General features: G+C 51.6%; 1 protein-coding gene, 4 long non-coding RNA genes and 1 pseudogene across 16 annotated transcripts in view; all 6 read left to right on the top strand.

The window, feature by feature from the left end:
- Positions 1-13,241, top strand: part of LOC120410328 — a 15,032-nt gene extending 1,791 nt beyond the window's left edge. Inside the window, exons 1-3 of one of the 2 annotated variants that reach the window (XR_005602412.1) lie at positions 1,674-6,622; positions 7,359-7,504; positions 11,798-13,241. This is a non-coding gene — a long non-coding RNA (uncharacterized LOC120410328). Of the gene's footprint in view, positions 1-1,673; positions 7,505-11,797 lie in introns of those variants that run through there. The other variant, XR_005602413.1, reaches the window with a different exon arrangement.
- Positions 13,242-16,220: 2,979 nt separating this feature from the next.
- LOC109145759 lies at positions 16,221-17,050 on the top strand. Its single transcript, XR_005602277.1, has 2 exons — positions 16,221-16,261; positions 16,388-17,050. It is a non-coding gene; the product is annotated as an uncharacterized LOC109145759 (long non-coding RNA).
- Positions 17,051-72,284: 55,234 nt separating this feature from the next.
- Positions 72,285-76,642, top strand: LOC109145753. The gene is made up of 2 exons (XR_002047415.3): positions 72,285-75,510; positions 76,251-76,642. It is a non-coding gene; the product is annotated as an uncharacterized LOC109145753 (long non-coding RNA).
- Positions 76,643-78,236: 1,594 nt separating this feature from the next.
- HDAC4 (histone deacetylase 4) lies at positions 78,237-253,711 on the top strand. Of its 11 annotated transcripts, none has more exons than XM_039554556.1 (27): positions 78,237-78,347; positions 103,970-104,219; positions 151,013-151,084; positions 174,090-174,334; positions 185,579-185,729; positions 188,688-188,808; positions 193,628-193,749; positions 202,361-202,501; positions 204,351-204,463; positions 207,976-208,092; positions 208,218-208,416; positions 211,358-211,587; positions 217,444-217,701; positions 218,452-218,638; positions 223,874-224,007; positions 225,344-225,464; positions 228,523-228,569; positions 233,717-233,824; positions 234,060-234,115; positions 234,629-234,716; positions 235,614-235,733; positions 237,461-237,558; positions 244,539-244,657; positions 246,241-246,374; positions 249,896-249,980; positions 251,042-251,183; positions 251,652-253,711. In XM_039554556.1, the coding sequence occupies exons 2-27, from the start codon at positions 104,198-104,200 to the stop codon at positions 251,689-251,691; spliced, it is 3,270 nt and encodes a 1,089-aa protein (XP_039410490.1). In that variant the 5' UTR covers positions 78,237-78,347; positions 103,970-104,197; the 3' UTR covers positions 251,692-253,711. The 11 variants fall into 11 exon arrangements, with proteins under 11 accessions (XP_039410490.1, XP_039410491.1, XP_039410489.1 ...); XM_039554557.1 differs by lacking the exon at positions 78,237-78,347 and adding an exon at positions 78,868-78,908; XM_039554555.1 differs by lacking the exons at positions 78,237-78,347; positions 103,970-104,219 and adding an exon at positions 144,889-144,964 and having other exon boundaries at positions 185,582-185,729; positions 202,361-202,492; positions 211,373-211,587.
- Positions 253,712-253,854: 143 nt separating this feature from the next.
- LOC104694603 lies at positions 253,855-257,398 on the top strand (annotated as a pseudogene).
- An 8,917-nt stretch (positions 257,399-266,315) lies between these two features.
- On the top strand, positions 266,316-275,919 carry LOC109145770. The gene is made up of 3 exons (XR_002047440.2): positions 266,316-266,583; positions 267,495-267,690; positions 275,008-275,919. It is a non-coding gene; the product is annotated as an uncharacterized LOC109145770 (long non-coding RNA).
- The last annotated feature ends 4,624 nt before the right edge of the window (positions 275,920-280,543 follow it).

Raw genomic sequence — 280,543 nt, 5'->3', positions numbered from 1 at the left:
GAAGGTCAGCGAGCACTTAGTTAAATGTGCAGAGTGTTGTTAGCCCCAGCACAGCTGCAAGTGTGCCTTGGGCTGAGACACAGCCTTTGTTCTCCTGCCTCACTCCGGCTGGCAGAGAGAGATCTGACACCTTGTTATCTTCTCCAAGCTGTCCCAGCATGGTCTGTGCTCCTGGGGCCACTGGAATTCACCCAGGGCCCTCGGAATGGGAAGATGCTTTAAACGGGAAGCATTTAAATGTGGCTTTCCAGCATCTTCATCCCCAAGCCCTTGCTTATTCCCGGAGTGAACAAATCCAAATAGCCCCGCTCCTCCCCCAGAGCCTGTGGCACCACCTGGAGCCTTGTGGCACAGTGGAGACTGGGTTACACATTTCCCCAGGGCTTGTAATATCCAGTTAAAATAAAGGCAAGGCACTTGGAAATTATTTTGGGAGGACAAGTTTATACCCCCATTCCCCCTCCTGATGAAGATCTCCATGGAGCTGTCAGGACAGGATGGATGATACCTCTCACCCCTTACCCGGGACTTGCAAGCCGTTAGCAATTTCGCAAAGTAAAGTGGAAATTGGGTAACTCCCCTCCACACAGCCTCTTTCCCTCGGTTTTGTTTTGCTATTTGTTTTTCAAACTGTGATTAAAGCTACGAAAGCTTCGGCTCCGCTGTCTGTAAACGGTGTGCCCATGTTTGTGCTGGCATTTGAACCAGAACCATCTCCCTCAGGAACCCCAGGGAGCTGGGGAGGGCAATCCCCCCCTGGAATGATAAAAGCTAGAGCACTTGCCCACTAATAAATTTAGGTGCTAATGCCTTGTTTTTGTGCTGTTTGGTTGCCATAGAGATGGGGCCGCCTGAACTAATGGGTTTGTTGTGTGAAGTTCAGTACACATTTGCCAAATGTTCTGTTTCTCTTGCTACCTCTCTGCTTTTTTCTTTCTCCCCCCTCCCCGTGCCATGGAGCAAATGAGTTTGGAAGCAAAGCCATTCCACCCCCCAGGAACAGAGGATCCCAGGAAAGGAGCTTGCGGAGATAGATGTGGTTTTAAAGAGGTTGTTCTACTGTTCTGTACACCACAGGCCAAGGGCTAACAGGGGCACTGGCACCTGTCTGCCCAGGCCGTGGTGGCACAGGCACCCATTTCATTCCTGCACGGAGAGCTCCCATTGCTGGGCTCAGCCGATGGACGGGGTGTCTCACTAGGAGCCCCTGCTTGTGCACAGAACATTCACCAGGAGCAGCTTTCCTTGGATGGACTGACAGTAAAACACGATCAATAGGTGGTTTTGTTTGGAACAGCGACTTCCCCGTTCCTGCCTGGTGACAAATCTCATCTCTGCTTTGTTTATGAAGTAGAATTTTTACTTTAAGGCTTGGAGCCTCTCTCTGTCACAGCATCCAGCAGCCGAAGGAGGCCCTGACTCTCTCGTCCCTGTCGCAAAGGCAGTGGCATTCCAGGGAATTGTGGAGTGTTGGGACCAGCAGGGTGGCACGGGCAGGTGATGGAGGAGGTGAAGGATCTGCTGCCCAGCAAGTGGCACTGCAGGGAAGAGGGAACCAGTGAGGGGTTGCTCTTGGGGGTCCCCAAGACCCTTAAATGGGCTGCCCCATCCCTGGGAGTGTTCCAGGCCAGCATGGACAGGGCTTGGAGCAGCCTGGTCCAGTGGAAGGTGTCCCTGCCCATGGCAGGGGGTGGAATGGGAAGAGTTTTAAGGTCCTTTCCAACCCAAACCATTCCATGATTCCAACACCCTCCAGTGCTACCTGGGAGCTGTCATTCAGGGGAACTCATTCCATGCATCCATGTGTGTTCCTCCTGAATTTGGACTTGGACTCAGATCTTTTTATGTAGGGATCACTGGAAATCCACCAGTGCTGAGAGGTTTTTGTGTGTGTGTGTGTGTGTGTGTGTGTGTCAGAACCTCCCCACTCACAGCACCAACCTGCACTTTCATTTAGAAAAGCCAAAAAACCCAGCAAAACCCCAAAGCTCTGAACAAATTTTTATTTTTCAAAGATTAAACGCTTGGTGCCTGCCAAGCACTAAACTGAAAGGTTTGTTGCCAAAATATCCTTTTCCAAAACACCTTCTTTTTAAAGCTCCTGCTTGCTTTAAAAAAAAAAAAAAAAAGAGAACAAAAAGAGGGAGAATTGCTCAAGCAATTTTAGAGGAATAGCTCTAAAAGAAGTGGCTTTCCCAGGATGATTTTGCTGAAGGTGGGAATGGAGTGAACTGCGCAGGAGGACAGTTCTGGATGCCGACAATCAGATTGCTGATCCTTGAAGCATGCACATGCAGCTGGCTTTTGCTTTCCCAGCTGATCCTGCTGAAACCAGGGAAAAGCAGTGCTGGGTTAACAGTTGGACTCGAAGATCTTTGACGTCTTTTCCAACCTGAAGGATTCTGGGAATCTTTTGAGCTGAGGAGAGCGCCAGGATCTGTTTTAATCCCCGCGGGCTGATGTAGCCCTGGCTGTGGGGGGGGATGTGACACCCGTGTTCCAGGTGCCACAAGGAACTCCTGATGCTGCCTCTCCCTGCCCTTCCCAAGCCTGTGGTGGCAGCACGTTTCCTGGGATGCGAGGGAATTTATTTTGGAGGCGGAGAGGAGAGGAAAATGGACTTGTCAGGAAACTTGGCTGGAGTTGTTTGAGCGAGGCCGACTGGAAAACAGCTGTGCGTGCACTGAACAGAGACTGCACCCTGCACTGCCAGGGTGGGCTGGCAGAAAAGTCCTTTTGCTCCGTTTTTTTTTTTTAAGAAATAGAAATACAAGACCTGATTGGCAGCCTGGGAGGAGAAACCTGGGGTACCTGAGGGCCTGGACTGACGGGAGCATCCCAAAACACTCCTCAGTCCCTTGAGGTCTCTGTTACCCCAAAAAGTGCCAGTCCTCGTGCAGCTGGTTCAGAACAAAACTGCAGAGCAGGTGTTGGAAGGGTCAGGTGAGTAGGTCAGAAGTGAGCTGCGCTTAAAAACCCCTCCCCTTTGTTAGGGGTGTATAAATAAAGTGATGTAAACCCAAACTGCCCGGCCACGCTGAGACCTTCGCTTTGCGAAGCCTTTGCCTTACTTTTGATGTTAGATGAACATCTAGTGAGCTTAATTAAAGTTTAATTAGTGTAAGTAGGGTAAATGTGGTAGGTCAGCAGGCACAGCAGATGCTAAAATACTGTCGGCAATAATCAACCTGACCAAAAAGAAAAAAAAAAAAGGGAAAAACTCCCTTGTTAAAAAATAAATGCCTCTAAGTGACTGGTTCAGACAAGTCATCTCTCAGGGGTGGTTTTTTACTTTCTTTCCCCAGGCAATACTGACCAATTGAGAGCAAATCCTGTTCCTTCACATCAGTGAAAAAAGGAAAAATCAGTTTTTGTCCTTCACTGTGCTCTGGAATTTTGCCCCAAATGCTTTTCTGGAGTCTGGGCATATGCCATGGGGAGATGTCTCACTGCTTTCTGCTCTTCTTTTCTCTCCAGTCGAGAGCCACACGGTGAGGGCTGTGGTTCCACAGCCCAGCCGAGTTTATTAAGGATCTGATAACCATTTATTAAGGGCTTTCAGTGAAACTCAGCACTGCATCACCAGCCTGGCTGCCTGTTGTTGCTTAGGATGTCCTTCGCAGCTATGGGTGATGTTTCCTTGACTTTGAAATGAAATTTGGATGTGACTTGGGTGTTTTGGCATGCAGGTATCTGTGTTTATCTGTGGTGGTCTCTGTTTTTTGTCCTGCTGGGTGCTGGTGGCAGCACAGCCTGAGCCATTGAGTTTTGTGGATGAACCCTTGACCTGTTCTTGGATGTGCTCTTGGATCAGGAATCCCACTCTGGCCACGAGGTTCTGGTAAGCCACAGCATTTTGCAGTTGGCTCCAGCAAAGATTCAGCTCGTTTCTTATTTTTATCTGTCTCGATTGGATCATCCCTAAAAATAATCTGCAATGCAAGATACCGCAGTGCTGAATTCCCCAGCTGAGCAAGGGGAACATGTCGAGAGGCTTTCTTGGATCAAAGGCCTCGGAGAGGAGCCAGAAGCGAAAGCCAGGCTAAAGTTCAGGAGCATCCCTCGGATGCAGAGGGTAGCAGCACACAGAAAGCTGCTGCTCTCGTGAGGCTTTCTTGGGCTTTGGGCTGTGCAGCAGCCAGGCTGCAGGGAATGTGAAATGCCTCCTCCCCGGGGATCCTGTAATGGCTGGGAAAGCGGAGACGAGCAGGAGGTATTTAGGGCAATGGTCTCAGACACAACAGGCTCAGGGTGTGCCCCCAGAAGCCGTGGGTCAGACATGGGCTAGGAATTCCACTGGCCAGCAGAGCCTGCTCTTGGAGCCTGCTGGAGCTTCCGTGTGGAGCCCCCAGCAGTGAGCACTGCAGGCCTGGAAAAACACGCCAGCAAAATCTGCCAACGAGGGGGAACGTGTGCTCCTGGTTGGTTCAAGAGGTCTCAGATGGAGGGAAACTTCCCTTCCCAGAAGCACACGAGGAAAGGACGCCTCTCTGGGCTCCATGGAGGTCCTCTCCAAGTTTAGTGTTCTGTGATGGCATGAGATGGAGGCGTGAGGGGCCCTAAGGCATTCTAAAGTGTCCTTGAACCCAAGCACAGTAAGCTCCCCTGTCAGCTGGAACTACGGGCAGATGTCTGCGCTCACACAGCTGTTTCTGGGTGACCCTGCTGGACAAGGGACGCTGGGGAGGCGATGAGCTGATGTCTGGGACGCTGCAAGGCCTTGAAAGCAAAATGCAGCACGGGAGATGAGGCAGAGCCGCACTAACGCACAGGCTGCTCCTGGATAAGCAGAGCTGCCTCCCCCCTCTGGGTCAGGGCTGCTGGGACCACCCAGCCCAGGGCTCCCTGGAGAGCCACCCCTGCTGTTCTGCTCCGTGGGAGCTCCGCGTGGCCGCAGCAATGCCTCCACGGTGCAGGGCCAGGGCAGGACATGGGACACGGGACACGGCCCCTCCGTCAGGGCACTTGGCTCCATTTCCTGCCCAGGCACCACCCTCTCTTTCCATTTGGCTGAGGGAATGTTTAATTATTATTATTATTATTGTTATTTTTAAATAGAGCAGTTTCGACAACGTGAACTAACGTGCCCTTGTGGGCACATGGGCAAGCTGAGGCATTTCCTGCCAACACAGACTCTTTTATCACTGCTTATTGGTGTCACCTGCCTCAAACCCTGACGGGGAGAGTGCTTTATTTTCTTTTTTGTTTCTTTTTTAATGAGCTGTTCAGTCCCCTGATTTCTAAGTTTCCAAGAGACTTAAAGCAAAGCGAGACCTTTTAGGTCAAATTAAACGTTTTGGGTCAAGAAAACTTTGGTTTTGAAATCCAGCTAAGGAATATGAACTTTCAGTTTAGGATTAGCCTAAACCAATTTTTTGCAGGTGTTTTTTTTCTTCCTGTTTATTTGTAGAAATGAAAGGGAAAAGCTCTGCCCTGGGGTAGTGCAGCTCCCTTTCCTGGTGCTCCACCCGGGATGAGCGTCCTGAGAAGGGAACGGAGCTGGGCAAGGCTCTGGAGCTCAAGGCACAGGACAAGAAGGAATGGCTGGTGAGGTTTAGAGCAGAAATTGGGAATAATCTCCCCACTGGAAGGTCAGTCAGGCATTGGACCAGGCTGCCCAGGGCAATGATGGAGGCATTTCCCTGGAAACATTCAAAAGGCGTGTGGATGTGGTGCTCAGGGGAATGGTTTAGTGGTGTTGGATTCATGGATGGACTTGGTGATTTCGGAGGTCTTTCCCAACCTCAACGATTCTGTGATTCTTTTGGTTAAAAGGAAATGGGAACACAAATAAAAAAGGATTAACCTGCTGTTTGCAATGCTGGGCATGCTCTGGTTTGGGGACAGCTTTCCCCTCCCCAGATGAAAACTCGAATCCATGCTTGCTGTATTTTAGTTTTGCTCCATTTTTACCCTAAAAAAAGTGTGTTAATAAGCATTTCTTTGCAGCTAGAGAGCCACTTCCAGATGTGTTTATCCTGAGTGTCCTCGTCCTGTGTGCCATTTGGTCATGCTGAGCTCGAGAGGGAGCTTGTCCTGGACCCCGCTCAGAGGATGTTGCTGCAGGAGCCACTGCTCCGAGCAAAGCGCTGTGGAAACATCCAGGAGACGTCTATTCTCACCCTGATCCCTGAAATGTGTCCCTCATAAACACAGCCAAATGATTCGGGTGCTTTGTCTGCGCAGAGCGGGGGGAGCTGCTGTGGGCACTTTGAGAGCTGGAGTGTCTTGTTTGGCATGTCAGGTCTCAGCACTGGAGTGCACAAAGAGAGGGCTTTGCATCTCGTCATTTATAATTCAGCCCAAGAAATGCACTAATACTTTTATCAGAATGGGGAACGTCGCTCAAAGCACAAAAGCACGAGTCACCCAGGAACAGGCAGACATTGAGGGCTGCTGCTCTCCCTGCCTCTGGAGTAACAGCCAAGAATCAGGGAGATTTTCTCCTAAACAAATGTTTCGCTGTTGTGTGTGTGAATAAATACAATTTCTCTCTCTCTCTTTTTTTTTTTTTAAGCAGGCCAAGGAAGGAAAGGAAAAGCTGAAGTGCCTGAGGTGCAGGGAAGCATTTTGCTCTATTCCCTCACTTTGCTAAGTGCCAGCTGTGTTTGCCCACTGCAGAGTAAGAGCAGGAGGGCTGAGGATTCGGGATGGGAGGAATTTTGTCACAGCTGTCCCTGGTCATGGGACCTCTGGTTCTGCTGGAGGTTTGGTGGCCAGGCAGTGAAATCAGGGGGTTCAGGGAGATAAGCCCACCCCATCCAGGTGGGAAGGGGCTAGGGGCAACCCAGTCTAGTTGGAACCAGGTGATCTTTAGGGTCCCTTCCAATCCATGGCATTCAGTGTTCCTGTGGCAGGGAAGGAGGTGGTGGAGAAGCTTCTCTGTGAGCAGCACAGGATGGTTTTGAGTGCCCCCTAAAGCGCTTCAGCTCAGAGTGAGAAAGAAAAAAGTCCCACTTGGGAATGCTCATGCATTTGCCAGGGTTGCTGTGGCCACAGTATGTCCTGGGAAGCATGGCACCCGCCCACGGCTCATTTAACAAGCCCTGGGTGGCAAAGAAAGCAGGAACTGCCCTTCAGAACCCCATGAATGGACCTTCTCCTGCAGTCTCCCGGTGCTGATGAAGCCCAGCTTCACGGGCCACAGGGGAAGCCGTAAAGCTGCTGTCGTGATCCCGGTGCTGGAGCCAAAGGCAGCTGGAAGGCTGTGGAGAGGCTCTCAGTGACTCCAGTGTGCTGTGAGGTGGGGCCCAGGCCATTAAAGCTCCACGGGGACAGGCGAGGGGAGGGAAGATGTGTGGGAGTAGGACTGCAAATCCCTCGCTGAAACTGTTTGTTCTCTTATTTTTAATCTCCAGCACCACTGGACACGGTCCCTCTGGAGGGGCTGCCAGACCACTGAGTGCTCCATCCCTGCCCTCCAGACACCCTCTTCCTGGAGGAAAGTCGGCAACTTTGGGTTTATTCCATTTTCTCACCCGTGCCAAAGCCTCTTTAATATCAGGTTTGCTGTGGGTTTGTTTGGGTTTGGTCCCACAAACGCCTCCGGGGCAGGTCAGTCCATCTCCCAAGCCACCCCTCAGCTGTGCCTTTGGAGCTCACAAAATCCAAGGAGGCCTCCGTTGTTCTGCTCGAGCATCCCTCCCCACGAGAGTCCCAAGTGGTGGGAAGCATTAGGGAATGTTACTGGTGAACAATAGTCATCTGGTGGCGACGCTGGTGATTTCCCTGGTACAAAAGGCTGCTGCATCCTCTGTGATAATTCCCCTTTCTTTTCCTCCTTGTTGGCTTTGTGGCTTTGTGATTTATTTGCGGGCTGGCAGGCGTCCACAGCCCTGCAGGAAATGGATGTCTGCTCTGGTGTTTGGGGGGGGGCATATAAATGTGTAATTTTCCCACTACATTAATTACAGGCGTTTCTCCCTGGCTGGAGCAGCTCCATGGTTTCTGTGCCCTTTTGGTTTGCTCTCCCCAGCCAGACTGAGAGAATTTATAGGGAACCCCAGCTCTGACATCCTCAGCTGAGCTGAGGGAAAAGTTAAAGAACTTGGCCACAAGAACTGTAGAGGGGAAACTCACTGGTCTTTTTTACCTGATAGTAACTCCACGACAGCAGCATGGCCAAGCTTTCCCTGGCTATTCCTCCTGGTGACACTTTGCTCAAGGATAAAAGTGGTTTGCCCTAAGAAAACAACCCTCTTGCTATGGAAAAGCAATCACAGAGCAATTTACCTTGGAATAGCTGTGCTACTTAATTCCTGGCTCCTGGAGAGAGACCCAGCTGAACTTGGAGCAAAGAAAGGAAACCCGAGGCAAAATTCAGTGTGGTTGTATCAGGTTTTGTTGGAGGAAAGGCTGGAAAAGGCACCGTGGGGCCCTGGCACAGGGTGCCCAGAGAAGCTGTGGCTGCCCCTGGATCCCTGGCAGTGTCCAAGGCCAGGTTGGAACAGCCTGGAACAGTGGAAGGTGTCCCTGCCCATGGCAGGGGATAGAACAGGATGAGCTCTAAGGTCTCCTCCAACCCAAACCAGTGTGGGATTCTGTGGTCTGGGACAGCAGTGGAACCAAAACTCATAATTTCCAGCAGATTGAAAGTACCCAAGGTGTCCCTTGGCTTGTAACGTGGCTTCTCCATGGATTCCTGATGAAACATGTGTCCTGCTGTGATTTTTGTTGGTTTTGTCCTGCCAGAAGTGGGGGTGGAGGATCAGGGATGTCTGCAAGGACAGGGCACAAACCTGAGCCAGCTCGGTGGCAGGAAACCAGGAGGGAGGTGAGGATCTGTGACGGGGGAACATCCAGGGATGCAGGATTCTGGGATCTCACCTCCTGTTTGGAGTCATTGCCTGGGCTCTGCTGGGATGTGTCTTGTTCTTTTTGGGGCTGGGAGCATTCCACCCACAAAGCTTCTCCCAGGGGTCCCAGCTAAGCCTTCGAGGTAAATCTCTCCAGATCCACATCAAAATTAGGCATCTTACTGTGTTTGTTCTGCGTCATCCCTGTAAATCTTGAGCACCTTCCATGCCCTCTGTCACATTTCACTTTCAGAGCCCAGCCCACGTGTGGGGCACGTGCTCCACCAGTCTGTGTGGGCTTGTGCAGGGCTGTTGTTGCATTCCTGTGGCCCATGGCAGCGGGTTGGGGCTGGGACAGAGCCGTCAGGAGCTGGGTTTCCTTGGGAAAGCACCCACCTGACCATGAGCACGGCGTGGCTGGGCCTGGACATGCAGGCTGCTCTTACATCTGCACGTGGCCTGGCCTTACTGAGAGGTGCAGGCTCTCCTGGGGAGGGAAGGATGCCCTGGTGAAGTCTATTTCACAGAATCCCAGAATGGTTTGGGTTGGAAGGGACCTTAAATCCCATCCAGTGCCACCTCCTGCCATGGGCAGGGACACCTTCCACTATCCCAGGGTGCTCCAAACCCCAGTGTCCAGCCTGGCCTTGGGCACTGCCAAGGATCCAGGGGCAGCCCCAGCTGCTCTGGGCACCCTGTGCCAGGGCCTCACTGCCCTTATACTAAAGAATTTCCTTCTAAATCATCTTCCCCTGATGTGAGTTTAGGCTCTAAACACAAACACCATTAGCAGCAACAGGCTCTGTGCCCTTAACTCCCTGCCCTGCTCTGAGAGCAGCAGCCCCAGCAGCAAACATCCCTCCCTCCATCCTCTCAGTCCTTAGCCAGAGGAGCTGCACCCCCTGCCATCACACCGTGGCATTTAGTGTAAATCTCATCCCCTCCCTTTCCCATTTGGCCGGTTTGGGAGTTTATTCACCATTAAAGCCTTTCCTTTCACACGCTGTTGCAAAGGTAGGGATTTATTTGGGCACGAATTTACTGCCGTTGTCAGTGACAAGGAGGGGCTGCTGTGATGCTGATACAGCCATCAGCTATAGAAACACCATTCTGGGCCCTGCAGGGGGGAAAGGGATTCAGGGCAGGTGTAAAAGTGGGCCAGGCATGACAGAGAATAGAGGAGGACAAGTGTGCTCTGCTTCCAGAGGCACGGGGAGCCTGTGGGAAGGTGCTGAGCAGGAACTGTGGCAGGACATCACAGGTACTGGAGGCAGCCAGAGAAACATCCAGTGTTTATATCCTCTCTGCAGTGAGCTCATGGCAAGTTGGGATTGGCCAGGAAGTGGGTCAGGATGAAGCGGGGTGAAGCAAACAGAACCTGAAGTCCTTGAGCGAGGCCCCTTCCCCCCTGCCAAGGCCTTGCCGAAGCTCTCGTGCTCTTCCCTGCTCCAGCACCCTCCCGCCAGCCCCTCGGAGAGCTGGATGCTCCTGCGGCCCCAGCCTGGGGACTGCATGTGGGCAGAGTGGGGCTTCCTGCACAGCAACACCCTCTGGGCACTGCTCAGCTCAGTGACCGGCACGCGCCTGTCCATCGTGTCCAGCTCTGGGTCACAGGCTGGGCTGCGGCGTCTCTGTGTGGGGCTGGTGTCTTTGGCCAGCCCAGAGGCACAGCTGGTGGAGGGGAGGCAACGTCCACGTGGGCCACCACGGGTGGGAGATGCAACGAGTCAAGAGAGCCCCCGCTGCTGCCGCTGCTTCTCTGGGCACCCTCCCCACCCTCCCAGGGAACAATTCCTTCCCCATATCCCATCCGGCAGCGGGAAGCCATTCCCTGTGTCCTGTCGCTCCATCCCTTGTCCCAGGTCCCTCTCCAGCTCTCCTGGAGCCCCTTTAAGCCTGGAAGGGGCTCTGAGGTGTCTCTGGAACCTTCTCCAGGTGGGCACCCCCAGCTCTCCCAGCCTGGCTCCCTGAGTATCCTCGTGGCCTCCTCTGGACCCTGCTCCGAGGCTGCTGGTATCAACCACGAAATAGAGAAAACATTGCACTAGATTGCCCTGGGCTCCCATCAGGTCTGGCAGTCTGTTGTTCCTTAAGTGGAGGGGGAAAAAAGGAGACAGAACACTTTCTCACACACACTCACTGCTACAACAACGTGAAGTGTTTTCCTCCTGGAGAGCCCTTCCTCCCTCTCCAGCGCCTTCCTCCCGGCAGCAGAGCAGGAGTCAAGCAGCGCCGTGCCTCCTCCAGCGGGCACCCAGCACTCCAGCTCCGCGCTCAAGGATTCCTCGAAGCCAGGGCTGCGTGGGGAGAGCTCGGGGAGGGCACTCGGAGCCCCCCACCCGCGAGCAGTGCTGGGGGCCGCGCGCTGCCAGAGGCGCCGAGCAAGGAATGTCAAGGAGCATTAGGGAGATGACTGGAGGCCTGGAGTGCAATGGGAAGCAACTGCTGTTCCCAAGCAGGCTGCGACTGCTCAGCCCTGCTAATCAGATTTTGGGGGATGCTCAGCTGGCTCTTGCTGTGGGGAGCTTGGGGTGTGTTTTGGTAACAGGGTCTGTGTTCCGGCAGGCAAGGAGAAGGCTCCTGATTTAATGCCCAGAGAACTGGTTCTGTTGGTGGAAGGGGAGGAAAAGGACATGTGGAAACCTCTGTATCCCCATTACAGCCCTCTGTGGGTCATTTAAAGCAAGCAAGGCAAGGCTGGGTGCTCCCTGAGGGTGTCCAAACCCAGCCAGATCTGCTGCCTGGCTCTGACGCCAGAGCCGTGGCCACTTGGCCACTCCGAGCCCCTGCTGGAAAACCAGCCTCATCCAGCAGCATCATGCCATCTTCATCATCCCTTCACCCCGCTCGCGTCAGCCCTGCCCCCCATTCCCAAAGCACCCTTTTGATCCCAGGAGCTGCAGTTCAGGGATCCATCTCTGAGCCGAGGGAAGTGGGGATCCTTTGCACAAGGTTTTAATTAGCAAAGGCTCGCGTGATTTTTTTTTTTTTTTTTTTTCCAGGATTTGCTCCGTGGCAATTCCAGCGGGGGAAGAAAAGTTTGCTTCCATTCCCCAGCGCTCGGTGGAAGCAGCTTCCGTCAGCGCTGCCTGTGCTCTCGGCGGTGCTGGATATGGCAGGTCTATTTTTAGAAGCCAGGGTTGCCATGGCAACCCAGTGTATTTTTTTTCCCCCTGTTAAATATAGCAGCTGTTGCAGGGAACTCTTGTCCTCCTGGATGTAAAGGCTGTGTTTTTGCCCTCTGACAGAGCTCAGGGTATTAGAGGCAGACGAGAAAGGATGATTAAATAAGCGGAAGCCCAGAAGAAACCATGGATCTGTAATTACACGGAGGGGTTTGGGATGCAGCCGTGCGTGTCTGCAACTCCCGTGCTAAAAATGGTGTGGGGACAGGGATAGGGGAGCTTTTCCATGTGGGGCTCCATGAAACCACCCAGCCACCCTCTCTCAGCTGCAGGACTGTGTTGCATCCCAAAGCAGTTACATGCCCAAGCTTTGGGGTTCAGTGGGAAGCAAACTGACTCTGTTTATTTTTTTTTATTTTTATATTTTTTTTAACTTACTGGATCCCTGTAAGATGCAAACATGTCCCATCAAAGGGCTGGTTTCCATCTCCTGGCAGGAGGGAGAAGGAGAGGGGTGGGGAGCACGATTGCTCAGGCCAAGGGCAGTCTGTCCGCTGGGAGATGGAGGTCTTTTGTTTAATTAACTAGTCCTTGCCTCATTAAATGAAGAAGGAAACCAGAGAACAGCAGACACGAGCGGGGCTTAGGATCGCTGAAAGTTTCCTTAAAAAGTGGATGCACCAACAAACAAACACAGAACCAAATTTAAACCAGCTTGAGTTTAAAGTATCTGCGGAGGTCACTGTGACCAAGGCTTTGAACGGGAATAACACATCTCTGGGAGCCTTATCTGCTCCCTGAGCTATCGTGAGAGGCATCTACTGCTGGGGATGTTATTGCTTTTCTGACTTTCATAGCAGGAGCAGCGCTTCAGCAAGCAGAAAGCTGCAGGGGAAGAGCCGCCTCTGTGGCCGTCGGGGGCTGGAGCTCACCCCAGAACTGCTCCCTGCCTGTGTCCCGGCCCCTCAGCAGCCCTGCAGGGTGCTTTGGAGGGATGGGGCATTCCCCAGCGCTCCAGCATCCTCTGGCCCAGGGCATAAATACGGGGCTCGTCCCTCGGGAAGCGCTGCCTGTCCTGAAGGAAGGCAAGGCTGCCACACCACATTTGAAGATTTCCTTGCCTCCCTCAGGGAGTGGGTTGTCAGGGGCTTCTGGCCCAGAAAATGGAGCTTGCAGCTGGGAGGGAGGTTCAGGGCAATCATTTCAGATGCTGCTTTGGTTTAAATCCAGCACGGGGTGGAGGGAGGACGGTGGAGTGGGCACAGCTCCAAAAATACATGTTTGTACATGGAATGGTTTGGGTTGGAAGGGCCTTTAAAGACCATCCAGTCCCACCCCCTGCCACGGGCAGGGACACCTTCCACTATCCCAGGCTGCTCCAAGCCCCGTCCAGCCTGGCCTGGAACACTGCCAGGGATCCAGGGGCAGCCACAGCTCTTTTCTGGTGAAGCCCAGTGCCCAGCGGTTGGATCTGAAGGACTTCAAGCAAAGTTCCTGTCCCTTGGGGTGTCCCTTGGGGTGGCCTTGTCTGGCAGCCAGGCAAAGAGCACCCAGGGGCTGAGGACAAAGCTGCTCTGGGCATTCCCCATGCTTCCCTCGCAGTCAGTGGGCCTGGATTTCCCATACAAGTGCATTTTCCCGTTGGCCTGTGGAGCCATGACCCTTCCAGCAGGGTTTGGGATCGTGCAGTGTGCCAGCAGCTGTTCCTGCTGGGGTGCCCAGCAAGGGGGACAGACCTGCCCTGTCACATCAGCCACACTGCTGGTGCCAGGCAGGTGGGTCACAGGCTCCGTCCTTTCTCCGTGCCCCAGTCATCCCACTGGTTCCACTCTGCACAAACCTCCTGCTGGTGCCAGAGGCGGGGTTTCCCCAGGAATGGGTATTCATTAAAACTCTGCTTATGCATCCACTTCCCTGTGTATTCAGGGATCATCTGGGTGTTTATGCTCCCTGCTTTCCCCGGGTTGATTTATGGGTTTGTTGTAATCCCTCCATTGTGTGGCTTCCCCGCTCCGGGCACCACGGGGCAGGCAGCAGTCCTGGGAGGTTTTCCCTTTCTCCCTGAGTGTTGGCTGGTCCATCCCTCGGCCCTTTGCAGGGACTTGTGTGAGGAAGGACCATGGCAGTGTCACACTCCACCTGGGATGGCGGAAGGGGTTGGAACGAGATGGGCTTTAAGGTCTCTTCCAACCCAAACCATTCTGGGATTCTCCGATCCTGTGATCCAGCCCCGGAGCACCTAAGGCTGCAGCCAGACACAAAGCTCATCCGTGAGGATGAAGAAGGAAGCTCGGAGCACCCAGTGTACGGAACAGAGGCATCAGCACCTGCTCCCAGCTGGATGAGAAGGAAGGAGTGCTGGGAGTTCCCTCCCCACAAGTGCTGGGAGTTCCCTCCCCAAGAGGAGAGAGGATCTCAAAACCTCCAGAAATGTGTCCCACACACCCCTGACACCAGGTCTGTACGTAATTTTGAGGCTGATACTCCCACCCAGCATCCCTGCTGGAGCCACTGCAAGGGCTGTTCTGGAAGGTCTGTTCTGACACTGGGTGTTTTCAACATCATTTTTTCTTTTCCCTGGGGAACAAGTGGATATCAGAGGAATTCCTGTTCGTTGTACCCGGAGAGCTGATGGTTCTGCTCTCCCCTCTCCAAGCTCAGCCTGTGTCAGCCCTCGGTGTGTTTGCCAGTCCAGCCTCTGCACCTTCTCCAGCAGCAGCACATTTGGGGAAGTTCTCTGAGAGAGGAGTGTCCATGGTAGTGCTGTTCCAAGGGAAAAGTCCACTGTTTCTGTGAGAGAATTTCTGGGCACCAGGAAAACAGGGAGCAAGTCCAGGCTGTGGACTCTCCATCCCTGGAAGTGTCCAAGGCCAGGCTGGATGGGGTTGGAACCACCTGCAACAGTGGAAGGTGTCCCTGCCCATGGCAGGGGGTGGGACAAGATGATGCCTTAAGATGCTTTCCAACCTAAACCATTCCATGTTTTTATGATTTCCAGCTTGTCTCAAAGGTCTCCGCTGTCCCCATAGGAATGGGAGTTTGAACCAAAGCCGTGGCAGGAGCTGAGGAAGCAGCAGGATGAGTTTCCTGTAGGATTGTAGCCCTGTTGGCTTTCAACCCACCCTAAACCCCAGGCATCATGGAGACCCTGTTATCAGCTGTGCTGGCGCCTCCAGCTTCATTAGGGGTTTTAATTATTTTTCCTTTCTAGTTTTAGCCCCTCCAAACCCTCCCCTGAGCCCCTTCTAGGAGGAGATCCAGGAAAAGCGTGTTTGCCTTTGCTGCGACCTGAGCAACCCCGAAAGCGCAGGGAGCACCGGGGGGAACAGATGCCAAAACCTCTCCTCCTCCAACTCCGAGATCCTCCAAGGCAGCTGCACCTCTGGAAGAGAGGCAGGCCCAGCTGGAGCAGAGGCAAGGCCAGATGAGATGATGCCACGAGGATGATTTCCTGTGCCTGTTGAACGGGAGCCCGGAGCAGCCCCTTCCACCCTGGTGGGGCAGCAGCTCCGAGCACCTGCGGGGCCTGGACAGCTTCGTGCTCCGGGAAGGACGAGATGTCCCCGAGCAATGGCCGTGGGAGGGGTTTTTTCAGGAGCTGGGAGCGCTCTGCTGAAAAGGGTGATAAAGCCAGGGGGTGTTGGACACGCACAAAAGGTTTGGCCAAGGGTGGGTGCTAGCCCAGGGCAGTTTGTTGGGAAGTTCAGGATGGATGTGGGTAACAGCATCTCCCTTCCCTGCAGAGACTTCTCCGTGTTCAACCCAAAAGCTGTTGTTTTGCCAGGGTGTTGAAGATTTTTCTGGGGGTGGGGCTTTTTCTGGAGGAGGTTTTTTTATTTTTGAGGGAGTGTTGGGGTGGGGTTTGGTTTCATTTTGCATGTGATTATTTGTTTGTTTGTTTCTAGGGTTTTTTGATTTTGTTGTGTTTTGCTTCAGGGTGGATTTTTTGAGTTTTGGGGGGGTTGGGGGTTTTTGTTTCTTTTTTGGGTTTTTTGAGGGTGGGTTTGTTTGGGGATTTTGTGGGGGGAATCTGTTTTTTGTTTGAGGTGTTGGTTTTTCTAGCGTTTTCTGGGAGGGCTGGGTTTCTGGGGGGTTTGTGTGTGTGTGTTTGGTTTTAATTTGTTTTTTTTTTGTTTCTTTGTGGTGCTGTATTTTGAAGGTGTTAAAGTTTTGGGGGTTTTTTGGGGGTGGGGAGAGTTGGGGTTTTTTTATTGTTTGTTTTGTCTGGGGGAGCAGGCTTTGTGTTTGTTTCTTTGTTTGTTTTGGTTGGTTGGTTTAGGTTTTTTCCCTCTCCAGACAAATACCAGGACGCAGCCTGGGAGGAGAGGAGATCAAACAGAGGTAATTATTAATAACTGTGAGAGTGGCCCTATCTGGGCTGGATTTTAAAGAGCCCCCAAAAGCACCCACCCCGCAGTGTAACCCCTGTGCTCACCCTGCCTTGTCTTCCATCCTCCTGTGCACCAGTTCTTCCTCTCCCTCCACGTTTTTTCCTTCTCCTCGCTGGAATTCAGATCAAGTGCCTGTTTTGTGGTGAGGATACACCTCCTCCAAACCTCCTTTGGAGCCCTGGGTGCTGTTTGGAACCCTCCACACCCTGGTCCCTGCGTGCCGTGTCCGTGGGGGACACGGGGAATGCTCGGCACACGCGCTGAAGCCTCAGCCAGGGCGGGACGTGCGTGATCCGTCTCACTTCTGGCAGCAGAGGGAAGAAAGAGAGCCTCCGAAATCTATAAATCAACCGTCTCTCAAATTGTGTGGGATTAAGGAAAAGGTGCAGAATGGAAATGATTTCCTGGGGGGGAAGCACATTGTTTCGTTTGCCTGGGAAAATGATGTCTTCATCTGTTGTCTTTCAGAGACTCTAAAAAGATTTAAAGGAGGGCTCAGAGCATGCAATTATTGTGGAACCTTGGAATCCCACGCTGGCTTGGGTGGGAGGGGACCTGAAAGCTCAACCAGTGCCACCCCCTGCCATGGGCAGAGACACATTCCACTGTCCCAGGGTGCTCCAAGCCCCGTCCAGCCTGGCCTTGGGCACTGCCAGGGGTGAGGCACCAACAACTGAGTGTGGCTTCTCTGGGGGCAAAGTGGGTGGAAGAAAGGTCCCAGCTCTGCACTGCCCTGAGGGGATCTTTTATTTATCAACAGAGCCATGGGATGTGAATTTCTCCGGTGCCTTGGCTCGGCTGTCACACAGAAATCAAGTTTATTAAGCAGCTTTGGGCTGCAGCCAGTTCATGACAGCAAACTTTGATCCAACGATCATTACTAGTATTATTATTGTTATTATGACACCTCCTGCTCTGCTGCAAATTGGAGGGTTTTTCTGGGACTCTTGTTGGACTTTTTTGAGTTGTCTCAAAACTGGATGGCAAATTTCTGTGAGCTCTGAAACGAGGTTGGCCATCTCCAGCCATCCTGGAAATCTCCAACAGCAGGATTTGGCCAAATCTCCAGCTCCCTGCACCCTGGAGATGACCCTCCCACCTGTGCCCTCCCTCACCCACTGCCATCCCGGATTTCTTCCATCCCTCACTGCACTCCCAGCCCCGATGATCTCTGCTGTAAAACCCCAAAACTCTCGTTTGAGGAGTGGGAGAGGGGAAGGCGCAGCCATCCAGCGGAGCTGCAACGAGCTAGCGCTAAATCGAGCTCTAATTGCTCATCTAAACTAATTAATTTCCCAAACCCAAGGAATTTTGCGAGGGCGATCAGGAGCCTTGCCCTCCCCTCTCCCAGGCGCGATGGATGCTTTCCGTGCAGCCTCCTCCGAGCTGCTGATGGCATCTCCCCCCAGGAGCAGGGCACGCAGGGCCAGCCCGAGCCGCTGCGGCAATTCCCCGGCCCGGGAGCATCCCTTTCCCCACCCCCGGCCCTGCAAAAGCAGCGTGTGGAGCGTGGCAGGGCTTCGGCACCCGAAGGGTGCTCCGGGAGGGAGTGAACATCCCTGGTGCTGACACGGCAACAAACCCGGTGCGGCTGCAGGAGAGGCGTCAGCAGCAGCTGTGCCCCGGCAAAGTGCTCGCCGAGATGAGCGCTGTGCCCGGAGACTGCTGATCCCTCCTTCTCTGGCTCCGGGGCCTCCTTTACCGTGCTCCCCGTGATTACACAGCTCTTTGAAGGCAGCGCTCGGAGCTCTTGGGGCCGCGGGGGGACGTCGCTGGCCGGGCTCGCAGCCTTCGGCTGTGGGCATGCGGAGCGTGTTTCACACGGGAGATGGGGACAGCGGTGTCCGGGGTGACCCCGAAGTGCTCCGAGCTTTGGGTGACCCCAGAAAGGTCCCGGGCAGATCCCCAGGAGGGTCAGCGGGCTTGGTGGAGATCCACCTGGATGATCCCAAGGAAGTACAAATTCCCAGGGAGCCGCTGCTCTCCTGGTGGTGCTTCCTGCCCCAGCCATCCGGGAAGCACACGGATGTGGGGAGGAGGGCCGTGCTCGGCGTGATGTGTTAAATCTGACCCTCCCCCCTGGGCTGGGGGCAGCTGGGCGCTGCTTTCCAGCCTCCACGAGCTGCCCTCGAACGCTTTCTGAAGGATGCTGAAGCCTTGGTCTGCAGGAGGGACGCAAAAACAGCCCCAAGAGGACTTTGAGAGCGTCTGAGGGGCTTTGCCAAAATGCAGATTAGGAGGGAACTTGGAATCACGGAATCACAGACTGGTTTGGGATGGAAGAGACCTCAAAGCCCATCTGGTTCCACCCCCTGCCATGGGCAGGGACACCTTCCACCAGACCAGGTTGCTCCAAGCCCCGTCCACCCCAGCCCCAGGCTGACAGCCTGTCCCATCCCTGGCCACCCTGGAGCTCATTCCCAGATTCCTGGAGGTGGAGGAGCAGGTCCTGTAGATAGAGTGCAGCGATTGCCTGAATATTCATGGATCGGCGGGCGAGCTGCAGCAGGCCCTGTTACAAACTGCTACCCGAACTGCTTACATCCATAAATGAGGGAAATAAATAAACAGATGCTTGTTAATTGACTTAATTACCCACCAGCAAACAGGAGACTGGGAGCACATCAATTAAAAAAAATGTTTTAAAAGCTGTCTCATAGTAATTCTTTTCCATGTGCAAGACACACCGGTCTCCTCTGCCTACAATGGACTCCTGCAAGACAAGGAATGGATTTTCATTATGCAGGAAGGAGGGATCACGTACTGAAAATGAGGGTGGTGGCTCGAAATGAGCCCTGAATTTATGCCCTCTTCCCAAAACCAGGGCTGGGCCAGCACTTAACATAAAGCTATGCCAGGAGTGATTGCAAATAACCCTCCTTGAGCAAGAGAAATCCAGCAGCTAAGGTAATCCTTGTTTTCCAGTGGGGAGCAGGCATGAAGGAGAAGGAGGCAAGGCCCATAAACTCTTAAAGATTTTTTTTTCTTTTCTTTTTTAAAGATCTCCAAGAAGAAGGCAAAATAGGAAAATTGCAGACTTGTTCCTCTCACTGCCGTGTGGATGTGGAATGACTCTGATGTCTCTTGACAGGCCTGAAGCTCAATATCCACAGCCGAGTGTTGAGCCAGCAGGATGGGACGGATAAATAAGAAGGACTGCCCAAGCCAGAGGCTTGTGGCCAAATCCATTATTTTTTTTGTCCCAGGGTGGATGCAGAAGGTCCCATGCCAACCCTGGGGCGATCACAGAGGGCTTTGGGTTGGAAGGGACCTCAAAGCCCATCTCATTCCCCACCCCTGCCATGGGCAGGGACACCTTCCACTGGACCAGGGCACTGCAAGCCCAGTGCTGCCAGCTGCCTGTGCACACACCTGGAGCCCCTCCAGCCTGGTGCCTGCCCTTTCCCAGCCTCCTTTCCCAGCGTGTTTGCCCTGCTCCCGCTCCACCAGGGCGCCTGTGCGGAAAAACCAGTGTGGGTTCCCTTGGGACTGCTGGCAATGGCTCTGCAGGGCCATTATCTGTGGATCACGATTAATGAGAGCCCCCAGGGCAGGCAGGTTATGAAAGAAGCCCCGAGATCGCGGCCCTGGCTGCCTCCCTGACGTCAGGGTGACGCAGCGCGCCCAGCGCAGCGCGGGCCTTTGGGTGCAACCAGAAAATGAAGAAAAGGAACCCAGGGGTGGAGTGAGAGGCAGTAAGAGATGAAAGGAGATTGTCTTATCAGCCAGAGCTGGCAGCTGGAGTGGATTTCCTCTCCCCAGTGCAGACTCTGCAGTGCGGGGGATGTTCCCCCGGACCCAGCCCTCGCCGCGGGCTCTGGGGTGGCTGCAGGACAGGGGGGGCACTGGGCAGGTGCTGCAGCAGATGTGGGGCTCCCCTTGCTCAGATCTGATGGCACGTGGGTTTTTAACCCTGCAGGGATGACGTTATGCCATGGACCCTTCACCACAGCCTCCTGCTGTGCTCTGGTTGGGATTTTACCCTCGGTGCTCGCAGCCATTGCTGAACACAGGTGATGCTGCGGACACGGCCTCAGAGCAACGCTCCCGTCACGCTGACCTCCCTGGCTTTGGCTGGACACCATCTGGTGACCATCCAGGGGTGCCCAGGGTCACAGGCTTGTGGCCAAACAGCTGAGAAGGGAGCCAGGACAGGCAGGGGAGAGGAGCACAAGGCACAGGGGCTCTGTGAGGAGCTGGGATGCTCTCCCTGCTCCTGGCTGGGAACACCAGGCCTGTGTGTCTGGAGGCAGGCAGACACTGTGGTGGCATCTGGCACTTTTGCTCTGTCTGCCCCTCGTTCTCCTACTGATCCTGGTGCTGTGGGACACAGGCAGAGATCCCTCCAAAGCCGAGGGCTCGCTGCTCCCTGGCAGCCAGCGAGGATCCAGCTTCCAGCACGGGCGCCTGGAGCCCGTGAGAGATAAGCAGAGCTTCACAAGCTCCCTCCCCGTGGCCTGCCAGGCTCACGGCCACCCTTGCCGCCTGGCACGGCTCCTGGTGCAGTGCCTGGCAAGCAGGTAAGGCAGATAACACTGGGAGCGGGGCCACTGCACACCCCTCCCCTTGGGAAGGGCTGCAGGATCTATCAAAGGGCCACAAGGGGAGGAGTGGGGCACGCTGAGGTGGTCGTGGTGGGGTCACGCTCGCCCTCCCAGCCCTGCAGCACCGGTTCCCAGGCCCGGCGTGTCCCTCAGCAGCCTCACAGCTGCTCCTGCTAGCCTCTGGTTGCCACGTTAGCCCTTCGCCAGGCTGCCCACCCGGCTCCCTGCGATGTGCCACATTTTGGAAATGTCCCGAGCCCCAAAAATGAGTGTGTGCTCCATGGATCACCGAGGGGGCCCAGGAGCCGGGTGTGGGAGATTCCCACCTCCAGCCTGCTGTGATCCTGCCGTGATCCTGCGAGCCGATCCTCAGTGTGGGATGCACAGGGAAGGACCTGGGTCCTACTGTGCCAGGTATGGATTCGAGTGACAAGGTCTCCAAACAGGATGGGTGGCAGCTGGATTTGGGGATCAGCCCCTGCATTAGGCAACACAGACGGATTTCCAGGCAGGCTGGATGCTCTTGGCAGGCTGGAGTTGGAGGCTACACTGCAGTCCTTGGGTTGTCCTTCCTTCTCCGGTGCCACAGCCCTTTGCAGCCACAGTGTCCACAGCAAGGAGGGTGAGCTGGTGCTCCCCCAGCTCCAAAGCACCTTCAGCCAGAAGGTACACCTCTTAGGTCCCTCGGCGACGTTGGGTTCCCCTTGCTGCCCATGTACTTGTGCCTCTTTCCAGAATTTAAAAAAAAAAAAAATCTTGAAAAAATGAAAACCTCACCCATTTTCAACTGTGTTGCTTTGCAGAAGAGAGAAGGGGAGGGCTGGGAGGGGGAGATGGGACGGAGCTATTTTAGTGCAAACCCATCTGCGTTGGTAATTCTCCATCCAGCCCCAATCATTACTGGATGTGCCCGGTGGCCTGGCCAAGGGAACACCTTCCCTGATTTTCCAGGCAGTTCCCACCTCCCCGTTGCCGCGTGTCCCCGCTGGTGGCAGGGTGGGTCAGCAGGTGCCTGGGGAGAGCCTCCGGCAGAGCTGCAGGTTGGGACGCTGAGGGGAACACGCAGCCCCTTCCCAGCGCACGTCCCCTTCCCCGCAGGCAGCTCCACATCTCGGGAAGAGCGATTTCGGCACCGATGGCCCCTCAGCATGTCAGAAAAGTTCCGCGCAATCTGTTTACTCTGGGACATATGCTGTGTTGATGCTGCCTGCAGTCTTGCTGCCTCTAATAACTTTGGGTGTAATTTTCTCCGGTTTGGTGCCTGGGGCGACCGACTGACAGCTGTGGGGAGAGGCCTCCTCTCGCGGGGGTGCGGAACAGCTCGGGAGCCCCTCCGGTGCTGCTGCGCAAACCGGGACCCGCTGCTTGCTCCTGCCGGGGAAGCAGGGCAGGGACACACGGGAGAGACGCCGCTGCCCGTCCCAGGTGAAGCGTTTGGGCTGCGATGTTCCGCAGGTGGAGCTGCCTCCCGCAGCAGCGGCGGCTCCGCGCACACATTAGGAGTGTATTTACGATGTAAATTAATAAGTGCCATCTGCTTACCTCTGATGTTGTGGGAATGTTGTCTTGTGACTGGCTACAAACAAGACAACACTGAGGAGGTAACACCTGCTGGGACATATTTCTGCTGTTTATTTTCAAACATTGGGGGGTTATTTTGGATGGGAGGAATAGGTACCAGCTCCTCTCGCTGTGCATTAAGTGCTAATGAGTTGTGTGGATTGCCAGGCGACATCCTCGAGGAATTAGTGAGGCTGGAGGAAGCTGCATCCAAGGGCAGAGGGACCTCGGCAAGGACGCTGCACCTCTGCGCCTTGGCCTCGACTGATGAAGATTTAAGGGGATGTTTTAGCTGGTGAAGGGTCGCTGCTTGTCAAATGCAGAGCTCGCTGCAGGGATATATTGATTCCAGGCAAAAGGGCCCTAGAGGTAAAAAAAAAAAGAAAAAAAAAAAAGAAAGGTCTGTCAAAACATCCCACTTCAGCCTTTGGGGATGGGACAGTCTCAATTTTAATTTCAGAATCACGGCCCACTTTTGAAATGGAAATTATTCTAATGCTGAGGCAGAGATGAAATCCTTCCCTTTTAGCAAAAGAAAATGTTTTGTTTGACCTCAGACACATTTCTTTCCCCCCAGTTTCCCCAGAACAGAAATGAAATCTAAAGAAACAGGTAACAGATAAAAACCTGGGATCCTCTCTGACTGCCAGCTCTTATTTCCACTCAGATGTTCCCGAGCTGACATCCATCCGCCCCTCATCCCTCTCCACTTCTCTCATCCCCTTATTTTTCCCGCAGAACAGCATCTCTGCAGGGCAAGGACTCACGGGCCGGGGGTTCCGTTCCTGGGCGTGCAGGGTGGGGGTTTCCAGGGCACAGCAAGGCTGCTGGTGGGGAAGGAGACCTCCTGCCCAAACCTGCAGAGCTGGAGGAGCTCTGGAGGAGCTGGAGCCAGGGATTTTTGAGCTTGGGGCCCTACAGAGGAGAGGGTTTTTCTAATGAAAGGGCAAGGTGGGAAAAGGAGAACCTGGGCGCAGAAGGGCGGGGGACTCGCTGCTGGGGCTGCCAGAGCACAGCGGGCGTGGGAAATGTTGGAGACTTCTGTGAAGGTAACCAAAGAGAGGAATGAGTGGGTTTGGAGAGGCTTCTGCAGAGGGCTCAGGGCAGGAATGAGTGTCCTGCTCTCCAGAGGAAGAGCTTTCCAAGTGACCCCGAGGAGGGGGGTTTGGAGTGTGGAGCAGCTCCAGGTGCATCCTTGGGGAGGATGGGGAAGCCTAAACAAGCAAGCCACAAGCAACCTCAGGAACATTTCTGCTGGGACATGTTTTCTAACAAGTTATTTTTGAGGCTTTTCTCACCAGCTCTGCTGAGCCAAACTGGCAGCGCCCTTTCCTCGGCCACAGTCCTGCAGGGAGTGGCCTTAGCAGGGTGCACGCCAGCAGGGATCTTCTCTCCCTGGGTGCAGGAGGGACCACAACCAGCCTTGGCTCGGTAGCAGGACTTTCATGCTTATTCTTCATTTTCAAAAGTATTTTTACAATGAAAAGACATCAATGTGGGAAATTTTTGCCCCACCTGGCTGACTTCTGTGTCCTTGTCAGCACAGGGGCAGTGGTGGGCTGGGGATGCTGGAGGCTCCTGTGTCTCTGGGGCAGAGCAGAGAAGGCCGGAGCCCTTTAAATGACCCTGCTGCTGTTCAGCTGCCTCTCTGCCCCTTGGCCGCTCTCCATGTCTCCCCAAAACCCGGGGTGACACGGTCAAGCCCCAGCGAGACATTCCAGGTGACTCAGGCCTGCTGGCTGTTGTCAGTGGCACAGGGCCCAGGGCAGAGATGCCACCGTGGGTGTTTGTGGTGGGATGGGCAGGGAGAGGGGCTCTGGGGGCAGCCACGGGCGTGTCCCTGCCCCATGGGACCTTCTGCAGCGATGCTGATGTGGGGAATGCTGGGGGGGCAGAGGGGGGTACCCGGCAGGGAGGTCAGCACGGTGTGGGGAGTGGAACAGTGGGTTTTGGTGCTCCTCACCCCCAGGGCTGGGCAGCTGCCAGAGGAGCTCTGACCACAGCTGGATTTCCTGGTAAAAATAACTCCATGGCATAAAGTTTCACAGCAGGAAGAGTGGGGAGCAGCTGGGGCTTCGCTCCCTCCCGCCACCGCATCAGCAAACATCTGCCCGGCCCGGTGCGAATCCCAGCGAGGAGGGAAAGGCGCTGGTTGGCACTGGTGAAACCCAGGGGAAATTCTGGGGGGCTGGGAGCAGAATAAATACCGGGCTGAGCTGGTTCCCGGAGGCAAGGGCACCAGGGGTGGAAGGGGGAAGATAGGGAGGAGGCGAGGAGCCTTTCCCGAGAGCAGTGGGAGAACACGGCCGGCGGTGCCCTGGGCAGTGATGCTGTTTGCTTCTCTGGTATTTCCTTTGTTTACCCTGTGTCCCAGCAGGATGGGGCTGGGCTGCCTGTGCGGTGTCGGTCTGAGCTGCCTGCTTTGCCAGGGCGCGGTGGGAGCCGCTCTCCCACCCCGGCTCCAGGCTGGAGAACGCCGTTGCCGCCGTTCCCGACGGGAGCTGCTCCCCTAACACAGAGGGACCGCAAGCCACGGGGGGGAGAGGACATCCCCCGCTGCTGGTCCCACCTTCCCACCGCGACTTTTCCTGGGTGGTGCTGGCTGCGCTTCCCCTCCCTGGAGCCACCAGCTGGAGGATGCGGCCGGAGCGGCGCCGAGGATGCTCTTGGCGAGGAGGTGACCATGGAGCCACCTTGCCAAGCCAGGAGGGACCGTGCCCACCCTGCGGAGCCAAGGGCACCCTGGGCACACCCCGGTCCGCACCCCACACCCCACAGGATGCGGTGGCAGCGCTGGCTCCACTCGGCACTTGCCGGGCCGTGCCAGCGGCTGGTTCCTTCGCGCTGCCAAGGCCCGTGTGGCAGCCCTGGGAGGAGAAGCCGGTAATTTTCCACTATCCCGGCACGGGGAGGCACGGAGCAGGCACTGCAAACCTGGCCGGGCTCCACGGCGGGTTCACACCTATTGCTTTCGCAAGACGTGCGGTGATAAAAGCCCGAAAGGCAAAGAAAGGCCATTGCTCTGATTCACTCGGCGTGCTGCAAGCTGTCCCGCTTTGTTCCCTCTCCTCTCGCTCGCCTTTCTGCCCCCATTCTGGGAGAGGACAGGGGGGTAGCTCGTGTTCCCAGGCTATTTCGGGCAGTGGCAGTGTTAGTGATTCAGGTAGCCCGACGCTGCCACCCTGCTCCTCTCCCAGCAGGGAGCCCAGGACCTGCAGATTGGCTGTGACACCTCCTAATTGCTCAAGATAGATCATTTAAGAAAAAATCTTCCATATGGTCCGCAGGATTTAATTTTTTTTTTTTAATGTATTTTTTTTCTCCCCCTTGCTTCTACAACTGTTACAGGGAGAGATATTTTTCCCCCTGTTTGACACAGATATAATCTTCTTCTGATACACAAATGCCAGATGGCACGGCAAAAAAAGATAATAAATGTGTCTGCAGCCTCGACAGTTAAGTCTGGGAACCTGGGAAATGGCTGTGGAGGGGCTGGGAGTGGCTGGGCTCAGGGCTGGGTTTTTGTGGGGGAGGAGGGGAAGGGGAGGTGGAGCATTCCATGGAAGATGGTTTGAGGAACCTGGGAATGCTTTGTGACCAGTCCCTGCCAGGCATGCCAGTCTGGGATTTGAGCTGCTGCCAGTGATGAGCAAACCCAAGGAAACCCAAGGAAACCTGGCTGGCAGAGGGAGGTTGTTCTTAAATTTACCTCTGGGATGCCATGAGGGGCAGGGAAAGCAAATTCCAGAAAGCTGATGACCTGCTGCAGTCAGTGGGCATCCTATGGCTGAGTTTGGGTGGGATATTTAAATCCCCTGGGAACGTGCCGCCAGCACAGTCCTGCAGGGTGCTGAGCAGGGTGACAGAGAAAGCCCTTCATTTGGTTAGGGCCACATTACAGTACCTAAATGTTGCTCAATGCTAATCTGCTAACGTGCTCTCTCTAATTACGGGGATGAGAAATGGCTGCTGTCCTGCCCTGTGCTCCGGGATAACCCTGGAAACGCGGCCTGTCACCGCAGCGAGGCACTTCCTCCCCAAACCCGTGTTTAATAAACAAATACAAGAGCAGTCAGGTTGCAAAGCGCTTTCCTGGAAAAGGGCAGATGATTTTTTTTGTCTGCTCCAGCTGCTTGGATTTCTCCACACTGGGCTTCGCCCCTTCCCTGCTGTCCATGGGGGATGCAGGCAGGGTTTGTGCAGGGCCTGAAATGGAGTCACCATTCCTTGGAGGAGGTCTAAAAATGAGTAGACGTGGCACTTGGGGACATGGTTTAGTGGTGAACATGGTGGTGCTGGTTCGGGGTGGGACTCGAGGCCTTTTCCAACATCAGTGATTCCATGGCTCTCTGGAAGCACACCCACCATGAGCCTGCATGTGCACAGACTCTGCACCAAAACATCCCAAACACACCGTGGAGGGTGGCTCCCTGAGTGGTGGGAAAGGCTGTGTGCCTCTGTGTCCATCCCCTGCACGTCCACCCAGGGGTTTTCCACAGCCTCTGGACAGATAACCAGCCACGCCATCCCCAGGCCAGCCCCCCGGGGACCCGTGCTTGAGGTTGTGCAACTGTCTTTTTAAAAGCTTTACCATAAAATGCAAACTCCAGGGGAGGCCAAAGGGCAGGGGAACCTGCTCGTGCATGAGGAAACAGAGCTGGGATTGCTTTTATGGTGCCTCATCTGGAATAACTGCCCGTGCTGGCACGTCCCCTCCAGAGCAAGGGGTCGGCCCAGCGTGTCCCGTGGGACCTCTGCGATGGGCAGCTGTCCTTGCACCTGGATGCTGGATTTCAGCCTTGGAGGCTCTTGCCCAACAAATGTGAGGAGAAATGGAAGCAGGAGTGAAGCACCAGATGGACGTTGCCTGCTGCCCTCCAAATTCCTGGTGCCAGTGCTTTCCTGATCATTTTCCAGAGATCAAGCTCAAGGTTTATTTTTAGCAGAAAAGGTGGGAGATGGCCACAAAAAAGCGTTTTTCCAGCCTCTGGGCACAGAAGCCAGGGAGGAAATATTTGCTGGCTGAGCCTGCTGGGCTTTTCCAGAGGCAGCTGCCGAGGTTTGCCAAGGAGACCTTGGGCAGATGTGCTGCTGACTCAGGACACGTCGGAGCGTGGGTGTTTTATGGGAGCCCTCACAGGGTTAAAGAACAGTGGACACACGGTGAAAAATGAGTGTCTCTTCCATCAGCTAAAGAGCTGTTGAGACAGCAAAGCGATTATTAGATTTTCCCCCCAACATTTATTAAGTTTGTGCGCGTCTCTGAGATGTTCCTGCCGCTCCTCGCTGCGCCTTCAGACGTGTCAGCTCCACCAGGGCATTTCCAATTATCCCCTCGCCTGACAGATAAGGTGGTCTCTAACAGAACTTTTAATTTCTCGGGAGAAAAAAAGAAAAAGGAGAAAAGAAGCAGCTCAGCCATTCTGTATTTTAGATGGCCTCTGGGCAGCAAGTGCAGGGGAGAGCGCCTCACTCCCACAGGGGCAGGTAAGGCTCCTTCACACCTCCCTGCTCCATCCCGGACAGCTCCTCTTGCAGAAAAACAGGAATCAGGTCCATTTGGGACCCTTTCAGGGCTGGGATTTTTTCAGCAATTCTGACAGTCCGGAGAGGTTCCCCTCAAGACACACGTTCCGTGGCTCAGCAAGTGGGCAGCAACAATGGGGTTTTGGGGGGAATTTCGCTGGGATTCCTCCGGTGTGTGCCCTCCATGCTTCCCCGGGCTCGGAGGCTTTGCCACGTGCAGAAGGGAGCACGGAAGGTGCGTGCAGCTCTGTTTCACTGAGCTGTGTCCGGGGTCACCTGGGCTTTCAGGAGCAGCTCAGAAGTGCCCGAGGCTGGATTTCAAAAGGCATTTCATGCCTCACAGGCAGGCCGATTCCGTGCTTAACTTCCAGGGAGAGCTCCCTAACCGGCCTGAGCGCCTTTGCAGCCTCCCTGGGGTAGAGCAATCTGGGGAGAAATGTGGCTTTTAACAGCGTGTGAGTCACGGTGAAGCTTTGCTGCCGAGCAGCTGTGGCTGCTGAGGGGCAGAGACTGATCCAGGAGACTTCCACCCCTCCAGCCACGTGTCCAGAACCAGCCCTGGCAACCTGCCCTGCTCCCACAGCATCAGGGAGCAACACCCCGGGGTATCCCAGGGGTTCCCGGCTGGCCTCGGGCTATTAAAACACAAAGGATTGATTTCCCAGCGTGGCCTTTGGTTTGCCCTCCCGGTGAATGGGCGCTCCCTGGGAAAGCCGGGATGGACCCAATGGATGTGCAGTGCCATGGGGATGGCAGGAGCTGGGAGCTGCTGGAGACAAATACTCAGCTGACCAAGTATGACAAGCAGGAAGGGTTTTGGGCAGACATCAGGAAGGGTTTTCCCTGGTTGGAAAAGCGAAGCACAGGCTACAGCTTGGAGCACATTGCTGAAACCAGCAGGCTCCGGAAGGGATGGAGAAGGAACAGAGGAAGGAGAAGGGGATGGATGAGGACGGAGATGGGGATGGGATGGGGATGAGTTTGGGGATGGAGATAGGGATGGATGTGGGTAAGGCATGAGGGTGGGGGTGAAGATAGGGATGAAGATGGAGTTGGGTGTGGGTGGGGAAGGGGTTGAGGATGGAGATAGGAATAGAGATGGAGCTAGGGATGGATGGGGAAGGAGATGGGGATGGAGATGGGGATGGACACAAGGATGGAGATGGGAATAGATGGGGAATGGGGATGTACAGGCCTGGAGCCGGGAACTGGGCTGGCAATGGGACCCAGAAGGGTGGCTGTGGGCCCTGGGGTGAGCCCAGCTCCCTTCCAGCCCCGCTGCACGGCCCAAGCCAGCCCTTGCCCTGGCTGCCCAGCCCGGCCCAGCCCCACAGGGACGCCGGGAGCGCTGCCCTCCCCTGCAGCGCCGCCGTACACGGGCTGAGCTGCTCCAAGCCCGCAGAGAACAAGCCTTACAGAGATATTTGCTATTATTCCTGATGGCGTGGACTCCGGGGCGAGCGATTATCATATTTCCCTGTGATCAAAATGTTAGTGATTATCATAAAGGATGCTTTAGGCTTTGAGACAGATACAGACTCTTTCAACAGCATTTATTTCTGAAGAACCTTCATCTTTACTCTCTCTCATGACAGCTAGGTTTTGAGTCATGAGCTGGTTGCAATTACTTTGCCTCTGTAATTCCATCTTTCCCACACTCTTCCTGGCTTCAGAGCCGCTGGAGGACAGTCACCTGTGTGGAGCCGTGCATGAAAATTGAATCCCAGCTGCAGGCAAGGCTAGGAGGAAGTGAACGTGGAATATTTCAATTTAAAGTGTGTTTATTGTGCATTCTGTCACTGATTTGATGTAAAAAAATTTGCATGCAAATGACAGCAGATTTGCATCTCTCCTTTCATTGACTGCAGATGTTGAAAAAAAAAATATATTTGAGGGTTTGGGTTTTTTTGTTTTTTGGTTTTTTTTTTTTAAAGCTTTCAAAACATCTTAGAGGAGATTTTGGCGGCTGCTCTATTAAAGCATCTATGTAAATGTGCTGACCTCTCCTGAAAAGAGCAGGCTGGTGCCAGGGCATGTGCACAGAGACATTTGCTGCAGCACTCTGCAGGCTCTGCCTTTCCGGGACTTCCAGCAGCATTTTGGAGAGATGTGGTGCTGACACCCTCGGACACAGAACTGTGTCTCTCATAAAACAGGAATTTTTGCATGGAAACATGTGGAAGGATTTTTCTGAGAGGTGTGAGAATTCTGGTTGGGTTTTAGAGCAGTTAGAATGGGCTGTAGAAAACTCTGAGCCAGGACCTGAGGAACCAGGAGGTGTCCAGAGAGATTTGGAGGCTTCTTCTTCCATCAGCTGGAGCAGGCACCAAGATCAAGGCAGCCTTGGGCAGCTTTGACTGAAATTGCTCATTTCCCCCTGGAAATGGGCAGGTCCTCGAGCACATCTTTGGCAGGACAGGGGAGGGGATGGGATGGGGTGGGATGGGGTGGGGTGGGATGGGATGGAGTGGGGTGGGATGGGATGGAATGGAACCTCCCCTGCCCAGAGCAAATGTGCAGCCCCAGCAGGTGAGCAGGGCACGATGTGGGTCCTGAAAACCGTCCAAGCAGGAGCTGGTTCCATCTCCTGATCTCCTGAGAGATGAGAATTCAGCCTCTCGCTTGACTTGATTTATTGCACTCCTTCCTCTGTGCTCCACGGCATCAAGGACTTGCTTTTTTCCCTCGTCTAGGTATTTTCTGGCCCACGAAAGCCAGAAAAATGACCCAAGGAAAGAGAAACAAACAACACAAGCAGCAAACACAAACAGGAATCAGGCAGCTAATGAACCAAGCTCTGCTGAGGTTGCTGCGACTCCGCAAAAAATTGGCAAAAAAGTTGCTCTTCTAAAGCTGCCAGATTTAAATAAGATGCTATCTCTGCACAGGGATTTTTTTTTTTTTTTAACATTAGCTCTGCATCTGCCTTCAGCTAAGGGCTATAAATAGATTTATACCTCTCTCTGTGTATGTGTATGGTTTTTTATATAGGTGTGAGTGCCCGCTGAGTGTCTGCACGTGCGCGTGTGTATAAAATATGCACGCGGGCTGGATGGAGCCATCCATCTATCAAGTTATTGGCCTATCTTGTGCTCATTCGGGAGAGGGTTTAAAAGGAATTGCCTAAATACATAATACATGCTGGCTTTTTTTTCCCTTTTAAGAGATGAGTCAAGTCAAACGCTATGATATAAATTTTTAATACCCCTATGACCTGATTTTTTTTTCCCTCTTGTGCGAGGAAGTTAACAATATGAAATGTCTTTCTGTTGTCTCTAATCATGGGCTGATTTGATAAGCTGTAATTATTATTCATGTTCGAGATCTGCAGCTAGGGAGATGCAGGAGGTGTGGGGACCATTGGGATGTTTAGGTTTATTATTATTTATTACTGCTATGAATAAAAGAATAATGATTTCAGAGATTCTGCCAAGTAGTTCAGGCTGCAAATTTAACTCTTTTAAAAACCGTTGCAATCCATTTGCATCGATGAGAGCCTCTTTAATCAGGTTTTTTTTTTTTTGGTTCCTTACTCCACTGGAGGGGTTGGAAAGATGGAAAAAATGGAAGGAATGATTTCTGTAGGCCCTACCAAAACGGATTGTGTTCCATGCTTGACCTTGAGCATCCCCTTCCCAGCCTGCTCGCCTCGGCTGGGCCCCTCTGGAACTGCCAGCTCACGAACAGGGATCGAGCACTGGTTTGGACATAAGGGTGTGGGGATAACTTCTCCTGCACATCCTCCACGTGCAAAAGGTGGTTTAGCTGGGAGGAAGGAAGGGGAGAGCAGCCTGCAGAGAGCTCTGCTGCTTTCAGACCCAGAACCGGTGTGGCACTGTCTGTGGAATAAAGCAAACGCGTCTGTGGGCTCCTGATTCATCTTTCCAGTGATGTAAGGGCTCTGGGCCTCTGACATCCGTGGGTGGATGGGAGAAAATGCATTGCTTGTTTGTTCCTATTTCCCTCCTGCAGTCTGAGTTACCTCCAGCCATAACTCTTTCTGCTGTCTCCGTAAGTGTAGCCTGCCCTTGAAGGAGGAAAGAATGCATTGAAGTAACATCCCTGCAGGGAAAAAAAAAGAAAATTAAAAAACAAAAAGCGGGTGTAGGTTCCAGGAAAAGATGCTTCCATAAAGCTCATCGTTGTAGGAGGCTCAGCTGCATGATGGCTGGGAACCCTGGAAGGAAGAGCTCTGGCTTGGGAAATACCCGACCAGGAGCCTGGAATGAGCTCCTGAGCACAGGCCGTGGCAGGGACTGGTGTCCTTTGCAGGAACCCTGGTAGCCACGTCCCACCAGGAGCTCTGTTGGCTGGTGGGAATTCCGAGGCTGGAATAAGGGGCAGGGAGGGCAGCGAGGCTTTAGGGAGTGGTGTTGCAGCGGGGGGGGAAGGAAAACGGTGGCATTTCAGTGCCGTTTTCCCCGCTCTCCGTTTCATGGAGCTGGATCTTCTTCGTAACATACTCGGAGGCAAGGCATTAATCTGAGAACACAAAATACACAGATCCCTTCCAAAGCACCACACAGAGCCCCTCATGCTGCAGCTCTACATCTCCCTGCCTTCGACCGCTTTGCACCTGAAAGGAGAGCTGCAATTTGGGGTTGTCCACACCAGCACCACGTGCGACCAACGGCGTGGCCTGGATCTCTCCTTTCCGGGGAAGGCAGTGCCAGACTTCACATCTGCCGGCTCTCCAGCCCTCACACGCTTCGCCATCCACCTTTCTGTGCTGCAGTCTCAGCGTCTTTCCCTTCCTTTCTGCTACCAGGGCAGAAGTTTGAAGACATGAGCCACAACATATGCCATTGTCTCTTCCCCGAGATGAACAAAGTATATTGTTATGCTCCAACTGCGGTGGCTTTTTTCCCCCGTTCAATGTTTTCTAGCTGCATAGACCAACCATCTGCTTCTCTTTCTCCCTTCCATCATTCAATTCTTTGCACGTTATTCAAATTAATTATCAATTAAGAACCAGAACGTCTGGATAATCAAATTACAGAATGGTTAGATGGTCAGAGTAACACAGCACCTTATTAAAAGCCTCCAGACAGTTAACAAGACAATAAATTCCTGGTCTTTTGTTCTCCAGATGAACCTTCAGCCCAATAAAGGAAAACAAAGTGACACGTATCTCTTCTTGGTCATTTATTTATGAACGTGGGGAAAGACATTGACCAACCCCCTTCTCATTGCAGATTTCAGATCACAATCTTCTCCTCTCGGATGTCAAACTAACCCAGATAATAAAACAGCTCCAGTCTCAAGACATTCCCCAGAGAGATAAGAAACTTCTCTGTTATTTTTCTTTTTGTGCTGAAGGGAATCTGGTTTAAAAGGCGTGAAATTAACTGTCCTTTAGGTCCTCCCTGCCGGGGGAGGTTCTGGGGGTGAAGGCAGCGCAGCAGCGTGGCTGCTGTGCCCTTGGGCAGCTGCAGGAGCAGTGGGACCGTGGTTCCCCACCCTCCGTGGTGCAGTGCTCAGAGAGCTGAGGGATAATTTATGAGGCTTGGCAGCAGGGCTGGCACGCAGGGCGCGGCAGGGGAAGAGGAGCATGGAGGAGAGCTGATTGTGCCCTGTGTGATACCTGAGAGACTCTGGCTCTGGCCATCTGTACAGTCTGATGTGCCGAAACCTTTCCCACAGAAATCCCTGCGGCTGCTCGGCCTCCTCTGGCAGGCTGAACCACGTGGCAAAGGGGGTGGCTCATCCTCAGCCAGGAAAGCAGAGATTACCTGGAATTCAGGCCTGGGAAGCACTGGGAGAATCCTCTTGTCTGGTCAGGAGTCCCAGGGGATGAAGCCCACCTAGCCCACTCCTGGTGGCCAGGCTGCCACCTCCAGTCACTGGGTACCTTTCGTTTTCAGCTGCAATTTCACTCGAGGGCGGATTTGCCACCGTGCCAAGAGCACAGATGCCCCATCAGCCCCCTTTTCTCTGGAGCAGCATCCTCAGGGGGCTGCAGCCTGCCTTAGTCGGGCCCCTGGGGTTGCAGCAGCCCAAAGTTGCGTCGTTAACCCAAACGGGCTCGTGCGGTTCCCGATGCGACCGCTCGTTTGCCTCAGCACCATCCCCATCCCTTCTCCTCCCTCCTCCAAGGCCTCTCCCAGCACCCCGAGACAACCTCCCCACGCTGTCCTCGCGCGGTCGCTCACAGAGAGGCGGCAAATCTCCATGGCAGACCAAACCCCGCTGGCCAAGCTGCTCGCTCCGCGCCGCGCCTCCGCGGAGGGATGCAAATCACGGCACCCAAAACATATTCCGAGTGGCACGCGAGATCTGTGCCCGCTTTGCCCATTGTGTCAGGAAAACAGAAATGCTTGTCAAAATACCAGCTCGAGTCGGAGCTCGCGGCTTCTGGAGGAATAAAAGAACCATGTTGGCAAGCACAGGACTAGACAGGCAGATGTCCTCCTCTCCACCCACTAGAATTTTATTGGCAATTGAGTTAACAAGCTCTTTGCATATGAAAGTAGCGGAGAGGCGCTGCTGCGGCCTCGCTGGCAGGAGACTTGGCTGCAAAACCAGTGAGACATTTGACAAGGAAGCAATATGTTAGCAACATCCCTCCATCCGTGTTATCGGGGCCAAATTGCCACGGCACTTGCAGCCATGTGGAGGCATTAGATGCAAAGTGTTAGACGCCCTGCCATTCTTCCCCGTCATTTTCTCCTTTCTCTTCTCCCTTTTTTCTGAGCAGCCTGGTCCTGACACTTCTCTTCGAGTGGCTCCGGAGCCAATCCTGCCTTGTGCTGCTGTATGTCCCTGGAAAATAGGCTGCCAGGTGCTGAACACCCACATTTTGAAGAGATGGCTCATGGTAATAAATGGTTCTGTGATTTTTTTTTTTTTTTTTTGGTTGGTTTCTCTTTGGTTTTGTTTTTATCCTTTTTTTCCCCCTCTCTTTTTTTTTTTTTTTCTGTCTGAAGCAATTGCATTTCCAAGTTTTCCTTTAAGAGGTCACGTTTCCAAGCTGATGAATGGGAGGAATATACAGACTGGCAAATCTCCTCCCCACACTGAACACTTAAAACAGAATTTGTACCCCACAGCAGCTGTCCCCACTCTCTTTAGGTTTGCAGGCTCCCAGCCTACCCACAGTGGAAAAGCAGGCTTCCCTGAGTTTCAGGAATCTCTGGTGAAAAGTGCCACCACGCTTCCACATTTCCCCTGGTCTCTGCAGTACTCACACGTATTTACGTATCTGCTGCTGTGTTTGTCCCGTGCTGTCGTGGACATTTCCAGTCTGGGATCCAGGAGCACAGGACCAGGCATGCACAGCACGATCCTCCTTTTCCCTACTGTATGAACTGCAGGCACTGCCTGGAATCCTCTGTCACCCCTTGGCAAGAGGACACCGAGGTGCTCACCTGGAGGCCTTGCATCTGGAGGACCTGGCCTGTAGTGTTGCGTCGGCTGTCTCCAAATGTTGATTGTTGAAAAGGCTTTTGGAAGCCAGATTTCAGCTCCAAAGTCACATCGGTGCTTTTCAAAACGGCGCCCTCCCACTATCCCCGTGGTCTGGAGAAGTTGTGTTAAGAGAAGCTCACTGTCACTCCACCAAGGGGCTTAAACAGTGAGCAGCCAAACCCTGGGAGTACCAAAAGGTCCCTTGGAGCAAGTCTGGTCTAGGGGAAGGATCCCCCAGCTCTGGTGCCTCCTCTCATGACCTTAGCGGTCTGCCCTGCTGCCTCTCCAGCACGGAGCACATAAAACACCGGAGTGTTGGGAAGTTTGTGACTTCCCACGGCCAGACAAACCTCCGACAAGTCAGGGAACCTCATTTTCCACTTCCCAACCCTCCATCACGAGTCTGCACACCTCCTCACGGCCTGCATTCAACCAGAGCCTCCCAGCAGCTCATGGCAAGAGGGTGGCAGCCCCTGGAGCGCTCAGCATCGCTGTGCCCCATCATGACACCACAAAAAAGCGTTTTGCTCTTCGCTCTCCGTGAGCTTCTCTGCGTTGGATTTTCTGCGTGACGATTTATTCCAAGTGTCCAGGGCTCTGGTCTCTCCTGGTAATTCCTTCTGGCCTGGGAATAGGCGCCTGCTCCCTCTGATTGCCCCTCTCATGCAACGCTCCACTGAGACGCGCACGGCAAGGTCAGAAATGAGGCTGAGCTCTTTTTATTCACCCGAAAAAACCAGCGAGCAGCAGAAAAAGAGATAACAGCCTGCCTTTAAATGGACAGGCTAACGTGCCTTTTGTTGGGAGTGGTGCTGATGTAAAGAGGAGCCAACTGCACCATTCGAATGCGTAAATTGCTCATTAGTCTTTAGGTTAATACATTTTGGGGTGGGAAGGGGATGGAGGTATTTGAAGGGAAAACGGCCTATTTGGAAGGGTGGGAAGATTAAAGGCGTGGAAAGAGAAGGGTGAATCTGGTGTGGTTGGAGCACCAAAAGAGACCATTCCACCCAAAATAAAGCACCTGATTATCAACGAGCTCCGTGTGGATCCTTGGTGGAGAACAGCTTTGCACAGACATCCGCTGCCTTCAAAGTGCTCGGAGGTGACACAGCAAAGTCCTCTGGCTTTTGGGGGATGGAAACTTGAAGAATCATCGCCTGCCCTGGAAATAATCCCATCCTGACGTGTTTCCTAGGCAGGGCATTTTCCCTCCTGCTTCTGGGCTTTCACCTCCACAAGCCCAGTGGCTTCCACTGATGATTGTCCCCCCCCGGAAAAGCACATGCCAGGCTTTCCATGCCAGGAAGGACCTGGGAGTGCTGGACATGCCCTGGCCACATCTGCTGGCCTCCAGAAAGCAACCATGTCCCAGGCTGATCCCACAGCGTGGGCAGCAGGAGAGGGGGGATTCTGCCCCTCTGCCCCACTCAGGTGAGACCCCACCTGCAGAGCTGCCCCAGCCCTGGGGAACAACATCAGGAGGATGTGGAGCTGCTGGAGAGAGTCCAGAGGAGGCCATGGAGCTGCTCCAGGGCTGGAGCCCCTCTGGAGCCAGGCTGGGAGAGCTGGGAATGTTCACCTGTAGAAGGGGAGGCTCAGGGAGATCTCAGAGCCCCTTGCAGGGCCTAAAGGGGCTCCAGGAGAGCTGCAGAGGGACTGGGGATGGAGGGACAGGACACAGGGAATGGCTTCCCACTGCCAGAGGGTAGGGATGGATGGGAGATTGGGAATTGGGAATTGTTCCCTGGGAGGGTGGTGAGGCCCTGGCACAGGGTGCCCAGAGCAGCTGTGGCTGCCCCTGGATCCCTGGCAGTGCCCAAGGCCAGGTTGGACATTGGGGCTGGGAGCACCTGGGACAGTGGGAGGTGTCCCTGCCCATGGCAGGAGGGTGGAGCAAGATGAGCTCTAAGATCCCTTCCCACCCAACCCATTCCATGACTCCGTGCTGCTGATCCCCGGTGTCCCCCGAGCCACGAGTGCCTGAGGTGTCAGAGCGAGCAGGTCACAGTGTGCACACCTGAAGGAGCTGGCAGCAATGACATGGCCTGTGGGAACAAGCTGCCTCGCCTCAGGGGCTGACCCCAGCTGCTCTGGTGTCACCCCAAGGCCTGGTCCAGCTGCAGGGCCAGGCTGGCTCTGGTTACCAGGCTGTGGGTGGTGTGTGTGCCCCGAGAGGTCCTGGTGCTGTTGGATCACCCTGGTGATCTCCAGCAGTGCCAAACCCAGATCAGCTCAGTGCTGCCTGCACAGTTTATGACCTGGTGACGCAAGACAGAAAGAGCTGTGAAGGGAATTCAAAGCACATAAATTCCTGAGGCTCTCCTGAGCCAGATCTACATAGCTCATCCTTGGAATGACTACAGAAAGAAACTCCTTTAGGCCCAGCTGCCTGGCACTGGGGTTCACCACAAGGAGCAGCTGTGGCTGCCCCTGGATCGCTGGAAGTGTTCCAGGCCAGGTTGGACATCGGGGCTTGGAGCAGCCTGGGACAGTGGAAGGTGTCCCTGCCCTTGGCAGGGGTGGGACTGGATGGGTTTTGAGGTCCCTTCCCACCCAAACCATTCTGTGTTTCTATGATTCAGTCTCCAGCCGTGCCTTTAGTCCCCAAACTCGAGGCTGAAGCAAACTCTGGCTTGTGAAGTCAGTTTTGCACGTCCTGGGTGCTGCAGGGGTGAGAAAGGAGAACACTCCTTGTCAGGTTGTGTCATCCGAGCTCTGGGGCAGTGGCCAGCTGGAGAGGCAGCTAATAGACTCTCTCTGGTCAAACAGCCAGTGTGGATAAAACATGAAATTCACGGCTGGGAGCCTCAGCCACGGTGGCTGCCGTGCGTTGTCAGTCACAGGAACATGTGTGCCCCTCCAGCAGGGTGGTGCAGGCTGCTGGGGAGGTGCTGCCCTGCACCCACAGCCACGGGATCACCCCATGGAAGCAGAGGCACCCCGGAGCATCGCCAGGCTGCAGAGCTGCCACTGCCACCCGTCCCAGGGGCCGTATCTCCTGCTGCTTTGATCTCCCTCTGACCTTTGCTGTTGCAGCTGGGAAAGCTGATCCTATCGATTTCACGTGGACTATGATTTTCTGTAGATTGGCCTGAAACCTGCTAATTGTGCACACAGCTATTTATAGCATCCTGGGGTGGGAGTCAGAAGTTTTTGATGGCGTGAGAGGTTATCTGCACACCCAGCCACGGAGCTGACACTTCAGCATTTTCTTTTAAGTGATGGCAGGAGGCATTTCAAAGTAGACATTTTCTGCCCGCTTTGAAAGGCCTCTGAAATTTCCCACCTCCTTTCAAAAGGAAAGACCTCATTTGCTGCTGACCTTCTGGAATTTCTTACTGTGTGTTTGGGGGTGGGGGCTGAAGGATAATTTGGGGTCAGACCTGCTCCTGGCTGGGGTTCAAGACCCCACGTGCTCAGTCCCTCTCCTCTCCACGAGCAGGTAGGAAAAGGTGTCGGGTCTGAAAGGGGAGGTTTGGCAGCTGCTGTGTGACCAATCCCAGCCTCCTGCATCCCCATCCCGGCCTTGGGACATCTGTGCCTGCAGCAGGTGGTGAAGCAGTGGGGATCAGTGCAGAGAGCACCGAGCGGGAGGCTCGGGCAGCCTTGGTTGATTCAGTTGCGGAGCAGTGGCTGCACCATCTCTGCTGGCTCCCAGCAGTGTGGCTGGAGTGCAGGGGCTAAACCAGCCAGCTAGAGCTGCACCTCCTGCTAAAGCAGCCATTTATTTGTGCCTCTGCATTTGTTCCTTGCTTGTCCTGTGTGGGGTTTGTGTCTCCTTGCCTTTGCTGGGAGAGGAAGTCAGTGATTTTAGCTGCCTGGAAAAATAAAAATCAGGGTTTATCGGAGCTGTTGCTGCAGGATCCTGCTCCTCCCCGCTCTGGCCTTGGGTGCCTCTGAGCTATTTGTTCCTTTCCCGGCTCTTTTTCTGCCTCTGCTGCAGGTGAAATTAAAAAGGAGCATCACTTGTCTGCTTCAGTGTAGCCCTGAACTGTGTAGTGTCAGTGGATGCTGTTCCACGGTGGTGCTGAGCCCCTCGTTCCCCGGCCCCAAGAGCTGTGCAGGATCAGCTCCTGCCTCATCATGGATGCAGCCCACTGACTCCTTCAGTGAAAAGAGAGATTTATCTTTTTTGCCATGCATTGTATTAAGTGCCTGCTCGCAACAGCCTGGAGCAGTCATTCAGAATATTTTAAGAGTGTCTTTCATGCTGTCTGAAATACCTGGCAGTGCACAAAGGCCGAAAGTGGGAGTAATTGACTGCAGGATTATTCTCTGCTGCCTGAAATAAAAGTACCGTGTCTGCGAGTGTGACACGGAGTCAGAGCCACACCGAGAGCTTCGTGGAGGCTTTTGGTGTAATTAGACACAATTATCCCGGTGCCACGACGCGCTGCTTCCACACATCCCACGTTGGCTGGGAAATCAAGGGCTAGCAGACAGCAATCAAGGTCCCGGAGGCTGGGAGCTTGGGAGATTTGTAGGAGCATGGCATTCGTCCTCGGGCAGGGACTCTGGGAGATGGATCTTGGCGGGGAAAACCTCCTGGGAGGATCTCAGAGGAGTTCCCGTGAACTTCAAAGGCTGCTCTGCCTGTGCCACTCCGATGGCTGCTGCAGCTGTGGGCTGCTTGCGTTTCACAGCCAGCATCCTTTGGGACAGTCACCTGGGATCGACCCCTGGAATACGGATCCCAGAGCCCCGATGGGGTGTCAGGCCACGCCTGTGTCTTGGGGGTGCTCGGCCCAGCCTCTCAAACAGCCAGAAGGTGTTTTACCGGAGTTGTCCCTCTCCCAGCCAGATGCCTGTCTCCATCCCTCCGTCATCTCTGAGAGTGCTCTTAAATCAGCCCGGGCTCATAAAGCATTACAAAACCTCGCTGAAAGCCAGAGCTCCTCGTAAAATGGGAAAGGTGTGTGAGAAGAAAAGGGGCGGATGTGGTGAGAAAATGAATGGCTGGGCTGGGAGGGGAGAAAGCCACACCTTCTCATCAGCAGAGGTGTATCCTTAGCGAGGAATCACGGGCTGGTTTGGGTTGGGAGGGGCCCTAAAGCTCACCCTGTTCCACCCCCTGCCATGGACCTTCCACTGGGCCAGGTTGCTCCCAGCCCTGTCCAGCCTGACCTTTTCACAGCAAGGGATGAATCTTTGAAGAGTAAAGGGTCAGACCTGCTGCAGATGAACCTCCCTGAGCTCTGCCGTGGCACAGCCTCCCAGCTGTGTTTTTTAGGCTCTGCCAGGTGAATCAACAGATCCAAGCCCCCCCAGGAATAATATCCACCAGCACTAATGCAATTAGGACAAGTAAAGAGTGGAATGAGGGTAATGAGGGGGGACAATAGGGAAGCAGGCAAGCACACCATCCAGGGAGACATTTCCCTGGAAGGACAGCTCCTTGGGAACAATCTCCACACGGCACTCTGGAGTTAAAAGTGCATTTTTAAAGTGTGTTTGTCAGGTAGCAGGGCTTCCAGCTTAAGATCTTCCTCTTCTTTTCAGGATTATGCTTTTATTGTGTGACTGTAGGGGAGGAAAAACGTGTAAATAAGCCAGATGTGACTCCTGTAGCTTGGCAGGAGCCACGACTTGACCCCGTCGCTTAATCAAAATGCTTTCACTGGTTTTTATTCTTTCCTAGAGGTAGGCACTGATTGGTGCTGCTGACAGATGTGCACAGAGGCTTTCAGCTTTCCTCAGAGCTCTGAGCTCTCCTGAAAGCAGCCCATGAATTATTAAGGCAGGAGATTACCTTAACTGGAATGGATGTGGTTCCTTCCTCCGTGAAGTTGGGGCTCACTCCGAGGGGCGGGCGGGCTGCCCGTGGAGGGCTGGAAACCCGAAATGGGAAAGGCTCTCCTTGCTTTTACGGGAAGTTTGCAGCAGCTTCGGCTCCAGAGTGGATATGGAGCCTTCAGGCTGGATGTTCCCATTTTTGTGTTTTAAAAAATTCCTTCCAAAGACTCTCCTTGGTGCTGCTTTTACCTATTTATCTATTTAACCTTTCTTTTTGATTCAGAGATGACAGGTTCTGGGGTGCCCGTTGATGGGATTCCTCCTGCCATGGCTTTGGGGTTCTTGGGGCAGCACAGCACCAAGCACTGCTCTTCCTTGCTCTCCCTGAGCAACAAACTCCTTACCAGAGCAGGGCCATGATCCTTCTGGCCTCCCTGATGGATGCCTTCACCAGGGAATTAAAGGATTTGAGGGGGAGCAGGGAGGATGGAACAGCAGCAGGGCCCTGCCAGGGCAGAGCCCAAGATGCATCTCAGAACCCCCCAGGGCAGCAAAGGCCTCCCTGGTGGGACAGGCTGTGCTGGGAGAGGGCCCTCGTGGCTTTGGGGGGGGCTTTGGGGGGTGGCTTTGGAGGGGTGGCTTTGGGGGGTGGCTTTGGGGGGGCTTTGGGGGTGGCTTTGGGGGGTGGCTTTGGAGGGGTGGCTTTGGGGGGTGGCTTTGGGGGGTGGCTTTGGAGGGGTGGCTTTGGAGGGGTGGCTCAGACCTCGCTGCCACCTGCCCCTTCCCCAGGCTCCCCGTGGCCAGGGCTGGGGGATATCACTGCCCCCCGTCAGGTAGGCAGGCTTTGGGGAAATCAGAGCCCGAGACCCCAAGCTGGCAGCCCCGAGGCTCCTCTTGGAGCTTCAAGCTCCCTGCTCTCCTTCCGAATCCATCACCGGGACAAACATCCGACTCTGCATTAAGGCAAAGCTGTCCCTTGGGCCCCATAGGTGCTGATAGGAACATCTCAGCTCCGAGTTTATATTCTCATAAATCTTGAAGAAGGTGATTTTTCTGTTGGTTTTTTTTTTTTTTTTTAATCTTCTCTCCCGTTCCCTGCTTTAATTACCAGCCGCAGGCAGCGAGCTAACGAACAGCCTGGCGCAGGGCATGCTCTCCTTGCCACGGAGCTGCCAGCAGAGCCCGGGCTTAGGGAATTGCTGGAATCCCCGAAATTCCGCCGCAGAGCTTTCCAAGGAGCCTGGTTATGAGCGGCAGGGAGAGCCGAGGGGATGCTGGGCACACCTGGGCGCAGAGCTGTGGATTCAGCCTTTTTCTGGGCTGCTCCCTTCCTGGTCATTCACAGCGCCATGGATTGGGCTGGAAGGGACCTTAAGGATCATCTGAGGGACACCTTCCACCAGGTGAGGTTGCTCTGGAGGCAGGCTGTGCTTCCCACCCTCTCCTCTCAGCCACCTCCCTTCACCCCACGGGATTTTTCTCTGGGTGAGGAAGTATTTCAGGGGGATAATTTTAATGGAATCTTGTGCCAAATCAGCCAAACAGAGGCTCCAGAGCACAAGACACAGCACACTGGGATTCCTGGGATGTGCAGGGCCACGAGTCGGGCTCGAGGATCCCTGTGGGGCCCTTCCAGCCCGGGATATTCCGTGACTCTCTGGTTTTACCCCCCCCCTGCTGCAGGTGCCTCCTGGGAACTCCACCTCTGGATGCTCCCAGGGATGCAGCTGCTTCCCAAACTCTGCTGAGGATTCGCCCTGCTCAAGGAGCACTGAGTGACTGAGAAGCACTCTGTGCTGCTTTGCTCTCCACCTCGCACAGATCCATTTAGACAGGGAGATGTTTGATTGCAAACCCATTTAGGATTTGTTTTCATGGTTTTAGGCTCTTCCTTCGCTGTAAAGTGCTCCAAGACTGCAGCCAACCACTAAAATGCAAAACCACCCATAAGAAAATATACATTAAATGGAGCAAAACAAAGAAAACCCTAAACCCACGACTCGGATAAATTAAGTGGAACACACCATAAAACAATAGGAACTATTATAAATCACACCTAACCAACAGAATCAACATACCAGTATCTGGTTTGCCAGCACATACTTCTCTGATAAAAATAAACTGTTCTTGGAATGAACCCCTGCTTTGATTTATATCTCACAGTCCAAGTACACACAAGGAGGATGTAAAATCTGCTAATATAAATACCACTGGTCTCAGGCTTTTATCAGATGCCTTCTACCAGGAAAGAAAAGGCTCTTTTTTCCCTGCTCAGGTAATTAGTGTGTTCCTTTGAGCCCAGCTCCCGTGCTTCCTCCTTTTTCAAAGCCATAATCCTGGGTGTGGGCTCCACAGAAAATTACCCCAGTGCTCCGTGCCAGGGAACATCTCTGAGCCCCAAGCCCAGCCAGGCTCACAGAAAGGGTGGGCAGGCCCTGGGGAAACACGGCCACAACTGAAGGCACAAAGCAGCTGGAGAGGCCCCAAAGGGGGCTTAGACCCACCCTTGCACTGGCTGAACCCCCCCAGGGCCGTGCTCAGTGTGTGCTGGCTGGGATTTTTGGGGAGATGCTGGGGGAGTGCCTGCTCTCTCCATAGCCATGGCAGGACCGTGCTGGTCATCATGGAGCGGTTTGGGTGGGAAGGGACATCAAAGCCTGTCCCGTTCCACCCCCTGCCATGGGCAGGGACACCTCCCACTGTCCCAGGCTGCTCCAAGCCCCAGTGTCCAGCCTGGCCTTGGGCACTGCCAGGGATCCAGGGGCAGCCCCAGCTGCTCTGGGCACCCTGTGCCAGGGCCTGCCCACCCTCACAGGGAAGGATTTGTCCCCAAAATCCAACCTTAACCTCCCCTCCTTCAGCTTAAAGCCATTCCTCTTGTCCTGTCACTCTGGGCCCGTGCAATACACTGCACGTGGAGGGAACATCTCCCCATCCCAGTTTTAACCCAGGGAGCAGGGCAGGGAATGAGGATAATGTCCTGGAGCTGTGGGGTGCCTGTGCTTGCACCTCATCTTTCGGTAAAGCAGCAGAAACGCTGCCCAGCTGCTGCCCCTTGGAGCTTTTGGAATGCTCCCTCCCTTCTCACTTGATCCTGGGCAAACAACCTGTGATTAATAATTTATCCTGTGAGTTTTACCTCTGCGGCTTAAATCTAATTATCCCAGCTGAAGGCTGGCCAGGCTTCAGAAACAGCGCATGGACTGAGAGGGGTTTTATCCCAGAGCTGCCATTTACCCTTCTCCATCTCCTCGGAGAGGCAGCTGGGATGATGGAGCTTTTACCCGCACTCCACAGAGCTGTGCTCACACTTCCACCCTCTCGCCGCGTTCACAGCTCTGCACTGCTTGTGCAGGGCCTCAGGGAGTAATTTCTGTGCGTGTGCTCCCCCGTGGGAGCTGAGTGGTCACGAGGGGCTTTAGGCTGGTGCAGGGCTGGCGACCAGGGAGCATCGTCCCACAGATCCCTCCTGGCTGGGATAATTCAGCCTGCCAGGATTTACAGAGGGCTACACTCAGCATGGGGTCGTGGATCTGGGAAAGGACACACCTGCAGTGCAACGAAAGCCACAGCCCAAAAGCTGGGGGAGCTGCTAGAAAACACGGCTTTGCCTTCCTCTGCTTTTCCCTTCGGAGGCTGCTCTGCCAGGACATTTGGCACTCCTGTGTCTCCTGCCCCCTGAGCTTTCCTCATCCCCCTACAGCCTTGCTGGGGGTGTAGCTTTCCTCCGAAACAAACCAAACCCATTCATTTTATTCTCTTCCAGCGAATATATTTATTATTCTCTTCCGTTCTAAAGAACACGGGCAACTACACAGGATTCATTCCTCTCTCTCCCCTTCCTACCTTGCTTACTTTCGCTATTTTTTCCGTGGATTTATGACTACGCTCCGGTTTTTAGTGGAGCCAGGGGAAGGGCCGCGCTCCCTCTGTGCCTCAGGATTTACAGTCATGGGAGTGCTGTTCCAGCGCTGGCACGGGAAGGACAATGCTCGGGAGCAGCAGGGCGTGACCAGCCGCATCCACCCGGCCGCAGGAGGATCTTTTGGGGCATGGGGAGGGATGCCTCGTTCGGGTCAGGTTATCCCGACATTCCTGTTGCTCCTGTGATGCGCTGCCAGCCGCCCGTGCCGAGGCTGCCTCGCTGATGGGCTGAGGAGACGCAGATCTCCCTTCCCCAGATTGTAATCGCTGGGCGATGCGGGAGGGACGGCGGCGCTGATATTTATTCTGCTGGTTTCCTGGGTGACTCCCCCTTTTTGGGTTTATTTTGGAGCCCCGTGGTTTTCCGTAGAGAGGCGAGTTCCAGCTGCGTCTCCCGTGCCTCCGGGGTTTTCCAGTGCCAGGGGAGAGGCACGAGGGTGTCCGAAATGGAGAGGTGGGAGCACGCACACCCCAACTTCCTGCTGCTGCACAGCTACCGAGAGCCCTCGACTGTTTTGAATCCTGTCCTGATTAGTAATGATGTTTTTAATTGAAATTTCAAGGTTCATTACTGAATGCAGATTAATTAAATTGCGAGGAGAGATAATGAGAAACGTTCCCTTTGGAGCCATAAAGGAGCACACGTGTCCTAGCGGGACTTTCCCAGCCCGACCTGCTGCCCATCTCCCCAGAGAGCCTCTTCCAGGGTGGAAAGCTGCCGTGGAGAGGGGGTTCATCCCCCTGGGCTGAGCACCAGGCACAGGGGGGCACGCTTGGCACCCTCTAAAACCAGGCCAGCAGCATCTGTGAGTCAGACTTGCCAGGTTTTTCCCAGTCCCTGCTCGGGGAGAAGCTGGAAAGCTGTGGGTGTCCCTGTGGGAAAGGTTAATTGAAAACTCAAGGCTGGGAGCTGGAGACTTCCCGGCCTGGTTTCGGGGGACTGGGTGATGTGCATCACTTGCTGGGCTGACTGGGATGTCCCCAGGCTGGTGTCACCCTCCTGCACACCCACAGCAGGGCAGGAGGGCAGTGAGGGTCCCCATGGCCCCACTCCCCCTCCCACAAAGTCACCTCTTCGCTTGGAGTCCTCAAATCACCGGGGAGGTGACCCTGGCTCTGATTCTGTGGGAAGGGTTTTGTTTTTTGGGTTTTCCCTTCTGCCCCCTTGGTGAAAAAATCTTGGTGAGCCCTGCTGGGCCTTGGAGAGCTGGGTGTCCGTAGTGGGTTTGATTTCTCAGCCCCAAATTCCAGCCAAATAGGGTCAATCCTACCAGCCCTGCTCTGCAAACCTGGCAGGAAAGGTCTGCTGTCCCTCCCTAAGGAGCTGCAGACAGCTGATGGATTTCTTGCAGGTATTTGATGGTCTGGTGGACACCTCCATGCTCCTGAGGACAGCGTGGGACCTGGAACAAACCCCAGTGTGTGGCACAGCAAATCACAGCCAGGCTTGTCACTGTCACCAGAGGAGGGAGTGAGCACCAACACAGCCTCCACAAGGTCTCCGTGACTTCTGTACACCAGATATTTTCTGGGGAGGTCTGTGAAAATCAGAAAGCTTTAATTGGGCTCATCTGGACCCTGGTAAAATCTCTCCTGACTGCAGGATGATGGAGCAGATAAAACAGCACTGAAGATATTATTTCCTGGAAGCTTTTCTATTTCTGTCAGCTCTTACTTGCTAGCTCTGCCCTCCCTGGGGGATGAGCTCTGCTTTCACACACTAGTGGGTCTTTATTTTGGCAAAAAAAATTGTGGGTTTTGGCAGAAAAAAGAGACAGTACATCAATGAAGAAGGGAAACCAATTTTTTTCCAAATGCTTCAAAGCTACCAGTTAAGGGTTTCCAAAAAGCTTTGGCGTGGGGAATAAGTGGATGCTAAAAGAGATGGGAGTTGGCTCCCATCCTGCACAACTTCCACGATTGCTGGAAAAAGCACCGGAGTTCTGCCAGGGTGTTTGTGCAGACTCCGGTGCTGGAGACTCCCTGCTGAGGGACGGGGTTGTTTTACCCAGACCCTGCACACAATTCCCAGGAGCAGAGATGGGAACAAACCTCGTTAAGGAGCAGGCACACACCAGCGAGAGACTGCCCAGGCCCTGCCCTACTTGCAAGGCTCCTTCATGGCCAGAGAGCCCCGAAAACCCCAAAAATTGTGGCAGCTGGTTCTGTGCCTGCTGGCTCCCCGCTGTCCCCACGAGCCCCTCTGCAGCAGGACGTGCTGGGGGACACTGAGGCACCTGGCACATCCGGCCCAAAGCAGCTTGGAAGGGGGGGGCCCAGGCGCTGTCCCCCTGTCACGGAAGGCCCTGGTCCCTCGCCCGTGAGGGGCAGGCTCGGGAGTGGCCTGGTGCCCCTGTGGCACACGCGGTGTGGTGGCATTTGGGATTTCAGGCCAGCACAGGCTGCTGAGACGTGGCACAGAGGCTTTAGGGGAGCTCCGCACCCAGCCAGCGACGTGCAATGGGTTATCCAGCCAAAAACTCTTTCCCTCCTTAATCCCATTTATTTATTTATTTTTTTATTTCCCAGCAGGATGACTGAGCCTGGGATAGCACAGGGGTGTACTCCTGCACCGTGTCCAGGCAAAGCCAGGGATGCTGCTGCTCCTCCTGCCTGTAGGGCCAGCAGGGAGACCCCCTCAGGCACCTGCTTCTGTTTCTGTCCTCTGGAAAACCAAAATCCCAATGTTTCCTGGGTTTTTCCAGCCCCCACCAAGCAGCATTTCTTACCTTGCAGGGTTCTGCAGCTCAGCATTAGTCAATATTCCAGTGGGAGGGGAATTGGGCAGGGCTGGGGTTTGCCAGCCCGGGGCGGAGGCTGATGCCTGCCCTGGGAAATCTTGGTGTAAGGCTCCAGCTCCCCCATCCAGAGGGAAATTAGGATGGACCCGTGGCCCAAAAGACCGTTCCCAAACGTTGCCTGGTGATCAATAACTGCACAGGTATCACTGCCCACTGCCCGTGGGGGAAAAATCCCAAAAGCACCTGGAGCACAGGCGCCAAGACATGGTTTTGTCTGCGTGCTGCCTGAAAAGCTGCAGAGCATCCCTCGGTCCCGGGATGCTGCTGAAGATCCCGGGATGTGGCAGCAGGAGCCCAGGGCTTTGTGCGCTTGGCAAACAGCCAGCCCAGTCCGTAACACTTAAGCTGAATGGGAGACTAAATAAAGATTAAATGGAGACTGATGCTCCCATTTGCGCCGGGAAAGGTCTTGAGTCTCCTTCAGCTGCCTCCTCCAGGATAAATCCTGGGTTTGCCTTGTTTCCAGTAGACCTCTTAATTACAGGGAATTAAAACTTAAACGAGGGGATGGCAGCGAGCAGTGGGTTGGATTTGTCAACAACTGGCCGTGATGTGGGCTACAGGACCCAGGGCATTGCTCCAGAGATCCTATTTACACCGAAATAAGGACAGGGATGAACTGGGGATAGGGAAATAACCCCATCGAGCTTGTTTGCTTATCACTAACCCCAAATTTTTCAGCCAAGTCACTTGCTGTTTAGCCAAAGTGGAGCCTTGTCCTGGGGAGTTATTATTGGGATGAAATCCTGCCTTATTGGCAAACACAGTGAAACGCCCCAGTCCTTCCTTTCACGGGAATTTGGGGTTTGCTTTCTTTAGAAACCCCTGACCTAAATGGTAATTACAGAATTTTGAGAATTGGCCGGAACAGGAAAAAAAGGGGAACGTTCTTGCTTGTCCCGGCACATTTTATTTTCCTCCCGAGTGCAAGGAAAATGAATGGGCAAAGCACGAGTCTGGGTTTTGACTTCCCCCCGTGCCGACATCTGGAACGAGATGCAAACGTCAACAATCGATCTCCGAATCCCACAAAGTCAGGGCAGATCCCTCACAAATCAACACAGAACTTCTCCAGCCTCCCCTCCCAGAAGGGTTTGGCTTCGAGGGGAGACCCAGCCAGTTTCTTTGCAAACCCTCTCCTTCCCCCTCAGCCCCTGGAAATGCACCGGCCGAGGGAGGTGCCGGGGGCATAAATGGAGAGAGCAGAGTGATTGCCAATTAAATGCTCTTTAAAATTTAATCTGAGCATTAAACCTAGCAGAGAGCTGCACTTAGGGCTCTGCCCACTGCTGACCCCCTTGTCTGTGGGGCACAGAGGGCCCCAGGGAAGGGCCTCTGTCCCTTGTTTGTGGGGAGCACAGCTGGCTGGGAAAAGGGGTCCTCGAACAGCAGCAACAGGGGGAGTGAGGCATGGGGGCAATTTTTTGGGGGCTGGTGACCAAACTGGGACGTCCTTCCCTGAAGAAGGACACACTGCCCTGAGAGCAGCGCCCAAAGTGTTGTCATTTAGATGGGATAATGGGGAGGAATCCTTCCCTGTGAGGGTGGGCAGGCCCTGGCACAGGGTGCCCAGAGCAGCTGGGGCTGCCCCTGGATCCCTGGCAGTGCCCAAGGCCAGGCTGGACATTGGGGCTTGGAGCAGCCTGGGGCTAGTGGATGGTGTCCCTGCCTGTGGCAGGGGCAGGACTGGGTCATCTTTAAGGTCCCTTCCCACCCAAACCATTCCATGATTCTCTGGAAGCTGCTCCATGACAACCAGAACACACCAGGAGGGCAGTTTGGAGACTCGAGCTGGCAGGGATTGGCTGTGGATATAAAAATAAAGGCACTTTGGAAGAGACAAATCTTCCTTTCCATGACGGTTTGGGGCAGCAACCACAACCATTCCCAAGACCTGGGGGCAGGCAAGGACACAGCCGCAGCTCAGGCTGGGAATCCGCGTTTTTCACCCCATTTTTTTTCGCTGCTGCCGCGGTTTTTGAGCTGCACCGTTCGCAGTGTTGTGCTCCTGCCATTAGATGTCCCTGTGTCCTGCACGGAGCTCAGGCAGGAGGTCACTCCAGGCAGACAGAGGTCACCGAGCTGCAGCAGCGCAGAGAGCGGGTTTCACCGGGGTAGCACGGGTGGGCTCGGGGGGCTCTGCTCCGCGCAGAGCCGGGCTGTGCCGCATCCCTGGCACATCCAGCGGCAGGAAGGATGGATGTTCGGAGCCGCACGTCCTGCCAGCTCTCCGGGAGAGAGGGGGCCGTGCTCTGACAGCTCTCCAGGGGACACTGGGAACGGCACACGCCTGTCTGTAGCCGCGCAGGGTTCTTTCCACATTTGTAATTGCAGCCTTTTTCCCCTTTTGGTTGTTATTAATGTTGTTCGTTTCCTCAAAAATTGCATCTGTTTAGATGTTAATTGAGTTAATTGTTACCATTCAGCAGCTGGAGCAGCAATTTAGCACCTGCTAATAAAGATGCTGGGTTTGGAGCTGGGTGAAAATGACCATATTGGAGGATGGCTGCTGTGCCGTGGTGCCAGAAGTGAGGGGATGGGGTGGAGGGATGCGCTGGGGGGTGGCTTCTTTGAGCACGGCGTCAACTTTTGGAGTCAGGGATCGGTGGAGAAGCGGTGGAATCACGATAAAAACCCACTGAAGCTGCGGGGGGGGGAGAGGGGGGAGAGGAAACAGCAGCAGAGGAAATAGAGGTGGCAAGCACAGAGTCAGCAATAAACATCGTCCCTCTCCCAGGGAAGGAATGCAGCTTCCCCGCGGTGGGCTAATGGGTGGAATCAAAGGAGGGCAGAAACGGAATAAAGGGGGACTGAGGGCACATGTGAGGAGGAGACTTTTTACCAAGGCTTTTCACGCCTAGTTGTGGGAAGACCTGCCCGGGGAAAATTCCCAGGGAAAGGAGAGGATGGTGCTGGAGCAGAGTAGCTCGGGGATGAGCGATGGTGGCCACAGAGAGCAGCAGGGCCTGGCTGCAGATTCCCCGATGCTTTTCCCTTCTTTTCACTCTAAAATCGTGCCACGCCATGGGGCACACGGGCTCTGACAGCTGTGACACCACCAGCGAGGAGGCACTGCAGGCTTGGGGTGCTCACCCCAAGCAGGAGGGTGAGCACATCCCACCTCGCTCCTGCCTGGAAGGGGTTAATTAGGTGCCTCATTACTGACCCAGGCTGTAATCGAGTGGCAATTAAAAACTGTTTGAATAAAGGTTTAAAAGGAAGGGCAGGGCTGCAGCGAGGCCTTGGGGAGGTGCTGCGTGGCAGCGCAGGGGGCTGTGTTGGCCGCAGGGCTGCTGGAGCTGCATGAGCCAGGTAAGGAGCCCAGCTGGGGTTTTTGGGATGGTAGGAGGGGAATATCTTCCTGGGAAAGACAGGAGCAGCTGGGGAGGGAGGTGGAGATGGGCTGATGGGCCTCACAGGGAGAGTGAGGTTTGGGGAGCGCAGTGGGGAGTGTTTGCTGCTCGGTGGCAGACAGCGCCTGCCTGGCTCTTATAACTGGGAATATCCCAGTGCTTTTTCTTTCGTTTTTTGCATTCCCATTAGCTCATTTCTTTGGGGTCTGGACTCTGGATCCCTGTGCTGCTGCCTGCTGACGGGTGTGGCTGAAACGTGGCTTTCTTGAGACTTCCAGGAGGCCAAGGAGAGGAAAGAGCAAGCTCAGCCCTGGGCCACCACGGTACAACCTCAGCAGGCTACAGGGGGTTTTTGGTGTCAGAGAGGCGACCCTACAGCCCAGTGCCACGAGGGATTTGGGGTTTGCTTCTAGGAGCTGGCTGAGCTGCCATGTCTGTGTTTTCCCACTGAGGGGAAGGCGCTGGGCTCCATCTCTGGGCTGGGTTGTTCCTCCAGTGCCCAGCACCGTGGTTCTGCTTCTGGGTGTTGGGGCTGGGCGTGCCGAGGATAAAATGGTGGATTTTAATACTCTCCAGCCCCCGGCATTCCGAAACCCGGCATGAAATCCCCGCTTATGTTTAAATAATCTGTATGTTTGAGGAGAGGATTATGAGTCAGCGGAGGAGGCAGCGCTTTCTGTGCTTCCTGCAGGGAAATGCAGAAGGGAGTCCTTGGGAACTGGAGAGCAGGAAGGGCAATCCAGGGATGCTTCCAGCAAGCTCCAAACGCGCGAGAGAGCCGGGAGACAGCTGCTCACAGAGGCAGGGGAAGCAATAGTAGCGAGAAATAAGATTTAATTACTACTCACTGCCGCCGGTCTGGGAAAGGAGGGCTCTGATGCCCGGAGGAAAGGGACTGTGCTCTGGCGGTGGCTTGGTGTTCTTCCCCAGGGGTACCAGGCGGGTGCTGGTACCGGGGGGCCGTGGCTCTGCGGCCGGGCACCTCCCTGGTGTCACCTCCGCTGTCGCTCGCTTCCCAGACGGGAGTTTGGGGAGCGCCAGAGGTGAATTAAACAGCGGGGTAACCAGGGGCTGTGGCAAGGGACTGCGTGCGGCCGGGCTGGGAGGAGCTGCCCCGGGGAAGGGGAGGCAGAGAGCAGCGTTCGCTCGCTCGGAAACGGTGCTTACCGCGTAATTACCGCGTGGTAATCACTCTGTAATTAGGTGGTCAGCAGGTACCGTCTGAACAAAGAGGGCTTAAGTGACATCCCTGTGCTGAGGCTTAAAATATTCCAGTGTGGTAACGGCAGGAGGGGAATGGGGAGGGGAAAGTATCGATGGAAGTGTGATGGGTGTAGCAACTCCGGCTCCCCTGAGGGAGAGGAGGAAACATCCAATTTGTTGGTGCCAGGTGGAGAACAAGGGGCCGGTGTTTAGGGCAGGAACGGAGATTATGAACTCAGGGCGGGCCGGGTTGATGTGGAATCACTGAACATCCTGAGCGGGAAGGGACACACAGGGATCATCACCAGAGTCGTGCTGGCTCTGACGGGACATGCACGTCCCTTGTCGCTGCTCACAGAGGTCCGTCAGTGCGTGAGCCTGTGGGTGCTCCTCCTCGGGCATCCCGCGCCCCTCAGCCCCAATTCCCACTCCTGTCCCTGCCGCCGGCTCGGAGGCTGCTCGGAGGAGCCTTGGAAAGCTCCTTCTCGCCGCGCTGCGCCTTGTCCTCGCCTGACTCCTGCTACAACTAATTAGCACCTTGACATTTGCGCGGCGAGCGCGGCAGCCTTGATGTTTGCGAGGGAACAGAAGGCACATCTGTCTGCGTGCGCCGCTCGGAGGGGAGGAACGCGGCTCCGCGCTGTTTAGAGCAGGCGCTTGGGGGAGGAATTAATTTACAGAATTTTTTGAATGAAAACAATTCCAATAACTCGAGTGCCCTCTCCCTCCCACGTCAGCTGTTTACAAACTGTCGAGTGGAATCTGTCCCACATGTCCCCTGAACCTACCAGCAAGGCAGGGAAACAAAATCGAAATGCATCATGAAAAACTAATTTTGAAAGGAGCGGGGGGGCGGGGGGGGGAAGAAAAAAGAGAAATAATCCTGCCCACGGAGTTCAAACCAACCTGTCTTGCCTCAGCTTATACCGATTTTCATGCGCTCAGACAAATGTCACCAGCGGCAGACTTAATTGACTTCATTTTGATCTTTATCCTCATTAAAGAGGAACGCCGTTGTTCCTCGCTGTCTCTGCGCCCACCCCATGAAGGTGCTCTGTGTGAGGCACCGATTAACTCGATTTGTTAAAGACCTCTGGAGTCTGAGGGCGTCCAAATGCCACGGGGGTGATCGGGCTGGGGAATCTCCTCCTTCCCGGGGCACCGCGCTTGGAATCGTGGAATGGCTGGGGTTGGAAGGGACCTCAAAGCCCATCCCACTCCACCCCCTGCCAAGGGCAGGGACACCTCCCACTGTCCCAGGCTGCTCCCAGCCCCAGTGTCCAGCCTGGCCTTGGGCACTGCCAGGGATCCAGGGGCAGCCACAGCTGCTCTGGGCACCCTGTGCCAGGGCCTGCCCACCCTCCCAGGGAACAATTCCTTCCCCATCTCTAACCTCAATTTCCCCTCCTTCACATGCAGCCCATTACTCCTTGTCCTATCGAACCGCTCCTGATGAGGAATCTTGCCCTGCCCTTTCTCCCTAGGGAGGTTATGCTTTGTGGTACAACCACGGAGGCTTTCAAGGGTCTTAAAAATGTGCTTGGGGGAAAATAAAATGGGTGGAGAAGCACAGCAGAGGCTGGTGGGTGAGTCCTGCTTGCATCCCAAGCTCAGGCTGCTGTGGAACACCAGTTTTCTCAGGCTTGCCTGGAATTTCTGATCTCTCGTTCCTGCTTTTAAATGGAGGGAAGCTAATTGAAGGGAAAGGGCTGCAATTAACATGGTTTCTTGGAGGTTTTTTTTTCCTTGAGGACGTCTCTGGCTCATTAGGGTTGTGTAAGTGTCTCTTGCACGATGTCCCTTGAAGCTTTCCAGACTCAGAGTTAACTCTGTCCTCTGCTCTTTGGAGGTCTGCTGCAGCCAAGCCACATGGTGAAGCATGGGGGGAAAACTGACTTCCCCAGTCCTCCGTGCAAGGAGGACCGAGGAAAGGCAAACCCCTATCCCTGCCCCCCCAAAACGGGCCAAGTTGATGGGGAAACACTTTTGTAGGGAGCTGAGGGCTTTGACCTGGGGTTCCCTGCCTGCAGGTGATGAGCAGAACACATCTGAGCATGGCAGGGAGGACCTGTAACACTCAATTTTAGGACGCTGGACAACCTTGGAGAGTCTTTGATGGGTTTTGAACGCGTTTGAGGTGAAGCCCGTGAGGTTCTTGTGGTAGTGCCGGGTCAAGGCCGCCCCACGTGCAGAACAACCTCCTCTGAAACCAGATCCAGGGTGGCAAAGCTGCTCCAGTGTCACTGAGGTGCAGTCCAGCAGTCCAGGTCAGCCTCCTGTGTCACTGGGGCTTGGACTAGGGCAACTTTAAAGGCCTGCTCCGCCCCAAGCTGTTCCAGGATCATGGGGAAACGCCCAGCTCTGAATGTCTGTCCTGCATCCCACGGGATGCCACTCGCAGGGGTGGGTGCAGAGGGTGGGGCTGCTCCGTGGGTGATGCCGGCTGCCGTGCCCCCTTCTCCCCCTGTCCGAGCGGGCCTTTGGTGGGGACGAGGCTTTCTTCGCTGGTGAAAGGCGACTCAGAAGGCGCAGGAGCAGCGGAGCTGAGGGCAGAACGTGCAGCATGACGAGAAGCTGGGCTTGGGAGGCTCCGGGATGGCTCCTCTCTATTCCCTGTGCTGCCGGCTGCTCCTAGGCAGCAGTGCCCATAGCAACTGGTGCGAGCCAGGCTGGAGTGATCCCGCGGGCATCCCTGCCGTGCCAGGGACCTGGATGGAGGTGCTGCCTGCTGCTGCTTTGCCCCCGAAAGCCGTCTGAGCGGTGCCCGTGCCGAGCGTCCCGTCGGGAGGAGGTGAGGGAACTTTCATCCACCAGGGATGCTGAATGAGAGCCACACCTCTCCCGCCCGCGAATGCAGCAGATTTACAAACCTTCCCCCTTTTTTATTAGCAGCTTCTCCCCGTGTAGCCACGTTCCTGTGGGCTGGGGTTGAATGAAGAGAAGCTCCTGTTTTAATTTTTGCTGTCAGGAGTAACGGGTAAGTGTAGGAGGAGGAATATTAATCATCCCCAGCAGGCATTCTTCAAACTTAGAAACAGCATAAGGAAGGAGCCCAAATGGTTTAAACATTGCGGGGACCATTTGTATGGGAGTCTCATGCTTGGAAACGTGCAGGGTACTCTTTCCATTTTTTTGCTTTTCACCCTGCTTTACTTTAAAGGGGAAGTTGTTGCTCTCCCACCTGCTTCCTGCAGCAGGGACCGGGGCCTGATGTGCCTGCAGAGACCAGGGAGGTGTGCAGGGGTCATCGTTGCTGCTGTTAAATTCTCTGTGGCACCAATTAGCTGCTGCTCCTCCAAATTAATTTGCTATCTGGGTGCAAAAGAAAAGGAGAGGGAGTATTTTGGGTTTTGCTGGTCGAAATCTTTGCACCGGTGTTGTAACAGGTGTAGTGCTGCCATAGCAAAATGGAGCTTTTTGCTTCTTTGGGGTGATTTGAGGCACCACTGGAGGCTCAGGAGGGACCTGAGTTGGGCACCGTGTGTTTTTATGGGTCCACCATGTGAAGACAGGGTGGCTTTAATCCCCCTCTGGGGCTTTGGGAGGCCCCCAAAGCTCATCCCCTGCCCCACAGGTGTGCAGGCTTGCTCACATCTTACCCGTGACCGAGGAATTGGTCCTCACTGGGAGAACTGCAACATCCTTGTGTGACTCCTTCCCTTCCCTTTTTGCTTTTTTCTACCCTATTTTGGGGTTTTTTTGGTGCTTTTGTTCTTTGGGGTTTTTTTTATACAAGAAGCCCCTGGGGAAGGGCACAGGGTGAGTTTTTGCTTTCCTGGAGCCTGCCTGTGTTTTCTCACCCTTTCTGAAGGGTGAGAGCTGCCTGAACACCCCCACCAGTCCTGGCCCCACCGCGTTGACCTGGGGCTGGCAGCCACTAAGAACAAACCCCCCTTAGCCAGGGTGCAGGGGCTCTTCCCTGGGGCAGGACATGAGGCTTTGGGCCTTATCCCAGCCCCTGTGCTGTGTTTGTTCATCCCTCACAGCTGCCTCTCTGGGGCCGGCAGGAGGCTGCAGGAACGCCACCGCACCGCTGTGTGAAATCGCTCCTCTCTCGCGCTGCGCCGCGGCTGAAATTGGTTAAGAGCCTCTGACTGGGAACCAAATTTCCTCTCCATCTCCTCAAGCACCCAGGAAAGATTGCTTGGCAGCCTTTAGCGTGCCTCAAACGCGGGTAAAGAAACGAGGGATGAGTTGTTCGTCGCAGCGCTGGGATCCTGCGATGAGTTTTCCCAAACAGAGCGCAGCCGTGCCGGTGCTGAGCCAGTTTGTCTCGCTGGGCTCCCCGAAGGGCAGCCCTCAGCATGCTGGGCTTTCCCAGTAAGCTGGTTCCTGCCTTTTACCAGGGGGTCATCCAAACAGATGTGGGAGAGAAGTGGTTTTGGGACAAAGCTGCGTTCTCCCAGCCGAATCAGTGTCCCTGCAGTGCTCCCGGCCCCTTCTGGTAAGGCATCCCAGCCACGGGGCCTGCGGGAGGCTGCAGCATTCCTTGCTCGAAGAGGTTTGGGGCCTGGTTCCACGTGTGCAAAACGAGTTTATTCTTCTGCAGCAGCTCGTGTTCTCCTCCAGCCACACAGGGTTTGTTTGGGTAGGGAACACATCCACTGAGGATGCTGCAGTCGGAGAGCAGGGCAAAGGGAAGAAAAAGCCCTTGTGCGGCTGTGGGCAGGCACGGCCCGGCAGCGGGAGCCGAAAGAATTGCGGCACCTGGAGCTGGTAAAACTCCCAGATCCTGTTGTCTTGCCCCAAACCTCTCTCCAGGGGCTTGTGGGCCCCCCTGCCCCACGTTTGGTCCCCCCCTGACAGCATCATTCAGCGCAGCAGCACGAGGAGCAGCAAGCTGTAATTTGCCAACGGGCCCGTGTCCCTCAATGAACGCTTCCTACGTGTCTCTTGGAAGATTATCCTATCAAATCCCCTCCTGCTCTGAAAGGTACGCATTTAAAGCATGACTAACGCCGAGAGATGCTATTATTCTATTTTATTCTGCAGCTTGTGAGTAATGTCTCATTATAGATGGGGATGCATTCAGAAAAACATCATCTGCCTGCCGGAGTGTGGGCCGCGCGGCACGGGCGGCTTGTGCCGGAGCAGCCAGCGCCCGGCGGCACGTGGATGGCTACGGGAGGGGTGGCAGCACCCCGGCAGCCCTGAGCCGGCCTCGGGCTCTGCTTGCTGCCCAGGCTCTGCTTTGGAGTGGTTTTGGCAGCCCACAACATCCCAGTGGCAGCAGGGATAGCGACCCACGAGCCCAGGCTGCGGAGCCAGCGCTGCTGGGAGCTGAGGGCAGTGGCAAAGCGAGCAGAGTCGTGCTGTGGAGGTGTTTGGTGACCTCCATGAGGTCTGTGCTTCCCTGCTAAGTGCTGTTCTCGAAGCACAGCTTTCCCTGTGGCTGAATACCTGGGAAAGTTCACTGTAATGGGATGAATGGGCTCCTGCCAGCTTTCCTGCCTCCCCAGCTGGGGATGTGGGTCTGTGCTGCTCCTCTTGAGGCCACTCAGGTGTAAGACTCCTTGTCTGGGGATGGGCACTGTTACCCGGCTCTAAAGGAATCCTGTGTGTGTGGGAGCCGGCATCCTCTCCCTCATCCCATGGGATATGTCTGCTGTCCTCCACTCGCTGTATTCCTTCTCCTGCGGTGCAAGCCACTTGCATTTTTGGGGTGTTCACCACGAGGTGAATGGCTGGTTCCACTGTGGAGTGGGAAGGTGTCAGGTTCTGCAAGCCCAGCGGGATGTCCCTGGCAGTAGTGCAGCCATCATCACATCCGTGGGATCTGCTGGAGCTGCTTGGAACCACCGAGCAGACAAAATGCCTCCTCTCACCCTCACCTGGATAATACGTGTCTGCCTGATTCCCATGCCTGGGCTGGTGTGTCAGCTCTCCAGGGGATACAGTCAGGGAGCAGGCGTGGTGCAGGCTGCCCAGGGCAGTGCTGGTGGAGTCACCGTCCTTGGAAGTGCTCAAAAATGAGTGGATGTGGTGCTCTGCAGTTTAGTGGGCATGGTGGTCCTTGGCTGGAAGTCAGACTTGACGACCTTGGAGGTTGTTTCCAACCCTAAGGATTCCCTGGGGCAGAGAGTCTGCCTTTGGAGGTGCCTGTGGGGGTGGGTGCTGCCAGGGCTGGGGGCTGCCACGCTGATGTTGCCCAGCTCTCGGTTCAGCCTCTTCCCAGGTGTCCAACCCTCCTCCTAAAAGGAGCTCCCCAAAGCCCCAGTGCCCGTGGTCGGTGCTGGCTACGTGGCTTGTTTGGTTTAAGTGCCATCCTGCCCAGCTCTCTGGGGTTTGGTGGAGTGGGGTGAGGTGGCACTGACCTTCCCCCAGGACTGGTGCAGCCCAATCCCCTTGTCCTGTGCTCAGCATCCCTGGTCCAGGGTCCTACCATCAACCATCTATCCTTAACAAATCGCTTTTTTAGGAAGGAATCCTTCCCTGGGAGGGTGGGCAGGCCCTGGCACAGGGTGCCCAGAGCAGCTGTGGCTGCCCCTGGATCCCTGGCAGTGTCCAAGGCCAGGCTGGACACTGGGGCTTGGAGCAGCCTGGGACAGTGGGAGGTGTCCCTGCCTGTAGCAGGGGGTAGAACAGGATGAGCTTTCAGCTCCCTCCCAACCCCAACCATTCTGAGATTTATCTGCCTCGTGCAAAAGAAAATGAGATTCAATTATTTATTGATGTATTTTTTTTCCAGGCGTTGTTTTTCCTTCACCTCCTGCTGTGGAGGTTTTGGGGTGGGGTTTTTTGTTGTTTTTTTTTTTTCTCCCCCTTCCTTTTCAGCTGATATTGTTGGATCATTTATTTCCCCTGCTGTTTTTCTCTGTGCCCCTGAGGTGTTATTAAGCTGAAAGGCTGGGATTTGACTGAGGCACGCTTGCACCTCCCACACCCGTGCAGCCGGTGACGCACGCCAGCATCAATGGAGAGGGGATGAATAAACCCAGCTCTGCTCCCAGAAAGAAGGGGGTGGAGGAGAGAGGGAAAACTGCTCCGGGCACGCAGTTTTCAGAGCTGTTTTCCCTACAGCCAAGGGGTGCCAAAGCATCCCCATCCCTTCCCAGGTTCTCTGTCTCATGGGGCTGCTGCAAGTGTGGCTTTGGTGTCCCTCATGCCACCAGGCTCTTTCTGGAGCAGCGGACCCCAAGCCATGCCAGCCTGGTGCGGGTGGCTTGTGGCTCTCCTCCGCTTCTAGCCGGTGCTGGAAGGATGGGAAAGGGGCTTCCACGTGCTGCACAGCTCCTGGTGATGCCAGCCTGAGAGGCTGAGTTCAATAACTCATCTTTTGGCTGTGCAATGGTCCTCAGCAGCGTATCCCAGACTGGAGGGCTCCCCTTCCCTTAATGGGAAGCCAGTCTCAGGGCCCTTGAGGAGTGGAAGTGCACGATCCTGCCTGTGAAAGATGGATGTGCTTAGGCTGGACAGGGTGGAGGTGATGGTCCCACTGATATGAGGGACAGGAGGTGGGGAATGCTGATCTCCAGGATTTGTGCACCTCCTGCCTGCCCCAGAAACAGAACAGGGGACAGGGACCCACCTGGGAGCCTCCATGCTGAATAAATGAACTGGAATCAGATGCTGGGCTCCAGAGGCTTCCCATGGCACTGAGAGGATCAGGCCTGCTCCTTAGAGTGTTCTCCAGCCCCAGGAGTTCCTCTTTTCTGAGGGGAAAGTAGCTGAAACACTGAATAATTAACCACTGCCACTTGGGTTTTTTTCTTTTTTTCTTTTTTCTTTTAAATTGTTTTTCTGCCCTGCTCTTGCCTTCCTGCATGTGCATGATTTCCCTGTGCGACCTCGAGCTCTTCCCTGTGGTGCTGGCCCTATAAAATTATGGGCCTGGAGTGGGATGAGAGGAGATCTTTTGCTTCTGGTTCAGATCATGCAATCCACTGTTCAACAGGGCAGCACTTCCCTTTGAAAGACATCAGTCCTTGTTTCTCTCCTCAAGTTCACGGGGATCTGGGCCTAAGGAGGGATGGTGGGATCATCCTCCATCAGCCTTGGATCATGGGCAGGTGATCCAAGAGCTCTGCTGAGGAAACAGAGGGGAGAGTGTGGGATGACCCTGCCTGTAGTCCCCCAGTCAGTTCCTCAGCAGAGTGGGAACGGGCAGCGTGGAGCACGGAAAGTCATCATCTCCAGGCTCGTGTCTCTGCTGGATCTCGCAGCTCCTCATTTCCTGCGGTGTTTGAGCCGGTTTCCAGCTCGTTTGCGTGTGGTTGCTGTCAGGGAAGCTCGTGGGACCACGTGCAGCGCTCTGTTATCCCTTATTGCCAGGTAAGTGATGGCTTCTCCCTGTCCTGCATCAAACCACAAACATTCTCTGGGCTCCTGCGCTCCCAGCCTTGGCCTCGATCAAACCCTCTGGCAGTGCACCTGGGGCTGGATCTCCTCTGCACTCCGTGGACACCTTCAGGTCGGGCCCTGTTTCCCAGGAGTTCCAGCACTGAAAACACGGTGCTGGCTCCAGCTGAGGCGCTGCCCTCCTTCCACACAGCATCAGTAAGGTTGGGGAAGCCCTCTAAGAACATTGTCCCCCACTAATCCGTGTCCCCAAGCACCACATCCACGTGGCTCGCTCTGTGCCCTGACCCTTCAACCTGAGGGCTGCTCTTTACCTTGTTCTCCCACCCTATTTCGAGGCATTCCTCTAGAGCTGGGACACCTCTAGGTGTCCATGGCTTTCTCTGTTTGCAGGAATTCTACCCCAAAGCCCCCAGCTCCAAAGGAATTGTTGCACAGAGTTATCTTTGAGTGTTTCTGTCTTGCTAATCCCCTTCCCACCATGGGCCCAGTAAAGCCCAGCACCCCTGCAGCCCACCCCAGGCTGTTCTCACCACATGGGCTGCCTCAGGTGTATAACCCTGGCGATGGCATCCCGCCCCATTCCCTTTGGAAAATACTGCTTTCCATCCCACTCTTGCTTGTAGCCACTTCTGTGTCTACTTCGTGCTCACACCCTCCTGCAGCTTTTGTGGCAATTCTGGGGAACTGGGCTCTCTCTGCTGCTCTTTTCTTCTGGTCCTTTAGCCCCCAGGACTTACAGGTGTGGAAAAGAGGAGCAGAACCTTCATGGACCGCTCTTTGTAGAACCACAGAATGGTTCAGGTTGGAAAAGGCTCCCGGGACCGAGTCCAACCTTTAACCTAACGCAGCGTGTTTTCACAGCCAGAACTGGTGTGCTCTTGGGGAGAAGGGCATCCTGAAGATCCATCTGGGGCCGGGATGCCTCCAGGGACCTGTGGAGACAGCCTCTGCTGGATCACCTCGTGAGAAACCCTTCAGGCAAATGGGGATTCTGACGGGGTTGGGGCAGGAACCCTCTTGTGCTGATACGGAGATGTTTTGTGGGTTCAGTTTGGCAACAAGGAGCCCAAGGAGGTTTCCCTGGATGCCTACCTGCTTTCTCCCTGCTTTTCTACTCCTGGCTGCCTGTTGGGCAGAGAGGAGGGAAGGGTCCCAGTGTCTGCTTCCTCTGCTGCTGGGCAAGCTGCTTATCCTCGAGCCCACCCTGGCTCAACCCTGGCACTTGCCTGCCTCCCCTTCCACAAAGAAGGTCACAGAAGGAAAATCCAGACCCCAAACCTACCCAAACTCCCTGAAATGAAACTCCATTTCTGGCTGCCCTCTGAAAAGGCAGCGCTTTCCTTTCCATGCAGCTCTCACAATGTGTCCCTCTTTGCTGTCTGGAGCACTAAACCCTCTCCCCCAATGTCTCGGTGGGTCCCTGCAGGTTTTAGGTACTTTGATGTGTATTTTCAGGCCCTCTCTGCCACCCCCTTGCCAAGGGTATTTTTAAATAGCCGTTCTGTTGGTCGGACACGCAAAAAGCCAAGTTCCCTCTGTTGCTGGCTGTGCCAATGCTGCCCCTGAGGCAGGGCGCGGGCAGCGGTGGGTTTGGCACTGCCCTTGGCAGGGGCAGCCCAGATGTTTGTTTCATCTCTGCTGATGGCGAGGGGCTGGGTGGGAAGGCAGGGATTGGTGTTTGTGACAGGGGGGGCAACAAAAGGAGAAAAATTGACACCATCAGGGTGTTTTGGAGGCACTACAAAGAGCGGGGAGAAACCCTCTGCCACCGACATCTTCTCAACACAGTTCAGCTTCTGCTTCCCTTGGTCTTTCCAGGGACTCCTGCCTTCTCTCCTGAGAACCACAGCAAAATTTCTAGCTGCCTGTGAAGCAGCTGCTGTCCTCACTGTGGAAGAGTGGGTTTATTTAAGGCTGCTGTTGGAACTGGGGAAGGCAACCCGGCTGGTCAGATGGAGAGAGTTTATATCGGGCTCACAGCAAAGTGTGCTTGGCTGTGACAATTTCCTGGGGATGTCGCAGGGGGGTTTTGATTGCAGCTGGAATAACCAGCTGAGAAGTGCCAGTAAGAGGCTGTGGCAACATCCCTGGCAGTGTCCAAGGCCAGGCTGGACGGGGCTTGGAGCGGCCTGGGATAGTGCAAGGTGTCCCTGCCCATGGCAGGGGCGTGGAATGAGATGGATTTTAAGGTTGCTTCCAACCCCAACCATTTCGTGATGGAAGACAGCAGCATTGTGTGATCTGGGTGTTCATAAAGGCCCCATTTCTACCATCTATTTACAAAAACCACCATTACCTGCTGGAAGGTGCTGCAGCTACCACGGACCTGATCAACCGAGCTTGTTTTAAACCATTACAGATGGTTTAACCCCACGTGGTGTCCTAAACACACCCTGAAATGTCAGCATCGCCGATGGCAGCTCCCATCTCCAGGATGTCTTCATGGCAGCCTGCTGGATGTGTTATTTTTCCAAGTGGTTTCAGGTAATAACAGGGTAGGAAGTGTTCTGCTGTCAGTGAAACATCAACACAGGCAGCTCTCAGCAGGTAGCTGGTAATAAAAGAATCAATTGCTGGCAGTTTTAACAATCTACGGATTCAGTGCCGAGCTGCTAAAACCAAAATGCTAATCCTGAATCTGATTTCCCCCCCACCCCCCATATTTTTAGATATCAGTGTATCTCGCTGCAGTTTTAATTAATTTTTTGGGGGGAGGGAGTTCTCAGCAGTAAATTGAATCTTAGATCTTAGGAAATCCATCTCTTTATTCTTAGCAGGGAGGTCCAGGTCCATCGGGACACGCACAGGTTGTGTCTATTTTCTGCTGTTTGGGCAATCTAGAAATAAATTTATGTTTTCTTTTTTTGAGGTCACAAGTATTTGTGGCCAGAAGCTCTGGTAAAGAACAGCCAGGGCTGGTGGCTACAGGTTAAACAGCTCAGCTGAGCGGGGAGGACAACGCTGCCGTGTGAATCCCCTGATTTATCCCTCTGTTCTTCCCGACTTCCAGAGCGGTGCTGGCCGCACAGGGGACTCCTGTGGCCAAGGCTGCCGTGCAGGCTGCCTGAGGAAGGAGCTGAGCAGCCCTCAGCCCTCTCCTATAATTAACTTGTGAGGGAAAGGCTGTTTCTCAGCCGAGCCGGCTGGGACCGCTGAAGGAGCCCGGTTTCCTACGGAAAGCGGGGAACTGTCAAGGAATAACCGATCACAGGAGAATCCCTCTTAAAAGAAACCAAAAAAACAAAACCAAAACCAACCTGGAAATCAATTAACTGGGAGTGAAGTGCTGCTCTGTAGCTTTCGGCTTTTAAAGAGGTTTCTCTGCCTTGGAGCTCCTGTAGCTCTGAGGGGTGGATTATTTTCCAACCTGGCCTTGGGCACTGCCAGGGATCCAGGGGCACCCTGTGCCAGGGCCTCCCTCCCAGGGAACAATTCCTTCCCAAGATCCCATCCAGCCCTGCCCTCTGGCAGTGGGAAGCCATTCCCTGTGTCCTGTCTCTCCATCCCTCATCCCCAGGCCCTCTGCAGCTCTCTTGGAGCCCCTTCAGGCCCTGCAAAATCTCCCTGGATCCTTCCCTTCTCCAGGTGAGCACCCCCAGCTCTCCCAGCCTGTCAAGTTAAAGTCTTGCAGCTCCTTGGTTTTGTCTCAGTCCCATACAAGGGATTGATTTGATTCCTTGTCCCCAAATTCTCAAGCCCTTCTCCCTTCCAGTGTAATTTCCTGAATTCCCACAGGCACTCAGCTGCAGCCACTCTGTGAGGAAATTCTGATTTGAATTAAATTTGGCTTGCTATCTTGCTGAGGATAGAAAGGAGCGATTCTCTCAAGGGTGGATAGCCTTACTTTTAATTTCTGGGATCCTGTGGTTTGTAGAGCAGCATCTCATCCTGTGGGAAGGGATCACAGGGCTCCCTGATAACAGCAATCATCCCATCAGAGCAAAAGGGCTTGGTTTTGGTGTTAGTGCAATGCTATCACCTTTCCATCACCAAGAAATACAGTCCTGTGATTGCTAGCAGAGCCTTCTGGTTGGCAATAACTCAGCTGAGTGCAAACAAATCTCCATAATGCTCCCCAACACGAGGAGTCAGCTCCTTAAGCAGAGCCCAAGGCGCAGCGGTAGATCACCAAAATGTATTGCAGGTATTAGAGCAGCTTCTCACAGGACTCAAACGATCTCCTGGGGCTATTTGGCTCTCTTCAGTTCTTGAGGGAAGTGTTCCCCTAGCTGAGATAATTCCAGCTCTCTGGTCATTGCAGACAAGTGAAGGAATTGCGTTGTGTGGTAAAACATGGAAGGAAAATAATCCAGCCCCTGTGGGAACTTCATACTCGAAGGGGAGAGAGTCTGATCTCGCTCCAGGAAGCTGTGATGCCCCAAAAAGGCACAGGTTTTTAAACAGTGCCTGTCCTCTGGAACAGGCTTTTTAGCAAAATCTCTCTTTTGGGCTGAGACTGGTCTGGGGTGGTTGGGCAGGGCTCTGTGTTCCACTCCTGGAGCAGAGACAGAGCCTCCCTGAGCTCAGCCCCAGGGAGTCCCTGAGCCTGCTTCTCCCAAACCCAGGACCCCTCTTTTGCTAAAAGTTCCTCCAGTGCTGGCTGTGATGGCCTTGTCAGAGCACCTCTCCAGCCTGAGACGAGAGGAGCTGTTTCAGCCTTGCACTTCAGGGCAGGTTTTTCCAAGCTTCCAGTGAGATCTGGGCCTCTTCCCCCGAGAGCTGCTTTCCCAGACGTGCTTTCTGCACTCTCCCAGCCGTGGGCTTGGCAAGGTGCTCTGCTGGTTTTCTGCTCTGCGCATCTCCGAGCGCTGACACGAGCTCTCCCTCTCTCCCTTCAGGTCCCTGTGCAGCCAGGGACTCTGGTTTTGGTTCCCTCTTCCTTGAGCCATGGGCAAGGACCAAAACCTCTGATCCCAAGGCACCTCAGAGCCCCCAGTGAAAAAGACTGGAAATGTTTTTGGAAATCCAGGAAAACCAGAACAACTAATCCAGGTGTCGACTCCTTGACAGGACCACCACGGTTTGGTGAGGCAAAACCTCCCTTTATGGGGATGATGCTGATTCTCCAGGGCTGTGTCCCTGTCCATCTGTGTGCCCTCCTTTTTTAAATGTAAAATTTGGGAAGAGGAATAGCTTAGGGTGACTGCTTACAAGTTCAATTATTTCATCTTTAATTTCCTTTACAAGGCACAAATGACTTTGTCAATGAGAAGTAATTGATTCCAGTGACTTTATTGTTTGTTTTATCCGTCTAAACTCTTTCCCAGACACTTTAACACACAAGGTTCTCTCCCTGACTGTCCTCCAGCAAGGAAGTCATGGGGGAAAAAGAAAAATCCTTTTCCCTACCCTAGCAGCATGCCTTGGAAGTTACATCCATGCCTAAATGGCAGGGTTGGATGGGATATTGGGAAGGAATTGTTCCCTGGGAGGATGGGGAGGCTGTGGCTGCCCCTGGATCCCTGCCAGTGCCCAAAGCCAGGCTGGACAGGGCTTGGAGCAGCCTGGGACAGTGGAAGGCGTCCCTGCCCATAGCAGGGGGTGGCACCGGATGATTTTAGCGTCCCTTCCAGCCCAAACCATTCCATAATTCTGTGAATTCCTTGTGCTCTGTCCATTCCTTTGCTCGCTGCTTGGGAGTGAACTGAGGGTTGCTTTGGATTCTCTCTTTCTTTGGGAATACTGAGGGAGGGGCTGAGGTGAACTCAGCCTGGTTTTGTGTTCCTGCACCTGGGACTCTCTTTTATTGCCATGTCCCACAGTCCTTTGCAGTTTTTTTCTAATTCTCACCAATTTCTGCTGCTTTAAGTCATTATTTTTTTTTCTTCTGCAAATTGCTCCAATACCCCTTTTCCTGATCCTTTAGGCTCTGAGAACAGCACATGCCACAGCCCAAACTGCTCAGGGATTCCACTGGGATTCCCTCTGCCATGAAAAATCACCATTTATTCCTACCTGTCCCTTTCTGTTTCCTACTGGTTTGGAATTCACCTGAGAACCTTCTAATCCCAGGGGAGATTAATTTCCAAGGTGCCCCCAGTGAGGGAGCTTTTGAGAAACATGGTATCAAGTAAATTGCCCCCATTCTGCACGCATTGGTGGCCACAAAGGATTCCCCAGGAGCCACGATTCCAGCTACCAAAAGAATGGTTTCCTTCCATCCCAGTTTTCTAATTATCTGTAATGTTGTTGTACAGCCTCAGTGTTGAACTCAGTGATAAGTAGCTCAATTCATTCTTCTTTGGATTTTTTTTTGGCTTTTTTTTAAATTTGTTTTTGTTGTTGGTTTTATTTAATTTTATTTTTTAAACTGGACACTTCCCTCCTTCTGCAGCTGACAGCCCCAGAGCTGATGCCTCCTTGTTCCTGGGTCATCCCTCGTTTGCCCTGGTGAGGGAAAAGGTGACACCTGGATGTGAAATTGTGTTTTCTGCAATACTGAGGGAGAATATGTGGGCTACGAATGCTTAAGGTTTACGGGAATCACACAAAACAAGTGCTGGAGACACTTCAAGGTCTCTCAGATGTTTTGGTGTGAGATGCAGAGGACGAGCACCACGTACACCTGTCCCTCCCTGTGTGTCTGATGCTGCCAAACAATCCTTGATTTTAGGGCTACCTTTGCAGGAAAGCTGGTGCCACCGTAACCAAAGCTGGCTCTGCAGGCCCCAGGAGCTGCACGGAGGTGTTGTCCCAGGATCCCTCCTGCTCCTCTCCCAGCACGAATGGATTTTCAGAGTACACTCCAGCCTGGCTCTGCAAATTCACGTGAAACAGCCCTGTTTAGAGGTGATTTTTTCCCGAGGCAGTGCAGGAATGCTGTTAAGGTTGCTGAGCTATCTCAGCTTGAGGAGCTGAGCTCTCCTTCAGCCTGCAGCAGGCAGCCCGCCAGGCATTTTTCTTATAAATATTTTCAGCATTTCTTTGAAGCCACATATTTTGGGGGGGGTTTCCACCCCCCTCTCCTCATTCCCATTGTGTCCCCCCCCCCCATCTTTTATTTTTCCCCCATGGAGGACATCTTATGGTCTCAGGAGAGATCCCACCGAGGGCTAGAGCCCAGCGTGGAATTCCTGCAGTCCTGAACCACTCTCTCAGTGTTCCCAGGGCTGGATTCAATTGACAAGAGGCTCTGCAGCCAACCCCCTTGGACTGCACATGTGTTTATTTAAATGTCAGTGGCCCACACAAGCTGAATACCTATTAGCTGCAGCATGCCTCAAATCCAAAGCAGAGCTCCAGTTCATATTTATTGTTCAAAGTACAGATCCCTTTATTGTTGTCATTTCAGTCCCCTCGTATTTATGGAATTATTCAGGCAGCTCTGAGAAGTTAACTAGCACTTTGCAGCATTCCTTTACTGCCAGGGTATAATATCTGTCTGTAATAAATATATAGGTAAGGGATTTCAGAAACAAAACAAAACAGCAACAACATACTGCATGTGAAAACTTTACTAAGCAAATAAAACACTCCCTGCCAGAGAGGCAGAAAAAACAACAGCAAGCTGGTACCATCTGAAGCCAGTTAATGCGCAGGGGATGGGTAATTCCACTCCATTCTTTTAACTCTGTTGTTTTCTGTCAGTCTCCAGGGTTTCTGTACCCCACTCGCTGCAAAACACCCAGGCAGGCTGGAAATAAATTGCTGAGGGTTGTAACGAGAGGTTTTTTAAGGGCTGGTGGGAGCTGAGGGTTCTGCAACTCCCTGACAGGAGGGGGCAGCCAGGTGGGGGTCGGGCTCTGTTCCCAGGGAACAGGGACAGGAGGAGAGGGAACGGCCCCAAGTTGTGCCAGGGGAGGTTTAGACTGGATTTAAGGGAATATTCCTTCATGGGAAGGGTCGCAAAGAGTTGGCACAGGCTGCCCAAGGCAGTGGTGGAGTCACCAGTCTTGGAAGTGTTCAGCAACTGCGTGGATGTGGTTTGGTGGAGAACGTGGTGGTGGTGCTGGGTTGGCAGCTGGACTCAGCAATCCCAAATGTCTTTTACAACATAAATGATTCTTTTGTGACCTGAAGGCAGCCGGGCTGGGTGTAAGTGTGGCCCTTCTGGCGCTGGGATTTCTGGGCATGAGTAACATTGGAAATGCCACTACCTGGTATGAGCAAAGCAGCAGTGACAGGGAGGGTTTGTTTTTGCCAGCAAAGCTCCTGGTGGCCCTGGGAACGAAGGGAGCACCTGTGGCAAGCGGGGTGTTTTGGGCATGATCACCCCTCCACGACACGAGGAGCTGCAGCATCCTCATTTCTCTAGGCTTGGTTTATCTCTTCTGAAGGAGGAATGCAGACAGAAAACATCTTCTGCACTTGACAGTCTAAAAACCTGCCCCACTTCAGTTCCAACCGTTGGCTCGGTGAAGAGGTATCCAGAAAAAAAAAAAAAAAAAAAAAAAAAGAAAGAAAAAAAAAGATACTTTCTGCTTAAAGCAAAGCTGTCTCAAGACAGTTTTTAATTTCACTGGCAGCATTCACCTGTGATCTTTCTGAGTTTGGAATGAGGAGAATGCTCGCATTTGATTTGAGAGAATAACAGTTTAATTAAAGGGGAAGAAAAAAACAAAAAGAGAGAACTTTGTGTTTGGCTGGGGCTGTTCTGCTGACGTGAATGTGAGTTACTCCAAGCGGGACTTTGGGCTCAAGTCCAGGAGAGCAAAAATGCTCCTTCAAACCCAACTGTCAGGCTGCTGTTCTGCAGCGGGGGCTGTCCCGCTGGCTCATTAAAGCCCACGGAAGATGGGATGCCTCGGGAGCAGGGATGGTTTCTCTGCTGGTTTGAATCCCATGCAGGCTGGCAGCGAGGGGAAGCTGCGAAGCTCCCGTGTTCCCTGGTGGCCTGGTGCCCGTTCCGGGCGCTCAGGTGTGTGCATCCCAGAAACCAGCACTTCACCTGGCTGTCACACGATTCCGAGAGCTGCAGGTATGTATCCTGCCAAGGGTGTGACCTCACGCTCCGTACAGCTGCATGCTGAAGACTAAGGATGCCTTTGGAGAGGTTTCCAGGTCTGACTTTGTAGGAGAAACCTCAGGAGAGGTTTTTGGAGTGTGACTTCAGAGATGGATTCGTAGACAGTCAGTAACTGAGGCACCCCAAACTGATGGATGCTCTAGGAATTCAGCTTGGGAATATGTAAGAGATCTGCAGAGAACTTCTTTCATGTTGGCACAGGAGTCCACCTTCCAAAATCCTCAGTCCTGTGGCAAGATCCCTGTGGCCAAGCATGGGGGAATGTATCACTGCAGATCCCTGCCACATCCAAACTAGATTCTGGTACCTGTGTTGGACACAGCTCCTTCCTCTGGTCTGGTAATTGCAGTTCCATGAGTTTTCCAACCTTGGGAATCCTTCTTCTGTCATGTGAAGGCTACCCAGCTCCATTTTATTTTTGGCTGGCTGCAGAGCACCAGCATCCGAGCCAAAACTCGATGGTAAATCTGTGACAGTCTCTATCAGGAAAAAGGATAATGATGGCACCCAGGAGTTTTATCAGCCACAGCTGTTGCACTGTTTGCTGGAGAAACTGTTCTTTGAAATATATGACCAAAATAAAGAGCTGAGCATCTGTAGCACTGTGGATAATTTAACAAGTAAACTCCCCTGAAAGAGCTGTCTGGGTTTACCGAAAGCAAGGTGATAAAAAGTGTTCTTGTGCCAGAGATAAGACAGGAGACAAGCTGGGAGTGTTCACCTTGGAGAAGGAAGAAGGCTCTGGAGAGAGCTTAGAGCCCATTTTAGTGTCTAAAGGGGCTCCAAGAGAGCGGGAGAGGGACTTTGGACAAAAGATGGAGGGACAGGACACAGGGAATGGCTTTCACTGAAGTAGGATAGGTTTGGATTAGACATGAGGAAGGAATTGTTCCCTGGGAGGGTGGGCAGGCCCTGGCACAGGGTGCCCAGAGCAGCTGGGGCTGCCCCTGGATCCCTGGCAGTGTCCAAGGCCAGGCTGGACACTGGGGCTTGGAGCAGCCTGGGACAGTGGGAGGTGTCCCTGCCCGTGGCAGGGGGTGGCACTGGATGGGCTTTAAGGTCTCTTCCAACCCAAACCATTTTGGGATTTACGATTCTCTTGACCAGAGAAGCAGGGGAAAAAAGCAAGGGAAAAAAGACCTTCTGTCTCCCCAGTTCCACAGAAGCACATCCCAGTTTTGGAGCACTACACTTCCCACCACATGATCGCTGCTCCTTGGGCTCTGGGTATGAGCAGAACACCTCCTGCCCCTCGTCCCGATCCAAGACAAAGGCTCTGCTGATAACCGAGTCTTTAATGTGCAGCAGGCCACCCGATAAGAGGCTCCTGATAAGGATGAATCAAGGTCCATGTGCCTCATCTCCTCGGATCATAGTGTGAACATCCTAAACCAATCCCAGTGCAACGATGCACACACATCCCCTTGGATCTAGTCCAGGCTTCCATGGGTTTTCTGTGATCTGCTGTGTTTCAGAATGGGAAGTCTGCCTTTTTTCTTCCTTTTTTCTAGTCCAGGCTTCCATGGGTTTTCTGTGATCTGCTGTGTTTCAGAATGGGAAGTCTGCCTTTTTTCTTCCTTTTTTCCCTTGTGGAACCTCCTGGTCTTTCGCAGACCTGATCTTGCCTAGTGATCCTGGAGGAGGGAAGTAGCTCTCCTTTCTGCCCGTGTTTTACAGTCACACACACAGACATTTCCAGGGCTGCAGAGGTTTTGACTCCCCTGACCTCTCATCCCAATACATTCTAAACTTTATTTTTGTCAGTAGTGGGCCAGCACTCACTTCTTACATTTCTATTAAACAACGTATCTGCAAATGAGGGCCGGATTCCAGAGTCCCACCCAGCTCCTTGACAGGGTCTGAGTGCAACCCTTCAATGGCTTTTCAGACATTCCTCTCATGATTTCGATGCCACTGCTGCTATTCCGGACACTTCTGCTGGCACGTCCTGCTCTACTGTGATGCTTTTTAAGAACTCGGTGAAGGTGCTCGTAAGGAACGTGAGTTTTCAAGATACCACATTTAAGGAGCTTGCATTAGGAAAAAACTCCTTGCTCCTTGATGAGCAGACAGAGAAAATTTGAGGTATTTTAGTGCTTTCTAGTGGATTCCAGTCCAAAGCTGGCTAATTTTGGTTTTGCCATAGGAAAGGGAAAACAGATCGGCTGAGGTTTTGCCAAATGCAAAGCACAGGTGCCTTTTAATAGATATTGGTATTCAGGAAATGCTGTGACCCACATGAAATGAGATTAAACAGCCCTTAGAGCAACAGAACAGAGGGGAGAAAAACTGGGAAATTGAAAGGTCTGTGCAATTCTGTCCCCACACATCATCTATCAGTGCAACTTCAGTCTCAAGTGCTCAAAACCGTGAGGTCATCTTGGTACCTTATCACGAAGGCAGCAATTCAGTGCTCTCCAGAGCTTGGCTTCTGGAGTGCCGAGCTCTAAACCACCTTGGTGCTCTGCTGCTGGCCCCCTCGAAACCTAAGCTCAGATCATGGGAAGATGATTTAGAAGGAAATTCTTTAGTATAAGGGTGGGCAGGCCCTGGCACAGGGTGCCCAGAGCAGCTGTGGCTGCCCTGGATCCCTGGCAGTGCCCACGGCCAGGTTGGACAGGGCTCGGAGCAGCCTGGGACAGTGGAAGGTGTCCCCATGGCAGGGGGGTGGGACTGGCTGAGCCTTAGGGTCCCTTCCAACCCAAACCATTCCATGATTCTGTGCTGATACTCCAGAACCCAAACATTCCTCAACCCTCTGTGTATCAGCTAAGCACGTTAACATCCTGCCTGCTCTGTCCTCTCGTGCACCCTGCCCACCCCGCTGCTCAGTGCTCCGTCTCTGCAGCAGGAGGGACACTGTCCTGCTCCACCATGGCCACGGTCCCTCGGGAGGAGGAACCTGTCAGGCAGAAGAGGGATCTTGGCGGGCTTGGGTCCCCCGTTCCGTGGTTGCGTGCTCTGAGCTTGAACGCGCTGCAAGGCCTGGGCATCTCCACAAACAGTGCAGGGACTCTAATTCAGCTCCTGAATAGGAGAGTGGGTGGTGGGTCCCTGGTGGAGGGCAGAACCTCCCCACCCGCAGGCCTTGGTGACAAGCTGTACTGAAGGCTTGCTCCCGTGCCCAGCGCTCCCTGCCTCCGGAACACCCCGAATCCAGGCTGCTCCCTGTGCTGGCCATTGTGGAGCCCATCCTGCCACATCCTGACCGTGCTTGCACGCTCTCCCAGAGAGCCCTGGGCTCCCTTCCGGGGGCTGCCATTGTCGGCTCGGCTTTTTATTCCAGCTTTGGCCCAAAGTAGATTGGACCCGAGACAGGAAAGACTCCAAGCACAAGCTCTGCCAGCTGCTCCTCGTCTGCAAAATCTAAAAGTTGCTGCTCCTTGAAACCAGGCATTTTTATTTGCATGAGAAAGCTGGAGCTGAGTGTAAGATAGTCTGTGATCTGATTTTAAAAGAAAAGGATAAAAATAAGTCTAATTGTGTTCTCGTTCTGCCTCAATTTAGCTGCTGGCCGTTCTCCTTTGTGCTCCCCGCATTTCTGGAGAGCTGGTTGACACTTATTTAGGTTGGCACAAACTAAATATAACCAAGTGTGTGTGAAAGAGCACGGACTGGGTCACAGCTTCCAGAGCAGCAGAAAGAAGCATTTTGCCTTAAAATACGAAAATCCAGCTCTTCCGAGACAGCTCAATGAAACACACACAACCTGAACAAAAAGTAAGCGTTCCATTCAACTCCTGAATGCTGCTGAAATTTTTTTTTTGAATTTTTTTTTTTTTTTGCCAGCTTTTACAGTCCACAGCCTTCTCATTCAATCTTGAATAATAGCTTTGAATCGAGCTGTAAAAGCTTCCGAAGTTTGAAGTCTTTTGACAAGTTAATTTAGCTGTATGGTAAAAAGTTTTTCCCCCAGATAGAATAAAGCCATCATCTCATGAATGTAGTAGTCAGCCAAGGGAAAGAAAACACCATTAGGATTAGAAATGATGGGCTTTCTGGAGATAGTTTGTGGTTTAGTGTAATCTACTATCAATATTTCAGTAGAAAAATATCCTACTCGTCATTCAGCTGCAAGTCAGTATCTTCATGTAAAACCAACACCCAGGGGCCAGGCTGCAAATATTTTCATTTCTAGCTTGTTTTTTTTTTTTGGTCACGTTTTTCTTACACTTATGTAGATTTTAATTGGTTTTCACCCTGGATGATGTCTTTTTTGGTTGCTTTTTTTTTTTTTCCTGGGTGAAAGAGACAGAATAGAAAAATGGATCCATATTTCCTCTAAGGTTCCCACTACAGAGAGACACACCCCACATTATTCTCCCAGCAGCTGCCATGGATGAAAATAAATATAATAAATTGATACCCATTTCCCTTGTTTTTACCATTAAGAATCAGAAAATGAGCACTGATAAACGAAGTGTATCCAACAGTTACCCTAGCCTTGACTTCACAAAGATTCCATATTTATTTTAGACTTACTTCTGCTTTTTATCTAAATTTAAGCCTTAAGCGTGCTACTAAAATTGACTGAACCAAAAAAACAGTTGAGGGGGGAAAAGAGATTTCTGTCATACTCTTAATTCTTCAGTGTAATTTAGAGGGATGATGACACGGTAAGAACTTTTGGGCAGTGGTTTGTAATGGCCCCAGAATAATTTTTCTCTCTGCAGTAGGAATCCTTGTGGATCCCTTCCAAGTCAGAATGTTCCATAACACAGTCGAGAGCATAGCTGCTAAACAAATAGGAAGTTTATACAAATCCAGAAAAATATTAAAAACAAACTTCAGCAAGGAGTTTTATTTTAAAAGCGCATTGCAAAATGACCGCCATAACAACCCAGTGTATCTCCATCAGCAAAAGTAAAGTGTAAATATGGAGAAGAAAGCAAACTTTACATTGTGACCTTCATTTTGAACTTCACTTGCTCTTTTTTTCCCCCCAAGTGGGGGACAGGGACTTGCTTTTGCCCAAAACAACAGCAAGAACTTGTTTCTGAGAGTCTGGCTCGTAGTGCTTCAGGATTCCAGCTCTTCAGGCCCTGAGTGCTGCAGACTTGATGAAGTGTCGGGTGTGCAGCCAAGCTGGGGAACGGCTCCTGCAGCCAAACACAGGCGTGGGGGGCTCGGGAGTGGAGGAGAACCCCCTCGTTCTGCCTCACAGCTCGCTCTGAGCCACACAGGGCTGCAGCAGGGTAAGGAAGAGGTGTGTATCTCTGAAAGAGTTGTGCAAGGAGAGGAGGAGGAGATCCAGCTGAAGCAAAATTCACCAGGATTAAAAAAACCCCCAGTAACAACAGAACAAAACTCCACAACAAAAGGTATGTTGGGGCAGAACACAGGAGAGGGGCGATGTAAATGTAACACTGCCTGTCCCATCAGAGCTGCGTTGTGAGTTTGGGGGGCTTGATGGGGTTTTTACTCCAAAAAGGAGTAAAGCAGTGTGCTGTGGGAAAGATGGAGAACAGGGAATGGGAGGTTAAGCACAGAAGGGTGATGGGTGGGGCAGGAAAACCAAGGGAGGTCAGTGATGGCATTTGAATGATCAGGAGGAAGAAGAGGAAGCCATCACCAGGCTGGAAATTGTGTCTAGGCTTGACTTTCTCCACAGAACCAAGTGGCACCGGCACTTCTTTGGTGTCTAGGCTCCAGAGGAAGTTCCTGCTGGCTCTCTTCCTAACTTTATCCTCCTTTTTTTTTAGGCTGTGGAGTGGCAGGATTGGAGTGGAAAGCTGAAGCACCCTATTTTACTTTCACCAGCTCCCTGTGACTAGTGAGGGAAATTAGCTGGAGTGTTGTGATGGCTGTTTCCTGCTTGAGAACAGAAAAAATGGAATCATTCCTGACAAACAAGGAGTTCAGCTAAAGATGAGGTGGAGGTAGGCGGGAAGTTCTGTAATTGCTTTTTATTTAAATCTTTATGAATTAGCTCTGCCAGGGTTGGATTTTTTTTTAGATTTTTATTTTCTGCTTCAACTGGCTTCTGAGTAAGTTCTTCAGCTACAATTACAGTAAAAACAGACTATATACAGCTATAGCCAATATGTTGGGTTTAACTTGTAGCAAGGAGCCTTTCCCTCGTGAATCTCTGAGGTCTAATTCACACGAGCAACGACAAAGGTTTAGTTTTCTGCCATTACGCACAGGTTAGCCTAGACTGGGTATTAACAGAGACATGTACTCACACCCACAGCCACAGGTACGGCATCAATCAAAACCTGAAGGTAAAACTCACACTCCATGGCAACTTTCAGGGCACAGCTTGCTCCTCTCGTTTCCTGTTTCCAAACTGCTCCAGCAGTGCAGAGAGGGAAGGCAGCTGGTGTGGCCAGGAGAGTGCTCTGCACCACAGCCCCCAGCTCGGCTGGGGACACAGGTGGGGCACACCTACAACCTGCAGTGACCACCGGGGCAAAAATACTGGTTGTAAGCCATGTTTAAAGGGTTTGGGACAAATCACCCCCCAGCTGCAGCAGAAATGGGGACCACAAGGGAGGGCAGATGCTCACCTGGCTGCTGCAGACGTGTCCTATGCCAACTTCCAGCAGCAGAGCTGTTGCTGTGACAAATACTACCTTGCCTTGGTAACCTTCTAACCCCGAAGCCCTTCCACCCACAGGTCTCCTGACACTCAAAAATAATTTGGGAGGTTATTTATACACATATTCCCCCATCCCTCCGAGCACACAAGCTGGCCCCGAATAAAGAGGGCAGAACAACCACGCGAGGAAGCCCAAAACCTCACCAGCCAAAGAACAACAAACAAGCCCACGAGCCCAAAGAAGCTGAAAATGAAACAGAAAGGGCTTCAGCTTTAGGCAGAAGTGGCGTTCTTAGTGCCAGTGGTGCTCTCAGGTGTGTATTCCAGGGAAAATAGCCCCAAACTCCCGGCCTGCTCCAGGGCAAGCCATGCTGCTCGTGTGCTCGAGCCTAGACCTGTCAAAGTGTAATGGTGGGAAGCTGGCGGGAATAAATTGTTATCTTAAAATTAAAGTAAGATGGAAAGCTGAAGTTAACGGGATGTTTTTGCTGACGGGACTGTCAGAGTCCACCCCCTGCCACGGGCAGGGACACCTTCCACTATTCCAGGTTGCTCCAAGCCCCAGTGTCCAACCTGGCCTTGGACACTGCCAGGCATGGAGAAATTATTGATGGATCATCCTTGTCCAACCCCTGTCCCTGCACAGACAGCCCACCAATCCCACCCTGGGCATCCCTGAGAGCACTGTCCAAACGCTCCTGGAGCTCTGGCAGCCTCGGGGCTGTGCCCATTCCCTGGGGAGCCTGTTCACTGCATGAAAAAAAAAGCAATTTTAAGGGTTGGCTCAATATGCCAGGGATTTGTATAAGGGCAGCCCTTTCAAATGAAAATTTAAATGCTAAATATCTCAAAAAAGGTAAAAGAGAAGAGGAGCGGTGTATATACACTACCACATATATGCAGATTTTGAGAGAGGGACAAAGTTGTTAGCAATTCCCATCAGGTCCCGGAATTTATGTAAATCCAGATGGCTGAACGACACGAGTTCATTTTTTTTTTTTTTTTTTTGCTTTAAGGAAAATCTGGAAGTTTTAAAAACAATTTAGCCAGAGCCAATTAATCAAGCCCACCAGAAGCGTGCTGGGATGGCTGCCTGCGAATAAGGAATGTCATGTTTCAGCTTGTCTTAGGCAAGGATGGGAAGAAACTCCTTGGAAGCTTAGCAGGAAAGTCTCCTTGCCATCATCCCAGGGTGCTCCAAGCCCCAGTGTCCAGCCTGGCCTCGGACGCTTCCAGGGATGCAGCTCTGGGGATAATGGGATAATGGGATAATGCATCCCAGGCGGGATGTTCCCATCGGATTGTGTCCCACAGGTCCCCCCAGATACACTTGGGCTTCCCCTCATCGGGAATGCTCGGAGCAGGACCCGGGGAGCTCTGGGCAGCGGGCGAATGGAAGGTGAAACAACGAAATATGAGTTTTATGAGACGAGGTGTGTCAGTTCGATGGGGTAATTCCACGTACGGCTGAAAAATCAATTCAATGTTCGATGGTCGCCGCGAAAACACGGCTAGTGGGAAGCGCGCCGGACAACTCCTTTTTGTTTTTATCTGTCTTTATTTATTCCCTCTCGGCAATTCAGGCAAAGACGTTGAGCCGTGCCCTGCCCTTTCTGTCCTTTATCCCTCGCTTCAGCTGTTTGCCGTTGCGGACGACACCTGAGGGATAAAACAAAACAGCCCACTCGGGAGCGGCATCGCGGCTGCGGAAAACCGGAGGGGGGGAAAAAAAAACCCGAAGTTTCACGTTTGGCTGCAATACCGTCGACACGGTATGGCCCGCATTTGCTGTGGGCTCGCAGCCCGCCTCGGTGGGGCCGGGACCCTGCTCCTGCCACCCCGATCCTCAAGCCCGACCCCGGCGAGGCCGCGGGCTCGGCGCCAACATGGCGGCCCCCGGCCCGCCCCCCGGTCGCCATGGCGACGGGCCGCGCGCCACGGGGCGTGGCCGTGGGCGCGCGGGGCGGGGCCCGATTGGCTCCCTTCCCCCCGCGCGGCTATAAATAGCCCGCGCCCGCTGATTGGCCGCGGGGAAAAAATGGTTGCACCACGTGACTCCCCATCTAAAAAAATTTCCAAGATGGCGGAACCCGTCACGGGCTGAGTCCGTCGGTGGCGCGCTCCGCGCCGGGGGGGCCATCGCCGCGCAGCTTCCCCGCCTCGCCCGCCGCTCAGGTCAGTACGCGGCGCTCCGCTGCCCCCGAGCCGCGCCGTCCCCGCCGCCGTGCCCGGGCGGCCCGCGGCGCGGGCCCTTTAAGGCCGCTTGCCTCCCCGCCCGCCGGGCTCGCGGCGCGGCGGGGCCGCTCCCGGGGGCCGCTGGTCCGCGCTGCGCCCCGGCCGTGGGAGGGGGCGGTGACGGGCAGCTCCCGCCGCCAATCGGAGGCGCCCGCGCGGCGGTGGCGGGCGGATTTGAGCCGCGCGGCGCCCCAGCCCGCGCGCTGATTGGGCGGCGCGCCGGGCGGGGCGGGGCCGCCGCGCGCCATCAGCCCGGCCCGGGCGTGGCGGGCGGGGTGGGCGGGGCGCGGGGGGCGTGACGGGCAGCGCCGCCGCCCACTCAGCGCGCGGGGCCCGGTTTTTGTGAATGGGGCGGGCGGGGCCGGCGCTGCTTCCAGCCCCGCCCCCTGCGCGCCCGCCCCGCCCCTCCCGGGCGGCCGCGGCTCCGCCTCGTCCCCCCGGCGGCGGCGGCGGCGGCGGCGCTCGGTCCGTGCGGGGCTCGGCGGGGCGATGCGGGCAGCGGTGAGTGACCGGCGGAGCGAGCGAGCGCCCGGCCGCGGGCAGCGCCGCGCGGGGGCCCGGCCCCGCGGTTCGGCGGGGCGGGCGCGGCCCTGCGGCGGGGGCGACGCCCGCGGCGGGGCCCTGCGGCGCCGGGCGGGCCGCGGCCCGGGGTCGGTTCTTCCATCCTCTCTCCCCCCGTGCCTCCTTCCCTTGTCCTTATCCTGGGAATAACGCGGGACTTGGGGAAAGTTTGTGTCCTCTCGCCCCGCTCCCCGGGGCTGCCGGGCTCGGCCGAGGGCCCCGCGGGACCCATCGTCTCTTAAAAAAAAAAAAAGCCCCAAAACGGCTTTTTTTTTTGTGCCTGGGAGGAGAAAACAGGGGGTGCTGCCCTCGGCAGCGCGGCGCTCTCGGGGAGCCCGGAGGTGGCGGTGACAGGTCCGAGGCCCAGGGCTGCAGCCTCGCCGCCAGAAGTCCGGTTTTGGGGGGCCGAGGGGGGACAAACCTCGTGTGCCGCCGCGAAACCTCAAGGCTTGGCTCGCACGGGGCGAAACGAAGCAGAAAAAGCTGAGGTTTGGGGCTGGCGGAGGAGCGCGGAGGGAGGTGTTGCCCGGCAGCCGCGTGTGGGTTTTGCTGCAGGGATTTATCAGGGAAGATGCTGCGCGATCCCGGCGCTGCCCCCAAAATGTTGCCCGCGCCCCAGATGCGGTGTGCGGGGTGTTGGCCGGCGCCCTGACAGCCCCGCGGAGCAGATGGATTTACATAACAATAATTTGGCGCTGTCAGAGCTCGGCGCTGGGCAGCGTCTGGAGGGGAAGGGAACCTGCCCTTCGCTCAAAGCACTTGCGTAATTGTGTTGTGCGCCCACTCCGCGGTAGTGGAAGGTGCTGCCTTCGGTGGGGTTTTTGCCTGTCAATAGGCTGTTTTGGCAGATTTGCATAAATTAGGCTCGTCACCGCTAACGCCCGTACGAGCGGATTTCATCTTCCAGCCTTGCCTCATATTCCAGGCTGGATTACAGCTCTGAAAACGCTCCCAAGGAGTGGGGATCTGTGTCGGGAAGGTGTGGGTGGATTCAGGGTGTGAAAATGCCTTGTAAAACCCTGGGATGGGGCGTGCGGCGAGGCATTGGCTCTCTCCCGTCTTCCCCACTTCTTTCCCACCAGGCAGCTCGGTGCCGTGCTCGTTTCCCACAGCTGCATCCCGTTGTCCTCATAGCGCTGATTTGAGGCCGGGGAGATGGAGCAAGCATTATTTTGGCCCTGGGAGCCACAGCGAGTGGATAATCCGCTGGCCAACGCGTTTTGATTTACTGGCATTATGCCCTGTCAATAAATGGGACTCGTGCTGCATTATTCCCTGACCTCAAAGTGCTTCGCTCGGTGCCAAAGCTACCTGGAGTTAATTATCTGAATTGTGCTTTTTTTTTTTCTTGTTGTTGTTGTAACGGCAATATTTTTTAAAAGCTAAGGAGCTCTGAAGTTTATATAATAATCTGGTTCTTGGCAGGGTTTCGTGGTGGGGTTTTTTCTGTGTGTGTGTGTGTGTGTAATGCGGTCGGTCGCAGCACTGAGTTTTAATCGTTTCTGATGTTTCCAGCACCACTGTTCGGAGTTCTCAGCCTAAAAAGCTGCCGTCGCTGCTCCGCAGCCTCGCTGGAAGAGTTGAGGGCATTGAATTAAAGAAAGCTCAGCTGCTTGTATACAAATATACAGCAATTACAAGGCAACAAAGTTATTGCAGAACCCTGCTGTCGCCATGGCAACACGCTCACTCAATTACATTTGGAAATGTAAAATGCCACCCAGTTAGAAAGAGTAAGTTTTAGCGACTGCAGATTTTCTGGATAAAGTGAAATGTGGAAGATGCAGCTTTCCAGGATTCTCTGCTTTTTCCTTTCGTCCTTGGATGGCATGTTTTAGCATGTGCATCTGACAGATTCCTGGTGTTGATATTAAGCTGTGCTCTTGCTGGTCTAAACTTAGGGAAAAAATACATTTAAATTTTCAAAATTTTAACTTTGCCGCCCTGGGGGTTTTTTTTTTGTTTGTTTGTTTGTTTTGCTTCAGGACTTAGCTTTAGAAAGGATTAGAAAAAGCATTTTGAAAATCAGCTCAGAAGGCCAGAAGAATTGGTCATTTGCTCAGCGGGATGGAGGCTTGTATTCCCTTGGGAGGAGATGTTTGTTGGGCAGTCTGTGTCTGTGTGCTGCCATCTCCTAAAATCTCCTAAACAGACTATCCTAAAGTAGAGGAACACTACCAGGTGTGAATTATCAAGTTCTTGAGAAGCCCAGGGAGTGTCCAGGGTAGGAGATAACAGGTGGAGGATACCAAGATTCTGCTGTGGGATGCAGGTGAGCTCCTTATTGTGGAAATTAGTTTCACTTTCTTGCTTGCCTTTTGATGGTGAATCACTAGGAAAATAGAAAAGGGCCAGGTTGGACAAGGCTTGGAGCAACCTGGGATAGGGGAAGGTGTCCCTGCCCATGGCAGGGGGGTGGAACAAGATGGGTTTTAAGGTCCCTTTTCACCCAAACCATTGTATGAGTAGATAAAACCAGTAAAAGTAGTTTCTTGCATAATCTTTGTGCTGGTGAAGATGCAACTCTCTGCTGTGCTTACGTTTCACAGGTAACGTCCTATTAATGCAGGAAAGATAAAAACCAACAGTGCAGTAACAGCAGGAAAAGGTAAATACAAGAAAAGGTAAATACAAGAATGAGGGACTTTTTAAACTAGCAAGGTGTTTGCCCAAATCTTCAGGCGCTTGAACTCCAGCCTGCCTCCTGAGCCTTGGAGCACCTGGCTGGGGAGGTTTGCAGGTCCCATGGACCTGTGTTAGCTGAGGGATGGTTTTGGGTGGAGGCTTTGCCCAACTGGTGAGGTTGTTCTGCTTGCACCACCGGCCCGTGATGTGCCAGCCTTGTGGTTTGCCCCCTCCTCGAGAGCAGCAGCTTGAGCATGAGTAACTTCAGCCCCCATGGTCAGTGCCTGTTTTTCTCCCAGCCTTCTGCCATAAAATCACGGAATAGTTGGGGTTGGGAGGGACCTTAAAGCCCATCCAGTGCCACCTCCTGCCATGGGCAGGGACACCTCCCACTGTCCCAGGCTGCTCCAAGCCCCAATGTCGAACCTGGCCTTGGGCACTGCCAGGGATGCAGGGGCAGCCCCAGCTGCTCTGGGCACCCTGTGCCAGGGCCTGCCCACCCTCCCAGGGAACAATTCCTTCCTCCCAGGGGCAGAGGTGGAAGCAGAGGAGCTGCCTGTTTATAGCTTGCTGAAAAGCTGGAGTTGAGTCTTCAGCCTTAAGTCCCCTTTGGCACTGCAGGGGTGAGGAGTAGGGCTTGTTCAAAATAAAGGTTAAAACTGCCTGTGGGTTTAGCTGAGTTTGCCCTCTTTATCTCTCTTTCAAATGCTTTGTGCTTTCCAGGGAATAGACCTTTTAAAGCCAGCTTAAGGTGTATCTGTGATCCAGAAACTTGGTGCAGGGACTGAAACTTATCCTCAGGGTTCATTTGCAGGTTTGGAATCAGGGAAGCTGCAGACCAAACACATTGCAGATGAAGTGTTGAGACTAAAACTTGCCCTTAAATACGTAAGATGGGATAGAAGCGAATATTTCAGGACAGTTTTCCTTCATCTTCCAGCGTTCCTCCCATGCTGGTGTGCCACGCTGTACCTCTGTAAGGTCACTGGAACCCATTGTCCCCACGTTTTGTCAAGGTCACCCTGGGTCTGTGTGGGTTAAGTGATGCTCCCTTCAAGGTTTGAGAACCTGAGTGCTCACTGCCCAGCTGTGCCAGCTTCATCTTGGGGTTAAAGCACTTCTTTGGTGTCCTCCTCCAGCTAAAGAAGTGTTTGTGCGCTCCTTGGCACTGTGTATGTTGTATTTATATATAAAAAATGCAAACCCCAGCCCTCGGGACTGTATTTCCCTCGTCTTGTACCCATGGTTGAGTACACACAGAGGAGTTCATTTGCTCAGTGGGATCTGTTGCTTGCCTGTTCCAAATGGCAGAGCTTGTCCCAAACCACAAGGAAATATTAATTGAAGATGTTATTGGGCCACTGGTAATGACATTTGTTAAATATTTGCCAAGTATTCTTCTTGCTGGCTTCTTTAGCGGTGTCATATTCTACTTTCTTGCTCTGCCAGTTCACCTTTAGCTTGTTTCCAGTTACCCCATCGCTTTTCCGTCATCCTTTTCAGTCCTGCTACCTAGTGTACGTGGGTTTAGATTTTATCAGAGTCCTGCTGGAATCCCTTGAGTTTGTGCTTTTGTAAGGCTGTGTTTCACTGGGCAGAGAAGCTGATGGGATGTGTCTTGCCGCTGAATGGACAATTGCTTTTCAGTTTTGAGCCCCCTTCCCTCATGGATAGCTTCTGTCTTGCATGTACCTTTGCTTCCAGGTTCCCCAGCATGCCAATGCTCCAGAGCAGTGGAAGGAAACAGAGCAGTGCAAGGTTCCCCTCACTTGCTGAGCTTAGAAGTCTGGCTTGGGGGGGAAAAAAAACCCCATGAAAATATGTGTGTTTGCCACAAATAGCTGAAGCTGACAAACAGCAGAAACATGAAAGCTGTCTGCTTTAATAATTAGAAATGTGACAATATTGGAAACCAGTAAAAGGGGTAAATAGTCCTTTAAAATATTAAAGTAAAAGCTGTGTGTGGTGGGGGAGGAAATGGCTGTTAGCATTTTGGTTCGATTTACGTTGCCTCATATATATATATATATATATATATAAAACTATATATGTATATATAGCCTATATTGAATCCTTGGATGAGGGAACTCCTCAGAGCCCTCCTGTAATTAATGCCACTTGCATTTTGATTGTGTTATGCACAGCCCCAAAGTGGGCCAGGTTTACTTTCTCCTGCAGTGGACCGTGTTGATAAGGCAATATATAACAGATGATTCATGAAGTGCTGCTTGTCATTGCCAGGGCTGCTTGAATAGCGAGCAGATTTTGGGCAATGCTTCTTCACCGGAAAGATTTGGGCAGTTTAAACTGAGAGGAGGAGGAGGAGGAGAGAAAAATCTGCACTGTATTTCTGGCTGTCTTAAAGGAGCTGCCTCACAGCATTTAGAAGAAGTTTGGGGGGGGGAGAATGGGTGAAATAAAGGGGGGTAGAGAAGCAGGAAAGCACACGGAGGTTGCATAATGATGTTGAAAAAGGGAACAATTAGAAAAAGACTGTAAAAATCTCTTGGAAAGCTTCCGTGGTTTTCCCTTTGCAAGGAATTACAGCTTGGCCTTCCCCTCTGAAAATTCAGGCCTTTTTCATGGCATTCAGTACTGGGCATGTCTTGATCAGCTTCATTTTTTGTAGTTCATTTTCATATTGGATATTACCTCAGAGAAGTTTGATTAAAATGTGCTTCAAAGAGCCATCTCCCAGTGCAGAGGAATGTGTGTTGGCTCATGGGCCTGGGCACACTCGGCCCTCTGCCCTTCTCCCCAATGGCTGAACCTTTGTTCCTCACATCAGAAGCATTTAAACCCCAAAAAGCTGCAGTTTGAAAACTGGATCTTTGGGTCACGAGAATCTTCTTTTTAGTTTGGCCAAGATTAGGTTGTCTTAATTTAGTTTGGTTTTCTAATAACAAGCCAGTTATATTATCTATCTATTTATCTATCTATCTGTCTGTATCTGCTGGGTGCAGAATTGTATTTTAAGGGTTTTATTTTCTGCCATCACAGGATAAAATAACGTGCAGAGGCTGAGCATCTCAGCCTGGCTTTTGGCAGCACAGCAGTGTGTTGTTTTAAATGTCTTTTTAAGCGTGTCACTCCTTCATTCCGGGGAGCACCGACATCCAGTTGAACTGAACTCCATGTATCTTTCATGAAGAGTGAAAAACCCCGATATTTCACACGTAGGAAATAATTCACTTTATTAATTTTTCTGGAGAAGTGGCGCTTTAATGAGGTGTCTGTCAGCGAGACTTAATTACAGTTAAATTCTGTGAACATTAGCACACTGTGTCTTGTTCCGTGTAAAATGAGCTTCCATTTGTCACGTGAGAGCGTTGGTTTGCTGGTAGAATTGGTGCTGCCTTCACTTTGAGGAATAGTGGTTACTCATAACTGGGCTCTCACCAGTCACTTCACCTCCTTCTCCTGCCTGGAGTTTCCTGATGTGCTGCAACAGCTTATGCTGCCTTTGCTCAGGGAAAATGATGCTCAGGTTAGTTCTGGGGTTCTGCTGGACAAAACTTTATCTCCAAGGGAAGGGTCCTCCTCAATGTGAGCCTGAAGCAAGGAATTCATCCTGGTGTGTGCTGTTCCCAGGAAGTTACATTTTTTTCCCCCGTGGGAGCTACAGTTATCTAGTTCTTGTTACTGTCCGTTGTGGATTCTGGTGAAATCCTCAACGCAGGTGGTTCTCCTGGAGAGCAAAAGTAATTGGGCTGCCTTTTGCTGCAGATTCATGTGCACGTGGAGTGGTGAGATTGGCTTCTCTGCTCAACTAACGTGCACAGAAGTGAAGAAGAATGGCATTATTCACAGCTTTATGGCAACGAGGATTCTGCAAACTGGAACAGTGTGTGAGTTTTAGCCTTGGGAGCTCAGGGCAGGGAGAAGAGAGAAGGAACACGGTGGCAGCGGGCAGGTGTTTGAGAACACTGGTTTGGAAGGGGGTGGGATGAGATGGGCTGCTGGTCCCACTTTGGATGCAGTGGGTCCAACTGCAGACAGATAGGGATGCAAAGATCATGGAGTTCCCAGGGAGCACTGGAAGGGGCAGAGCTGTATGCAGACTATCCCTCAGGAGGGGTCCTGAAGGAAGAATTTGGGAGTAAAACTGAGCTTTCCTGCAGGCTGGGTTATATTCTACAGCTCTGCGTATGTGCAACTCATTTGTTCAAATGAAGAGAGTCGTTTCTCCAGGCAGCAGAGACTTGCAATAAAATAAAATCACTGCCCCTAGTGCTGTGGGTGAGTCAGGAGAGGAGACCTCTCCAAGTCACGGCGTGACCAAGGTCACCAGGACGGTGACACGGAGCTCGGCCTTGTGCGGCACAGCGGGGTGTGCGTCCTGCTGGCAGGCCTGGCTCATTTCTTCAGGCTGCTTGGGGAAAAGGCAGCGCAGAATGCTTTGGAATAACTCAGAGGATACTGGATCATGTTTCTTGGGGAGGTCTTGCTGGAGGGGATGAAGGCTGGCAGCTTTTCTAAAGCTGGAGAGGGCGAGAACACAGTGAAGTGCAGTTTCCTGCTGCCTTCCCGGGGAGATGGCGCAGTCTGAGTGTGGGTTGTGCTGCTGGGGCATCTTCAGGGGCAGGGAAAGAAACAGCTCTGGCTGAGGTAATGGTTGGACTCGATGGTCCTAGAGGGCTTTTCCAACCTTAATGATTCTGTGAATGTGAGCAGGATCTCTGTTGGGTTGTTGCAAAGCTCAGCCCTTCTTTGCTCCCCGTGCAAAGCAGAAAGCCTGGTCCGACCCTGCTCTTCCTGCTGTTGGTCAGCAAACTAGCCCCTGGATCCTGTGCTCCTGAGCCCTGCTGTGGGTGGGAATTGCTGCATGGATCATCCAAGTTCTCCAGTTTTAGGGCTGCTGCTGCTCTTACTCAGCAGGGCAACGAGGGCCCGGGTGTGTTGGGTGGTGAGAACGCTCAAACTTGGTGTCTTGTCCTTGCTGTGTGCTGAAGAGGAAGGCAAGGCAAGGGAAAGAGGCCACACAGAGTCAGGTGTGTTGGGATGTGGTGTTGGATGTCCTGCTGAGTGACCAGCCCTTCCAGTGGGCTGGGACAGGCACTGGCTACCGTGATCTGCGTTTGCCTCTCCGTTCTTCCTCACCACTTGATGCATGTGAACCTCCCAGAATAAATGACTCTCCATATGGATTCTGTTGTGCATTTCTCCTACCCAAGACAGATCTCCTATTTGAATCAAACAGCAGTGCTTTGGTTGGGAGGAAATGTTCTTTACTTATTTATTTCCACAACTGATACCTGCTGTCAGATCCTGGTGGGGGCTGAAGGGATACGTTTGAGTCAGGACTGCCTCTCACAAGATATTGACCTGGAAGCATGATCAAAGGAGGAGGGAGAGGACTAGAAAGGAGTATTTATTCTGATTGTACATGGTAGGTATCTAATGCTTCCTTGGGGGCTGTGTTTGCCTCTCGTTGTCAGGCTTTTCTTCATCCCCTTGTTCATCCCTGCTGCCTCATCTGCTCCCTGTGCCTCGGATGGAGCCTTCGAGGATGGGATTAATCATAACAGTGAATGAAATATTCAACATTAGGAAAAACACCTCCTGCTTGAAGCTTTGCAAAAACCACCAGCTCGTGACAGGGAAAAGTAATCTGAGTTTTTATGTTATAAATTATCCAACCTGCAGGAAAGCTGGAGACTTCTGGGTCGGTGGACAAAAAGGCTTGATGTGATTTCAGGGCAAAGTGTGGCTCTGTCCCTGGCTGCTTTATACCTAGGAGAAGATGGCCTTGTCACTGCAGTCTTGTTCACAAGGACATTCCGTGAGCTGTTGAGAGTAGAAAAAACTTTTACTGTGCAATTTTCTGAGCCATGCCTGCAGATTTTGGGTGGATTTGCACAGATTGCACGATCTTGTTCATCTCACTTGCTGTGTCTGGGTGTCTCTGCTGCTGTTGCCTCTACTAGGTTGTGTTGTGTCAACAGGAAAAGGTGGTGGTGGTAGCTGGTGGAGCTGATTCTGTTATTCTATAATTGCACCGAAAACAACAAGCTGTAGTAAAAAGAAGGCAAATACTGGTATTTAGAACTTGAAAACCACCTCTGACCCCAGAAAGATGACGATAAAGCTGGGCAGGAGCCTCGCTTTGTATATAGGGGCACTTCTCCTTGTCTATGTTGGTGGTTAAGGGCTTGTTCCAGCACCTGGTAAAGCCAGCACGGATCTCCCCTTTGCCCTGAGCTGGCTGTGAGTGGTGACCCCAAATTATAAATGTTCACGTGGAGCCAAGGGGGAAGCTCTGGGCTCTCCTGGGCCAGCACAGTTCTCTGTCTGGACTTTCAGGGTGGACATCAGGAGGAATTTCTTCCTTGAAGCAGTTGTCAGGTATTGGAAGGAGCTGCCCAGGGAGTGGCAGAGTCACCATCCCTGGTGGTGTTCAAGAAACACCTGGATGTGGCACTCGGTGCTCTGAGGTTGGAGTTGATGACCTTGGAGGTCTTTTCCAGCCTCAGTGGTTCTGTAATCTTGCCTGGTTCGTGGCACTGCCGGTGTGAAGAGAGGGGGGATCAGATCCTTCTCCGTGCAGAGGGCTGCACACACACACAGGCAAAAACAGTTCCTTTGCTGGAGAGGGGACTGGTGTGGCAATGCTGGGCTGAGCCTTGTGGCCACCCAGGGCCCGTGGTGCGTGCAGCTGGGAGAGCACTGCAGGAAAAGCCCAGGGGTCAGCAGTGGCCCTGGGTGGCAGCCACGGAGCTGCACCAATATTCTGTGGCCACCAAACCCGAGTGTCCTCCTGTCAGCTGACAGCATTAGAATCACAGCTGAATTCTGTTTGGCACCGAAAGTGTGCTGCTTCTGGGCTTTGCTCTAAAAATGCTGGTCTAAAAATAAACTGCTGTGCAGGGATGCTGGAAGCAGGGGAGCAAACGGAGAACTTGTGCACGGAACATAAGGCTTGGCTGACTGCAGGGATGGGATCATGGAGCAACACCAGCCCTGGCAGCAGCCAGGCCGAGGCAGGAAAGTTCTGCACGGGGTAGTCATTCCCTGGGAAAGGGAGGAGGAAGTAAGGGAACTGAGAGTGGCAGGTAGACATTGAACTCTTCCATCGGCCCGCCGGCGGCCGGGCTGCCCCACTTCAAAGGGAGCGGGCCATAAAAGCCCAAACAGCAGTTGGGTGAGGAAAATTGCACCTCAGATATGAGATCCTGGAGTTTAACAGCTCAGCCAGGCCGGCCTCGTGCTGGTCCTGGTAGAAATGGGAGTTTGGACTGCGCAGGCAGTGCAGCAGGAAAAAGCACTCATGCTGAATGAGGTGGCTACCTGGTCTGGAATGGCAGCAAACCCCAGCAGCCTGAGCCGTGCAGGAATGAGAGCATCTCCTTACCACCCTCCTCGGGACAGGGATATCCAGTCACTGTGCACTCTCCATTCCTCGATCTTCCCAAGTGCCAGTATGAATGACATTCTCCACATTCTTTCCTTAGCTGGAAGGAGCTGCTCAGGCCTGGAGGTTGGGAGTGCTGCTGGAAGCTCTGAGATAGCTCAGGCTTTAGCTGCTGGGCTTCCTCTTCCCTCTGCCGAGGGTATTCCCGGTGTGGGATGCCCCAGTCCAAGGAGTTGGATATGGACATCTGAGCCTCCTTGCTGCCTTTTTGCTCCAGTAAGAAAAATCTTCAGTGTCTGCTTTCGCTAGAGGAATGTCTAAGAGGAGCAACTTAGACTATATTTAAATAAATAAAAAAAAGCAGCATATTCTTGGCAATAATTTAGACTTTTGCTATAAACTGTCTACATTCCCTGGGGGATGAGGTCTCCTTTTGAGAAAATCTGTTCTGGATTCAGCATGTTTGACAATTTCTCTGTGTGACTACCTTCAGGTTTTTGTTTTGGTGGGGTAAATGAGCACAATAACGTGTGTGTGCTTCTAAGTGCTCAGCTTGGGGGTTTCTGTCTAATTTTTTTCTTTTAAATATCAAAACCCTCTCTTTAGGATACCAGGACTGACAAGGTTTGCGTTCCAGTATTGCAACACAAGGTGTTCTCTGTTTCAGACTGTAAATATTTATCTCTTGTCAAAGCAGAGCAGTTACTATTGGGAACTGATCTGGCATGTGAAAAGGTTTTCCTTAAGGAATTTGTTTCCTTTTATTTACAGTGTTATCGTATATTTAAATTCCAGGGCCTCAGCATATAGCTCTGAGGCTCCTTCCTAGCACTGGCAACGAAAATGGGAATTATCGCAGCCTCGGAACAGGGATAAGGGAATTCTGAGCATATGCTGGAGCCAGCCAGCGAGTGTGGCTGTGGATCTGAGGCACACACAGGGACAGCTCCTGGTGTTCTCCTGCCAGGGCGGTGCTGGGGCTGGCTGGGATGGAAGGAGCAGGGATTGAGCTCAGGTGAGCGCAGGTGTTTCCTGGGCTGGGTTATTCCCTCTTCCCGAGGCTCTTCTCTCCTGGAGCAGGCCCTCACAGCCCCTGTCCATGTCTGTGTCTCTCCTCCCTGCTGGCAAACCTGCTTTGTCAGAACCTTCCTGCAGCACTGGGAGCCTTCCCCAGCCATCTCCCATTGGATTGCTCTCTGCTGTGTTTGCCACAGGTTTGGGGATGGGTTCCTGCTCCTGGGAATCCCGGAGGCCTCCCTGCTCCTGGAGAGCTGGAGCCTGCTTTCATGTCCCTGCAGCGCCTGGCATTGCTGGGGAGATCGCTCCTGTTGTAGTGTGCTGCACGTGGGAGGCTTATTCAGCCCCCAGAGGTCTGGTTTTTGTTTTTTACATCTCCCTACCTTCGCTACGTGCTTATTTTTTGATGCTGGCGGTTGCTTGAAGTCCTCGATGCTCTTCCCTGCGTGCTGGAATCTCAGAGGAGCGGCCAAGGGCTGTCGAGGAGGGTGCAGGTTGTACTGTTTTCCCTCTGCTAGGGAACAGCCTTGCTGAATGGAGTCAGTTGTGGAGGCCGAGTTCAGTCCCTGCTGTGGCAGGGGGAGAGCTGCTTTTGCTCTTGCTTAGCAGTGTGCAAAGTGTGTGTCTCAGACTGTAGCCAGCACTGGCCTTTGAGCTCATCTCGCTGATTCAGAGGTGGTAGGCAGATAAAATGGAGTGAAAATAAGAAATGCTTTCTTTGCCTCCGGTGCTTGAATATACATCTGTTTATTTCACACGTATATACTTCATATGTATGAAAACAAATCATGTCTATATTTAATATTTTCATCTCTCTCTCTCTCTCTCTCTCTCTCTCTCTATATATATATATATATATATATGTATTTCTGCCCAGTGCGTCTGTCCAAACCCCAGGGGCAACAGATGGATGTCCAGGGAATGCCTTTATCATCTCCTGAGTTTATCATCTGCTATCAGGTCACATCAACTTCAGTTCTTGCTCTGTAATCTCTGTCTCCGGGGATGCACATTCAATCCACCCTTTATTTTCTCCTCTCTGACATCTCGTGTGAAATTTGCTGCTTGTGGCTTCAGGGCAACAAGCCCTTTCCTGGTTTGGGGAAGGATTTGCGGCTGGTACTGGATGCAGCTTTTCCAGGGCGGTTTATGGCTTTGTGGAGAGTTTTTAGTAGTACTTGCAAATCAGACTACGAAAAGGTAAATGGCCAAAGTTATTCATAAACACTGTGATAGTCAGCGTGGAGACTCTTAGAATAGAAAGCTTTGTTCAGGATTCCCTGGAGTGAGAAGTAAAGCTGTCTTGGTCAAAGGGAGCTGCTCTGTGTGGATTCGGTGCTGGGCTTATCTCCCTTGTTTAATGCGATATATTTTAGCAGAATCAAAGTTGGTTCTGAGTGTTACTGGCAGAAATGGCAGCCCATTTGCATATTTACTGGCTTCTGGGAGTCTAGATATGTCAGCAGCCTCTGCTCCTTTTCACTCGATCTTATCTCTCCATTCCATTTCAGGAAAAAATTCCTGCAATCTCCTTCCCCCCCGCCCCAGCCTTGGAGTGTGCTTGGCATGCCGAGTGCTCTGAGGTAATGGGAGTCGCGTTTGCTTTGCAGTGGCCCCGCACTTTGCTTGAATGTAGAACGGGTGCTGAAATGTCAATTTTCAGCCGCCTGACATCCAGAGGAGGTGTCTGTCTGTCGGAGCGTGCCGTGGCTGTGCGTGGTTTCCTTCAGGAAGGGGCTGCACTGGCTGGAGGTGGCTGCAGGCATTGGCTGTCAGGCCATGTTTTTCCCCCTCTGCCATAATGTAACTCGTTCGTCATTATGTTCGCAGAAACACAGGATCGTTTAGGTTGGAGAAGTTCTTTAAGATCATCAAATCCAACCGTTCCCCCCATGTCCCCAGGTGCCACCTCCACACGGCTTTGGAATCCCTCCGTGGACGGGGTCTCCAGCACTGCCCAGGGACTCACAGCTCTCTCCATGCAGAACTTTTTCTAAATATCCGAAGTTAACCTCCCCTGGCACAGCCTGAGGCTGTTTCCTCCTGTCCCGTCACTTGTTACCAGGGAGAAAAGACCAACCCCCACCTCAGTACAGGCTCCTGTCAGGTACAAGATGTATCCAGGTTAACGCTTACATGCAAAGCCTTTGGATTTGTTTTGTTTTCACCTTGTATCCTTTCCTGTTCGTTTATTTCAGAGTATCCCAAGCAGCAGGGGATCAGGTGAGAGGGGATTCTGCAGAGCAGAGCTTTGGTGACTAATGGCAGCTTCTCTTGAAAGCCCGGCAATTCCTCCTGGAAGCTGGAGCTGTTATCGAGAAGTTAAGGGAGGAGATTTAGGAGCATGCAAAGGTGCAAAATCCCAAGCGCCAGGAAAGTGAAAAAAAGACCCCCAAGATTGGGCTTTGATGTTTTAAAAGGCTGAAGAGGGACAAAAGCAGGTGTAAATTACTTTGCTTCATTCCCACCCTGAAAGGGGAGCGAGTTGCAGGGAGGACTATTCTGTCTGTGCTGTGTAGTGTGAAAAGCCATTAAGGGCTTGGAGGTGTTGGTGGATGAGAAGCTCAACATGACCCCAAAGAGCAAAGTGCTCTGCAGCCCAGAAATCCCAAACCCCGTATCCTGAGCTGCATCAAAACAAGTGTGACCAGCAAGGGAGGGGGGATTCTGCCCCTCTGTCCTGCTCAGGTGACATCCCCCTGCAGAGCTGCCCCAGCCCTGGAGCCAAAGCAGAAGGACCTGGAGCTGCTGGAGGGAGTCCAGAGGAGGCACACAGATGCTCCAAGGGCTGGAGCCCCTCTGGATCCAGGCTGGGAGAGCTGGGGAAGAGAAGAGAAGGCTCCAGGAAGACCTCAGAGCCCCTTGCAGGGCCTAAAGGGGCTCCAGGAGAGCTGCAGAGGGACTTGGGGACAAGGGCTGGAGGGACAGGACACAGGGAATGGCTTCCCAGTGCCAGAGGGCAGGGCTGGATGGGAGATTGGGAAGGAATTGTTCCCTGTGGCTGCCCCTGGATCCCTGGCAGTGTCCCAGGCCAGGCTGGACACTGGGGCTTGGTGCAGCCTGGGACAGTGGAAGGTGTCTTGGGATGGGATGGGATGGGCTTTGAGGTCCCTCCCAACTCAAACCCTAAGTTAGGGCTCTAAGGCTTCCTTGGGGACACAGAGCTGCAGTCCCTTTCCAGCTGGCGATGAACAGTACTGTAAAACACACCTTAAAAAGCCCCCGTGGCAGGTACTGCGTCAGTCCTTGAAATGTGTCCAGTGTTTTGTGTGGCTTTGCAGTCCAGTTTTCTTATTTCAAAGGACAGTTCCAGTTTGCCTTGCTGTGTTCACGTTGTGCAAACAGGCAGAATGGGCCGCATAAAATGTGGTGTAAATCCTAAAGTAAATGGAGCCCTTCCTTCTCACTGAGTTAAGGAACCACTGTGGTGTTGGGAGCAGCACCTGGAAAGGAAACTCCCAAAAGTTTGCTGGCATTGTCTATCAGGGTAACCTGCAATTACTTCTTTAAAGGGTTTTGTTCCTTTTTGGCTTTGGTGGTGTTATAAAACATAAATATATAATAAACAACCTGAAACCCCCTGGAGTCTGAGTAGTTCCTTCCTCGCTTTTCTTGCTTGTCAGTTTTTAAGACTGAAATATTTGCCTGAAGATTCTAGATTTTATTAAAGGGTGATGCTGGTCATGAAAAATGTAACCCTGTTCAGAGGGGTACAACAGAGGGACTTAGAGGTTTGTGGTGACTGACTTGGTTTTCTATTCTTGCTGTGGATGTGGCTCAAAAATGTTACTTGTGATTTAGAACTGGAAGTCGTGGAACTCCTGTGAATATACAGCCATCTCTTTTATTTCAGCTTCCCGGGGGAATTCCTGCCTGTTCAGTTTTCAGCAGTCTGGGGCTTGGAGTCCCAGCAGCTTTGGCAGAGGAGCTGGGACTGAGCAGGGTGCCTCGACTGCCGTGTGTGCTGAGGGATGATCCTGTGAGTGGGTACAGGTCAGCATGACTTTTTCACATGATGCTGGTGAGAGGAGAACAGGTTTTCCCAACAAATAAAAGCAAATTACGTTGCACTTTAAAGGTGAAGTTGTGATTTCTTGCTTTCTGCTTGGTGCATTATTTATGGTCGTATGTAAAATTTGGATTTAGGCGGAGTTCCTTTGAGTAAGGTACACAAATGCACAATGCACCCACTGGCTGTAAGATATTTTTACTGGCTGTAGACCCTTTAAAAGGAGAAGTGGCAGAGTGGCACCACGCGTTGGGGCTGGAATGAGGTGCTCTTTCAGGTCCCTTCCAACCCAAACCATTGTGGTCCATCAGGGCCGGGGTCTGGCCGATGGGGTGGCTGTGGGAAGTGCAGTGTTTTGGTATCGTGACTCGCATGCAGTGCCAGACAGGAGAAATGAAACACACAGAAATGTAAACTTGGGAACCCATGATGGGATCCCAGAGCTTTTGTGGGTGAGGGTGTGCTGTGCCTGAGGAGCTGGGCAGCAGCCAAGGTCGAGGGCGCTCGAGTGAACCGCACATGTTCCTGCAGGGCGGGTTGGGAAGCAGGGCCTGGGTTTGGGGGCAGAGTTAGGGGATACTGGGGGACAGGAGTGACAGGGGATGCCCTCAAGCAAAATAGCTTCTTGGAGGTGGACAGTGAGTGAGCCAGTAAGCTCAGTGAGCATGAAGAAATGTAATAAATATCGAGTTCAAGTGGCTCCTCCAGGGAGAGTGGCTGGACCAGGCTCTGTGAGCAGGTGCAGAGAGGGACCCCTCTGCCTGGCAGGAAGGAGAGCTCATGCTGGGGCCAGGAGGTGATCTCAGTGAGCCTCTGAAGCAGGGGGACAGTCCAGGGGCAAGTTGGCATTGCGCTGTGTGGCTCCTGAGTGGTTTTATGTGCTGGCAGCAGATCTGCTGCAGATGAGAATGCACAGACAGCTGTGATCTCTCTGTGTCACTGTTTTGCAGCCGGCAGCAGAGGGCTAAATGTCCACTCCACAGTGATGCAACGTGTTTGTGGAGACCTTGGGGCACGTTTCTTTCCTAGAGCATGGCAAAGGTCAGGACTTCCAGAGCCACGGGGGCAGTAGGTGGGAATGGCATCGTGGTGAGCACGGGGCTCTGGAGAGCAGCACGAAGCTTCTGGATCAAACCGGCCCTTCCAGAAAGGGATTTGGGGAAATGTCTCCTGCACCAGTTATGTGGCAGGGTTGCTTGAGTGTTCAGACTAAGTCATTTTCTCTTGGTAATCAGATAGCATTCAATTAAAAGGAAAAAAAAAAAAAAAAGAACTAGACTGACCTTAAACAATGTTTGTTCTTTAAAAAAAAGTCAATATTCGTTTTCCAAGTTAATGAAGTAATTAACAGTGATTGATGACACATGTACTCAGCTATTTTATGCTGGGAGACCAGATGGGTTAGGCACAGCTAGTGACCAGTAATTCTGATTCTTTGTCAGAAGGAACAAGAAGTTCAGATGTGGCTGGAACAGCTCAAGTACATGAAGAGAAAAGGTAAATGTTTTTCTCTCTGCCTTTGCCTACCTGAGGAGCTGAAAAACAAGAATTGCTTTCAGCCAGTGAGCTGAGCTCCCCGTCTGCTGGCCACACAACCTCTTCCTGGCACTGGAAATGTCGTTGGGGGGATTCTGGATAAAAAGAATACGGAATTACAGGAGGGTTTGGGTCGGAAGGGACCTGAGAGACCATCTAGTCCCACCCCCCTGCCATGGGCAGGGCTGCCCCTCACTGGTTCAGGTTCCAACCCGGCCTCCAGTATTCCATTTTTAATGGCTTCTCAGTCAAGCATTTAAAAGGAGTTTTGATTTTTGTGCTCCTGAGTGTGGTAGCGAGGGTGATCCGCAAGGCAGGAATGAAGAATCGGGATAAACTCCCAGTCTGCATTCGCCTTCTGTCAGGCACTACTTTCAGCTATCTGATTTGGACTCCTTCGAATGTGGAAATAGTAGGATGGAGGAAAAACATGGAATCGGGAAAGAAGAGGGCTTCAGAAGAAGCCAAGGCAGTAGATTTTTATAGGTAGCTCTGCCCAATTTGTGCCGACTCCTGCAAGGCTCTGGTAGCAGCTGGAACAGGCTCCCGAGGCAGACTTTTATCCTTTCTCCCTCCCACGCGGATCCATCTGTGAGACTGCTTGTTCTTGCTGCTCTTGCTGAGAAACTGGATCGAGCTCAGAAGCATCCTGCTCTTTCAGACCCTCTGCCAGAGTCTTGCTAGTCAAGGAGGGCTCTGTATTCCTGCAGATTTGCACAGTCCCAGGTTTCAAACAGTCGCCCGTGTTTCTGAATCTGCAGCTCTTCCTGCTTGACTCTGAAAAAAATAATTTCCAAGCTGTTGGCCACTCTAAATCGGAGCTCCCACAGAGTGAGCACGAGGTGGTATTTCCAGATTTGCTCGGGATCTTTTGTTCAGAGTCTTGGGTGATGCACGGGAGGATTTGGGTTCCCTCCTCATGCACTCGGTTGTTCCCAAAGTGTTTTTGCTTCTCTGTGTGTCTGGGATACCTGCAGTGGTTTCGACATCAGTACTTGTCGAGGTCTAAAAATGGATGAGAGATCTACCAGTGGTACTGCTGGGAAATCTGTGGAAGAAGAAATCGTGTGGATGCTCTCCTGTACTCCTAGCAAGGAAGGAGAAGGGGCACAAAACTTTCGGGGTTTTGGGTGTCCACCAGAAGATTTTTCTTTTTAGGCTGTGGAGGCACCTTCGGTTTTCAGAGCAGCTCTTGAGTGCTGGTCAGGGTGGTGATTTGCAAAAGTACAAGGTACCATGAGGGATTTCCTCGGTTTCAGACTTAGTGAGGAAAATACTGCCAGGGGCAAGCTCAATAATGTCAGTTTTGTGTTAATTTAACATGGAAATGGGCGTGGGGTGTCTTCACTTCTGCTGAGATACCACATCTTCAGTTTGGGCTGGTGTCTCAGTGCTTGGATTTCCAGAAGTACAGGACTGCCACCAGAGATCAGTGTGAGCACCTGGCTTTGAGACACAGCTGACAAGAGCCTGGGAAAAGCAGCTTTACTCAGGGAACCTGTGTGCCCTGGAAATCAGTTGCGGAGCGTTACTTGACAGTGAGAAGCAAAAGAATGGGAACCTGTAGAAGACGTTTGCCTTGAATTGTTTTTATGGAGAATTTCTGTTGCACGTAGTGAGATTAATAATTTCCATCTAGGTTTGCTGCCTTTAGACAGCTGCGGGTTAGTTCTGCGCTGATGAAGCAGCTCACAGTCAGCTAACAGCGTCCTGCCCTTCGTGGCTCTTGCTTGTTTGGGTTCCTCTGCGTGCCTGACGGTGCCTTCAGCGCAGGGGAAGCACTGCCTGCCCGGGGTACCAGCGGGATCGCTCCAGAGCAGCTCCCGGGGATGGCCCAGGAAGGCACCGCGGCTCCTGGGGGAGCTGTGCGAGTTCACAGCAGGTGCTGGTTACTCCTTGGTTTAGCACAGAGGACGGACATGGCTGGAGGTGCAGTTTGTGTGTGACTGTTCCACCACACAGAGCCTGGCACGGGGTCACAAGAGTGACACAAGCAGTCACTCTTCACCGTGTGTGTGTGCTGGAAGGTTCAGGGGGAGGCGGAAGCACCGTGTTTGCTCGGCTCTGGGCTGTCATGTGAGAGTCTCTTGTGATGGCTGGCAGGGAAATGTCAGCATTTGCTAAACAAATGCACCGGGGGCTGATTCCTTGAAGTGCTGGCTGAACCTTGCTGTGTTTCTGAGGTGCTTCGTGCGTTTGAATCACCGTGCTGAGCTTTTGATGTTGAAGGCAGGCACCCCTGGTTCTGGTGCTGCAGGGTTTGGCAAAGATGGGATGTCCTGGCAGAGAGGGCTGGACTGGTCAGTCTGGATCCTCCTCACCCGGGCATGTTTGTACCTGGTATTCCCCTGGAGAGGAGCTGTTGGTAACAGCTGGATTAGGGTGGGTTTCCTGTTTAATTGTTACTTACACAGTTCTAACTGTGGTGAAGGCTTCGGTGCTCACACTGCTTGTGCTCCCTGCCCCTCTTCTGTGATGATTCCTTAGTTTTGTGTCAGCACTTCCATCTGCCAGTATTTTCCTTTACTTCCTGAGTGCAGGTGTAGAAACTGTAAAGAATCTGATACGTGATTTCAGTGCAATATAGAAAGCTTTGCAGAGCAAACTTTGTGTTTGGTGAGATGGGGCTGTCACTTCTGCGTGGGACAAAGCAGAGCTGGGTTGGTTTGGTGACTGTAGGTTGGTGTCCAGGTGAGATTTGAAGGTTTTTCAAGGTCTTTAAAAGTACTTGATTGCCACGTTCTCCAGCAGCATCCAAGAGGGAGGCATTTCACAACAGGATATGCGCTGTCACTGAAGGTGACACTTCTCAAACATGCCTGAGAGCCAGTGACTTGTCCTATGGATTTCCTGGCCTTCCCTGCTGTGTCGACCCAGCTTCTCACCCAGCAAAAGCAGGGGAAAAACTTCTAGCTCTGAAAGAAATAGATGGAAAGCAGAGCGATGAGTGATTTGTCTGTATTAATCATGACTCTGCATCACTGTGATATCTCTAAGTCACCTCTGTCTGGGCCGCAGGTTTATCATCACCTGCATGAGGAATTTGTGCCACACCTCTGGTGGTGTTTTTCTTGCCCTTTTGAAGCTCTTATACAGTGTACTTGGCAAAGGAGGGGGAATGTCCAGGTCTGCACAAAATCCGCGTGGGTTTGGAGGAACTGGGCTAACGCAGCAGCAAATTCGCTGCTCTATTTTTGTTTTCCATTATTCTGTGATATTCTGGTGGCTCTTCTGGCCCCAGCTGAGTGTGAAGCTGATAGTAGATTTTACAGTGTCACCTGTTACTCTCACAGTGTGTGTTTAGAGACAGAAAACTGCTTAGAGACTCCGAACTCTTTGAGGGTCTGATGATATTTGAGGTTTGCAAACGTATTTCCTGGAAGAGGTCAGGTTATTGCTGAAACTGCAGGAAAAGCAGCACGTGTGGAAGTGGGCAGTGCTTGTGAAACCTGCTCTCCTGGGACAGATCCAGTAAAGTTGTATTCTGCTGCAGAGACAGGAGCTCAGGGGATGCTGTCAGAGGGCTGTGGGGGTCCTGGGGATGGCTGCCACTCTTTTTGTCACCTTGCGAGGTGGTGGCTGGGAGATGTGGTCCCCGGAGGGGAGATCAGCTCGGGAGGCTGTTCCACCCTGGCTCTGCTCTAAACAAAGCAGCCTGGCCTAGTGGAAGGTGTCCCTGCCTGGGTTTGGAATGAGATGGGCTTTGAGGTCCCTTCCAGCCCAAGCCGTTTCATCATTCTAAATAAAGACGCAGTAAATCTTCCTGTGGTCACAGTGAATTGTTTTCAGGCACCTCTAAGCCTCTTCCTTCCCTCTTCTTTTCATGTATGGATCCTGTGCTGGCAGTATTTTATAAACAAACCCTGGAAAGCAAAGGCAGCTTTCCCCTGCTCCGGTTGAAGTGCAGGATCTGTTGTCAGAAGAGAGAGTTAATCAATAAAGCTCTGAGAGAGGCTGTGCCCCCCTTCAGGCCGGCGAGTGCTGAGCACGTGTGTGCTGCAGCGCTGGGCTGTCTGCAGGCTGCCTGCTACGAGCAGGAATCCAAGGAAACATCAGGGTGATGCTGGCATCTTATGTGGAGCACGTGGGATCAAGCTTGGGGCTGTTTGCTTGTGAGTGCAGCGAGGAAGGTAATTTCGGGGGAAAAAATAATGATCTCGCCGTAATCAATCCGTGGCAGGCAGGAGGAGCGGCGCTGACGCCGTCTGGAAGGTGGTGGTGGTGTTTCCATGGCTTTTGGAGAGCAAGTGCCACGGTGCTGGAGTGCTGCTAAAGGAGTGCCAGGATGGGAAGCATCCCTTCTAGCATCGCTTCGTGTCACCCAGGGCTCCGAGGGATCCTGGCTGCTGTGTCTGAGAGAGCCGGGGCATCAGGGCTCCTGGTCCTGGAGCAGCCCGGCTGACTCAGCCCCGAAACCTCAGCCCCAGGCCAAGATTCTTATCTGGGCTGGAGAGCAATTAAAGCTCTGAAAAATGCAGCTCTGTGTAAATAAAGTTCTGTGGTAAGTGTCATTAGTGGTTCTGCACATCTGGGCTTGTGACTAGCACTGCCAAAGAATCACAGAACCGTGAGGGGGGTTGGAAGGGACCTTAAAGATCATCTTGTTCCACCCCTCTTCCCCTATAGCCAGGTTGCTCCAAGCCCCATCCAGCCTGGCCTTGGACACTTCCAGGGATGGGGCAGCCACAGCTTCTTGGGCAACCTGTGCCAGTGTCTCACCACCCTCATAGTAAAACATTTGTTCCTAATATATAACCTAAACTTCCACTCTTTTCAGTTTGAACCCATTATTCCTTGTCCCCTCACTGCAGTTCCTGGTGCAGAGTCCCTCTCCAGCTTCCTCATAGCCCCTTCAGGCAGTGGAATGTTGCTTTGAGGTCTCCACACAGCCTTCTCTTCTCCAGACTGAACAGCCCCAGCTTTCTCAGCCTGTCTTTGTAGGAGAGCTGCTCCAGGCCTCCTGTAAACACACCATCCTTGTGGCAGAACTGTATGATTCTTATGTAAAAGAGAAAAAACCCAAGCTTTCTGTGGGGGTAAGAGGAGAGCTGGAATTACTTTTCATCCAGGGAAGGTGCCTGATAGGAGCTGGTGGTTTGCTGAGACACCAAACCAGTAAGAAACGAGGCGCTTTGGCAGAGGCTGCAGCCCCTCGGTCCTGCTCTGTGCTGGCTGCAGGTAGAGGCTCGCTTGGGGCGGGGACAGGGAGGTGCCAACGTGCTCAGAGCACGGCCACCCTCTGCTCCAGGGATGTGCTGAGGATGCAGCTGCTGATGCACCAGCCCAGTGGTTTCAGGGAGCCTGCGCTCTCAGGTGTGCCCTGCCAGAAGCAGGCTGAAATAAACAGGTGGTTCCTTGTGCTCCTGTTGCTGAGTTTGTTAAAAATCCAGCAGTGACCAGACTCTGAAAATTCTCCTGCAAGGCAGGAGGCTTGATGATCCCAGTCCTGATCCAATAATGTTTTACACACCTGCTTGTTCGAGCCTGCAGTTGTGCTCGGCAGTGCCCCATGTCCGTGGATGCTCCCCCGAGCCCTCCCTTTGCCCTGTGCCCAGGCAAGTGCCAGCCCTGGCACGGCCACCGTGGCCCCGCGTGCTGTCTGCCAGGACAATTCCCGTAGCCAGCAGTAATCCCGGGGCTCGCGGCGCGCTCCGGTGGCAGCGGCCGTCCGTGCCTGGCTCTGCTCCCAGCAAAGCCTGATGTGCCCCCGACCCCCCAAAACCCAGGGCTGAGCCTTGCTGAGACCCGTCTGGCCAAGGCAGTGGGGTCTGAGGTTCCTCCTGCACGCTGGGATGGCAGCGGGCAGGCGGCCCTGAGCCGGTGCCGGAGGGGAACGTGCCTCTGGAATGATGCTTGGGGTGCACTCGCTGTTCCTCAGGCCAGAGGTGATTGTCCTTGTCCTGGGAGGCACTGGAGTAGAAGTTAAACAAACTCGGGTTTGTTTTTCTTTTTAATCTTTTTTTTTTTTTTTTTTTTTTCCCTACGAGATAACTGGCTTGGAAAACCCTCCAGACCTCCAGAGAGCCGAGGCGTAGGGACAGGCAGCGTTTCACTCCTTTCAGTTTAAGGAGTGTGTTCCTTGAGACAGTGGCAAAAGGACACATGTACACGGGAATTGTTGCAGGTGGAGGCCTGGCAGCGGCTCTTTGGTCTGCACTGAGGTCAGTGCAAGGGCTACCTGAAAATTAGAGTTTGGGAGGAGGTCACTTGGGACGTGACTGCTGTGTCCTGGAGAGAATTGTGGAATCACAGAGTGATTGGAAGGGACCTTAAAACCCATCTCATTCCATCTCCTGCCATGGGCAGGGACATTTCCCACTATCCCAGGGTGCTCCAAGCCCCCGGCCTTGAACACTTCCAGGGATGGGGCAGCAGTGGGAATAGATGAAACCATTAAATGGTGCTGTTGAATGGATTTGGTGCTACTGATTGAGTCCATTTCCTTTGGGAAACTTCCCACTGTTCATGCTCACATTTTCATTCTTGTGCTGGGAAAATGAGGACATGGGGATCTGGTAACTCCACTCCAAATCCTTCTTGTCTGCAGCTGAGATGGCTTATGCTACAACAGTACCTGCTGGTTCTAATGGAAATAAATTATGTTAGTGTCTTGCTAATGCCTGGTCTAAGCTGACCCAGCTCTGTTTAGCAGGATGTGCTCATTAATGGGACTGGAACATCTTGAACATTTGGGATGGCAGAGACCTGCAGGGGTTAGAAATGACATTTAAGTGATTTTCTCTTGAATTTGACGCGTACCGTGGAACGCGTTCCAGGTCTCTAAGAATGCAAGATGGGCAGAGAGGAACTTGGAGAGTGGTGATGCTGAGACACTTGGGCTGCAGAGAAACAGCCAATTAAAGAGGGCTTTTAATGAAGCACAGCGAGGAAGGGACTGTGTTCAGCACTGCCTGCCGGGGCGCTTTCCTGCCCTGACCTCAGAAAGCCCATCCTGAGCGACTGTGCTGGTGCTGGAAGGCTCAGACCTGGTTTTGCTTCTTGGAAAGGAGCACACAAACCCGAGCGTGCTAAGAGCTCTTCCAGGAACAGCCAGCACTGCCTGAAACACTGTGGCACAGCCCTGCTGTGGACAGATGCTCCTTGTGCAAGGCAGGAGCAGCTCCCATCGCAGTTCCCATCGCAGTTCCCATCGCAGCCGTCCCCCGCCCCAGCGCTGCTGGAGGGCACCACTCCTTCTGGGATCTGCTGCCAGAGCAGTTTGGGGTGAGCAGAGTCAGCTGGATCCGTAGGGATGGGTTGGAGCTGGCTGCTGACAGCAGGGTGACCTCATCCCAGCGCTGGGTGATGCCTGGCCAGGCAGGAGGAGCTCACCCCGTGCCCCTGGTGCCCAGGAGGGCTGAGCTGCTGGTTCGATGGTGTTTTATGGTGCAAAGAAGGGAAATCACCTGTGGCTGTGGGGTGCTCTGCATGAAGGACACAGCTGGGTTTAAGCTAGGTCAGCTGGCTGGGAGCAGAATCCCTGAGATACTCTGCCTGTGAAACAGGGATGTCCAGGAATCCCAGAATGGTTTGGGTGGAAAGGGATCTCAAAGCCCATCCCACTCCACCCCCTGCCACGGGCAGGGACGCCTTCCACTCGACCAGGTTGCTCCCAGGCCCCTCCAGCCTGGCCTGGAACACTTCCTAGGATGGGGAATACTGGATGTAACTTGGTACAGTGCCAAAAAGCCCCTGACCCCACCCAAAACAGAGCTTGAGCGGGTTGTTTCGGTGCAAGGGTGGCTGGCTGGGTCAGCGTGGGTGCCTCAGGTGGGCTTTCTCCAAGCCAGGGTACCTACTGCTTCCACACTTCCAGTTTTTGGGGGGCAGGGGTCAGGGCTTGCTGACTCTGGGGGTTACTTCCCCTCTGTTCTCTCTCCCTCCCTTTAATATACAGCTTCAAAATAATTGGGAATGGTGGATTTTTTTTCCCCTGGGGCAGTATGGAGCTGCTCCTCAGTAATCTGCTGGAGGCTTGGGTAGAGTGGGAGTGGAATTGATTGTGTGGGTTTTTTCCTTCCTGCTCCAAGACCACTTCTTGGCACTGAGGAATTTTTCTTTAGACTTCTTCGGGGAACAGATGCGTGAAGTACAGTTACCACTCATACATATGGCTTTTAAAATATGGAAGCTGTTGGACTGAAGTGGCTTCATATGGTGCTGTTGGAGGATGAGAATTAACATGGAATTTTGGGTTTCTGAGACTTGAATGTGTCGTTGGAAAGTGTTGTTTTTTTTTTTGTTTTGTTTTTTTTTCCTAAATAATGTTAAGTATTAATCTGCATCTTTATGGTTATTAATCAAAATAACATTTACAACTCTGAAAATTACTCTCTCTGCAACCCTTAATGCCTAAAATAGCATTGTAGTTTAATCTAGGGGATAAACAGGTTACATAATGTACAATTTAAATGGTTCTTAATCTTAATTTGCTAACGCAGACATCTTTTTCTTTAATTGCAGGTTCCCATTTTAAAAGCCATTGGAAGATACTCTGCCACCCTCTTGGATTACTTCCCATACAACTCAGCATGTCACTGTGCCCTGGATTTTACAAGGTGGCCATGATTTAACCCCCCCTTCCCATTCCTATGTATTGGTGAAGCACTGGAGCTCTTTCGAGCTGCTGTTACTCCCGCGGAAACTGATCCGTCTCGAATCCCTTCTCCCAAGGACTAGACATTGCCAGCAATGAGCTCCCAAAGCCATCCAGGTAAGGGCAGGGCCGCTTGGGATCCCAGCAGCGACCCCAAGGCACAGTTGGCTGCATGGACACGCCTTTTACCGTGCTGAGAGCATCATCCAGCCCCGCTGCCTTCGCTGCTTTTGGTGTGAGGCTGGAAAGCGCTGTTGCTGTTACCAGGAGTTAACAGGGAAGCTTTACCATGTCAGGTTTCTATAATCGTGCTAAAATTCGGCTCTCTAATTGTTGCATCAGTGCAAATTGTTGGTATTTTCTGAGTCATTAGCCAGATGTTTAATTTGTTAAATCAGCGTTAACGATGTGCAGTGTACCTCCCAGGAATGGGCATGGTTCTGCTGCTGCCTTTAGTGATACTTAAGAAAACCCTTTGACTTTTAAAGTACTTTTTAATAGGAAGGAATAGTTTTGCTGGAACAAAAGTCAATTGATCCACCTCAGTGCTGGCTGGGGGATTACCCCTAATGTGTCTTGCAATTGGAGGCATGATTCATCACTACCAAATGGTGCATTGCTGTCTGTCAGCAGGCTCTGTAGCTACTCGGTTACCTGCTTTTGAGCTTAAAGGTGCCTCATACATTTGTTTTTGGGGAATTTGGGGCAACTTTTGTGACAGGCAGAGCTTTGTAAGAGGAATTTTAATGGTGCTTGGGCTGTTTGAGTTTATGGTACAGAACTGGCTGCTGGGAAGCAAATAATCCAACAACAACGGGGCACGTGGAAGGACTTACTTAACTCTGCCTCTGAGAGATTACTCTGTGACTTCAGTTTAATCAGGGTTGGGTTAACAAGTAAGGCTGAAGTGCTAAAAGCCGGAGAACAGCTCCTAAGATTTAAGGAACTGCTTATTTGTGGGGGAAGAAATCCTGCAATAAATAGGGGTGCTGGAGTTCACCGGCAGCAGGGGTAGATCCGACCCTCTCCTCACGGCTGAAAGGAGTTTGTAAGTCTCTAAAATCATCACAATTATCAAAAAGAAAAAAAAGGTGGTCTCTGCTTCCATAATGTAGCAGCCTTAGGTTTTGTGACTTGTTGGCACTATGAGGAATTGGGAAACTGAAGTGTGTTTGCATGAGTTCACCTGGGCCACAAATGCAGAGCGGTGTTTTTCAGGAGCTCTGCTCTTCAGATAGCAGATAATTGTTGTTTCAGTGTTTTCCTGCCTCTGCAGTGAGGCTGGGCAGCTGGGGCCGCCTGCTTTTCTCTCGCCGTGGCGGTGGGACGCCTGAAACATCCACCTGCAGTCCAAACCCAACCATGGCTATTGCTTGGCTCCTTGAGGAGCAGCTCTCCAGAGGTTTGGGAAGTGCTGATGTCCTTCCTGGCTGGGCTGTTACTCAGTGGAAGCCTGCTGCTGGTTTTTCTGGCTTTCCTTTATAATTCATTGCCGAACCCTTGTTTCTCCTGCCTCTTTCTGCTGGGTCTGCTGCTTCGGCTCAGCTCTAAAAACCAGTTTGAGCTTCGTTTTCCCAACAACCCTGTCTAGAATCGTGCTGAGAAGGGCGGTCTGACCATAACCCAGGGGTGCAGCAGCTGGGCAGGATGGTGTTGGACATCCGTGTGCCCTTCCTGAGTGCTGGGTTCTGACTCTGGTTGTATTTCCAAGGGCTGGGCTGGAGCTCCGCCGTGTTCCGTGGTGGCTTTTCACCCGCGGTGTTCCTGTCGCTCGTTTCTCTTTCAAGAGTCAGTTGCATAATGAGGAGCAGAAACATTTCCCAACCCTTGCCAAAGATGACATCTGGACTTCTCATGTCAGTTATCGTAGCCACGGTGATTATACAGCTACAGGTAATTATCCCTAATGATGGGCATTGTTTAAGGGAAGGCTCTGGCTTAACTCGAGAGCCTATTAAGCCTTGCTTCAGTGGGTTCAAGCTTTCTTCTCTAATCTTCTCCAAGCCCAGCACTAATGGGATGTTTTAGGAGCTGTGCCATAAAGTTGTTGCGGCGTAGATGAATGGAAGTGGTTTGGGTTGGGTTTCTTTCTGTGCTTTTTTGATTTTTCATTTCACTCTGCAAAGCTCGTATGAGAAGTGTCGGGCACTGAGGGCTTCTCGCCCTCAGGTGAAAGAATTCGGAGGAGATTTAAGTTGGCTAAGAAAAGTGTGGCTTCTTCCCCCCTCACTGCCTCCTCTCTTGTTGTGGTTTGGAGTAAGATTCCTCAGGGAACAAGAAACAGCTTTTGGAGAAGAAGAATACCCAGGTGGGAGAAAACTTCCAGTGGCTAAATCAGTGTGAGCCCTGGACACAGGGTAAAGACCTCGAGCTTTGTTTTCTGGGCTCTCCCCACGGCCTCCTTCTTGAGTCTGGGCTTGGGACCAGCAGCTCCTGTGCACACGCGGAGCAGGAGAAGCTGGTGGGCTGCCGGTGCCCCTCGTGCCGCGGGCACCATGCTGGTGTGGTCCAGAGGAACAAGCAGCTCCCTGCAGCTGGCTGGAGGTGGGGAAAGGGGCTGGATCTGGCTTCTGCCCGCGGTGATGGGAGCAGGAGGCTGTGCAGATCCAGTCAGGACCGAGCTGGGAGGCGTCACGCGCCCTTTGGCTCCTGGCAGAGGAGTCGCCGCCTCTTCCAGCGCTGGAGCAAAGCTGGAGAAAAGCGCTGGGATTGTGCTGTGAAGGCTCAAGTTGCTGTGAAGTATAATTAAGAAAATTAGGCTAATTAAGATAACATTTAGGATTATGACAAAGCTTGGGGGGGCGGGGGAAAGCGTGTTTAGTTTCACTCCTTAGCCTGGTAACGTTGGCCACAATTTAAACTTGCCTCACGTAACCCGTGGTGCTCACCTTACCCAGGCTGACTGCGTTGTGGGTAGTGTGGGGTTTTTTTATAGGGGTTTTTTTGTGTTTTGGGTTTTTTCCCCTCTCTTATTGACCTTAAATGATTCCTTGCAGTCTCCTTCTACCTCCCTCCTTAATATTCAGTGGCTTGAGTTTCACTGTCGTTCGCTTCTTTAATCAGTAAAGATTGTTCTGCTGATACTAGTTATACATAAAGATTAGTTTTAAAAAACCAAAACACTTAAAGTTAATCACTCAACTGATTTGTATTTGTTTAAAGTTCACTTTCCTTTGTAAAAGCTGAAAACCTCCATGTTCAATGAAGCATTTTGTTTATGAAATGTTATCTTGCAGGAATTAACCAGTCTGAATGCAAATGCTCCATCCTTTCTTCAGAGCCACTCTTGCAGAGATGCAAATTTCAGCTACATTTTGCAGGGCTGAATGTTCGATAATTAGGAATATTGAAGTTTTAAGAATGAGCTGCCTGGCTGATAGGGGAAAATCTGCAGCAGGGATCATTAAGGCTGAGAGGAGCTCCTGGAGGAAGCAGAAAGCTCCAGGATCACATGGCACCGGGAGAACGAGTTAGGGAGTCACGTACTGTGATTTGCTGGGCAGATAAGGACTTTTGTACGGGGCTTTATCTGCACCCAGCCACTCTCCTCCCCTACTCCAGGGCTCGGTGAGGCATGGAAAGCCATTTCATGCAGCACACAGAAGAGCTCTCCCCGTGAGCGTCTCCCAGCGTTTTGCACCGCCCAATAAATATTTGATGCGTTCTCTTTTTAAAGATTAAGAAGTTTCTGTGGAGATGCATTTCAAGCCGGCTTTAAATGACACTGACCTACTTTCTGGCAGTAATGAGGCTGTCGGGGGAAGTTATCTGGGGGCAAGAGCATCATTTCAAATAAACACAGGGGCTGTGGGGGTAGATTCCAGCCCTCCTGCAGCAGGGCCAGGGCGGGTATTGGCTGTGGAAGAGCATCCGGACGTGGTGTATCACAGAGTCGTGGAGTGGTGTGGGTGGGAAGGGGCCTTAAAGCCCATCCCATCCCACCCCCTGCCATGGGCAGGGACACCTCCCACTATCCCAGGTTGGCCTGGAACATTTCCAAGGAGCCCTGCTTCCCCTTACCAGTCTGGTGCTCTGCTTTTACTGGATTATTCTAGACTGGGAATTCAGAGGCTGTTCCCCTGAGCAGTCTGGTCCCCCAGTTTTGGGGAGGCCTTCGGGGTTGTCTGTGGAGTAAACTCAGTTAGAAGAGCTGAGAACTCCAGCAGATGGGAACTGGCCATGCCTCCATTCCCTTTTCTTTCCCCAGCCCACAACAGAACACCTATTCCAGCTGCTTTCCTCTTCGTACCTACGTGGGAGCTGAGCCTGTCCTGGATTTCCTCTAGGAACAGTGTCATTCTGAGGTCCTTGAAAGTTTTCAGTCTGCTCACACTAAACCTGTGAAGTTTTTCCTTTCTGGAGCATCAAATAGCTGGGACTTTCTGTGCAAGGGTTTTACTGTACCCTCAAAAGAGAAGAATTGTTTTGTGCTTCAGCTTGGGGTTCAAGTTGAAGTTCCTGCTAGGTCAGTGTCCCTGCCAAGTGCATTCCTCTCATTTCTGCTTTTTCTTTAAATGCAGTTCTCACACTTAGGAATTCTTTAAAAGCCTGTTTCTAAAGTAAGTTTTTTAGCCTGTGATGTTTCCTGCAGTGCGAAGATGAGAAGCAGGTACTTGTGATGAGAGGCAGAGAACTCTGGATTATTTTGAATGAAGTACAGGGTAGGAAAAGGATATATAAAAAGGTCGTACTTTTAAAGTCAGGAGATTCTGTAATAATGGTTGAGATAGTCCTTGGGATCTTGTGTCTCACTTGGAAAGGAGACAAACCTTTTTCTACGAGGTGTTACTACATTTTTGTTACTCACTTTTGGTCAACCCCTGTTTGCCCATACTTCCCCAAATTAAGTTAACAAGGAGTGTTTTCTCAGGGTTTGTTTAAAATTATTCAGCTTATCACCTTTGGGGCCAGGCTCTCACAGCAGTGAGGCTTGTTGGGGTGTCCTGGATGTGCATAACTGGGACAGAGCTGATGGCAAAGGACTGTCTCAGTCACCCCGCTGATTCTGAAAGTGATTTGAGAGCAGGGGCAGAAAATCCACTTATTCCCAGAGGGATGTCAGCCAGACAGGGCACTCTGCATCCTTTAAGTCTAGGACTGGCTACCTGTGCTTGGCAGGTGCTGCTCACCCTTGCTGCAAAAGGGAAAACAGGGCTTTATTTCTGAGAGCTCTTGGTCAAACTCCTCTGGAGATTTATTTTTATTTGAAGATGTTTCCATGTAGGACCCGAGGGAGTGGCTGGAGCTGTGCCAGGGCAGGATCAGGCTGGAGAGCAGGGAAAGGTGCTTCCCCCAGAGGGTGCTGGGCACTGCCCAGGCTCCCCAGGGAATGGGCACGGCCCCGAGGCTGCCAGAGCTCCAGGAGCGTTTGGACAGCGCTGCCAGGGATGCCCAGGCTGGGAGTAGTGGGGTGCAGGGCCTGGAGCTGGATCAGTGATCCCCGTGGGTCCCTTCCAGCTCTGGAGATTCTGTGGTTCTCTGATTCTGTGCTGCTGGGTCAGGAAGAAGAGCGGAGAGACAATTGCAATGACGTTTCTTATTTTAGTGTAGTTTTTAGCATGTTTTTTTCATCCCCTAACAGCTGTAGAAACTGCCTTCACAGTCAGAGGATAGCCAGGAGTGAGGGAATGTGGAGTAGCAGGTGCCTGGCTGGAGAATGAACAATTGTGGAGTTGGTAACTCTCCCATCCTTCAGGAAAGGCTTTGCAAGTCCCTTTCTCCCCGTAGCTTGCCATATACCAGGAATTTCCTCCCTCCCCCTCCCTCCCCTTTATTTATTCATTTTATTATTTCTATTTAGGCCATTAAGCAAGAAAGGCCTTGACACCTGCAAGGTTCGAGGTGCCAGGTGGGGTGGTCAAACTACAGGGAAATGGGGCACACAATTTATTCTTCCCTTAAGAAAGCTAAAATTAATACATCACCAGGTCTTCTAAAGCTTTTGTTTCCATAACCAAAACCAAAATCCTGTTGTTTCATCAGTTCCTGGGAAAATCACTGCTTTACCTGCAGTGCCCTGGTTTGCTTTGAGATGCTCAGCAGCTCTTGGGGTTGCCCCTCGGGATTGCTGTCACCCTTTGGCTTGATGGACTGATTTGCTCAGGTGTGGGAGCAGATTTTTAGCCTCTCAGAAGGATGAGGCTGATATTAAATTTCAGCCCTATTGAAAGCTGAATTCCATGCAGGAATAACCCCAGGGGGGCTTTTCTGAGATCCTCCTCTCTCAGCTCAGTTCTTGCAGGAGTTTTCGGGAGCCCTGGAGTGTGTTTGGGGTTCAGTGGGGCACTGCTGATCCTGCTTTGAACCCTGTTGACCCGGGCTTTTCCAGGGAATCCGCAGGCCAGGCTTAATCAGTGTTTGTAGCTGCCCTGCTGCACTTTGATGTAGCAACATCAGCTTTGTTTTGAAGGCTGGAATTGCCAGGCGTGAGGAGGTTCTGCCAGGATGGCTGGGCAAGGTCAGCCTGGGGAGACGGGAGCCTGACCACAGCCACCTGTGGATGCCTGGGGAAGGGGGGAAGGACAGGCAGGATTGTGCCAACAGCCATTAGCACACCCTCTCAACCTCTGGTCGCGTGTGATGTGGATTTTTGTGGGGGGGCTGATAAAGTGAATTTTACTTTTGTTAGTTGTTTTGTTGTTTTTTGTTGGTTTTTTTTCCCCCGTCATTTTGGTTGTACCAAGAGCTGAATAATCCCAGCACTGAAAAACAACTTCCTTTGTTGACTTGCCCGTGAACAAGTGACATTTTGCCAGTGCCACCCTCTCCTCCAGGAGAAACCTCCAGCCACGGAGGCATGGAGCCATGGGCAAGGCAGAGTTGCTTGCAGTGGAGGGGACTGCTGGAAACCCCCTGTGCTCTGTGGCAAGGCTGGCATCAGGGTGCTGGAGAAATTACAGTCGAATTCAAAGAAATCACTTGTTTGGAAAAAAAAAAAAATCAATCCTGACCCTTTCACTATCCCGGAATCTGTGGACTCACGTTGTTTGTAGCTGCTGTGCTGCCAAACGGCATAAATAGCTTTATGGGGCAGACTGTAATGGGGGCGAGGTCTGCTGTGGGAGCTCTGAGCTGCCAGCCTTGGCTTCAGGTACCCTTTGTGCCCTCCAAGGCGCTGCTGTGGCCGTGTGACCCCACCAGGATCAGAGGCGCGGGGCGAGGGCCGTGGGCCCTGTGCTCGCCGTGCTGGGCCTTGGGACTTCTCCTTCCCCAGCTGCTGCTGTCCCTGAGCTCCTGTGTGGTGCCTTTGTGCCGCCAGGCTTCAGCCCGTGATCAATAGCCCCAGATCAATGGGGCTGCGGGGCTGCAGCCAGCCGGCAAATTGGGGGCAGCTGGGAGATGGGGAGCGCTCCCTCGGCTGGGTTATTTGCTCCGAGATCTGAGGGCAGGTGGTTTTTTTGTCTGCTGCTGGAAAAGGTGGCTTCAGTAGTTCTGATCAACGGACAGCTCTTCAGGCAGGAAACCCTTAAAGCCTGCTGATGTTAAAATAATCCATTGGGAATTATATTTTGCTCTTCTGTTTCAGCGTTCAAAACTTGCACTTTCTACTCAAACAGACTTAACCCCCTCTGTTAACTGTGACCTTTATTTTATGCTGCCTATAAAGAGAAACAGTTTTAAACTTTTTTTTCCACTCCTGATCTACAAAATGCTTGAGCTGCTCCTGTGGGAAGACATAAAAGCCTGAACTAGACCAACCATCCCTTCTCTGGTCATAAAATCATCCAAAACAGTAAAAAGACCATACACCAAACTCCACAAGTCCATCCAAGTACTGAATCCTTCACGTCTGTCACTTCAGGAGAAACCTCTGAAACTTCCAAGAACTCGCTTTATTCTAACTAAGGTGCCACTGGTCTCACCGAACCTCTGCCAGGGGGAAGCATGTGATCCTCACAGCTTACCAAACCCAGGAGAAGGGCTCTGGCATCTCTTCCCTGCCAGCAGCAAGAATCTGATTGGCATTAGATGGCTTTTTCCCTTCCTTTTTTTTTTTCCTTTCCAGCAGGTGCAAGGCCTGTTCTGCAGGCTCGTAACTCTTGACAGGTTTATCGTGATGTCTTCTTGGCAGGTAGGGCTGATGCTGTTCCTTCAGTCTGCATTAAGGATTCTTTTCCTTTTTATTTTTTGCCTTCAAAGTGGAGCTCTGTGCAGCAGCTCTTTCAAGGAGGTGACGGGACTGTTGCCTCTGCTTTCCTTCTTTTTGTCCGGAATTGCAGCAGGTAGAGCCAACTCACAGGGTCATCCCACCTCCACCACCACCTCCACCTCCCCCAAATATACTTGAGACCCGTTGATCTGGACAAACACAGCCCCAGGTTGTGTTGACAGAGGTTTGGGAAAGCTCTGATTTATTCCTCTCATGTATTTTCTTTCTCACAAGGAAAGTTACGCAGGACAGTTCTGCTCAGGCACTGCCTGATTCCTGAGTCTTTCTAAAGAAGCTGCTGGGTGAAAGTTGCCCTTTTAATTTTTTTTTTTTCTTTCTCTCTCTTTTTGATGGTGTTTGCCATGGGAGACCTCAGCCTGTTGTTTTTAGCAGCTCACCAAAGCGCTTAAAGAGAATTCCTCCTCCTCCACTGATTAATTTCTGGCATGGAGCACAAAATAGCTCTTGCGTCAATAAATCGTCACAACCTTTGCTTGTCTCTGTCAGCGTAAATACAGTTGGACTCTAACATGCCCCAAAGTAGGCCAGAGGTTGCCAATTTTGCAGCTGCAGAGTGGTCAAGTCCAAGAGTGCCTGCTTGGGGCGTCAGAGCTGCTGCAGTTTGTGTTGCAAGCCCCTCTGGCCCCCTCCTTAACCCCTCCTTTGGGCTCTGCTCAGGGACTCCCAGCCCTCCTTTCACCGCTTCACCTCCCGGCACCTGAGGGGCTCCTTTTCGAGCTGCTTGCTCAGACTCCTTTTATTTTTATTTTTTATTTTTTACTGGTAGTCCCAGTGTTTGCTTTTGTCGGGGAGACCGCGGATGGCAGTTGCACAAAAGAACGTGATGTTTTGGGAAGGATTGCCCAAACCGTTGGGCAACAGGGACTTGATCTTTAGATGTTCCAGCCGCCAGATGAAAGAAACTTTCTGCAAAAGCCATTTGCTGGAACAACTGTTGTGCAAAGCGGGTGCTGAATGCTGCTGGAAATGGTGGGGGGTGAGAAAACCTGGGAAATGGGTGATCCTTCTGCACTGGGATTCTTGCAGGGAAGCTTGAGGGAGCTGCTGGCGAGGCTGGGATGATCCACTGGCAGCTTCTGAGTCAGAGAGTGGGATGGAACCTGCTGGTTCTCCCAGGCTCCAGAGGTTTCTCCCTGGAGAATGCCCTGATGAAACTGCTCGTCTGGGCTTTCCTGGAGCACGTTCCTCCTCCCACTGGCATCGCTGCCCCCACAGCTGCCCTGCCTCTAAATGGAGCAGTTGAGCAGACTTGAGAATAAGAATGATTTAGAAATGTTTCTAAAATTTAGATTTTTTTGTTGTTGTTGTTTATTATTCTCTCAATCTATATCTAAATACAAACACAAAACTGCTGGTGGAGGGGTGGGGGCAAATTCCTCCATATCCCACCCGTGGATGAAAGTAGCAGTTATTTTGGCCAGTTTTGAGAGACTGGCTGTAGCTGCTCTAAACCAAACTGTTTGTTTCGTCACAAACTTCTGCACGTATTCCTTCTGTCCCTGGAAAAACAGCCAGCCTGTGGATGCCAATGGGTCAACTCTGGAGGCCCCTGGAAGGGCAGGCCTCGATGTGATTTGGGTCTGGAAGTACTTCCAGAGGTAGAACACCTATTTTGACGAGGAAACTGTCTGCTCAGAGTTGACTTGCCTTGCCAGAAAGGAGAGCATGGCTTGCTCTCCTCCTGATGCGGGGATTTGGTAAACTCTGTACTTTCTAGGGTTTTTCATCTTGTTCCCTTGGCCTTCCCCCTTCTCCTCTCTGGAGCTGTGAGCTAATATTCACTAATAGATGTATGTGTTTTGGCCAAAACGCAGAATGTGTGCAAAGAATACCCCCCCTGCCCTTTGTCCCCCCTCGAGCTCGAGGCTTAGAGTGAAAATACAGGTTTGGAAATGTTTCCCTGTCGGTGTGTTCACCGCCCGTCCGCGATGCGCGGGGCGGTGCCGGAGGAGCGCGAGGCTGCAGGGAGGGCAGTGCTGGTTGTGTCACCGGGCCTTTCTGGCAGCTGCCTGCCCGTGCCTGTGTCGGGGTGCAGGCTGCGTGGGCTTTTCCCTCTTTTCCCTGCCAGGCAGGCGTTGCTGCTGATGCCAGGGCGGTGTTTTGGCTCTGCAGCGGGCGCACAGCAGCTCCCGCTCCCCTGACGTGGCTGCGCTGCCGCTCAGCCGTGCGTCTGTCCAGGCTCCTCCTGTCTGAACTGGCCAGAGGTTATTCCTTAGGGCCGTGCTTTTCCCCAGCCTGGTGTGGGCTCGGGGTGTTGGAGCCTGCTGATCACACTCACACGCTCATTTCCCCGTCTCTCAGGTGTCTGTTGTGCAGGGAGTGATGTGGGGGTGAAGACAGACCTGCAGCTGCCAAGTGAAGCTGTGCCAGCTCAGGGTGTGCTTGGCTTCTCCTTCTCCCCAGGACCTGGGCGCTGCAGAGCTGGAGATCCCCTACCCCCACTGATCCGGCTGGGGCATGGGGTGCTGAGGGCTGGTTTGGGGAGCTCTCTGGGCTGCCTGTCACACACTGAGGAGTCTTTGACTTCCTTTGTGCCTGAGGTCAAATATTTTCCTTGTAAAGCACTGGAACAGGCTGCTCAGTGGAGTTGCCGTCCCTGGAAGTGTTCAAAGAAACGTGTGGACTCTAAAATTCCTAACTTCCTTCCCGTTTTGGTTTGTACTTCACTGTTGGAGCTGCTTTCCTCAGGAGAGGCAGGCAGGAGAATCCCTTCAGGAGCCACCAGTCCCTAAAGCTGCATTCTGTAGTGGCACCAGCCACTACTGGCTCTGCTGTGGGATGAGCCCTCCCTCCCAGGGAAGGTGAGCTGGGATAAAGGAGCGTGGCTGTGGTGTCTCGTTTGGCTTTTCAGGCTGCTGAAGCCAGGGAGCTCTGCAGAAGGAATTTGTTTTTATTCAGAAATAGTGATGTAGTGGCTGGTTTAGGCACATCGACATTTGTGGCTTGAGCAGGCAGAGGTATGAGACACACTTGTGCTGGGAGATTAGTCCCATCACGCTAGAAACTCCTTTTCCTCTTGCAAGAAACACCTGGGGGACTCTTTCTTTTGGGCTGCAGTGGGTTTTTCACCCCCCCCCCCCAAACCTTCAACTGGTTTTATTTTGCAGTAAGAAGCAGTAGGTAGTGTTTAGGAACCATTGTTGGTGAGGTTGTATCTGGCAAAGATACCATCTCAGCTTTCAGAGATTCTGAAAGAGGCAGAATGCTCCGTATTCGCTCCTCTAATATTTTTTCTTGCTGTTTCCCACCAAGCCGGTGTTTTCATCGTGTCTGCGAGCTTCACTGCTTTTGTCACATTTGCAAGTTGTTAATAACATCTCGGTTTGTTAATATATTCTCGGTATTGGCAAATTCTCCGTGATTTATCTGCTTAGATCCGCGTTATTTACCGCTCTGCCTCTTCCAAGTTAATGATTCCCCTGACTAAGGATACCTTTGTGCACAGGGGAGATGCAGGGAGGAAAAATTTGCCTGGGATATTTCTCCTCCCAAACCGAAACTAGGGGGGACTGCTGGCCACTTCCACTGAGTCCTTTAATTGGAACATTTCTGACTCGGAGCTTCCACGTCTCCTGGCTCAGGCCTTGCATGCAGTCAGAGGCATTTAAGCTGCGCTGTCTCTGGTCTCCAAATCGTAATTTCAGCTCAAGCCCCCTTTTTAGATGCTGGGAAAATGGAATTGAGCTGTGTGAGGTGTTTTACCCCTCTGTCCTGGGCTCAGAAATGCTGCTGTGGGTGCAGGGTGACAAACGCTGCGACGCCTAATGACGGATCACCCCGAGCATGCCATGCCTTGATTCACTGTGCAGCTTCTTGGAGCTGCTGACCTCGGCCGAGTGCCCTTGGCCGTGCCAGCCCAGCCTCGTGCTGGCAGCTGGGTGATGTTTTGTCTGGCAGAAGGGAAAACTTGGTGCTGGTGGGAAGAGCTGAGAGGGCAGAACGAGGGCGTGCGCTGGGTTTGGGATGGCCGGCGGTGCCTGGCGCGGCCGTGGCGGCTCGTCCCTGGTGGCAGCTCGTCCCTGGTGGCCAGAGGTGCCATCAGTGCCAAAAGCTCAGGGGGTGCAGCCCACATGGCACTGGGGCTCGCTGGCCACGTGTGGCTCTGGATTGATTGGCCCGTGCTCTGAATGAGTGGTTGTACACGGAGCGGGCACGTGGCACGGCTCCGCTCTCAGCAGGTGAAGGCACGGCAGGAAAACACCTCCGGCTCGGGAAGACACAATGGCAGAGCGCAGGGAGCTGGGGTGAGGCATGTGAAGGATGTGGGATTTGTGATACCGGAGGCTCAAAGGCAAAAATAGCACCATTTATAATAGTAAAAGAGAAGGCTCCTGCGCTACGCCTTTGCATTCTGCCAGTCTGTAGTGAATGGAGGAGTAGTTTGCTTACAGATGACAAGCAGGGATGAATAAGCACTTAAAATTTTTTGGTGCTGGAGGAACAGCTTTTCCATCTTGGCCTCTGAGCGAGTCGGAGTCTTGCAGTCCCTTTCCTCGCAGTGTCGCTTGCTGCTCCAAAGACAGGCGTTGGGAAGCATGGAACTAAAACTCCTCTCTGCATCCCTCGGCCTCGCCGTGGGGTTCCCTCTTCTGCTCTTGGCATGCTCTGGGACCTGTTCTGACTGGGCTGTGTGCTGATTTTGGAGAGGACCCCTGTGCCACCCGGGTTGCCCCCCAGCAGCTGGAGGAGGTATCCGAAGCACAGTCCACGAACTCCTTCACCAGCTGTAAACATCCTGGCAGCACGGACTAGATAGATCCTGATGTGTTTCAGTGGATGGCTGCCTGAGGATCTCCTGGAGGTGAAATGGCAGAGCAAAAACGTTAATTTGGATGCTTGAAGAAGAGCAGCAAAGTGTGGGTAGCTGTAAGATTACGTCCTGGAGTAAGGAACTGCCCTCCCTTGAGGTGTCAGTGCTGGGGCTGTTGGCTACAGCAACTCTGCCTCTGCTCCTTGCTCTTGTCCTTTGTGCTTAGTTTCCATGGGATTTCCTTGGGACACCTGAAGTATTTTAGTTGTTGGAGTTTTGTAATGGGAGGTGGCATTGTTTGGTTGGAGTTTTTTCCTTTATTTTTTTGCTTTTCCCTTCTTTCTTCCCCTAAGCTGCTCCTTTGCGGGCTTTCTAGGAACCTAGTCCAGGGTGGAAACAGAGGGAAAACCACCTCCTGGTAAGGAAGGGAGTGCATGTAGTGCTGTGTGTTCCTTCTAAGTTAATACTGTTAATTGCTTTCTTGGTGCTTAATTGTTAAGACGTGTCCAGAAGGGGTTCTCTGACCAGGAAAATGTCCTTTTTTTGCTGTTGTGTTCGCCTGAGCTGGCAGCAGAGACACACTGTAGTACCTGAGGAGCAGGCCTCCTGAAAACTGGTGTTTTGGAGCGTTCTTCCACTTGCCTGTCCATGACTACCACCTGCACCACTTCTGGTGCCGTCCTCACACCACGGCGCGTGGCTGCGTGCAGATTTGTGTGGGGATAATGTGAGGAGAAAATCCAGCCACCGGCCTTTGGATATCGGCAGGCATTGCAGCAATGTCCATCAGGGCTTTTATTATTTTCATATTTGGCTCCAGCTGAAATGTCAGTGACCTCCTGCTCGGAGAGGTCCCGTCCGCAGGGAGCCTTGGCAGGCGTTTCCCAAACACAGCACGGGGATCTTGCCCCCTCTTACAGGACACATTTTACACCCTTGAGGTGTAGCTGGGAGAGGGTCCCCTGTTTGCTTCCTTCAAAAATAACCTGCAGTGGTGAGGTTGGCAAGTCCCCGTGGGAATTGGTCTCTCCTGAAGGTATAAATCCAGTCCTAGACTGGGCTGTACCTGAGGAAGCTGAATGTTGACCTGGACCAGTGTCCTGCCTGACAGTGACGAGCATGAGGTGTTTATGGCCTCTAAGAAGCAAAACAGGGAGCCCAAAATGAGTATAGAATATAGAGTAATATGTGAGATGAGTTTATAATTCTGGCAGTTTTGGTGCTTGATAATCCGGTGCTTTTGCTGGCCCAAGAAGTGAAGGTAAAGAGGGCCAAGCTGGCAATTAAAGGTGCAAGGAGAAGCTTGGGGGTGACTTAAAGTTTGGGGACACTTGCTGTTTGTGTGAACCATAGAAAATCCTTTGTGAATGAAATTTCCCGTTAATACTGGACTCCAGAATAATTCAGGATTATTCCAGATCGAACTGGAGAGAGAAGCGCCGGAGCATCATGGGCTCCACGATTTTCCAGCTCTTGCTGCGATCATTGCTGCGTGCCGGTGTTTCGGGGAGGGAAGAGGGATTCTGTGGCACCTGTGCTCAGCTGAGTCAGCTTTATTAGCACTGCACGGCTTCCTGAATTGCTGCCGAGGAAGGATGTGCTGTTGACTCAGAAGAAAGCCTGCGATGTCTGGGGACAGGGTCAGTGGAGTGGATGCCTGAGTTCCAGAGCTGGCCACGCACTCTCGAGGCTGTGAATCACCGTGACAGCAGAAGTGAGTGAAAGGTGCCATTTTCTTCAGAAAAAAACCAAACCCCCGATGAGAAGGTGGAGGAAGGCCCCGGAGGTTGCACTCGGTTAGATAACAGGGCAGGGTGGAATTTGTGTTTGCATCATTAAATTTGGCACTGGCTTCACCCGAGTGTTTCGCCCGGCTGTAAGCTCGGTGTGTTCCCTATGGCTCGCTCCTATAAACTCCGTCTGCACAGCTGCAAGTGCAGACTCAATTCCCGAACTGGATTGGGACAGCGGAGGATTTTCTGCACAGAATCTGCTCTGAAAAACACGCCCACACTCCCCAATCAGCCTCACTTTTCCTCTGCAGGCGCTCGTTTGTCTCCGAGCGCTCTGTCTGCCTCGAACATGCCCGTGTGTGTGGCATAGCTTGAATTTTTATGCCGAGGAATGTAAACACCAAATCCGCACAAGACTTGCCGAAGAACTCCGGGGCTCTGGTGCATCATCTGTTTGTTATGTAACCTGATAGAATGGGAGCGAAATAGAAACCAGATGTCAAGGCAGAGCAATTACAATTTTTCATCTGCGAGTGTTACAGTAAATGCACTTTGTGTTCCTTCTCCCCCTCCCCGAATGGGGTGTTTTATTTGGGAAAGTGCTGCGGGGGACCTCGGAGCGCTCAGCATGGCTCTTGCTTAAAGACTTTGTTATTCTGTACTTGTGTTCTTTTATGTAATTAGAGCCTGTGTGCTACTCCAGATCCACGAGCCAGCGTGTTCCCAACTTGAAATGAGCTGGACACAAGTGCCGAGTCCCGGGAGAGCCCCTCCGCGTGTCCGGCTCTGTGGGTTACACGGTCAAGCTGCACTAAATTTAGCATTCCAAGGGAAGCTGCTTTGCTTGTCATGTTTAAATTTGGCAAGAGAATCCCGTCAGGACAGGTTTGGTGCGGGCTCTGCCGGGGATTCCGGAGCTGGAGGAACATCTGGGAGGGGAGCAGATGGGAGCTGCAGTTAGCTCGTTTGCTCCGATTCGCCGTGCGACGAGGAGGATAAAAGGGAAAATGGATAATCATTGATTCTCTCTGGTGGGGAAATGGATTCTTCCACCGCTGGTTTATCCCGGAGGTTTATCTCTGCTGTATCCCATTAAATAAGGCAAGCCCTGGGTTGAGAGAGGGATCGATGCACATCTATCTTGGTCTTCATGTGCATCTTCACGAGTCGAGGCGTGTGTGTGATCTCACCGAGTGGGAGTTGACGGGAATTTTCCTCTTTCCTTCCCTCGTGTTTTTCATCCTCCTGCGCTCGTGTTTGTGCTTTTGCTGCTGAAGATGAATTTCCTTCTGTCTGGTGAAGCTCGGAAGCCCAGCAGAACCTTGCTGGTGGAGTTTGGGCTTGGATAAGGCTCCAGGGGCTGGAGATCCAGTTTTTCTGTGGGAGCAGAACCTGTTTCAGGCACCCCCTTGTTAAGTACACATAACTTCAAGAAACTCTTAAATCAGTTGCACGTTCCAGATGAAGGAAGAATTAAAGATTCTTGCTCCTCCTAAACAGCAAGTTTCTTCCTCTAAAACCGGCAAACAAGTGGAAGAAATCAGTGTGAGCCCTTGCTGCCAGCCATTCCCAACAGCATCCAACCCGTGCCACCTCTCCTTTCACGGACAGCATGGAAAGAGGACTTGGGCTCATTGTATGTGGTCACTGCTCAGCTCTGCTGACACCCAGGAGTGACTTCTGCAAGTTCCCTGTGGAGCCTGAGCTTAAACTGAGGATTTAACTGTTGGAGGCACTTTTCCCCCACATGAAGCATTTGTAGAATGCTTTACAACTGCAAGGAAGGAGCGGAGCCTCTTGCACCTCTGAAGTCCAGAATCGGGTGTTCCCAGTTGGAATTGCTTCCTTTTCAGCTCCCATTCTGGAGAAGAAGAGGCTCAAGGGGGGACCTCATCGCTGTCTACAAGTACCTGACAAGAGGTTGTAGTGAAGTGGAGGTCAGGCTCTTCTGCTGTGCCTCAAGTGAAAGGATGAGAGGAGGTGGCCTCAAGTTGCACCAGGGGAGGTTCAGGTTGGATATTAGAAAAGAAAAAAAAGCCACTGAAAGAGTAGTCAGGCACTGCAATAAGTTGCCCAGGGACGTGGTGGAGTCTCTGGAAGCATTCTGGAAACACTTGGGGATATCACTGGGGGGGATTAAGGTGGTGCTGTGTGGGTGTTTGGACTGGGTGATCTTGAAGGCCTCTTCCAACCTTGAGGATTCTGTGGTTTTCTTCTAAATGGAGACTGTGGAGAGCCCAGACATGGTCACCATGGAGAACATCCCCTCAGGCTGGTCATGGTGGATGTTTGACCAGCTCTCCTGCAAAGGTGTGGGCGCTCCTCTCTCCTCACTGAGCTCTGCAAGGCCTGAAGGTTGGAGCTCTGTGCTGAGCTCTGTGGGAACACTGCCGTGTTACTGACACCGGGCCCTGCTGCAGTGGGCCTTAAAGCCATGGGAATGCAGGACGGGAATGTTGGCCAGCGGGCAGGAACGACTCCTTTCAGTGTCAGTCACGGAGGACTGGTTTTGAGGAGGAGAACAGGTCCATCGAGGAAGTGCTGGGCTCGGCCTGTGTGCCGTGGCACTGCTGCGTTGGTCCTGAGCAGCCTCCGTGAGCCAGGGGATCCCGGCGTGTGCTGGGACACAAATCCTGGCAATGGCAGTCATGTGTCGCCGGCAGCTCCTACTACAAAAACAGCAGCTCCGCCGAGAGCGACCTTCAGCATGGCTCCCAACGTTCCCCGTGTTATTTTTAACCTGTCTGGGTAAATTTCCAATACAAAGGCCAGTGCCAATCTGATGTGTTCGCTTTCCCAAATCCTTATCTTCTGCTTTCTAGTGCACTGACGCATCAGATGGAACAGCGAGTTTCGGGCTCGGGTCAAGCTTCGCTTGTATGGCCACAGCACGGGAGAGAAAGAAATATTTCAGCTCTGTTTTAGTGCTAAATACATTTATTTTTCAAGGGGTTTTTTTGGTTCTTTTTTTTTTTTCTAAGATGGGTTTTAACAATATTTCTTTTTTTTTTTTTCTCTTTTTAAAGAAAAATACTTTAACTGGGGTTTAAAAATAGCTGAAGGCTGTACTTTGATTAGGTTGCTGTGGCACTGACGTCAGCGGGTGACATTTATCTCTGTACGGATTTGTCGCCCTGTTGACTAAGGCTGTATTTACACAAATGGGGATATTTCTGTCCCCTGTGGGGGGAGCCAGCAGCAGCTCTGCCCCAGCCATGTCCTTGCCCTCAGTATTCCTGAACTCTGCCTCTCTCCCATGCAGCAGCAGCAGCAGGGGTTTTTTTGAAGTGTTGGAGAGGCCTTTTAGGTATTTACGTTGCCATGATGGTCCAGGCATGATGATGATGGTGATGACTCAGTGGAGAAGGACGCTGGCAGAGAGATGCTGAACTTGACTTGGACTTGGGAAAGCATCAGGTACGAGCCTGGGTGGGTCCTGGCTGGATGGCTTCGTGAATAGACAGGTAATGGATGTTCCCCAACCAGGAATTATAGAAAATAGGCCCTAAACAAGTGAAATAAATGGGAAAAAGGAAGGAAGAGCAGTGAGCAGTTTCAGACCAGCATGGCTTTGAGAGCAGTGTATTTCTCTGTCACTTATCTAATGTTTTCATCCAGCATAGCTGCTGTAATTCACTTTTTTTTTAAGCTTTAATTATTGCTCTTGGGGTTTCCCTGGCCCCGAATCCCACTGTTCCAACAGCAGCAGAGAGCAGTGATAGCTTCCTACAAGCACTCTTGTCTAAAATCCGATTCCTGGAGCATAAGGTTTCCCAAAAGGAGGTTTCCACAGATTCCCAGAATGGTTTGGGCTCCAAAGGACCTCAAAGCCCATCGAGTTCCATGGGCAGGGACACCTTCCGCTATCCCAGAGTGCTCCAGGCCCTGTCCAGCCTGGCCTTGGACACTGCCAGGGATCCAGGGGCAGCCCCAGCTGCTCTGGGCAAGTGCTCTCAAAGCTGTGCCTGTTATTAGGGGGATGCACTTGGAATAACTTTCAAGTTATCCTTGACACCGAGACAGCAAGAAAGGGAAACCTCCAGAAAGGAGCGTAATTAAAGGCTGATACAAATGAACTTGCAGACCTTTTCAATTTATCATACTATTCCAGTCTGCTTTGCAAGGAATCGTGGGTTTCAGTCCTGAGCCTTGTCAGCTCTGCGGGGAGGAGGCAGCTGATGCCGGCTGCCTTCAGGAAGGCATGAAATGTGTTTGTGTCTTCTGGAGCTGTGAATTAACTGTGTGACTCCTCTGTGATGGGCAGCCAATCACAGATTTGGCAGGTTAATCACAGTGACTTGTGCAGAGCTTTTAGCTGGCCCTCATCCCGTGGCAGGAGGGAAAGGAGCACTAATTAACATCCTGGACACAGAGCCTGCTGGCCCAGGAGGAAATTTTGGTGCTGGTTTCAGGCAGCAGGTAGTGTACGTGTGGAATATATTTTCCCCAGATTTCACAGTGGATGAGACCTGCGGAGTGAAATGCCATTATCTCCGCTGCTAAGCCGTCTGTATTTGGGGGCTTTTTTCCCAAACAGCAATTCTTTGGGCTGCACTCACCTGCAGGCTCGCTGCCACTGCTGCAAATGATGTTTTCTCTGCGAGCCGGAGCATGGCACGGAGTCAAGCTGGTTGTTTCACATCTCACCCCAAGGCAGCTGCTGCTTTCTAAACCTTCGTAATCTTCCCTTAAAAAGACAAGGGAGCTCGGGGGAGCTGCTGTCTGGTGGCATCCATGCTGGGAGGGAGGGCTTGCTTCCACCCCCTTGCCACCTTCCCCCGACATTCCAGCTTTTCCAGCGTCTTGCCTTGTAAGTGTCCAGATGCAGACTGCAAGGTCAGTGCAGCATTTTGTGGGCATGAGGAGAATTAGCACCGGGTAAATCTTTACCTTGTTGAAGAAGGGGTTGGGTCCACACATTCCAGACGGCTGTTAGGGATACCAGGCTTCCCATACTGTGGACGGGACCTTAGAGCTCATCCCATCCCACCCCTGCCATGGGCAGGGACACCTCCCACTGTCCCAGGCTGCTCCAAGCCCCAGTGTCCAGCCTGGCCTTGGGCACTGCCAGGGATCCAGGGGCAGCCCCAGCTGCTCTGGGCACCCTGTGCCAGGGCCTGCCCACCCTCCCAGGGAACAATTCCCAATTCCCAATCTCCCATCCATCCCTGCCCTCTGGCAGTGGGAAGCCTTTCCCCCTTATCCCAGCTCTCCAGGAAGCTGGGATAAGCACAGGGATCTGTCTGAGTGGAAGCAGCAGCGGTGGCTAATGGGGTTTCCATGATAAATGGGAATTTCTGCTGGGGTTAGATATGCTTGTACGTGCAAAGCACACTTTGGATATGGATACATGCACATCTGTAGCGATGCATATGAGCATCTCCCGTGCAGAAACCAGCATCTGGGTGACATCCCTGTCCACGGCAGGAGGGTTGGAATGAGGTGATCCTAAAGGTCCCTTCCAACCCAAACCATTCTATGATTCCATGATCTTGTTTCCATCCCCAGAGAGGGGCAGCAGCCATCAGGGAGGACAACACTGGTTAAACACAACATTTTGCATTCGTTCGGCCAGGGCTGACTTGAGCTTGCCTTTTTAGTGTCTAAAGGAACGAAGAAAGGTCTTCTGGGCCCTTCTTGTTAAGGTGTGAGGAGGGAAATGCCTTCTCACCTGCTGAGGCTGCAGCAGAACCTGTATGGGGTGTGTTAGCCTGGAGGCCAAAGGGTTTCTGACTCTTTGGGAAGGCTCTTCCAGGCTCGGAGGGTGTAGGAATGGGTGTTTAGGGATTTCTGTCGGGGTGGGTCTGCTGTTCTGGTGCTGGCTGGTCAGCTGAGCTCCTCTGGGTTTCAAAGCAGCTGCTCAGGTGCAACCTTGGGATCCCTAATGTGATGCACTGCTGCCTCAGCTGGAGGAGATGGATTTTCTCCAGCAGGGCTCAGAATTAACTTCTGCAGTTGCGACAGAGGTTGGAGAGCGTTGCTCAACAGCCCGGCAGCCTCAGCTCAGGTGAGCGCTGCTTTTGCAATGCACAGCCAGCAGAGTTAACCTGGGCACATCACTGAGGGGAAAACGAAGGCTTGCTGGTGGTTTTTCGCCTTTTTTCCAGCGGCTTCTGCCGTAGATGAAAGCGAGTTTCAGGGCCCCGAGCTCTGAGTGTACAGTAACCAGGCTGCAGCCTTGGCTCTCTGCTCCAGTTTGTCATTAAATTTTAAAATGGAGAAGCGATAAGGAATCTCTGTGCAGGGAACATTCCTCATACCGTGGAGTTAAACTGCAGCTTTTGGGCCCTGCTCTGAAAATCTGATTAACCTGAAAGAGATGAGGTGTGCCCCGGATGATGCCAGATAAAGCAGAGCGCTCACACGGGTGGTTATTGCTTCTCTACCTGTTTATAGCAGCTCCCCAGCCTTTATTTGCTCTGATAGAATCATTGGAGAGTGCTGTGGGGCAGGAGCAAATAACTATTGAAGTAGAAGGAATAGCCTTCAAAGAAATTGGACTGGCTTTCCCCAAAACAGAAGCTGGATGCGGAGCTTCCCATCGACATCGTCCAAAAGACTCGTGCAGATAGGCTTAAATGAGGATTTATGGTGAGTGAAACGGAGAAAATTGGCTTTGGGGGTTTTTAAACAGCAACAGAATCGCGTGGAAGGAGATGATGGCTCTCCTCTGCCTGCATCCAGCTTGTGACGTGACGGCTTCGCAGCTGTATTTTTGGAACATCTTTCCCGAACTCACCTAGAGCTCCCAGCTCGAGGCGCCGCAGCTGCTGCCAGCTCTGCTGCCTGCGAGCAGCTGCTGTATTGACAGGCACGTTTTTACCCCGGGAGATGCCGGCGGTGTGGAAATGAGCAAGAAACAACTGTTTATATAATCCGCCCGTGCAGATCAATTCCTGGGAAAACAAGCTGCTCCCTGTCTGCAGCAGCGGCGGCAGCACACACCTTGAGCTGCTATAAATAGCTCCAGAGCCTCTTCCCAGGGCCAGCTCCGGGCCCTTTGTGTTCTTCCCGGGCTGGAAAACTGCTCAGCAAACCGGCAGTGATTCCCACTGCGGGCAAGGCAAAGCAGGGCCTGAGAGTCTCCCTGCTCCTCGGGGGATTCTTTGGGAAAGTGCTCCTTCCTCACCTGCATCTCTGCTCTACTGAATTTCAGGGAATTATGGAATAGCCTGGGTGGGAAGGGACATTGAACCCATCCCATTCCTCACCCTGCTGTGGGCAGGGACACCTCCCACTGTCCCAGGCTGCTCCCAGCCCCAGTGTCCAGCCTGGCCTTGGGCACTGCCAGGGATCCAGGGGCAGCCCCAGCTGCTCTGGGCACCCTGTGCCAGGGCCTGCCCACCCTCCCAGGGAACAATTCCTTCCCAATACCCCATCCAGCCCTGCCCTCTGGCACTGGGAAGCCATTCCCTGTGTCCTGTCCCTCCATGCCTTGTCCCCAGTCCCTCTCCAGCTCTCCTGGAGCCCCTTTAGGCCCTGGAAGGGGCTCTGAGCTCTCCCTGGATTGTTTTCTTCTCCATGTGAGCACCCCCAGCTCTCCCTCCTTCCCCTAAATGCCAAATTGGTACCCAAGTGATGTAAATGACTGATCAGCCAAAGCTCTTCAGGAATCATGTCCCTGACGTGTCTAGAAAATTCTTTGCAGTTTTACAGTAAATATTTGGAGTTGGTGGTTCTTTGAGTGGCAGTCAAAGCCCCACGTGTCAGGAACATCACTGGGGTCAGCTCTGCAGACAGTTCCTGCTCGCTGGTGGCAATATTTGCTTTATTTGGGTGACTGACACATTTTTATCAGCCAGAGCAGGCACAAAACAAACAAACCAGTACCGAGGGTTTCAGCCACACGAAGCAGAGCAGAGTTGAGGAACTGCAGCCTTGAGCCACGGCACTTGTGGTGATCTCTGGCTTCTAATGGCTTCACCCCATGTTCGCCTCGTGGGCTGGTCACTCACTACACGGGCAGGGGAGTCCTGTTCCTCGATCGTGCCCTGAGCTGGACTTCCAGGAGAAGCTCCTTGGAGCCAGGGGAAAACGCTGCTGACCACGGCAGGGACTCTGCTCTTGCTGACCTCCTGTAAATTAGGATTTGGGTTTTTTACCATAATGGGGTTTTTTCTGTGAGTGTTTCAGCTGGAGGTGGACTGGGGAGTCCTGGGCAGGGTTTGCTGTGCTGCAGGATCACTTCCTTGGGTAACTTCTCTGTGCAGCAGGGCTCTGACAGCTTAGCAAAACCAAATTTTCTTTCCACAATCATAATTCCTTACCCTTTCTCTCTTTCCTCTCCTTTCTCTTCTCTAATGCTGGACAGAGGGGCTCAAGCAAAATCTTTTTGGTTTGTTTTTTTTCTTTTTTTCTGAAGCTTTTCAACCATTGCTCCTGCTTAAAATTTCTAAAAGAAAGCAAAATCCAACCCATATTTCTGCTGCAGATTGGATTATTATTGGAAATTACCCACGTGACAAGAATGATAAAAACCAGATATGGCAATCCCAGACTGAGTTGGGTGGGAAGGAATCCTAAAGCCCATCCCATTCCACCCTTTCTGTGGGCAGGGACACCTTCCACTATCCCAGGGTGCTCCAAATCCCATCCAGCCTGGCCTTGGATGCTTCCAGGGATGGAGCAGCCACGGTTTCCCTGGGAAGCCTCTGACAGTGCCTCACCACCCAATCCCATTGGGCAACACAGATCCTGAATTGGCTCAGTATTTTTAGGATTTCACACAGTCCCAAGTCCTATCATTAGAAGAAGCTTCTGAATAGATGAAAGATTCTTGTAAGAACATTTTTTTTGGGAACATTGTGTGCAGGAAGATTTTAAAAGCCACACGAGGTTTAAGGGATGCCTGGCAGGATGAAGCCTTTGGGAGCTGCTGCTTCCACTTGGAAAATCCTGGAAGGATTATTGGGTACCAAACAGCAAACTGGTTCAGTGGCCTAAAACTGCTTAACTTTTAAAACCTTTGCTTTTTTAAAATTCTTTTTAAGTGACTTGATTCTTTTTTAACAGAATGTAATTTGAGGTGATTCCTCACGGATTTGAAGTTTTTGAACGCTGTCATCACAAGGTTTAACACAGTAGAAGAATACAGGATACGTAAAATATTGATAGGAAAGGGGTAAGGATTTAATCTAAAAGAGGATTGATTCAGATCAGATTTTAAAAAAGCAGGGTTTTTTACATTGAGGGTGGGCAGGCCCTGGCACAGGGTGCCCAGGGAAGCTGTGGCTGCCTCTGGATCCCTGGCAGTGTCCAAGGCCAGGCTGGACAGGGCTTGGAGCAGCCTGGGATAGTGGGAGGTGTCCCTGCCCATGGAACAAGAGGAACTTTGAGGTCCCTTCCAACCCAAACGGTTCTGGGATTCCATGAAAACCAGTTGGACAGTGGTTATTCTTGATGATGAAAAGTCTATGGTTGTGGTTGTGCAAAGTGCAAAACTTCTGATGTAAAGTACCAGGAAAAGCTGGAGTATAAAAAGGTGATGGAATTGCTTTGAAATAATTTTTTTGGTCTCTTTTCTTGAGGTGTCAGTGTGTGCATTAAGCATTCTGTGCAGCTGGGAAAAATGTTTTGTTTTTAATTTTAGCCCTGCTAACAAAGTCTTGTCATGTATGTCAATGAAGCAGAAAGAAAATTACTCCAGAGCTAACTGTAGGTTGTCATTAAAGCTGATTTCCTGCTTTAAGCCAAAAACAAGGCAAGATTTCATTTCTGGACTTCCTAAAGATGTTAGTCACGCTGACGGCTTCCTAAGCCCCAAACCCTGAGAGCTATAGAAATTTATCCTATAAATGAAAGTGTTTGCTCTTGTGTGTCACCTTGTCCTGTTCTTCACATGTTGATCTCCTGCTGCCCTCTCTATTTTTAAAATAATTTGCCTCAGCTTCCAGCTGTTGACTCTTGCAGGCAGCTGCTTGTAGGGTCCTGCCTGCAGAATCCCTTCCTCTCCCCGTTTGGCCGGTGGAACAAGAAGTGATCTGTTGTTGGGAGAGCACAGCTGAAGGCACATCCTGCCAGATTCCTGGGCAGCAGTGCCGGGGGGAAAACTCCTGCCATGACTGCCAGGGCACTGCTAAACTTCGGGAGGGTTTTGAGTCGTGTTTGGGTTTGTTTTCAACGATGACTAAGCCGGAACCTGAGGAGCGGTGACAACTGCAGTGCTGAGGGATTAAACTTCGTGTACTTCACTCTTCCATGGTAATGTGTTTCTGAGAAATCTCTCCTGGTGTTCTGCTCCCTCTCTCTCTATTTTCACCCTCAGGAGTTAGTTCTGATATGCTGGAGCTGTTGGAATGACTTCTCCTTAGGCTGCTCCAGCTGCAGCAGTGCAGAGGTGCTGAAGCAATTTTTGACTTCTCTTTGGAAGCTCAGGTGCAAACATGAGCTTGTTCTGGCAAAGCCAGCTCAGGATCCAGAGGCTTTGGCATGGATTGCTGTGCTAGCAGAGCTGAAGGCTGAGGAGCAGAGGTTTGGTGCAGGCCACTGGGCAGATCCTGACACTTTTCTCCAGCCCCGATCCACTGAAAGCCACTTTTCCACCCCAAGGTGCTCCTTGGATTGATGAGTGACCTCAGAAGTCATGGCTGTTGGAATTTTCTTACCTACAGTCACGTTTGTCTTGAAATGGTTTATGAGAAAATTAGTATGAAACAATGTCTTCAGTTTATTTTGTGGTGTTGGCAGGATCTTTGTACATTCTCTTTTGTCTCCTAATTGTTTGCAGGAACATAATGGTGGCATTTTCATGAGTTAATTATGGTAGAAGTTTGTTTGCTCTCTTTGTGTGTGGTGGGAGAGCTGCAGCAGCACAGCACCAGCCTGCTGCTGGTGGCAGGGACCCTCCTGTGACCCAGCAGCTCTTTCCCTAATTCCCACTCTTTTCCAGCTAGGAGAACTAGGTATTTGTGATCCGTGCTGACAAATTCTGACAAATTTGCAGGTCTTTAATTAAGTTGGACTGAGATCCACGGGGAGCATGGAAGAATCCTTGTGCAGCATGCTCCAGGACGATCCTGCTTTCCAGCCTGACCCACTCTGTGATCCCAGCTTTATCTACATCCGTGGCTACCCTGTGCAGAGCTTCCTGCAGTGCAAGGAAAGTGGGACCAGTTCAGGGTCAGCACAAGAGCCGCGGTTTGGGGCTCTTTCCGAAGGCTCCCCTCATGGAATGGGGGAAGACATTTGTGTCTCAGCCCCAAACCAGCCTGGCCCTGCTCTCGAGAAGCTCGTGGTATAGGAAAAGAGGAGGGAAAGCGTCTTTAGTGTGGAGAGAGAGGGAGTAGGCTGGGGTTGGGCACAGAAAGGTCAGAACACGTCCGTCAAACAGCAGGAATTCGGTGGGGTGCGGCCATGGGTTATCCCTCAGCTCCGCTGGGATTACGCCGTCACTTTATTTGACACACTGATCCTCCCTGCCAAGCTGCGGGGAGGTGCAGCAAGCTGCTAATTACACATTCGTGTCCCGAGACTTATTACAACCTGGGAAAATCCAGAATGTCTTTGGGAGGGGGGCAGAGAGGGGGGAACGAGCGCTCCCCTCCCGCTGAGGGGGCCCTGTGTTTGTGCCGGCCGCGCTGCCCATGGCGCCGGGTGTTGGAGCGCATCGGCGGCTCCGTCCCCGCGCTGGTTCTGCGCGAGTGCTGCGCTCTGACAGCGATGAATCACCCACTCAGCTCTTGATTTGCGTCAATCAAACCACATTTAAGGGCGCCTTTGTTCGCAGCTTGGAACGCCAGGCCCAGGCGGGTGCGCGAGCGCTGCTCCCAGCGGCTCCTCTCCGAGCCGGGTCCGGCAGTCCGCGCTCCAGCTCTGGGGGGAGAGCCTGTGGTTTGAGGGAGAGGTGGGAAGTTGCTGCTCTGTTCCTTCCAGCCCTCTCCCGCTGGATGCTGGGTGTATAAATTCATCTTGGAATGCACAGCATTGGGCTTGTCTTCGAGGGACTGATCTGTGAGGTTTCGGCGTGGCAGCATGGGGTTTCTGCCCAGGGTTGCTGTGGATAAGCGTTCCTATGTGAAGGGGCGCGGGCTTATCCTTGCATTTAATTATTTCTGAGTTTTAGTTTCTTGTTTTTTCTTAGTAAGAATTTCAGTCGAATTAAAATTTCTCCAGGGGCGTTCAGGGATGCACGGGGTGGGATTCTTGGGGTTGTCCTGTGCAGGGCCAGGTGCCGGACTGGATGATCCTTGTGAGTGTCTTCCAACTTGATAAATCCTGTGATTGTTACAGAAGCCTCTTTCTGACCTAGAAACTGTGACTGCCGTGGGATCACGAGCCAGGGAAAGGCAGTGCCGAAACGCAACTCCCAGCTCGAGGGGGATTGCAAGCCCAGAAATAAATCCTGTTGGCAAACCCCTGGGGCGGGACACAACTTGCTGCTCCTGCTGCTGTGCAGGAAGGCTTTTGGAGAGGTGGTAAAAAACCCAAAGAACAGCCAAACCCCACAAGTCTTGTCTGCTCTTCACTTCAAGTCTCTGGTGCCTTAGAGAGGTCTCCAAGCTGGATACAGAGCTGGTCCTGGGAGCTGGCTGAGGTTTGTGGGTTCCTGGTAAGGGCTACCTTGGGCAGATGGTGCTTCTCGTGTTGTGTGCGAAGTCCACTGTAAATCCTTCTCCTTTCCTCCTCTAAGAACCCTCCTTTCACTTGTAGGTGAGAGCCACTACATTCCCTCCTCTCATCTTTCCTCCCAGCCTTCAGGGCTGGTGGCTGAGGTCCCACCAGCTCCCATGTCCCTGTCCAGGCATTCCCTGCTCTCCCTTGTCCTAAACGCACCCCTGACCTAATTCATTCCCAAACCACTTCCCTGCCTCTTCCTCTCTCCATGCTTTCAGCCCATTGAAGTCTCCTCTCCTGCTTCCCGTCCCCCTCTGGCACAAGTCCTTGTGCTCATCAAAACATTGATCTCATGGGCTGTAGCCTTGCCAGCATAATAAGGCCACTGCTCGTCCAAGCAGTTCTCCCCCCCTCCCCCCCTTTTACAAATGCAGAAACAATTTTTATTTTTATTTTCTTCGTTGGGCTTGCTCTCACTATTTTTCAGGCTGAAATGAGAGGATTAATTCCTGCTTTCCTGCTGACAGTTGTGAAAACGAGCTAATTTCCAAGTGTCAGGATGCTGTTCCTTCTCCCATTCAGTTCCCAAAGAAGGTAATAAAAGAACTATAAGAATAAATCGCTGTAGCAGATGCAGCACGTGGGCATGTGGTGGTCTATTAATTCCCTGTGTTCCACCCAGCTTTTAAAATAAATCAATAAATGTTGATAAAACACTAGAGAGCACGCAGGGTTTTCCCCCTCCACCCATCTTTTCCTGCTCTGGACTCTCCGATCGTTAATTTTGGCGGGTTTCGGACGACCTCAGAGTTTCCCCATGGAAATGAACACTCCCAGGTCTGCCTGCCTCCTTCTCCACACTTGGGGATTGTGTTTTCCTCCTCGGAGGCAGACTAGCCGGGAGGGAGCTGTTTCCATAGAGTATCCTGAGTTGGGAGGGACCCACAGGGATCATCCAGTCCAACCCCTGTCCCTGCCCAGGACACCCCAACAATCCCACCCTGGGCATCCCTGAGAGCGGTGTCCAGACTCTCCCTGGACTCTGGCAGCCTTGGGGCTGTGACCATTCCCTGGGGAGCCTCTTCCAGTGCCTGACCACCCTCAGGGGAAAAAACCTTTTCCTTTTTGTCAGTTCATTGCATCACCTGTTTGCAGGGTGGGAGTTCATGGCAGACCCGAAACAACTGGGAGCTGGAGAGCAACCAGCCTTCCTGAACGCTGCAGAGGACCCTCATGTGCCCAGCTGGCTTTTATTCCTCACACAGATCCCTTTTTCTGAGTTGTTCCAGCAGTTAATCCCCAGCTCTTCCACAGATGGGCTCCTCTTGGATTCAGGTTGCACAGGGTGGGTTTAGGTTGGGTATTAGGGAAAATTTCTTCATGGAAAAGGTGGTCAATCCCTGGCACAGCTGTCCAGGACGGTGGTGGAGTGCCCATCCCTGGAGGGATTTAAAAGACGAGTGGATGTGGCACCTGGGGACATGATTTAGTGGCAGCCTTGGCAGTGCTGGGGGAACAGTTGGATCTGATGATGGCAGAGGGCTGTTTTTGATTTTGTGGTTCTATCAAAAAGGTCTTTTCTTTGGAATCTTGTGCTCATCCCTTGTCCCCGTTTGCAGGTGTGTCAGAGGAGGTGTTCGGGGTGTGTGTAGAAACTGCACCTGCCCTTTCTTGGGGCTTGTAGGAGACAGCATCTTGTTCTCCCTGGCTTAAAGAAGGGACCTGTTCTCTCATCGTGTTTTGTCACCCACACCCGCCTGCACACGTGGCTTTTGTGCGAGGCAAAAGAAGCTCTTTGCAAGCTGCAATGTTACTCCCACCTCCGTGTTCAGGAGCCCCTCAGGGAGCTGCCCTTCCTCAGCCTGGCTGGGGTGGGAGACAGGACAGAGGAGTCCTCTGGAATCAGGTGGATCCCTGTGGCACCTTTGTGGGTTATTTAACAAGTTCTAATTGCTTAATGAAGCACCCAAGTGGATTTCTAACATCTTCTGGCTCACCTTGTCGTGCAGGACAAGTGGCTGCTTAATCCCCCAGTGCTTTCATGGATCCTTGGCCACCTAACCCTGCTTCTCCAGGCTATCCAACACTCAGGAATACAGCCTAAAGCCAGAGAGGAGCTGGGGACCTGCTCAGACTGATGCTGCTGCTCCCCTGCCCAGAGTTCCAGAGCTGTAAAGCTCAATGGCCGCAGCTACAGGGAGAGGATTGTTGTGGAGGCCCTGCTGACCTTTGGTTTGTGAACAAGTGCATTTCGAAATTGGGTATGGCTGCAGTTAAGGCTCAGGAGTGAGGAAAAGAGCAGCCTGTCACAAAAAGGCAGGGACACCTCCCACTGTCCCAGGCTGCTCCCAGCCCCAATGTCCAGCCTGGCCTTGGGCACTGCCCGGGATCCAGGGGCAGCCACAGCTGCTCCTGGGCACCCTGTGCCAGGGCCTCACCTCCCTCACAGCCAGGAGTTCCTTCCCAATATCCCATCTGACCCTGCCCTCCTTCAGCTTAAGGCCATTCCTGTTGTCCTGTCGCTCCATGCCCTTGTGCAGATCTCCTTTCCTTGCTGTCTATCCTGAACAAGCTGAAAAAGCAGGAGGGAGAATGCTTTTTCCATCCTCAACTAAAGGAAAGCTTTTGGCAGTAATTCAGTGGAAATTAAAGTTCAATCTTTCTATTAGCTTGACTTAAGTGGAAATTGTTAAATGCTCCAGGATGCTGTCATTCTGGAACCTAAGACTGCACTTACAAGTTTTTTTGGGATGTTTCTGCTTTTTTCACCATTTTCTGACTCTTTAATTTACTCCTCAACTTTTTCGAGCTCTTCACAACAAAAAGTCTTCATGTTGGGTTTTTCTTTATTCTTTCACTCTTCTCAGTGATACTTCTGAGCTCCAGCCTGTCAATGTTAACACAGAATCCATAGGCCAGGGCCTCCTGTTTTGTGCTGGTTTAGTGAGTGACGTTCCCTTTGATTGGAGAACTGCAGATGCTTCAAGAACCCTTTTACCCTTTGGCAGCAGAGCTGCTGGAGTGCTCTTGGAGTGCAGGCTGGAGCCTGGCTCCTTACACTTCCCAGGGTTAGGCAGACAGAAACTGGCGAAAAATTGAATCATGAAATCTCAGAATCTCCTGAGCTGGAAGGAACCCACAGGGATCATCCAGTCCAGCTCCTGGCCCTTCACAGGACTCCCCAACAACTCCACCCTGTGCATCCCTGAGAGTGTTTCCCAAATGCTCCTTGAACTCTGGGTAGTGTGTGTACGACCAGAATTTCTAGCTGGGACTTTGACTTGAAATGAAGATGGTTTATTTCTGAGAAGTTGTACAAAGGCTCTCTGTCCTTTGGAAATATAAACTTAGCTTTGATTGACTTTAAAGTGTGGGTCTTAATTTGTATTAAGAGGCTATTATGTGGAGGGGGGTTGTTTATTATTACTTTGTTTTAATTAATCCTCTTGCTGGTCTGCAAGCACAGTTGTTTTGCTTCAGTCAAAAAGTTATGGCAGAGGCAGAAATGAGATGCAGGAGCAAGATGGGGAAAGGAAGGATTCTCACAAGAAAGCTGGAGAGGGATTTTCACAAAGCCGTAGACTGATGGGATGAGGGGGATTGGCCTTAAGCTGGAGCAGGGCAGGTTTTGATGAGATACTGGGGAGCAATTGTTCCCTGGGAGGGTGGGGAGGCCCCTGGATCCCTGGCAGTGTCCAAGGCCAGGCTGGACATTGGGGCTTGGAGCAGCCTGGGACAGTGGAAGGTGTCCCTGCCCATGGCAGGGGGTGGAACACCAGCACCACACTGAGATCCCTAAACCGTGGGCAAACAAGAGCCCTGTGGGTCTGTGTGTTTCCAAACTGCACGTTCAAAGTCCTTTCTGGTGGTTTCCATACAGAGCATCTACTTGTGAGGACAGAGGATAATTCCGTGTGTGCAGAATAAAACCCACCAGCTTGTGTTTCCAGTGGAGCCCGTGAAGTAAAACCAGCTTTGCCTCAGGGGGTCTGTGCCCCCATCCTGGTGTGTTTTTGTTTTTCCTGGTGTGTTTTTCCCCTGTTAGCTGGGGCAAAGCGCAGGGCTGGTGTCTCCAGCATTCGTGGCTGTGGAGCTGCCTGTGTGGTCACAGCTTTGTATCCTGTGAAGCTGATCCTACCCGTGAACAGTTGGGGTTTGTTTGAGTGGAACTGAACTGAATCAAGGACAGACCAGGCTGGAGGACACCAAACAAACTCAAAAAAGCCACCCCAAACTCCCGTCTCTTCCACATCTCCTTCCAAGCGTGGAGGGAATAATTCCAACTGTCTGAACTAATCTCTGATCCCACATATCTCTTTGGAGCTCCACTTAGCCCCAGATGATGGAATTGGTGGTGGTAATCACGAGTTAAGAAGGAGTAAAACAACCTGGCAGCCTGTTGATAATTTGCTCTCTTCTTGGCGCACTACAGCTTTTAATTTCTCGGGGTGAAAAAATCAGCCACCCTTTGGAGACTTCGAGGAGCTGCTTCTGCTTCCTGCGGTGTTTGTTGAGCACATGGCACTGGGATGGAGAGAACTGTGTGCCCAGCATAGCCCAAACTGCCAGAGAAACCCCCACCCAGGCCCTGCCCTGCTGCCTGGTTTTTGGAAGGGCAGGGGTGTGTAGGACCAGCAGGTCCCGGGGTGATCCCCCCTGCTTGGGACAAAGCTCTGTTGAGGCTCTCACTCCTTCGGCTGCTTTGCTCAAAAGCTTGTGGATGCTGTGAAGTCTCCCTTTCACAGGCAGAGCTTCCCAAGCAATGCTGAAATGCAGCTCTTAGCCCCAAGCAGGACTAGGTGTTGTTTTAACCACCTGTGTCCTATTTTCCTACTTCTTTTCCCCTTTCCTAGAGTTCGTGCTGCCCATCTCCCTTCTGACAGTAATCCTCTGCCCCGGGAGCTGCCTTCTTTGCAGTGAGCTCTCAATTCCTCATCCTCTCTTTACCTTTCTGCTGGGTTTTGGTGGCTGACACTGATCAATGGATCTTATTGATGGTGGACAAGATGGATAGAGTGTGCACAGCAGGAGTATTACAGGGAAAAAATTGCTGAAAGCAGAGGCAGATGCTCCTGGTCTGTAACAGTGTTGTACAAGCACACTGGTGTCTTGTGCTGGAAATACTCACAGGTGGTGAAATAGAAAATGTTCTGGGTCTCACCCATTCATTGTAAATGGCAGATGAATTTGTTCTGAGGTTATTGGAGACTCCGGATGTGGCACTTGGGGACACAGTTTAGTGGTGGAGCTGGCAGTGCTGGGGGAATACTTGGGCGTGGTCTGAGAGGTCTTTTCCAGCTGTAAGGATTCCATGATTTGGTAGGAGACCAGTGACTGGCAGGGTGGTGGGTCTGGGGTAGGGCATCTGGAAAAGTGGCTTGGGGAATGCTGCCATTCCTTGAGCTTAGCCTTTCCTCTTCGTGCCCTTGATTTTCCCTGTTAAAAAATGAGACACATCAAAAGGCTTTATTGGGCACGGTGTTTTGTGGCACTGAAGGGCATTTAGGGCTGGGGAAGCCAAAGTTTGTGGTACCTTTACAAGCCAAGCCCAGCAATTGGTGTGTCTGAGGAGGACCGTGGTTATCCAGAGCTGATCGTCCTTATCCAAGAGCCTGTTTCTGCTCTCATGTGGTCTCATAGCATGGGAGTGCTGGAAAATCACAGAATCATGGAATAGTTTGGGCTGGAAGGGACCTTAAAGCCCATCCCATTCCACCCCTGCCACAGGCAGGGACACCTCCCACTGTCCCAGGGTGCTCCCAACCCCAATGTCCAGCCTGGCCTTGGGCACTGCCAGGGATCCAGGGGCAGCCCCAGCTGCTCTGGGCACCCTGTGCCAGGGCCTCCCCACGCTCACAATTTCCTCCCAACATCCCATCCATCCCTGCCCTCTGTCAGAGGGAAGCCATTCCCTGTGTCCTGTCCCTCCAAGCCTTGTTAAAATCCAGAGCTTTGGGGTTTGTGCGTGTGTTGTGAGTGATGGATGTGTTAGGAAAAGCGTGCCTGCCTCCCTCTGGGGGCTGGATGGGAGAGGAAGCTCTGCTCCAGGCTGGGGGAACACACTGAGGCTCTGTGTGGTGCAGAGACAGCTGGGTGGAAGGGATCCACATAAATTAGGGACACCAGGAAAACAAGCATGGCATCTGCAGCACAAAGGGAAGGGAGAAGCGGGAGGCTGGGTACATGGTGGGACACTTTTGGAAGTGCCTGGCTTTCCTTCCTTCGGTTGGAAATCCAGCTGCTGGGCTGCATTTTTTTGTTCCTGCCGCATTCTTCATTTGGAGCATTGTTTGTGCTACCCTTGAACAGTGACTGCCGAAGCGTCTTCGCTTGTGTGGGCAGCCCTGGAAGTCTGTTTTCCATCTTTCAGAAGATTCCAGCTAGTTAGGGTTCCTTTGTCATTCAATTTTCTCTTGTTTACCAGGATATTAGGAAGCTGGAATAGAAGCAGTGTGTGTTTTGCCTTAGGAAACATCAGCAGTCCAGTCACCATTCCAGAAATTCCTCTCAATTCATTTTTTTTCCTGTCTGTAGCAAAGCTCACAAGGATTGTGAACGCTGTAAATGTAAATCTGAAAAGGTCAAACCTCATGTATGCCAGAGACAGGAGTACAGGATGACAGCAATGCAGGGCCACAGTGAATTTTAAACCATGGCTCAAGAACAGTATGTTCAAAAAAACCTGTCCAAGGACATGCCTTGGGTATTGAGGAGGAGTTTGAGGGAAAGCAGCGAGGATTTACTTGCATTACTCGATGGCTTAACGTGCAGCAGAGAGGGATCAAACCACAGGGTGAGGCTGGAGACCAGGGAAAGGTTCTTTCCCCAGAGGGTGCTGGGCACTGCCCAGGCTCCCCAGGGAATGGGCACGGCCCCGAGGCTGCCAGAGCTCCAGGAGCGTTTGGGCAGCGCTGCCAGGGATGCCCAGGGTGGGATTGGTGGGGGGGTCTGTGCAGGGCCAGGGGTTGGACTCCATGGTCCTGGTGGGTTCCTTTCAGGATATGCTCTGGTTTTGGGTTGGATGAGTCCTTGTGCAGAGCTGCAGTGATGCCGGGATCAGCTCTGCCCTGCTGCATTTCCAATTCCAGGAGCGAGCACCCCTACCCAGCGCCGAGGGAACCTCATCCAGATTGACACATGTCAAGTGTTTTCAGCTGCTCCTTTGCTCGTGGCGCACAAAGGATCAACAATTCCTGCTGGCTGGGTGCTGGGGGGGATTGAAATGTGGGCCAGGATTGATTTTTTTGGGGAGGCCATTGATTGGCGCTGCTGGCTGGACGGGAGTGTCAGCAGGGCCAGCAAAAGGCAGCACTGCAGTGTGTGATTCCACGGACTGCGATGGATTCTCCATCAGTGGCTGGGGCAAGGCAACCCCGAAGTAGCTGTTGGTGTAAAGCACTGGAGGATGCAGCCAAAACTGATGGAGGTGTTTGCTGTTTAGCAGATTTGTAGTCACTGTGGTTTGTTATTGTAAATAACATCCAGGTGGGATAATAGGTTCAGGGTCGCCGTGTGCACTGGTTCTGGGGAATGGGGAACTAAGCCTCCTGTTCTCCAGGCCCAGCACATTCTGATTTATTATGTGGGGCCCACTCCCCCCTTTGCTGATCACCTTGTTTGCCATGTTTTCCCCCTCCCATGATAAGCAGGGACCTCTTGGCTGCAGAAGCTCTAAAGGAATTCTGATGGATTTCTGGGAGGTGGCAGCTGGTTTTCAGTTGGGGCACACAGAAGGCTAGGGGAGGAATGGCTTTAAGTGAGAAATGGGAGAGAAATAACTCCAGGTTAAGAAAAAACCCATAGAAACAATAAGAAAGCAAAACCTGAAATCATCCCTTTTTTGTCTGACTACTTCTGAGTAAATGGTGCCTTAAGGAGCAACTTAAGTAGTAAACCCAAGTGTCTTAATTTACGCTTTTCTACTTGCAGTGATGAAGCAAAAACCAACATAATGACACAGAAATGAGTTAAAATGAAAAATCAAGGCTTTTTCTTTGTTGTTTCCCATCTGTTTTTCGCTTACCAAGAACAGTGGCACTTCTTGGCACTGCTGTTGGTACAGGTGCTCTGGTGGTGCTGCCTGTAACTCTCAGCCTTCGCTGTGTTTACCTGTGGGGTTTAATTCCCTGCTTGTGCTGGGGTATGGGATTGTCAAGTGCTCCCAGGGCTGGAGCCCCCCTGCCCTGGAGCCAGGCTGGGAGAGCTGGGGGTGCTCACCTGGAGAAGGGAAGGCTCCAGGGAGAGCTCAGAGCCCCTTGCAGGGCCTAAAGGGGCTCCAGGAGAGCTGCAGAGGGACTGGGGACAAGGCATGGAGGGACAGGACACAGGGAATGGCTTCCCAGTGCCAGAGGGAAGGGCTGGATGGGATCTTGGGAATTGGGAATTGCTCCCTGTGAGGGTGGGAAAGGGCTGGGATGGATTTCCCAGCTGTGGCTGCCCCTGGATCCCTGGCAGTGCCCACGGCCAGGTTGGACGCTGGGGCTTGGAGCGACCTGGGATAGTGGAAGGTGTCCCTGCCCGTGGCAGGGGTGGGACGGGATGAGCTCTAAGGTCCCTTCCCACCCAAATCACCTATTCACAATTCCATCGGGAGACCTCTGCCCAGTACTTTCTAGAACATTTGTTTCCTTTTGTAACACACAAAAAGTATTTCATCATGCTGATGGTTCACTCAGGGAGATCCTCAGGGACTCCGAGGTCCCCCCGGTGTTGCAGCTCCTGAGATTCCTGATTCCCTGTGAAGGCTGTCTCCAGACAGACCCGGAGCAATCCGGGCAGCCATGCCATTATCAAAGTGCAGCCCATGAGGTGTTTGGTGCTGCTTAGCCCCCTGTGAAGGCTGCACCTTGTGGATAAAAGTTCTGTGCCCTAAAGGAGCAGGCAATAATACTCATTAAAATGCTTTTCAGTTTCTTTTCTCCTCTTTGTCACATTATTTCGAACATACACAAAGTCCAGCGTTGGGGCTGCGCCTTGGATCCAGTGGGTTCAGTTTTGGTCCCTCACAAAAAGAGGGACCCTGAGGGGCTGGAGCGTGGCCAGGGCAGGGAACGGAGCTGGGGAGGGGCTGGAGCCCCAGGAGCGGCTGAGGGAGCTGGAAAGGGGCTCAGCCTGGAGCAAAGGAGGCTCAGGGGGGACCTTGTGGCTCTGCACAAGTCCCTGACAGGAGGGGGCAGCCGGGGGGAAATCGGCTCTGCTGCCAGGGAACAGGGACAGGAGGAGAGGGAACGGCCTCAGGCTGGGCCAGGGGAGGGGCAGGGTGGATATTGGGGAAAATGTCTTGCCTGAAATGAAGGCATCATGCCCAGGGCACCATCCCTGGAAGAGTGCAAACGCACGTGGGATGCAGCACTCGGGATGCAGCACTCGGGGACGAGGTTTAGCGGTGCTGCTGAGCTGATGGTGGGACTCTGTGACCTTGGAGGGCCTCTCCAGCCTTTTCTGTGATTCCATGATTTTGGATCAGCCTCGTGGTAAGACAGACTTGCTTCTCCTTGGCTTGGAAACAGGAGCGGCTCCTCTACACACCGGGAATTAGAAATATCCGTTTCAAAACGTGCCATTCTCGTGTTGCTGTGTTTAATGCAATTTCAAATGCTTTTACTAAAGCAAATCCATATTACTGGTATTATCTACTATTACTGTATTAGATTGCCATGCAATAATGATCCATTGTGGTAAGGAAAACCCATTATGCATTGCATGAGTATTTCAGCTTGTGTTAACCCCTTATGTGCCACAGAACTGGAATAAAGGGGATTTTTGAGCGCGAGGGAGTTGTGGATTGTGCCTTTCCAGTGGCATTGGTGAGATTCTCTTCTCTTGGAGCTTTCTGCTGTCTTCCATCATCAGGATGAAACAGAGAAGGTGCTGAGGGTAGGTGCTGGGAGCTGTCCTTTGGGTTGGGATTTGGTGGTCTCCATCCAGAGTTTTCTGTAGGAAGTGTCCAACTTCTTCATGGCTTTAATTTAAGGGCAGTAATTCCCACAGAAATACTTAGTGTGAGTATTTTAAAGCAAAACAGTCTTTTTGATGAATGACTTCACGTTCTTATCTTCAGTTAAAAGTAACCTCTGGTGCTTGGCACTTTTGGGGGGTTTGTTTCTTTTGAGGGTGAAGAGCCAGTGTTGGAAGTTTGGAATATGGGCACTCTGGACATGACTAGTTTTAATTGCGTGATTTGTTTAATTGCTGTTTGTTTGTGTGCTTCCAGGATTGTTGAACTGATGATTTTGGTTTTGACCAAGCACTATCTCCAGTTTTGTTTTGAGCACCCTGAATTAGCGTGTTGGGACAGGATCTGCATTTCTGGGTGCCAGCAATTTCTGGTCCAAGCTTTGTACACAAACTTACTCAATTTTTACCTGCGCCTGCTTGAAATCTGGGCAAAGCAAGGAGAAACCTTGTCCTCCTCCCTGTCTGAGGGTGAGGGTGGCACTCAAACATGTTGTTGTCACCTTCAACAGGCGTAGGGTGACTTGCAGTTCAGGCTGCTCGCAAGCACGGTCAGCTGGCCTGTGGTCCTTAAAATGTGAGACCAAAAGGCTTTTTCCCTGATGAGCCACAGATTTGCTGCTGTTACAGGCTTGGATGTGGTATTGCATGTGAGGATGAGTTTTCCACCCTGAGACATGGGGAGTGTAGCAGAAAGGATGATGGGGCACTGGGAAGGGTTGGGGCTGGAAGCCTTTGGAGCCTGGCAGGCACCTGGGACCCGCAGCCCCATCAAACCCAAGGCCTGATCTGTTTGCTGACCCTCCTGTCTCCATGTCTCCATATTTATTTCCCTCGATGAAAAATTCCCCCTTTTTTCCCCTCTGCTCTTTCCAGTTCTGCCATGTGCTCAGGGAGCTCCTAAGGCCAGCAGGCATCTGCTTACTCATGAAATCCTGGATGGTTCCCATTGCCAGCAGTGCCCAGGGAGGGCTCCAAGCCTCAGTTTCCTTTGCCTCTGTTCTCCCTGCCCTCTGCTGCATCCAGGAGTTTCTTCTGGGTTAGTGTGAGTGTAATGGGTTGCTGAGTAAGTGTCCTCGCTTCCCTTTCCTGCACTGGAAAGGATTGGAACCTTTGGATGCAGCCTGCATTGGAAATAGTTCATAGAATCATGGAATCTCCAGAGCTGGAAGGGACCCACAAGGATCGCAAAGTCCTGCTGCTGGCCCTGCACAGACACCCCACCAGTCCCACCCTGGGCATCCCTGGCAGCGCTGTCCCAACGCTCCTGGAGCTCTGGCAGCCTCGGGGCCGTGCCCATTCCCTGGGGAGCCTGGGCAGTGCCCAGCAGCCTCTGGGGGAAGAACCTTTCCCTGCTCTCCAGCCTGATACCCAACCTGACCCTGCCCAGAATCATCACTTGTGTGGATCAGTCTCATTTAGCACGTGTGCTAGCCGGCCACGGGGCTGGAAGGCAATCCATGCTCTTTGCTTCCCATCACAGACAGTTTGTTCCCTCCTGGAAGGAAGGAAGCCTCTTTTTCCCGTGGCATCTCGTTAGCTCGAACATCGCGTCCTGTGAGTGCGTGGGCAGGAGCTGGAGCCTCGTTCGAAGCTGTGGAAGAGCCAGGCTATCTTTCAGCTGGATTTCTTCCTGACAGTTTATTCATCCGGAGAGAAGGGAAAATTAAGCAGGTTATTGACCCTTCTCTCCTGCCTCGAAGATGTGCTTCGCCTCCCTCCTGCTGCTGACAATCGCAGATAATTTCAAGGTGCTTCTTTTTCCCCCCCGCCTTCCCTTGCTTCGTTCTTGTACCAGCAATCAGTTTTGAAGAACCTGCTGGAATATTGCTTTGGATCCAAGGGGCGCTCTGTCTGCGGATTCGTGGCGCTGCAGTGGGGATTCACGTGCTGTGAATAGCAGGTGATTGGGGAATGGCCGGCTGCCAGCAGCACCTCTCCCGCTCAACGCCCAGGCAGTCCTGGGGAGTTGGCTTTTTTTACTGTGCTCAAGTTCACGGGACCTGTCTCAGCAGATTGAACACCTCACTTTGATAGCGCCGATCTCCCGCAGAAACATTTAACTGGGAGGGTGGTGGAATCCTGCCTTTACCCCGTTCGCCTCCCAAGGAGGATGGAAAATTTTATCCACTTCTGTTAAAAGGCTGCGTTAAAACTTAAAAAAACCCCCAAACCCAGCACCGTGCAGGGAGCAGGAACATTCTGCAGAATGGCTCTGGAAAGAGCCTGTTGGTTGAACATAATATTCCAGAGCGAAGTTAAATGCTTGGACTATGCTAATTTCTTGAGGACAGTCACCTTTTCAGATGGATTGCACCCTGCAGATGGTGGCAGATTGTGCCCTCCTCCACTCCTGCCAGGAGCGTGTGCTCACTGACAGAATCAAAGCAGCAAAAGGATGAAGCTCTCCAGAAGAGTTGATGAATCTCTTGCCTTTAAAATTGAAGTGCTTTGTGCCAGGGAAAATATCTATGAATATATTTATAGTCATGAGCAGCGGAGTCTCGGCTCCTTCGTCGCAAGTGGGGAAATTGCTGTTCCACCAAGTCTGTGAAAGTGGAATCTACTTTTAGATGCTTTGAAATGGGAGTCTGTTTTTTTTTTTTATCTGAGATTTAAAAATATCTGAAGTCCAAATTTTAGAAATCTGTACATAATTGACACGAAGATGATGTATACAGACAGCCTAAAGCTGGCGGGTAGCGGCAGGTATTATGGAATCATAGACTCCCAGGGTGGGTTGGGTTGGGAGGGACCTTAAATCTCATCCCATTCCACCCCCTGCCATGGGCAGGGACACCTCCCACTATCCCAGGCTGCTCCAAGCCCTGTTCAACCTGGCCTTGGGCACTGCCAGGGATCCAGGGGCAGCCACAGCTGCTCTGGGCACCCTGTGCCAGGGCCTGCCCACCCTCCCAGGGGAGAATTCCTTCCCAATATCCCATCCATCCCTGCCCTCTGGCAGTGGGAAGCCATTCCTGTTGTCCTGTCCCTCCATGTCTTGTCCCCAGTCCCTCTCCAGCTCTCCTGGAGCCCCTTTAGACCCTCCCTGGAGCTCTCCTTGGAGCCTTCCCTTCTCTTCCCCAGCTCTCCCAGCCTGGCTCCAGGGCAGAGGGGCTCCAGCCTTGTGATAAGGAAATTATGTCAGGAACAGGTAGACAGGGGTGCTTTTCCTGCTGCCTGGTGTTGATCCCGGCTGGCTCTCTATGGGATAAGGCTGGGATAGCGGGGAGGTGTTGTGCAGAGTGCCAGGCTGATCCTGCAGCATCTATCACCGGGGACCGATGGTGCATCCTGCAGATCCCACCCCGAGTCTCCCAGCGCCCTGGGAACACCGGGAATGCTGGCAGCAGAAGCCCTGAGCTGTGCGTTGGGGTTTGCTTTGCGCTGGCCAGCGGGAGGGGTGGGGTGGCCACCAGCAGAGGACTTCTGGCCTTGGCCACAGCAGAGACACTGCGGGACACGGCTCGGCCTGAAACAGAGCCGGGTCCGGGACAGGGCTCCGTGCCTGGGAATGTCACTCCGTGGGCGGCGCCTGCGAGGGGAAAGCAGAGCTCAGCCTTTCCTGACAGCGGAGAGGCCGGCCGGGCTGAGGCTGGCCGGCAGCAGAGCGCCCGGGGCCGGGATCCCGCTGCTGTGGGAATGGTCGGGACGCCGCTGCTCCCCGGGCCCGCGCAGCTCTGTGGGAGGCTGTGCCTGCCAGGTGCGTGTGAGGGCTGCGCGGGGACACGCGGCTGCCTGGGCTCTTCGTCTTTCCTGGGCCGTCCTCAGGGTCCGGGTGCCACGGGTGAGCAGGGCGGTGTTGCTTCAGGTGTGTGCTTGAGCTCAGCCCTAATATTACCCGACTCTCCGTGGTTGTTTCCGAATGAGCTGGTTTTGAAACCAGTTACAGAAAAATGGACTGAAAACCAGCATGAAATACGTGAGTTTTTTTTGCTTGGAAGGGAAAATAGACATGAAATGTGTAGTGCACATTCTCTCCCTTTAACGTGTTTTATTCCTCCTCCCCTGCGTGCTTTGTTGGGGGGCAGTGGGAAGGCTGGCTGGGGGGAGGTTTCTGGCTTTCCTTGTCCACAGGGGAAGGGAATCAAATATCCTGGAATGGGCAGCTCCTCCTTCTGGCTGTCTCCGGTGGAGTGGATGGGTTACTCCCAGCCTCTGCTCACTCGCGTTTAGACGTAAAGGATTATTTTGTTCCCGTGGATCTCCAGAGTGACACATCTCCTCAGCTGTGTGCGGATGAAGTCATCGGAGTCTGCTGAGGAGGCTGAAGATTGTCATGTTTGGTGGGAGTTGCTTCGTCCTCCCACCGCAGGGAATTAAGGAAAATAATGGCATAGGAAGTGGAACACAATGCTTCCAGGGAAAAGTGGTGTCTTGTCATTTGGATATCAGCCTGTCAACACCTTGAGGACCGCAGCTTCCTGTTTAAATGCTTCTTAGGTATTTTGGCTTCTAGGATCACTTCCTAGTAATAAATTAAGTGTTGCTTTTTGTGTTAGCAGCTGCTGAGCATTAGAAGCCCAGGAGGGTTTGGGTTGGAAGGGATCTTGAAGACCATCCAGTTCCAAGCCCCTGCCGTGGCCAGGGGTGCCTCTCACTGGATCGGGTTGCTCAGAGCTCCATCCAACCCAGCCTCGAACTTTTTTATGTTTCCTTTAATGCTTTTACCTTGATGTTAACCAAACTGTGACCTGCAGGATTTACCTTTACAGGGTCCAGGGTAGGAGAGCAGTACCAAGCTCTTGTAAATGTTATACCTGAGTACCTTCAGATTCTTGTGAGGTATTTGTGTGGATTCTAATGCAAAAGAAAGCTTGGGCCCCATCCTGGTTCTCACTAGTGAGGTGCTGAGTGCTGGGGTGGGCTCCTGGCTTCAGTGGAACTGACATCTGGATATCTGGACTCTGGAATGTCTCTGGAGCAGTCAGGATTGTCAAGGGCACGAGAGGGTTTGCTATTCCAGGTGTGCCAGCCTCCTCCAGAGCTGAGGAAGCCACCAGCCTGACCTACTTTCTACTGCATCCACAGCAAGCAGTCAGAATGAAGGCAAATTAGATATATATATATATATATACACCAGGCCATCCTGGTGATGGTGATCCGATGTCACTCCCTGGCAAGGCGAGGCAGCTCACTTCAGTATTAGCTGTAGTTGTAGTTAAAAAATTCCCCCAAAGAACCCCACACGGACGGGGTTGGGTTAACTCTCCTCTAAACGGGCGTTCTGGTAACTCCAACAGACCCATCTCTTTTTCACTTGTCTCCCCTCCTCCCGTGCCCCGTTCTGCCCGTGCGTGGCTGCAGCGCTTTTATTTTTACCATCCACCTTTAAGGGATGAGTAAACAGTGCTTAAATCCCGGGTTTGTCTGCGTGGAGTTCCGCGGGCCGGGGCGGCGCGCTGGGTTTTTATAGCAGTCGCAGTCGGTTCCAGCCGAAGCCATAATTGGTATTTGGGCTTGATGGCTGCTGTAAATCTCCGAGAAGGGAAGGGAAAGGATGCTCTCATTTTGTTAGGCTGCTTCTCTTTCGGATGCAGAGTGCATCTTCCAGCTCTCTGGGCTAATTAAAATGCCATTACAGTACATGTGGTGCTACAATACAGTCTAGGGAGACTTCCAAAAATAGCTCCTTGAGTGCAGACAAATTAGAGAGGAAATATGCACTGAGCATTTTCTCATAGGTTTAAAGAGAAATAATCCATTTGCTGCCCTAATTGCTTTCTTGTAAACGTTGAAGGATTTTTTTTCGTCTTTTTTTCTCCCCCTCTGTAAATTTCGCATGAGCAGACAAATAAATAACGCGCCCATGGTAATTAGCGTTCTCATTGCTAATATTGTAACTTGTCACACACGCTTGATATGCAAGTCAGGGTGTTCCAGTGGCCTGTGCTTAACGGTCAGGGGTGGAGGCTTTTTAATTCCTCAGCCAGCCTGTTTTAGCTGCCTGGCATCCCAAGGCTCCAAGGGTAGTTAGTGCATGATCTGGTTTTTAAATTCAGCCAAACGTTCGAGCAGAGCCACCCACGGACCCTCCCCAGATCCTGCCCGGAAGGAACGCAGAGAAACCTTCTGTGTGCACGTTGTGCCCCCCGGCCCGGCTCGGGGACAGAATGCAAGGTGCTTTTTATAGCCTGGCTCTGGTGCGTGGATACTGATAGCAGGGGGAAGGACACCCCACGTTCCTGTGCCTGGAGGAGATCCATGGAATTGCTGTGGGCTGACACGTGTAATGGAGACAGCACGGAGCTGCTGGGCACTGCCAGGGCTCTCGTGTGGCACAGCCTGGGCCTCTCTGTGAACAGCCTGGTGACAAGGGATGAGGCTTGTGCTGGCTTGCGGAGCACTGGGCAGCCTTGCTTAGGGGCAAGGAGCATGATCTGGGGCCTCAAAGCTCATCTGCTTTCCCCCCCTGCCATGGGCAGGGACACCTCCCACTGTCCCAGGCTGCTCCAAGCCCCAGTGTCCAGCCTGGCCGTGGACACCGCCAGGGATCCAGGGGCAGCCCCAGCTGCTCTGGGCACCCTGTGCCAGGGCTTCCCCACCCTCACAGTGAATTCCCTGCCTGCTCAGAGGCCCCTGATTGCTGTTGTGCAGTGAGGTGCGGTCCAGAAGATTTATGAGCAAAGGAGACAGAAGTTGGTAAAGTGGTCTCAAACTCGCAGCGTTAGCAGAAAACTGCTCCTCCTGAAAACGCCTCTGGACCACTCTGTTGCCTTCCCTCAATGGAGAACCAGGCTGATGCTGGCAAAACTGAGTTCTGCAGCGCCTCTGTCCCATTTAATAAAAAATCTTCTCTCTGAGGTTTCTCTCTTGGTTGCCCATAATTCATCTTCAGGTGTTGAACCTGAAGCCGTGGCCGCCGAGGCTGCCGTGTCCCCGAGGGGTGACCTTGCACGTGCTCCTGTTCATGCGTCCAGGAGGGAGCTTGGATCCTCTGCATCACTGCTGAGTGGGGACTGCTTGGTTTGGGGAAATCCTTTGGCTTTTCCTTCTTCTGGCCTTGCTTGGCCAGCTATTTCCCGTTGGTAGTTGTACTTTTTTCTGTCGCCATCACCGTGGGAAGGTTTTACTCTTCTGTCACTGCATCTCCCATCCATCTGTTTTTCAGCTTGGATTCTGCATTTCAAGCTCCAAAGGGAGCAAATCCGAGTCACTAATGCTGATTTTCTCTACCCTTTGCTCCTGCCTTTCTCCCTGTCTTCCCTAAAGTTTTACTTCTGCACCTCTGTAGAATTTTTCCTCTACTGCAGGTATCCTTTAAAGATAATTTTTAGTTGCTCATCACTTCCCTCCAGGAATTCAGGTAGGCCAGGGTGATTTGCATCAGGTCGAAAGATCTGAATACATGGAAAACTATTTAAATAACCTCTTCGTTCCCAGTTCTGCCCTACATTTTGAAGCTCATCAGAGTTAATTATAGTCAGGCTGCTTGCAGTTTTCTTTAAGACCTCATTGAATGTTTCAGCCTTCTATTCCTCTTCATTTCTTGTCTTTTTTAAGCGGTGAAGTTGTATTTCCTTGTCCTCATCTGGTTTGGTTTTGCCCTGGATGGACTTGATGATCTCAGAGGTCTTTTCCAACCTTGACAATTCTCTGATTCTGTGAAATCGTTCATTTTGCTGCTTCATCTTTTCTGAGGGTTTTTATCTGTCATGTTTCTGGTTTGTTCTGGAGTGAACTCGTAAATATTTTGCCTTTGTTTTGCTATTTTCAACATCTTTAAATCCTGCAAGCTCAGCTACTTCCAAACCTGTCCTGGCTATATTTTCTGAATAACTTAAACAACTCTTTGGAACAGATTAAGATTAAAAACAACGTGTTCGAGTTTCCATCAATGAATTATGGCTTCATTTTGTTAATTAATGAGTAGAAATACCCATCTGGAAATTAAGCTCCACTAAATGTTCCCTGACTCGAGCCATGAATCAGACAGGCTGGTGTCTGCCTCCCTCCAGGCTCGGTGGACAGAGCACTTTGTTGCAGAGTTTTGGGGAAATCATCAGCCTGATTCACACAGAGCCAATTTGGGAGGATGTTTTCTGGCCAGTTCTTTTTAGTAGCTTAGGACCAATTTGGCCAGCAGAGAGCTGGGGAATATTTCGTAGCTTGTCTGGGTTGTCTCAGTATTCAAACCAGGGTCTGTGGCTTGTAAGAAGAGTCAAACCCTGATTATGTGGCTTGACCTCTCTGCACTGCTCCAGCAGCTCCACATCCTTGTGCTGAGGGAGGACTCCAGAGATTCAGAGCTTTATTTCTTATTTTATACTTAATATTTTATTTTATAGAGCATTATTTGGACGGCAAAGACAGAACCTCAGTCTCGCATCGCTCGGTTTTGCTTCGAGTCTTTCAGGTGTCAGTGCTTTAAAAGATGTTCCTAAATGTTCTGCTGTGATTAATCTAATCCTCGTTTTGAAACAAGGTGGCAAAGCGTTGGGTTTTGGGTTTGGGTTTTTATAAATGAGTGGAAAGGAATTCTTTTTTTTAATCAGTGGAAAAAATTCTTTATTTCTTAGAATTAAACAGGTCTTAAAAGTCCCTGAAATTGACCTGGATTTGTCTCACAGAGCACCTGGGTGCTGCTGCAGGGCTCTGCTTTGTCCATGGGTTCTTCTCCTCTGAAGGCTCGTCTTCACCTGAAACTGCCCAGCAGAGAAGCTGAAAATACTCTGCTCCCCAGGAAAACTGGGAATTTTCCTGGGCTGTGCTCTGATGGCTCAATTGTATTTGAAATAGTGATGTTTTGCTCTTCCCCTTCAATCCGTGGTCAGTGGAGGTGAACCCAGGCAAGACATGGAGAAATCCCTGACTGTGCCTTCTCTCCAGAAAAATGGAGAAAACAGGGAGAAGAAAACAAATCTTAATGTTTTTCTAGCACTGTCCTTTGCCTGAGAGAGATGGAGTGGCTTCTTTGATGTCTCCAGACAGGGTTTGGCTTGATCCTATCAGAGCTGCAGCACAGAAAGGGGTTGGAGGGGAAAAGTGAGACAGACTGGCAGAGGTGGAACAAATGGGTTTGAGATAAATTTTCTGTATCCCAGTGTTCATAATTGCACTGAAAACATAATTTAGCATTTTTTGCTTCAGCTTTCCTGGGAGGGGAATGGGTGACTAGAAACTCAGGTGTGGCAGTCTCCAACACTGGTTGTTCTGTTTAACTCTACCTGGATGCAAGATACGATCTTGGAAATATTTTAAATAGGGAACTGCTTCAGCAAGATGGATTTGTGCATCTCATTTACAAAGTATGTTTTTAATGCCTTTCTGAGATCCAAACTTATGCAAAATGGGGCTTGTTATGCATGTCTCTGCATTTTAATCTCCTGCAGTGATTTGTCAGTTTTCCTTAACATCTCCCTGGCATATTCCAGCCATTCCTCAACTTTGCTCTGTGGGGCTGCGTCTCTGTCTTAACTCAGTTCTCCCAGCAAGGAAGGAGTGGCAGTTTAGCTGTTCTCTGGTAAGGTTTGTGAGCTGACATCCCCATTTCCTCAGGTTGGGTTCAGCACCAGCTGCGGGCTTAAAGACCAGGAAAACCTGGGCGTAATTCGGGGTAGAGCCTCCTTTATTTCCTGCTTTAGCTGTCCTGGGAATGTTCTTGTTTCCATTGATTCATGCTACTTGTGTTTCTGCTCTGCATCGATAATTGGTTGCTGATTATTTTTTCTGCTTGGAATGGCTAAAAATAGCTCAGCTACCCAAAGTGTTGATGTGATTTTACTTTTTTTTTTCCCTCCCCTCTTTCCAGATGGGCTTTCTGGCAGAGACCAGCCAGTGGAGCTGTTGAATCCACCTCGAGTGAACCACATGCCCAGCTCTGGTAAGGAAAAAGCTTCCTATTAAGCCTCGTTCCTGTGGTGGGGGTGCAGGAAAACGCTCTGCAGCTCTGCCTTGCGAGTGGGAGAGCAGAATGCAAATGCAGAGTGCTGGAACAAAGTCTGTTAGGACTTGCACACCTCTGCTTTCCCAGGCTGGGAGAGTGGGATTTGGGAATGGAGCACAGCAGCCCTGGGAGTCTTGCAGGGTGCTGAGGGGAGCCCAGCCTGGTGGGGGGTGCTTGGTTTGCCTTGGAAAGGAGAGGATGGGAGCACAAAGCAGCATCTGAACGAGTCCTTCCCCAGCCCAGAAGGAGCACTGGGGAGCCGAGGAGGTTTTGGAGCTGCTGCTCTCGTTAGGGAGAAGGGACAGGGAGCCAAGGCCGGGCTGATCAAAGTGTGTCACGCCGGGCTCCGGGCTGTTTGCTGTTCTCCCTCTCATAATGATCCTGCCACAGCATCTCCTGGGGCTTGTCCTCCTGCTCCTCGTCCTGGCTGCTCCTCACCGGGCTGGGGGAGCTCTTAAAGGCTCGTGGCTGCAGCTCTGTGAGTGATGGAGACCAAAGTTCTGCTCCCAGCACATGGAATTCTGTGGGAAACAATCTGCTGCTGGCTGTTGTGTTTCCCCTTTCTGTCTTCCAGGTACAAGCAGATATTTGTACTAGGGGTGATAGGATACAGGAAACTTTATCTGCTCTGCAGGGAGCAGCTCAGATCTTCCAAACCTCCAACTTTCCCTTCTCTGTTGCCTCCCAAAATTCCCTCAGGCCCTTTTCTCTTAAGGATGAGATCTCGCAGAAGATCTGAGCACTTCTGGTAGTGCCAGTTGGAAAGATGTAAACGAAGTTTATTCAAAACAACTTCGCTACGTTGGGAGGGGGAGAAGAAAGTGGGCTGTGACCTAACCTAGATTTTTGTGGCCTCAAATGCATATCTGGGGAAGAAAACTTTCAAGGAGGTAGAGTTGTAGCATTGGGGGGAAAAAGGAAGAGATGGTTGTTCACCAGGCACGGGCGTTTGGCTTCGGACTGTGAGAAATCCCTGTCCCCTCCGCGTGCTCCCAGACGTGTCCGTCAGGTAAGGGAGGTTCTGTTGTCCTAACCCTCACAGGCATTCTCCTTTTAACATCCCTGTGGTAGCACAGGTCAACTTACAGGTTTTACTGCCCTCACCTCGCTCGTGAGCCGGGGTGGATTTTGTGGCTCTGTGGATCATCGGCCAGGATTGGGAAAGGGATGGGTTGGAATCTTCAATCCCCTTTATTTTGGTATTGGTTTTGATTGCTGGCTAAATTTAATGTTTCTTTCTGAGGTTGAGAGCTTGGGGAACCTGATGGTAGAGTCTGTTCTGGCTGGTTTTGCCCAGGTGAAGTGAGGCTGTTTAATGGAGCCATGCAGGATTTGGGGAGTTCTTGCTGTTTGGACTCCATTTTGACAATTTCTAATAGCTCACCTCTGTGCTTTTGGAAGAACATCGAGGCAGGGATCCCTGGGGAGCTGTGCTGGTGCGAAGTGGGTGGAGTGAGAGGTGGGAAGCCCCATCTCTTTGGCAGATGGTTCTCCCAGTATTTGGGCTGTGGGAATGGAACTTAGGCTGGGAGAGCTGGGGGTGCTCACCTGGAGAAGGGAAGGCTCCAGGGAGAGCTCAGAGCCCCTGGCAGGGCCTAAAGGGGCTCCAGGAGAGCTGCAGAGGGACTGGGGACAAGGCATGGAGGGACAGGACACAGGGAATGGCTTCCCACTGCCAGAGGGCAGGGCTGGATGGGAGATTGGGAAGGAATTGTTCCCTGGCAGGGTGGGCAGGCCCTGGCACAGGGTGCCCAGAGCAGCTGGGGCTGCCCCTGGATCCCTTGCAGTGCCCAAGGCCAGGCTGGATATTGGGACTTGGAGCAACCTGGGACAGTGGGAGGTGTCCCTGCCATGGCAGGGGGTAGAATGGGATGAGATTTAAGGTCCTTCCCAACCCAAACCATCCTGGGATTGCCGTATCTGGTTTTTATAATTCTTGTCTTTAGGAGTTTGCTGCAGATCTTTGTGAGAGAAGAAAGGAGAAGCAACACCAAGCATTGCTCTGGAAAAATGAGTTGTGTGTGGGATTGTGGGGTGGTGTTCCAAGTCTCAGGCATGACTGAAATAATGGTGTTAAAAAACAGCTTAAGGAGGAAAAAAAAAGGCTTGATTGTGTCCTAGGATGTTTTGATTAAAACATTCTCCTGCCCAGGTCAGGGTAAGGTTGAATGAACTTGAGTGGTCCTTGAGCTTTTATGCTGCATTTCTATTTCAGATAAAATCACTGTGGTGTGCTTGTAGGAAACCAAAATGTTTTTCTCTTCACCACGAACCAAGTGAAGGAGAGGTTTGACCCTTGTTAGTTGTTTTTCTCTGATGTGAAATGGTGAGAAAGTTCTAAAAATCCTCCATCCTGCAGGGCATTTCAGCTACAAACCGAGAAATATTTACAGCAATTTTATGAGATGGTTTTTAGGAGCGAATTTGGTTGAGTAGAACCGAGTTCAGTCATCAGCAGTGAAAATTATTTCTATCTTCTTTTCTGTATAAATTAAGGATTAATTGGAGGAAGGGAAACATTTTCCCTTTTCAAAGGCGCATCAGCCGTAATTGGTGCTTCTGAATTTCTGAGGTGCTCGCAGAAGTACAACAAGACAAAGCCCCCACAGCCCACATCCTGCTCAGGAGTGCAATCATCATCTGTCTGATAGCGCTGCCTCTCTGCCTCGGGCTCTGAGGATCGCTGCGCCTTTGGCCCGGGGGAGGAAAAGGAATAAATTAACTTTATTCAGCAACGTTGCTTCCCTTCATTCTTTTTTTTTTTAAGTCAGAGGCTGGTGAGGCCCTGGTACATATTTCCCAGAGCAGCTGTGGCTGCCTCTGCATCCCTGGAAATGTCCAAGGCCAGGCTGGACATTGGGGCTTGGAGCAGCCTGGGACAGTGGGAGGTGTCCCTGCCTGTGGAAAGGGATGAGGTCCCTTCCAGTGCAGAGCATTAAGTGGGAGATTTCAGCTCCCTGCTGCTTTTTCCTCCTTGCTAGATCTAATTATCCACTCTCACTTCCACAGCCATTCGCAAAAATAATGTTGATGTATGTGGGAATAAATGGTTGGTACGAGCCTCTGGACTGATGTTGTCGCCTGGTTTTGCAGCCAGAGATGAATCCCTGTCTGTGAGGGGAAGGAGGGGTGTTCCAGCTGCTCCGGGCTGTTGTTAATTCCCCCTCTCAGAGGAAGGGGATGCCCTCACAGCTCCCCACCTCCAGACTCTCCTTCAGCACCTCCTCCAGAAAGGCACCAAACAGCTCTGAAGCAGGTCCAGGGAGCTGCCCAGGCAGCAGGGACTTGGGCTCCTGGCAGGATCCCGTCCTGGTTCACACTGGGACGTGTCAGCTCGGGAGCAACATGAGCATTTGTTGTGCCCCAGAAGTAGCTCCCCCTCAGAAAGGCTTTCCTTCAGTGTTCAAAATATCCTGATGTATAGTATGGATATACACATGAAGCCCAGGATGGGGGACAAACCCATCCAAACATCCCAAATTATCATCAAAAGTGAGTTCTAGGAAAAATCATTTTAATGTCACGCCCGGACACTAAGCAGGTTCAACCCTGTCCTCTCGTTGGGTTATTGAAAAGCTGCAGTTCCCTTTGGCAGCAGCCTTGGTCTGGTAATTTTGCCACCACTTTAGATGCTCTGGTGTAAGATAAGATTCCCAGAGAAGCTGTGGCTGCCCCTGGATCCCTGGAAGTGTCCAAGACCAGGCTTGGAGCAGCCTGGGACGGTGGAAGGTGTCCCTGCCCGTGGCAGGGGGTGGCACTGGATGGGCTTTAAGGTCCCTTCCCACCCAAACCATTCTGGGATTCCAAGGAAGCAGAGAAACTGCAGGTTAGTGCAGCTTAAAGCCTTGGGAGTTAAAATCAGCTCAGCACTACATTTCCTGCGATACTTATGATTTATTAGTATTTGTCTTTCATTTCTAGCCCTAAGCCAAATGGACAAACCACAGCCCCTGCAATGAGAAAAGGAGTGTTCCACCTGCTAGAGGCTCTCCTGAAGTGTGCCCAGCTTCAGAGCCATTCCTCAGCAAGGAAAGCCCTGCACAGCCCTTCAGCCAGCTCCCAGGTTTCCACAGGGGATTTGCTGAACTGCTGTGCTTCTATTAAAAGCCCTTTGCATTCAGTGAATTTGGGGTTATTTGTGCAGGAGAGGGGAGGGAACTGCCACGTCCAGAGGCCCTGGGCAGCTCCCTGCAGAGGAGCAGGGAAGTTCAAGCTTCAGAACCTCTTTTCTGGACTATTACTGTCCCCAAACTCATATTTTGTTGGTCACAGGATAATTTAAGGACCCTCTAACTCTGCCTCAGTGCTCTGTGCATGTGCAGGGCTGTATGGAAGAGGGATGAACTTTTTGGCCACCTCTGCCTCAACTTCAGTGTCCATGTTCCACATGGAATGAAACCACTCCTCTGGCCAGGCTGGAAATTGGAGAATCACAGACTGGTTTGGGTTGGGATGGACCTTGGAGCCCATCTTGTCCCGTGGGCAGGGACACCTTCCACTATCCCAGGCTGCTCCAAGCCCTGTCCAGCCTGGCCTTGGACACTTCCAGGGATGGGCAGTCCTGAACTGATCTTACTTCTGGAGCCCAGAAAGTGCATATCCTGATCCCCGTGGGTTGGGAAGAGCAGGAGCCCACAGCTCCTCAGCTCTGGTTTTGTTGTCTTTTGTCTCAGAAAACGTATTTATCTGTCATGATTTATCTGTCTCCTTTTCTTACCCACGAGGAAATGGTTATCAGTTGGAGGAGCTGGGATGAATTATTAATGATTATCCCTCTTTTAACAGCTGAAAGCAGCACTTAAATGTGAAGCTCGTGAATGCAGTGCTGCTTTCCTGGATGAAAGGCAGGAAAGTTTGCTCTGCTGCAAGCCCCAACTTGCTATTTTTCTTTCTTCTTCCCTCACCTTGCTTAGTTCATGAATTCACACTGAGCAGCTCCGGAATTCACTGAGTTCTCTCAGTCCTGACTCTCCACCAAGTGTAATTTTCAAAAATAAGAATTCTCACCGATTCCCTGCCACAGGAAAGGCTGTTTTGTGCTTTTGATTTATATAAAAGCAGGTGGTGAAGGGAAGAGCCTTTGAATGCTAAAACTTTGTGGCCTCTTCGGGAAGGAGGAGATGGCAGGATACGAGCAGGCAGGCGTGGAAAGGCTCCCTTGAATGGTTATTCAGGAATTTGTTCCCGTTGCCTCTGGCTTTGCTAAAAATAACAGCACTGTGAGGTGAATGAGGAGTGATAAATGTTTCATGGAAATCGATCATGGGTTGAGGCGTTTCTTGGGGAAGAATTTCCGTGTCTCAGACGGGATCCTGGAGGCGACGCTGCCATGGCTTGTGTGCCGTGTGTGTTTGCACCCCGGCTGTTCCACCTGGATTTGCAAGCTCAAGGAGGTAATCGGGGTGAAACCTTTGTAGTGCTGGTTTTATTTCATTTTTAGTCCCTTCTGTTTTTCGAGGTAACGCTTGTCCTGGGGCTGTAGTGGTCCCACACAGCGGTGCTCGATTCCTCTTTTCCATCAGCTTCTCCTGACAGATGGATGCCAGCATTGGCTGGAGGATGAGGATGGGCTGTTCTTTATTTCCAGGGGTTGTGTTTCCTTTGTCTGCCTGCCCTTTTTGTGGCTGTGCCCTGCACTGCAGAGCTCCCCAGGGTGCTTTCTGCCAAAATTAACTGGGGGTACTTTATTGCAGGGGGGGGAAGTGCAGCCACCTGCGTTCCCAGGATTTTAGGAATTCCTCCTCTAGCATGACACGCATTTATCAAGATCCTGGAGGCTCTTCCCCAGCGTATATTGATTTTCAGGGCTATATTTGGCTCTGCTTTGTCTTTGGGCAGTGGAGGGAATATCAGGTGAATGCTTTGTGCAGCGATGCCTAAAATACAGCAGCAGTCTCCAGATGCTTCCCTGGGGAATTGCTGATGGTTCATTAAAGAGACCTTTCCTTGTTGCCCAGAGAAGCTGTGGATTCCCCATCCCTGGAAGTGCCCAGGGTCAGGTTGGATGGGGCTTGGAGCACCCTGGGATAGTGGGAGGTGTCCTTGCCCATGGCAGGGGGTGGAATGGGATGAGCTTTAAGGTCCCTTCCAACCCAAACCATTCCATGATTCTGTGATTAAATATCTCCTCCTTTGGCTTAACTAATATCTTGTGATCTAAACCACTTAATCATCACTACTTTTCCATCTGTTTCTCATTCAAGGAATTGTGTCATATCAGATGATTCATTCATATTTGATTAGGGATTTCATTATAAGCTGGCCTGAAGTTTTTTATGATCTAATGAAAGGCTTTGGATCACTGATTTGGAACTGCAGTTGTAATATGCAGAATAAATGTACTGCACATTCTAATGATACTTTTCCTAGGTGTTTTTTAAAGCTCTGGCAGTTCTTGCCAGTGAATTGTGTACATTGAATTTTTTTAAAAGTTTCTGATGAAATGCAGTGATCTTTTCCATTGCAGAGAGGAACTCCCAAGGTACTACTGGACTTCTTCAGGTTGCACTGATTGACCAAACAGAGAAATTTAGATCAAAACTTGCTTTTTTTGACCCATTTGTAGTCCTACTCATAGACAGTCACACTGTAATGATACTAACGATCTTGAGGATCCTGAGTTGTCAGGGCACTGCTTAAGTGACACATGGGAGGATTTTTATTTTCACTGCGGAGTCATCTGCCACCTGTGTGCAAATTACTCCTCAGATTAAGGAAATTACTACAATTTTTTTTCATTTTTTTTCTAAAGCCAGATGAAATGGTTGCAATAATGTGTTTTTTAAAATATTAACGGGGCAGAGTTGGAGGCGTTTGCCCAGGGAGTGCTGGGCCTCCAACGATACGGATCAGGCCAGGCTCAGCTGGGGTTTTGTCCCTGTGTCTCTGAAGCCCTTCTCTGACGAGCAGTGGGATTCTCTGTTTGTTTTCTGCTGGCAGAAGGGGCTGAGAAGATGAGCTCTGGGGCTCAGCAGCAGCTTTGGGAAGGTGTTTGTGACGCACTGAGAGGGGGCAGGGAGCGCAGCCAATTCCTGCCCTTCCGCAGGGATCCCGGGAGCTGCTGTGCCTGTCACTTAAATGGGGACTTTCTGAGGGTGCCATCAGACCTGCCCTGTGCCTCAGCCCGGCGTGGGTTGCAGGGGTTTTGCTGAACTGAGCAGCAGAGTTTCGCTGGTAGAGCTCAGCTCAGAGAGCAGCAGGAATTCCCTTCACGGAATGTGCTGAGCCCTCGGACAGGTTCCCCTCACAGACGTGGCTGGCTGAGTCCTGGGCTCCAGCAGCACATGGGCTGGATACCTCCAACTCCTCAGCAGTCACGGAATCCCAGCATGGCTTGGGTTGGGAGGGACCTCAAACCCATCCATCCCGTTCCACCCCCCTGCCATGGGCAGGGACACCTCCCACTGTCCCAGGCTGCTCCAAGCCCCAGTGTCCAGCCTGGCCTTGGGCACTGCCAGGGATCCAGGGGCAGCCCCAGCTGCTCTGGGCACCCTGTGCCAGGGCCTCACCTCCCTCACTGGTAACAATTCCTTCCCAGTATCCCACCTAACCCTGCCCCTCCTTCTGCTTAATGGCTTTATAGTGGGAGCAGGATCTTGGGAGCAGCACCCAGCTCTGTCCCTGGAACTCAGCCAGACCATGGTGTCCAGGTTGCCTCTCCAGTGGAATTTTGTGTGTGTGTGAGGGCATTTAGCCTCACAAATCATGTTTAGGGCTGTAAATCCAGTTCAGATGTTCCAGAGGGAACGGCTCCTTGTCTCCCTGTCCTGCCTTTGGTAGTCCATAGGGTCTAAAAAGCTGCCAGCTTTTCCTGGTGGGAAACACCAGGCTCGACCTTCGACCAAATGTTGTGCTGGCACACTACAAGTGGAATATTATCAAAAAAATACCCCTAACCATGGTATCAAATGTCTGATACCGTGCTTGGAGGTATCAAACGTTTTTATAGATGGAAAAAATGAAATTCCTTTCACGTTCTGTGTAAATCCCTGATCCAGGGATTTGTGTGTACTTGTATATGTACATATATGTGTATATCTTTGTATTACGTCTGTATAATCCCTGTCCCAGGGATTTATCATGTCTTGAACTAGTGCTCAGCAGAACTCAGATCCCTCTCCTCCATCCCTGGCTGTGCCTGTAACAAAGTCTCTAAAGCCTCAGGAGTTCAAAGCCCATCAGAGCTGCTGGGTTAGGAGATAACACTGTGGAAAAGGCAGAAGGAAAGGCTGTTGCTAACAAATAAGTAAATAGATGTAAAAAAAAAAAAAAAAAAAAAAATCCCTTTGGGGACCTTGAGGACTTTACCTTGGTGTCCCCACGCTGGCATGGAATAATCCTTAAAACTGCAGAGAAGGAAATTCTAGAATTCTCTGGCGTTTTGTTTCCAGCGTGGCAGCACAGGGGAAGGTTAAACTCCTGTTCAGAGCCTCGATACATGATCTGGCCGTGTCCCACCGCTGATGAGGGATGGGAATGACACGGCAGGGAAGGTGCTGGCTGTGCTGACACGAGTGTCAGGTGTCCTGGGTGAGCAGCCAAGAGACTTCATCTGCTTGCACGTGCAGCCACACGTGCAGCGTGTCCGTAAGGAGCCGCTGCACCTCCATCCGTACGCCGGCCATTGGGGGAACCACCCCCAAAACTGGCACTTTTTCTGGGTCTGGGAACACGTGGATGAATCCACCCTGCTTTTAACCATCCTCTGCTGTCCCAGGCTGCTCCAAGCCCCAGTGTCCAGCCTGGCCTTGGACGCTTGCAGGGATCCAGGGGCAGCCCCAGCTGCTCTGGGCACCCTGTGCCAGGGCCTGCCCACCCTCCCAGGGAACAATTCCTTCCCAATATCCCACCTAACCCTTCCCTTTATTTCAGGAAGGCACAGGCAGGTGAAGCTGCTCTTCTGCCCTAATCTGAAGGGGATTTCGGTCATTCAAGACACCATTCCCCCCTGCCTTTCCCAAATATTCCGTCGCAGGTGCCAGCCGTACACTGTCAGGGTCAGTAACGTGGGGTTTACTCATATCCCAAGCCCCCCCATTTGTTGGATAATCTCTGTTTTCCCTTTAGTTTCAGCAGGAATTGTGTTCCTTGGTACAGAGGGGCAGCTTTGGAGTTGGGCTGCTGTTTGCTGGGTTGGAAAAGGCTCGTTGCAGCAGAGAAGAAGAAAATGCAGTTCCTTGGCAACTTCTCTGCACATCATTGAACCCCCAACAAGTTCCTGCAGCTTGTAAATACTCATATACTCAAATATTCATGGACTTTTGCCGAGCAAAAGGGTTTTTTTGCACTGTTTCTTCAAGCAATACATTCAAGCAATACATTCAAGCAGTACATTCAAGCAATGTATACTTTTCCTTGTTGCTTTGGGGTTTTTTTTTTCATTTTTAATTTTATTATTTCTTTATTATTATTTTGAAATCATTTGGGCTTCAATGTAGAGATCTGGCTATGTGTTCTAACAAAGTTACTGCTGCTGGGCAGGATGCTGGTGCAGGAACTGCACCACGGTTCTGTTCCACAAGAGAAAAATGACTTTTTAAGTGAGGTGCATGAGGTGACAAGTAAGTATTAACAGGTGATTTAAAAATCACCATAACATCAAGACAAATTCTAGTCCTTTCAAAGCAGCTTTAACAGGGGTTTCAGACAGTCCTGGAGCACGGTGGATATTAAGTTTCTGTGCAGTTTAGAATGTGCTTTACTCTTTATCCCACAAAAGAAGTTCTTGCACAGGATGGGAATTTCAGCCTCTGAGGAGCTGTTCCATAATGCAGGGTGCTGTTTACATCTTGGAATTAAGTACTAACTGCTGGTTGCTATCCAAATGCTGCTTTACACCCGAAATCCCCAGCTGTGCATCTCTGAGTGGATATGGCAGGTATTGAGGACAGGTTTCTGACTTGGAATGAGCAGGTTAAACCCAGCTTAAAGGTGTCAGCTGCTTCATGGATTCAGCACCATCAACACCAGCATGGGTTCCAAGTGCCCAAGGCCATTTTGGACACGGCTGGAGCAGCCTGGGATAGTGGGAGGTGTCCCTGGGGGTGGAATGGGATGGGCTTTAAGGTCCCTTCCAAGCCAAACCATTCCAGGATCCTTTGCAGTCCATCGCTCCAGGTTCTCCTTTAGCTGTAAACAGATTTAGCCTCCCTGGGCACAGCAGTCTGAAGGAGTGCAGCATTTTAGGGGAAGCTGAACTTGATTGTTCTTTGAGCCACTGCAAACGCTGATTTTTGAGACGCTGATCTCCACAAGCAGCAGATACTTTGTCTTACACGCGCTGGTGTCGCTCGTGAGATTATGGTCAAGACAAGGACAAGTCCGCTACAAAATTCCAAGACCTTACTGAAGAATTTCGTGTTTGCCTTCCCAAGGATCAGCTAGTTGTCACAGTGCTTTCTTTTGTCGCTGTCAGGGTGGCTGGTAAAGCTTCTTCAGGCATCTGAGATGGGCTGGCAGTGAGGGCAGAGGCCTTGCAGTGAAGGATCTCTCCCAGCCCAGGTTTCATTTCCTAATAAACTTCACATTCTTTTTATATTTACTAAGGTCATTGTAGAATATTGCCAAACTTTTGGGCCTGCAGGAGAGCTGGAGAGGGACTTTTTACAAGGACACTGAGTGGCAGGACAAGGGGGAATGGCTTCTCACTGAGCACCCCCAAGATTTTGCTGCACCCTTTTTCATGATCCAGGAGTATCCCACGCTTCCACTGGGGTGATACAAACCCAAGCTGCTGCTGGTTCCGACGTCTTCCAGCGCGTGTAGGGCCCCGGGGATTTCAGAGACAGCACTTTCCTTAAGCAGAAATCAAGGCAGATGGTAGAACCGAGTGACCTACAAAATATAACCGGTTTTCTCACCACGAATGTACAGTACAAACAAGTGTACTATCACCTAAAAATACCGAGATGGCGTTTCTGACAGAGTGATGATCGTACGGGGAAGTCAAAGTTTGGGTGAGGTCAGGAATGAATCCTGCATCCTCCAAGAACACACTGGTGATCAAACTGACTGCAGCGAGCTTCAGCCTTTTGTTTCTTCCTCCTTGGGGCTTGGTTTGCTCGGGTTTGTCTGGTTCTGTTGGATCTGTGAATTCAGTTATTGCCTAAAGCTGCCTGTGCTGATGTGAACACCTCACTGTCTTGTGGCCAGCAGCACTGGCTGGGACAGTTTGTGTCCTTTTCCTCTGAAAATGTGGCCCAACTTCCTTTCTAAATAACGCTCTTCATCTGCCAGCTGTGGGCTTTTCTATCTGTCCCTCATGGATCCATCCTCACAAAGGACAGAATCATGGAATCAGCTAGACTGGGAAAGACCTCCTGAGTCCAGGAGGTCCAGCACTGCCACCACTAAGCCGTGGCCCCAAGTGCCACATCCACACGGCTCTGGAACGCTTCCAGGGGTGGTGGCTCCACCACTGCCCTGGGCAGCCCATTCCAAGGCCTGACCATCCTTTCAGGGAAGAAATTTCTCCTAATTCCTCCCCTGAAGGCCGTTCCCTCTCCTCCTGTCCCTGTTCCCTGGCAGCAGAGCCCGGTTTCCCCCCCCGGCTGCCCCCTCCTGTCAGGGACTTGTGCAGAGCCACAAGGTCCCCCCTGAGCCTCCTTTGCTCCAGGCTGAGCCCCTTTCCAGCTCCCTCAGGAATTCTCCAGCCCCTTCCCAGCTCCGTTCCCTGCCCTGGCCATGCTCCAGCCCCTCATGGTCCAGCTCCTGCAGCTTCATCCCTCCCTCATTTTTCAAGCATCGCTTCTGGACCCTGAATCGTTATGAAATCTCCCAGGGCTTGGGATCAGTGGCCAGGAGCTGGTGCTGTCTCACGGTCCCCGCCAAAGCCGGGCTCTCTGCAGCTGAAGGCCACTGCCATGAGCGAAGCAAACTTGAGGCAAATGGGCTGTGAAGTGGAAACATGGGAACGAAACCAGGCGAAATCAGGGGAGGATTAGGCTGTGGTGGTTTAAGGCAGCTTTATTTCGGGATGGAAACACTGACGCAGGATTTAACGCACTTGGAGTTTGGCTCGTTATCTCCCTCGTTCAGAGGGCTGGTCTGACACAGGCGTGTGCAGGAATCCATCTCCCTGCAGACCTTTCTATATGCAAAAAAATGGTAATAATGGCATTTTGGAAATGCTGTTCCCCGTGTTGGCTCCTTGGGCTGACCAGCTGGGAGAGCAGGGGGGCTCTCGTAGGTGTCGCGTCCCGTGGGCTTCTGGAATGTTGGGAGATGCTCTGGCATTCATGTAACATGGATACAGCAACCTGGGCTAGTGCAAGGTGTCCCTGCCCACGGGACAAGCCCCATCCAACCCTGGACACTGCCAGTGATCCAGGGGCAGCCACAGCTGCTCTGGGCAGCATTGTCACTCATGGTGTTCTGTTCTACGTGTGTTTCAGCTGGTCTGGCTTTCCCTGCAAGGACTTGTTTCTGGAACCTTTAGGAGGAATGGGCTCCCAAACTTGAGGGATGAACCTGTAGAGCGCAGAGCTTCATTAAAGTGGCCTGAAAATCAAATGCAGTTAATGCTGTTAAGATGCAGTTAAGATGTGGTTTGCTCGGTGGAGGAGGGATTATCTGTGTGTTGGGATCAAGCAGGAGTTTTGTCTAAAGAAGGTTTTGGTAGTGATTATCTGTTTTCTTTGGCGCCTCTTTACACAGTGTCTTAGCCAGGAATGTTGAAGCGAATCTGAATGTCCCATTTCCATCACTTATTGCTAATACCCAGGGTGTGCAGTGCTTCAGGGAGGCAGCAGATAAGCCACTGCCATCTCTGCTTGCCTCCAGATACCACTGAACCAGATTTAACCTCCTTAGACTTGCTTTCAGACGCCTTCCTCTCCATCTTGCCTCCTGCAGTTGTCCCTCAGCTGCTGCCTGGATGTCCTTTTTATCTCTTCCTTCCAACCTTCCGAATGCTTTTTGTCCGGGGCATCCTCCTAAGCCTGGCTTGGCTGAGTCCCTGAACCCTCTTCAGCTCCTTCCCTGAGTCGTTTCTCTTTTTCTGAGTGCTCTGAAAAGTGAGTCACTGTTATTTTGGGTACGTATAGGAGCTCCGTCCTTATATAGATATTTTATGTCTCTCACCTTCGGGCTTCTCACAGCATCCTGTTTCTTTTTGTGGAAGGACCAGGCTGCAGTCAGCTCCTTGGCAGGGGAGTTTGGTGCCTGAACGTAGCTGGAGCAGAGTTGTAGCCTCCCACTGAAAGAGGCAGGCACCATTTAATTTGCCAGCATCCCTAAACCCTGTATTAGGTCCAAGTTTCACAGCTGAAATGGCATTTTTAAGCCAGATAATCCAGAATTTATCAGAATTTCTGAGGGAGGACTTGCTCCCCTCTTGCTGTGGTTGTAGTAGACGCAGTGTAGGTGTATTGTGGTTTGGGAAGCTGCTTGACACTCTCAGCAGGTGACCACCCAGCTCAGAGCTTTTAGTGAAAGAAACGAGAGCTTTGAGTCCAGAAGCTTCTGGGGACAAAAGGAAGCTTTTTGTCCATTCACAGAGGTGTTCATCGCTGCACTGTTCCTTCCTTGGGAAGGCCAGTTTAAAACGAGTTGGAAAACAGCATTCAGAGAGGCATGGGATCACGGAATGGGCTGGGTTGGAACGGACCTTAAAGAGCATCTGGTGCCTCTCCCTTGCCATGGGCAGGGACACCTCCCACTGTCCCAGGCTGCTCCAAGCCCCAATGTCCAGCCTGGCCTTGGGCACTGCCAGGAATCCAGGGGCAGCCCCAGCTGCTCTGGGCACCCTGTGCCAGGGCCTGCCCACCCTCCCAGGGAACAATTCCTTCCCAATATCCCATCTAAAACTACCCTCTTTCAGCTTAAAGCCATTCCCTGTGTCCTGTCCCTCCATGCCTTGTCCCCAGTCCCTCTGCAGCTCTCCTGGAGCCCCTTTAGGCCCTGCAAGGGGCTCTGAGCTCTCCCCGGAGCCTTCCCTTGTCCAGGTGAGCACCCCCAGCTCTCCCAGCCTGGCTCCAGGGCATCCTCTGCACTTGTTCCAGCAGCTTCACATCCTTCTTATGCTGGGGTTTCCAGGGCTGGAGGCAGCTCTGCAGGTGGGCTCTCGCCAGAACAGGGTAGAGATGGAGAATCCCTGTGAGATTTCTTGTGGGAAACACCTAAATCTCTTTACAACCACACCTGGATTTAACCTGTTGTCATGTTAAAACTCACCTTAAAGCCGATCCCTGGGTGGCTCTGGCTCTGTTGGAGGAGCAGCACCTGGCTGGCTCTGCTGAAGGAAAATGCAGTTCCCTGGCCACAGGCTGGGCAGACACTCAGCAGAAGCAGCACTGGGGTTTTGTGCCGTGTCTAAAAGGCCACCTGATGTCAGTGGTTTGGGCACGAATGCCAAGGGAGAGCTCGGTTTGAGGAGAGCCGTGACGTGGGGAAGCCTTGTCATGCGTGGATCACTGCTGGCACGGGGAATGCAGGGAACATCTGCCCTGTCCTTTAGGATTTGGGTAGCAGGATTGTGGGTTTTCATGTGCTCAGTTCCTCTGGTGGGTCTTGGGAAAAAATAAAGGAAATTTTTTTAAGGAAAAAGGGAAGTTTTTAAAGAGAAGTCTTAACTCAGCTGTGTGTTTTGGTGTGTGCATCCAGGCACGGCAAGCCCTGCCTGTTCCTCCAGAATAAAAAGGTGCTTTAGTGCCATTTCTCTGTGCTGTCCTGGGGTTTGAGTGGCTGGAGGTTACTTGAATTTCTCTGGGAAACTGCCGGTGTTTGACAGTCTCTTAAAAGACTTTTTTTTGTATTTTCATGTGTGTCTTCATTGCACTGAATGGACACCAAGTAGCATCCTGGTCCTAGCACAGCTGATACCTGAGAACACCCATTATCTGGAAGTAAAGCCCTTCCAGAGGGGGCTACAGGAAGCTGTGGGCTACTTGCCCATGTGGATGGGCTTCTCTTTCACCAGTCTGGATTTCTACTCAAAACTGCAGCCTTTGAGCAATCTACGAGTTCTCAAGAGCTGTGGAATAGCTTTCCTGTTACAATTTGCTGTTTAGCTGCTCCTTTTGCTGCTTTTACTTTATTTCTGCCGTGATGGAGGATGTGGCATTGCACATTTTGGGGCTTCTTGGACAGCTGGGAGTCCCTTGGCTGGTGACAGAAGGTAGCTCACTGTCCTGGTAGTAATAACCATTTATTTGCTGTATTTGAAATACAGTGGGACAGGTAATTCCTCAGAATTTTGTTTCACCTTCTCTTTTGACAAAGGGGAATGGCCTTAACCTGAGGGAGGGCAGGGGTGGGTGGGATATTGGGAAGGAATTGTTCCCTGGCAGGGTGGGCAGGCCCTGGCACAGGGTGCCCAGAGCAGCTGTGGCTGCCCCTGGATCCCTGGCAGTGCCCAAGGCCAGGCTGGACATTGGGGCTTGGAGCAGCCTGGGACAGTGGAAGGTGTCCCGTGGCAGGGGGTTGGAATAGGATGAGCTTTAAGAACCCAAACCATGCTGTGCCACTGGCTCATCAGTGGCTTTATTCCTGCTATTGCAGGGGTCACCCCTTTGGAGGCTCCAGGGAAAACTCCCGAAGACTTGGTGAGAATGTCCAGGTGTTTGTCCAACCCCACCTTCCCTGGGCATCCCTCAACTCCCCCATGCTGATCCAACACGGTGGATTATTTGTTTTTCTCATGGGAGGTTTTTCATGTATAATCTTGGGATGAGACTTTCTGGCTCCTGCTGGATCTCTTCCATGTTTAATTCTCTTCTCCAAAGCGTCATTTTCCCTTGAAGGAAGCTCAGAGTGAGTTTAGAGAGAGGCATGTGGGAAGTCCACGTGGATTTGGCTCTACAGAAGAGCAGCTGAGCTTCCTTCAACTCTGCTTTTTGTCCTGGGGATGTGCTGAGGGGAGAAGTTTCCTGTTCTGAAACCAAGACAGATCCATCAAAGAGGTTCAGTTGCTGGGTAATGCCTGAGGCAAAGAGGCAGGTGAAATCACATTCCCAGGAATCACAGAATCCCGGGATGGTTGGGGTTGGAAGGAACTTTAAACATCATCCAGTGCCACCCGTGCCGTGGGCAGGGACACCTCCCACTGTCCCAGGCTGCTCCAAGCCCCAATGTCCCACCTGGCCTTGGACACTGCCAGGGATCCAGGGGCAGCCACAGCTTCCTGAGCCTTTTGAGAAGAGCTGTACATTTATTTTTGTTGTTTTCTGGTTTATTATTTATTATTTATTTAGCACCTTTTTTTTTTTAATGGAAACTCAAGTGGGTTTTGCTTACCCACTCCGTGCAAGGAAACTGTGGCAGGAGAGGTTTCCCACAATTGTATGAAGTTTGAAATGAGGAATAGTCCGAGCCGACTCCTTCCATTCCATTATCTTTAATTTCACAGAAAGCTCTGGCTCCATCCAAGACACTCATTTGTTAGAGATGTCACTGATGAAACCAGCAAGGAGATGAAGTGGGATAATGGTTGAAAAGGAGGTGGAGAAGCTGGTGTGTCTCCTTTGGAGCTGCTCTGTCCTGCACAGGCTCATCTGCTGGAGACATCTCTGTTGGAGGCGTCTGTGCCATCAAGGGTTTGGAGCTGGCCTTGAACTCTCCACATTCTCATTAAGGAAATACCCCTGGATATTTATCCATGGAAGTTTATAATTTTCCAAACTCTGATGTCCTGCTCTGAGGCAAGAGGGGCTGGAACGAGATCCCTTCCAGCCCAAACCGTTCTGGGATTCCTTGCAAACTCTGGAAAATGTGGTTTTCTGTCTGTTGTGTTTGTAGCTTGGTGGGTGTTCTTTTTCTTCAAGAGAAGAGACTTTTTTTTTAATGCTTCAGATCTAAGATGGAGACAGTAGGATAAGTGGTCTGCTCTTCAAGTTTTGGCTTCCTTGTCATCATGACCAAAATCTCCATGCAGGTTCCTGATAAACTCTAATGAGGTCCGTTCAGGGGAGGAATTGGGCTCGGAAAAGCCGGGGACGATGGAAATCCCGAATCTCTGCGCCCTTATTGTGTCTGCAGGTCTCGGTAGTAATCAGGGAGAAGTTTTCCTTGCGATGAATGAGAGAGTGACATTTAAAGCTCCATCTGTTGCCTGCGGAGCGCTGCCTCGCGACGTGTTTCCATGGCTGATGGGATGATTAATTTCGGTTCCCATTCACAGAGCAGGGAACACTCCCCGAGCAGGGAGTGACTCCAGCTCGCTGAACTGCAGCGTGCGTGGAGCTCGTAGGAAACCTCCGCTGCTGTTTACTCCCAGTCTGTGCTCCCAGACAGGATCCAGGCTGCCTTCGCAGCCACCCACCTGGGCTGTCCAAACATTCCTAGGGTGCTGACCTGCCTTTGGCTCTAGCTGGGCTGCGATGCTCAAGCTTGTTGGCTGATTCCAGCCCAGAATACCCTCCCCTGGTCCTTGGAAATGGCATAACAGAGGTAGGAATTCAGTGGGACAGAAGTAACCACTTCCTCCTGCTGTCCCACCTGGCAGGGGTTTGGAACCGGGTGATTTTAAGGTTCCTTCCAACCCAAGCCATCCCATAATTCTGTGACAGTCCTTTAGTTTGCCCTGGCATGGTGTGGATCCGCGGAGGAGCAGGGCAGGAGTCTGCCCTCATCCTGGCCCTGCATGGTGCTCGGGATGTGCTCCAGAGGATGTTGGTGTCCTGCCGTGACCTGCTCCCGCCACCTGCTCTGGGACAAGCCCAGCTTGGCACAATCTTGTCCGGAGAATAAATGGAGTGAAGCTGGTAATGCCTTGTTTCCCCCCTCCTGTATTAATTTCTCCCTGTGTGTGGGACATGCCCCGTGCTGGAGATGGAACCAGCTCCGGGGGTGCTGTGCCGCGGCTTCGTTCCGCTTCCCCACCGAGGCTGCTGCTTTTATCCCGGCACTGCAGTCACATACTGCAGTAGCTCCGTGCTATTTATAGCTCTGATCTCACCGTCTCACAGTGTTTTGGGGAGTTTTGACAATTTGGGAAAGGGGAGCCCCGCTGGAAAAGGATCCCTGGGTCGGCCGGGTGGCGGAGGGGATCCCGGTGTTCCGGCCACTGCCGGGGGGGATGGATTTAATTCACAGTAATCCAGTGATGCTCGACTGACACGCATCTTCCTGCCAGAATAAACCACCTCAGGTGCTCCCTTGGCTGTGCTCGGAGTCAGCAGTAGCCGCTCGCCTCCCTTTCCAGGCTGATTCCGAGCAAAACTGGGGTGGTGGGTTATAGGAGCGGTGTTCCGAGGATTCGGAGCCAGCGTCACTCTCCCCACATGCCCAAGTCATTCCTGCAGGCAGCAGCTTGGTGTTTAAATGTCTTTGAACTGTTGCTGGACCCCAAGGACAGCCCTGAAGAATAAAGTCAGGGAAGAAACACACGATTTTCTTGCTTTTCCCCGGGGATGGAAGAGCTGGGAATAATGCTGAGAGGGGGAGATCTGTGCACATGCTTCCCCAGCGTCCCGCTGGGTGGTGCAGTGGGATGGGCATGATCTGATGGCAGCAGCCAAGAGTTTGGGATACTGAGCACATCCTCTGGCTTTGTGTTTGCTTTCTGTGGGTGCCCAAAGGCTGACGTGCTGCTCCTGGCAGAGCCTGGCCTGAGGGCACGGCTGGCACAGCAGTAATTAAGCAGCAAACTCATTAGCTGGGAATAAAGCCCCGGCCTGGAAAGGATGGGAAAGGTGGAGAAACTGAGTCCACGGGCTCTGGAAAGCCCTGGCTGGGGAAGGTCAGCCACAGCCAGCCCCAGGAACATCTCATTCCTGGTGGGCAGCAATCTGGGAGGGCACCAGGCACTGGAGAGTCACCAGAGGAGCTGGAATGCTCTTTCCTTGGGATTTTGGGAATCTCCCAGGCTCGCTCTGTCATGGGCAGGTGGGATGTGTCCTGGAGAGGGAGCTGCTTTCTTCCTCCAGCCTTGCCCTGACTCTCATCCCCAGGGTTTTGCAGCAGATTTGGGGAGGTTGGTGGGATTTTTTCCCTTCTCCAAAGGGAATTGCCAGAGGAAGAAGAGCTGGGAAGGAGCTGTTTGTGTTCAGCGGGACTCGCTCTGTGCCGGAGGGAGGGAGAGCTCAGGGAAAGCATTTCCTGCACTTTCCCTTTGAAGGTGATGTTGGGTTTCAAATGTGAGAGGCAGTTTTCTGTGCTGCTTAAATTTAAATTATTAAAAAAAAAAAAAAAAATAGAAGAACAAGTTAAAAAAAAAAAAAAAAGGAAAGGAAAGAGTAATTTTGGCAACGGCATTTGGTTTAAAAAAACTCCAGTTTGATGTCTAGTGGAAAGTGTCCCTGCCCATGGCAGGGGGCTGGAATGTGATGGTCTCTAAGGTCCCTTCCAACAAAACCCCTCTGTGGTTCTGTGATTCTGTGAATATTTTTTGAATTAACCTTAAGTGAAAGTTATGCTGAAACAAGGTTTGAATTTAAACACTCATTTGGTGCCTCTCATACTGAATTTTTGGTTTAACATTTTAGTGTATTCCAGGACTCAGTCCTGTATTTCCATCCTTTAAAGACCAGCATGAAAAGGCTGTATCAGAGAAGGGGAAGGAAATTCAATTATAGATGTTAGTTTTATTGAAAAGTCTATTCACAGGTTTAGTGTCACCTTCCCCTAATCCCTTCCAAAACACTCAGGATTTACGGAGAAGTTTATTTCCATTTTGGAGCGTGGAAGAATCTCAAGGTACAACTTCCCTGATAATGTCTCATCTACAGCCTTCGTGTGAAACGTTTTTGATTTTTCCAGTGGAGCCAGGCTGGGACAGCTGGGAATGTTCACCAGGAGAGGAGAAGGCGCCAGGGAGAGCTCAGAGCCCCTTCCATGGCCTAAAGGGGCTCCAGGAGTGCTGCAGAGGGACTGGGGATGGAGGGACAGGACACAGGGAATGGCTTCCCACTGCCAGAGGGAAGGGCTGGATGGGATCTTGGGAAGGAATTTTTCCCTGGGAGGGTGGGAAGGGGCTGGGATGGATTTCCCAGAGCAGCTGGGGCTGCCCCTGGATCCCTGGCAGTGTCCAAGGCCAGGCTGGACATTGGGGCTTGGAGCAGCCTGGGACAGTGGAACCCCCATGGCAGGGGTGGCACTGGAGGGGCTTTAAGATCCCTTCCAGCCCAGACCATTCTGATTCCATGATTAAATACTTTTGTGGGACGTGCACTTTGTTTGCAGGTCGGGGATTGTCGCTTCATTTCCCCGTTTTGGGTTATTCCCTTCAGTGTGTCACAGACAAGCTGGGAGGTGTCGAATTTCCGAGGGGGACTGAAGTGCTTTAGGTCTTAATTAACGTGCAGCATGCAAGCAGGCTTTGATGTACAGCCATGTTTTATTTATTTGGGAAGGGAAACACCAGCAGAGTGGTTCCAAGTCAGTATAAAAAATCATCGTAACATGACCGTGGAATCAAAATCAGGCTAACTTGACCACGGGGAAGAAATAATTCCCTATATGCCAAGGGTGGCGGGGGGGAAAAAAAATTAAAAAATTAACGTTTCTCTGTTCCTGCAGGGAAGAAAAAGAAGCAGGGAGAGACTGTGAGATAGTTTATTATTCATAATCGGGATCTTGTCTCCTAATTCCTGGCTTTGGCATTTCTCGTCCCGGCCCTGAATGTCGTCTTTGTGCCCTGGCTCACGTCACGGCTGCGATTGTGCTGGTGCAGAGCCTGGAGCAGCGATTCCGAGTGTCCCGGCAAGCGCTGCCCGCAGCCCAGGCTGTGTTTGTTGTGGGGCACGGAGGGCTGGCTGCTCCCGGCGGGCCAAAGAGGGGCTTGTTTGAGCCTGAAATAGTCGGGAATCAGGGATGACGCAGCTCTGCCGGAGCCCTGAATGGGAATTGTGCTCCCCGTCCCTGCGGCTGTGGGGAGATGAGTCCCTTTGGATGGGAAATGGGAGGTTGGTCAAGTTCTCTCAGGAGTGTTTTCTGGCGGGGAACAGCAACTTCAGGCTCTTCTTAGGGAGTAAAGCAGGAGGAATGGATCTCAGGGCACGCTCACGAGCGGCAGGGTGTTCCTTCTGCCTGAAACTGGACTGATTTTTGCACGCTTGGGAGGGTTGGGGGTGTTCACTTGGAGAAGAGAAGGATTCGGGGACACCTTAGAGCCTCTTCCAGGGCCTAAAGGGGCTCCAGGAGAGCTGGAGAGGGACTGGGGACAAGGCATGGAGGGACAGGACAAGGGGAACACATGGGGTCCCAGAATGGTTTGGGTTGGAAGGGACCTTAAAGCCCATCCCATTCCACCCCCTGCCATGGGCAGGGACACCTTCCACTGTCCCAGGCTGCTCCAAGCCCCAGTGTCCAGCCTGGCCTTGGATCCAGGGGCAGCCCCAGCTGCTCTGGGCACCCTGTGCCAGGGCCTCCCCACCCTCCCAGGGAAGGATTCCTTCCCAATCTCCCATCCAGCCCTGCCCTCTGGCACTGGGAAGCCATTCCCTGTGTCCTGTCCCTCCATGCCTTGTCCCCAGTCCCTCTGCAGCTCTCCTGGAGCCCCTTTAGGCCCTGCAAGGGGCTCTGAGCTCTCCCTGGAGCCCTCAAACACACTGTTGAGGTGAGTTAGAGCAGTTATCTGTAGGTGAGAGTGTGCTGCTCTGCCCAGAATCCCTGGCTGTGGCTCGGGAATCCATGGCAAGGAATCCTTGCTCTGGTCCTGCGGGGGAGAGAGGGGAGCAGAGAAAAGGCCACAGGAAGGAAAACAATAGGGAAGTGGAGGGAAGAGCTTGTGGGTTGAAAAATAGCAACACTTCCAGTAATGTGACCTTTTGCTAAAAATGTTTCCATCAAAAAAAGAAAGTCTCCTCCTCCTCCTCCTCCTTGGCCGAGCCGGGTGCAGGGAGGGGTGAACACGCTCCTGGACCTCTGCTCCACGAGAGTGTTTGGGAAAAACCCTATGAAAACTCTTTCCCCTGGGATGGGTAAGATTAATGTCCTGATGGAGGATGTGGAGAAAAAAAACCCCACCTTTATTTTCCAGTTGTGCTGAAGCCCAGCGTTTCTGAGGGATTAGCCTCTGTTACCCTGTAACTGGTGTTCATTCAGAGCTCTCAGCAGAGTTATTGAGGGATTGCCCCGGAGAGAGACAGCAAATGTTGCAAATACAGAATACCTGTGAAAGGCAGAACTGTGATGCAGGTGAAATTTAGAAGATTTTTAGTCATTCATGGGGTAGGAGTAATTTCATTTTTTAGGAGATACAAGCTGAGTTCAAGTTGTTGCAAAGGGGGAATGGCTTCCCACTGCCAGAGGGCAGGGTTACATTGGGTATTGGGATTGGGAGGGAATTCTTCCCTGTGAGGGAGGGCAAGCCCTGGCACAGGGTGCCCAGAGCAGCTGTGGCTGCCCCTGGATCCCTGGCAGTGCCCAAGGCCAGGCTGGATACTGGGGCTTGGAGCAGCCTGGGACAGTGGAAGGTGTCCCTGCCCATGGCAGGGGTGGGGCTGGATGGGCTTTAAGATCCTTCCCAAGCTAAACCAGTTTGGGATTTATCACCCAACACATCGTGGTTTTCTGCATAAATTTCTTGAAGTGAGAGCCTCATGTTCCTGACCAGGGAAGTCCATCAGCTCATCCATCACGAGTCAAGATGAATCCTTTCTGTGAAGTCTTGGAATAATCTTCATCCTCCTTATTTCCAGTGGTGCTGGACGGGTGGAACGGAGGTGTGTGTGTGTTTTGAAGGCACAGATGGGTCACACGCGATGCTCTTTGCTTGTAGCAAACACACGGGTTTGTGGGAGGTGGTGCCTGGAGGAAAACTCGTTGATCCCTGAATTCCTGTAGGCCTTGGCTACCAGTAAAGGAGCGGTGTGAGTTTCATGGTGCTGCCCTTGGTTCAGTCCATGGTTCCTCGAGGCTGGGTGAGGACCCCACTGAGCCATGCCCTTGTTTCCCCCGTAGCTGACGCGAGCACAGCGCTGTCCTTGGTTCAGCCCATGGTTCCTCAAGGTTCCTTTGCTGGATGAGGACCCCACTGAGCCCTGCCCTTGTGTTCTCCCCGCAGTTGACGTGAGCACAGCGCTGCCCTTGCAAGTGGCGCCGAGCTCGGTGCCCATGGACCTGCGGCTGGACCACCAGTTCTCCATGCCGGTGACGGAGCCCACGCTGCGCGAGCAGCAGCTGCAGCAGGAGCTGCTGGCCCTCAAGCAGAAGCAGCAGATCCAGAGGCAGATCCTGATCGCCGAGTTCCAGCGGCAGCACGAGCAGCTCTCCCGGCAGCACGAGGCGCAGCTGCACGAGCACATCAAGGTAAGGGCAGCCGGGGACCAGGACGCTGTGGGATTGTTGAGGTTGGAAAAGTGCTCCAAGATCGTGGAGCCCAGCCACCACCCCAGCACCACCACCACACTGCATCCCACACACCTTCGGAGCAATTCCAGGTGGTGACTCCACCACTGCCCTGAGGAACCTGTTCCAATGCCTGGCCACCGTTTCAGGGAAGATGTTTTCCCTGATCTCCAACCTAGACTTTCCCCGGGACAGCTCGACGCCGTTTCCTCTTGTCCTGTCCCTTGCTCTCCACCCTCCTGTCAGGGAGTTGTGCAGAGCCACAAGGTCCCCCCTCAGCCTTCTTTTCTCCAGGCTGAGCCCCTTTCCCTGCTCAGCTGCTCCTGGTGCTCCAGACCCTTCCCCAGCTCCGTTCCCTTCCCTGGACACAAAAAAATGCCCCAAGCTGGGAAGTTCCAGCGGAACTGAGCCCTGCAGGAGGTTACCTGTTCCTGTGGCCACACATTTGGGAGTGGAGTGGCACGGGAACTCCTTGCTGCACATTTGCCATCAGCACAAGGTGCACAGCGAGCGTGTGGACCGTGGTGGGAGTGCGGGAGCAGGGAATGCAGAGGCAGTGCCTGAGGGTGGGTCCGCACGCACAGAGATAGGCACCAAGCAGGTGCTGTGCCCTGCGTGGGACAGGGAGGGAACACCAGGCAGGGTCAGCAGGCAGTCCAGTTTGGAAGATGGCTGTGGCAGAGTGAAAACAGGAGACATTATATAAATATTTCCCAGTGCTGGACTATTGCTATGGCAACGTAAGCTTTCCGAATTGCTAATAGGCTCCTTTTTTCAAAGGGGGATTAGTGCTGCACATGGTAAATAGCCTTAATGTAATATTGAAAAGCAACCTCGATTCAACCTTATATAACTTTCATTTTAATACAAAAAGCATGTCAGAGTGGGGAAGATGGGATTAAAAGTTAATGGGGTGTTATTTACAGACTTCTCAGTACAGAGAGGAGCTGGGGTTTGTCAGAGGTGCCCCTGTTTGAGGCTGGATTAGCAGCAAACGCCCCTGTCCCTGGGTGAGTCCTCTGTGCTGTCACCAGGGCAGAGGTGAGGAGGTGCCTGGGTGTAGCTGTGTTTATACATGGATGCATAATGTGGGCATCTCTGGGGGCATGTGTGGAATGTTGGTGTATCCCCACGTTCATCCACAGCTGGTGCAAGCACTCGGGGTGGGGGGGGGGAAGGATGGGGAACTCCTGTGGCAAATATTTGCATTCTTCCCTTCTAATTGCCCGTGTCTGTAGTTATTTGTCTATGAAAAATCAGGCCGGCCCGTTCCCATTTAATGGCCAGGCTCAAAGCTGATAGGAACATATTTACCCTCATTTGTGGTAAAGCTCTGACTGCCTCTGCTCAAAATCTGTGTTAGGAGGAAGCTGGGCTCTAATTTTGAGAGGCCACAGTGTATCCAGCCCATTAGGTAATGAAGCTCTTCATCTCGTGTGTAAGCCTGGCTAAACGAGAGCCTTAAAATAGGGATGATATAATCCTGTGCAGAAGGGTGGCCTGCAAGGTGATCTCTGAGAGTAGGAAGTGTGTCCATGGGACCCGAGTTGCTTTAAAAATCAAACAGCCCCTTGTTGAAATAAACACTGCGATGCCTCACAGAGGAAATAACCCCACGCCCTGCCCCAGCGTGTGGCTGTGGTGTGTTTTCTCTGGGGAAACGTCCTGCCTGTCTCTGTGTGAAGAAACCAACCCACATTTAGGTGACTCTTACAACTGGCAGCTGTGCTAAGTCCAGTGGCTCTGAGTGCAGGGAAGCGATTATTGTGCCCAGAGAATTAAAATATATAACTTTAAATTTGGGCTCGGAGCTGCCCAGCTCCTTTATGGCTCATGAAGAAAGCAGGGTGGGGATGTTAAAGCAAATAAAACCCATTTATCTTCTTCAGGAGAAGCGCTTGAGCTGTGAAACCTGGTATAGAAATAGTCCTGAGTGAAGATGCAGAGCTCTTTTTGGAGAAATTTAGTCGGTTTTTTGGGTTTTTTTAATTGCATGTCCACACAGGCGTGAACACCCCCATGGCAGGGGTTGGGAATGGGATGAGCTTTAGGCTCCCTCCCAGTCCAAACCATTCTGTGATTCTATGGTAATTTTAAACCTGCAATTGCTTTGGAAACTGCTTCTGTGAAGGAGGAAGAATTTCTGCATTTTACTCTGTTCTGTGTATCTGCTGCTGTCTAGAATTGATTAATTTGGCTTTTTCCATTCCAGCCTAGCATCCACCATTTTACTCAACAAGTGCAAAGCTTTCATGGAATCCCCAAATGCTTTGGGTTGGAAAGGACCCTGATGATCATCTAATTCCCGCCCCCTGCCATGGGCAGGAACACCTCCCACTGTCCAAGCCCCAATGTCCAGCCTGGCCTTGGGCACTGCCAGGGATCCAGGGGCAGCCCCAGCTGCTCTGGGCACCCTGTGCCAGGGCCTGCCCACCCTCCCAGGGAACGATTCCTTCCCAAGATCCCATCCAGCCCTGCCCTCTGGCACTGGGAAGCCATTCCCTGTGTCCTGTCCCTCCATGCCTTGTCCCCAGTCCCTCTGCAGCTCTCCTGGAGCCCCTTTAGGCCCTGCAAGGGGCTCTGAGCTCTCCCTGGAGCCTTCCCTTGTCCAGGTGAGCACCCCCAGCTCTCCTAGGTGGTGAAGCTTTCAAACAGCTCCTTTGTTTCCAGTGCTGATTCCTGTGCTGGTACAGGAGAAATCGTGGTTTGGGGTCGTTTTATTTCCTTTTATTGCCGTGGTGTTGGTGGGAACAGAGGAACTGGTCTGACTTGACAGGAAGTGAGAAGGGGGGAACATCCCTCCATCCCACCCCCCAAACAAAGCAGGAGTGTGAGGAACGCTTAAGTGAGCGAAGTTTGGCCTGGAAAATGCTGGCATGACTTGCCTGTTTTTCTATCCCAGTAGATAACTTTTTCCTATTGAGAGCTGAAGTTTTGGCTTTTTCCAGAGCTTGGAATCGCTTCCATCAGCTCAGTTTTAATCATCTGACCTAGTGCAGGAGGAGAAGACGATGACTGCCTGAGCATGTGATCCTTTCCCTGGTGTGTCCCAGTGCTTGCTGTTAGAGATGCTGTGTTTTGGCCTTCACGTGAAAGTGCCAAATTCCCCAAGGTGGTGCAATTTGGAGAGAGCCAGGAAACGAGTGAAAAAATATTTGTGGAAGGGCTCTATAATGGACACAGAGCTTGGCACAGGAGGGTTAGGAGAAAACAGGGTCGTGGAGAGAGAGATGGGAGAAGGGGGAATGGCTTTAAACTGAAAGAGAGGTAAGTTAAGATTGGATCTTCAGAAGAAATTAGTGAGGAGGGATGGGGCTTGGAGCAAACTGGTCTAGCGGGAGGTGTCCCTGCCACAGCAGGGGGTTGGAGTGGGATGAGCTTTAAGGTCCCTTCCAACCCAAACCGTTCTGTGGCGATTCTGTGAAAAGCCTGACGTGTTTAGGGAAAGTAAGCGGAGCCTTTTGAAGGCTTCACACCATACGGAGCAGGGCAGGCTGCTACTTCCACAGCTCCAGAGCAGCCGGGAGCGCCGGGGGCTGGAGGCACCAGCAGTGGCTGCTCTCTCCTGTAGCCACTCACCTTCAGCCAGATGGATTTTCCACTCCTCTCTGCCTCGCCAGATGTGGGACAGACAATATTTATGGCCTTCAAATCTGCCTTCCTAAACAAAACCAAGGATGGAACAAGGAGCCTGGCTCTCGGGTGAGATGGTGGAAAGCCTCTCCGCAGGTCCCGCTGTGAGCTCTGCCTGACCTTTGGTTGTGGAGGAACCGGCGGGGAATTTTTTCCTTTGTGAGTCACTCATTCCCAGCCAAGATCAGCTGGAAGTTACCAAAAGCTTTTCCGTTCGCCCTTCTGGTCAAGGGCTGGAGCGGGGCGATGGAAGAGGGGCAGGATGGGCGCTTTGGCAGGGCCAGAGGCACCTCGGGCGCTGTGAGCTCAGCGGGAAGGGAAGGACGTCGTGGGGAATGTGGTTCATCTCCTCTGTCCGAGCTTGGAGCAGGGCTCTTCCCAGCTCTGGCTGTTTTATAGCCACAGCCGGAAACTTCTGGGGGATGCTGACGCACGTCGGCGGGAGGGATAACAGCGCAGGGAAGCAGCTGAGCCTCCCAGCTCCTCGTGGGCCTGAAATCCTCACCCGCGGGTGTGCAACCCCATTCCCAGTTTCCCCACCATTGGAGAAAGGACTGTGTGCAGAGGGAGTGCTGGGCTGTGCATCCAGCATGGACGGGATGGGCAGGGAAGCAGCAGCAGGGAAAGGAGCTTTGAGAGGACGTTTGCTGTGCAGTGATCCTGAAATTGTTCTCTTTCCCTTGACAGAATGAATTCCTGCATTGAGTGAGGGGTGGTAACACCTCCGAGGGATCAGCCTCTTGTTCAGAGACACGGGTTGAAACTCTCGAGCCATTCCTTTGGTTACAGAGAGAGAAAATCTTGCAGGGAATCTTCCAGACGGATTTTGCTGTGCTGTAAAGAAATGTAATTCTTCCCCAAAGATGTCTAGACTTGATAGTTGTCATGCTGATGCTGAGGGGAGAAACTGCTCCTTGCTTTCATGTGGAGCCACCTGCCCGTGGAATGGCAGGTTTGCCTGCAGGATACCCCTGGAGCTGCTCAAGGCCAGGCTGGACGGGGTTGTGGTGGAAGGTGTCCCTGCCCCGGGCAGGGTGTGGAACTGGATCATCTCTAAGGTCCCTCCCAACCCACCCCAACGCATTCCATGATTCCGTGGTAGCTCACCGGGCCCAAATAGCATCGTCCTTTAGTGGGGCTGCTCTCAGCGTAGCCCTGACGGTGCCCAGAGCTTCTCTTTGGTGGCCTCTCCATGTTGATTCCCGCTCAGCAGGGAAGGCTGGGCATGTTCCAGTTCTGCTGCTGGGACCGGTGTCACCTGCTGATCCCCTGTGGCACCTCCCCCGTGTCCCCAGCAGGGACGGTGCCAGCAGCACCGTGGCTCCCACAAAGCACCCGCTTCCCTCGGACTCCAGAAGGGCAGGCTCCCGTCTCACCCCCCGATATCCCAGCTCCCGATCCCGGGCCTGTCTGCTCCGTGCCCTCTTCCTGCAGCAGCCAGCGTGGAGGGGCTCCCTCTGCTCATTTTTGCGCGGCTCTTCCGCAGCGCGCCCGTTGCTCGCGGCCTGCGTCCTTTTCAAGAGGAACTTTAAAAGCCTGGAGATACCAGGTGTCTGCCTCTGTCTGGATTCCGGGATGATAGGATTATTCATCTTAGGAAGCTGCAGCTGGGTACAGTCGGTGGTAAAAGACCAGACTGAACATTTTGTGCCTCGTTACCACTCGAGCGCTTTGGAACTCACGCTATTTCCAGACGGCTTCCTGTTCTTTCTCAGTGACCTTGCCTCGCTTTTCTGGCACACCGAGCCGGCTCCAAAACTTACACCTTAGATCCTGCAAAACTTAACTTCTGATGGAAGCAACCCTGGGGAAGACCTTTGGAAGATCAGAGCGTTTGCTGCCTTTGAAGGGGGTGGGTGGTGACTTCTCCTCAGCCTCAAAGTCGGGATCTTTTCTGAGAGCGGTGAGGACAAAGCTGCACAGGGAGAGCTGGGTTCTGTCAACAAATCCATGGAGCAGCTTGGACACCTTTTACCCCATCTCTCGGCTGAAGGAGTCCTGCGGCAGGCTGGGATAACTCAGGCATCTTGCTGCCATCCAGGCACTGTTGGTGGTGTCAGGAGTGAAGCTGGAGTGCTCATCCAGGGGAGTTTGTCTGCTCTGGTCCTTACAGAGCCACTGGAAATCGATGAAAGAAATGTTTCCTGGTGGTTTCTTCTGAGATGGGCCACGGTTGCTTGGCTGGAAGGAGCACAAGGAGAACTTCAGCCCTGCCTGGAGTAAAATACGTGAGGGGCACCTTGATTGTTTCTTTGCCAGCTTGGAATTCCAAAGTAAATGGCAGCAGAAGGGATATTCTGGCAGTTCCCACACCTGAATGTTCGACTCCAGTTTTATCTTATTTTTGAACTTACAAAACATTTGGAAGTAGTCAAAGACAACACAAAGAATCAGGGCAGGGATGAGGAAATCTGCCACTGGATCCTGCTGTTATGCCAGGAACACTGACCTGTTAATGTAGACCACTGCTGATCCAGAAACGTGGAGTTCCTGTAATACCCAAAATACCCCAAAACAATTCACAGAGGATGTAACTGCTCCTCCAAGGACCCAGGTCTCATCTCTTATTTAGCATTAAACATCTGGGGCTCCTCCTTTACGTGGTTTTTGTATGTGGTCCTTTGGTTTGCAGGGCTTTGGTCTAAGTCGAATTTTCTGATTTACTTATTGCCATCCATGCTGGGATGGGCATTCCCTGCTCCTGATTGCCTCCCCTTCAACAATAACCACGTAAAGCCCAGCAGAGGCAGACTCAAAGGAGTTTTCCTCACCTTTAAAGGGGAAAGTTGGAGAAGGAGCTGAATGTGCTGGATACTACAAACGGAGCTTGCTGCTTTCTGAAAAGGCTGTTGGATATTCTGCTTCCGGAGAGAGGGAAAAGTTAGGCTGGAATGGGAATCAGGGAGCAAGAGGCTCATACAAAAGCATTCCCAGTGCTGAACCTTTGCAGGTATTCAGGACCCAGAGGGCTTCCGGCCTTTTAGGAGAGGTAATGGCACGGGAAGGAGTCTGGGATACAAGATTCCATATCCACATATGAGCTGCCAAAGTAAAAGCACGGGATCTTATCACCGTCATTCCTGGTCCTGGAGACGGTTTAGCCTCATAAACCTGAACACCAGACGTTCTCAGTAGGACGTGTCTGACCGAGATCAGCCTCTTGCCCAGGGAGCTGTCGGCCGGGAGGGATCGTTTCCCTGTGGAAAATTCCCTGCCCATGGGAATTTCTGGCACGGGACCGCCGGCTGTCAGCTGCCCGATGGCGGGAAGGGGGCACGCGGGATGCGTGTCCCGGAAAAGAGATGAGAGGTGCTCGCTCTCCCAGATCTTTGTGTCCTGGCTGCTGCTGGAAGCCACAATGATCCCCCCTCCCCGTGTCCCAGCACAGCTGATTTGTTCTGCCCGGCCTCTGGTGCTCCAGGAGATATCCCAAACACGCCGCCACGGAGCCAAGAGAGCGGATCCTGAAACCGGAGCCACAGCCCGAGGCTTCAGTAAACAGGATGGGGGAACACGAAGCAGAGAGTCCAGCCAGCGCTGGGATCGCTGTAAAACAACCCAGCAGAGCAGTGCTCCCAGAAATCCACCTCCCAGAAATCCCAGTGTCTGTGCTTTGCTTCCACCCGTAACCACGGGGGTGGTTTGATGTGTACGTTCTTGGCCAGTTTTTCTTCATTCTCACCTACGACTTGACTTCATTTTTAAAGAACCTGAACTCAAGATCCCTTTAAATACCCGATTTAAGCTCCCCAAACTGTAGAATGTGGCCAGAACAGGTGGCAGAAGATCCCTTCCCTGGTATCCCCCCGTGCTGGAGCTGATCTCAGGTGTGGGTTGAGGCGCAAGTTGGGAGCTGGACACAGCAACTTTGGGTGCCAGGGAATATTTGTCAGCCAGAAGTGTTCCAGCTGCCGTTCACCCAGGCTCGTGCTTATCTCCACAAGCTGTCTGGGCACGGATTATTTTGCTCTCCCTTCCACTAATTGCTGCTATTCAAAATAATCTCTTATAAACACCCAGGAGCCAGTCTGAGCTCGGGGGGGGGCAGGAAGGATCTCTGTGCTTGGCTTCTTGTTTGGCAGCTGGAGGAGTGGTTGTGAAAGTCTCCATGAAATACATCCCGGTTCTCTCTGGGAAATGGGATCTTGGTGTCAGCACCCCACTCTTCCTGGGAGAGCACTGCCTGGCTGCTGGGGGATTTTGGAACATGACCTTTTCACCTCTGATGACTGAAGGGAGCCATTTTAGCTGCGTTTCCCTTAAAAAGAGGTTTCTCTGTGACAGTTTCCCCACTGATAAGGTGTCGGTCCCCCTCCCAGGCTGACAAGCTGGAGCACTGAAGACAGTTGAGGAGTGTGATGGCAAAATCCTCTGGATCGCTGAGTGCTCACGGCAGGCTGGCAGTTGATAAATACCTGGAAATGCTCTGCATTCTCCCTGTTACCTCTATTAATATTAATATATGCTAAAGGAGCACCAGCAGCACTAACTGCAGGTACAGTTGAACATTTGTGCAGTTTTCAGAAATAGTGGGAGCAGTGACATTAAACATATGCAGGAATCCCCATAGTTATGAATATTTACAAATATTGATTTTGGCAGGAGCACCTAATTCAGATGTTCTGAGCTCCCTGATGCAGCGTGTGCGTCTGTCACACGGTGCTCCTCAAACTCAGGGCTGAGTTAGTCTCAGATCCTGAGGGATTTCCCTCAGTGAATGAACTTTGTGATGACATTTCAGTGTTTGGGAAATACAGTTGGGGAATAAACCCCCTGCCCCAGCTGCCTGCGATGAACACACAGGGTCCGAGTGGGCAGTGCCTGTTCAAATTGGCCTCGGTTGCTTTAAATGAACCAGAAACTGATGTTTTTCTGATGCTTTTTTCTGACACCCTGTCACTCGTGGAGCTCTGGCAGCCTCGGGGCCGTGCCCATTCCCTGGGGAGCCTGGGCAGTGCCCAGCAGCCTCTGGGGGAAGAACCTTTCCCTGATACCCAACCTAAATTTCTGTTTCCCCATAACATTCTTGGTAAGTGTGGAGAAATATTCATGCTCTGAGAAGACACCCGGATGGGTTTTCTTCTCTCGTTTTCCCAGGCTACAGCAGACACCAACAGTGATTTCTTCTCATTTTTCATGGATACAATCGGAGACATGGCTTCATTATTTTATTTTTTAAATTTTTTCTTTTTTCAACTTCGAAATGATTCGAAAAACTATATTAAGAATAGGCTTTGTGGAAACTGGGGTCAAAACGAGCAGAGACAATACATCCCTAATGAAACTTCCCTAAACCATCCAGCTACAAATTGGGCTTTTCATTCCCATTTCGCTCCAGATGTCAGTGAAAGCACAGCTCCTCCTAAAGCAGCCTAATGTATGTAAACCATCGCAGGAAGCAGAGCCTGCGGAGCCTAGGAGACTGCAGATGGAGAGAAAAGGCTCCTGATTCCATAAAAATAACAAAACCTGTTTTACCATATTGTGCATTAAATATTGTTCATTTGCATACTTTCCATGGCGAGGTTCTCAAAGCCCACCATGTGGTGGACTTGTTGGAAGTCGGAAAAGAGACTCTTTCCCCAAATGGAGACGTGTTAGTAGAAGCTGCTGCTTAATTAGAAAACAAAAATAGCTGGTTTCCTCTATTTTTTTCCTCCTTTTCTAGGTTTTTTTTTGAATGTGGATTTTCGGTTGTTTACACATAATTCAATAGAATTAGGAGGGGAGGCATAGGTGCAGTCGCTGCAAATAACTGGATTTTCGGTGTTTTACAACAGCCTGCCTGCTTGGAACAGGCAGCAGCAGGGATTCCTCCATGGAGAGTTTCCAGCAGATAGCCAGGCAGATTGTAAATACTTCTTAGATTGTGGGTTTTTGCATCTTTATATAGAATGGTGTGATTTTATTTGTATCTGTGGTGCATCCGTGGCTCAAGCATTGAGTGGGGCAAGTGTGCAATGCCACAGGTTAATCAGAGGATCCTAGAATATCCACAGCTGGAAGGGACTCACGAGGGTCATCAAGTCCAGCTCCTGGCCCTGCACAGGATGCCCCAAGAATCACAGTTAAAGGGATGAAAAGGAAGATGAGCTCAAGGAGAAGGAAAACCTGTGGGGTGGGAGTCTCGTGTCTGCAGGAGCTGGCAGGGTCTGGAGAAGGATGGATTGAGAGAGCTTGGAGAGAGCAGGTTCCCTGTCCCAGCAGCCGTGGCTTGGACCCTGCCCACAGCAGGGGCTTGGAACGAGGTGATCCTTCAGGCCCCTTCCAACCCAAACCATTCCACAATTCCGTGCTCCCGATCCCTCTCCGCCACGGGGATTTCTCGGGAGCGGTGGGTGGTATCCGAGCACAGGCCCCCATTAAGTGCAGCCCTGGAGAGCTCGGGGCTCTGAGGCTGGAGGCTGCCAGCTCCCAGTCAATCCCTCGGTTTATAAGCTGCCAACGTAAAGAGTGCCGGGTGGGCGCCGTGCTCCGGAGGGCTCCGGAGGGCTCCGCATTCCGGCCCTTGGCGGGAGGCCGAGGAGCGGCCCACGCGCTTGGCTGCGGCCTGCGCCTTGCCAGGGAGGGTGCAAATCAAGCGGGCAGCTGCGGACTCCAACGGAGCAAAGCTCCGGCTCGGCTTTTGTAGGGAAAAGCAGTTTTAGATCCCCACGGAGATCCCTCCACAGCTCTGCAGGCCGCCGGGCCGTGCCGCTCGTCACCTGCCTTTCCACAGCCTCGCGCGCTCCCGGCCGGCGCTCGGGACACGGGGCGCTCCCTCACACACCTGGGACACGGGGCGCTCCCTCACGCCATCCCGGGGCACAGCACACCCTCACCCTCACCCTCACGCACCCGGGACACGGGGCGCTCCCTCACGCCATCCCGGGGCACAGCACATCCACCTGCTGCCCTCCGTCCCGTGGGAATGCCCTCTGCGCCCAAACAGGGGGCATGCACCCCAAATTGCCCAGGAGCCTGGTGGGGACGCTGACGCCTTCCAGCTGCTGGGACTTGGGGACCCATGGCGGGACTTGCGCTGGGGTAGGAGCCTCTGGTGCTTCCAGCCTTGAAGGTCCCGTTTGATGGGAGCTTTGCAAATAATTACCTTAATTAGACATCATGTCTCCTGATTATTCCCATGGATGTGGGCGAATCGAGAGGCTCAGGGTAAATCCTTCCTGGAGAAGTTAGTGGAGGACTTATTTTTTTTATATATTGAGGAAATCATTTTATAATTAATCACAGAATCTCAGCGTGGTTGGAGTTAGGTGGGACATTAAATTCCACCTTGTTCCACACCTTCCACTATCCCAGGTTGCTCCAAGCCCCATCCAGCCTGGCTTGAAACACTTCCAGGGATCCAGGGGCAGCCACAATTTCCACAACTTCCCCGTACAACAAATAATACTGAAGGTGCCCTAGTGGGTATTTATCTGAAACAGGTGATGGAGATGAAAGGAAGGCCCGTGCTTGTCCTTATTTCCATGAATTAAGCCCTGTCCTTGTCACCTGCCTGCAGCCTCTGCTTTGGCCCTGGGAAGGCTGATGGTGTTAATTTGGTCCTTTTCCCCGTTCCCTTCTCCGCAGCAGCAGCAGGAGATGCTGGCCATGAAGCATCAGCAGGAGCTGCTGGAGCACCAGAGGAAGCTGGAGCAGCACCGACAGGAGCAGGAGCTGGAGAAGCAGCACCGGGAGCAGAAACTGCAGCAGCTGAAAAACAAAGAGAAAGGGAAAGAGAGTAAGTGGCCAAAGCTCCCTCGTTTGGGTGGTGACAGGTGGATGGGAGCCATGGAGCAGCCTCAGAAAGCTGGAGGAACCTCCTTGAGGGCACGGGGAGCTTGTGAGGGGACTCATCAGGGGGATTGAGGGGAAGAGAGAAATGTATTTCTCTGCTTTATCTTCGTTTTCGTCTTGCTAAATGCCATTTTAGCGTTTTTCAAAAGGAAGCGTATCCTCTCTTCCCTTGATTTTACATTTTTTGAAGTATTTTTGGCAGCATTCCTAATGGAGGCAGAATATTAAGCCCATGAAATACACCAGATGCACGCTGCACTCCTTTTCTCTTTCTGCTGCTCTGAATTCCACTCCTTTTAAGACGTAGCCTGAGTTCTCAGCTCTCCCCTTTTTGAAGCATTTCCATTCAGCAGGAGCTTTTTTTTCAGGAGGTGACAGCTTCTGGGTGCCTTCCCCACTATGTGTCATTATGCACTTGAGGAGATCATTGTGGCCTCACAATGTCCCTTATCAGAGACGATCGGGGCTGCTTGTTAGGGCTTCTTTTGCAAGTGAATGGGGGGAAAAAAATACCTCCCCGAGTTGTGCCATCAACTCCTCGGGTCTGGTTTCGTGATGGGAGGAGTGGTGGAAGGAGGATGGGATGCTGGCTGGAAACTGGGAATAAGATAAAGCTCCGAGAACTTTTTTAGTAGGGAAAGACTGGGGTCTGGGAGACCTTTCTAAATCCTAGAAAGACCAGAGGTCCAGAATCCCTAAGTGTTTCCCCTTCCCCCTGCTGCTCCCATCAGCTGTTGATGTTTGATCCATGTTTTGCTGGGCCTCTCCTCAGAATTGATACCTGCCCATCCTCATTAAAGTAATCTGGAAAGGAATTTAAATGCCCGAATCTCTGGAAAATAGGAGCAAAGCAGCTTTTGGGTGAAACACAGAGGTGTGGAGGAAAAAACCCCGAATTTGGGGATGTGAAGTTGAAGATCCTGTTCCCATGGCTACAGGTTTATTTTTAAATTACTTTTTGTTTAAGAAGTGCTGTGGTGTAGAATCATTATCGCACCTCGGCTCTTAAGGACACTTAAGTTATTTTTCTCACATCACAGAATTTGGTGAAGAGAAGCTAAAATTGTCCTGATCTGAAATATGAAGAGAGTGTGAGAGAGGTAGAGTTTGTTCTTCCTCCTTATTAACACCTCTGCTCTGGAGCCAGGCTGGGAGAGCTGGGGGTGTTCACCTGGAGAAGAGAGCAATCCAGGGAGAGCTCAGAGCCCCTGGCAGGGCCTAAAGGGGCTCCAGGGGAGCTGCAGAGGGACTGGGGACAAGGCATGGAGGGACAGGACACAGGGAATGGCTTCCCAGTGCCAGAGGGCAGGGCTGGATGGGATCTTGGGAATTGGGAATTGTTCCCTGGGAGGGTGGGCAGGCCCTGAATGACCCCAGCTGCCCCTGGATCCCTGGCAGTGTCCCAGGCCAGGCTGGATGGGGCTTGGAGCAGCCTGGGATAGTGGGAGGTGTCCCTGCCCATGGCAGGGAGTTGGAATTAGAGGATCCTCAGGGTCCCTCCCAACCCAAAGCACTCTGAGGTTCCATGGTATCTTTCAGCTTCCAGTAAAGGAGGAGGACCTTCCAGGGGAGCCTTCGTAAACCTTCCAGTCCAAAAATGTTGAGCTTCAAGTCTTCGAAGCACCGGGTTTATCCCAAACTGCCAGAACACAGCCAGGTTTGGTTGTTGTGAGGATGCTAATGGATTAAGGGTGACACATTCTGCAGAGAGAAGGCTTTTAAGCATGCATTTGTCACCTCTTCTGCCACTCAGGGGTTTATCTCCAGCTCTTTGCTTGAACTTTCCGCCAAGCCTGTGTTCGTAGAGCTGGTGAGAAATGCAGGGCTCCAAAAAAAGGGAATTTTCTCGCTTTGGTGTTGGAGCAATTTTACACCTTCAGGCAGTGCCTTGTGGGAATGCTGCAGCCCCCTGCTCCCGGGGAGAGCCCAGGGCTTGTTCCCCCAGCGTGTCAGATGTCACCACGTCGTCGTCGTCGTCGAGCGTGGCGCGGGAGACGAGAACTCGGCGGGGTGATCTTTTAGTTCTCATTCCCAGCAGAGCAGGCAGCTTCCCTGCCCTTTTCTTTTCGTCCCAGCCCGGATATTTTCCGTTGGAGCTCCTGCCTTACGCCACGGTGTGGATGAACCATCATTTTCCACGTGTCCCCTGCCAAACTTCGGCTGCATCGCTCCGTCAGGAGCCCTGCCTGGGAGCCTGGGCTGTCAACCTGATGATCACTGGGATCCATCATGGCAGGGAAGCAGCCTGCTCTCCATTGTGCAGGGAATCATGAGCGGGGATTACGCAGTTGACATTTTAGCTCTGCAGAATCACTGACTCCCTTATTTTTTGTTTTATTTTTTGTTCAGTGTTAGGTTTTCCATTTGCAGTGAGAGATTTGCGCGCCCGTAAACGAAGCGAAATCCTGCGTCGGTCGGGGTGTACACAGAGACTTGGGAACAAAGAGGTCCCTGTTTACAGGAGTTTGCAAGACAAAACCTACATATGAGCCATTGGGCTCATTCCCCTCCTGCTTTCAGATGTGACATTTAACAACTTGAGGGTGCACAAGACCCCTTTTCTTAAATAACTGTGGTTCAAAGAGAGCTGGGATACCCCGGACAAGTGCTTTATTCTGAGCGTGCTTCTATGCAAGTGTAACATCCTCTTCTAGTGAAATAAACCCGATTTCATCTGTGTTTTCAAGCATAACTTGTGAATATATGCCAAGCTAAAGGGATGAAAAGGGAGAGCTCCTTTCTGGAGGCACTTTGTTCTTCTCTCTTTGAAAGCAAAGTTCCTTTTTTTCAGGCTGGCAATGAAAGATTTGATTCGGAATCTTTTTTAGAAATCTAAAATTCCTTCAAATGCGTGAGCTGGTTTAATAGCCTTTCTAATGCATTTCTTTTTTTTTAATCCCAGGTGCAGTGGCAAGCACAGAAGTGAAGATGAAGCTGCAGGAATTTGTGTTAAACAAGAAGAAGGCTCTGGCCCACCGGAATCTCAACCACTGCATATCCAGCGACCCTCGCTTCTGGTACGGGTAAGTGGTGCTGGGCTTCCTGCAGGGTTCAGCCAGTGCCACCTTTGTCCCCCATTCCCTGAGGGAACAGACCTGGTGTGCTTGTGGGATGAGCCAGAGCGGTGACAGGAGTGCTGTGCATTCCCAAAATGCATTTTCCAGAGGGTCCCAGTGCGAGTGGTTTTTGTGTCCGCTGTGATGGTCACGGTGTGTGTACAGAGAGGTCTTTGCTGTCATCCTGAATCCACAATGATTCGAGGTCACAAGTTCTACAGTCAGAGATCAGTTTTTGTAAGTCCTCCAGCTTTTCACCCAGGATTTGATCCTGCCTGGTGTTACAAAACTCGAACTTGAGTCAAATGAGGAGTCATTTTTTCTGTTCAGGAGTTGGAATTCGATGATTCTTGTGAGTCCCTTCCAGCTCAGGATGTTCTGTGATTCAGTGAATTCCTGCAACTCAGGATGGTCAAGCTTTGCATTTTAAAGCCTTTAACACTCATTGCTCTTCTGAATCTCTCAAAGTTGGAAGTGTTGTTTTCTTGGCTCTTACTGGAAACATCCAGTGGGTCCAGTCTGCACTTCCAATCACAACTGTCCCAACATCTCTGTTTTCAACTGAAAATATTCAACTGCTGGTCTCCAGTTTCAATTTCAGAAATTAACTTCTTCATCGTACAAAAGACAATCAGAAAATTTGATGTGCCTTGAAAGTTTCCGCTGCTATGGCTTTGTCACTGTCTACGTTAAATAAAAAACCAAAGTGCTTTGGATGTTGGCTTTAGTGACCTTAAAATTCGTGAGATTTTGAGCTGCAAAAGTCATTTCATTTTGCCATGAAACTTGTGTTCAAGCTGAGGCACTGACAGTGTTTTAAGTCTTAAGAAATGAACGTGTGTACAGGGAGGATGAGGTCATAGCCAGAAGATGTTTCCAAATTCCAGAAACTAAGCTGAAATGAAATTTGAAAGCTGTCCCAGCTCTGAGCCAGGACAGAAATGCTGAAGGGGAGTTGGCAGAAGAATTCAGATGTTACTGGAGGCAAAGTGAGATTGAGCAGTTTTAATACATCTCTGAAAATCTAATCTGAGGCTTGGGGATTTCATTAAAGGTGGTTGAAGGCTCTGAGGCCCCATTTCTTTAAAAGTTGGTTAAAATAGCAGTTAATGCAGGAGTGGTACAAGGTCAGTTAGAATTCAGGTTGCCCAGAGCAGCTGGGGCTGCCCCTGGATCCCTGGCAGTGCCCAAGGCCAGGCTGGACATTGGGGCTGGGAGCAACCTGGGACAGTGGAAGGTGTCCCTGCCCATGGCAGGGGTGAAATGGGATGGGATTTAAGGACCAAATCCCACCCAAACCATCTGGGATCCTGCGATGCAAGGCCAGGGGTGCTGCAGGTTTTTGGCCACGTTGTGTTTGGGGTTTCAGGATGGTCTGGGTTTGTTGTGGCACTTAATAATCCAAGCACCCCTTTCCTGTGATGCTGCGGGGTGCCAGCAGGCAGAGACAGCGCCCAAAGCATCACACAAGGGTTTAAGGTCATGCCATCCCCTCATTTTCCATCCGTTTTGGGGTGGGGTGAGGGTTGGTATTCTGGATTCCAACCCGAGATGGACAAAGCCTTGGGGCCTCACATAGATCTTTCTCGCTGCTGAGTTGTCCTGCTGAGCCCTCAAAGGAGGGCAGCAGTGCAGGATTTTTTAAATGCCCCCTTCACTTGTTAAAGCAGAAGTTGAGGATTTTTCTCTTTCCATCCTATTATTAAAAAAAAAAAATCTTTTTTCTTTTTTTTTTCCCCCTCAAGAAGAGAAACAACCTTAAAATTCCCGACATGTTAGTATTTATTTATATGGCATCTCATAGGTTACCAGCTGAGCTCTGGAGGCATTCCTGTCCCCACATAGCTGTGATGTGATGCAGTTGGGTGGTGGTTGGGTTGAGCACACGCGAGCGGGGCTTGCAGGAGATCCACTCCACGCTCCCACTGTGAGCAGGCGAGGCAATTAAGTGGGAACAGATGCTGGAAGAGCCTCTCGAAGCACCACGCCTGCTTTTAAGCACTTCCCTCGGTCTTAGTAAGGTTTGTGAATTCCTTTTTTTTAAAAAAAAATGGAAAGCATTGCTTGGAAAAAAAAAACCCCAAAAACGTCTCCTGAGGGTATTGAACACCATGATGGTCTGACGTCAGTGGCTGTGGCAGCAAAAATGTTGTGCTGACATGGAATCACAGAGGTGTTAGAGTTGGAAAAGACCTCTAGGATGGTGTCCCATCCCTGGAAATGCTCAAGGCCGGGTTGGACAGGGCTTGGAGCAACCTGGGAGAGTGGAAGGGGGTGAGCAAGGTGGTCTTTAATGTCCCTTCCAGCCCAAACCACTCTGGGATTTTGTGCTAGGCAACAGCAGAAGAGGTTCTCTGGAGCTGCATTGTCAGACTGTGCCTCCCGTGGGTCCTGATCCCACTGGGCAGCGCAGCTCCCAGGAATTTCTGCTCCCTGTGATTTCCCTGGGCAGTTGTCAGCAGTGCTTGGGAAGCAGCCGCTCCGTGTGCAAACAGCCGTGAGTGGAGTTCCGCTGTTTGCGTGGTGAGGAGGTAGAGAGGTACAATTACACTTGGAATTACACATCCAGTTACCCACTGAACGGTCCCAGCATCCACAGGTGCGGGCACAGAGCATCCCAGCACGGGTACACGTGTCTGCATGTGTGTCCAGTGCACCTTGGTGAACACGTTGGAGGGAGGGTCTAGCAAGTCATGGAATCGTCAAGGTTGGAAGAGACCTCCAAGATCATCCCTCCAACCTTTCTGTCTGTGCACGTGGGTGTCTGAAGGAGCTCAGGGGACAGGGCATGCCTCGAATGAAGGGATGTGCTTTCAGGAATGCCTGCAAGCTCCGTGGAGTGTCCAATTTCCTCTTGTTCCAGAGCTCTGAAATTCCTGAAGGGGCACGCAGAGCAGTGCATGCTGCTGGGAGCAGCGTCAGCTCCCAGTCCTGGAGCCAGGGAATGTGTTCCTGTTTGCAGAGCTCAATATCTGTCATTCAGCAGTCCCAGAGCACATCTAAACAGGCCCTTTGAATTCCTGCACATTCCCTAACAAAGTGGTGAAAATAGCTTCAATGTACTTGATTGTGCTGCTTAGGTCATGGTTTGAAAAAAAAGAAAGAAAAAGGAAGGGGGGGGGGGAAAAAAAAAGGTCTGTTGCTCATAAAGAGCCAAAAATGTCATTGTGTGGCTCGATGGGGCTCAGGGCTCTTGGATCACAGCGTCCAGGATTCCTGGGAGTGAAACATCTCCGCGTGCTGCCTTCCCACGGAATGAGCGGATCCCGGCAGGAAAAGCCACGTCTCCTTCCAGGAGGGACTCAAACATTTTTCTGTTTGGGGCTGTTTTGATTGCAGGTGAAGATTGAAGTGCGAGTGGGGGCATTCAGGGGCGGGTGTGGGTGGCAGTGGGAAACACAGCCCTGCAAGAGCCCCAAAAGTCATTTATGTTCAGAGAAATCTGGGATATGAACGGGGAGCGTTGGGGAACCACGGTCATTCATACTTCCAGAGAATCCCAGAATGGTTTGGGTTGACGGGACCCTAAAGCCCATCCCCTTCCAAGCCCTGCCATGGGCAGGGACACCTCCCACAAGAAGGTCTGTGGGAGTAGAAAATGTTGAAGTAGGTGTTGGAATAAAGATTTCAGAGGTTTTTTTTCCTTTTGTAGTAAAATTATGTAGAAAATTCAATGCGTTTTCCTGGTATTTCATTAGCCCCTTATTTTTTGAAGGCTTTGACTTGCAGTGGAATTGATGCTCTGGATCTCAGCAAAGAGCCAACTTGTGAGCTGAGCTTGCACTCCAGGGGTTGGTACTGCTCGAGAAGTCGCAGGAACTTGTGCAATTTTCAGCTGCGAATGGCTCATTTTGGTTCCTTGAAGAGCCTTTTGTAGGAGAACATTTTCAGCTTGATTTTTACGCAATATAAAATTGCAAATATTCACCTTTATTTTCTTTTTTTTTTCTCCACAAAATGCTTGCTTTCTGTTTTCCCAAATCCTTCAGTTTTTAGAAGAAATACGGGGTTGAAATTCTGTTTATTTAAAGTTAAGTTGAGAGAGCCCAGTGAGTGCCACCTGCACGGCTAAATCAGTCATTCTGCTGATGGAGCTGCTCTGCTGACTGGAGACTTCTCCCAGGCTGGTGGAGCTCCTGAGAAACAGCAAAGCTGGGCACAAGTCATTAAGCAGGAAAGATGAAGCCAACAAACTGGTAGGAGGCTGAGAAAACTCATTCATTATTTAATATCCTCAGCAAACAGACTGTAATTTACTTCCAGCAGCCTGCTCAAACAAAGCCATAAATTATCAGCTCGGTGAAGTTCAGCTGGAAAGGTGCTGAGTGCTTTGGCCCCGTCTCTGCTGAGCTCCTGGGATGGGAGGACAGGCAGGAGGAGAGGCAGGAGCCACCTGTGTGGCCTTGGACTTTGTCTGCTAAGCCTGGAGTTTATTTTAGGGAGGGAAGTGGTTCACTCGCTCTGGAGTTGAGGGGGGTAACACCACCTGTGCTGAGATTCAGGGACATGACTTAGCAAAACCCAGCCCAGGTTACAGGCTTAGAATTTGTACTCGTGGTTCAGTACCTGCATGAGCTGAGCCAAGGTGGAGCCTTACACTGAAAACTAAGTTGATTCCTTCCCGTAGATTGGATTTTAGTGGGGTTTTTTGTAGGAGCACCAGGAGGAGAAAGCCTTTGCCTTTGCCTGTGCCCCGTTCCCCGCTCCCTGAGGCGGCAGGCACTGTGCTCATCCCCTCTGTGTGTCACCGGTGTAAAGCTTGTCCCTTCTCTTTCCTTCCGTGCAGGAAGACCCAGCACAGCTCTCTGGACCAGAGCTCCCCACCCCAAAGCGGCGTCTCCGGCACCTACAACCACCCAGTCCTGGGGATGTACGATTCCAAAGACGACTTCCCACTCAGAAAAACAGGTAGGTCTGCCCTTCCCTCGCCGTGCCGCTGCTCTCCCCGCCCTCACGCTCAGCCCGCTGATCTGATTTTCCTGAAAAACAAGGGCTGTTGCCAAAAACCCGGATTCCAGGCCACGCTTCATTTACCAAGCCCCCTCTCCATCTGCTCCCCCTTCACCTGCCCCTGCGCTCCCAGGGTTCCAGGGAGCCTGGGGCTGCTGCGGGCTGTGCGAGGAGCGCGGGAGACAGCGGAGCCGTGTGTCTAAGCTTGGGATGTTTTCCCAGCTCCAAAGCTCGCACAGAGATCCGCGTGTCTCCAGCCCAAGCGTGTTCTGCTGAGTGAGAAAAAGTGCATTTCTTGGGGGATTTGCGTTTTATGTACGAGTTTGTACCTGAGGTAAATAAGGAGGTTTGTGCCAGGGCGAGCGCCGGGGCTTCCTGCGAGGGTTTGGTTCACACCTAGACAGTTCTCTCTCAGTTTGGCTTCTCCCTGCACGGTGGCCGAGCAGGTCAGTCACTCCTTAAGCCTGCATTATGTAAACCAGGTTGTTTGTGTTGGCTGTGCTCCTCAGCTCCGTATCCATGCCTGAGCCAGCGCAGCCTGGGCTCCCGACCCGGCCAGCTCGGGGCTGCTGCCTTCGGGGAATGGCTCAGCTCGGAGAGCTCAGCCTCTCCCAGGGAGCAGTTCTGCTGGGAATCGCTTCAGGACAGCAAAAAAAGCTGCTCTGGAAAGATAACCCAATCATTAAGGTTGGAAAAGCCCTCTAAGATCATCCAGCCTTTAACCAGCACTGCCAAGGCCACTGCTAACCCATGGCCCCAGGTGCCACATCCACAGGTGTTTTAAACACTTCGGTGATGGTGACTCCAGCACTGCCCTGGGCAGCCTGTTCCAGTGCCTGACCATCCCTTCTTGGGAGCTTCTCATTAGGGACCATAGCACCTGGCCTGCTGGATGGATTCCCTCAGTGCAGTTGTCTCTGTTCCCCCTTGGGCTGACGAGTAACAAACACTTCAGCTGCACCCAGGAACCCAGTCAAAAACTGGCTCCAAGATGTGGGTTTCCCCTGGGAAAGGTGCCCCTGTGGCTCTGGGGATGGTACTTCTGATAGTGCCCTTTCGGGAGGACTCCAAAAGCCTGGATTTGCTGAAGGACAGGGCATCCTCTCCTCTGTGCTTCCAGATAATGGAAGAGCTTCCAGGCTGCCCTGGGGAACCACAGCGTTTCCACGCAGGGAAGCATCCCTTGGCACCAAACCCATCGCTCAGGGCCTGTGGGCAGCCTGATTCCAAGAGATTTTTAGCTCTTTCCTATGCCTTGTGATGCCAGGTGATCCGTTCCTACCCCGTTAGTGTTCCCACAGTAGAAATGGGCTTTGCCATGCTCCCAAACCCGCCTGGCTCATCACCTCGAGGCACCTTGTCAGAGTGGCTTGGAGGAGCGGTCGCCCTTCCTGCTCCCAGTGTCCTGGAAGGGAATTTCTGCAGGGGAAGGAAGACATCTGCGCATCTCACCCTGCGCCGCTTCCCAAACTGGGATCTCACCAAGGCTCCTGCTGAACAGGCTCCTGCTGTCAGACAGGGAGAATTAAGGATGATAAATGGAGCTAATCACGTTATTAAAGAGTGGAAGCAACCAAAGGCATTGTTGTTTTCCAACAGGAGGACGTTCAGCTGATTTGGGTTTTCCAGAACGCTGGCGCTCGTTCTTTTTGGGCGCCAGCATTAATCTCCTGGGCGCTGCTGTGGGATACAAACGAGTTCACTTCTGTAAGGTTCAGGGGAGAAATTTTTTTTTTCTTTTTCTTTTCATTGTTTTCTTTTATTTTCCTTTCAACGCAACAGCATGTCAGGCTCTGGCACAGCAATATCCTGCAGAATTCCCAGTGCCAAGAATGTTAAGTTGCTTGGAGAGGAAAGGCTCCTGAACAGTCTGGTGTAAACAAAAGGCAGGGAAGGCTGGAGCCCATCCTAAATAAAGTTCTTTATTACGGGTGAGCTTTTCAGATTTTTGGCACCAGGCAGCGCTCTGGCTTTGTGCTGGTAATTTAAAACCGCCATATCGTGTAGTCCAATTTTATTAAATTTGATTAAATATTTGCAGCTCAAATAACAGAGCCCATCACAATACAGCTCTGATTACCAGGGCTGGAATCCAACCAGCACCGTTGCTGGGGAGAGGGCGGCTCAGGGGGCGGTGGGAAGGCAGTTGGAATGATCATCTCTCCCAGTTTGCAGAGCTGGGAGCGTGTCCTGCAGGTTGAGACATTTTTGGGAAGAATAAATATTCCCCTGGATCCCTGGAAGTGTTCCAGGCCAGGTTGAACAGGGCTTGGAGCAGCCTGGGCTAGTGGAAGGTGTCCCTGCCCATGGCAGGGGGTCGGAACAAGGTGAGCTCTAAGGTCCCTCCCAGCCCAAACCATTCTGGGATTCCACGGAATTTGTCATTTCACTGCATTTTACCAATACTCCGTGTTTTTACTCTGATTTCAAGCATCCTGATGGTCACAGGTTATGGTGGAGGGAGGATGTGCAGGAATGATCTCGTAGGAGTGCTTGAAAGCCTTCAGCAGGGGGAACAGTCAGCTCCTGCAGCGTGCTCCTGATGCCTCCCGTGCCCCGAAATCCAACTCCCTCTGATTTGTTTTCCTAAATTATGTTCCAGTTTCTTGGCTGTTCGGTTTCAGCGTGAAATTGTTTTCCTGGTGCAGTTACTAATTGCTTGAATCCTGTTCTTAGCCTGGCTGGGGGATTAATTTCACTCTGCTCCCTCTCTCCAAGCACTTCGGGCTCTTCCTTTTTTTTTCACTGAACTAAGACTGGTTTGGTTGGTGCTGCTCCTGCCTTTGCTGTTAAATACCTGGATTAGCACAAGGATTTTTATTTCCCCTTTTGGGGAGTTTCCTTTGTTCTGTTTAGGATTTAGTGTCAGAGTTTTATTGACAGCTTTTGAGAGGGGAGATTCTAAGTGACCTTTTCTGCTCCCAGATCAGGGTTGGTGCCTCCCAAATTTAATAACATTTGTTAAGTGCTGCACCGGGGTCCTCTAAGGAGAATCTCTGGAGAATCCTTACGGAGTGATTTTAGACTCTGCATTGGGACAGCCTGTTTAGATAACCCCAAGAGTTGTTTGTCAACACCTTGCCTGGAGCTGCTGAAGTGGGTTTTAGCAGAGCTTGTCAGTTTTGCATTTCTAAGGAATCCTGTCCTGGTTTTCTCCCCGGGAACAAGGTTGTTGGTGGCATTCCCTGCTCTCTGAAGCTCGAGTGGTGGATGCATTAAAACATGCTGTTCCTTGGAAAGCTGACACTGCCACCATCATGTAGATCACTTCTTGACGTGCTTTTCCTCTTGGGGTTTTTGGCTGTTTTGGGGTTGTTTTAAATCCGGTGGAGAGCTGGACCGTGTCGCAGAATCCTGGAATGGTTTGGGTTGGAAGGGACCTCAAAGCTCATCTGCTTCCACCCCCTGCCCTGGGCAGGGACACACACCTCACACACCTTCCACTGTCCCAGGCTGCTCAGGGCCCTGTTTTGTGAAGCATTACTGAGGCTCTGGATCCTGACTTTTCCTTCCCCTCCAGTAGCACAGCTGGGTGGAACTGGATGAGCTTTAACGTTCCTTCCAGCCCAACTTGTTCTGGGATTCTCCACTAATGCCAGAGTGGGAGCTTACAGGGACACCTTCGGCCGGTGCATCTCTGGATTTCCTGCCTAGACAGTCACTGTGGATGTGCCTGTGGGATGTTTTTGGGGGAGAAATGGGTTCATGGTGAGTTTGGCAGTGCTGGGTTAATGACTGCACTCAATCTTAGAGGGCTTTTCCAACCTAAACGATTCTGTGACTCCATGATTCTTTTTCCGTGCAAAAGAGAGGAGCCTGAGAGAGGAAAGCATCCTGTGATGATGTTGCTATTGCGGAAACCTGGAGCTGTTCGGGTATTGTTTGCAGCTAAGCAGGTGAAACTGGTGTGTTTAAAAAGAAATAAAAGGGCAAATGAAAGGATTTGTCAACAATTACAGCGCTGCATTTGTCAAGGAAAGTGTAATATCCCTCTGAGCTGGTTCTGATTACTGGAGTGTTTGGAGCGGTTTGTTTTAGGACAAAAGGTTGTTTGGAGGAAAATAGACCAGTGAGAAACCCTGGTGTAACGTGGGAGTGTAATCCAGAGGAAACCTCGGAGCTCTGTGTGGCATGGAGTGTCACTGTGGTTCGAGGCAGCACGGTTGGAAGCCTGGCTTCCCACAGACCCACGCATGCAGAGGAGGCCCTGACCCGCCGGAGAAATCCCTGCTGGAAATACCCTGTCCTGCTCCAAGTGGAGGACGTCAGTCCGTCTGATCCAAAAATAACATTTCGCTTGGATATTTGGGAAAATTTCTTCACTGGAAGGGTGGTCAGGCGCTGGCACAGGCTGCCGGGGGCAGAGGTGGAGTCTCCATCCCTGGAAGTGATCAGAAAAGGGGATGTGGCACTGGGGGACACGGTTTGTGGTGGTGCTGGACTGATGGTTGCACTCGGTCATCTCAGAGGTCTCCTCCAGCCTGAACAGTTGTGGGATCATGAAGACACTTCTTGAGGGGTGCTGTCAGTGGTGCTCCAAGAGAGAAACCCCTTCCAGTAGGAGACCAAACAAAATCTTGTGGTTTAGTGTCACCTCTGGGGGACCTCAGTCACTCAGGGAACCCCACTCTCCTCCTCCTCGGTCCTCCCAGCTCCATCTCTGCTTCCCAGGGGCCTGCACTGCTCATAGAGTCCCAGGACTGGGCTGGAGGGGACCTCAAAGCCCATCCCATCCCAGCCCTGCCGTGGACAGGGACACCTCCCACTGTCCCAAGTTACTCCAAGCCCCAATGTCCAGCCTGGCCTTGGGCACTGCCAGGGATCCAGGGGCAGCCCCAGCTGCTCTGGGCACCCTGTGCCAGGGCCTGCCCACCCTCACAGGGAATATATCCCATTTCACCTTTCCCTCCTTCAGCTTAAGCTCCCTCTGCTCGTGGGGTTTTCTCATGGATGTTAGAAGGGAGACAAGAGAATTCTGTTGGCTTTTGCCTGACTGGTAAAGCTTAGTCTGAAGCTTAATAATAACAACAACGACAATAATAATAATAATAAAAATAATAACATCCCTTAATAATAATAATAAATGAATGGAGTCCCCACCTGCCGAAATGAAGGTGTTCAAGGACTGGGGGCAGGGCTTTCATGCTGCATTGTTTGCTTTTATCCCCCAAATGTGGACAGGCAGTGGGAACAGGGCAAACTCTGCCCAGGACGTGGTGGGGTTTTGACTTGCACAGGCTTAATGTCCGATTAGTTCAGCAGCTCAGGGGCTGCAGTTCTAGGAAAAAAAACAATGGGAATGACACAAATGTTGGAAGAATTGGATTACATGGGTCCTGCTGCACTCAGTGACGTATGAGAGGGGTAAGTTGGGCTGGAGCCTGTGAAAATGAGGGAAGCTTTTGGCTTATGTTCTGGTTATTAATTTACTTGGAGGAAAACAAAATATTCTTTGTATAAATCCTTGTTATAGGCCAAATTAAGTATGGCAGTGCTTAAGAAATCCCACTGGCTTTGTGGGAGCTGACTCACATTTGGACATGGGCTTCTTGTGTTTGCTGGAGGGGAATTTAGATAATTTCACGGCATTTGTTTTAAATGTTTCACCTGGAGACGTAGAGGAGCAGTAATTTTTTAACTTAGGTTTTGTAATTTAGTCTCCAGTTTTTAGATTTACTCTAGTTAGCAAGGCTTTGTTTGGGCATACTGCCTGGCAGGGTGAATTTGGGGAGATTTCCAGTGGAATTGGTGTTCCTAGAACAGCACTGAACCTGCACTGACTGCCAGGTATTGATGCTTCTGTGTTGTTTAAATTCCTGTTTTACACTTGTGAAAGACAGCTCTCCTCAGCTTAAAAATATTTTCATTATATAATCGTTTAAAAACCATCTGAATAAGCCCAAATTCCTGGTCGGAGCTTTGGAAATGCCTCTGCTGGAAGCTCCCATCTTTTACTATAAAGTAGGTTTTATGTAAATTATGTGAGTCTGAGGCTGTGCTGCGCTGCCCGCGCTGAATTTTAATTCCCCTGCTTTGGGCTCCGGAGCACCCAATTAAATCCGTGGAGGGATTATGCTCTCGGGGGTCCTGATGCCATGTTAGATTTGGGATTATATCTGAGGGATAAAGAGCAAAATCAGAGCGGGGCTTTAAATAGACCTTTTGGTGCTTCGAGACTCCACCCCCCAGCTGAGGGAGCAGAAGGGGAAAACACGGAGTGATTTTGCCTTAAAATAGTTTAATCTGACAAATTCCAATGCGTTGCTTTGGCAATCACTTGTGCTGGAGGTATTTTCTCTTTTAAGGCTGTCATTTTCTATGTTTGTTCACCTCTTGTTATATGGAAGGAGGTTTTTATTGTGGCTTTAAATATGGGATGTGTTGGGTGATCTGTGACCCCAAATCTTTCGTTTCCCTGCCCATTTTTAAGGTGTTTCAAACCCATTCCTTCTCTGTGTTTGAAAGCTACCTAATTATTTGTGTGTTCCCAACAGAAGCCATCCTTCAGCTGAACACCAAGAATGAAACTTGGGCTGAAGTACAGTTTTTATTGCCATGTTTTCCTCTGTCAGAGGACAGATCCTTCCAAGAGCTGTGGCACAGGCTTGGATTTCCTTGATTTAAAATGGATATATCAGCATCCAGCTGTGACACCTTCCCCTTCCACAGAATCCCAGAGTGGTTTTGTTGGAAGGGACCTTGAAGATCGTCTCGTTCCAGCCATGAGTGTGGCATCCAGGCAGCTACTAACGCTCAGAAATTGGGAGGAATGAAAGCTGTGAATGTAAGGATGTGGGAGGAGGTGTGTACCCAAAGACTGCTCTTAAAATCGTACGTCAGCTGCTGTTTCGAAGAGAACTTGGACAAGTTGCTGCTTGGAGCCTGGGCTTGTATTTGAACTGGTCCACTCTTCAGTACTGCCCTGGGAGCAGATTTGCATTCAGTCCCCTGCCATTTTATATGCAAATTCTCTCTCTCTAAGATAATTCTCCCCTTGCTAATGCACTTCATTCAGCATTTGAAGCATCATCTTGAGGAAGCACTTTTTTTTTAAGTGCGCCCTTTATCTCTTGCTGGCGTTTTTCTGTCCAAAGCATTCATGAAAAAGCTCTTTCCTTTCTTTTTTTTTCCTCCTCCCAAAAATTCCATCAAAGCACTGTTTTGATGGCTTAACTTCAAGCATTTGATCTTGAATTCATCAGCCTTCTGATTTTTTGAGCCCTGCAATTAACGTCGACAGGCTTGATCTTTGATGTGACCCGATGGTCAAAGCCAACTGTAGGGAAATACAGCTGCAGCCAGACTGAGTTAATTCAAATCAGTTTGTAAACCCTGCTGTAATTCTTCTGGAGAAGCGTAGATTATTGGCCCTGGAGTGTGTTGGTTGGTAACGGACTGAGCACTGCTGGTTCAGAGGGATGGAGCGGCGGAGTTGTTGGGAGGTTGGGGAAGGGAAAGGATGGGGCTGGTTTATGCATCTCGGCTCTGTTGGGAGCCCTCAAACCCCAGAGCAGCTGTTTCTCTCAGGACTCAGGAGGTCAGAAAGCATCCAGAGGAAGTCACCTCGCAGGAGGAGTCTTGAATTAAAGCTTCATGACTCTATGGAGACTCGATAATGCGTGCGCTGTCACTGGCTGTCCTGGCCCCAGGGGCGCTGGGGCTTCCCAGGAGCTCTGCCTTGCTTTCTGGGATCTCAGGATTTGGGATCTGGAGGGAGTCTCTCGAAAGCGTGCTGTACACAAGGCTGTGGTCACAGGAGATGCATCCACACCTGCCCTGGGCAGCCCGGACCTTCCCAAGTGTCTGATGTGCTCTTCGATAGGGTTGAGCTGTGGGGCTGTGATGATGTAACCCAGCTTGCTTCCCAAATAAACAAACAAACCTCCTCCTCCTCCCTGGCCTTGGCTTTCCTTGGCCACGCTCTCATGCCCTTTCCCTTGAGTTGACACTGGCTCCAGCTGACAGAGGTTCATCTGTCTGCAAGTTGAGGGTGACCCAGCAGGGAGACAGTCACCTGCTTTGCTTGTGGGGTTTGATTTTGGCGTTTTCTTTCCCCCTGCCCTGGCGTCCCTCCCTCAGCCAGCTCTCCCTGGGGTTGGATGACTCCAAGGGTGTGGAGCTGCCCGTTCTGGCCGCACGTCAGAGATAACCAACAGCAGCCTCTCAGCTGGCTCACCCATTCCTCTGCTGATTCCCTGGATCCCATCGGTTGGGTTTGCCGCTGGCTTGGGAGCAGGTCGGGCAGAGGTGGGAAGCCCTGCACTAATCCTGGTGAGCTTTCAGCAGTTTGTGCCTCTGTGTCCTCGTTCAGGGCAGACTTTGCAGGATGGTTATTACATTGTCAATTCAAATGCCTGCCGTTGTTGTTGAGTTCAGATGTTGCATGGGCTGGGACCTGGTTGTTACGTTAAAAAGTCTGCATTCCAAATATTTGTTAGCAAATGGCCTCACTTAATTTAGCCTCCTGCAAATGCTTGGCTGCAGCCAACTCAACTCAGCTCAGCTGCAGTCTGAGTAAAACACTGCTGAGACACTCTTAACCCAAACACTGTTTCCTTGTCCTGCCCAGCCTCTGAGCCCAACCTGAAGCTGCGCTCCAGACTAAAGCAGAAGGTTGCTGAGAGGAGGAGCAGCCCCCTCCTGCGCAGGAAGGACGGGCCCGTGGTGACGGCGCTCAAGAAGCGCCCACTGGACGTCACAGGTACGGCGGGTAAGCGACATTTCCTCAGTTCCTCACCCCCTTCTCCTCTTCCAGAATGCATTCCTGGCTCCTTCGTGTGCCTCAGTGGAACCAAGCTGAGGGCACTGGGCTTGTCCAGCCTGGGGGAGGCTGAGGTCAGGCCTCGTCCGGATCCGCAGCTTCCTCACGAGGGGCAGCTCTGATCTCTGCCCCTGTGACCCGACACACACCTGGAGCTGTGTCAGCTAGGATGGAAAACAGGAAGAGGTTCTTGACACAAGGGGTCTAAACATGCAGCTGATACTTTGACTACTCACTTGGTAGTTTCTTGTTGAAAAGTCCTGTTCTTCCAGGAATAAAGTTTGTAAGTGAGATCAGAGTAGAGAACATGAGGAGATTACCATAAAGTTAATTCTTAGCACCATCTAGGGATGTCTCTGGGTAAGTACCACCCAGGGACAGCTTTGCCAGGCTTGTCTCGCTCCGAGGCACACGTTCATCACTCCATCAAACTCAAAGGGAGCTCCCTTTAGACAGCGGAGTGGGATTGGGAGACCCTGGGGTGGCTCAGCGCTTCTCTGTGTCAGAGCCTCTCTGTTTGCAGAGGGGAAGGATGATTTCAAGAGCTAAGAATGGTGGAATCATAGAACATCCTGAGTTGGAAGGCAGCCACAAGGATAATCCAGTCCAAGCCCTGGCCCTGCACAGGACACCCCAACAATCCCAGCCTGTGCCTGAGAGCGTTGTCCAAACCTTCCATGAGTTCTGGCAGGCTTTCAGACCCGAAAATCCAATTTCCTTCACTCACACAATGCTATGTGGCACGTGGCTCCTGGGATAAGTCAGCCTCTGCTGGCTGACCATTTCTCTCAGCAATGCCTTCTGAAATGGCAGCGGAAGCTCCCATTTCTCACTGGCATGGACATGGTTCAAGAAGCCAGCCTGGAGCCTGCTAGAAAAGTGTCTGAGTTCTCATGGTAAGAGGGGACTTCTATATGGAAAATAGGTTTTTAAAACAGTCCCACTTGAGGGAGTAGAAATTATGTTTAATCCCTGAAGAATGCAGGGGGTTCTGGTGGGACACCTTCCACTTGACCAGGTTGTTCCAGCCTGGCCTTGGACACTGCCAGGGATCCAGGGGCAGCCCCAGCTGCTCTGGGCACCCTGTGCCAGGGCCTGCCCACCCTCCCAGGGAACAATTCCTTCCCAATATCCCATCCAATCCTGCCCTCTGGCACTGGGAAGCCATTCCCTGTGTCCTGTCCCTCCAGGCCCTTGTAATAATTAGCTTTTATTCCTCCTGGAGCAAGGAGGAGCCTGCTGCAGCCTGAGCCACTGCAGCTGCTGGGAGATTCTCCTGCTGCAAATGCTTGGGGACAGGGAAAGCTCAAAAGAAAAGGTTTTAATCTTATTAACCTTCCCAAAGAAAAGGAGGAGCACTGGCAGCTGTGCCATACAGCAGGTGAGAGACCTTCTGAGGGAAGTCTGATGCAAGGAAGTGTCTTTAGGATTAGAGGGAAAGAGGGTGAGAGAGGCACTTCCAGAAAAATGAAGCAGAACAGCTCCTGCGTCCTCCAGTCTGACCTCTTCAAACCTTCCATGTCTTATATCATCTTTCAATCATATTTCAAGTTATTAATACACTCTAAGAGAAATCCCCGTGGGGAGAAGACTTAAATAAGCTAAGTAGGTACTTGGATGAACCATCTGAAAGTGTTTGTTGGTATTTTAAGAGCCCTGGGAAGATTTAGGGGGAAGAAGGGGAGGAGGAGGAGGGCTGCTTTCATCCAAAACGAAACTTGAGGGGTTGTTATCTGTCTAAATCCCATCAGAGAGATGGTTTCTAATGTTCAGAGTTGGTTTTGGATGTGTTTTTCAGACTCGGCATGCAACAGTGCTCCTGGATCTGGTCCCAGCTCTCCGAACAACAGCTCCAACAACATCAGCACCGAGAACGGAATTGCAGGATCAGTCACGAGTATCCAAGCAGAGGTACAGAGCCCTCCTTCCCTCTGCTTTTTAACACTCATCAGCTTCGGGAGAGTTTTAGGGCTAAACCACACGAAAGGAAAACCCTGGCTTGTGACTTGGAGCAGACTTTGGGAATTACCTCTCAGCCTGGGCTGACAGGATGCCTTATCTGTTTATTAAATCTGGCTTGAACCAGCTCACAGGCAGCTTGTGGTAACTTGCAGTGGTTTTGTAGTGAGGAGAAAGTAAAAATACAGGGATCCAGCAAGGTCAGATGCAAGTATCTTAATGTTTGGGGAATTTTTTCTTGTGTATGGGGTGGATTTATTGTGTGCAGTAGGCTGGTCTAAATATGACCAAACCAGAACCGGATTAAAGGGAATGGGTTTAAACTTTTCCTCCCCAGCTGGGGATCTGAAAGCTTGGTGCCATGTGCTGGTTTATAATCCCATAAACTTTCACCATCGCTCCAGGCATCGATGGATGTCCAGGGCAGGGTGTTGGACTGGGTGAGTGGGGTTGGATTGAGCACAGCAGCTCCTGTGTTCAGGAATCCTGGATCCCTGCTTTTCCAAGGGGTCTGGGCCATGTGAGCTGGCTCCCACTATGAACTGTGCCTGTAGAAAACCCGTGTGGTTGTCTGATGTTACTGGTGCATTTCTTGTTATCCAGTAGCTGTTCTCCCCATGAATATAGAGTCTGTCTGAACACCAGGGCTCCACAAACAGGCTTGGGCTTGTTCTCCACAAATATTCCTTTAGGGTTGAAAAGGCCTTCTGATGGTGGAAATGTCAGCCCTTATTGCTTTCTAGTTTTGTACAGATTCTCACTTTATTTTTATTTCTAATGTGGTGTAACAGTATTTAATATGGGGGACCATGCCTCCTTCTCCACCCTCTGCCCTGCCAAATTATCCAGCACACATTCCAGCCCCTCTAGTCCGTGGTAAACCTTACAGATTCGGGTAATTGGTGTGAAGATAAAGATGGTGTGAGGTGGAGGCTTCACTTGCCCCAGGAGGACGAGCACTGAGTTTTGGTTTTGCTGATCCAGGAGCTGTCAGTCTTGTCTGTCCTTAGCAAATTGCAAATCCCCATTTTCCATCATGCTGCTGATGGAAAAACTAGTGGATTTGACAGCTTTTTGTGACATAAACAGAGCAGGCAGCTTCCCACAAGTCCCTGTCCAGGGCAGGGGGTTGGAACCTGTTGGTCTTTAAGGTCCCTTCCAGCCCAAACCATTCCATGAAGTCGGAGTGAGCTCCTGCAGGTGAATGTGAAGCTGGAGCATTCTCCTCCTCCATTTGACTTTTCAGCTAAATAACTGGAGCTGATCATCTGGGACTAGACCACCAACACCTAATCAAATGGACACTGACCACAAAAAAAAGCCTTTCCATCAACTGCTTGTAGTGCTGCAGTTTTGTGACTTAGGCTGAGGCACGAGCACCACAAATGATTTGGAAAAAAACACCCTGTCCTGCCCAAGCCTTTCCCTTTCCCAAAGAAAAATAACTCTGCATTTTATTTCAACATTCATGTCATGTGATCCCAGCTGATCTATTGGTCTGCATTTGGGAAAAAATCAGTGGGGTTTGGTGTCTTTAAAACCTTCTTCTTCAGTAGGAGCTGTATGACCTGGGAGCTCAAGTGTTGGAGGTTTCTTTAATACCAGCTGACCAGGATTTCCCATGTTCCCACCATTAAATGTTTAGAAACGTTTGAATGTTCCTGAAAAGATGAAGCTGTGTTTCGTTCTTGGCTTCATGTTTTGTTTCAAGTGAGAAATGTATCTCGCTGCTGCTCAGTTCGCTGCCTCAGCCCTTGGAGCAGGTATGTGGGGAGATGGTGTCCACGGTCCTCATCTGAGTGCCTTCAGTGGGGAAAGGCTGCAGCCCTGCCTCCTTCAAAACAGGCCCTTTCTGTTCAGAAATGCTGCTTTTAAAGGCTTTTCCCTCTCTGAAAGGCACACAGCATTCACTGCCAGTGCAGTTGGTACAAGCCTCTAGAAACTGCTTGAGTACAGCTGCAAATTGTGCATTCAGCAATGGCTGTGTGCAATTCAGGCCCATTTGTGCACAGCCCAGAGACGGGAGCTGTGTGTTTAAAGTGATGATAATGCTGCCAAATCCCATATGCTGAGAGCATCAAGCTGCTGTGTTCTTCTCTCCTCTGTTTTCTGTATCAAATCCCCAGGAGAGGCTTTGAGGCACAACTCCAGAGTATTGATTGTTCAAAGGGAAAATGGATGTAGTTTTGTTTCATTTATGATATCAGTAAAATATTTCATCCCTCTGCTGACAATAAGTATCTTATTTTCAATGGCACACTGACATTGTGTAACTTAAATTAAAGCAAAATTGCCAGGAGTGCTCAAAAATCACTTGGAAGGAGAAGTGTGTGGGTACAAATAATCACATGGAGAGTCACTTTAGATTAGAGAGACAAATGAAGATTTTTTTTTTTTTACAACAAGGCTGTTAAAAAAAATGGCACAGGCTGCCCAGAGAAGCTGTGGCTGCCTCATCCCTGGAAGTGCCCATGGTGAGGCTGGATTTTGGGTTTGGAGCACCCTGGGATAGTGGAAGGTGTCCCTGCCCATGGCAGGGGGTGGAACAACCTGGCCATGAACAATCCCAGGGATGGGATAGCCACGACTTAGGTACAGATTGCCCCATAATAGAATATTGAGTCAAACAAAATCCCCTTTTTCACAACAGCACCTGAGTTTAACAGACTTCTGCAGAAGTCTTCTTGAAGTCTAAATTCTATTTACGTTGGAAAATCACCCACAGAGACTTCAGGATGATCAGAACGCTGCTTTCCTAACAGGAAAATCAGGCACTTTATTGTAATTTTTATAATGGGTTTTCTCGTGCGTATTTCAAATCAGTCTTGTTTGGAAATTAAAGGTATTTTTGCTAAAGTGTTCTTGCTTCAAATGCCCGTAAGACAACTGAGCAAATCTTGCATTTCACCCTGAAAATCAGGAAATAGCTCTGTAAATGCAACCTTAAGGGTTTTGGATGAGATCTTGAAGTCTGATTTGTGCTAACACACGCTAGTAAATAACATAAATTGTCTGTTATTTGCTGAAGAGAAAAACACCAATTGTAAAGCTTTTTTTTTTTAAGATAACCTGTTTTACCTTTAAAAAAGGGCAAGTGCTTGAGGAGGACAAGTACCAAGGGAACAGCACGTAGCTGTTCCACGGGAGGGTTAGATTGGATGCTAGGAGAAGATTCTTCCTCCAGAGGGTGCTGGGCACTTCCCAGGCTCCCCAGGGAATGGGCACGGCCCCGAGGCTGCCAGAGCTCCAGGAGCGTTTGGACAGCGCTGCCAGGGATGCCCAGGGTGGGATTGGTGGGGGCTCTGGGCAGGGCCTGGGGCTGGATTTGATGATCCTCGTGGGTCCTCTCCGGCTCTGGAGACTCTGTGTCTCCTCCTGTTGTGTTGTCCTGGTGATTGTGCCGTGTCCTGGTGGGCTCTGGGGATGGGGTCTCACCAGGGCCCCGTTCTCGCTCTCCTTTCCAGACCAGCCTGGCTCACAGACTTGTGAACCGCGAGGGCTCCGTGACGCAGCTCCCGCTCTACACCTCGCCCTCCCTGCCCAACATCACGCTAGGACTGCCTGCCACCGGCCCTTCCAGCGTAAGTGGAGTTGGGCCCAGCCTCTGGGATGTCAGTGCGGATGGGATCAGCCTCTGGGATGTCAGTGGGGTGGGGACCAGCCTCTGGGATGTCCCTTAACCCCCTGTACCGTGGTGCGTTTGCAGGCGGGACAAGCCCAGCAGGACGCGGAGAGGCTCGCAATCCCAGCCTTACAGCAGCGGATCTCCTTATTCCCTGGCACTCACCTCACTCCCTACCTGAGCACTACAACGTTGGAGAGGGATGGGGGAACTGCACATAACCCTCTCCTGCAGCACATGGTCTTACTGGAACAGCCAACTGCACAAACGCCCCTGGTCACAGGTGAGCGCTCCGGGGGCAGCACTCGGGCACCTGGGAAAGCGAGGGAACCAGCTGGGATCTGTTGGGTTGTTGTCAAGGCAGCCTCTAGGTCCTGCATCCCCTCTACCCCCAGCAGGTAGAACATAAAACCTTTGGGATGTGTTTGCTGATTCATTGATTAGTGGTGGTTTTTCCAAAACCAGATCTCCCACCTCATTTTGGTGAGATGAAAATAAATGCTGTTACTCCATCAGGACAGCAAAAGTTGGTAGGTAAAAGTTGAAAACTCTTGTTTGTTGGAGTTCTGACCAGTTCAGATCAAAGCGAGGGCAAAAACATTGCGTCTTAACAATTCCTGTTTTCCATGGACACTTTCTATTCCATGAGGGTAGGAAAGGCACGCACTTAGAAAATGACGGATCAAAGCACTTCCTCTCCACCATTAATATAAATAGCAAAACCGTGGCAGAATCAGCTGCCTCCCAGCAGATTGGGTTTGTTTGTGTGCGTTCCCTCTCCAGGACGTTAATTGCCGTGAGTCACTCCCGGTGCTGGAGTTTCAGAATGAGCTACCTGTGGGAAGGCCTGTGGCAATGAATAGGCTGGATTCAAAGCAATAATTCCCACTGGGATGCGTTCCTGGTTTCCTGTGTGTGGTGCTGGGACAAAGGATGTTCTGCCTCAGTTACAGGCGTGTTGGTTTTCCTTCACTTCCTTCCATTTCTAATGGAAGTTCTCGGGAGGTGTCAGCCCCTGAAGCATTGCAGCTCGTGGCTGGTTGTGCATCCAGATCCCAGGAACACCCACGGGGTTGGGATAAGCTTAGGAGCACGTAGATGTGGGGAAGCTGAAGCAGAGAAGTGTGTTCACTTCCCTCGGTTTCCAGTGTGCCGTGTTGGTTTCCAAGTGAATTCCTTCTACTCCACCTGCTCCGTGCGGTGTTTCCCGAGCGAGTACAACGTGTTACAGCCCAACACTCAGGAGAAGGAGTCAGGACACAGCAACAAGGAGAAACACACGTTCCAGAGGCAGCAGCTGAGAGGCAGCGAGCTCACACGTGCTCCCCAAAGCCTTGAGTGCACCGGCTGCCAAGCTGCAGTTAATACTTGGCAATTCCTTGGAAACAAAGTGGAGTTTATTAGGATTCTGCTGGAGAGCCTTGAGCTCTGGAGATGGTCCCCTGACAGCTGCAGAATTATCCAGCTGTGATGGCTCTCTCTGTGCTGGAGGGTAGACATGGCCAGCTTGGGAAGCTAGACCAGAATTCCTTAGTTGTGGCATTCCTTTTGGGACCGGTTACTCCGGGTAGTCTCCTTCGTGTTGTGGCACATGTCCTGATGTTCCATAGTCCTCATGGAACGTATTCAGGGCTTGGAGCAACCTGAGATAATGGAAGGTGTCCCTGCCTGTGGCAGGGGGTGGGATGAGTTGAGTTTTAAGGTCCCTCCCAAGCCCAGCCATTCCAGGATTCCATGAACTTGGTGTCTCCTGGAAAGCTTTCCCAGGAGCACCTTGGCCATTGCCTTGGAGGAAGGTAGTCTTCCATAATATCCTGTGCAAGCTCTGCTGTCTGATTCGAGCTTTTGGGAGGAGGAGCTGTGCTCTCAGGGAAAAGGAGCACATCTCTGCCGATGATCCGTGTGTTGGTGCGCAGACCCGTGTGTGTACACACCGACATCTGTGGAGACACGCATTTATAAAATCAAATACCCTTTCACATGATTGCTTTCAGAAAAAAGCAGAGAGTGGGAGAAACTCCTTAAGTCTTCCGAGAAAAGAGGCTTCCACATGAGTCAGCTCCTTCCACGTAGGGCAGTTCTGCGAATCGCTGGGAAGGGAGGTCACATCCTGAGACACAAATGTCAAGGTGGTTCTAATCCTCAGCATAGAGCTGGCTGCAGACTTCTGGCAGCTTGACTCTGTCCTAAACCAAAGCCTGAGGAGAGCAGAGGGCTTCTTGCTCAAAAAAAGGTGACTGCAGCCCTACCCCTGTTAGCGAGGCAGCAATTCCCAGCCGTGCCTTTTTATCCCAAGGTGTAACCAAAGTAAACGTGTATCCTCAGCTCCTCCCGCCTTGGGCTGGGCTTTGGTGGGCGTAGCTGGTGTCCCAGCTTTCTCAGAAGAGTGGGAAGGAGTGTTTTCCGAGAGCTGGGCAGGAACTGGCTCACCCCAAGAACTGCTGAGGAAAGAGGACACTTCCTAAAGATGTGTCCTTCCCAGAGCTCAGGGGGTATTTCACACGGCAGCCATCAGTGACACCCAAATCTCCAAGGGCGTGTCAGTAACCCCAATTATCCCAAAATAACCTTTTGAGTTTTGTTAACTCACTGGCATGTCTGCACAGGACAGTGATGGAAACAATTCCAGCTCTTTGTCACCTTGGCCTCTAACTTACCTTCTTGCTGCAGAAGCTCTGAGGCCTGACAGCTCCCATGTTCCTGAAACAGTCCCTTTCCCAGCTCGGAGCCGGCCAGGGGCTTATCACAGGGATTTTCCATCCCTGTGTGTGGAGCAGAGCACAGCCAAGGGCAGCCGTGCACTCCTTGATCGTCATCAAGGGAGTATCCAGGGAGCCCCCATGAGGGATAACTGCTGGTTCCTGCAGCTTGAACCTGGGATCAGTCCCTGGACCGAGGCAAGCTGTGAGGTTTAAACTCCTCCAGACTTCTGTGGTCTCGGAAGGGTCTGTGAGGTGTTGCTGGTTTCAAGAAATTAAATGTTTCCAGAGGGTCTCTGAGTCACCAGGCAGACACAGAGCTCAAACCAAGCAAAGCATCGCTCTGTGCAGTGGTAATTAATTTATCTGCTCTCTCTTAAGGCAGCTCCAGCTGTAGGTGGCGAGGTGGCTGGGTTTGACATGGTATCACTGTCACCATCAGCGTTACTCAACAGCCGTTTTCTCCCTTCCTTTCTTCTTCCTCTTGTTTCTCCTCTGCTGTTTTTTCCTCCATATTATCTTCAGACTGGTATCTTTCAGGACTGCCCCTGCACGCACAGCCCCTGGTGGGTGGAGAGAGGGTCTCCCCTTCGATCCACAAGCTGCGGCAGCACCGCCCGCTCGGGCGCACCCAGTCTGCTCCCCTGCCCCAGAACGCCCAGGCCCTCCAGCAGCTGGTGATCCAGCAGCAGCACCAGCAGTTCCTGGAGAAACACAAACAGCAATTCCAGCAGCAGCAGCTGCACATCAACAAGGTAGGCACGAAGCTTGCAATGCCTTTCTTCCTCCCTAGCAGCTCCAAGCGCGCGATTTTGGGGTCCCTAGTGCGGGTGTGTGTGTGGGCTCCACCTCCAGCATCCCTGGGCCTCTCATCCCTGGACTTCTCACCCTTGGACCTCTCTAAGGCATGACAACACCAGGAAGTATTTGTGAGGGAAGTTACTCAGATTTATTGAAGTGTTTGCTGGAAGGCTGAGAGACTTAAGGGAGTTCAGCCTGGAGGAGAGAAGGCTCCAGGGAGAGCTCAGAGCCCCTTGCAGGGCCTAAAGGGGCTCCAGGAGAGCTGCAGAGGGACTGGGGACAAGGCCTGGAGGGACAGGACACAGGGAATGGCTTCCCAGTGCCAGAGGGCAGGGCTGGATGGGATCTTGGGAAGGAATTGTTCCCTGGGAGGGTGGGCAGGCCCTGGCACAGGGTGCCCAGAGCAGCTGGGGCTGCCCCTGGATCCCTGGCAGTGCCCAAGGCCAGGCTGGACATTGGGGCTGGGAGCAGCCTGGGACAGTGGAAGATGTCCTGTCCATGGCAGGAGGGTGGAACTGCATCATCTTTAAGGTCCCTTCCCACCCAACCCATTCTGGGATTTGTCCTGCTTTGAGGCTTTCAGAACACTCCTCCCAAGGAGTCCCAGGGAAAGCAGCAATTCCAGGAGCAGGAAGTTTGGGGCTCAGGACCAGCCCATGGCAGGCGGCCGTTCGGATCGCGGCGGTTTCATTTACAGCAGAGCTTCCTCCAAATGTTTCCACTGTTCCAGTCCTGTGAGAAAACACAACCACCGAGGGCTGGATCAAAGAGTGGAAGAAGCCGCAACCCCCCCCACACACAACCACCCCCAAAGCCTCGTTTATGGGCTGGGCTGAGGCAGGATGGTTACACAAGCCACTGACGTCAATGCTGTCCTCCTGGAGAGCTGCCACCGCGGGTGCCAGCCCTGGCCCTGGGTCAGCCCCGCACACGGGGCCCTGGGGAGCCGCTGCTCCAGAGGGATCCCATTTCCTCCCCCCTCCACACACTCCTCAAGACCAGGGCCGTGGGATGCGGGGCAGTGAGTTGGGGTTCTTTGTTCAGGCCAGTGTCAGCTGGGGGGATTTGTCGCATCAAGGTTTTTAAAGCTTTTCCAAAGCCTTGGCCGTGACGTATCCGCTGAGCTCATTCAGACTTTCTCCCAGACCTCCCAGGAGCTGAAGAGCCACTGGAGCACTCTGAATTCCAGCTTTGTCAGAGCTGGGACCCATCGCTCTCCACAGCAGAAGCAGAGAGGGTTTAATTGAACTGATGGCAGAGGGGCAGCTTCCCAGAGTTTGATTTATAGGAGTCACGAGTTAAAATCACTTTGGTGCTAGCGCTGCATGCGTGTGGCGGATTTATCCCGTGGGACAGCATCCAAGTGCTGACATGGAAGAAGACTTTTCCCAGATGTGGGGATATTTTAGGACCCTCGTGTGTAGGAGAGTTAAGGGCACGGCTAAAAATAAAAGAAAAGAATATTTAATTATTAACAGGACCAATGGCAGTGCCTGTTAATTTTTTTATTTGTGGATTTCCCGTAAATAATACTCCTGAAGTCTTTTATATATTTATATACTCTGAAATAAGGCTCTTCTTAATTCCATATGATTTTTCCAAACTTTGAGATTTTGGCCCTAAATGTTCCCTGTTAGGTGTCTGCAGCAGATGAAATTTTTGAGGGGACTGCAGCCAAAACAAGTCTTGCTGTTTCCAGGAAGGCAACCGAGAAAAAATACACTGTTTTACTTTAAAATAGTAAGAATAATCATCAGAGAAGCTGTGGCTGCCCCATGATCCCTGGAAGTGTCCAAGGCCAGGTTGGACTGAGCTTGGAGCACCCTGGGATAGTGGAAGGTGTCCCTGCCCATGGTAGGGAGGGAATGGGATGAGCTTTAAGATCCCTTCTAGCCTAAACCATTCTGTTTTTCTCAGTGAGCTGAAATTCCACCGTCACCCTGTGCTTCTATATCCCACCTCTTTTGCAGGTTTAATGTTCAAACCTGGGAGGTTTAGGTTGGATTATCAGGAAATATTTCTCCACTGAAAGGGTGGTCAGGCACTGGCACAGGCTGCTGGGGGCAGTGGTGGAGTCTCCATCCCTGGAAGTGATCAGACAACGTGTGGATGTGGCACTGGGAGACACGGTTTGGGGGTGGGTTTGGCGGTGCTGGGGGAATGGTTGGACTTGATGGTCTGAGAGGGCTTTTCCAGCCTTAAGGATTCTGTGATTTGTAACATCAGAAGAGTTTTCTCTCCAAGGCCCATCCAGCCTTGCAGGTGGGTTGTTCCCTCCACGCACAGCAGCTCCACAGTCTCCTGGTCCTTCCAGCAGCAGGACTGAGGCTGCCTCAGACAGTTGTTTTTCCCCTGCTGTCTCATCACTTCAGGGGGAAAAAAAACCAGATCAAGAGATTTCTGTAGGCTTTGGCTGCTGCAGAAGGCTCTGCCAGCTCCCTACATGGCTGGTGCCCAAGTCAGCCTCTCCCCGTCATCCCTTATCATCTCTCGTTTCCCCTTAGTCTGGAAAAGTTAAAAATTAGACCCCAAAGGGAACATGGGAAGAGTGATGTCGAGTTAAATGAGTTCAGCCTTTATAATCTCTTTTTTTTTCTGTTTTTTCCTCATTTTCATCAAAGCTGTGTCTCCAGCTGTCCAGAGTTGTTCTGTTTCTTCCTGGAGTTTGTCCTTTGACTCCAGAGGGAGGAAAAGGAGGTTTCTACTGCCTTCTGCACATCATGGCATGGCCGGGGCTGAGCTAGTGTGACATCCTCCTTTGCTTCCTGCCTCCTCTCTTCCTCTGGTTTTCCTCCTGTGCCACCCACCAGTGGGGATCAGAGTCCCATCCAGCCCAAGCCATTCTGGGATTCCATGATTTTTGTGCTGGGGGCTCCTCATTGGTCTCTGATGTGTAAATAGCTGTCCCTAACCTGTTTAGTAGGACCTTCAAGGTCTTCAGTGTCCCAGGAGCTTGCCACTGTAGAGAAAGGTGTCCCCTGGAGCAGCTGGTATGGATTGATGGGCCTGGTGGTACTCAGAGGCTGGGTTTGGTGGTCTTGGAGGTCTTTTCCAACCTTAATGAATCTGTGAGTCTATTTATCACATCTGCTGGACAAATCCAATGGCAGCTGAAATGTCACTAGCAAAAAATGCAGCTTTTTCCCCCTCATGAAACATTCCACAGAAAAATGACGAACTCTTTGGTTTTCCCTGTATTTATGACGTGGCTTTGCTATGTGGTGTTTCTTTGTTGTTTTGTGGGTTTTGTTTAATTTCTGTTCTTTGTATCTCGAAGCTGTGGAGGAGAACTCTTGCCAGCTGCGTGGAGCCTTTTAAAAATGCTTGTGACTAGAGAGCTGTAATTTATTTCGGAGTGAAGTCGTTCTCTGCCCGAGGCTGGAGAGGCAGTGCCTTTACCAGAGGCTCATGGTGGTGGCACTTTGTGACAGCCAGAGGCCACTGGGTATGAAAACAGAGGAGTAACCTCGTGGCAGAGGAAGCCAGAGAGCTAATTAAGGGAGGGAGGAGTTATTTACGGTGCTCTGTGTTTACTATTCCAGAAACATTTACAAGCAGCTTCAGTGCTACCTTTACAGCCAGCCCCTTGCACTTTGTTTCCCTCCAGTTTTCAACTGCACGAGCACGTGCTCGTAAAACTGCACAAATGGAAGATTTTTAGGGAGTTTTAATGGGCCTGGGATGCAGATAGTCAGTGCATTATGTGGAATGTGTTGGGAACAAAGTGTCTTCTCTGCAAAATCGTCCTCTGAGGGCAGGGTTGCTGCAGCTGGAGCTGGTGACAGACCAGGAGATTCCCTCTGCAAAGGGAGAGCAGACGGAATGTCTGAAATGTCCTTGTCATTGACCACTTGGTCTTTTCAACCTTCACTGTGCTTTTCAATTAATTCTCACATTTTTAAGGAGCAGGAATAATTTAAAACTTCTAGGGACTTACACGGCCTCTCATTCCCATTAGGTATGACAGTGGCATTGTGAGTTATTTTTCCCAGCAATTACCTTGTGCAGTTCAGAAGTTCAAAAGGTATTAAGTTCAAAAGCTTGAGACCTTCGATCCAAGCAGGGAGAAAAACCACAAGTAGCAGATGGTTTGTGATGATTTAATTATCTTTAAAACAGATTATATTCATCAAGCCTAAGAGGGCTTAAAGAAAATTGGTGGAAGAAGTTTTAGCTTAATGTGGTTTGGATATTCAGTGTGTGTTGTAAGGAATGAAACTGGGGGGGCAGGGGGAACCTCACAAAAATCCTTGAGGGGTTTTGATCCCTGAATCTTTGCAGGGACCTCCTGAGGTCACTGAGGGCAGTGTCCCTGCGTGAGCAGGTTGCCCGAGGATCTCCAAGGATGGAGACTCTAGAACTTGTCTGAAAAACTTGTTCAAGTGTTTGACCACCCTCACAGGAAAAAAAAAGTGTTTTATTGTGTTCAGAAGGAATTTCAAGGGTTTGAATTTGTGCCCATGGTCTCTTGTCCCATCACCTGTGAGTGCAGCCCATGAGAGTCCATGGACTTAAGTATATCCAAGTTTTCTTAAGTGTTGCCTAAACCTGGTAGTTCCTGCAGCGAGGGAAGTTTTCCTTGTTCCAGACTTTTCCTCTGGTGTCAGAGTCCTGGGATTCCTGAAGGATGGTCTTAAATAGGGCATTAAGTGCTGTGGCCTTTTCTGTGCCACATGCCACCGGGTGCCTTCCCTCATTCAGCAGTGGGACCAGGATCTCTCTGGTCTTCCTCTTTTCTTTCTTCATGCCCTTCCTGTCCCTTGCCAGATTTAACTCCATTCCTGCCCCTCTGCCTTGCTTAAGTTGTATGGCAGAACCTTCCTTCCTAATTTTGGGGAGGAAAAAAGGCTTAATTCCAGGTTGGAGCCACTGTTCTTCAAAGAGCAAGTTACTGACAAACAGTCCCTCCTCCTGCATGTGTTCAATAACCATGTTTTGATTTAGCTTTATTAGATTTAAAATCAATATTGCTTTCCATACCAATGACCTAATCCTCATTAAACCTTGCCCTGACAACTTTCAAAGTGCAGCAGTTTCTTTTTAAGCCTGTGGAGCAGGGGCAGCCTGAGCTCTTTGAAAGGGAGGAAATGGATTGGTTTTCCCATGCTGGTGTTAAAAACAGGTCACATTTGGGGTTTTTTTTTTATATCCCAAATAAAAATCATAAGCAGTCTGAGACAGAGGACCGTGAATTTTATCTTGCCAGTGAACTTAAAAAAGTCTGAGTGAATTACAGTGAAAATTAAATTGTTCCTTTCGGTTTAGGAGCAGCTCTCAGAGGAGTTTACTGAGTCTGGTTAGGGAGGTCAGGTTAGAACAGTGCTGCTTTGAGGTTTGCTCTCAGCTGTGTGTCCTGAGTTTCCTCTTAAGAGTGCAGGTTTTCAAGTAATCTTTATTTCAGCCTCACAGATGAAATGCAGGGGGTGATTCGAGGTGAGATTGGACAAACAGGCAGCAAAACCCCGCTCGGAGGCTTTGTGTCCCTCGTATTCTTTCAGAATTTAATTGCCAAACATCTCGATGGCTGCTCTGCGGGTTTGTGAATGGAGCAGCATCTGGAGGCGCGCAGGAACAAGAGGCCCTTATTCCTTCAGAGGGAAAGTTGAGTGGAAAATGAGGGGGTGTCATTACCTGGGCCACGGGATTTCAGAGCCCTTCATGCCGAGGTTGCCCTGACCTTTCCCTGGATTGTTCCGGGCCTGGATTGTGAGGCGGAACCACCCAGAAGTGCTCTTTCCCGTGAGTCTGGAGGACAGGGCGAGCTTCCCCTGTGGTGAGTTGCGCTTCGCTGATGGGCTCTCTGCTTTCAGATCATATCCAAACCCACGGAGCCGGCGCGGCAGCACGAGAGCCACCCCGAGGAGACGGAGGAGGAGCTGCGCGAGCACCAGGCCCTGCTGGAGGAGCCCTATGGCGACAGGGCCGCGGGCCAGAAGGAGGCCCCAGCGCTGGCCAGCGTGGTGCAGGTGAAGCAGGAGCCCATCGAGAGTGACGAGGAGGAGGCAGAGCCGCAGCAGGAGCTGGAGTCCGGGCAGAGGCAGGCGGAGCAGGAGCTGCTCTTCCGCCAGGTGAGCTCACGGAGCGCCGAGTCCGGCGCTTGGGTTGGGGTGTAGAACGTGGATTTGAGCTTGGAAGTCACCTTGTGCTGCTCCGAGGGGGAGACTCTGAGGGGAACCAGCTCCTGAGGGTTGGCTGGGTAGAGGAACTCTGTGTAAAATCAGTGATTCCTTCCCTGGGAGGAGAGTCTGGCTCACCTGCGCAAAACACAATCACTGTGGCTGTTTCTTTGGGAAGACAAAGTGTATGCTAACATTCCAGAGCACTAGCCACCAGCAGAGGATTTTATTTTGGTTTAATGATTTAAAATTAATTTCTCCAGAAAAAGACTGTGCAAGGAAGCAGGGGACAAGCGGAGGGTGTTCCTGCTTCAGAATTAGAGATCCTAGAGCCTCCAGCCAGGCTCATTTCTGGGGGAAAACACCGGAGGCTTGTGGATTGCAGGTGATAAATCCAGTAACAAGGTAGCACAGTGTAATGGAGCTCATCCATGTCCTCCAGGAATGTCAGGAACTACATTTGCCCAGAGCAGCTGTGGCTGCCCCTGGATCCTTGGAAGTGTCCAAGGCCAGGCTGGATGGGATGGTGGAAGGTGTCCCTGCCCACGGGGCTGGGGCTCCGTGTGCTGTGCCTGCCTGACTTGGCCCTAGAAACACCACATTCATTTGCTGCATGTGAGGAAAAGGAGTCCAAGCCCACCAGCCTTGAGAAACCCTTTTGGGAAGGCCCTTTCAGCAGCTGCCTGCTTCTTTTCCCCACAGCAAGCCCTGCTCCTGGAGCAGCAGCGGATCCACCAGCTGAGGAACTACCAGGCATCGCTGGAGGCGGCCGGCATGCCCGTGTCCTTCGGGGGACACCGGCCCCTGTCCCGGGCACAGTCCTCCCCCGCCTCGGCCACCTTCCCCATGTCCGTGCAGGAGCCACCCACTAAGCCAAGGTTCACAACAGGTGAGGTTTGGGGGGGCTGGGGATGACTGGTGTGCCTTCCATTGAGCTTTTCTGCAAGGGCATGGAGTGACAGGAAAAGGAGGAATAGCTTTAGACTGGGAGGAGGGTTAGATGGGTTGTTGGAAGGAAGTCCTTCCCTGTGAGGGTGATAAGGTTGCCCAGAGCAGCTGTGGCTGCCCCTGGATCCCTGGAAGTGTCCAAGGCCAGGTTGGATGGGGCTTGAAGCAGCCTGGGGAAGTGGAAGGTGTCCCAGCCCTGCCCACAAGATGAGCTTTAAGGTCCTTTCCTACCCAAACCATTCCATGATGACGATGCTAAGATTTTCTTCCCCGTCCCTGCCAATCCATAAGCGTGGGCTCCGCGTCTCATCCCCGTTTGGGTGCTCCGTAACGTCCTGCCTTCTTCAAGGAGCAGACTGAGTCATCCCTGTTGTCCTGCATGTCCCTTCCCCAGAGCAAAAACAACCTGCCCACACCAGCAGCAGCACAGCCCTGGAGTTCTGTGTCTCCAGGCAGACAGAGCGAGTCCCAGGCTGTGGCAGAGCTGATTTAGAGGCAAGGCAGGGAGAGCCAGTGCCCCTGAGGGACAGAGTGCAATGCTGGCTCTGCTTCCTCCACCTTCTCCAGCCCCTCCATAATCTCGTGCCATAAGTTATCCACTCCGGGCTCCCTGCCAGCCTTGCCTCCTCCTGTAACACAGGAGTCCGTGCCCGCAGGTCAGGAAAAATGAGGTGAGCTGGTGATTTCGTGTTGTCTTGAAGAGACAGAGACCAAAGAGTGTTTGCTTACCTGTGAAGGAAAACAGTAAGTGCAGTCCTGCATTTGTCTGGTGGAAAGCATGAGTGCAAAATAAGTGTTGATCCCCATCCCGGGAAGTGTTCACAGCCAGCTTGGAGCACCATGGGACAGTGGAAGGTGTCCCTGCCCATGGCAGGGGGTGGAACAAGATGGGCTTTGAGGTCCCATCCAACCCAAACCTTCCTGGGATTCTGTGAGCTCCCCACCAAGATTAAAAACAAAAAGCAAATTGTTCTTCCTGTATCCTGACAACCAGCTTTTCTCCCCAAAATCCTTTCGGCCTCTTCAGTACCCTTAGCAACTGCTGGAAGTTGCTTTCCCGTGCGACTTCTCAAGCCCCGTGCTGGGTGATGGGGACTGATTTCGAAGTCCGCCTTCTCCCCCAAATGTCAGGCTCTTATTTTGTGAATGAACAGTTTGCAATGTGATGTGTTCCCTGGGAAAAGGAAAAGGAGGGGGGAGAAAAATCCACAACGCCCAAATAAGAGCGACTCATGATGTTGTTTCCCTCTCACTTCTGCTTTTATTCCATTTTTAACCTACACTTCTTGCATCACTCAGCTCAGTGCTGTGAATCGGGTTTATTTTCAGGCCCTGCTGGTGTAGTAATAGTGGCATGTTCAGTGTGACTTTGTTCCTCAGCTCCTGGCTGCAGGCAGGCTGGGAAGCGTGTGCTGTCAGCTCTGGAAAAACCCAGGGAACGGCTCCGTTTTTCCCTTTAAAGTCTCTTATTCGTTGTTGTTGATGTTGAACCCCAGAATTTCAGCAGAGCTGCATTTCTAACGCCGTCAGTTCTCACAAAATTAATAGATTTTGGCTTTTGCCAAGGGTGCAAGGAAAAGTCCCCTGGCTCAGGGTCAGAGCAGATGAAATTTGAGCTCCTAATACACTTAACCCCAAACCTTGGGGCTTTCAAAACAAGGAAGCCTGGCCCTGCTTGAAAGGATTATTCATTCCTTCCCTTTCTTCCCTCCTCCTCCACCAGTGTTGAAGCTGCCCAATCAATCACATGCAAGACTCTGGACATACAATAAATAACATTTCCTACCAGAGGATCTATGTTTGACTCAGATCCGTGACCCTGAATTTCGTTTAAAATTGCAGGCAACAGTAAGAGTGCAGGTTTGAGAGCTGTGCTGCTTGGAAAAGGTGCTGTTCCAGTGTCAGGGTTTATTTTCCTTGGAGGCAGGGTTTGAAAAACTAAAAAAGTGGCTGGAAATAAGAGGTGGAATATCACACTGCTTCTATCCAGCACTGCACACAGTGATGAGGTGCAGAATGCTTCGGGTAGTTCACCTGTAAAATACCATTTTCATGGCGTTTACCCAGGTTAAGATTCCAAGGGCTTGACTTTTCTTTTCCCTTCCATCTCTGCATTTATGCTGGGTGAGTGGAGGAGGAAGCACAATAAAATCAGGCATTCACTGTCACTAATTAAGGTGCAAAGCATAAAGACCTCTGTGCTGGACCTAAAGCTAGTCCTAGGTCTCATAAGAGGTGCAGGACTGGTTTAATTAACCAGCACTGTCTGCTTAAGAGAGGCTGGGAAGAACACCCACTGCCATGGGCATGGAAGCAGGAGAAAGGGAAGGAAAGGCATTTCAGCTGCTGAGCATGTGTGTGAGTGAAATTGCCTCATGTTTTGCTGGAGTTGTCCACGGCGGCGTGTCGGAGATTGTGTTTCTGGAGGTGGATGCTGAAGCTTAATCACCGGGATTGAGCTGTTCTTTGGAAGGCAGGAAATGAAAGTCTTGGGTATTTTTCAAAAGCAAGCAGTGCTGAAGTGCATCAGGCTTCTTTTTCCTGAGGAAAATCCATCTGGCTGATAAGTGGCTGCTTTGGAGACTGATCCTAAGGCAGAGGACTGAGGGTTGGAATTGGTGTGATGGGTTGGTGAGAGGGCTGCAGGGAGCAAAGCTCGCTGAATGGCCCTAATCAGGCCAACCGGGATCACTCTGGATGTGGATGTGGTCCTTAAGAGATCAGTCCTTGTCCAACAGACAGGGGAATTGTTCCTCCCTTTCATGTGTGGGATATTATATAGAAATAACACAGAAAGCTGATGCTTTCCCTGGACCGAGTTAGCTGCAGACAGCTGGAAGTTCTGGGGCTGATGTATATTTTATTTTCCTGTCTCTCTCGGTGACCAACACCTGAGACTTCAAAGGTGCAGGGGAAGGAGCCACATACTGCAGCTCTCAAACATGATGTCCATTACTCCACATCAAAGTGAAAGCCGTGCCTTTCCTGAATCCTTCCAGCAATCAGTTTGATGTCCCGAAGCATGACATTTAATTTTCCTTCCTCCCAGAAAGCCAGTCCTTGAACTTGCCCTCTCTAGCTCGAGCAGCCCCCGTGACTTTAATGAATACTTGTGCTTGCCCTGTTCTACACACTTGAATAAGGATCTTCAGGTTAGGCCATTAATTTGCATAGCTCCAATTATCCAGTCTCTGATCTCCTGCAAAAATGGGTCCACAAATTATTCTGATGTTCTGCATTAAAGGGTTTTTCCTTTCTGATGAAGGCATTTATTCTCTCCCGTGCAGAGCAATATAATTATCTGAACCTCAGATCATATGTTTGTTCTGCCAAGAAAAGCCAGTTGGTTTTGCTTTAGTGCTGACCTTTAAAAATGATTGTTCTTATGTCTGAAGAGAGTCTTGCTTCCAGCACCACTTCAATTAACTTGTGACAGCCAGTGTAGTTTTGTATTTTAAGCTTAAATTGCCGAGCTTCCCTCTGTGTGTGTGTGTGTGTGAGTGTGCATGTGTGTCCCCAGCCACAGGAAGGAACTGGGAACAGCTCCCTTTTCCACTGGGCTGGTTTCTAGGAAAGAGAAATGATGAGTGACGTGTGGTTGCAGCACAGAAGGACTTCGCTGAGACACTGCTGTTATCACTGAACCCTTGGGAGAGGAGAACCAGTGATGAACCAGATTCTGCAAACGCCAGGTTTGGAGTGGGAGAGAATCCTTGAGTGGTTTGAGTTGGAAGGGACCTTGAACGTGATCCAGTTCCATGGGCAGGGACACCTTCCACTATCCCAGGTTGCTCCAAGCCCTGTCCAACCCGACCCTGGACATTTCCAGGGATGGGACAGCCAGGGCCTCACCACCCTCACAGCCGAGAATTTCCTCCGTAAATCCAATCTAAATTTCTTCTAGTTTAAGACCTTGCACTTGTTCAGTTAAACTCAGGCTGGGGTGAAAGCTTCTCCTCAGGTGAATTCTGAGCTTGCCTTGGCCCAGCAGCTCCTGGTGGTGTTTGATGCTGTGCATCAAACATGGGAGACCTCGAGAGAGCTTTGCAGCACAGCCTCCTCCGAGTGAACTTTGGCTGACCTGAGGGCAGCCAATTACCAGGGCTCTGTTCTCTCCCTTGAACCCAGCGTGGTTTGGCTTTTGGGGGGTGTTTTTTCCCTCTGCACTCACCTACAGCAGAGCGAGGAGCTGCCAGACACCTCCCCTGACGCTGGAGTCCTGTGGGTGCCGGGGCCAGGGCAGGGAGCCAAGATTCCCCATGGCACAATGTGCCCACACCCAGCCAGGAGGTGGGACTGCAGCTGGAGCCAGGCTTGGGAGCATGCAGGGGCACAGCCTCAGCTCCAGCTGCGTGTCCAGGGCTGCTCCTAGATCCCTGCAAGCCCCTTGGAGCTCCCAGATTGAGCTGGGACCGGCTCCTGCCGCTGCTGCCTCAGAGGCTTTGGATTCTCGTCAAGACCTTTGGAGTCCATAGAAATCATGGAAAACCTTGGGTTGGAAAGGACCTGAAAGATTATCTGGTTTTAAATCTCTGCCATGGCAGGGACACCTCCCACTGTCCCAGGCTGCTCCAAGCCCCAATGTCCAACCTGGCCTTGGACACTTGCAGGGATCCAGGGGCAGCCCCAGCTGCTCTGGGCACCCTGTGCCAGGGCCTGCCCACCCTCCCAGGGAGGAATTCCTTCCCAAGATCCCATCCAGCCCTGCCCTCTGGCAGTGGGAAGCCATTCCCTGTGTCCTGTCCCTCCATGCCTTGTCCGCAGTCCCTCTGCAGCTCTCCTGGAGCCCCTTTAGGCCCTGCAAGGGGCTCTGAGGTCTCCCTGGAGCCTTCCATTCTCCAGGTGAGCACCCCCAGCTCTCCCAGCAGAGGGGCTCCAGCCCTTGGACCAACTTTCATACAGACATTTCCTGCAAGAAACCTTTCTCTTGGGAAAAAAAGCCCCAAACTGACCACTTTTCTTCTGTTTTCTGGAGTCTCATATCCCTTGAGGATTTCCACAGGAAGGGCTGGATGCAGGTTTGGATTTTCAGTTCTCTGTGGCTCCTGCTCGAACACGCAATTCTGGCCTAGAGCCGTTGACTCCAAAGTGCAAAATACGCCCTTTTTTGCCCTGAAAGTGGCAGTTTTTTGGTGTTTGTTTTAAGCTGAGAGCAATTGTGTCCCCTGTGCCGCAGGCCTTGTGTACGACACGTTGATGCTGAAGCACCAGTGCACCTGTGGAAACACCAACAGCCACCCCGAGCACGCGGGCAGGATCCAGAGCATCTGGTCCAGGCTCCAGGAGACGGGGCTGCGGGGCAAGTGTGAGGTGAGGAAAACACCAGCAAAGGCCACATGATGGCTTTTAGGATTACTAATAATGTTATTATTGCTTTATTATTGTTGTTGCTATTTTTAATTATTATTATTATCACTATATTATTATTGCTGTTATATTATTATTATGCCAAAGACAAGAGCAAGACATGATGTAACCCTCTCATTTGTTATCCTTCCAATGATTCCAGCAAAAGCAACAACTTTTCTGTGGTTTAATAACTTTTTTGTGCTCTGTAATGAGTAATGGTCAATGCTGTAAAAGGAATGGGGGTAGGAGGATGGCACTGAGCACCACTCCATCACAAGAGGTTAAATTAGATTTATTTGATACATTTTTAAGAGCAAGCAGGCGAAGGGAAAAGCTTAGATATGAAATGGAAAGAATGGAGATTAATAATCAAAATTAACGAGTAATTGTTAGATGTAACTAACAGCAGTGGTGATAAATGTGAGTGTAAGTGTGTGTTCATCAATTCTTGGAGCATCTGAGGGGGCTGAATCCCAGAGCATAAATATTCCAGCAGTGTCAGGATCTGGCTGGGAATGTTCCCAAGCCATCAGATAAGACATCCACGTGGTGGCAGCATTGCCATTGCCTAAATGTCCCTGTCCTGCCCTCATTTATCCCTTTCAAACCTGGTTCTGTCTGTGGATACCCATTTAATCGAATTTTGGGATTATTTGGGACCAAAAGAACCTCATTGCTAATTGCCTGGCCTCCTCAATGGGTGTTACAGATGTTCTCTAATGTCTGAGTTCCTCGCTGTAGGATCCCAGGGAACTATTACTGTCCTTAATTCCCTGCTGATTTCCTTAAGGAACATTTATTTTCCTTGATTTCCGTGCTTAACTTGGCAGTTTGGTTGCTCTCACGACAGGAGCTGTTGTTGATCTTCACCTGCTTTCCAGCTGTGTTTGCCTCCTGGCCACCGGTGACTTTCAGCCTCACCAGACTCTTCTTTTTGTCCAAAAATGCTAAATTTCGGCCTTAATTCCCTGCTGGCTTGCTTCAAGCTCTGCCCTGCCATTGCAGGGTGTACTCCCTTATCTCTCTGGCCACCTTTCCTTCATCCCCACCAGCTCCTGCCAACACCTGTCTCAAAGTTTCCTTCTTTATCTTGAACGAGTCTGAGGATGACTTTCTATGTCGAGCAAATAAATGTTGTGAGTCAGGGATTAACCCAAAACCCGAATTTTTCCACCTGAGGAGCCGTTTCAGTGTTGTACTGTCCATCTTGCTGGCTTGCTAAGGAAGCAGGAAAGCTCTTTGATGAGAGCTGAGCAGTTCAGCAGTGATTTCACCACCCTTCTCCTTCCCCTTCCAGTGCATCCGTGGCAGGAAGGCGACGCTGGAGGAGCTGCAGACGGTTCACTCGGAAGCCCACACGCTGCTCTACGGCACAAACCCTCTGAACAGGCAGAAACTGGACAGCAAGAAGCTCCTAGGTATCATTCCCTGGGGGGAAATCCCCCTTCCTGACCCCTGGCACCCACAGTGCTGACTGAGCAGCGTGGAGGGTTGAGATGCTGGGCCTCCCTCCATCCTTAGCCCTGTGCAGCTCCAAGAGGATTGTTCCCAGCTCCATCTGTCCCCACAAAATCCATCTCCCTCTCTTCAGGCAGATCCCTAAACCCTGGATAGCTTAAACCTCCTTCCTTTGATGTCTTCAGAACCTAAAAGGATGTTTTCCTGAGGAGGAAAGATAGTTCAGGCAGTTTGTTTTATCCTTGGACACTCTGTGTGTTAGGAAGTTATCCATGGCTGAGGAGGAGCTGGAACTCCCTCCCAAGGGTTTGGATCTGCAGCCCCCCAGCCAGCTGCACAGGCACCAACAAATCCCTGTCAGGTTTGTATGGACAGTCAGCAAGAGAGATGCAGGGGCCTCTGCATTTGTTTAATCTGGGGTGGGATTGTTTATCCTTTTCACTGGAGACTGAATCTTCCTGAAACAGGGCTATGTCTGTGGTAAAATACAGACAAAAATATCCAAAAAATGGTATTTTCCCAGCAAAAATCCTAAAGGGTGGATTTTGAGATAACCAACCCCCCCAAAGCAACCAAACCACATAGATTTTAGCACCTCCGTGGAGTCATCATCACCTCCCTTTACTTCCTGCCTTTTTGCAGCAGTAGGCTGGAGGGGCAGTTTGGGAAGTTCTCACGTGGGGATCAGCAGGGAAAAAAAAAATAAAAAAAGAGACAGTTCAGGAGCCTAGACGTTGAGAAAGTTTATTTTGGGATTAGCCTGAGTTTGGATGATATAAAAAGAGGATTAACTCCATGGCCTGCATGATGTAGTGGCCACAGCAAAGGAGCTGGAAACATTTTGCTCAGTGTGTCCATGAGCTCCCAGAGAGGGAAGCCATTAGCCAGTAGTTAAACACGCAATTAGCACCGTATTTATAGCTCACTTCCCACCTCTTTAAAGCCAGAGAACCCAAAAGTAGACACCTCCAGCTGAATGATAGCTCCATCAGGACGTAAACTTCCAGGAATTTATGATGTCATGTGCTTGGGAGTGGAAAACCGTCAGCCCGAAGGAAGGCACGGTAAATCTTCCCTGGGGGATCTGAGAAGATTCTCTTGGGATACTTTTCCACTCCCTCCTTGGCTCTGGGCACGATCTGTCTCAACAGTTCCACAGATGCCTTTGGAGATACCGTGTCTTTGGGGGGACACCCAAATTGCTGGACCATTCCTCACGGTTTGTGTAGAGAACCTGTGGGGGAAGCAGCTCTTGCTCTGCCTCTGCTCCTGTAGCTCTGTGCCCCCCATGGCTTTAATCACTCATTTTAAAGTGCCTGTAGAGATCAAGTTTAATCCTGTAGAGAGGAGAAATTCTAACACCTGAGGGCTTTCCAGGACAGAACATTCCCTGTTTGGATATAACTTCCAGAAAAGCCCTGGAGCTGCGAGTCTGCTCCCCAAGGATCTCCAGTAGAAGGGGATGTCCAGTAGCTCTTAACTGGGCTTTCCTAAGCCCATGTGGCACCGTTTTAGCCTCGAGATGGTGACAGTGGCACTGGCTGCCAGCCCACATGACCCCCTTCTTTCCTGATGGCTTCCACAGGGCAGGACCTGAGCGAGGATATCAGGGAAAAGCTCCGTGGGGAGAGGGGAAACTCCTCCTTCAGCCATCCTCTCCCGCTGGGGGGTTTAAAAGGCTTCCAAATTTACAAACCAGCTCTTTAAACGTTAGAGGGTGGATTAAGGGCAGGTTTGAAGGCTGGGGGCAAAGCTTTGTGTGAGGTTTAGGGATGCAAATGGGAGTTTGTTAGGGCTGAGTGTCTTGGCAGGTTCCTGATGGCTCCGTGTAAACTCTTCCCCTTTGATAGGTCTGTGAGGAGGAAAAAAGCCTGAGAAGCCTCAGCCTAAAAGGGAAAAAGCTTGTAAGGCTTTTCAAGACACAGGATGTTTCCTGTTAAGCTTCTGCAAATGAAAAGGGGCGTGTGCCTTCATGGAATCACAGAATCCCAGAACGGTTTGGGTGGGAAGGGACCTTAAAGCCCATCCCATCCCACCCCTTGCCATGGGCAGGGACACCTCCCACTGTCCCAGGCTGCTCCAAGCCCCAATGTCCAGCCTGGCCTTGGGCACTGCCACAGCTGCTCTTGGCACCCTGTGCCAGGGCCTCCCCACCCTCACAGGGAAGAATTCCTTCCCAATACCCCATCCATCCCTGCCCTCTTTCAGTTTAAAGCCATTCACCCTTGTCCTCTCAAGGGTACAAGATACAAACCCATCTTTCCTTGGACAGTGGAAAGACTTGGAACCTGCTGGACAAGTCGAAACTTAGGCAAATAAGGCTGCTTTTAATTTGTGGGGAGCAATCCTAAATTGTTGTCAAGAAGGTAAATATGGAAATAACGGGTGGATTATCAGTGAGAGATGTGACAGGAGGTCCGAGGCAGGATGATCCAGCAACTTCCATGTGGGTCTGATCAAAGAATGGATCTCACTTGGAGCTCAGATGAGTCCAGATGCATTAATTCCTCTTCCAGCAACAGAATCCCAAATGGTTTGGGTGGGAATGGACCTTAGAGGCCATCCCGTTCCACCTCCTGCATGAGCAGGGACACCTCCCACCAGACCAGGTTGCTCAGGGGCCCCGCAGAACTTTGAATGGGGTGTTTTTATGGTTTCCTGTCCTGCCTCGGTGGGAAGGGGTTAAAGTGCTCCTCTGAGAAGACACGCTGAGCGATCGTTGGTGGCATCTTCATCATGTATAGTCTTGAAACATCAGACGGCACCCAAACTTTGCATAAAGATGAGTGAATTACAGACAGCTTTTGCAGGAGCCCAGGCGTGCGCATTGTGTGTGTGTGTGTGTGTCTGTCTGTCTGTCTGTCTGCTGTAACAGGGCTGGCTGAAAACTGGAAGCAAACCCCCAGTCTGTTGTTTCTGTGCTCACAAAGACGGCGGCATGGCCACAAAATTGGCCCCAGAATCTGGTGACCTCTGACTTTTTGACTCACGGGGTGCGTTCTTTTGTCCCCCCCGCAGGTTCCCTAACGTCGATGTTTGTCAGGCTGCCTTGCGGTGGTGTCGGGGTGAGTAACTCCCTTTAATGTGTAAATAATGTCCTGTTTGTTCTCCCGGTCCCCTCAGCAACAGGAATTGTTGCTTTGCATTCCATCGAGTGGGTAATTGCAGCCAGATGCTGCCCACAAACAGGGGCTGCCTGGGGCGCGGGGTGCCTCGGCCTCACGTGCCTTCCTTCAAAAGCAGCGTGAGGCTTTCGGAGCCCTTTCGGAGAGCCCGAGCGTGTGTGTGACATCCAGAGGCGTGTTTGGGCTCTGCCTTTGGGGAGGAAAAACCTCATTTCCCAGGCAGGGATGTTTGATGGAGTAGGGGTTGCCGCGTTTGGAAGCAGCCCTTGCATCCCAAAGTGCTTTTCTCTATGGAAAGCAAGACGTGCTCGTGCTGTGGAGGTGTTTTGTCTTCAGTCCTGGGACTTCAGAGCTGCCTGCCTCCCACGGCAGGTGGAAAACGTGGCCCTGAAGTAGTGATGGTGAAGGACATATTGATGTAAACAGCAAGCTTGCTACGTCGCTGCCCTGGAGCGAAACAGCACTTGGCATCTTTTACTCTCCAGCTCCAGGATAATCCACGTGGATTCTCCAGGAGGTGACTGAAATACCCCTCCATCCCTCGTGGAAAAGCTGAATGTTACTTTTCAGCTGTTACATTTCCATATAATCAGACTTTTTGTTGTTGTTTGTTCCCATAAAGCCAAAAAAACCCCAAATACCTTGTTTCGAAGGTTCTCTTTCTTCCCTTTGAAGCCTGAGAGCTTAAAAGTTTCCCTTTCAAGTTAGACTTTCTGCTCCAGAGTTTCTGTGGAGGGTGACAGAACAGAAAATCGTGGAGAACAGGAAGGGGAAAAGAATGAGAAGAGACAATAAAAGGCATTGTGTTTGAAAATTCACAGTGGTAGTTCTGCTGCATAATTGTAGCTCGTGAGGTTGAATTTTCAAGGTCTGGATTCTGTTATGGAAATGAAACAAAATTGTTTTCTTCCTGAGTCTTTGCAAAATCGCTGCTTTGAAAATTACCCGTCAGAAAAAAAAAAAAAGAGAAGGGGAAAAAAAAAAAGAGAATAATCGTCGTTTATTCGTACCGCCACTCGTGGAGATATTTTATTTTGTATTGTAAATATGCTGCAGTCGCCTAATTCATGGCAAATTTTTGGCTAGAGCTTAAAAGGTTTGGATTTACTCTGCCCTGCAGTCAGGCATGCCATTCAAAGCAAAAAAGAAAAAAAAAATTATCATTTGCAAATGAAGACTGAATGGTAACAAGTAGAGACGGTGTCTGAGCCCAGCACGGGCCCAGAAGTCTTGCATTAAATCCCAAATCAGGGCAGGAAGCGCCTCAGTGCTGGTATTCCTGATACGCTCCCAATAAAGATGGTGCTGGCAGTGAATTGCTGCTTGGTTGTCTCCACAGACCCTTGGTACTGAGTATTTGCTGACTTTGGTGCAGTGTTTTAGCAATCCTATCAGCAAAACCTGTGCCAGGGCCTCTCTACCCTCACAGGGGTGAATTCCTTCCCAGTATCCCACCTCATCCTGCCCTCTCTCCATGGGAAGCCATTCCCCCCTGCTTCGCCCCCCCCGCCCAGATATTTTTCAGGGGGCAAACATGATGCAATAAAGTCAAAAGGAAAGGGAAAAAAAAGCCCCAAACAAATTAAAAGATCAGTAGAGTAATGTAGGACAGGTCCTGTCCTGGATTTATACCGGAGCAGGATAAAGCTGAATGATGGCTGATGGTTGGAATTCGGGAGCTGAGGGTGTCATATTTGAAATTAGGGGCTGGAAAGCTTTGAAACCAGGTTCTTTCCCTGCAAGCAATCAAGTGTGGTTCTCTTCCTTAGGGGATGTGGTGTAGATGAGAAGGAAGGATGGGTCTGGAGGGGGGTGCAGGGCAGTTTTGGGGGGGGAGAAGCTGTTTTGCCTCAGGATGGAGGATGGAGCTTGGGCAGCCATGAGTTCTCCTCAACAACGAGCGAGGTGAAGGACAGGCAGGAGAGTGAATCACAGAATATCCAGAGCTGGAAGAAACCCACAAGGATCATTGATCCAACCCCTGGCCCTGCACAGACAGCCCAACAATCCCACCCTGTCCCTGAGAGTGTTGTCCACACGCTCCTGGAGCTCTTGGAGTGAAGCAGCAGGAAAACAGCTTAGAGCAAATGCCTTCATCTTATAACACCTTTCAAACTCTCTCTTTCAATTAAAAATTCATTGACAGTGACTTGAAATCAAGGAGAAGAAGGCTAAATTTGTTCCCAGGTGCTTCCTCGTCGGTTTATCCCAAGAAGCCTTCCCAAGGCTGACAAACCTCCTCCCTTCCACAGCTGTCTGGTCCTAGCAGGAAAGGAAGAAAGAAAGCACAGAAGCACTGAAATCAACAGATGTGAGCTCTGATTGAAACACCACTCATTTATTTCTGCTGATCACTTGGGAATTTTGCTCAGCTTCACTCCTCTGCAGCTCACACCCCTTTCCGACATCCAACTTCCACGCACCACGGCCTTGCCTAATCCAGGATAATCAGAAGAAGATTTTGGAGAAAGGAGTTTAAGCTTTGAAAATCTGCAAGACCATCCCAGCACACTTGCATCCAGATTCTTCAAAGCACTCCAAAGCTTGATTTTGGGATAGCTGATAAAACGTGTTTTCTTTCCTGTGTAGCATTTTGCTGCATGCATTCTAAAAATATCCGAAGATCTGCCTCATTTTTCTGCACGAGTTCTAAAAATATCTAAAGATCTCCATCTCTAAGAGGTGTTTGTGTTGTTGATCTTCTCCGGAGTGGGTGATTCTATTTTTGGGTGCAAGGGCTTTGATGAGAGTGTATCAACGATTTTAAACTGTGCCAGCAGAGTAAGTTCTTGCAGAGCAGAGACCACGGGAAGGACTTCCGTGGAATGGAGATGAGGAGGAACTAATTAGCAAGTCAGAGGGAACAGAATGTGAGGATTATTTAATTGAGAGCAGGAGGAGACACGGTGGGGTGTCTTCCACTGTGAGGGAAGAGCAGAATTCCTTCACTTTGCAGGGTCTGGAGCTCTGGTACAACCTGTGTCAGCCTGTCCTGGTGCTCAATTTCTTACCTGTGTAGTTTTTCAGCTAAATTAAATAGTAGAATAATGGAAATCTTTTGTAAGGTGCTCATTTAATTCTGAGATAGCGGCACATTAGTGGATAGGAGAGTTTACAGTGTGAGTAGGAGGAATTTACACTGTGAGTAGGAGGAATTTACACTGTGAGTAGGAGCCTCATCGTGGATATTAATTAAAAAAACCCTCGAGTTTTTGTTAAAGGAAGGAAATAATTGTAAGGAAATTGTAATTTTTTATTATGAGGAAGGAAAAACTCTTTGGGTTTCGTTGTGGACATTCCTTGTAAAAGGCTTTTTTCTGAAGTACTCCATTTCTTCCTGCAGAGATAATAGCACTGCAAATCCTCTCTGCCTTGCTCTCCTTGTTCTTCCTGGAATGCTGCTGGCATAAGCCTGCTTTCTGCAGGGGCCTGAACGTGGCAGTGCTTGGCTCTGGCACTGCTGAATCCTGTCTGTTTTGTGGGAAAACCTGTCCCCAGCAGCCATCTGAGGGCCTGCTGGCCTCTTAGGACTCGTGAATTTGGGTGTTTTGTATTTCCGTTCCCCTGGTGTCTCACAGGGAGCGAAGAGAGCCCTCAGCAATCCTGCATGCATGGAAGGAGCCCTGAACTCGCTGCGCCCAGGCAGGAAGGGGAGCTCTTCCCTGCTGGTGTCCTGAGGCATTTTCTTCCAAAGACCAAGAAGAATGGGTTGGATTTGCTCGAAGATGGGTTAGATGTGCCCAAAGATGGGGTAGATACACTCGTGGATGGTCAGATCCAGTGACAGGAGCCCAAAGATGGACCCTCACAGAGCTTTATCGCGCTGGTCAGTGGGGAGGAGAAGCAGCTTGGTCTTCTTGCCACTTTTTGAGAGCTTTTGGAGAGACCTGCTCAGGTCAGTCCCCTCCCCTGCACGTGTGCAGTCCTGATCCAGGATTCCTGGAGCTGGCGTGTGTAACTCAAACTCCATCGTGCTTCTGTTCCCCTGTTACTGCCCAAACTTAGAGGGGTCCAGAGGAGCCCTGGGGCCACCAGTAGTCACTGTAGGGCTTTCCCACAACACAGAGGCGTTTTGGTGTTCTCCAAGTGCTTTCTTAGGTTATTGTGGCTTCCGAAGCATCCTCAGGGTGGATGCTCCCAGAAACCATCCATGATCACAGAGCTGGAATCATTTCCAGTCATGGCTTCAGCCTGGCTGGGAAGGAGGTGGATCAGTCCTCTGTGGGGCCACTTGTGTCTCCTCACGGCTCAGTGAGCCAGACACAACAAACAATCCCTTTCTTCCCATCTCTGCCTTTTGCCATTGTTTTCACAAGTACACTCAGGGCAGACTAAAATGTGAAGAACAGCTGGTGATCCTTCCCGGTGAGGAATGTCCCATTTATCTGGGACATGGTCTGCAATAACAACAGCACGGGCATGCCTGTGGGGTGCCTTGCCTTGCCCATGGCCTGTCTGCACATTTTCGGGGGGGAAATAGGGTGGTTCTGTCAGCTATTCGGCAAATCTGCATAGTCAGCACTGGTACTGAAGGTTGGGTGAGCTTGTGGTTGCCCTGGGAAGCTGCTGTCAGTCCTGGGCTGTTGTCTTTTAAATGCCCATCACTGAACATCCTTCTTTATTTTTCTTAGTTTTAAAGAATCGCTGAATTATTTCGTAGACCTTTCCATTTTGTCTGGGATTGGTTTCTTGCAGAAGTTAAAGAGAAGTGCTGGTCCCATGGTCACAGAGCCGTAGAATCACGGAATGGTTTGGTTGGAAGGGATCTGAGAGAACATCTCATTCCATCCCCTGCTGTGGGCAGGGACACCTTCCACTGTCCCAGGCTGCTCCAGCCTGGCCTTGGGCACTTCTGGGGATCCAGGGGCAGCCACAGCTTCTCTGGGCACCCTGTGCCAGGGCCTGCCCACCCTCACAGGGAGGAATTCCTTCCCAATATCCGAAATAAACCCATTCCCTTTCAGTTTAAATCCATTCCCCTTGTGCTGTCGCTCCATGTGAGCGATGTCTTTATCAAACAGGGGTTAACCTCTCGGTTCCTGGCTGCCCTCCCTGCTCCTCACCTGGTTCCTGTGTGTCCCCCCCAGGTCGACAGTGACACCATTTGGAACGAGGTGCACTCGTCCGGCGCCGCTCGCCTGGCCGTGGGCTGTGTCATTGAGCTGGTGTTCAAGGTGGCCACGGGAGAACTGAAGGTATGAAAACAGCCCTCAGCTGTGCTCTGTGCAGGGCTCTGCTCGGGGCTGTGCCATGTCCAGCACCTTTTCCCCCCTCCACAACGAGGGAAAGCATCACCCAGTGCCATGGCCTTGTGAGGAATCCATCAGCAGCAACTCCAGAGTTCCCAAGCAGGATTAAGGCTTCTGGCTGCAATCCCTGCATCCATCCTTGTCCCTCTGACCTTTTCCTTCCCTTATTTTTTGTGTGCAGAATGGGTTTGCTGTTGTCCGGCCCCCGGGTCACCACGCGGAGGAGAGCACACCCATGTGAGTATCTCTGCTCCAGTGCTCCTTCCATGGGGGATCCGGAGCTGGAAATTCCAAAGGAGTTCCGTTTGGTTATGGCTATGCAATTCCTGTTTGTTGCTTGATGAGATGTATGGTACTCAAAGCTTCCCAAATTCTCTGGAGCAGGGTAAGATCCTGCTCAGTGCTTTCAGGGGGATGTTTTCTAGCAGGAATCAGCATTGCAGCCTCTTCTTGCAGTGGGTTTGGGCAAGAGTGGGACATTCCCTGTTTCCCTAGAGCTTGCTGCTGGAATTCAGCACTTCCAGTGGGAAATGGATCTACTGGAAGCTCTCCCTGCCCGTGGTAGGGGGTTGGAATGAGATGAGCTTTAAGGTCCCTTCCAACCCAAACCATTTCATGATTCCAGGGAGGAAAGAAGAGCGAGAGCAGAAGGAATTCCTTCCTCCTGCGTTCCAGCTAGGTGATGGATGCACTGGGACCATGGGAATCTGTAATTAACACCTCTCTTTTCCTCTTGTCTCCCCTCTCCAGGGGTTTCTGCTATTTTAACTCGGTGGCAATCGCAGCCAAGCTGCTCCAGCAAAGGCTCAACGTGAGCAAGATCCTCATAGTGGACTGGGTGAGTCAATGCCCCTTTCTTTCCCTTTGGGAGAGCAGGTGGAAATTGTTCTGGGTGGGTTTCTTCTAGCAAGGGCAAACGTTGTAAGTCAGTGAAGAACTTGTTGCCTGTTGTCTGCAAGCCAAAATTTTGGGGTTTAACTGAGTAAAAGTGTTTTAATCAGAGAAAAAGTTCTTAAGGGGACCACGATTTTCAAATAAAAAGAAAGGGCTTCTTTGGGATTCTGCTGTGGCAATGTATAGATGTTTATTTTTTAATAGATTTGTGTGGCTGGGAAGGCATTGGAGCAACTGAATATCAGCCAAGAGTTTTGGTTCTGTTGCCACAAATCGCCCACAGGTTAAACTCACAAGTTAAAATGGATTTATTTTTCCTTTTGGACCTACTGGGTGGACATTTTCTTCCTCACTTCCCACCTGTTTTTCATGTCAGGGAGGGGCATTTTGAATACTTGTCCTGTCACAGGCTGTGTTTGTGCACCACACAGCAGCTCAATAGGGGATCTCTCATGGGTCGTGCTGTTTAACCTGGGCCCAGCAGAGCTTTATTTGTACCAGTGCTCACCCCACAGACTGACTAAAGATTGGGGCACCAAATATCCCACTATCCTGGTGTCTCCATCCCCCAAGACTGGTGTGAATCCGGTTCTTTGCATCCAGGTGAATTGCCCCTGTCTCAGTTTGGCAGACACTTAGGACTGTGTTCATAAACAAGGAGTGTAACCTGAAGCCGGGTGTGCAAAGCGGGTTATTCCCATTCCCCAGAAACTGCTTCAGCCGGGTTGGAGAAAACCAAGCACAACAGCAAGGAAAACCCCTCCAAATCCCAAACTGCTGCCTTTAATCCATGTTTTACTGAGGGATTAACCTCCCTCCTGTGATCCTCCCGTCCCTGCAGGATGTCCACCACGGGAATGGTACTCAGCAGGCCTTCTACAACGATCCCAATGTTCTTTATATCTCACTACATCGCTACGACGACGGCAACTTCTTCCCAGGCAGCGGTGCTCCCGACGAGGTGAGCACATGGGTCCCAGAATCCTGGGGAACCCCTGCCAGACTTGGAGAGAGCTCTTCCCACCTCACAGGGGTCCTCTGGGTTTGTGTGTTGCCATCCAAGGCCGCGCCACGTCTGTGTGATCCAACAGCCGCGGGCACTGTGTCCCGGCCGGAGCTGGCAGGACAGCTTGGCTAACGAGCAGCAAATGAGTCACTGCAATTAAGCTCTCCAGCCCTTGTGGGACAACCTGTTCCAGCTGTCCCAGCACTCCGTGTCCCGTTCAGGATTTCCCCTCCCTCGGCAGAAGTTGTTTCTTATATGCAGAAGGAACAGATTGTCCATGGCTGCACCGCCCGCAGTCGGTTTTTCTGGCACAGCCATGGAGCCTGTCCACCCCCCCTTCTCCACCTCCCCTTCTCCACCTCCCCTTCTTTCTCCTGGCCCTGCCCAGGCATCACTCACCACCACCACCATGGCTGCACCTCCACCCCAGGTTTGTGGGATTTGAGGACCGGTCATGGATGCTGCTGGAGCAAATCCACCTTTCCTGGTGGTGTCCTCAGAGCCTACAGCAGGAGGGCTGGGCCACTGAAGCCGGGAGCTGAGCTCTGGATGGATGCATCCTTCCTCTCCCTCTGGGCTGGCAGGAAATGTGGTCCTTCAGAGTGATTTAGCAAAGGGAAATTTTATGGAATACACAGAGTGCTCTGAGACACTCCAGGTGACACCTGAGAACTTCTTCCCCTGTCAATTTTGCATTTTCTGTTTGAGAAAACCTCAGTGTTTCCATTTCAACCTCTAAAGAAACTTAAATGTGACGTGGTGCCACTCCATCACTGTTGTAGTGAAGGAACAGCCCTTTGTATCAGCCTTAATTCCTGCTTTTTAGTCATCTGGTTTACTAAAAGAGTAAGATGTGTTTTTAGATGTGTTGTTTTAGACCAAATAAAAGAAAGGATACAAAATAAGTTTGATTTGAGCCAACAGTGAATAAATAACCCACTGTGGACAGATGAACACCCACCCCTGTGCTTTCCTAGCAAAAATGTTTGCACCAGTACAAGGAATAATTTCCAATGAAAGCCATGCAGTTTTATCCAGCTGTGCAACACATTCATTTTCACTTCTTAATTCTCTATTTTCATATGCAAAGACCTTCTTGGCAAAAAAACAAAAAAAAAAATCGCTGAAAACTCCTGGTTTATTTTTCAGTTTTCCCTCCCTCTCAGGTGGTTGCAGGCAGGGCAGACGGGGACATTTGCAGTACAAGCAAGGAGAGGGATATATTTACATCTCCCACCCACGTGTCCCTCAAGCAGCCAAAATCCCTTCTCTGTGAATTCTATTTTCCTCCAGCAGAGGGGGAGCTCACTCTGATTAAAATATGCTTTTTCCCTCAGTTGCAACTGTAGTGAAATATAAGATGTGCTCCTGAATCAAGCTGAAAATGAATTATGGAAAGGTATTACATGCAGCACTCTGCTGCAAAAATATCAAGAGGGTCCAGTTGATGATGGGGGTTTTTTTTGGGTGAGCAGCAGTCAAACACCACTGGTCCTCAGCTCCCATAAAGCTCTGAGCGTGGAGGAGCTTTGTTCTCCCTCTTGTTTCGGGGACCAGGGAAAAATCGACCTCATTACCACCTCACTACTGAATCCAAATTCAAATTCAACTGGGGGAACATCAAGACAGCAAAGATGTGTTGCCAGAATTCGCTCATTAAGAGTCCCATTTCCCTTTTCCAGGTGGGCACAGGAGCAGGAGTTGGTTTCAATGTGAACATGGCATTTACTGGTGGCCTGGATCCGCCCATGGGAGACACGGAATATTTAACTGCTTTCAGGTACTATTGAATTTCCCCTCTCACAAATGTATTTTTCACCTCAGCTGGGTTTCTTTCTCCTCATGCCATCCTCCTTAATTTGGCTTTTGGTAAGCTTTAGATTTTAGTATTATTCACCCAAGAGAGGCCCTGGCACAGGGTGCCCAGAGCAGCTGTGGCTGCCCCTGGATCCCTGGCAGTGCCCAAGGCTGGACATTGGGGCTTGGAGCAGCCTGGGACAGTGGGAGGTGTCCCTGCCCCTGGCAGGGGGTGGGATGGGATGGGATGGGCTTTAAGCCTCCTTCCAGCCCAAAGCATTCCATGACTTTTCTTAGACACTGTCCTGTCCCATTGTCTGCCTCCCCTGTGCCATGGCTCCAGCTGGCCTCTCCTTTAACAACCTGAGGTGCTTTTCTGTCCTCACACCAGGTTCAGTGCACCTCTGGTGCCCTAAATTCAGGCAGACACACACTTGCCAGAACATGGGGTGTGAATTTCTGGAATATCCCCTTCATGGAACAGCCCTAAATCCAGGAGCACTATTTCCTGCTCTTCCCTGTTACATCGCGTTACACTGAGCAGAAAGAGCCTTTCCTCCCTCTTCGTTCTGCCATTAAAAAGCCCTCACACGATTCAAAATGCCATCAAATCACTGCCATTTGTGTCACTGCTGGCCCAGGAAGGCAGCACTTTGCTCCAGAGTGGAGCCTGGCTGTCCCAGCAGCCGCCAGGATGGATCTCTCCAACAGCCGGAGCGCCCGGAGCTGGGGGAAGCAGGGACATTTATTAAATACTGAGTTTCCAGCTCCTGGGAAAGGCACAGGGCTGCACGGTGAGGCCTTTGCCAGCCATTCCTGGGGTCTGCTTGCCTGGACACTGCAGCTATTTGGGTCACAGCCCTTATTTTGGGGAGTTTTTGGGAAGCTGAGGGATGCTCCTCCCAGAGCCTGCCCCATGTGCACACCTTCAGTTTAACCATAAGTTAAACGAGAAGCTTTTTTTTCATCCCATGCCAAGTTTGGCCATGATAATACATTATCAAGTGACCTTTTTAAATCTTAACCAGCTCCTTTGAAAAACAATTTCCCCACCCCCCCCCACCCCCCGAATCTTTCTATTGATTTTAATGTAAAATAACGCTTTGAAGTTTGCAATTTATGGTCCCCCGAGAGTTAGAAAGTGAAGGGAATGGGTCATATATCCTATTTTTTCCCCCCTTCTTTTCTTGCTTTAGCCCCTTGAGACAATACATGCCTTCAAGGCAGCACCTTGTTATTCCACCCCGTCGAATGCCACGTTGCATTTGCTGGGGATCAAACCGAAGATGAAGAAAAGATAAGAAAATTGGCCATAATGAACTCCAGAAGCAGGAGGCATTTTCACCATGAACTTGGAAACTCGCAGTGGAGAACTGAGCTTTAATTCAAACCAGTCCAAATGCCAAACTGTGAGGCTTTGAAGTCTGGAGAGGAATCAGTGGAAATCCTTTGAGCTAGGCAAAGATACTGATAGACTTTTTCTTTTTTTTTTTTTTTTTAAGCCTTAACTCTTCACACACCCGCCTGTTTTAAGGGAGAAAAGTCCTTTTTCTGTGTAAAAGGAGCAGATTTAAATAAGCAACGTGCTCCTCGATTTTTGTTGTTGCATTTCAGGATGAGCCGGTGTGTGGATTTGAGAAATGAAAATAACTGGGATAATTTCCTTCTAAAGGAGAGAAATGAGGGAATAAATAAATCCCAGTGAAACCACTCATCCCCACGCTGAAAACCTGTCTCGGTGTGGGTTTGCTCCATCCAAAAACCAGAAGGGAACTCACATCAGTGCTTTTCATCCTGTCTCCAGATACTACCTCCCCAGTCTTGCAGGCCAGTGTTGGGGTGCCCAGGCTCTCCTGACCTCTGGATGGTCCATGATGCCAGCGAGATGTATCAGAAGTGAGAGCAAGAGTTAAAAATGTGCCTTTCCCCGCACTTTGTCCCTCATTACCTTCCTGACCTGGGGCTGAAATCACTGGCTGCCCTGGCTCCAGGGCTTTGGGGAGTTTTCTGGGAGCCTGGAGCTCCTGCACCCTGTGCTAGCAGCGGCTGTGTCGGGTCAGCTCCACATCCCAGCTCAGGCGAGCGGGCGCGGATCCCGTGCCTGAGCTCACCCCCCCGAGCGTGTGGGCAATCCCAGATTTCCCAGCTCCACCAGAAATGTGTTCAGTGTAATGGGAAGAATGCAAGGCACGTCGTTCCCAAAGTCCTGAACTCCGCAGAACGTTCCTGGTGTCTCCGCTGTTGTTCCGTCGTTACAGAAACAAACACTGTAAAATTCGGAGGGGTTTTTTTGGACCACGATGTGTCCTTCCCTAGTGTTTTACACAAGCAGAAATCCCATTTGCCTCTCTCAGTCCTCCTGCTCCGGGTGCAAACCCGGCTAAGAGACCTGCAGGAAAAACGGGAAGGCTCCGCTGGTTCCTTGTTACACAGGAACAGCAATTAGTGAAATTAAAATGTTCTACCCACAGGAGTTTCCCTCCGAATTTACTGCAAGGAAGTTTTCCTGATGATTCCAGCAGTTGTGTGGTGTCTGAGAAATTTTTCCCCTGTCCCGAGGTCTCCTCTACAGCCAGAATTCCACGTGCAGCTCGATGCCACATTCGTTTTTATTTAAAACACCTCAACCAGAAGGAGAAGCCGGGGCTGTGCTTCCCCTTCCTCCTGCCGCTTTCAAAAAAGTTCAGGAACCAGTTTTGGGGGGATTTGGATTTTTTCCCTCGATCCATAAACCATTTCAGGAGCGGGGAGGAGGAGGAGGAGGAGATGATGATGTTTTGCCTGGAATGGTTGTTGCTGTATTTTCAATTTCATGCTCTCCCCATGCCGATTTCATCCCCAAATTCCTAATCCCTTCTGACACGGTAAATGACCATGGAGAAGCAAAGACCAGAATTTTCGGGAAGCTGGTTAGCCTGAAGAGCAGTGAACAACATTTTTAGTTTCTATATATAAAATATATAATGTGTATGAAACCATATATACATAACACATATAGAAATATATACCTGATAGATACAAAATGTAAAATGAATCAGTATGTATAAACATATGCATAATATAAATATATCCACTTAACATACATAAATACATGCATAGCATATATAAAAATACATACAAAACATAGACATGGCCAAGAGTGGGGAAAATGTCTCTGAAAAAGTGCTCAGCCTTTTGAGTTTCACCAATTTACTCGCTGCAATTGAGCATTTAAAGCCCAAAATAATCCTCTGTAGGATTGTTTCATGTGCCTGCGGTTTATTAGGCATTTAATTGGGGAATTGGCTAATGCCAGGCTAAAAATTGTTCATTCAGCCTTCTGGAAAATAGATCTAAAATTGCATTTATTTTTTTTTCCTCTCTCCCAAGCGATTGCAGAACACAATGGGGAGGTTTTGCTGGTTGCAGCCATCAGTTTGCTCTTGTGTAGAGCTGTTCAGCTCAGCTGTAACCAGGCAAATAAAAGGATTCAATTTGTTTTAAGCACGCAAAACAAGCCTCTGAAATTTGGGAAATTTCAGTTTCCTTGGTTTTTTTTTTAAAAACTGTGCATGGATTGAATGAACATTCCGTGTCAGGAATATTCATCCCTCAGTGAATGACTTTACAGCCACCTCAGCCATTCCTTAAAAGACCCAGTTCCAGGCAGAGCTGCTTATCTCCTGGGTAATAACTTGAATTTCTGGCTTTTTTATAGTCTCATCAGCAGGGCAAAGCCACGGGGTTGTTTGCAGTTTAATCCTCGTTTCCTCTGGAGGGTTTGGCTTTACTGGGATGGATCTGAGCGACGGGGCTGGCTTTATCTGTGGACAAGGGAAAATTAAAAAGCAGAAAGCTGGATGAGATGTGTCCAGAATGTTGTCCACAGATGGAATCTCGGAAACACACTGGATTTCTGTCTTTTTTTTTTTTTTTAACAATTAAAAAGGCAAAATGAGGGAGTGCTGGCTTTGATCCTTCTGGCTCAAGTTTTACATCCATGGAGAGCATCAAACAGAGCTGGGGCTGTGGCTTTGGAATGCCGGTGTTACTGGATTTAGGAGCAGGGCAGAAGCAGGAGCAGCCCTCGAGAGGTTGGGTGGGAGCCATGGGGAAAAGAAAAGGATTCAAGTCCGGGTTGGGATTTGGGATTTGTTTGGGTGGTCAAGGTCCCGAAAGCCTCACGGACACAGGCTGGGCCTCCTGGAGAGGGAGCCAGGGGATGTGGAACTCCTTCCTTAAACCTCTGAGGGAGCTGACAGCCACACCCAGCACATACAGCACTGCTTGTCACTGCTCCCAGCTGGAGATTGGTGCTGGAGTCACCAGTGGTGGCTGTGGGGTCACCCTGGCCTGCACAGGGAAACTCTGGACATCCTCACAGCAGCTCCTCCTGACTCCTGTCAAGGAGCGACGGATTTACCTCTGGCCAGCAGCTGCTGCTTTTTCTCTCCTCAAACTCCCCCTGACAGCGTTCAGGGTTAGCCCTGGGGCCGTGTGGCTGGGCAGCAGGAGGCCACCTCTGAGCCACTGTCACCCACAGCCACCTCCGGCCGAGGCTCACCAGCTGCCCCGCTCCTCAGGAGCCTCTGTGCTTGGCATCACTGGACACCCCTGCCAGGAGCTGGAACCAGATGCTCTTCAGGGTCCTTCCCAACCACTCTGTGCTTCCATGAGCTGTTCCATGGCCGAGAATCCCTACGGATCCCTGATCCCATGGGTTGCTCAGTGCTGATGGACCATGCCCACATGACACTGAACCGTGCCACAAATCAAGTCCTGCCGGATGGGAGAGAATTTTCTAAAAGTCCATGCAAGGAGTTTCAAAGATAAACAGAGACTTTTCCTGGAGTTTCAGTGCTTCCAGATAGTTGTTTATTAAGTCTTATCAGAGGAACAGAGCCACCAGCGTGACCCAGGTACAGCACAGAGCACAGAAAGCAGGAGTGAAGCCTCTCTATCAAGATTTACACACCCTTTTAAAGATATTTTAACCAATAGTTAGTAAAAACGTGCATTATTTTCACTTTCCTACCAATTGTTCAGTAACATGGGCAGGAACTGCGGAGTTCTCTATCCAATCAATCCAAACTACTTTTACTGCAGAATGTGGAGTAGTAGAAGAAGGAGAAGAAGGTTTAGAGAACAGCAACAATCCTCCATTTTGATCTTTTTTACTCTTACCTATTTACTACAAAGAGAAGCCCAAAACCTCTAAATTTTTCACCCTGTGACAATCTTACTCTGGGTTCCTACACCCACACCTTCGGGTGCAGGTTTGGTGATGCCACACTTCCATTGAGATCCTAGCAGCTCCCATGGCATCATAACTTGGGGAGGGGGGGAATAAATCTGATGATTTGGGCAGTTTTCCTTGGGTTACGAATGAAAGAGCTCAGCAGCACTTCAAAGCTCAGGGAAAATAAACCCTCGGCCTCTGCACTTGCTCTGGAATTGCTGCTTCAGGCCTTGCTGAGGGAGGTGGTTTCTCCTAAAAATGCCTGTGGGCTCCACCAAACTGTAAAGTCACCAGCCAGAACTGTGCCCTTTTGTCTTCCTGACGGAATCATCCCCCAGGGACAACATGGAGAGGGCAGTCACGTCGTTAGAGGAGAGAATTCAGATTCCTTGTTGGGATTTTGTGTGGATTAAGGGAAAATCAGATCCCTTTTTTCTCGCAGAGCTTTCTGCGTCTGCGCGTGGAGACCGGCAGCAGGGAGGCTCTGGGGTTGCTGTGGCAAACAGTTGGGGAAATAATAACACTGGGAGGTGCGAGGGGGTTTGTTTTTGGTGTCTGGGTGCCTGTCCCTGCTCCGTGGTGGCAGTGGAACGTCGGGGATGGGTTTGCTCAGTGCCTGGCAGGGGTTAATGCCCCGTTAAAAATAAACTCTGCGGAGGGCGGTGGCACGAGCTCAGCGGGATGTCACAAGCTGCTGACTCTGGCAGATGCCTCGTGGCTGTTTAATATCCTTGTGGCAAAAACTGGGAGCTTTTATGAGCGCCCCGAGAGCACTTGAGCTGTCTCAGCACGGAACAGGTCCCCCTGGGCTCTGTTTTTAGAGCATCACATAAAGACTCGACTCAATAAAGGGAGGTTCTCGTGTGTGCAAAGATATTTACAGGTCCGTGCTTTGGGATGTGGGTAAAATAACCTCAGTTCCTGCTGCAGAAAGTTATCCTGGCTGGAGGCTGTTCCTAGGATGGGGAAGTGGGAAAATTAGAGGTCAGGTTGCCCTGGGATACGTCCAGCATTCAGTAGGTGCAGCTGCAATGGAAAAAAGCTGATTTGGGAAGTGCGTCTTGACGTGGGGAATGGGGTGTTTGCAAATGGCGGAGTTCGGAGAGACAGAAACCAGAGGGCAAAAAGGTCTTTCAGTGAGCAACCAGAGGAACAGACCCCTTGTTTCACTTAAATGCAACTTTAACAATCAACAGCATACAGATGCTGAGCAATTCATCCATTTTTCGGTGTCAGAGGAGGAGGACCTGGCATTGGGAGAGGTGGATTTGTGTGGGATATTTGCATTTAAAGCTGTTTTGCCCCATGGGACACTCCCAGCCTTTCACTGTGGGAAATGAGAAGTGCAGCAAGGGAGAAACGAATCACTTTGCAAACCTAAAGGAGATGTTTTGAAGGGGGGGCATGGAGATAATGCCTTGGAGTGAGGTTTCCCAGGTGGTTTTGCAGCCTGTGCCAGCTGCCCTCTTATTTTACCCATATTCCCATGTATATAAAGCAGGATTTGATCCCAAATGGGAAACACAAGGTGTGACAGCTCATTTCCCTGCTCCAAACACGAGGGTGTTGGTGGAGGAAATCACAGAGAGTGCGAGTGAGGAGTTCTTCCAGCCAGGCTCTCACCTTGTGGGGAAATAGATGGGCTTTGCTGCCATGGAATAAGGGTTTGGTGAGAGGGTTTAAACGTCCCTGCGTGTGTTCAGGAGCCACCCTAACGTGTGTGCCGTGGATATTCTGTGTTGCAGGACAGTAGTGATGCCCATTGCCAACGAGTTTGCCCCCGATGTTGTGCTGGTGTCATCCGGTTTCGATGCTGTGGAAGGGCACCCCACACCTCTCGGAGGATATAATCTGTCAGCAAAATGTAAGTGGGGGCTTTGCTGCTGCTGCTGCTGTCCTCAGGATTAAAGGACGGCATTCCCAGATTTCACTTTTCATGGTATTTCACTTTGCTATTTCAGATTTTCATTTCAATGGCAAAGCTTCCGTCCTTTTCCTTTGAATTCTCATAGCATTTATCTCTTCATAATGCATATTCTGGCCTGGCTGAAGCCTTAATAACTTTTCTTTTTTTGAAGCGTTGCTCATTTCAACTTTGAAATATTCAATATGGAATATTGTGTAATTTATTTGTAGCCACACATCTGCTGAATTAGAGAGTTCTGCTGGCTTTAATATAAAATTGCAGAAAAAGGCAATACCAGCTGTAAACACTCTCATTGCTACCAAAAGTCCATTTCTTCCTCCAGGATACCTTATTAAAATTTTGAGCTGAATATTTTTGCTCTCCACCTTTGAATTAATTACAGAGACCCACAAAAATCTCCTTTTTGCTTTGGGTCTGGGATGTTTTTGGGAGATGCACTGAAATCACCCTCCCCCCCACCAAGGTTATGTGGAGTTTACCTGGCTCTGTTTCATTCAAATTCATCCAGAGGACAGTTTTTCTTGCAAAAAAAGGTTTTATTACTATTTTTTAAGAGTTTGCTCCAGCCAGGAAAGTTGTTCTCTACAGTGAACTTTAAAACCTCGTAAGGGAGCTGAACCTATAAACTTTATATAAGAATAAAGCGCAGTAGATTTACAAGAGACAAGTTCCTTGAGATATCCAGAAACACTTGGGAAAGGGAAGGTCTTGTTTACCTGCTGGTTGAATTTGCTATGCTCTGCTCCTCTCACAAAACCACTTGCGGGATCAGCAGTGCATGTTTCTCTCTGCCTGTTAATTTGTTAATTTGCCGACTCGCAAAGGGGCTCGCTCCAAAGCGGGGAGCGGGGATGGAGGGTAGAAATTCCCTGGCTTTTCCTTGGTTGGCTCTTTTTTTATTTTTTATTTAATTCTTCCTAGAGGGGGGAAGGTTGCTTTGAGGACACGTTTTTTAAATCCTGCCCGCTCGGTTCTGTTTTGTTTAAAGGGGGCAGAAATGTATTGTGTGTCATCTGATCAAAGTGCCGGGTGCCCCTGGAATTTTTATAGCGTATTATAGCCGGGAAGAGCCGTCTGCTGAGAACGAGATGTCAAACCTAAATCTCTCTGGGGCACTGCACTGCTGCTCTCCCGACCCAAACTGTGCCGACTGCCCTTCCTCCCCCGCCGCAGCTCCCAAAGCAGCGCAGAAATCCGCCCCTTTCCCTGCTTCCAAAGGGAACCTTGGCTGCTGGGTTTAATTTGGGGTGCCGAGGGAGGGGTGGCAAGGGGAGGATGGTGGTGCTCTCACTGGGGAGAGCACCCCACAGCTCCATCTCAGGGCAGCCACGGCTGGAGTCGAGCGGCGAGCGCGTCGAAGCCCAACCTGGCTCGTGTTATGCGCTGAGCCCTTTCAAATCCCCGGTGGGTTTTTAATATGATGTAATTCCTCTCTCTAATTCTTTGATCCTTTGCCAGGAGCCCGATTCCAGCCACCACCTTTGCCCTTCTCCTGCATTTCCTCTGTTCCCTCGTTGCAGGCTTCGGGTACCTGACGAAGCAGCTGATGGGCCTGGCCGGGGGCCGCGTCGTGCTGGCCCTCGAGGGTGGCCACGACCTCACTGCCATCTGTGACGCCTCGGAGGCCTGTGTGTCTGCCCTGCTGGGAAACGAGGTACAGGCACCCCCAAAACCTCCTCCCCCCTGGGGTTTGGGCGTCTCATCCTCCCGTCTGCCAGGGTTCTGTCATTGTTTTGTGTCCTTCGGACACTTGGTGCTTTAAAGAGTGTTTGTTTTGTGCTTAAAAACCACCTGTGCTTTGCAGTCCCTGCGATGAGTGAAACAGCTAGGAATGGTTTTTTTGGGTTTGTTCTTGCTCCAAGTAATTTGCTTTGTGCTCTTTGAAAAACAAGCCTTTTAATTAATTTCTGAACTCGTTGTGCAAGCCTTCCCTTCTCTTTGCTCCCCTCTCTCGTCCTACAGCCCATGCCTGCTGCATGGGGCAGCTTGCTTGGCATGGTTTGCAGTTGGATGTTTTTCCCTGCAGTTACATTTTCTGTTTTCTGCACGTTGCTGTGTGGGAAAAGCCTTGGCTGTGTCAGAGGAATTGGCCAGAAAGGTTAGGGGGGGTGGTTGCAAGATGAGAGCAAGACAGAGAAGTACAGCAAGATTTTGGGTTCTGGAGAGCTCAGGGTATTTTCCTACAGAGAAAACTTTGGATACTCCATCTTTTCCGCCTTTTCCCCCCACTTTTAGTGTCAGTGGGATGAAAGATGCTACGTCTACACATCTTTGAAATCCCTGCAGTGATGGTGACTCCACCACTGCCCTGAGCAGCCTGATTCAATGCCTGAGCACACTTCCAGTGCAGGAGTTTTCCCTAATATCCAACCTAAACCTCCTCTGGTGCAACTTGAAACCACGTTTGTGGGTACGGTTAGTTTGGGCCAAGGTGCAGCACCAGAGAAGCTGGGTCTGTCTCCAGTGGGAGCTGGTTTCTGGGGAGGGTTGTAGTTCAGTGACCACCAGGTGTCTGGGAAGATGGAGAGGGAGCTCGGATCTGCATGGACGTGTGGAGCAGTTTGACTTCCAGCCTGTTGCAGAAGTGCTCTGAAAGGGGAGGCCGGAGTAGCCAGGCCAAGAGAGAAACCAGCTGGGATTTATCAGAAGCATCTGCTTCCATCATCCAGCATCCCAGCTCCCCGTGTCCAGGGAGCATCCTGCTCCTTGTGCTTGGCCAGGCAGCTCTCCTAAGGCTCTGGGCACGGGGAATGGCTCCAGCCTGCACTCAGCCCTCGGGAGGCAGCATGGAGACAGGGGGGTTCCTGCGGTGGGGCACTGGCACAGGTTTCATAGAGAAGCTGTGGCTGCCCCTGGATCCCTGGAAGTGTCCAAGGCCAGTTTGGATGAGATTTGGTTCAACCCAGGGTAGTGGAAAGTGTCCTTGCCCATGGCAGGGGGTGGGACTGGATGAGCTCTAAGGTCCCTTCCAACCCAAACCATGCTGGGATTCTGTGAGGTGTTTATTGCAGCAGCCATCTGCTTTAAGCTGTCACCACAGACAATTCCTCTGGCTCCATCCACTTCTGGGTGCAGGATGCACTTTGAAAGGGAAGCAGTGGGAATTACGCCTGGAGGATGTCATTCCTCCTGCTCAACGTGCTCCTAGGTAAATAAGTGCTTGATCCAAGCCATGGATGTGTTTGGGAGTGTGAGGGTGTGGGGAGAGCTCAACACTCAGGGTACCTTGGGTGTTGTGAGCTGCCCGAGTGGTTTCATTGAGCAGAGGGAATATTGATCCTTAAAGGTAAAACCCACTGATTATTTCAATCACAGCTACAAGGCACTTTAGGACACCTGAACCCAGACCTGTTCTCACTTGTCCTAGGTGGGCTGTGCAGATAGGATTTGATTCCCTGGTTTACCCACACATCAGAAAGCAGGAAGCACTCGTTTTATCCAGGTCTTTCCTCGAACCTTTTGAAGGCAGGGAAGTCGGGGGGCACGGCCGCAGCTCTGTGCCGCGGCCCTTTGATGCGGTTTGATGTACGGCGTGCCGGAGGATCCCGCCTGCACACACTTGGACAGGCAGCTGCGGCCAGGGCGGCCTGCAGGGAGCTGGGCTGGCTCAGGAGCCGCCCGGAGCTGCACCGGGGCCGGTAGGAAATGAGGGGAACGGTGCCAGTCCCCCGAGCGTCGGCGCAGATCAAACCTCGCGCGAGCGCAGGAGCCGCCTCCTTTCCTTTCCAACTGCCGGGAAATTGCCCCAGAGCTGGGCTGTGCAGCCGGTGGCTGCGCTGGGGAGGGGCTCAGGGCTGCCTGCACTGCTGTGGTGGCAGAACGCTGCAAAGCTCACGGGGCTTCAGTGGAAATCAGAGCTGGGTTTGGTGCAGGGAGAGACGCTCCTATGCAGTCTGAGAGAGTTTGGGTTGTCCAGCCTGGAGAAGGCTCCAGGGAGAAGTCGTCCAGTGCCAAAAGGGGCTTCAAGAGAGCTGGACAGGAACTTTGGACAAGGTCCTGAAGGGACAGGAAAAGGGGGAATGGTTTTAATCCATTTTAACCACAGAGGGCAGCATCAGGTGGGATACTGGGAAGGAATTGTTCCCTGGGGGGGTGGGGAGGCCCTGGCACAGGGTGCCCAGAGCAGCTGTGGCTGCCCCTGGATCCCAGGCAGTGTCCAAGGCCAGGCTGGACATTGGGGCTTGGAGCAACCTGGGACAGTGGGAGGTGTCCCTGCCATGGCAGGGGTGGGATGGGCTCTAAGATCCCTTCCAACGCCCAGCATTCCATGACTCCATGATTCTGAGGCCTGCTGATGACAATCCAGACCAGTAAGCCACCATTCCTCTCCCATTACCCTGCAGAGCTGCTCAGTCCATCGTGGGCATCACCAGCCTCTGCCCTTCAAACAAGAAGGGAATAACAACCAGGTGCCTCATGCCCTGAGGGTTTTGCTCCCTTTTCCACAGGCTGAGGCTGTTTGGGAGTGTTGTTTCAGGAGGAGGAGTGTGCTCTGGAATCAGGAACGTGCTTTGTCTCAGTGTCAACCAAGAGGCCTTGGAAAGCTCTTGCTTAAAGGCTCATCCAGGAATTGCTTTTGCCTTCACTTAATGTCATGCAGAAACCAGTTTGGAGCAGAACTATTTTTAGAGAGGAGAATTAATAAGAAGTGCAATCCATAATTACTAAATCTGGAATGCAGCATCCCGTGAAGTACCTATGGAATGGCTACCATGTGCTCATAAGAGCAGTCTTGGCTGCAGCTTCTCTTGGCTTTGAGCAGAAGTTAAACTTTGCCATAGATATTTTTAACTATTGAACTCTGGCTGTTCTTTGCTGGGGAACATCCCTGGTTGGGCCTTGAGTGCTGTTTTCAGCACAGTTAACAGCAGTGGACATCTCTTGTTCTGGACAGCCCACCTTGGAGGTTTGGGATGAATTCATTCACTCGTGGAGAACCTGGGAGGGCAGACGTGTCTCCTCTTCTTGGCTTTTTCTAAAGGAAATCAAATAAATGCTAGAACATCCCTCCAGCAGTGCTGTCAGGCCTTTCCCTGGGATGGCACAGGCACATTCCCACTGCAAAACTGACCCGTGGAAGATGGAATGGGATGAGCTTTAATGTCCCTTCCCACCCAAACCATTCTGGGATTCAATGGTAACATTTCTCTGGTGTTCCTCTCTCTCTCCCCCCAGCTTGACCCTCTTCCAGAGAAGGTTTTCCAGCAGAGAGCAAATGCTAACGCGGTGCATTCCATGGAGAAAGTCATCGAGATCCACAGTGAGTGCAGCCCCACTGACCCAGCTGGTTCCCTGGGGGGCACCCCGTGGGCTTCTCCATCGCTCTGCCAGCTCCATGTTCCCATTTCCTGGCAGTCTCTGCACCCTGAACTGGGTTTGTGCAGCCACAAACTGGTGTTGCTGGGGATGGAGCCATGCCCAGCAAGGCTTTAGTCCTTGAGGGGGAATTACAGAATGAGAGCACGGCTTAGGGTTGGGAAAGACCTTCAGGATGGTCCAGTCCAACTGTTAACCCAACACTGATTAAAGCTCTCCAATCTCTGCTAAGGACAGACCGTGCTGTCATTAGAGGGTGTATTATTTCTTCAAAAGCAATTAAGTATCTCTGAATAACACCAGTCTCATTGGGTGTTGTGGCACCCCTTAATTAAAGAGTAGATAGGCATGGAAGTGAAACAGGCTCTCAGGCACAGGCTGGGATTCTTGGGACGTCCTGAGCAGGGCCAGGAGCTGGACTCGATGATCCCTCTAGGTCCCTTCCAAGGATATTCTATGAACGTTGCTGGAAGTTGTTGATATTTTAGGTTTATTTAGCCAAGAAAGTTAAAATCATTGTATCGAAACTTCTTTAGGAAATTCTTTCCTCTGGAGCCTTCCCTGTGGTCTTCCCCAAGCAAAAGGGTGTCAAACTGCTGACATAAAAAATACATTGGAGGTTGAAGCTTGGAGGTGATCTTGGAGGTCTTTTCCAACCTTAATGCTTCTAAATACACCTTGGACTTCTTTAGTCTTCGGTGATTTGCTCACTGAAAGCACGTGGCAGGATCCACGTGATCAGTAGCTGGATCCAGATCTGGACTGCATCCTTCCCTGTCCCACAGTTTTGGTAGAGAGACACTTCCAGGCGCATTTGTCCTTAGGTCTGGAAGTTTCTGAGGGATTCGAGGTGGGAAAGGAGTTACTTTGTGAGCACCTAAGGCCCTTGGAGTGAGAGTCGGGATCAGACGAGTCTTCCCTGGGCAGTTCTGAGCCAGCGGCTGGGTTTGGGAAAGCAGGAGCAGTCATGGTGCTCTGATGGCCCTGTTGTCACCTCTCCCCCAGGCAAGTACTGGCATTCCCTGCAGCGTTTCGCCTCCACGGTGGGATATTCCCTGGTGGAGGCCCAGAAGTGTGAGAACGAGGAGGCGGAAACGGTGACGGCCATGGCATCGCTGTCGGTGGGCGTGAAGCCAGCGGAGAAGCGGTCAGTGGTTTTCCATCCATCTGTCCATCCTCACATTTCCGGCTCTGCTCAGGCACGAGGAGCCGCCTTCCTGGTTAATCCTGTCCCTTCAGCTACTGCTGCTGCATTCCCCACATCCCCTGGCCTCTGTGGGTTCCCAGAAGTCCTCCCGGGCTGCAGGAGAGCAGCAGAGCCATGAGCTCTGTGGCTGAGCCTTCTGCTCTGAGCGTGGCTTTGGACCACGAGAGGGAATTTATTTTGCTGTGGAAAATGTTAACGTTGCCCAAGTGCAAACAGATTGTCCAAAACCCCTTTGTGGTGGCAAGTTTAATTCCAGGTGAGCCAGCTGATCCGAGCTGGCAGGGTGGGAAGGTGATGGGAACATGAGGAGTGAGACTTGGCACCACACATTGTCCAACTATGTCATGCCCAACCCTCTTTTCTCTCTCCCCACCCTCTCCCACCCTGCCTGGCTGTGCAATCCCTCAGACCTGAGGACGAGCCCATGGAAGAGGAGCCGCCCCTGTAGCATCCACCTTCGAGCTGGAGTTCTCCTGTCTGTTCGTCTTCGTCTTGAAGCTCTGCCAAGAAGCTTTCTCTTGTTACTCCTGCGTCCTGTCGCGGTTATTTCCCGAACACGGAAGGACAGCCAGGCGTAAAGCAAAGCAAGCGACACAAAAATCAAATCTCTCCGCATCTTTGAGTCTCTTTTTGCCGAAAAACCGCTGGTGAAGAGCAGCAAAGGACTGACACGTTGGGCACTCTTCCTCTGGTCCTCACCAGGAGCGGAAAGAGGAACGACGCCCGGGAAGTCTTTGGCAGAGTTGCCAAACAAAAACAAACAAACAAACAAACAAAACACGAGAATAATAAAGAAATCAAAGATTCAGCAACACAAATCAAACAAACCTTAACGTAAAACTGGTGCTTACAAAGTTGATCACCCACAACTGAGCAATCTCCGCTTGAACCACTCGACCCATCGTGTACTTTCATTTCTTGGATATTTGGAAATGGCTCTTGCCTGCCTGTGAGTCAACGACAGCTCTTGTCGGAACGGGAACGTTGGGAAATGATGGTGAATTTTTAACGGGGAGGGACAGGGAACAAGGGACTCATCTGACACCTAAAGGAAAGGGAAGGAGAAGGGGGGGGAACGGTAGCCCGGATGGAGTCGGCTTTATTGTCTCCAAAGCCATCTGAAGATGAGTTTGTGCCTTTTTTTTTAATTGATGGATTTGGTGCAGCTGGATTTTCTGAAGTTTGAGGAACAATGCCTTAAGTAAAAATTAATTAAAAAAAAAAAAACAAACAAAACACACACACACAAAAAAAAAAAAAAAAGGAAAAAAAAAGAAAAAAAAAAAGAAAAATAAACCACAAAGAACACAGCAGTTCCTGAATATTTTTCCTCTGGTTGGGAAAGCCAAGGACTGCCATCAGGAAGGAAGACTTTTTGGCTTGTGCTGGCATGATGGTGGGAAGCAGGCATCAGCTGAACAGAGCGTCTCCAAAAACTGTCGACAAGTTTGGATTTGTTTTGTTTTCTTTCATTGCTGTTTCAGAGAAAAAAAAAAAAAGGAAAAAAGGAAAAAAAAAAAAAGGAAAAAAAAAAATTAAGGTAGTTGCCAAAAAAAGTGGCAAATACTGTTGGGTCTTTGAAATTCAACCATTTTTAACAACCAATTTTCAAATGTTTTCTCTCTCTTCTACATTATCTAGTAATTGAACTTACCAATTTGGTTGTCGAAGCATGTATTAGACACAAATGCAGGTTTTAAGACTGGAATGCTTTTTATGAAAAGCAACTAGCATGAGATATTGCTTAAATTGTTAGGTATAAATATATATGTGTGTATAATGTATATTCCAAATGTATTCCAAGCTTAGAAACCGGATTCCTATGAATTATTGAGAAAAATATTTATGATGCATTTATAGAAAACCAGAAAAAACTATATGTAATAAATGCATACTCTAACAGTAGCCATTGGAAGCTCCCTAGGGACAGATTTGGGAATTGGAACGTCAAAGGTGCTTTTGGAAAAGGATCCAGGTTGAAACTCGAGGACTTTTCAGGCGACAGGTTGGGAAGTTTTTCAGAAAGCCAACACTTTAGCCACTGGGCAACTACCCTAAACATTTGTATTTTAATTTAAGGTTTTTAGTTGTGATCCTTTTCTAACAAAAACGAGAAAAAAAAGAGTTTTTTATAGCAAAGACGCTGAATTTGCTGTTAATTTTTATATGGATATTTCCTGAAACCCTCCGGAAGCCTTGTTTGTGTGACTCTGACATTTCTTTTCCATTTGGCAGGTTTCCTTTCCGAACGGCAATAGCATCTAAACCTTTCTTCCTCCCTCTTTTCTTGCTTGTACATGGATTTTCCTTTTTTTTTTTATTTTCCTTAATTTTTTTTTTTTAATTTTTTAATTTTCCGTATGATTTTCTCTCCTTTTTCCTCAACTCTTTTGTACAGTGAGCAGCTTTCTGCAGGTGTAAGGAACTGTGGGCAGACCGACAGAGTTTATTTTTTTCTGGGAAAGGGGGCGTTTTTTTACCGAGGAGGAGGAGGAGGGACCGTGATGGGCTCTTTTGTGTGCCGATTCCGACTGTATATTTCCTCAGCTCTCTTGTCGTAGCTCTGTAAAGAAAATAAGGAATTTTCTTACCTGGTAGCACTCGGTGGGCGATGCCTTTGTCCGGCCGTGGCTCCTGGCGCTGCCTGCCCTCGGCAAGGCCCGTTGGACACTCCGGGACCGCTGGCGTTTTCTCTCCGCCGGACACGCCCGCAAATTCCCCACCTCCTCTCTCCCTCTTTTTCTCTCCTCTTCTTCTTCTTCTTCCCGGCGCTGGGAGGGGTTTTGGAGGTCTTTTTTTTCTGCCCCCCACCCCGAGGAGGTCGTTGCCTCCCGGGAAGGCCGCGAGCCCTGCCACGGAGAGCGGAGCGTCTTGGGTGCCCGCTCCCAGCAGTGTAGGACAGCACATCCCTCTTCCCAGCGCAGCTTCCCCCTAACCACCCTGCTTTCATCCTCTTCCCACGGTGACTGGCGGGGCCGCTTCCAGTAACTTCTCTTCTTTCCAGTTCTTGAAGCAGCTGCTTTCATTCCGTTCAGGACTCGCTGGCGGGAGGAATCGGGAGCGTAACCCCACGCGTGAGCGAATGCAGGAGGCTTTTGTTTCCTTCCTCGATTTCTAGCGCAGTTTCAAAACCAGACACTACAGTATTTGAGTTGTGCAGACCCAAGTACATCCTAGAACCCCAAAAGCCCCGGTTGCAAGGCTCGTCCTCAGCATATCCTAACCCTCCCCCCCCCCCATCCTGGGGATATTGTGGTTTGGGGTCTTTGTCCATCCGACCACGCTGCTGCTGTGATCCCAAATCCATCCGGCTGCCGAACCTGGTGACTGGCGTGGGTTTTTGCTCCCTGTGCCGTGGGCAGTGCCCCTGTTTACACCTCCCTTTGTGTTGTCAGCTCTTCCCCGGAAGGTTTTTGACATTTCTCCTCCCGGTTCGTGGCAAAGCTTTTTCCTTCCTTTTTGCGTTCCCGGGAGCCACCGGCCGACCGTGCTGAGCTGGTTCCTTTGGAAAATCCGGAGGAGCTTGTCGGGATGCCACCTTCCTTCCTTCCTTCCTTCCTTCCTTTCCATCCTTGACCTCAGCTTTTTTGCCGGGGTGGAAAGATTTTTCCCGAGCCGTCAGAGCTCGTCTCCTCCAGACTCCCGGCGACGTGGATTTTGTTTCGCAGCATCCCCCTCTTCCCTGGGAACGCTCTGCCCTGGGGCGTGACCTTCCCTGGGGATGCTCTTCCCCGGGGATGCTTTCTGGGGCCGGCGCAGGCACAGAGAGAGGGGAGGGAGCCGTCGTTTTGAGGCTCTCCAGGGGTTTTTTCACCTTTTTGAGCCATTAAAGCTTCTTCATTTCAGATGACTTTGCCACGGGGCGGCCGTGCCAGCGGGGCGGGAGCCCGGGATGCTCCCGCACCCAGCACGTGCTGCCCAGGGCATCCTTTGTACCTGCTTGGGAAGAACAGGAACATCTTTCAGTCCTCTTTACAGTGAAGTGAGCCAGTTTGCAGTACAACAAGTAACCAGTTGGGGGGGGGGGGGGGTTTGTTGGGGTTTTTTTTGGGGGGGGGTTTTTGTTGGTTTGGTTTTTTTTTTGTTGTTACTTTCGATACAAAACATTCCTTTTTTTATTAGTGACGGTCATGTATTCATTCCATTCTTCCTTTTGTAAACTTTTTTGGGCCCACGTTCTTTTACGGGCATTGATATATATAAATATATATATATAAATATATATGAATATATTTTTTTAAGTTTCCTACACCTTGAGGTTGCATGGTCTGTAAGGTTGGCATGTCTTTATATTGTATACAGATTTTGCACGCCAAACTGGCAGCTTTGAAAACGATAACAAGAAAAAAAACAAAAACAAAAACAAACAAAAAAAATTATAAGAGGTGGTTTGGGGGTTTTTTTGGGTTGGTTTCTGTTTTGTTTTGTTTTTATATTGGTTTTTTTTTTCCTCTCGTGGCATTTGTGGAGACTAAAGGTTGGGATGTTGTTGTCACACACACACACACTCACCCACGCAGCGACACACAAAGGAAGGAGAGTGGGAATTCTTTTTTTTTTTTTTTTTGGAGTCTTACTGAACTTAATAAGAAGAAATTGTGCTTTTTATTGTTAAAAAGAGTAAATAAAGGAAAAAAAAAAAAGGACTACTTAAACATTTCTCATTTTAAGAAGAAAAGAAAAAAACTAAGACGTTTATCTAGCACTTGTGACTTACCAATAATAGAGTTTATTGTATTTATGTGGAAACAGTGTTTTTAGGGAAACTACGCCGAACACACCAAGTAAACTGCCTGTGTCATTATTATTATTATTATTATTATTATTGTTATTATTATTATTTCCCTTTGGGTTGGTGTTTTTGCTTTGATTTCTCGGCTGGGTGGGGAGGTTGGATGCATCCCTTGTGTCAACACACGGAGTCGTTCATTCCGAGGAGCCGGACGGACGGACGGACGGACGGGGAGGACTTTAAGGAGTTAACTCTTCAGCACAGCTGCGTTAACTTTTTTAAGAAATTACTTTTACATGATGTATTATTGCTCGGTTTCACTTTAAGCAGTCGTGTACTGTGCAACACTGTGGTTTAAAAACGAGACTTTACAGCGAAAGGCAAAACGTGTTTCTTCATTGTCACGAAGTTGGGCTCGTTCTCAGCTCATCTTCACTTTGTCTTTGATATTGATGATGAAAAAAGAAAAAAAAAAAAGGTATCCTATTGAAAGAAAATAAATTAACACTTTTTCTGTGCTCCATAGTGGAGGCGCTATTTTCCAATTTATGAGGATGACAAACTTATATATATAATATATATATAAAAGTGGGGGCGGGGAGGGGGGGGGAAGGGGTTGAAACATTATTCACCCGAGAGCTTATTACAGATATGTAGTATCAAAAAGTTGTAACTATATTATATTCTACTTTATACCTATACATGCTCAGTATGACGTCACCATTGGTAGCAGCTACCGGTTTACGCTGTAATTTAGACACAATTTCACTCTTATTGTATGGACCCTACTTTCAGTGATGGTAGCATTCTTTGTGCTCGATTTCCCGATGGTCCTTTCTTTTAAATCGGTGGAGTTGGAATATTTTTTCTCATTCTTGTTTTTTCTTTCTTTGGTTTTCTTTTGTTTTTATTTCATTTTCCTCTTTTTATTTCGTTTTACCTTTTTTTTCTTTTTTTTTTTTTTTACTGGCCAATGGTGTCTTTCTCTGACAGTACCGACTTCAATTTCAACTTTATTAGGAGTCCAGTATTTTGTACCACATTATGACAACTTGTTATTCTTGTGGTGTAAATAAAAGAAAAAAGTTAATTATAGTACCACCCAGGTTTCTGCTGCTGATCTTCTTTCCTTCCTTTTCTGGAATGGGACGTTTCATCTGCTGGGTTCTTGGTGTCCTGGAGGGGGGTCTCGGTGCCAGAGTGGCTTTTTTGAGCAAAATACACCCGTGTCTACCTCGGGGTGTTCATGGAAAAGTTCCCAGAGCTTCCCAGTTCCTTGTGGCTCCCAGGTGCGTGTTGAAAAGTGCCTGCAAAACAAAAATTGAGTTTCCAGGTGAAGCAGCTCCACCTTTATACCTTTCATGGCCTTTTCCAGAGTGTTTTCCCTCTAATTGGCTTCCTGGTTGTCCCTGGAGCCCCCTGAACCCTCCAAAATCCAGCTGCCCCATGTGCATTGCCTGGAATTGTCCTCTGCTCGCGGGGGAAGAGGCCACACTCCAGTTCTGGGCTCCTTCCAGTGACTCCCAGGAGAAGCAGCCAGGTTGGTGTTCACGGGCTCTGCAGGGCTCCTCGTGGGAGGGGCAGGGGGGAGCTCACAGGGAGAACTTGGGATCATCACAATTCCCTCAGCAGTGAAGCTGCTTCAGCACGATTCATGGGAATCATGGAATGGTTTGGGTTGGAAGGATCCAGGATGTCCCATCCCATCCCATCCCATCCCATCCCATCCCATCCCATCCCATCCCATCCCACCTCCTGCCATGGGCAGGGACCCGTCCCACTGTCCCAGGCTGCTCCAAGCCCCAATGTCCAACCTGGCCTGGGACACTGCCAGGGATCCAGGGGCAGCCCCAGCTGCTCTGGGCACCCTGTGCCAGGGCCTGCCCACCCTCCCAGGGAACGATTCCTTCCCAATATCCCATCCAGCCCTGCCCTCTGGCACTGGGAAGCCATTCCCTGTGTCCTGTCCTTCCATCCCAAGTCCCTCTGCAGCTCTCCTGGAGCCCCCTTAGGCTCTGAGGTCTCCCTGGAGCCTGTATTTGTGGCAGATGTGGGTGTGGTGATTGTTTTAGGACCATGATCTGGGGCTTCCAGCCTGGCTGGGAGGGCACCTGCAGCTCCCTTGAGCAGAGCCAGGGGTGCTCCTCTGGGCAGAAGGCTGGGAAGGGGCTCGCAGGAGCTGGGGGAGCTCCTTTCTGGGAGTGAAATCCCACTGCTGGGCGATCCAGCTGAGGCAGAGGCCTGGTTTTGAGGGGTGGGGGCTGTTTCAGACATGATCCCAGTCCCTGTGCCAGGCATAATCTCACCTGGAATGCTCTGAGCTCACTGTGGGCACAGGGACACAAACCTGAGGGGAGGGAGGGTTGAACTCGATGCTATGGCACCTGCTGCTTTAGCCATGGGGATTTTTACAGCCAGAAATCTGTTAATCCCAAGGAAAACAGCATTGTCCTGCAATGAATGTGATCCAACACCATTCTGAGGTGGTTCCCTCTTGGCTCCTCCGATGTGTGCCCGTGGCTGGGTGTGAGGGATGGATGCCTGGCCTGGCACTGGGGTGAGTGATGCCCCACACCCTTCCCAGGGTTCTCCCAGGGTTTCATTTTCTTCATTTCACTTGTTTTCCTAATATTTTTAAAGGAGGAAGAGGCAGCTTCTCCCTCTGGGCAGCAAGTCAAGGCTCTGTGCTTTAGATGGATGTCTGTGGCAGTGGGAGCCCTGCAGGGGGAAGAGCAGGGTCCAATATTAAATGTACAACCCGAGCACGCGGTGGGCAGGAGTTCAGTCTGTGCCAGCAAAATGTCCTGGATTTATGATGGGATTTGGATCTGTGTGGAGTGGAAACTTTTTCCTAAAAAGTGCTGGTGCAGGGTTCATCTCTTAGGGGGTTCTCTGAAGCTCTCTGAGGGACCTGGGAACTCATTTGTTTCCCCTGCCTGGATCTGATGTGTCGGTGTCACTGCAACTTTGTCTCTGCAAAGTTGTCCTGGGATAGAGAAAATGCTTGGAAAAATAGCATGTGGGGTGAAATTCCAGGGGACGTCAAAGGGACTGGGAGTTCCTGGCAGGGAGAGGCTGGGAAGTGCTTCCCACTGCTTCCCTGGAGGAAAAACCTGTGATAATTGATGGAAAGGTGCAGTAACAGGGTCACGTCCAGGAATTTAAGAGCTTTCTGTCTGGGTATGGGAGGAAAAGCCAAAGCTGGCCCAAGGAAGGAGAAAGTTCATGACAAGAGGGACACGGAGGGGCTGGAGCGTGTCCAGAGAAGGGAACAGAGCTGGGAAAGGGGCTCAGCCTGGAGCAAAGGAGGCTCAGGGGGGACCTTGTGGCTCTGCACAAGTCCCTGACAGGAGGGGGCAGCCGGGGGGAAATCGGGCTCTGCTGCCAGGGAACAGGGACAGAAGGAGAGGGAATGGCCTCAAATTGCACCAGGCGAGGAATTAGGGAAAATGTCTTCCCTGAAATGGTGGCCAGACCTTGGAATGGGCTGTCCAGGGCAGCCACCACCCCTGGAAGGGTTCCAAAAGCGGGCAGGTTGTAGCCAGGCCCTCACTCACTCCCTGCAGCAGGATGGGAGAGGAAAGGAGAGGAGAGGGAGAAGTGGGAAAGCTCGTGGGTCAGATGAGGACGGGTTAGAAAGTGCAAGGGCCGGGGGGTCGAGCAGGAAGAAAAATCCAAGGGAAGGGCTGGCAAACCATCCCTGAATGGAAAGCGGCTGCTGCAGGAGCTGCTCAGGGAACAAACCTCTGGAGGCACCTGAAATCCAGGGCTCCCCAGCAGGGCTGTTCGCAGAGCAGGAGAGGATGAGTTTTCAGGACTGTGGTGGTGCTAAAAACGCAGCTCCCCGGGCTGTGGGGAAGGCACAGTCTGCCTTTTTTCCAGCAGCACAAGCTGGCAAAGCCAATTCCTGCTGAGGATGGGGAATAGATTCCCGTTTCACAGCTGTGCTAATGGAAGGCCTCAGCAGGAACAGAGCAAATGCCGCACTAATTACGGGCTCTGAGGGAAAGGATCCTGCCTGGGGGACACACAGAGGTGTCTTCTGGATGGCCACGAGGGAAGAGCAAACCTCTGCCCACGTTTACAGCAAATTGAATGATTCAGTGGCAGAGGGAAATGTTTTGGGCCAGGCCTTGAGGGAAGGTGGTGGCACAGGCTGCTCTCTCCAGGGCTTCTCTGCCTGGCCAAGCTGCTGCTCCTTGGAAGGGAGTGTAGGAGGTTGAAACAAAAGCACCCCAAAATCTCACTCCTGCACAGCAAAAGTGGGGAAAACACTTCCTGTGTAGGTTGGATCACACAGCCGGAGCATCAGTGCGCACCAGCCACAGACAGGTGCCCTTTATCTGATTTATTACCCGTCTTTTGAGCCTTTTGCATCTATTTTTTTTATCAATTCATTCCCCTGCCCCAAGGAGGAAGGTTTGGAATCACAGAATCACAGAAAGGGACTTTAAAGATCATCTTGTTCCACCCCCCGCCATGGCCAGGGACTCCAAATTCAGTGCAATTAAAGAAGGGGAAAAAAAGGCTTTTTACTGTATTTAGGAGGATGAGGGTGCAGACAGAACTGTGCATTTGTGCTGTATCAAGGCACAATTATCCAATGGTCACCAGCTTCAGAGCGCCTGCAGGAACAAGAAACCTGTTTTCCATTAAATCAGGCAGGGGACGGGGAGCAATTCCTGGGCTTTAAAGGTGATTAAATACCCAGAGTCCTCGAGCGAGCTTTCAGAATTTCACTCTTCAATTACAGGTTCGAGTTTGAAAGGGGGGGGAAAAAAAAAAATTAAAGAAAAAAGAAGAATTCCCTCCTTCCCCACCAGCACAGAGCAATTCCTGCAATCCTCCCCCAATCCCCGTGGATAACGCAGCCAGCCCAGGCTTAGCAGCTGCCTTTGAGCCGGCTGGGTTCAGCCGCTGGTGAGCGGCAGGAATTTCTGGAGCCCGTTTATCCAGGAGGAGGTCCCGGCCCCCAGCCCAGCCCTGCCCTGCCCAGCCCAGCCCAGCCCAGCCCATCCCATCCCCGGCAGTGCTGCCCCGGGGCTGCTCCCGAATCGTTCTGTGCTGCAGCAGGAGGAACAGCGGGAGCGAAAGGGATGGGAAAAGTGGCTTTGGGAAAGGTGGAGAGAACTCCGTCTGGGAAAGGGAGGGAAGCTGAAGCAGAGACGGGGTGGGGGAAAACTCCGCTGGGAGCATCCCGAGCGCATCCCGAACCCTGCCAAGCCTGGGGAGCAGAGGGAAGAGGGGCTGCACCCCCCAGCTGTTTTTAGGGGATGTCTGCAGGATGGGGCAGCCAGGTGCCCAATCGCAGCTCCGAGGGATGCAGCATGGGAGGAGGATGAGGAGGAGGAGGCTGTGGAATACCTGCACACCCAAGCCACAGAGCGGCTTCCTGTAGCTCTGGCTGGAAGCTCAGCCAGGCCTGCCTGGTTCCCCCTGGGCTGATGGATGGTGGCCCCTGACTCACTGGGACACTTTCCCTGGTTCCAGGGGACAGGGGATGCTCAGCCTGTGGCTGGTGAGGCAGCTCCGTGCTGGGGATAACAAATTGCCTTGGCCAGGTGGATCTGCTGGGCTCCAGCAGGGCCCTGTGCTGTGCCAGATCCCGGGAGTGCTGAAAACGAGACTGGAATTGAGTTATTCCGGGCGAGCTGCAGGCTAATTCCTCTTTCATCTAAAGCCTTCTTGTGTTTGACCTCTCTGCCCTTTATCTGCGACGGGAAATTTGATTTGCACTGTTATTCCAAAACAATTCCTCTCGGTCCCCTTTGTGAGGCAAGAAAGGCAGGACTTAGGGCTTAAGTATCCAGGGCTGCTTCCCAGCTCTGTGGTGGGGAGGCTTGGAGGGGGATGGAAGGGAGAGGAATCCAAGCAGGGCAGGGAAGTGTCTGCAGGTTCCACCTGGGCTCCTCCAGAGCGCATCTCGGATCCGCTCTGGAGACAGCTGGAGCGGGCCCTCGTTCCCAAGGATCCTGGCTCCCCATGCTGGTGCTGCCGGGCCGCTCAGCCCGTCCTTCCCGGGGCAGGGCCATGCAGCTTCCCGAGCTGAACCCTGCTGGCCTTCCGTCTGGAGGCGGGGAAGTCACTCAGGAACACGGAACTTGGCGGCTCCCAGCAGTCGGAAGACACTGTGCCTTGGATTTATCGTGGAATCATAAAGGTTGGAAAAGCCCTCTGAGAGGCCTGAGTCCAAGCATTCCCCCAGCACTGCCAAGCCCACCACTGACCCATGTCCCCACGTGCCACATCCACGTGGCTTTTAAATCCCTCCGGGGATGGGGACTCCACCACTGCCCTGGGCAGCTGCGCCAGTGCCTGGCCTCCCTTTTTAGGGAAGAGATTTTTCCCAATATCCAACCTAAGCCTTCCCTGAGGGACTGAAGTGGCAGTGGCCTGTGTCGACCATGGGTGCAGGATAAGCAGAGGTCATGCCAAAACCCTGAGGGCTTGCAGGAGAGGTGGAGATGGATTTTATTCCTGCCATGTGGAGCCCCATCCTTCTTCCCTGTGAGGGTGGGCAGGCCCTGGCACAGGGTGCCCAGAGCAGCTGGGGCTGCCCCAGGATCCCTGGCAGTGTCCAAGGCCAGGCTGGACATTGGGGCTTGGAGCAACCTGGGATAGTGGGAGGTGTCCCTGCCCATGGCAGGGAGTGGGATGGGATAGGCTTTAAGGTCCCTTCCAACCCAAACCTTTCTGGGATTCTCTGATCCTCCTGGGCAGAGCTGAACCATGTGGACAACCTGGATTAAGGTACCTCTGGAGATGTCCAGGTGAGTTTTTGCTCTTCCCCCTTCTCCTACTGCAGGACAGGTTTCTCCTCCTCCCTTGCCCTATCTGAAAGAGGTTTTGCCTCACTCATCCTCAGCTCTGGGATTTTGGGGAATTGGGAGATTCACAGCAGAGCAACTTCCAAAACAAGGAAATGAGAAGTTGTGGCAGAAATGCTCTGAAAGATGCCTTGGCTGGCAGTGCTCAGGGGCAGCTCTCAAAGCAACATCTTTCTAAAGAAGCTTAAAAATAATCTCCCAGCTGTGCTTTGGGTTGGGTTTTTTTTAATTCTCTTGCCCCTTGGGCACGATCAAAGCTGTGAGCTCAAAGGAACATGTCGTATTTTGGCTGGTTGCTGGAAAAGCCAAGAGGAGCAGGAAGAGACACCCTGGCTGCCACCAAACCCATCTGTTGGCTGAGCAGCACCACACTCGTCCTGCTGGGTGCCTGGGGAGAGCCAGCTGGAGGCTCAAGTGCTTTCCCAATTTTTAGCTGGATTTTCTTCCTTTCCAGACAACTCGGACTGTGCTTGGAACCTGTCTGGCAGCGTTTGGCTTCCTGCCTGCTTGGAGCCAGGGCCTGTGGAGATTAATGACATGGAAAATGAGGAATGCTGGCCGTAAAACTCTGTGGGGAAAAGGCAGCTTAGGGAGGCAGCCTCTGGTGAGGTGTATGGCTGCTTCAGGGCTGGGGTTTGGGGAGGCAAAGGCTCTGGCAGCTCTTCTAACAGGATTATTGTCCCCATCCCTGGCAGTGCCCAAGGCCAGGCTGGACATTGGGGCTTGGAGCAGCCTGGGACAGTGGAAGGTGTCCCTACCCATGGCAGGGGGTGGAATGGGATGGGCTTTAAGGTCCCTTCCAACCCAAACCATTGTGGGATTCTGGGATCTTTAAAAAAAAAAAATCAACTCATGAAGGGGCTGGAGCGCCTTGGGTACAGCAAATCCTTCCCTTCCCCTCCCCTCCTGAAGGAAATGATCCAGGTTTCTGCAGGTGAGGACCTGTTTGGGATATCTGAAGGGGCGGGCTGTGGCCTGGCTGTGTTCAATCAGCTGGAGAGCAGGGGTGCTGGGTGAGGCAGCCCCTCCAGACTGGCCCCACCAGCTCTCCCAGCGAGGAAAGGGAATCCCATTCCTGGCACAGCAGGAAGGCTCAGCTCCAAATCACCTCGTGCAGTGCTGACAGGGCAGGGTGATCAGGCTGGGAAGGGCCCCTCTCACACCAGTGAGAAACCAGCGCCTCGGGAAGCTGCAGCCACGATGTCAGCGCTGCTTCTCCTCGAGGCTGAAAGAAGAGAGCTGCTGAAATGCAGCTTCCCAGGCCTGTTTGTGCCCAGACAAACCTCCTCTCCAAGGGGAAAATCCCCTGGGTGCAGGGGCATCCCTCCAGCAGGCAGCTACGGTTCATTCCCAACAGGGGAGAGGAAACCCGTGAGGATTGTATCCGGAATTTTCCGTGAGCTCTGTTCCCATGAGGGTCCCCCTGGACCTCCCTGCACCCTGGGACACCCCCCTTCACGTGTGCATGGGCTTCACCTCCTCCTGGATTCTGCCTGCAATCCGTGCAGCACGGGAATTCTGGGTCATGAAAAGGGGTGGCCTATGGGAAGGATCCCTAAATCACGCTGGAACTGGCATCCTAAAGCCTTCAGGCAGCAGGGGCAATGCCAGCACCCCCTGACTCCTGCCAGAGCTCTGGCTAAAGAAGAGGAGAGAGCCCTTCAAGAGTGGCCGTGCCAGGAGCCTTTATTCATTACAAAATTCACCTAGGAACGTTCTATTCATTACAGAATTCACCTAGGAACACATTTGAGGCCTTGTTGTCCTAAAAGAAGGGGCCTGGTCGCCTCTTGCTGGAGCAGGGCAGCTTGGCCATGGCCAGGGAAGGAGGATTTGAGGCGGGGGCAGCAAAGCTGGAGGAGGGATCCATGGTTTGGACACGGGAAGAGGGAAAAGGGGATTTCCAGCTGTTTGTGCTGCCTCTCTCCAGCGGGATGGGTGAAACGGGGCTGCAAAGCCACGTGTCTGATCTGGAGGGGAAGGAGCAGCAGTGCCACAGCTCAGGGTGGGGCCAGCTGGGTTCTCCTGGTGTTCCCACCCCCCTTTATCCAAAGGGAGAGACAAACACTGCCTTCCCCCCTTTCTCCCTGTCTTAGGCACAGCTCCCAGCCTGTGCAGCGGTGGCAGGCAGCAGGCCCAGCCCCTGGCTCAGAAGAAAAGGTTTTCCACGTTCCTCCTGCAGTTTTACCTCTCTGCTGGTCCCTAAAGGCTGTCCCTGCGCAGCTCCAGCCCGGAGCATCCCTCGGAGCAGGGGCAGGTACGTGATTTTGGGGACCCTCCACACCTCCTGCCTGCGCTTCCCAGCATCCTGCTGGGGCGGTGGATACAGGGATGAGCCGCAGCAGTGCTGGAGGAGCTCGGGGGGCAGGGATTTAGGATGCTGGGGCACTTTCTGATCGTGACCCTGTGAAGGTGTGGGAGGAGGGACGGGGCTGTTTGAAGTCCCAGCCGCCCATCTTCCCTTTCCAGCCCCTTGAGCCGAGGCTGAGCTTGATGAAATCAGCATTTCCTGGCTGGAAGCGGGGTGAGGACAGGCTCGGTGCTCCTGTGGCACCCACGGCAAGCAGCAGCGTGCAGCATCCCCACCCTGCAGGGCATGGATGTGGGCTTTGGCCCTCGGATTATTTCCTTCAGCCCAGCCCAGGGCAACAGGACAAAACCCGGTGGGGAGGGAAGATGAGGCTGAATGAGTCTTTAGGTGGGGAAAGGTGGCAATCACCTGGGAAGAAGGAAAATAGACACGTGTATTTATAGATGTGTGTATTTAATATACATAAATATAAATAAAATCTGACCCAGCCCTGAATTTTTCTGGCAGGGAAGCAAAATTCGTGGGGAAATACAGCCCAGGCTGCAATTCCTCATTATATCAGTGAGAGCCACGTTGCTGGGGCCAGTAAATCTGCCAGATGGCAACGAGGGGGGATTAGGTGGGAAGGTGGGGCCCTCAGGAGGGTGCTGTGCGTGCCCTCCCCCAGCCCCTGGGCACCCCACCTTCCTCATTAAGGAATGTTAATCACCCCAAAGTGCTCCCAGAGGTTTGTTTATAATAAAACCTTTACGGTGCTCAGAGGTTTGGGGTTTATTTTTCCTTTCCCTGTTGCATGGGAAGGGTTGGGAGGGATGGCAGCTCCAAGGAATGTGGCTGTCCCATCCCAGACAGGCTGGATGGGGCTTGGAGCAACCTGGGGTAGTGGAAGGTGTCCCTGCCCCTTTTCCAGAGATGTTCAGAAATTTGATCTTTCCGGGATCGCTGCCCTTGCCGAGCAGGGTGGGCAGGGAATGGGCTCGGGAGTTATCTGGGACCCAGACAGATCCATGCCTCTTTAATCCCCGAAATCTCGTTTGCTTGAGTAACCAGCCTGAGGCTGCCAGGCCAGGCTCAGTCCCAGCTGGGTGTTGGCTGCCCCGTGCCCTGCAGAACTCGTGACACATCAAGGAAAAGCCTTTTCAACGAGCAGAGCTAAATAGAAGACTGAAAAAAAAAAAAAAGAAAAAAAATCAAGTGACTGGCAGAGAACGCAGCTGGCTCCTTCCTCCTCCCCAGGTTTGTTTGTTTTCCGTAGTCACCGAGGTCATCCTGGAAAAGCCATGGGGTGCTTCTCCATCCCCAGCCTGTGCTTCCTCCTCTCCCTCCCCGGAGTCCTGCGTGAAGGAAGAAGGATGAGCTACAAAGGGTGAAGAATGAAGGACGAAGGATGAAGGATGAAGGATAGGCTGTTTCTCCGGAGAGGAGGAGGAGGAGAGAAGTGCTTTTCCCTCGGGAGCCCTGCAGTTCCTGGTGAGTGTTGACAGGACCCATGCTGGCAGCAGGCAAGCAGGCAGGGGCTGTGCCAATGGATGATATCACGGGGCTGACGGACTCCAGAGCTGCTCGGACAGATCCGGGAGAGATAAAAGGGGGAACTGTCTGCCCAGGACAGAGCCCAGCCCATCACCTTCGGGAGATAAACGGAGCCGTTTTCATTTGGGAGGGGGAAGGAGATAATAAATGAAATGCTGCAGTGACCTCAGGGGGATCCCAGAATTGTTTGGGTGGGAAGGGACCTTAAATCTCCTCCCATTGCACCCCCTCCCTGCCATGGGCAGGGACACCTTCCACTATCCCAGGCTGCTCTGAGCCCCACCCAGCCTTAAACGGATGCATGGATGGATGGACACAAGCGAAATGTTGACCTGTTTCCTAGTGGAGAAAAGAAGATGCCCCAGGGGGAACTCCCCGCATTTCCCATTGCCACAAAAATACCAAATTAATGGGATAACTCTCCCTGCCCACCACCTTTCTGCAAAGGGAACTGTTAAATTTGCTTTATATGTTAATGTTATGGCTCTTTAATAATGGCCTCGTCGTGGGCTGGGGACTCAGGGCAGTAAAATGTAAAATGTGGGTTTTCCCAATGGCAAAGCCAGAAATATCCCTGGTGTCCCACGCCTGGCACTGAATTCCCTGTACACAATGTCCATCTCCGCCATCCCCAGCATCTCCTGATGACTGGAGCTCGGGCTGGCTCGGACACACTGAGACACACACAAAATTGTTTGGAGAGGAGAAATAAAACACCTCAAGGGCTCCCAGACTGCAGGAAAAAAGAGTGCTCAGCCTTTTCTCCGTGTTTCCTCCACATGGGAATTGGCTCCAATCAGCACAAGCCCTGGAACCCTTTTACTGATTTATTTCTCCGATGCCAACAGGACAAGGAGCCCAAGCTCTGCCTCGGGGAATACACTGGGCAAAACCTCGCTCGGTGAACCCCACGGTCAGAGGAGTTCTTGGGTGGCCCCGTGGCTTTCTGTCCCCTCTGATGAGGGACCTGGGACCCTGAAGAAGCCAAGGCTGACCACAGTGAACTCTGTGGTGCCTGTGCCATTGGACAGCACCAGGGAAAAGGTGAGCTAAGGGACTGGAAAAGGGGGAGATGGCCTCTCACAGCTCCTGAGTAACCCTTTCCCTGTTGGGGGAAAGACCCATTCTCTCCTGGGGTTGTGGTGCTTTCCTCTTGCCTGGAGGATCATTTCCTCCCATCCAGGGGTTGCTCCACGTCCATGGCCTCCTGGAAAACAGGAGTTTTGAGGGGCAGCTTGATGCTTATCTCCAGGAGATGCCTGGGCCTGCAGCTCATGGGGTGTTGCCAGCTCCCTTCCCTGGAAGGGCGCCGAGGCACGGGAGTCAGACACAGCTTGGATCGGGATGCCTTCAGCCCCAGTGACCACACACAGCTGGATTGGGCTGCCTTTAACCCCTTCCCTGGCTGTGCTGTCCCACCTTCGCATCTCGGAGCCGTTCCTGCAGCTCTCCAGACTTGCCTTGGTGCATTTTCCCTCCGCAAGGGGGAGGGCAATAAAGGAATGAATGAAAGAACGAACGAACAAACCCCAAGGGGTTCTGTTCCCCACCCAGCATCCCAAAGCTCTCTCTGGACAGCAATTTTCACCTCCCACCTGGCTCCTCCATGCTGAAGGTTGCCCCAGCATCCTGCTGGTGCCGTGGGGTTATGGGGAAAACCTTCTCGTGTGGATGCTGTGAACTTTGGGTGTGGTGGAGACCCAGAGCTGCAGAACCTCCCAAGCCACCGATGTTGTGCTTCCCTGGAGGACACAACCATCTCCTCAACTCGTTACCTTCCACTCCCCTCTAGTGGTTATGGAGCCAGGGAGGCAGAGAGGAGCACGGTGGTGCAGGGAAGTGGCTTTTTAATCATCACTGATGCCATCTGAAGGGCTCAGATGGGTTCCTGCTTAGGGCCAGAGAGGCGTGCGCCTGTGTGACACACCCCAGGCTGAGCCAGGGTGGTGGAGATGGGGGTCTCACCCTGCACCTCACTTTCTTTAAAAAAAATAGAAATAAATTAAAGACCAAAAAAATTAGTTCCTCTCCCTAAAAAGAGAAACTAAAAAAAAAAAGGAACTACAAGTGGCCACAGGGCATTAATCCTGCTGTCCCCATCTCCCCCACCTCTGTCTCCAGCCCGTGAGATTCCGGGGTGTCGGTCCCGTTCGCGGGCTGAGCCGGCCCAAACACGTGGCCAAGAGCCTGGAGAAGAAAGATGTTGTGAATCTGATGCTCTGGCCTCAGTTGCTGGTGCTGTCAGCTACCCGGAGAGTTAAAAATGAGCAGATGAGAAGGGAGCTGAGATGGGATGATAAAGATCAGGCGAGGACCCCCCTCACTTTCTCCGCTGCCATCCCAAGGGGTTTTCTCGGAGCTGGCGCTGATCCTTGCTGAGCAAACATCTCTAGGTGTGCATCTCCTCCTGGCTGAGCCCTCCCCAAGCACAGGGGAGGCAGCAGGGCACCTGGGGCTCGGCTCTGCCTTGGTTTGTCCCTCTGTGATCCAGCAGACCGGGCTGTGAGGCACCCCGGAGCTGGGGGGCTCCAGCCAAGAGCCAGACCGTGGTGCCAGCCCTCCAGCTGGTTCAGGTGGGTGCTGACAGGGCGGTGGTGGAGGGACGCAGAGTGACCCCACAGCTCCTGCCCTCCTGTTTCTCCGCCTGGCAGCAGGTTTTTGGTGTATTCCCAAGGGCATCTCTGCTGGGATGGCAGATCCCTGCCTGCAGGGATGGGAAAACAGCTGGCCTGCCTGCACAAGGAGGTGCTGGGACAAACCCAGCCCTGGAGATGGAACCCCCGTCTCTCTCCACGCCCCCCACCCCCTCTCGGGATGGTTCCTCTGCCAGCCCTCCTTGGGACCATCCCCTCCAAGGCACCTTCAGTGCCACCACGCCGGCCCCGACCTTTCTCCCAGCACGGGTCCGGGGACCTTCGTGTTTGCTTGAGAACTGAAATTCCTCTTCTTTCTTTTCCCTTTTCCCCCTTTGGAAGTCGGGAAGTTTCCAGCATGAGTCACTGCCCGCCTCTCCTCCGTAATTAGCGCGCTGGGAGTTGCGAGGATGACTTGGGGGTAGTCTCCTCGAATTAATCAAAGTGTGTCTTCCACACTGCAGTGCAGTAAAACCATCATCCGGCCAAATCCCTCCTGACTGGTACAGCCCTATCCCAGTCCTTTCTCCCTCTGCTCTTTCCTCCTCTTTTTTTTTTTTTTTTTTTGTTCTTGGTGTCTTTTGTCCTTCCCCTCTTCGCGGCGTTTCCCACAAGTGCTCATAACCTCTCTTCCCCTTGAATTTGGCAGAGCCCTTCTCAGGGAGGTTTGTTTGTTTTGTGCTTGCAGCCCTTTTCCTGGTGTCCGTCAATGTGTCGCTGCGGTCGGATGTTGGGAAGTTTGGGCTTTGTTTGGTTCACAGGCTTTTGACATGTTAAATAGCAGGATGGCTTCGCCTCTTGACAATAGGAACAAACCCCGAGTGACCCTACTGCTGCTTTCAGCTCCCCATTAAAACCTCCCCAGTTTTAATTGTTTTCAGGATTAAACGAACTTTTTAAGGATCAAAAAAAAAAAAGTGATTTTGAGCATTTTCCCCCTCTCTGTTGGTCACCTTGCTCTGTGAGAGCCGTGTGGGTGGAAGAGCTCTGGTTGCTTTGTCAGTGTGAGCTCTGTTCATGGAATCCCAAATGGTTTGGGTTGGAAGGGACCTTAAAGCTCAACCCACGTGGCAGGGACACCTTTCACTAATCCAGGTTGCTCCAAGCCCTGTCCAGCCTGGCCTTGGACACTTCCAAGGATGGGGCAGGAGAGAGGGAATGAGACAGATCTGATGGGGGAGGTTCACCAAATTAATTTGTTTGACCCTTGCCTTGCTGAGCTAAAACCTTTAGGTTTAATTCCCATGAAATCCAGCACTGCCTTTCCTCTGGAATTTGCATTTGAGGGCAGTGCTTGTCCAGGGAGAGGGAGCCGGAGCTGCGGCCACGACGGAGTGGTTCTGGTGCTGCCTGTCCCCTGTGACAGCAAATAACCAGGAGCACAATCTGGCAAACCCGGGGGGAATGTGCCATGGGAATTTCGGCTTAGAGGGATGGGACAGAGGATAAAGCCCGGACTAGAGCCCGGGAGGCTGGGATGGGGGAAGCTGCTAGAGCAGAACACAGGTTTTCCTCCACACTGAGAGCCGTGCTGCTGAGATAAAAGGCACGCTGCAGAAAAGGCTGGATTTGGGGATTTAGCAGTGCAGGCAGGAATGCTGAAAGCTCCGAGGGGGCTGGTTGCCATCCGGTATTTTTCCTTGTCATCGTGGAATGTTTCTTTCCTGGAACTGGAGCACAGATTCCCGTGTCCTTTGATACCCGTGGTATCTTGAATTCCTCCTGGGTGACTGGCAAGTCCTTAAAGACAAACTTGGGAGCCGGAATTTTGCATTGCCTCTTCATTTATCCAGCTCTGTTTTCAGTTCTCGGGGTATATTTAGATATACAGGCCTTAACTTTTCCAGCAGCAAAGCTCCAAAGACTTGAAATAATGATTTGGGGTGAAAAATGAAACGATGGAAATTTCTGGCAAACCAAAATTGGAAAAAAAAAAAAAAAAAGAAAGAAAAGGAAAGAAAGAAGACACATTCTTTGGAAAGAGGTATTTGCGTCAGCTTGAAGTTAGAGATTTTACTTGAGCCATGGTTTATACTGTAAAATTTTTTTTAAATCAGAGTTTTCATTTATAAGCAGTTGAAATATGCCTTCCTAATTTTTTTCCCTGATTTTGCTGTTGTTAATCACTCCGTGAAATTTCTGCAATTCGCTGTGATTTTAGAAACATGCTTTTAAAAAAAGCATCACCCACCTCTACTTCCTCAGGCTTTCCCACATCTTCCCAAAGCCGCAGGCAGCACTCCCGGAACAACGAGCGGCTCCCTGCAATCCAGGAGCTGCACATCTGCCAGCCAAATTTCACCTGTAGCTGAGCAAAGCCGAGGACAGAATCGGAGAGTTGATGAAGAGGAAGATGATTTTTGGCACCAGTTTGGGCAAACAGCAGGCCTGTAAGATGTGCTCAGACACGAGTGTGCGCCTAAGTCCTACTTGGCACGTGCTGGGAGCGCTTTCCTGAGCTGAGGCCTCGAATTTTAACCTCCTAAAAAGCCTTGGCAAGCCATGAAATGTGCTTAAAGACCAGAAATGAAAACACGTCGTCGCTGGCAATAACCTTTCGGTTCTGAGGGATGCTCGTTTTATAGGTCGAAGACATATGGGAAAAATTCATACGTTTCCCAAAGAACAATGGGAACCACTTAATCTGAAACAGCACCGTGGGGCTGTGTCGCTCGTGGGGTTTGGATGCAGATGCTGCCAAACCTGGCTGGGACAGGGCGCCGGCTCGCTGAGAGCGGCTGTGCCCTGATGGATCACCAAAAGAGATCCAGGGGGATCCCACCGGCACCTGCAGGTGCTCCAATCCCGTGACTGCCAGCACAGAGCCGCTGAGGGCTCGTGATCGAGCCCTGTGACCGCCTGGTGCATCCCTTGTGCCACTTCCAGAGCTGCTCCAGAGCCATCCTGGCAGAGCCAGCGGGACTTTGAGGGGGAAGTCACTCTGCAAGGGCTCTGCAAAGGCCTTGGCAGTGGGAATTCAGGGGGAGCCGAAACCGTGGCGGGGGTGGGGAGGCCTGCAGTGCGTGTGGGAGGCACAAGGGTCGGAGAGAGGGAGGCTGGGCAGTGCCTGGACGGGGCCCTCAAGGAATTCCTGCCCTTCCTGTGGGAGCCAAGCTCATCCCCCCGTCCACGTGTCCGAAGGAGTTGGGGCAGGTTGCTCTCCATCGCAGCCGAGGGGGTTTGGGAAGGAGCCCATGAGAGTCCACCCTGCAGGATAATGGGAACATCCCGGCCAGCAGGGCTTGGCTTGGGATTTTGACTGCCCAAAGGAAACCCCGGGCTCCTGATCCGTTATCCCCCCTGCTTGTCATGTGGCTCCTGTTCAGCTCCAGGCTGTAAAAGGCAGTGGAAAAATGACACGAAGGAACTTGACTGCACTGTGTCAGCTGGTCCCTGAGTGGCAGGGCCCTGTGGACCCTTTATTTTTATCCCAGGCTGGGTTTGCTCCTCAGTTTTGCAAGAGAGTTGGAGGCTGGGGACTCTGTGACTTCCAGGACAGGATGCAAGCCCAGAGTGGAGAACCCACCCTCTGCCAGCAGCCAAAATCCACAGCCTGATTCTCCTCCAGGTTCAAGACTGTGTTTGTGTTGGTCGAGCAGACAGTGCTGGAGATCCTGGAGGGGATGACACATGCACGGGTTGTGTTCCAGCCCCGTTTCCAGCAGGAAAGCAGAGCAAGGTACAGTGGTTTCAGCTTCTGAGCCTTTGGCAGGGATCTAAATCTCAACCACTGCTGCTTTCCTTAGGGAAAACTCCCTCTGGGGATCTGCTGTGGCACCAGGAGATGCTGTAGGGTACGAGTGGTGCAGGTGGTGCGTCCTTGTGCTGTTCTATTTCTTCACCTGCTGGAGGAAGCAGCACTTAAGCCCACCTGTTTCTCTAGGAGGGAACCGGGTTCAGACCCTGACTTGGACAATGCCGGATTTGTCCTTTTCCCAGCATTCTGCCTCCCACCTCTCCTCCTCCTCCTCCTCCTCCTCCTCTTCCTCCTCCTCCTCCTCTTCATTGCAGCTGTATCCACACGATGGCACCAGCCCCCAGGCACTGTCCTTCATGCTGAGCTGGGATGGGGAGGTGGGGATGACCCCGTGTGGGGGGAAATTTTCCTTGACAGCAATCCAAGAGGGCTGGAAAAGCAGAGCCAAAGCAACCCTGGCCAGGCTGATGCAGGAAGATCACCAAATGGTTTGGGTTTGGGTTGGAAGGGACCTGAAAGCCCATCTCATTCCAGCCCCTGCCACGGGGAGGGACACCTTCCACTATCCCATGTTGCTCCAAGCCCCGTCCAACCTGGCCTTGGACATGAACCTCACAGCTCAGGAATCACCCACTGGCAGGATTTGAGCAGCCAAATCTCTTAACCTGCTCTGAGGTGATCTAAATCACCAAATTCTTTCCCCATGCCAGCTGAGCTCTGAGACTTCCCTGGAAAGAGGAGAGGAGGGCAGAGCCCTGAGAACCACTGCTGGAAAAGTTCTGGAAGAGATTTCAGGATCAGTGAAACAGTATCAGGGCTGAACTTTTTGGTAGTCTCGGGGATGTCCACAGAAACAGAGGGCTCCAGGACAAGGAGAAACACAGATGATGCTTTGCATTTTGTCTCGCGCATTTTGGGTTTCTCTTCCCTAGGACATGAATGAGTGCAGGCAGCCAGCCTGGAAGCCAGCTGCATCTCCTGCTTTTTTCCCCTTGTTTTCTCTCCAAAGCAAAGCAACCACATGTGTTTCAGACAGTGGGGTTTGGTTTGGCACTTCCCAGCCTCTGGCACGTCAAACAGGGCCCTGATCCTGTGGGAACACAGGTGGCAGAGCCATTAAAACCAGGGGCAGTGGGACCAAGAGACAACTGTGGGGTTTCCCATCTCTGCCACCTTTATTTTTCCAGCAGTCCTGACTGGCACTTGGTAAGTTGAGGCATGGGACAGGATCCTGGCCAAAGCTTCCCAAAAACCTTGGGACTCGGGGTAAGAAGGAGCTGGTTTTGGGGAATGAAATACCCCTCTTGTTAAAGAGAATGTAAAGCCGGGGGGAAGTCATCCAGGTGGTACTAAATGAAAATTTATGGGCCAAGCCCTTTGAGGAGGGAGGTGGAGGAGGCGGAGGTTTTGTTTAGAAGCGAAATCATCGGCTCCGAGCCTGACCTTTGGCTCCCCCGACCCCAGCACCAGTGAAGGGGAAAGGGTCTGGCTGTGTAAACATGTCACAGCACGAGGTTCAGGGGGCTGAGGTCTGCTTACAGAGCTGTGCCAGGGCCGGCTGCTCCCAGCCCGTGCTGGGGCTGGACGTGCCCATCCTGCCGCTGACAGGGCTGGGGTGTGTCCTGCAGGCACCTCTCACATCCGAGCTGCTGCCTTGGTGCTCCGCTCGTCCCAGAAGGTTGCGGAGTGCGTGGAGTGAGGGCTCTGCAGATCTGATGGACATTTTCGGGAATGTTGAGGAGTTTGCCCAGAGCAGCTGTGGCTGCCCCATCCCTGGCAGTGCCCAAGGCCAGGCTGGGCACTGGGGCTTGGAGCAGCCTGGGATAGTGGAAGGTGTCTCTGCCCGTGGCAGGGGTGGGATGAGATGAGCTTTAAAGTCCCTTCCTGCCTGAACTGTGCCGTGATTGTAAGAATTTCTAGCAGGAAAGAGCAGCTTTTAATAACATTAAATACCTTCTCCCCAGCATGGTGCTCCTGCAGTGTGTGCAACCAAAATGTTGCCCTCATTGATTTAATTCTGTTTTAATGCAGCGCTAACAAACAGGGCCTTAGCAAGGCACTGCTGAAGTCCCGGCGCAGAGCAGCAGAGTCCAGCAGGAATGAAATGACCACCTGACACACGGATACGTGGAAAATGACTCGGAGCCTGTAGGAGCCGCCCGTCTCCAGCCTGAGGTCCGCATGGGTGGTCTGGAAGAGGCAGGTCCTTGCCTCCCTTCCTGTCTGTGCTTCATGCTAATCCCCTTCTTCCCCTGCACCTCTCTCTTCCTTCACACTCCTGCTCCTTCTGCTTCTTTATTTTTTTTTTGTGGTGTGACTCCAGGAGGGCCAAACCTCACCTCACCCCAGCCCTTATGTGAGAAGGTTTGGGGCTCGAGATTTGATGGGTATTTATTTTTCTGCTCGCTTTTACCTGGCCCAGGTTGCCCCAGCAGCTCTGTCTCCTCAGGCCAGGATGCTCTGTGGTGGCAACTGGTGAATGAAGCACAAGACCAAACCCTGGCAGGAGGGGCCCATGGGCCACCAGGCATCCCCAGAGATGATGGGGGCACACAGGAAGCTTGGACGTCTCTGATGGTGATGATGATGACGATGCCTGCAGGGACAGTGGCCCAGGCAATAACTCATGGGAACACGCTCATGCTCCAGCCAGCCCCTCTGACTTCCTGTATCCCAAGGAATAAAAAAAAAAAAGGAGAAATAGAAATCAGTTGACAGAATCCCACATCGGGGGCTTGGGACCACCTTGGATGGATCTAAAGGGCAGCCAAGGTTGGCCTGTGTGCCGCTCACCCTGGGTGTGGCGGGTGCATCTCTGGCCCCATGCGGGGGCTCTGCCAGCTTTGGGACATGGTGCGGTGTCCCAGGACAGTCCCTGTGGCTGCCCCTGGATCCCTGGCAGTGTCCAAGGCCAGGCTGGACACTGGGGCTCGGAGCAGCCTGGGATAGTGGAAGGTGCCCTTGGCAGGGGTGGCACTGGATGAGCTCTAAGGCCACTTCCAGCCCAAACCATTCCATGCTTTTATGGCAAGAAGAACTGTGGCCACGGAGGTCCCTGCCGAGCATTTTGGGTCCATCACCCCCCCAGGACTGCCCTGCCTGACTCGTGGATGGACATTCCCCACCTGCCGTGAGCCGCTGTCCCGCGTGGCACCGGGGCTGTGACAGCTGGTCCCTGGCCCAGTTCCTGCTGCGTTCCCACCCATCACTGATTTGGGAAAGCAAGCCACGGGCGGGCAGGGCCCCTCCTGAACGAGGGTTTCTGCAATGAGGGATGTTAGGAAATCCCATTACGGATCTCCCGGCCATGTGTGAAGCAGGGATGGTTTTTTTCCAGCGAAGTGCCCAGACAACTCCAAAGACGTGATGAACTGCGAATGACCCACGGAGCCCATTGTCTCTAGGAGCTGGTGAAAAAGCCACAGCGACCAGGCAGGGGTGTCACACCCGGCTGCAAAACAATGATGCTTGAAGTGGTGGCGTGAAGCCGGGAATGGGGACAGTCCCCTTCCGGAGCGCGGAGCCGGGAGAACACGCTGGTGACAATGAGGGACACCCAGAGTGAGCCACGCACGTCCCCAGCCCCAAACCACCTTTGCATGGGAGCAAATCCACTGGTGAGCTGCAGCCCTCAACTGGAAGCACATGCTCCGGCTGTATCCATCGTCCAGGCTGGAGCAGGGATGAGGGAGGCGAACCCTTTTGTAAGTGTTGGCCGGGAGAAATGTGGCTTATCTTCGAGAAATGAATCATGTTTCAGCAAATGCTTCCTGCAGAAATATTTTTCTCACAGCCTTTGCTCGGGGTTTTGGCAGATCTGGAGTTGCTGGCGTTAGCAAAAGCCGTCCTTCCCGCCCACTGTTCCTGGGGCTGGAGTAGGAAGTCAGGAATCAAGGCAGAGGGGACGTGGAAGGCTAAATCCATCAGCGCTCCTGCTCCGCGCTGCAGCAGGGTGTGGAGCTTAGAGGAGAATTTCAGAGGAGAGCCCCGGATAAAGTCCAGGAGAGCTGAGTGCTTGGCTGCTCTTGCAGAGGTACCTGTGCTGGGCAGTCAGCTTGGAATTCTGACACCGGGACAAATCCCTGGCAGGTGCTGCGGCCCGGTGGAAGCCAGCCCTTAGCTCCTCCTTCCTCTCCTGGAAACCAGCATTTTAGAAGGGGGAAAGGGCAATATCTCCCGTTCCCATGTGTGGTTGGGCCCAGAACATGGAAAGAAAATGAAAGAAAAATCCGTGCTATGACACGCGAATCAATGCCGAGCTCCTCGTCTGCCTCTCCAAAGGCTTTGGCAGGGATCCTGTCTGCCTTCCCACCAGTCACAAACATTGCTCTGGGTCTCAGCTCAGGAGGGCAGGGAGGAAAAATGTGCATCTTGGTTCTGGAGAACTTCAAGGATTTTTCTTCCCAGTGGCAGGGAATTTTTCCTGGGAAGGCAATTTCGTTCCTGGGCCTGGTAGGCTCCCTGATCATTTTAAAGCAGACCCCTGGGGGGAATAAGGCCTTTAAAAGCTCCATTTGCTCCCAGTCATTTTACACAGTAACCCAACCTGAAGTGAAGGATCTTTATTTAAATATGAATTAAGCCCCAGCCTTCTCCTTTACTGCGTTATTTTCCTTTGAGGTTTACTTTGATATTATTTCAAAGTCTTGAAGCTAACAAAACGCTGGCCCATATTTAAAGTGACAGGAGAGTTCTGGAAAAAGATTTAGGAGGCAACTGAAGTCTTTCAGTGCAGGGCTCCGAAACAGGACAGGAAATCATAAAAGGGCTGAGTGCACTTTACCATGCTCCAAACAAATTCTGAGACTACAAAGGCGAGGGGAATGGCGTCAAAACCACAAAAAGCATCAAGGTGCAGCTGGAAAACCTGGAATTATTCTGTTAAAACACGGGCAAAATGCTGGCAGTGATGGAATCACTGAACCATGGAATGGTTTGGGTTGGAAGGGTGGTTGAAGATCATCTCATCCCACCCCCTGCCATGGGCAGGGACACCTTCCACTACCCCAGGCTGCTCCAAACCCTGTGCAACCTGGCCCTGGACACTGCCAGGGATTCCAGCCACAGCTTCTCTGGGCACCCAGTGCCAGGGCCTCAGTCTGCGGTGTTTGCTTCTTCTTGGGGCTTAGCTGAGCAGCTTATGCCCAGCTTTGGTGCTCCAAGGCTTAAAGATGAGACATAAATTTGTGATACTTTGATGTAAAGCAGAGAGAACACGTCTGAGCGATAGAGGATGGGCTGTGTCTCCTGCTGGGACTGGCCTCTCCTTTTGCTTTCCATCGCTTCCCAGCCACCCACCTGCTGCTGGAGCAGCTGCTGGGAGAGGTTTTGTCTGTTTTCTATCCTTCAGGCTGGAGAAGCCCTCTAAGGTCAGAGTCCAACCATTCCCCCAGCACTGCCAAGGCCACCACCAACCCTTGTCCCCAGGCACCACATCCAAGAGGGTTTTACATCCACATCACTTCTGCTTTCAGTTTTTGTCTTTCTGCCTCACCCTGATTCAGGTGCCATTGCCACTGTGCTTCACAAGAGCAGGAAACAGAGGATTTATCCTCGTCCTGCCCATGCAGCTGCACGTGGGTCGTCCCCTGGCTCGCAGGCTCCCTCCTCTCCCAGGTTTGTGTGGGATGCAGCTTCCCCTAGCCAAGATCTCCATGCTGAGGTGACACTGACCTCTCTTTGCTGTCACCCTGCGAGGGGAGGCTGAGTTTGCCATCCCAGAAACGGTGCCTGGGTGGTCCCAGCCAAACCAGAGCTTCCAAGTTTACAAGGATCCCTGGGGAAAATGGTCAGCGCTGCCCCCTTTCCCGATCCCTCCTCGCTGTCAGCACGCCTTGGCTGTGTGAAAACGGGGTGGCCTTGGGGGAAGCCAGGAGAACAGAGATCCCGAGGGGTGGGACTTGGGGGTTGGATTTGTTTGGGGTTTTTTTATCATGATTATTATTTTTTCATGTGGACTTTGGCTGAAAATGCAAAAGCCTTTTTATCCCCCCCTTTTGAAAATGGAGGGGTTGGAGGTGCTAAGCTGAGCTGCGACTGAGTAAAAAATTATTTTAAAAAAACCCCCCAAATCAGTGCATTTTACATCCTCACCTCAGTGCTTGGCCTCTTTCCAGCAGATATTTCACTTTGTGGTTTGCTGGAATAGTTTGTGCTGAGGTTTTTATTTTTTTTGTAGCCTTTCAGGCGCACAGAGACCAAGCAATCCAGGACCAATATTTAGCCAGGCTCCCACGTGTGTGTGTGTGCTGCCACGGAGGAGAAATCCCATTGTTGGGACCCATCTGATCCTGCTGCTTTTAGGGATTTCTTGCTTTCATCCTCTTCTGCACAAGCCACCCTGTCCCTGCCCTTGGTGACATCCCTTAATCTCTCACAGGGCGTTGTGGTATCAGAGGTGGGATTGGGAAGGACAAATCCAATCCCCTTGGGAATGAGGGGTGATAAATGCCATGGGAAAAGACTCCCATGTATGGAAAAGAAAACACAGAAATATATTCATGTGCTGCCCATGAGGACACAGCCGCAGCTTTTTGGGGGTTTTTTGGGTTTCCTGACTGCCCAGCTCACGCCAGATGAACTCCAAGCACACAAAAAGCCTTCCCAGCAGCTGATGGAATTGTCTGCCTGCCTGTTCATGGAGCCAGAGGTGTTTGCTGTTAAACATCTCTCACCTGGAGAGTTCACAGCTCCCAAACTTTTTGGAGCATTTTAAGGCCTCTGTTCTCCCCTCAAGAGCTGAATCCACCCATCCGAACCCCACGGCACGGCTCTTTCCTGACCATTTGAACACTTACTACTTTTTCTGTCTAAAAATAAATGTTGTATCCTAATTCCAGGCTCCAAATTGACCTTTCCAAGGCCATCTACCCACAGGAGCCTCGGCTGACCCCCCAGAATTCATGGAAGAGGTTCCAAAGGTGCTTGTGGGCAGTGATTTTTGTTAGGAGTGGCAGGGGGAGGTCAAATGCTTTGATCTACCATGATAGACCCTTAAATCCCTGACACTGGAGGATGGAGGGAGCAGCCCTGACCCTCTGCAGCAGTGGGGAAGGCACAGGGCACAGATCCTGGGGAAAATCCAACCGTGTCCTCCTGCTTCTGGGCACCTCATGGCACAGCAGAGCAGCACCACCAGCTCTCTGACAAGCCCTCAAAAGAAAGCTGGGTTTGGATTGCAGTGGAAAAACATCACTGCTTGTGGTGAGAGCACAACCTGGAGCACCCTCATGCATTTCATGGATGAAATGGCAGCAACTGATGCAGAAGCAGGCATTCCTGGGAGCGGGGGAAGCCATTCCGTGCGCCGCATCGCCTGGCACCTGCTAAATGCACCTTCTCAAGGTGGCTGTGGCTCTGCTGGCACCCAGAGCCTGCACTGAGATGTCATTTTCTTTCAAGCAAGAGCTTCTAATGGATGTGATGGGTTTTCCTCCACGCAGCCAGGCTTGTTTTGACATAAACACTCGACATCGGGGCTCGGAAACCTAGCAGGGAATTCATGCATCCGATGCACACATGGAGGGTCGGGATTTGGCGTCTTAAAATGTTTTCCCCCCAAGCTGCT

Source organism: Corvus cornix, chromosome 7, assembly GCF_000738735.6.
Source record: "Corvus cornix cornix isolate S_Up_H32 chromosome 7, ASM73873v5, whole genome shotgun sequence".
NCBI lineage: Eukaryota > Metazoa > Chordata > Aves > Passeriformes > Corvidae > Corvus > Corvus cornix.
The sequence above is the reverse complement of the archived record's forward strand: the minus strand, read 5'-3'. Positions and strand labels throughout refer to the sequence as shown.

What these genes read in the sequence shown, in the direction of transcription:
- HDAC4 (XM_039554549.1), top strand. Translation starts at nt 144,904, where the DNA reads ATGGTCGGGACGCCGCTGCTCCCCGGGCCCGCGCAGCTCTGTGGGAGG. An exon ending in GGACAGCAAGAAGCTCCTAG is followed by an intron (nt 225,465 to 228,522) that starts GTATCATTCCCT and finishes TCCCCCCCGCAG; the next exon opens with GTTCCCTAACGTCGATGTTT. An exon ending in GAAAGTCATCGAGATCCACA is followed by an intron (nt 249,981 to 251,041) that starts GTGAGTGCAGCC and finishes CCTCTCCCCCAG; the next exon opens with GCAAGTACTGGCATTCCCTG.